This window comes from Schistocerca piceifrons, chromosome 4 (assembly GCF_021461385.2).
Source record: "Schistocerca piceifrons isolate TAMUIC-IGC-003096 chromosome 4, iqSchPice1.1, whole genome shotgun sequence".
Lineage (NCBI taxonomy): Eukaryota > Metazoa > Arthropoda > Insecta > Orthoptera > Acrididae > Schistocerca > Schistocerca piceifrons.
Genome location: NC_060141.1, coordinates 473,261,940 through 473,505,971, shown reverse-complemented (window position 1 = coordinate 473,505,971; position 244,032 = coordinate 473,261,940). Strand labels below are relative to the sequence as shown.

Sequence of the window (244,032 nt, the reverse complement as noted above, 5' to 3'; positions counted from 1 at the left end):
GATTCAATATGTAATGATGATGCAGGATGTTTCAAAACTGGACGGTAAAGCTTGAGGAGTGGATTCCTCGTGAGACAAGAAGAAAAGACTGTGCCATCTTGAGTCTAGAAATGCGACATTACAGATTTATTCGATCTTCATTTCCTACAAACTGCACTGTACAGCTATAGCGCTAGCTCGCACTTTCTGGTTACGTATCAGAGGAAATGTTGTAAGTGACCTCCCCTTGCCTGAAAACAGGCTGACTGAATATAACATTCAGATAGCATTAACGGTCAGTCTTCTCGCAAAATTTTTGTTATTTTTATGTAATTAAAGCTTAAAAATAATTAAATATCAAGATTTGATCACGTGATCGAAAACACTCTGTTATTGGATGATGCTCTGGTGATCATAGACTAGGAGTAAGACGAAGCTATAAGTGCATTATAGGAGCTTTAGCCGAAGTTACGAGGTTATTACGCACTTTTTCTGCAAAGAGTTTACCTATTTAGCGATGGAAAATGCAATTTCAACTTTTAAGTAACAATGAAAAGCAATTTTGTGAACACTGATAGCAGAAGCCTTGCGAAAGGTGATGCGTTTATGCTCCACCCATTTAGAGTGGTGATATGTGCAACGACAGACATTCTTTTCCCTGCTCCCTGCAACATTATTAAACTCGTTCATAAGTAAGGAATTGTAGAACTTTTGCAAATAGATCCGTATATTACAACTACATTGTCGACTATCAGTCATGAGCTAAGGCCAAGCACAATAAAATTATTCTTGGCAAAACTTCGTACTGATTTTCTATCCAGAAGATCCTCAGCAGAGAACCTGTTTAAAACTGGCGTTCGGGGGAGCAACGGATGAGGCATCCGACTGCAGAAACTCGTGTAGCAGTTGATTCGATTTTTGATGTATTATATATAGCTTCAGTCTGTATTCAGGTGCTTTCTGGCAGACAGAGTAAAATATGTGAGAACACCATTCTGAATCAAATATAGTTGTATTAAGGATGCAAAATGCATGTCTAAATAATCAGGCAATGAATTATTCAAGAAATCTGTATAGTCCTGTCCGGTAAGTCTCCGTGGAAGAACATCGGGTTCCAACAAGCAATCGTCAACAATGACTGTCCAGGTGTTAATGGAGAACCTCTTTTGGTGAGACGATTGTATAGTTGCCTGGGGATTTGTATGAGCCTACGCATGCTGCTTATGCAACTTACGAATTCCGTCTCTTGTCAACGTCACTTCATCTGTGAATAAAAAACCAGCTGCAAAGCTCTTCGTCAAAGCAAATTTCTGTAGGAACCAGGTAGAATGATATTCTTAGAGGATGATCTCCAGGACACAAGGCTTGTCAACGCTGCAGACAGTGTGGATACGGCATGTTTTCACGCAAACATCTCCAGATTGTCACCTGCAGCACATTTCTCTCCCACCGCTGCCTGGTGGACGCGTGAAACTCACGTATTCACAGAGGGGGAGGGGGGGGCGAGGAATTCCTTCAAATGTCTTTCGATCCGGCAATCTGCGCAATGGGCAGTGCCCATGGTACAAGTGACGTGCCTCCAATGCATTGCTATCCAGTAAACCGTACATATAATGCATGGTCACGAGCTCTTGGTTGGTGTACATTTCCATCATGGGCACAGGCCATTACAAACCATCCCATACACACATTTGCTATTGGCTATAGAGACATTTAACATTCCTAATACTTATGTGCCACTTGAGAGCAGACTGCACACCATAATTACTAACCACAAATATCCCCACTGCTACGAATTTCACTGGCGCTCACTGTACCCCATCTGCACATGCTGAAAGATATTCAGGCCCATATCAAGTTGATTCTCAACTTGATTAGTGGTGTAACACTTGTAACCATCGTCATATACTTTCATCTGGCAAACAGCACTCATCAACGTGCACTGCACAACAGTTACACGCTCGAATAACTGGGTAACTTTGCGTTTTCGGACCCACGTTGATATAGCCTTTTGATACAGTTTTTTTTCTTCTTATTATATGAGGAATTCATTCCCAGAATTTTGCTGCTGAGTTTTGAAATACCCTGTGTACATAATTTCGGTACTGCAACTGTTCATTTTCGCTTCCATTGTGGAATATGTGTTGGCCAGTAAGGATAACTGTTCATCTATGCACAGTTCCATGAAACAGTGTGAGTGTCAAATGCTACAGTGAAATCAATATCTAACATTTTGGTAACTTCATTATTCTGGATTTAAGAAAGTCTTCAGGGTATAAGACTCACGATAATGTAAAATGATTCAAAATTTTGGCCACTTCTATAGATGGCTGAAACTCTGAAGAGCTATTGACAGTAACAATCGGCATCGAAACCTACTTTCAAGTTTGTTTATGAGTTATTCAGAGGATTCTTTGCAAATGGTCTTTTTGGTAAGATAGGAAAATTTTTAAGGAAAATGAATTACAGCTGTACAAAAATCTCTTGTTACCGCGTAGTTACTGTTATGTGTTGTGTAGCCATTATCATATGATGTTACGATCTGATTTGATCCCACTATCTGTCCAAGTAAATGAGCCCATAAGGTGTTTCGCAAGAAACAAGTTTCTGTTTGCAGGATTATAAGTGTTCTAAATACTGCGTTTTACTGAAACAAATATACACTGTGAATTAATCGGCAATGAACAGCGACACTTGTACAGAGCAAGTCCAGCCACTACTGCATAATCATTTCCCTAACAGAATACTGTAGCAAGCAATTATTACTGAGACTGCCATATGTAAATTGATGAACTTATTTGGGTGCTGATACACATGTTTAATTACAAAGTGCTTTATTGAAAAGCATTAAAAACTAAATTAGAATTTAATTGTTAGTTAAGAATAATAGTTCGTATATTGACAACCAGTGACATGAAAACACTCATATTCTTGTTCATATGTAACCAAGGTTTTACAAACTTCATCAGTCCTTTTCATAATTTTATTTTAACACTGTTATATATTCTCACAAATGCAAAGAAAAAAAAATTGGGAGTGATGATATAGCAGTGTGGAGATAAGTTATGAAGTTTCGTTTTAGGGAGCATTGTCACTTCAGTTTTAATTCAGTAAGACATGTTGACCAAGTAGATTTTATTTGTAGTTGCAACAATGACAATGATTATATTTTTGTAGCGATGCAACATTACCGAGATTTGAAAATAATGTCATATGGTTTTGGTGTAAGAGTAAAGCCCTCAAGAGCAGAGAAATTCAGGTCAGTACCATCAGCTGGAAGAAGTTGAAATTTTTGCAAGATTCCGGTAAATATCTGAAATAAACAACATTTTGCCATATCCTGTCCCAAACACCGACGACGACCTGAAAGACAAATCGAAGCTGTCAGATATTGATCACAAATTACGTTATCATTACTCATCACATTATCAATAACTCACCAAGACCAAATGGTAAGAACGCATCATCCTCTCTAAACTGCCTAGTTTCAGTAATGAAACGCTCTGGTCGATACACTTCGGGATCACCCCAGTGGTCTTTATCCATATGCAGTGCCCAGATATTTACCAGGACAACTGTATTCTGCATAAAAACACAACAGTTGTTTTAAGTTAACATCTGATTAAAGTTAGAAAGTAATATAAACTTATATTTTAAGTACACAGTATAGATGGCAGTGTTACATTTGTTGATATTATTTTTCAGGCTATAAGTAACGGTATATCTGAAATGTTTTGAATTTAGAAATTTTTATCTATAAAATACATGACATGGGAAATAACACCCAAAGGATTAATCACTACTCACAGATTTTGAGATGTGGTATGATAGAACTTATGCTGCAGTTGAAATGATGCAAAAGAAACGTTCTATTTACACTCTTAACATGTCCAGAAAAGTGTTATAATAACGTTTTAATAAGTCTACATTTCATAAACACCTCCTGGAAGGTCACCTTGCCGGAACCTCATAAATAAGTATTAGGCCATTTGCTGACAAACTGCTATGCTACTCTGGGTTATGGGCAGCCATTACTAATGCACACTTACGGCCTGCCTCTAGGAAACCATACTATGCAAATTTGCAACGCTAACGTTACTTTGAATTGGAATGTGTGGCAGAGTCCTGATATACAATCAAAAGATGGTGGGGCATTTCTTACATCATACTACGGTGTTCTCTCTTCTTGTGGTATATGACTACTTTTTTGCCACGAGAAAGTTCTACCTGCAGCCGAAAAGGCAAACTGTGGCAGATGCTGCATCCATGCCTAGCAAGTGTAAGACATTGAGTGAATCGTGGTCTGTTAACATTCGAAGCATCCTTGCCTGCACATAGACTAAAATAATTGCTGACAACTGTGCTAACCAACAACTAGAATCTTTCCCACCAGCTATCAGTTCTCAGAGGAGAATCAGTTAATAACAGCTGATACCAGCACTGATACCATTGGCTTCCTAAACCAATCGTCTGTAGCTTATAGCAATACTTTTCTGAAATGCTTGTTGGAATACAGCAAATACAATCTGCTTATAGTGGGAAAGATTGTGGTGCATGTTTAACTTAGATTTTGAGAACTGGAAGGAATAAACAAAGATGCAACAATACAATAGGCATTTATGGTATCCACACAATTTCTTGTAATCTTTTATTCTTTTGACTTCTATATCTGGAATAGTTTTTCTCTGATTTTATAAGTACAGTGTATTCTCATATATTTTATGCGACTGAAAGTTACATACGTTCCCTGACGAACCATGAGTCTTGTTGTAGTGGGAAGGCTTGGAGCTGTAAAGGTACAGCAAGAGCTACAAGACGATTTTAACCAAACAATCAATAGTTTAGATCGATGTTATTTTTATAACAGATTATTAATGTCTGAGAAAAAACTACCGTTTTGATCTTTACCTACCAAAGACTGGAAATGATTCATACTATTCTAGCAGTGGGCAAACAGTGTTAAGTTTTTTGGAATTGTCTTAGATTTCCATTTAATTTGGATCCCTCCTATAGAAAAGAAACGAGCCTGAGGCTGTAAAATGAAAACAGCTGAAAGGATCGAAATGTCTTTGCCTGCAGATGAAGGTGCTGAGGTCTCAAATTTGGCACTAGAGGGACAGTGGTGCACACCCATGTGACCACAGAGTAGCACGTGCGAATGTCGACTGTCCACTGCACTCAGTCATGCTGGAAATAGTGAAGTGGGAGCTTCAAAAGAAGAGACAAGGGGTGTAGTGCTTTCCTAATAGCGGAAGATATTCGGGGAACATAAATTCATCAAAGAACGGTACAAGTGTATGGAGAGCAAAGCATGTCCATTGCAAGGGTCAAGGTGTGGTATGAGCTGTACATGGAAAGATCTCACTGGCCAATGATGCACAGTCTGGAGTGCCACACCACATCGAGACTCATTGTCCAGCAGGTGACTAGTTAATGGTATAGTCTGCATTGTTCCTGGGTTTCCTCCATCCACTATGAAGTAATCGATGATGGCTTGCATTAGTGCCAGATTTTCTGCCTCCTCCTCCTCTCCCACATCTCTAGTGTCACAGTTCAATTGGCCTACACATAAAATGGCGGGAAATTACAAAATCAAGGATGGTGATCTTGGGAATCCGAGCACAGCCCAATGACGTCACAATTCAAGATGAAGGACGAGGGAACATGGGTGCAGTCAATACGGTGGACCTGATGGAAATGGGCATAGGCTGCATGATTGCCAGATTTGCTCCTTCTCCCTCTGACATCATGAATGAAGTCTTGCATTGTTGCCAGATTTCCTACACATCCTTCTCCCCTTTCTGATGTAGCCCAGTTGCTCTATGTATAAAATGGTGGGAAATGCAAAATAGCCCAATTGTGCCACAGGTTTTCCTCCACCCCTCTGAGACCATTGCTAAGAGTGCAATTGTCCTAAGTGTAAAAATGTAATATGGGACTTTGTCCTATTGGAGTGAAATTCCAAAAAGTCAAGATGGCTTTCTCAGATGGCAGTCCTAGGAATAGTAACACAGACCTATGATGTCAAGATCCAAGATGGCGATCCAAGAACTACAAGGAATGCAGGTGCAGCCTGGATGGTTGTCGGGTTTCCCCAGCCCTGTGACGTCAGAATTCAATCTCGTGGACTTGAGAGATTTGGATGTAAGCTACGTGGTTCGAAGGTAACTTGCGCTAACAAGGGATACTTCCCATCGCACCCCCCCCCCCCCCCTCCCTTAGATTTAGTAGTAAGAGGGCTGGTGGACAGACCGTCAAAAACGGAACGCAGATCAAGCATGAAAACAGGAAGAAGATGTACTGAACTGTGGAAAAAGCAAAATAGAAACAGTAAACGGACCAAGTGCAAGAAGTGTAACACAGAGCGGTCTGCAATAGCCACGGCGTCATGGTCGAGTGGTTACAGTGGTGAACTGGAAAGCTCCCTCGACCTAATTTTTTTCCCGCTGTTCGCTGTACTCAAATTTGTCTCTGTGCCACAAGAGAGGTGTAATGAACGGATCTATAATGAAAGTTGATTCGGCACTGCTTTCTATTAGCAGTTGAAAGGAAGTGGCTTTCGAACGGGAACTGCAGACGTTTGATGACAAGGCGACAATTCAACCGAATCCTCCACCAGAAAACACGTGTGACGTGTCATAAACGGCATTACTAACAGTACGTGCGTCTTATGGCAGGAATCTATTATCGACGCTCCTATTTTGTACGCCTGGTGAGTTAGTGAGATATGCCTCCTTGCCAGATTTAGATGTTCGTGTGAATGTGAATGTGATCACTCCTAAGGACGTGATGAAAACATAATAGCTTGTCACATCAGCTGCAACAAATGAACGCAACAGTTTCACAATCACACAGTTCCTCAGTGCTCCGTCAAAACATATCTTTTTAATGTTTTTGAAGTTGCATCCCGTTCTGGAAGTTTTGACTCATGAAATCATTTGTTGTAACATAGTTCACACCCGTCTACTTGTATTCATTTCTGTGAGGCGTTTACGTGGTATCTCGCCTGCTCTCACTGTTCATCACATTTACTTGCGACGGTAATGTATTCTTACCACTTCACTCACATTCTATGAACAATGTATAACATGACAACTGCCAAGACTACTGAAAGAGAACAAACATTTCGATGACTGGATGGAGAGTTCATAATATTGTGAAAAAAAAAATGAAAATAAATGGCCCGCTGGAGTTTCGAATACGGTTCCTTCCCTTTGTAGTCCACTACCGTGACCACTATTTTTTTTTTCATTCTGTTCATCATTGTTCGTTGTATTTGGTCGTAGTGGAGGCACATGACATCCGTTGAAGTTCGTTGTTGATCCCATCACTCAGTTTTTTATTACAGAAACCAACTATCTCCCTGACCGATTACGCTGAGCTATCGTACCGGCTAGGTATCACTGGTTTTCCTTAACTTCCTGATGTCACACTCCATTTGTATTGTTTGAACAACTGAGATCTTGAGTTTAGAACACCACAGTCCACTTTCCCTATGTTTAAAGTAGTGGGGTATTCAAAAATATACTTATCCTAAATTTGAAATGGTAAAAAATTAAAGAAAATTTACTTGTCTTATGTTTAAAATGGGGTGGAATTCAGATATCGCTGGTGCAACCCGCACGCTTATCAAGCAGTTTTAACTGTTTTTCAAGCATTTGCCACTTGAACCGGTCCGCTTGCAGAATCTGCACTGCTAAGTCCACCAGGTGCCTCGTCTGCACAGTGCTGATGCATCTCATGCCGAGCACAGATATTTTCCTCACGAAGCAGATTAAGCTACTTGACAGAGAACCTGGCTCGTTATACAGGCGCCACATGATGAGATGTGGTGCATTGGCTGCTATAGTATGGAATAGGAAAGGTGTTCTGCACTATGAGCAGTGTGAAGGCTTGTAGGGCACCTATGTAGATTCGATCTGAGACAGAAGCTTTTAGTGACACTGAGACGAACGAACCTAACATCAGAAGTCACAGCACATAAAGAAGACAACTATGTCAGATGTTGAAATATCGTGGGCAAAGCGGAATCGTTTGTATAGAAACCCGAAAACGTACAACCAGTCAACCACATTGAGAAAAAGTTAAAAAATCCCGTCGCCCACGCCATCATCATGAACGCATTATCGAAACAGAGAAAGGTTTGTGAACCCGAGAGAAGTGTGGAAGTTAGGGGATTGACTTGGAACACATGATCATTTCACTTGTTTAGCCATGCTCTCGAGTACTGTGCTTACGTATTTAGATGGTGGTACACCTTTGGAATTTCTGGAACTCTAGAGAGTGATACTTGTACACAGTGCTCACGGACTGCAAACACGCTTTTGGTTTTAACCATCGTCTACCGCAAGCTGTCATCTTGTCTTCTGTCGCATTTCGTTACAGATTGTACTTACAAAGACCATTACCAAAAGGCACATTTCTGACCAGTGTGATGATAGCGAACATTTTGAATTGCGCAGGACAACAGTGTTTGATGTCTGAACTCAACAGTATGCTGCTGATTTTGTACTAATATCACGAACAGAACACTTCTCTCTCGCAGTATCTGCCAAGAAAACGTGGGCATAGTGGTGAGAGAATCTCACCAAATCCAGTCACTGACTCAAAATCGCTACGGATATGAAACTAAACAGCTTGGTTATGTCCAGACTGCTTGCAAGTCTACCGGATGTGATAGAGAAGATGGTTTTAGGAGTTTGGTACAGCTTTTTCGCAATAGGGCATTCCCTGAAATTCATCTATATATAACTGCAACACACAGTCAACGTAGCGGATAGCAGGAATGTCATGACCGCAGGTATTAGACTATCGTTATGATGAACTATATACACCCTCAAACCAATGTAGCACTATTCGATCTTTGAACCACAGGCACCGACCTGCTGGAAGTATAGAGCATACATAAAGCGAATTTTACTGTTTCTCCTATACAACTATAATGATATTGTGTATCTGTAAATAGATTCAAATGGTTCAAATGGCTCTGAGCACTATGGGACTTAACATCTGAGGTCATCAGTCCCCTAGAATTTAGAACTACGTAAAACTAACTAACCTAAGGACATCACACACATCCATGCCCGAGGCAGGATTCGAATCAGCGACCGTAGCAGTCGCGTGGTTCCGGACTGAAGCGCCTAGAACCGCTCGGCCACCACGGCCGGCTGTAAATAGAGAACTCTAAAAAACAACGCTATTATCACCACGAAGGGAGGCGGAATTTGAAGACGGGCCCTAAAAGTATTCTGTCATATTGCTCGTAAGCTTATTAGTGTGACAGATTCCAACGTCAACAGGTAAGTAACTTGAATTTTCAGTTTGGTGTCTAAATCAAAGAATTTAACGTTGGAAAGTTTTACCAGCGCTCTGTATCCAAACTAAAGCAATCATAGTCCATATTTCAGGTTTTCTAAGTTCACAGTTTGTAGCTTAGCAGAAGTAGCGTGAAAGTCTCATACTTACAAGTATTCCAGGCACTTCTAGACGTGACACAGTAGCATTTTTATCAGCATCAGTCCTGCCCTGGCGCAAACTACTGTGGGATGACGAAAGTTATGGGATACTGTCTAAATCAAGTCGGATCTCTTTTTGCCCGGCGAAGTGTAGCAACGCCACGTGACATGGACTCAACAAGTCGTTGGAAGCCCCTGCAGAAGTACTGAGCCACTCGTAATTGCGAAAGTGCTGTATGTGAAGGATTTTGTGCACGAACTGATCTCTCGATTATGTTCCATACATGTTCGATGGGATTCATCTCTGGCGGTCTGGGTGGGTAAATCTTTGTCCAGAATGTTCTTCAAACCATTCACGAACAGTTGCGGCACAGTGACATGGTGCATTGTCATCCAAAAAAGCTCAATCGTTTGGAACATGAAGTCAATGAATGGCTGCAAATGGTCTCTAAGTAGCTATCATAACGCGGACCTACTCCATTCCATGCTAATACAGCCCAAACCATTATGGAGCCACCATCAACTTGCACAGAGCCTTGTTGTCAACTGGCGTCCAAGGCTTTGTGGGGAGTGTGGCGTACTCGAACACTACCAAACTAAAATCGGGACTCATCTGATCAGACCACGGTTTTATAGTCATCTAAGCTCCAACCGATATGGTCACGAGCAATGAAGACGCGCTGTGGGCGATGTCGTTATGTTAGGAAAGTCACTCGCGTCGATCGTGTTCTGCCACAGCCCATTAGCGCCAAGTTTTGCCGCACTGCCCTAAGGGATACTTCTGTCGTATGTGTCAGATAGATTTCTACGGTTATTTCACGCACTGTTGCTTGTCTGTTAGCACTGATAACTCTAAGCAAACTCCGCCGCTCTCGGTCGTCAAGTGGAAGCCGTCGGCCACTGCATTGCCCATGCTGAGCGGTAACCCCTTAAATTTGGTAGTCTCAGTACACTCTTGACACTGTGGAACTCGGAATACTGATTTCCCTAACGATACCGCAAACGAAGTGTCCCATGCGTCTAACGCCAACTACCATTACGCGTTCAAAGTTTGTTAAATCCCATCACGCGACCATAATCACGTCTTCACGTCGGAAACCTTTCCACATGAATCACCTGAGCACAAATAACAGCTCTGCCAATGCACTGCCCTTTTATACACTGAAGAGCCAAAGAAACTGGTACACCTACCTAATAGCATCAAGAACCCCTCGAGCACACAGAAGTGCGGCAAGACGACGTGGCAAGGGCTCGACTAATGTCTGAAGTAATGCTGGAGGGAATTGACACCATGAATCCTGCATAGCTGTCTGCGGAAAAAGCAATTTAGCATGTATCTATATGACTTCTCCAACTAGTGCAAAATTTCTTCGCGGCAAACTGCAATTGTTGTTGTTGTGGTCTTCAGTCCAGAGACTGGTTTGATGCAGCTCTCCATACTACTCTATCCTGTGCAAGCTTCTTCATCTTCGAGTAACCACTGCAGCCTATCCTTCTGAATCTCTTTAGTGTATTCATGCCTGGATTCATTTTACGATATTTACCCTCCGCTCTTCCCTCTAATACTAAATCGATGATTCCTTGATGCCTCAGAATATGTCCTTCCCAACCGATACCTTCTTCTAGTCAAGTTGTGCCACAGATTCCTCTTCTCCCCAGTTCTATCCAGTACCTTCTCATTAGTTACGTGATGTACCCACCTAATCTTCAGAATTCTTCTATAGCGCCACATTTCGAAAGCTTCTATTCTCTTCTTGTCTAAACTAATTATCGTCCATATTTCACTTCCGTACATGGCTACACTCCATACAAATACTTTCAGAAACGACTTCCTGGCACTTAAATCTATATTTGATGTTAACAAATTTCTCTTCTTAAGAAACGCTTTCCTTGCCATTGCTTGTCTACATTTTATAGGTATCCTCTCTACTTCGACCATCATCTGTTATCTTGCTCCCCAAACAGAAAAACTCATCTACTACTTTAAGTGTCACATTTCCTAATCTAATTCCCTCATCACCCGATTTAATTCGACTACATTCCATTATCCTCGTTTTGATTTTGTTGATGTTCATCTTATATCCTCCTTTCAAGACACTGTCCATTCCGTTCAACTGCTCTTCCAGGCCCTTTGCTGTCTCTGACAGAATTGCAATGTCGTCGGTGAACCTCAAAGTTTTTATTTCCTCTCCATGGATTTTAATTCCTACTCCGAATTTTTCTTTTGTTTCGATTACTGCTTGCTCAATAAACGGCTTGAATAACATCGGAGTTAGGCTACAACCCTGTCTTACTTCCATCTCAACCACTGCTTCCCTTTCGTGCCCCTCGACTCTTATAACTGCCATGTGGTTTCGGTACAAATAGTAAATAGCCTTCCGCTCACTATATTTTACCTCTGCCACCTTCAGAATATGAAAGAGAGTATTCCAGTCAACATTGTCAAAGGCTTTCTCTAAGTCTACAAATGCTAGAAATGTAGGTTTGCCTTTCCTTTATCTTCTAAGATAAGTCGTAGGGTCAGTATTGCCTCACGTGTTCCAACATCTCTACGGAACTAATCTTACACGAGGTCGGCTTCCACCAGTTTTTCCATTCGTTTGTAAAGAATTCGTGTTGTATTTTGCAGCCGTAATTTATTAAACTGATAGTTCGGTAATTTCCACACCTGTCAACACTTGCTTTCTTTGCGATTGGAATTATGATATTCTTCTTGAAGTCTGAGGGTATTTCCCCTGTCTCATACATCTTGTTCATTAGATGGTAGAGTTTTATCAGGGCTGGCTCTCCCAAGGCTGTCAGTAGTTCTAATGGAATGTTGTCTACTCCCAGGGCCTTGTTTCAACAGGTCTTTCAGTGCTCTTTCACACTCTTCACGTAGTATCATATCTCCCATTTCATCTTCATCTACGTCCTCTTCCATTTCCATAATATTACCTACAAGTTCATCGCCCTTGTATAGACCCTCTATAGACTGCTCCCAGCTTTCTGTTTTCCCTTCTTTGCTTAGAACTGGTTTCCCATCTGAGTTCTTGATATTCATACAGCAATTAAGAAATCATCTTTCACGCCCCACAAGATCGTGTCAGTATTCCTCCTCCTTCCAAGCCAACAACATGTTGGTTTTTACCATACTGAACATCACTGTGTTATCATTTATCACTTTAAAAGTGACCATTAAATATTTTCACGAAGTCAGCTAACCCTGCACATTCTGTGTGAAAGGAAATTTTGGCTTCAGTATTAAAATATCCATTGATATCTCTAAATAGCCAGCAAAAACCACAAAATATTTGTATTTATACGTAGATTGCTTTTCCTGCACAATGTTTAGTGGAAAGACCAACAAAATTGTCGGCAACGCTACCCGCTTATGGGAGACTCACTTTGACAGTAGATGAGGAACACGTGACTGCAGCAGCCGTTCATTCTAAAATAAATAGAGAAATTGAAATTTAAAGAAAGAAAAAAGTCAAAAAGTACATGGTAACACTAAATGGATACGCTGCAACCGATGTACGTAGCGTTTTATTACGTTAAGTCATTACGGAGAAACTTCAAAAATGTACACTGGAGAGCCAAAGAAACTAGCACACCTGCCTAATATCGTGTAGAGGCTCCACGAGCTCGCAGAAGTGCCTCAACAAGACGTGGCATGAACTCGACTAATGTCTGAAGTGGTGCTGGAGGGAACTGGCACCATGAATCCTGTAGGGCTATCCATAAATCCGTAAGAGTGCGAAGGGGTGGAGATCTCTTCTGAACAACACCTTGCAAGGCATGCCAGATATGCTCAATAACGTTCATATCTGGGAAGTTTGGTAGCCAGCGGAAGTGTTTAAACTCAGAGGAGTGTTCCTGGAGCCACTCTGTAGCGACTCTGGACGTAGGGGGTGTCACATTGTCTGGCTGGAATTGCCCAAGTCCGACGGAAGCACAATATACATGAATGGATGCAGGTGGTCAGACAGGATGCTTACGTACGTGCCAGCAGTCAGAGTGGTATCCAGACGTATCAGGGGTCTCGTATAACTCCAACTGCACGCGCCCTACACCATTACAGAGCCTCCACCAGCTTGAACAGTCCCCTGCTGACATGCAGGGTCCATGAATTCATGAGGTTGTCTCCATATCCGTATACGTCCATCCGCTCGATACAATTTGAAACGAGTCTCGTCCGACCAGGCAACATGTTTCCAGTCATCAACAGTCCAATGTCGGTGTTGACGGACTCAGGTGAGACGTGAACTTCGTGTGGTGCAGTCATCAAGAGTACGCGAGTGGGCCTTCGGCTCCGAAAGCCCATATCGATGATGTTTCGTTGAATGGTTCGCACGCTGACACTTGTTGGTGGCCCAGCACTGAAATTTGCAGCAATTTGCGGAAGGTTTGCATTTATGTCACATTGAACGATTCTCTGCAGCCGTCGTTAGTCTCTTGAAGGATCTTTTTCCAACCTCAGCGATGTCGGAGATCAGATGTTTTACCGGATTCCTGATATTCACGGTACACTCGCGAAATGGTCATAAAGGAAAATCGCCACTTCATCGTTACGTCGGAGGTGTCCCATCGCTCGTGCATCGACTATAACACCATGTTCAAACTCACTTGATAACCTGCCCTTGTTACAGCAGAACCGATCTAAAAACTGAACCAGTCACTTGTCTTATATCGACGTTGCCGACCGCGCCGTTGTCTGCCTGTTTACATATCTCTGTATTTGTATACGCATGCCTATACCAGTTTCTCTAGCGCTTCAGTGTACCTTGTGTACGCGATACCATCGTCATCTGTATATGTGCACATCGTTGTACTATGACGTTTGTCAGCTCAATGTAGATGATGAGTGACTAGTGTTATAAGTTTACGATCGAAGAAGATGCGCAGATTCGTGGTCCGTATGCATCGAGGGGTATGTATTGTGAGACGTGTATATTTCTATTGCCTATTGTCAAACCACAATTTATGAAAGATGTTTATATTTTATTAATATGATTAAGTAGGAATAATTAATATTTGTCATTTTGGAAATAATTGTGGAAGCGGGGAATGCCTGCACCAAAGTATTGTTGGAGGGACAGACCGCACATTGATATAATTTTAAAAAGTGCGGGAGATACCGCGTATGGATACATTTTAAGAAAAGAGTGGGAAAGACCGCGCATTGATACATTTTGTAATGGTAGCAGGGATTGTCTGCACCAGAAAGTGTTGTTGGCGGGAGAGACCGCACTTTAGCGTTCCTAGGAAGTCAGTAGTAAGCGAGATATGAAGCGAGTCGGTAGCAGGTGTGAAGAGAAGTTGAGAGGAGCGGTGAGCCCGCCAGCCACTAGCTATGATTTACAAGAGATTATAAACGGATGTACAGAGACATCAGCTAACTATTATCATGAGAGGAACTAATATTATTGAATTTTTTTTTTTTTTTTTTTTTTTTTGAGAAACCAAGACTACTGAATGTGTGTTTGCGCAATGCTAGTTGTTAAGATTATTGTGAAAAGTAAGTGCCATTTGAACGTTTGTAAAATCATTTCATTACCAACAGTAAATATTTGAAGAATCGTTTTCAGAACATAATTAATTTTTGCCAGCAATATTGCATTACTGATTATAATCCATCCCAAAAACCATCAACTTAAAACTTTGCAAAATTTTATTGTTGTCAAGAAAAAGTATAACTATGAATTACGCAACTGCAGTCAAATTAATTAAAGAATAACGTCAGCTTTGCTATTACGGAATAAAGTCAGCTTTGGTAACAAATACAGCCACTTATTATGATAGTCCACCAGCAGTTAATAGAGTGTAGTAAAACAGAGTAAGTATATTCATGTCGCATTTCGATGTAGCAGTTCATGGCGATCCAGCAACAATAAAGAAGGTAAGGAACAGTTTTGGGTTATTGTAGGTAACTACTGAGGGCCACGACGACAACAAATTCTATGTTTCGTCGAAATAATCAGCAAATCACTTTTAATAAGCAGCATTTAAATCTGTATGCGAAGATTGGCCTTATTATTATTGAGAAAGAGAATTAATTTCAAAGGGAAGATTTCATTTGTTATTATTAAGGAAGAGATAGAAATCCTAAGGGAAGGTTTCATAGGTTATTGTAGAAGGGAAGGTTGCGTAACAAAAGAGATAAAGATGAGACGGGAAGGTTTCACTTGGCGACATCGAAGCAGTAAGACTCTTTAGTGAATCTACTGTGAAAATGAATATACTGACTCTGACAATTGTATGAATAAGCTGGTGTTAAGTGGCGCAACGCTTATACTAAAGTGTATACCTTTAATTCACAGCTCATCGGCAATTCTGTTTGCTCTATTGATTCTGCATTGAAAAGTGTTTGTTCAGTGTTGAATCCGCTTTGAACAGTGATATATTTTGTTGCGTGTGCTAATTATAGATAATGTCCCGCAGAATAATTACTCGTTCTCAAAATGATAAAAGTGTAGAAAATACTGACGAGAAATTCTTTTCAGGAATAGACAGAAATAATACGTGTGAAAAACCCGGTAGTGAAACGTTAGGTGAACAGACTTTCGAGAGTAGTAATAATATGGAATATTTTGACTAACAGTCAACTTCAGAAATGCCAACTGGTAATGAGACATTAGTGCAAAATAATTTGCTTTTAAATACAACAGACGCTACACAGCCACAAATTACGCGAAGCAGACATAATAGTTTCAGTGACGAAACCACTATAATGCAGTCAAACAGTGTGACTCCATTACGTGCCGAAACAGATTCAAACGGTATACAGCTACACAATCTGCGTAGGAGATACAAAAGTTTTATTGGTGAAAATTCCGAAACAACGGAAGAAGTGACACGATTACAGTCATCTGAGGATGTTCAAATGAACACAGATGTACAACCTTTAACAACGAATACAAATACACACAGAAGTCAATCCGAAACGGATCCAATAATGGCATTTTTGTTACAAATGAGACAAGACATGAATCAAAACTTTAACAGAAGGGCACAAGAATCAGCAGACCTAAAAAACGAAATCAAGGCAGGACGCGCACACACAGATCAGAAATTATACAAAATGTACCAAACTCTAAATCACGAAATCAAAGTAGAAATTCAAGTAGTCTCAGAAAAATGTTCACAAAACGCTCACATTGATGGACGTTCTAACAATCATACAGAAAACTGTTTCACACGTCACCGCAAACTGGTGCGATCGCAGGATAAAGAACGAAAAGAACTATTACAAACAATTACTAAACAGCTAAAGCACGACAAAAAGAAAGTGTGTGCTCAGGGAAAAACTTACGTAGACAATCACATACACTCGATTTCGGAAGAAATCGAAACAGTTAAGGAGACAAATATTCAAATACAAGAGAGGCTCACGGAAATCCAATCACACACAATTGAGGCGAAAATTTCTACAGACACTGAAATACAGAATATTAGGGATAAATTAACAGAAGAAGTTCTGACACCAACTGACAAAATAGAACACATAGAAATCAATCAAGACTCAGAAAATTTGAAAGCAGATTTTAAGAAAGTAACCAAAAGTAATCGTAAATTACGAAACGAACTGACAGAAAAGATCAACGAATTCATTACAAGAATAGACCTGTTAGATACTAACAATGACAGTAAATCAGATGATACTACACCAGATTTCTAATAGTAAAGATACGCAAATTACAAATGTGCAACAACAATCGCAGACCTAGAATCACATAATAATTTGTTAATCAGAAAATCAATTCTTAACAGCAAGGGATAGCTGACACACAAGAAACAGCTGCAAAAAATCAATTCCAACAGAAGAGTAGGGATCTTAATCAGGCAGAAAGACACATAAATTCATATGCACAACATTACGAAAATAATTACGCACAAAGACATGACAATTTCGACCACAAGCATTTCCTTACAATGAGAAAGTTTAAATCATTTAAAAACGACAGGACACAAATACATTCGCTAGGCTGGATCCAACAATTCAATGCGGCACTCCAACCGTCGTGGCCAGTTCAACATTATTAGTTTTCTTGAAGGGGAACCAGCGAGAAGAATGCGACCAATTGCTAGACAGTGTCTTTCAATAGAAGCATTCCAGGAAGTATTTCTAGCAGCATATTGGTCAGATACTACACAGAGTAGCAGTAAAGATCGGCTAATTAGTCTGCCAAATTTCGAGAATTCTACTTTCCCAACAATCATACAATTTTTCGAGTATGTGGTTGAACAGAACCAATATCTCAATGAGCCACACAGTCAATCCTCATTAATACAGCTGTGTATTTCAAAACTCCCCAGAGCATTAAAAGTGTCATTATTAACAGGCCAGCAAAAGGACAGTGTGTACGCATTTAGAAACATCCTGCAATTGCTGGAGATACACCTGGCAGATTATGCGTTTGTTACTAAGAACTTTTCACGACAGCGCAAACCAGACAAACAATGCTAATTTTGAGCAAACAGGATTTGGCAATAACAATCGTAATAAACGCTTTCACAGCGAAATCGAAAATTTTAATCCAGAATACACACAGGGATTTAACGAATAGCAGTATAATAACAATGTACATTACAATTCAAGACAGCAAAAAAGCCATCCAAATAACACGACACATATACGACAGGAAATGCCGAACCGGTCAAACTCATGACTCATCGCCCAGATAAGGCGCCAGGGGCAAGCCATTATACGTGTCAGCCGCAAAATACACAAAACGAACAAAGACAGCCTTTTCAGAGAAACACGCGTGCCTCGCCGTATAACCACAGCTATAACGACAGAAGGAGAGAAAACGAACACCGACCGCAAAGGACATTCTACAGTGATAATTTTCATAGAAATTCAAACAGTGCACAACAGCAAGCTATCGTATGAATGTACCAGACACAAGATCTCATCCGGCACCTATCGCTAATAATCAAAACGGTAGAACAGTACAGCTCATAGAAAACACACAACATTCCCCGACAGGAAATGAAATGTCAGAATATTTATGACTAGAGATAGTCTGTGATGAATCTCTAAATGACGACACTATGGATAAGGACAGAGAAAAGATAACGATAGAGAATGCCATTACATTCGACGACGTGCGAGACACATTGTTACACGAAAAACCGGTCATACAGAAAACTATATGCCACCCAATAATCCAGATAAATTTAAAGTCACAAAATATTATATCAATAATTCATTCAGGCTCACAAATGTGCGTAATTAACGAAGACACATTTAACAGATGCAATAGCAATAATGGTTACCCAGTATTCCCGTTAAACAAAACTAAAGTTAAGGGAGCATTTCCAGGAAAAAGCATTGAAGTCAAAAGACAGACACAATTAACGTTTGTTTTCACAGGGCAAACTTTCCACAGCAATTGTTGGATAGTTCCACATTTAACAACTGATATAATATTAGGAATGAATTTTCTCGTACACTACGACGCAAAGATTGACTTTAAATCGCCATACCTAACATTACAGAACGAAGACAGTGAAGTGATAGTGAGATTTCAAAACATAGTATCCTCAGAAGAACAAAATATGCACAGGATCGAGATTATTGCAGATTCTAAAGATAACGATTGTTAATTCACACTATACACGAATACACATAATAACGACATGGCAGAGGAACAGGAGTATAATGTATTAGAGATAATTACACGCAAGGTTGGAGACAGTGTAGTAAAAGACGACACAGAATGCACAGAATTAGAAAATATTCTAGTGCAACATAAAACAGTTTTTAACAATGTTCCAGGAACGATGACAGGATTTATGTACGAATTTCAGGTAAAACCACACGAGACTTTCAAAGCAAAACACTATCCAATCCTGAATATACACACAGAAGCAGTTAAGAAAGAGTTGAGAGCAATGATTGATCAGGGTATAATTGAACCAGCAGCAAGCCAATATATAAATCCATTACACATCGTTGAAAATAAGGATGGATCACTCCGTTTACTTTTAGATTCAGGTTAATAAAACAATCATTACAGAAACTGACCGACCACAGACATTAGAAGAGTTACTGCAAAAGTTTCATGGCACCTCCATATATACCACCCTCGATCTCAAATCAGGATTTTCGCAAATCCAGTTGCATCCAAATTGCCGAAAGTATACAGCGTTCCTTTGCTTTGGTGAATGTTACCAATTTTGTAAACTTCCGTTTGGACTAACGATTTCGTCTGCAGCCTTTATACGAGGCATGAATACAATTCTCCCACAGCATCTTAAAAACAAAATTACTACATATGTAGGTGACATTCTAATCGCAGCAGAAAACTGGGAACAGCTCAACTACACTCTCCAACAATTACTGAATACATTCGAGCAGAACGGTGTAACTATAAACCTCCGTAAATCTGAATTTGAAAAAGCCTCAATAAAATTTTTAGGTCGTATCATTTCACAAACAGGTATTGCACCAGGCTCCGACAAAATTGCAAACATTGAAAGATATCGACATGCCAACAAACAAGAAGGAACTTCGGAGCTTTTTAGGCCTTATTAATTATTTTAGAAAATTCATTCATTATAAAGCATTAGACACACCCTTGCTATACCAGCTCACAAGTAAAAACACAATTTGGTCATGGAATGAAGACGTTGAAGCTGAATTCGAGAATTTGAAAGAAGCGTTACACAGGGCACCTTTGTTATCACATCCTGACCCAACACAAAACTTTTCCATTGCAACAGACAGTTCAACTACAGCACTAGGAGTACATATTTTCCAGGAAGTAGAGGAGGAAGGTAAGACAATCGTTAAACATATTGCGTTTGCAAGCTGGATACTTTCTCCAGCAGAGCGCAATTATTCTGTAACAGAATTAGAGACGCTATGCGTAGTATGTGCATTTAAGAGATTCCGCCATTATCTGTATGGAAGACACGCCACAGTATATACCGATCACCAAGCAATCCAGTTTTTATTATCAGCAAAACTTACGCATGATAGATTAAGCCGTTGGAAATTATATCTACAAGAGTTCGACTTTACTATTTTACACATTCCAGGTACGCAGAATATTGTTGCCGACGCACTATCGGGATCTATACACCATAAACAATTAGAAAAAGAAAATACCATCTGCCACAACAACCATAGTATTATGTATATCAAACAAGTAGCTTTCGAAAACTTTATATCATCAGCATTACAGGACATAGAGAGAGAACAGCAGAAAGATGAAACACTAAAAGAGATTGTAACGCTTTGGCGAGGCAAGAGCAACGCAAAAATCAGACATAATTACACTATACATCAAAATATTCTGTTTATTCGCTCATACCCAGACGGCAACAATTGGCTTTTATGCATTCCAGCAGGGATCAGAAACAAATTGATATGGTATACGCACCTAAGCTATGCACATTACGGAGCTAGGAAGTGTTTTCTAATTCTTCGACAAAATTGTCACTCACATCAACATTGTGGAAAAACACATTCGCAAAGTTATAGCATCCTGCAAGATATGTCAGAAAGCTAAATCATCAACAGTGTCACCTATTCCACCACTGTACCCCATAATACCGGTTAAGTTAGACACATGTCAGCAGTAGATCTTTTCGGTCAAATCCCCAGAACAAGTAAAGGTTATAGTTATATTCTAGTAGTCATAGGACTGACATCCAAATTTGTAACATTTTCTCCACTAAGGAAAGCAACAGCTAGAACAGTATCAAGAGCATTTGTAAGAGATTTTCTATCAGTAGTAGGACATATACAGAAGGTTATTTCAGATAACGGACCGCAGTTTAGGTCAGGCATATGGAAACAGATGTTAGAGAGTAAGAACATAACACCAACACACATATCAAGATATCACAGTTCTTCTAACCCGTCAGAAAGAATAATGAAAGAGATCGGGAAACTATGTAGAATTTATTGCCACAGAAAGCATATAACATGGGACGAATACATTTCACAGTTTCAGGAAGTAATAAATGCAATACCTAATGAGTCAACGGTGCTCTCACCAACTGTAATATTGACGAATATACACCCACTGAATAAACTTACTGAAATGATTACTTTTCCAAAGAAGCGTAGACTTCGTCATTGTAAGATAATAGATATGGCACTAGCGAACATTAAATGAGTTGCAGATCGTCGGAAGAGACAGCAGAAGCAGGTAAGTAGATTACACATAAAGGGAAGAACCGATGCAAAAAATTTGAACTTCTATATGCAGGACCGTACAGAATTCGAAATATTCCGCACGCTAATGTAGTACACATTGAGACACGCAGAACAAAAAAATCGAGAGGAAACCATCATATGTCAAACATGAAGAAATTCTTAAAATAGAAAAACCTTCTTACAGGGATACATATAGACAGAGCACAACAATGAGCTTTTTGACACATTCCAGCAAGCCCGAACACAGTTATTGTCCAAATGTATTTGCATCATTCACGACCTGTGAAGTAATATAACAGTATCTTTATGTAATTATTTATATGAGCACCAGATTATGATTTATTTGCAGGAAATGTATCTGCTAAAGTCACAGAAAGTGATATAGTTTGTATAAAGGTACCTGTCTATTTTATTTAAAATGTTTAAATTCCACTTACAGGAATATTTGTTTATGTTATTGACTGTCACGTAATGTTGTATGTACTGTAGGCTGAATTCACTACAGATTAAAAATGTGTTTTGTATGTAATTGTTTAAAACTATAAACTTTTTGTACAGTCACACAGGGTGAAATATTTTGTCCTTTTAAAAGTAAAATAAGAATATGGTAAAGATAATTTATATGAGCACAGAGGAAATAGATGATGTAAAATGTGGTAATAACGGTATCAACCACATCCGTGAACCTTTTGACAAAATGCTTATACCTGTACCTTAATTCCTGTGCATCCCCATGGTTATGGAGCACAAACAAAGTGAATAGTGAACCTACGATGTTTTCTATGTGGTGTCGGCATACCAAGATACACACCACAGTCATGATGTACGTCAGTAGGTGCTTGCATACCAAGATGCACACCATCACTACTAATGGACAATTGGGGTTGGAACTCGTACCTGATGTAGCTGGGGCAACTCAGGCAATTCGACAGTTAACTTAGCGTTTGGATACACTAAAACTATGGATCAACGAGACGACAGAATCACATGACGAAACCTGGTGTTGTGCTATGTGAGGGAAAGAAACGGACTTTTGAGAGAATTCACAGACAGTTGCCAGTGCTTTGACCATGCTACCCAATTCCTTTTTTTTCCTTCCTTGAATATGGTACTAATAGATGCAAATTTTACCAGTGAAACAAATTTATAATGAAAGATAAACGATGTTCTGATTTTTTACCGTTCATTACTATTAGAGATATCAATAGCTTTTACTACCTGATGGACACTTCCAACTTACTGACTCATATTATTTGTATATTTTGATGTATTATCTTTTGAATATTCTCTTTGTTAGACTTAGGAAAACAAATTCTTAACACACTATATGTATGTGCTTTACTGAAAGAAATATTCTATCATTGACTTACTTATTACTACACATATTTCTATAATCCAATTTTCCCATTACGTCAAGCCCAAATGACTTAACGACGTAGGAAAATTTTAAGGAAACCCAGTGGAGGGTTATGTAAGACGCGTATGTTTCTATTGTCTATTGTCAAACCACAATTTATGAAAGATGTTTATATTTCATTAGTAGGATTAAGTAGGAATAATTAATATTTGTCATTTTGGAAATAATTGTGGTAGCAGGGAATGTCTGCACCAAAGTATTGTTGGCGGGAGAGACCGCACAATGATATAATTTTAAAAAGGGCGGGAGATACCTCGTATGGATACATTTTCAGAAAAGAGTGGGAAAGACCGCGCATTGATACATTTTGTAATGATAGCAGGGATTGTCTGCACCAGAAAGTATTGTTGGCGGGAGGGACAGCACTTTAGCGTTCGTAGGAAGTAAGTAGCAAGCGAGATGTGAAGCGAGTCGGTAGCAGGTCTGAAGCAACAGGTTGAGAGGAGTGGTGTGCCTGCCAGCCACCAGCTATGATTTACAAGAGATTATAAACGGGTGTATAGAGACATCAGCTAACTATTATCATAAGAGGTACTAATATTACTGAAATATTATTATTTTTTTTTGTTGAGAAATTCAAGACTACTGGAGGTATGTTTGTGCAATGCTAGTCGTAAGATTATTGTAAAAAGTAAGTCCTGTTTGAACGTTTGTAAAATCATTTCATTACCAACAGTAAATATTTGAAGAATCGTTTTCAGAATATAATTAATTTTTGCCAGCAATATTGCATTACTGATTATAATCCATCCCAAAAACCATCAACCTAAAACTTTGCAAAATTTTATTGTTGTCAAGAAAAAGTTTAACTATGAATTACGTAACTTCAGTCAAATTAATTAAAGAATAACGTCAGCTTTGCTATGAAAGAATAACGTCAGCTTTGGTAATAAATACAGCCACTTATTATGACAGCGCACCAGCAGCTAGTAGAGTATAGTGAAACACAGTAAGTTATATTCATGTCGCAGTTCGATGTAGCAGTCACATGGATATCCAGTAACAGTGAAAAAGGTAAGGAACAGTTTTGGGTTATTGCAGGTAACTACTGAGGGCCACGCACGACGACGACACATTCTATGTTTCGTCGAAATAATCAGCAAATCACATTTAATAAGCAGCATTTAAATTTGTATCCGAAGATTGCACTTATTATTATTGAGAAAGAGAATTAATTTCAAAGGGAAGATTTCATTTGTTATTATTAAGGAAGAGATAGAAATTCTAAGGGAAGGTTTCATAGGTTATTGTAGAAGGGAGGTTGCGTAACAAAAGAGATATAGAGGAGACGGGAAGGTTTCAGTATCTCACTAAAACACTGATGTTTCACTAACATTTTCTTTGGTTTGTACTTTTGCGCCAGTTATGGTTTAGGGAGGTTTGCACTTCCAGTCAATTGTGGAAAAAATTTTCATTTCTGCGATGGAATTTTATTAACGGTTTCCAACTGAACATTACGTAATTTGTTATAACATCTGTCAACGCCTCTGCTTTGTATGATGTGACAAATAAGATATACGTCAAAATTTGTGCACCTTAGAGGAGGGATATAGGAATGTAACTATAATGACAAAATGTTCTCTCCATTACTCTTTTTATGTTTAAGCTATATAAGACGGCAGGGTACCTTGGAAATGCAGAGCGGAAATCGATTGTATTTCAGCTAGTTGCAGACGGTAAATCAGAGTGATAAGGGAGAACAATTTTGCTAACTGTATTAAGTATCAAACTACTTATAATCACTGTTGGTCTGTACAAACAGACGAACTCACTATACACATGGACAGAAACAGATGTCACAACATCTAATGGTGAAGTATTTCAAGGGTAGAAAGTCAACTTCTGAACTCTCAGAGTTTTGTTTGAAAAGTGTGGGTACCCAGACGAAATTTCGCAACAGTAAGTTTTTCGCTGTTGTCTGGCTTAGGTTTTAATCAATGTGACACTACAGATGTACTAACCTCTGGAAGTCTGTAGCGGTGCAGCGTGGTGTCTTCGAGTACCCGTCGACATCCACGTATTGGTAGGACATGACACATTCTCATTGATTCCGTCAGAGCTGCTCTGGTGTAAATCAATCTACAAATGGTAAATGTTTTTGTAATTATTTTATTGACATGGATTCACAGTCATCCTTTTTATGCGAATTACATAAGAACATATTACAATGGTTGAGGTCTCACTTCTTTTAAATCACATCCAGCTAAATGATTATTACAGAAGCATACGCTGAAACGTTTTTAAATATAATGAGCGAACAAAAATGTCTCAGACTTCTAAACAATTAAATATTGTAGTGCGCATTCTCCTTTGAGCAATACGCCTGAGAATAATAAACTACAGTCAAAATGATTATTGGTCAGAGCATCGAAACAAAAGATGCTAAAATTGAGGTCGAAATATTCCTATCTTTTTCGTAATTTTGATTTATCGATGAAGATTACACACGGTTTGCATTTCGATCGTCGTACAGATGCAAAAATGACATATTATATTTCGTATGGCTCTGAGCACTATGGGACTTAACTTCTGAGATCATCAGTCCCCTAGAACTTAGAACTACTTAAATCTAACTAACCTAAGGACATCACACACATCCATGCCCGAGGCAGGATTCGAACCTGCGACCGTAGCGGTCGCGCGGTTCCAAACTGTAGCGCCTAGAACCGCTCGGCCACCCTGGTTGGCTATTATATTTCATACTGAAATTTCGGAAGGACTGTCTCATTTTCCGGTTATAGTCCATCGTAGGCCGCTGAAGCAACAGAGTGCTCCATGAAACCGAAGCAAGAACAACACGCAGGATGTTCCAGTCTTCAGAGCATTTCTCATTCATGAACTGGTCTACAAGGTAATACGTATCTAGTGCCTGGTTACCTATTCAGTTAATTCTCTACATGGTCCTACCTAGAGCTAAATGTTTCAGGAAACTTTTTCTTAGTTGCGAATAAGAAAAACCAACAACTATATAAAGGAACATCGCCAATGAAAATTTGTGCCGCACCGCGACTCGAACCTGAATTTTCCGCTTTGCACGAAAGGAAATCTTAATCACTTTGGCTATTGGTCCACGACTCAAGACCACACGAAAACCTAGATACGGTGCCACTCTTGTGTCACGACCTACACTCGTACACACATTATGTAATTCTCCTACGCGCGAGGACATTTTAATTGAAAGTCGCTGCTTGGTATCAGTGGATAAACACTACAGTGCAATGTCTGTGTTGTTAAGAAGAAGGATGCAATGTTCCTTTGGTCATGTATGAATGTCCTCATCTCTACGGGAATCATATAATGTGTGTACGAGTACACATTCTCAGGGAGCCACGATGCCTATGGAGTTTAGGATCTGGCCGTGGATCGCGCACGGATAAGTAAAGCAGTTAAACTTGCGTAAAACTGGAAATCGTTGTTAAGGTCCCTGTCCGGCACAAATTTTCACTGTCGCCAGTTTCTTATACAGCTGATGGTTGTTCATATTAGCAATTGCGAACACATTCCATGTATTTCATGACGTCTATAGTCGCCACAGCCCCTGCTCCTTCGGATATACACTCCTGGAAATTGAAATAAGAACACCGTGAATTCATTGTTCCAGGAAGGGGAAACTTTATTGACACATTCTTGGGGTCAGATACATCACATGATCACACTGACAGAACCACAGGCACATAGACACAGACAACAGAGCATGCACAATGTCGGCACTAGTACAGTGTATATCCACCTTTCGCAGCAATGCAGGCTGCTATTCTCCCATGGAGACGATCGTAGAGATGCTGGATGTAGTCCTGTGAAACGGCTTGCCATGCCATTTCCACCTGGCGCCTCAGTTGGACCAGCGTTCGTGCTGGACGTGCAGACCGCACGAGACGACGCTTCATCCAGTCCCAAACATGCTCAATGGGGGACAGATCCGGAGATCTTGCTGGCCAGGGTAGTTGACTTACACCTTCTAGAGCACGTTGGGTGGCACGGGATACATGCGGACGTGCATTGTCCTGTTGGAACAGCAAGTTCCCTTGCCGGTCTAGGAATGGTAGAACGATGGGTTCGATGACGGTTTGGATGTACCGTGCACTATTCAGTGTCCCCTCGACGATCACCAGTGGTGTACGGCCAGTGTAGGAGATCGCTCCCCACACCATGATGCCGGGTGTTGGCCCTGTGTGCCTCGGTCGTATGCAGTCCTGATTGTGGCGCTCACCTGCACGGCGCGAAACACGCATACGACCATCATTGGCACCAAGGCAGAAGCGACTCTCATCGCTGAAGACGACACGTCTCCATTCGTCCCTCCATTCACGCCTGTCGCAACACCACTGGAGGCGGGCTGCACGATGTTGGGGCGTGAGCGGAAGACGGCCTAACGGTGTGCGGGACCGTAGCCCAGCTTCATGGAGACGGTTGCGAATGGTCCTCGCCGATACCCCAGGAGCAACAGTGTCCCTAATTTGCTGGGAAGTGGCGGTGCGGTCCCCTACGGCACTGCGTAGGATCCTACGGTCTTGGCGTGCATCCGTGCGTCGCTGCGGTCCGGTCCCAGGTCGACGGGCACGCGCACCTTCCGCCGACCACTGGCGACAACATCGATGTACTGTGGAGACCTCACGCCCCACGTGTTGAGCAATTCGGCGGTACGTCCACCCGGCCTCCCGCATGCCCACTACACGCCCTCGCTCAAAGTCCGTCAACTGCACATACGGATCACGTCCACGCTGTCGCGGCATGCTACCAGTGTTAAAGACTGCGATGGAGCTCCGTATGCCACGGCAAACTGGCTGACACTGACGGCGGCGGTGCACAAATGCTGCGCAGCTAGCGCCATTCGACGGCCAACACCGCGGTTGCTGGTGTGCCCGCTGTGCCGTGCGTGTGATCATTGCTTGTACAGCCCTCTCGCAGTGTCCGGAGCAAGTATGGTGGGTCTGACACACCGGTGTCAATGTGTTCTTTTTTCCATTTCCAGGAGTGTAGATGCAACTGCCCTGCGCTCACTAATAGCAGTTTTAGCGTGCATGCCCTTAAACAGGTCAAGTCTATTTATTAGCATTAGTTACAATACATTTCCACCCAACCTTGCAGAACATCAGGGAATACAACCTCTAAGTACACGACACTTACATACGAGGTTTCATGGCAGACATTCGGTTGCTACATTTGATCTACAGGTCAGAGGTCGCTCGATATTACGCTTCTGAGAGCACGGATTGTCAATGCGCCATAGCCGGCGGAAGCTTGCTTAAGTCCAGATCTTGCCACAGCTGCAAGGCATGCATCACTCATGATATCTGTACTATTGCATACGATGTCTGCCTGTTCATGATCACACACATCTGACTCTTCTGACAGATAGACCATCGTCTGGTAATACTATCCACTTAAGCACCGCTGTAATAATCTGCCTATGCATGTTTCATTTCCCTCAAATTAACAACGACTGAAACTAGGAGAAATGAGCCTGAGAAAGTTTCATTACAATAATGGGCATATAAGTATTTCGGCACTTTAACTATAGTATGGAAAAATAGAATTTTTTTAGTAACTGTGTCTCGTAGAGGGTACTTAAAATTAACTAGGTACGATTGACAACAGAAAATTTTATGCAAACAAAACGATTGTAATGTACTCTGTTCACATTCCAGTATGTGGTGCTCCTAGACAATTTATTTATTATTAATTTTTAAATGTTGCACTCTAGTGCCATTGCCTCATAATTAATAAAATGATCAACCTCAATTATCTTTATCAATGGACCTGAGCTAAATCCATCACTAAATAGCTGGAACCGACGTGAGTCTGTAAGTAAAATCCTTTCTCTACAAACTATTAAACTGCCTCATAGAGAAACTACACATACGTTAAGCGTAACCTCTTTAGGGTTTTGTCATTATCTAACACATTTTCATTTATGTTACAATTTTTATTTAGTACGTTTATTGTTTATATCGAAACTTCTCTAGTTACATGTTAAACTCACTGTCGTTGCTAAATGTCTTGTTATTAAGCTTGACTTAGCTATAGTTCCATAATTCAGTTCAGGAGATGTGGTCTCATTTCTTCATCATGCTGACTTTTTGAAGGTCGTGTATTTCTTATGTATGAGGTCACTCTTTTGCGACACACAGGTTAGGTTTGATTGTTCACCAAGTAAGTATTTTAATTGCAAGTAAAGATGGTAATAAGAAACAAATGTCAATAAGTCACAGCAATTTTTGTGCTCCCTAAGTGCCTAAGATGAACAATCAAGAAAGATTGATCATGATGATGATGTTTGGTTTGTGGGGCGCTCAACTGTGCTGTCATCAGCACCCGGTCAAGAAATAATGGAATGACTGCAACCCATATAAGAATTCTAGTAACAGGTTATGATGGAACGAAATGGGGGGACACGCTATTGGTAACTAAAAACACTAAATTGAAATTATGCGTGAAAATAAATTTCTGAGACCGATAATTGTACCACAAAAAATTATGGATATGGAAACAGATGAAGCCTTTCAAAAATTAGTTTTGTAAACAACCGCTGTTGGCTAGTTAACTGTATAGTTAAAAAAAAATATGCACTCTAAGGAGAAAAAAAAATAAAAACAAAACAAAATAGAAAAGAACAACGCACCAGAAGGAATTATCATGTTGGGACGGAGATCGGTAGCTGTGGATGTACTTGTAAAGACCAACAAATGATTACAGTATCAGAAAAATTGGTTGATTAATTCAAGACAAAAAAAATCACAAATTGAGCAAGTCAATATCACGCTGGTCCACCTCTGGCCCTTATGTAAGCAATTATTTGGCTTGGCACTGAATGATAAAGTTGATGGATGTCCTCCTGAGGGACATGGTGCCAAATTCTGTCGAATTGGCGCGTTAGATTGTCAAAATTCCGAGCTGGTTAGAGGGCTCTGCCAATAATGCTCCAAACCTTCTCAACTGGGGAGAGATCCGGTGACCTTGCTGGCCGAGGCAGGGTTTGACAAGCACCAAGACAAGCAGCAGAAACTCTCGCTGTTCGCGAGTGTACATTGTTCTGCTGAAAGATAAGCCCAGGATGGTTTGCCATGAATGGTAGCAAAATGGGGTATAGAATATTGTGGACATACCGCTCTGCTGTAATAGAGCCATGGATGATAACCAAAGAAGTCCTGCTATGAAATGAAATGGCACGCTAGACTATCACTCCTGGTTGTAGGGCTATGTGGAGGGCGACTGTCACATTGGTATCCCACCGCAGGTCTGGGTGTCTGCAGACTATTTCATTGACTGGATTAGAATTGTATCTCTGACGTCGATCTGTTGTAGAATTTTAGAACATGTTTTTTGCTCGCGTATCATGTCGTTTCTGGAAACCCAGAATCTGCTCTGTAGGAATCAACATGGATTCCGGAAACAGCGATCGTGTGAGACCCAACTCGCTTTATTTGAGACCCAGAAAATATTAGATACAGGCTCCCAGGTAGATGCTATTTTTCTTGACTTCTGGAAGGCGTTCGATACAGTTCCGCACTGTCGCCTGATAAACAAAGTAAGAGCCTACGGAATATCAGACCAGCTTGCGGCTGGATTGAAGAGTTTTTAGCAAACAGTACACAGCATGTTATTCTCAATGGAGAGACGTCTACAGACGTTAAAGTAACCTCTGGCGTGCCACAGGGGAGTGTTATGGGAGCATTGCTTTTCACAATATATATAAATGACCTGGTAGACAGTGTCGGAAGCTCCATGCGGCTTTTCGCGGATGATGCTGTAGTATACAGAGAAGTTGCAGCATTAGAAAATTGTAGCGAAATGCAGGAAGATCTGCAGCGGATAGGCACTTTGTGCAGGGAGTGGCAACTGACCCTTAACATAGACAAATGTAATGTATTGCGAATACATAGAAAGAAGGATCCTTTATTGTATGATTATATAATAGCGGAACAAACACTGGTAGCAGTTACTTCTGTAAAATATCTGGGAGTATGCGGGCGAAACGATTTGAAGTGGAATGATCATATAAAATTAATTGTTGGTAAGGCGGGTACCAGGTTGAGATTCATTGGGAGACTCCTTAGAAAACGTAGTCCATCAACAAAGGAGGTGGCTTACAAAACAGTCGTTCGACCTATACTTGAGTATTGTTCATCAGTGTGGGATCCGTACCAGATCGGGTTGATGGAGGAGATAGAGAAGATCCAAAAAAGAGCGGCGCGTTTCGTCACAGGGTTATTTGGTACGTGTGATAGGGTTACGGAGATGTTTAGCAAACTCAAGTGGCAGACTCTGCAAGAGAGGCGCTCTGCATCGCGGTGTAGCTTGCTGTCCAGGTTTCGAGAGGGTGCGTTTCTGGATGAGGTATCGAATATGTTGCTTCCACCCCTCTTATACCTCCCGAGGCGATCACGAATGTAAAATTAGAGAGATTCGAGCGCGCACGGAGGCTTTCCGGCAGTCGTTCTTCCCGCGAACCATACGCGACTGCAACACAAAAGGGAGGTAATGACAGTGGCACGTAAAGTGCCCTCCGCCACGCACCGTTGGGTAGCTTGCGGAGTATAAATGTAAATGTAGAATTGTCTTCAGGGATGAGTCCCGCTTCGAACTGAGCCGGGATGACCAGCAAAGAAGTGTCTGGAGAAACCCCAGACAGCGGTGGGATACTAACCTGACTGTCGGCCACCGAGGTACGACAACCACGAGTGAGGGTCTGGGCGTGCCGTTTCTTCTCATAGCAGGACCCCTCTGGTTGTCACCCACTGCACCTTTACAGCACAGCGAGGATATTACACATCTCATTTTGTTGCCCTTCATGGAATGTCATCCTGGCTTACATTTCAGCAGAATAATGCCTGTCTGCACACGACTAGAGTTTCTACTGCTTGTCTTCAGGCTTGCCAAACCCTACCTTGGCCAACAAGGTCCACAGATATCCCCCCAATTGAGAACAGTTGGGGCTTTGTTGGCAGGGCCCTCCAACCATCTCGTGTTTTTGGCGATCTAACCTTCAATTGGACAGAATTCGGAATAATATTCATCAGGAGGACATAAGGGGCAGGGGTGGACCAACGGGATATTGACTTGCTCAATTTGTGATCCATTTCTTTTTTTTTTGAAATTGTCATTTGTTGATCCGTATATGTACTCAAAATGGTTCAAATGGCTCTGAGTACTATGGGACTTAACTTCTGAAGTCATCAGTCCTCTAGCACTTAGAACTACTTAAAACTAACTAACTTAAGGACATCACACGCATCCATGCCCGAGGCAGGGTTCGAACCTGCGACCGTAGCGGTCACGCGGTTCCAGACTGTAGCGCCTAGAACCGCTCGGCCACTCCAGCCGGCGAGCATGTACTCACATCTACTGATTTCTGTCACATTTGGGTAATTCCTCCGCTGGGCATCGTTCCTTTTTTTGTCGTTGAATCAGTGTTAACATTAGTGTCTGGTAAACTGTTTGCAAAAATTAAGATTAGTTAGTTAGCTGTATCACTAAATTACAAACATCATCTAGCTGTCAAGTTTTAACAATTGTGTCCCATAAGTTCATCAGTGTAAAATTGATGTAAGTACCTGTCTTTGTCCTCGAGAGTTGGGAGTCTGTCAGCACCAACTGCTTCTTTTATCTCTTTGTGCACTAGTTCCTGGACATCAGGATGTCGTAACATCATAAGGAATGCAAATCTAAGAGAGTTACTTGTCGTTTCCGCACCAGCAGTAAACATATCGTAGCACAGCATGAGAAGCTGGCTCTCTAGAAAACAAAGAAAAACACTACAAACAGACAGCGAAAATCTCTTTTTCGCCTGATGCATACCCATTAATGTGTGTGGGTTTGGATTCAAGGGAAGCAGGGAGTGAAACAACAACACTTATGAAAATAAGCTAAATAATTTTACTGCAAAATAAAATCGGGCCGGTAAAAAAAAAATAAAGGGAGACTAGTCGATAGTGAACATCTTCTTTGCAAATCTGCGAAATCAAAATCTGCTTCTGGGTAGCGCTCAGTGTTGCTTCAGCCAACGCACTGCAACATGCTCTGATCTATTTTGAAACGTTACCCACGAAGTGCTCGAGACCAGTGATGAATACAACCGCTTTCCTCCAGGGGAGAGGGAGGGCAAGGGGGGGGATATTACTATTGACGGGGGAGGGAGGGGGAAAGTTTACAGCCTTCAGATTTTATTTATAGCATACTAAAAAACTTGCAGTGGTACTATATGTAAAGATTTCCTTAATTTCTGATATTTGTTTAAATCATGTGTGAGTAATAAGCAGGTGTAGCCAAAATTAATTATTTATCTTATAGAATAAAATAATGGTAATCAATAAAACAACACTAATGCACGCAATAAAGTAGGCCTACATTTACAAATGAATGGATCGTTCTTTACGGTATATCTGATCATGACGTCATCAATGAAAATTTCTGTAGGTTTCTCAACCCCAGTACATTTGCTAACATATACTGATGAACCAAAACATTATCACCACCTACTTAAAAGAACGTTGGTCCATTTCTAGAACGAAATTCAGCAGTGATTCTGTGTGCCTTGGATTCTACAAGAACTTCGTAAGTAGGCTGTTTAGGTTTTTATATTGGTGACGCCACGTAGCGCTCTGTATGAAAATCACTGGCTGTGCTGTGTGCAGTCTGTGGCTGGTTTGCATTGTTGTTGGCTATTGTAGTGTTGGGCAGTTGGCTGTTAACAGCGCGTAGCGTTGGGCAGTTGGAGGTGAGCCGCCACCAGCGGTGGATGTGGGAGTGAGATGGCGGAGTTTTGAGAGCGGATGATCTGGACAGAGACAGTAAATTTGTAAGACTGGATATCATGAACTGATATATATATTATGACTTTTGAACACTATTAAGGTAAATACATTGTTTGTTCTCTATCAAAATCTTTCATTTGCTATCTATGCCTGTCAGTAGTTAGTGCCTTCAGTAGTTTGAATCTTTTATTTAGCTGGCAGTAGTGGCGCTCGCTGTATTGCAGTAGCTTGATAACGAAGATTTTTGTGAGGTAAGTGATTTGTGAAAGGTATAGGTTAATGTTAGTCAGGGCCATTCTTTTGTAGGGATTATTGAAAGTCAGATTCCGTTGCGCTAAAAATATTGTGTGTCAGCTTAAGCACAGTCATGTATAATTTTTCTAAGGGGACGTTTTATATGTCGACCCTTAGCCGAGGATACCTCACTGGAATCTTCTGATTTTTTCTTGTAGTTTGTGTAATTAGTGTAGCTTTTGTTTATTGCTACCGCGTAATTGTAGAGAGAATCTCCTTTGTAGTTGCAGTCTTTCATTGTTGTACAGTAAAACAGATGTGGCATGCAGGTAGATTTGCACCAAGTATTTTCAATGCTATTTTAATGTGTTTTCTTATTTTGCTCTTCAAATTGTGCTTTTCTGTGCTGTCGTGTGAAATATTGTGACAATAATGGCGTGTGAAAAACGTAATACTAGGCTCCAAAGTAAACTGAGAAATGACAGTGAAGACGAAAGCAATGTGTTAGGGCCGCCGAGTAATGAATTAACTAATGTTCAAAGTAGTAATTTGGTAACTGTGCATAGGGAAATGGAGCGGGCTGCAAATAATGGTGTAGGCAGTGAAACAATTAGTGAACAGGGAAGCATTATCGATCGATCGGTCGGCAACAGCTCGCCTTGGGAATGCGAAATGACAGGACACAATCTTGCAAATACTGTAGATTCAGGTTTTGCGTCCTCACCGTTTTCTCAAATAGGTCAAGACATATTTTCTACTTTTCAAAATGCGAATATTATTGGTGCAAATGCACTGCCAAATAGCACTGAGGAACATGTTTCAGACACTAGTGCATTGTTATTACAGTTAATGCAACAAATGGGACAAAGGCTACAAAAGTTAGACACAATGGAACAAAATCTTCAAAAGTTAGACACAATGGAACAAAATCTTCGAAAGTTAGACGCAATGGAACAACACTAGAGAGAAACACAGCAACAGTTAGACGCAATGGAATAAAATCTTCAAAAGTTAGACACCACGCTTGAACAAACACATGAAGATTTAACTACTGAGTTACATAAAATCGAATCGAAATGTCAAAAACTCTATAATGCCGTAAAAACACAAATTTGTGAGCATTTCCAACCTATTTTTTTGAGGGGAAGAAAATATATTACAGAATCACGAAGCAGCCATAAAAGAACTGCAAACTATTGTTCATGAAAATCATGAAACCTTGCAAGCTAAAACTGACTCAGTTGCATCTACCGACTCAGTTACGCAACTTGCAAAAACTCAGGAAAACTTGAAGGAAACATTAGATACGATTTCAACACAAATGGACACTCTGAAACTTGGTTCAGAAAAACACACTGAGGAAATAAATTCACTATCGGAGAAAGTAGCCGAACTTTCGGATCAGTTTACTAACTTATCTACAAAGGCGGATGATGATCTGAATGACACAAGACCTGTCGCTTTCACTGACACAGAAGAGTATGAACAAATTAAGAAATTCAAACAAAATCAGAATCAAATTAATACGCAACACAAAAGAGAAATCTGAGAAGTACAAGATCAGTTGGCACAAGTAATACAAGAATTACATATTTCAGAGGACACTCGCACTCCAACACGGGAAGAGGGACTTAGAAATACGGAAAAGCCACAAAATAATAACACAGGGCATTTCGGAAATTATGAAAGAAATTGACAAGGTGCATCGAATTTTGAGATGGAACCGTCGACACGACGTAACAATGACCGATATGCGACTCACTGACACGGTGATTTTGACTATAAGCTGTTCATTACTACACATAAATTCAAAACATTTAAGAATTCTGGCTACGACATTCATCCAGAAGCGTGGCTTCATCAATTTTCTCATTGTTTTCCTCCCAACTGGTCATTAGAGCACAGATAAGAATTTATGTGTGGCTACTTAGAGAATGAACCAGCTGTAAGAATGTGATTGGTCATTCACGATTGCCACAATGACCAACTTTATCATGCCTTCCTCTCAACATATTGGTCTCAAGCCACACAAGACCGAGTAAAACATAGCATCATAATGATGAAACATTTCGAACAATCTCAATTTTCCAGTCTTGTGAAATATTTTGAAGACATGTCGCACAAGAATCAGTACCTGTCAAACCCTTACAGCCCCTCAGAACTCATCCGCATTTGCTTAATCAAATTGCCTGAACATTTACGACATACTATTTTGGCAGGACGTTGCAAAGATGACATTGAAGCTCTTCAGGGGCTGTTACAAGAACTGGAAATTGACACTGACAATCGCGGAACGCGAAAACAGGAGCACAACAACTACAGGTCACATCCATCACAATTCTGCGATGACAGAAATAATACATGGACACAACAAGGCTATTCTTACAACGTAAATCGTGACCAAAACAGACATCATCCATATGACAACCGTTGGCAGAGTAGTAATAATTACAGGGAAAGATCACCTCTCCATGGTAATGACTATCACAGACTCAATCAGAGAAACAGATAATATGGGAACCAAAATAATTATTATCAAGGGAGACAGAATAACTTCAGACGCAACGGTCCAGTGCGCAGTTACGATTCAGGGAGAAATTCTCCACCATGTGACCGACAAAAAAGAAACTATGGAAACTACCGACAAAACGACAGACCTGAATTGCATCAGAACTGGCGGGATTCAAACAGGGCAGGGCCCTCTCGACAAGGTGAATTTGTGGAAGTTAGGTCTCCTAATCCCAATAAAGACGCACGCCAACAAAGAGACAATAGGCAATGACCCATACCACTGGCAGCCACAAAATGTACTTATGAAACTGACGACACAACTGCCGTAGCTAGTAATTACGTAAAAATGGAAGACATTAGGGACATATTACTCCAGGAACACGACGTAAAACATAACAACAACATTGCATATCCTGTGATTCACATTACAGTAAATGACGTAAAATTTATGGCAGTACTTGACTTGACGAGGGCTAGTAGAAACCCTTGGGTAACAGAAGAAATATTAAATTTAATTGATGAAAGGAAAAAATATAAAAATGTAGTAAATGAAGCAGGCAAAAAGGAATACAAACGACTCAAAAATAAGATCGACAGGAAGCGCAAAATGGCTACGCAGGTATGGCTAGAGGACAAATGTAAGGATGTAGAGGCTTATCTCACTAGGGGTAAGATAGATACTGCATACAGGAAAATTAGAGAGACCTTTGGAGAAAGGAGAACCACTTGCATGAATATCAAGAGCTTTGATGGAAACCCAGTTCTAAGCAAAGAAGGGAAAGCAGAAAGGTGGAAGGAGTATATACAGGTCTATACAAGGGCGATGTACTTGGGGACAATATTATGGAAATGGAAGAGGAGGTAGATGAAGATGAAATGGGAGATATGATACTGCATGAAGAGTTTGACAGAGCACTGAAAGACCTGAGTCGAAACAAGGCCCCCGGAGTAGACAACATTCCATTAGAACTACTGACAGCCTTGAGAGAGCCAGTCCTGACAAAACACTACCATCTGGTGAGCAAGATGTATGAGACAGACGAAATACCCTTAGACTTCAAGAAGAATATAATAATTCCAATCCCAAAGAAAGCAGGTGTTGACAGATGTGAAAATTAACGAACTATCAGTTTAATAAGCCACAGGTGCAAAATACTAACGCGAATTCTTTACAGACGAATGGAAAAACTGATAGAAGCCGACCTCAGGGAAGATCAGTTTGGATTCCGTAGAAATGTTGGAAACACGTGAGGCAATGCTAACCTTACGACTTAACTAAGAAGAAAGATTAAGAAAAGGCAAACCTACATTTCTAGCATTTGCAGACTTGGAGAAAGCCTTTGACAATGTTGATTGGAATACTCCCTTTCAAATTCTGAAGGTAGCAGGGGTAAAATACAGGGAGCGAAATGCTATTTTAAATTTGTACAGAAAGCAGATGGCAGTTATAAGAGTCGAGGGGCATGAAAGGGAAGCAGTGGTTGGGAAGAGAGTGAGACAGGGTTGTCGCCTATCCCCGATGTTACTCAATCTGTATATTGAGCAAGCGATAAAGGGAACAAAAGAAAAGTTCGGAGTAGGTATTAAAATCCACGGAGAAGAAATAAAAACCTTGAGGTTCGACGATGACATTGTAATTCTGTCAGAGACAGCAAAGGACTTGGAAGAGCAGTTGAACGGAATGGACAGTGTCTTTATGGGAGGGTATAAGATGAACATCAACAAAAGCAAAACGAGGATAATGGAATGTAGTCGAATTAAGTCGGGTGATGCTGAGGGAATTAGATTAAGAAATGAGACACTTAAAGTAGTAAAGGAGTTTCGCTATTTGGGGAGCAAAATAACTGATGATGGTCGAAGTAGAGAGGAAATAAAATGTAGACTGGCAATGGCAAGGAAAGCGTTTCTGAAGAAGAAAAATTTGTTAACATCGAGTAAAGATGTAAATGCCAGGAAGTCGTTTCTGAAAGTATTTGTATGGAGTGTAGCCATGTATGGAAGTGAAACGTGAACCATAAATAGTTTGGACAAGAAGAGAATAGAAGCTTTCGAAATGCGGTGCTACAGAAGAATGCTGAAGATTAGATGGGTAGATCACATAACTAATGAGGAGGTATTGAATAGAATAGGGGAGAAGAGGAGCTTGTGGCACAACTTGACTAGAAGAAGGGATCGGTTGGTGGGACATGTTCTGAGACATCGAAGGATCACCAGTTTAGTATTGGAGGGCAGCGTGGAGGGTAAAAATCGTAGAGGGAGACCAAGAGATGAATACACTAAGCAGATTCAGAAGGATGTAGGCTGCAGTAGGTACTGGGAGATGAAGAAGCTTGCACAGGATAGAGTAGCATGGAGAGCTGCATCAAACCAGTCTCAAGACTGAAGACCACAACAACAACAACAACTTGACTCTGGCAGTCCCCTTTCAGTAATTAATGAAACAGCTTTTAGCAAATGCAACAAATCGAACGATTGCCCCACACTTCTTTTAAGTAAGATTAAATTACAAGGTGCAATTTTTGGAAAAAGTGTAGATATACGCGAACAAACCAACTTAGAATTCTTTTGTCAAAGCCACAGCTTCTCTATGAACTTTCTTATTGATCCATTATTGTTGACAGAAATTATATTGGGAGTAGCCTTTTTGAATAAATACTAAGCAATCTTAAACTTTCACGATGCTGAAATAAGTTTAGAGAAAGAAGGTAAGTCAATAGCTTTGAAATTTGAAGATTGGCTCTCAAACCATGACGAGGAAATTAATCGGCTTTACCTTCTGTTAGACAACAGTTCGGAATTTTCTACGGAACTAGACACCAACAATCACTCTGCAAGTACTGACAGGGATGATGTTGACGGCATATTTGATACTAATGAGTTAATTCAGAATAAAATTCAAACAATTGAGAATTGTAATGACACTGATAGGCAGGACCTTTTTGAGATTTTACAAGCACATTCCACAGTTTTTAATCACAAAACAGGAACAATCAAGTGACTTCAATACCAATTTCGTGTTCGTGAGCATACAAAATTTTGTGTTAGACCATACGTAATTCCAGCACTTTATAGGGACCGTGTTAGAACAGAAAAACAATCTATGCTTGACGAGGGCATTATTGAGTCTGCAGTAAGCTCATACAACAATCCATCACGTGTTGTTGAGAAAGAAAATGGATCGATCAGGCTTGTCTTAGATTCGAGACAAGTGAATGCTATCATCATTCCTGAAACAGACAAGCCGCAAACGATGGAATAACTTCTTCAAAATTTTAATGATGTAAAAGTGTTGTCTTCTATTGATCTCAGATCCAGCTTTTATCTGATCGAACTTCATCCAGAATGTAGAAAATACAAAGCTTTTCTTTGTTTCGGCGTTTGTTATCAATTTCGGAAACTTCCTTTTGGTTTGAACATTTCTTCGGCAGCGTTCATTCGCGGGCTAAATTCCATATTACCTGATTTCTTAAAACGCCACATCACCTTATATGTGGATGATATTCTAATAGCAGAAGCCTCATGGGAACAACATAATCGCATCCTCAACATTTTGTTACGTATTTTTGCAGAATCTGGAATTACAGTTAACTTGGAAAAGTCTGAATTCGGTAGGTCAAATGTGAGGTTTTTGGGACATATTATTTCTTCTGAAGGCATTCATCTGGATCATGAAAAGTTAGAAGCAATCAGAGTCATTCCAGTTCCATCCACAAAAAAACAAGTCCGCAGTTTTTTACCGTCGTTTTCTGAATATGCAAATTCTAGTTACACCAAAACTTTGTTCTCTCACTGGAACAAATACTTTTTGGAACTGGGACGAACAAGCACAGTTGGAATTCAATTCTTTGAAAGAATCGCTACTTAACGCGCCAATACTAGCTCATCCAGATCTGTCACAAGATTTCTGCCTTAGCACGGAGTCTTCTAAAGTCGGTCTTGGTGCCCATTTATTTCAAGAAGCCATAGAAAATGACACTACCGTTCAGAAAACCATTGCTTTTGCTAGCCGAGTGCTAACAAAATCTGAAAAAAATTATTCCGTTACTGAATTAGAAGCTTTAGCTATCGTTTGGGCATTTAACAAATTCCGTTTCTTTCCTTCTGGCAAGCACGTAAAAGTATACAGTGATCATCGTGCATTACAATTTCTCATGTCTTCAAAATTAGATCATGACAGATTAAAACGTTGGGCATTGTTTCTGCAAGAATTTCACTTCACAATAGTCTACATTCCCGGCAAGGAGAACATTGTTGCGGATGCACTGTCACGCGCACCAGCTGGGCTTGAGAAAAGTAACACAGAAGGCAACCTCGAGAAAAATTTCAGTATTCTTTACATTCAGAAAGTCGCCTTTGAAAACTTCATCAACACATCTTTAAAGGACATTGCTCATGAACAAGATAAAGATCCGATTTGGAAAGACATCAAAAGTAAATGGCATGAAAAGACGCACACTCAAATTCGACATTATTATCTGGTTAGAAACAACATACTCTTCAACCGCTGCATTGTTGATGACAAGCTATGGGTACTTTGCATTCCAGACGATTTTGTTAATAAGCTCATTTGGTACATTCATTTCAGCTACGCACATTTTGGTCCACGAAAATGTTATCATATTCTTCGAACGACTTGTTATTTTAACAATATGGAAAAGAGAATTCGAAGAGTCTTGTCTATTTTTAAACTTTGTCAAAAGGCGAAACCATCTACTATCTCACATCGTGCTCCGTTGTTTCCTATCATTCCTTCTAAATTAAAAGAATTTGCTGCTGTCGATCTCTTGGGACCCCTTGTCAGAACATCGAATGGATTTTCGTACGTTCTAGTCGCTGTTGAACTTACTTCAAAATTTGTTTCTTTCACTCCGTTACGTAAAGCCACTGGATGGTCTGTATCCAATGCCTTTGCTAAAAATTTCTTAGGTGAAGTTGGACACGTTAGTAAAGTCATTTCAGATAACGGACCGCAATTCAGATCTGGTGTTTGGTCACACATGCTTCGGAACCATAAAATCAAACCTGTTTTCATTTCATTGTACTCACCACATTGTAACCCATCTGAATGGATTATGAAAGAAATCAATAAGCTTTGCAGACTTTATTGTCACAGAAAGCATCAGCATTGCGACAGATATTTACACTTATTTCAAAACATGCTGAATGAAATGCCTCATGACTCCACTGCTTTACCACTTATTCTTGTACTGAAGAATGAAGAACCACCGAACAGAATCAGAGAGCTGGTACCTTTTCCGAATATACGTAAACTTCGACTCAAAGACATAATTGATTTGGCTATTAAAAATATAAATTCTGCAGCAGTCAAAAGGAGAAAACTACACTATAAAGCAAATGCAAAGAAATTATATATTGGTCAGAAAGTTCTCATTAAAGCTCATTCATTGTCACATAAGAAGAAACACTTGAGTCACAAATTCTTTCTGATTTACAATGGACCATACAGAATCCGACGTTTACCACATGATAATTGCGTTGAAGTTGAAACTCTGCGTACTAGGAAGAGTAAAGGTTTACACCACATTTCACATGTAAAACCGTTTATTGAAAGATAATATACTTTTCAACTTTGTCTTTGCCATAAAACTTTTCACTTCACGTTTCTAGTACTCTTTGTCACACTTAGAAACTATTAACATGCAACTATGTTTTAAAATAAACTAGCCAGTCTAGAACCTAGGGAACATATTTGGACACTAATTACGAATGCATTGTTTTAGTGAACAGACGACACAGTGTTATTGTGTGTTTACATTCTTGCTTGTTAGTTGCATGATTATGTAACGACTATAAGGCTTACATACTTAGAACATATACAGGTACTGCTAATTAGATTTTAATGCAACATTTTGGTTTACTTGAAAATACACCCTTTATTTGAAGTACTTTCTGGGGGATTAAAAATGACTTAGCATTTGGTTTCTTTGACAGCTACACGATTATATCACGGCGCTACTAATGTGTGACACAATTTACATTGTTGCTTTGGCAGTGTATCTGTTTTTCTGAATTCTTCTGGAAAGTAAAACATGTTTTAGTAATAACTTTTGTGGTATAGCTACAATGTGACAGCCTTTTTCGTAGCGCAAAAATACGTTACAGTATAGTACTTTCTTGATCACGGTAATGTACATAATAACTACAATATCTATATGCATAGCATTTCACTTTTGTTTATCATGGGGTAAGTACATTGACTTCTGCAGAACTTAGCTTCCGGAGGACGATAACTACACTTCAACAGAATTATCTTATAGCAAGACGCACATTTAGCGCTAAAGGACACGTATTTGAGTGATTAATTTTGTACTTAAAACATTTATTTTTATAGATTTTTGAATTACATGATACAAAGGTTTTCCGTGATACATTTCATTCCATTGCTGTAATCTGTAACACCTGAGGGTATAATTACATTAATCCTCAGGGGGGTACACGCTTACTTTGTGTGCCATGTGTGTGGCAAGCACAAGGAGCCCTAGCTAATATGGTATTTGCTTATACAACTTTACACATCGGTACCATATTTCTGCAACACAGAATTACAGAGCTACCTGATTATTTTACAGAGACACAAACATTTTTTTACTACGTCAGTGACAGATGTTTACGCAATTACACAGGTGGATAACTTCACACTTACGAAACTGTATTTTGTATGTACTTTGTGAACTCTTCATATTTTTTCAGAACCATTGTGATACTATGAGAGCTTTGAATGATGTATTTGGTATGAGATCATGATTTTTAAGATATATTTGAGGTAGATGACACTATTGAAATGAGCAGAGAATATTTTTTAGGGTTTGAAATTATTGCAGAAAGCTACAACGTTTTAAGATTTGGCTGAGGTTTTATGATATTACTATTATGATGAAAATGTGTATTATGCTGTTGAGGTATGTTTATGATCAATAAGCTGATGCTATATGAGGAAATTGATTATGCTATGTATTTATTATGATGAAATATTGAAGTGTTAACGAATATGTATATAGGTAATAAGGTAAGGAATAATGAGTAGTGGTTAGGCACACTGATTTGAGAAAAAGGATGTTGGAAACCAAGAATCGTACTTTAAGAGTTATGAAATGTGTGTAAATGCGTGAATGTATCACAATGCTGGCGAAAATTTTTTGGACACTGTTGTATGTATAGGATTTTGATTCTACACATTTCTACTGTAATTTCTCGACTTGTGAAATTTTATTTGTATCAAACTGTCACTGTAGCGGAAACGTCTGTTGTAAATTTCGGTAAGAAAGCTAAGTGACCTCGACGTAATGCGTCGTTGACGCCCAGCTGTGCGTCGCCTGGAGAAGAAGCCATTAGGTGGAGAAAAAAGAGGCCATAAACCTCGATATTGACAGTTCTTTGTTGAAAGCATTGCAAATACGACACGCTCAAACTTGAAAACATGATTACACTGTAGAGTTCTTAACTTATGATATTTACTTAAATGAAATGATGAGAAACATTTCACGTCTATTGTCTCGCTAGTTGAAAGATTGTTTACTGCATTATGAAATGCCATATGGCTAGTGAATGACGTTTCATGCCTTGCTTTGCCTATTTTGTTTAATATCTAGTTTCTAGCTGCACTGCAGCATTGGTTAAAATAAAATTTTATAGATGTACTAATATAAATTTTTTATGCCTACAGATCCAGTAAATAATAACTTTATGATCTACTTAAAAAAAAACAAGGAGCACAAAAAGACATTTCCCTTCACAGGAATTGGATACAGAATTTTCTTTTCAAGTATGTGGTAATTTCTTTTGTAGAATAAGTTGTAGTGCACCACTTTAATTACACAGACATTAAGATGTGAACATACATTTCTCCCTTATGTGCATTGTTGTCTTAAGTGTAATATTTTTTCTGCTTGATCTTTGTCATGTTTAGGTATAAGCTATAGCATTTGCTGCTGCTTTTTGCCAGGCTTAGTGTTACTCTGTTAAGTCAGTTTTACTACGGATTTATTTTTCTTGTTTGCTGCACATTGCCTTATATTGGTTGTAATATTGCAATTGCTTTGCTAATTTATATATGCTGCTGCTTGCTTTGCCAATTTCCATCTTTTTGTCATTGCTGTTTGTGTTAATTTGTTATGTGCCCCTGCATCGCCTCGTCCCTTGGTATATATATATCTGAGCTCAGTAGATTTAAGTTAGCTTAAGAGAGGGTAGACTATATAACAAACTAACTATGATGAATTGGGAGAAATGCATTGAGAAGCTATAAGAAAATGGTTTGACCAAAAAAGTAGTTTACAGTGGAGAAAAACTATTTTTGAAAGAGGATGTGAACAGAATACAGAAAGCATGCTTGGATAGGATTTTTTTTGGTGGAAACGAATGTTGAAATAAGAGGAAAGATCTACAGAATGAAGTTTTGGGTTGAACTGCAGTACCAAATGTCACACTGCAAACAAACCCTGTCCTGTACTTTTGTGTTATTACGCTATGTGAATTTGTTTTTTTCCTCTCTTTATGTGTTTAGCTAATAAGATTTATGTTGTAGAATTTTTCTGATAATATGTTATTTACTTTGTAAAGATGTTTAGATATTATTTATTCTGTTTTGTTTAAATGCTCATGTGTGAAGTTGATGTTTCAAAAGTTATTCTGATCTTTTATGTATGTACTTGATGTACATGTTTATTTCTATTCTTTTGTAAAGCCTGTTTTACTACAAATGTTATCTGTATTGTTATGTTCTTTAATGATGTATTTTGTACCTTTATTATTGTATTCTTATGTTATAAAACTGTAATTGACACCAGTTCATCAAATTAAGTAACTTGTAAGTTACATTTCACTGCACACGTTTCTGTTGGTCATAGTATATGGACAATATGTGAGAAGTAGGAACTGTTAGTGTTTGCACGTGTGTTGATAATTCAGCAAGGGACTGGTTAACAGCATTGCTGGTTCTAAGGATAATTCCAAAAACTTTGTGAGTGCATAAGTGGTGGTTTATGGACTTGCTATATAGTACAAGACTCTTCGATGGTGATTGTGCACCTGCACAGTCGCAACACATGGCTGCTGGCCGTCTCTACAAGGAGTGAAGTGAGTCTGCACCTTTGATGATCCACCAATACCATTATTTCTACAAGGACTGCAGTGGGTCTGCACCTCTTGTGGCTCACCAACACCATAATCTCTACCAGGACTACAGTGGGCCTGCTCTGTGATGACCATCCTACCAATATTCTTCAAAACTTCGACTGACTCTGTTGTGGGTTTACTCTGTTGTGGCCCATTACCCATCTGCATGTCAAGAGTCAGCACTGTCTTTCCGTTGGAAGGACAACACTACTTCTTCAGGACTGGATGGAAATCCACTACTTCCGTGTGCATTTTCTTTTACTGCTCCGACTTTGAGAAAAACACTACAATTTTACTGTGATGAACGATCAGGACTGTCATTATGGACCAACATTGTATCAATAAGTGTGTACATTTTATTTCTTTGTTATTGTAATTATAAAAAATTTCTTGAAATCTGTATTGGCCACTGCCCAAAACAATTTGTAAAATTTTTTGTGGGGAGCATGGGGGCTATGTAAGTAGGCTGTTTCGGTTTTTATATTGGTAACGCCACGTAGTGCTCTGTATGAAAATTACTGGCTGTGCTGTGTGCCGTCTGTGGCTGGTTTGCATTGTTGTTGGCTATTGTAGTGTTGGGCATTTGGCTATTAACAGCACGTGCCGTTGGGCAGTTGGAGGTGAGCCGCCAGTGGTGGTGGGTGTGGGGAGTGAGATGGCGGAGTTTTGCGAGCGGATGATCTGGACAGAGACAGTAAATTTGTAAGACTGGATATCATGAACTGATATATATATACACACACACATATGACTTTTGACACTATTAAGGTAAATACATTGTTTGTTCTCTATCAAAATCTTTCGTTTACTAACTATGCCTATCAGTAGTTAGTGGCTTCAGTAGTTTGACTCTTTTATTTAGCTGGCAGTAGTGGCGCTCGCTGTATTGCAGTAGCTTGAGTAACGAAGATTTTTGTGAGGTAAGTGATTTGTGAAAGTATAGGTTAATGTTAGTCAGGGCCATTCTTTTGTAGGGATTATTGAAAGTCAGATTCCGTTGCACTAAAAATATTGTGTGTCAGTTTAAGCACAGTCATGTATAATTTTTCTAAGGGGACTTTTAACTTTGTAGGTTTCTATACTTGATAGGTTTCCAGATGTTTGTGGCTCCAGATGCCTACGAGCAGGTCACACACTTCATGTAATTTACAGGCTTTTGGTTTGGGGGCGTCGAGTTGGCGCCCGATGGAATTCCATTTGGGTTTCATTGGATTCAGATAAGTCGAATTAGATGACAAAGACATCAACGTGAGTTCATTATCATGCTCCTGAAACCATATCAGCATGATTATGGCTTTTTGACACAGATAGTTATCCTGCTGGAAGATCCCTTTGTTGTTGAGGAAGACATTAAGGATAAGGGGTTAAGGTGGTCACTAATAATGTTCACTTAGTTCACAGCTGTGATGGTGCCTTCGATTAGTACCGCAGCTCCCATGGAAGCCCAGATGAATGTCTGCGTAACATAATACTGCTCTCAAAGGCCTGCATCCGTGGTGCGCTGCATGTTTTGAGCAACCATTCGCCTGGATGAAGGCGTATCTGGACTCGACCATCGACCTGGTTTAAGAATAAATGGGACTCATCCGACCAGGCGACACGATTTCATTGATCCACGGTCCAATGTTGATAATCCTGTGCACATTGTAATCATAACTGACTATATTACTGGGTAAACATAGGAACACGTAGGGGTCCTGTGCTGTGGAACACCATGTTCAACACTGTTCACTGAATGGTGTACTCCAAAACACTTGTGCTTGCGCGAGCACAATTTTCTGTCATCAGATCTGCCACAGATCACCTCCCGTCCTGCTTTAGAGAGCGGCCAATCTCTGATCCCTATGTTCTGTGATGAAGTACGGATGGTGAGGTTTGGACGTCAAACTTCTTGTCGCCTACTCGTGGTTTCAGCATTCTTCAACCACTTTACATAGACTCTCACCACAGCAACACGCGCACAGCTTCGCCGTTTCCGAGATGCTCGCTCCCAGGCACTGGGCGACAACATCTGGCTTTTGTTAAAGTCGCTTAAGTCGGCGGGTTTTCGCATTTTCGCTATTTATTGTCGGCAGAATGATTCCCCATTCGTCTCTCCTCCGCTCACATACTTGTCTTGTCGCGTCATGTGCCCTCTACGCGACCAGGCAGCATACAACCTCGCAGTGGGCAGTGGTCATAATGTTTTGGCTCATTAGCGTATGTGGACCTTTCACTCTGGAATTAACCCTGTTTTCAAAATTAATGTAGCTTTTTTGTACTATCTTACGAGTTAGAGATTCCTATTTTGTTGTGTGGGGGTGTTCTTCAACACTAAGGAAATACACACTCGTACTGAGGAAGATATTATTTCGCGATTAACATTTGGAGCGTTTAATCTCTGTAATTTACAGTATTAAAGTGCAAAGGCTTTAGCGCGCATCTCTGAAATGGCGTGCTTTTATAGCTTTCCGTTACTTCCAGTAGCTTTTCTAAATTGAGTGAAAGGTACAGAAATGAATACTCATCGTGCTTCTTGCATATTTTCGACACTATTTTTAAATACATATAACACAATTTGCACACCGATCGTGGTCAAAATTGTAACTTCTTTATATGGTAAGATGGCATTATCATGTATATGTGTATAATCAATTTAAATAAAAGATTCTTAAACTTTGTATGTGACTTGATTATTTTTATTACGGTAAAAGGAAAGGTAGCTCAAGATATCTTTAGCGTCCCCTCCTTGAGGTTTTTCTGTATTCGCCACTGGTAAGTAGTAGTAAAACTTTTGTTCGAAAACTGAGGAAGAATAACTGAAGATTCAGTAAGCAATTCACCTTTACATTCTCTAGCATTTCTTTCCATAGACGCACACTCAGCTATGTCTTTTGCAGTACGCCTTCTTCTATTAGGATCGAAACAGTTTTTCGGGACTAGCACTTTTTTTATAAGAGGATTAATCATGTCACTCTTCCACAGTCTGAGTTACTGTTAAAACAGCTGCATACAAGAAGTTGAAATTCATTATAACTATGAAAGCTTAGTACTGTCGAGCGTGTAGCAGGCGGCAGCCTTTGTATTTAGATGGAGCCTTTTTGCGCGAATCAGAACGTGCAGAGTTACGACGCTTTGTCCATTTTTAGTTCCAAATTTCGTAGACAGCGGCATCCTGCCTGCGCAGTTGAATTTTGACAAAACAACGTTAGCTTTTAGTTATTACGTTACAGGAGCCCAGACGATAATTTAAGTTCATACATTATTTTGACTTTCAATGTTTTATACAATTAGATATGAATTTCTCAGAGGGAATTTTTATCTTCCAGGAGGTATTTCCCCTTCTTGGAGCACCCCTTCAATTCATCACTGTTTGAGACGGTTGTGCTGTCATACAATAAAGGCTATCACGGCTGGGGTCTTAGCTGTTGCTGATTCTTCCGGGTTGTTTAATAGTTCAGAGATGCACTGGATATCTCTTGAGGTGCTCCTCGTTCTGCTGTGTCTTGCCAATCGACGAATCAGATAACGAAGAGCGACATAAAAACTGTGGGAAAGTTCGTAGTCGAGGATTACATGCAGTACTATCACACTGTAACACTTTACAGTCGCGACACTCACCGATATGATAGTTTTTACAGTCGGATGGAACCACACTAGCGCCTGTAACGGCAAGAAAGCCAGCCGTGAGATTAATGTCTGTTTCTCATTATTTTCTGCTTAGTTAAAGAAATAGTTACTACTTTTTGCATTCTAAGCGTTGTTAAATTATCAAGAGACTTTGGTCGTGAAATAAGAGTAAAAAGAGCAGTATCTCATTGTTTCGGTGACATAAGCTACGACTTAATCGTGAAGAAATATTTTCGATTATGTGTATAATTGCATCTCAGTCAGCTGAAAGCAAAAGAATATAAACACGTATTTTACGCATGAGAAACATATATTTTAGTTGTTGTATGTTCTTACTGTCAAAGGTACTTCCCTTGACACGTATCGATTTTGTACGGCGTCTAATGATTCGCATATTCTTGTGCTTCACTTGACTTTCTGATACACGAATATTTTTGTAAATGTAATTACATTTGCTTCAAAAGCGATTGCGTTGAAGAATCTTGCCGTTTGTGAAACTGATTTCTTCTGTGTTGGGAAACAGTTTTATTAGCTTTGACGTATTATTATCACGTATGTTTGGTTTTCCCCTCAGCTACAGTTGTGGTGGCTTGCTTGATACTTTAAATAAAGAAGACATTGTATTCTATACAGTTTTCCTACTTTCCACATTCTCTAACTTGACTGGCAGTCTAGTGAACAAAACTTCTCGTTTTTGAGTAGATACACGACATCTTTCTGAACAAGGTCAAGTCTTATGCTGTTCACTCACTTTTTTTTGTTCTTAAGAGAAAACGACTTTCTTCAGTAAATATATGTAGGCTACATGATCATGTTTCAAATCTCCCAGGGTCCTTACGAAACCACAGGAAGACAGACGGATGTCATTCTTTGGATATTACCGATTTTCACGGTACTGCGTACGACCGCTATTGTAAAAACCGTGTTACATATCAATGTCAACAATACTATTCGCACTCATCCAATATCGTATGCAGAAGTGCAGCTTACTGTCCACTTGGAGCGCTTTGCGAGAACCTTACGTACGATTTTCTTTTGTTAGGCCATAAAAGTGTGCAATGAAAAAGAAGCAAGGCATCCTATTGCATATTGCGTATGTCAACGAAGTGAACGATTCTTGAAATGCCAGAGAAATGGAACTGCATAGAGGTATATTTCCATGCAGAATAGAGTTCATGTTTTATTAAATTGTCAGTGCATCAGTCTCATCGTAATTTATACGTATTCTCGCTTTGAAATCTTACCTATGATGCGTCATTCAATTTGTGGCCAATAATAGAAATTTACAGAGTAAAAGAGGTTTAATTTTTGAAACATCTTCCAGCTTTGTAGAATGCTATAAATTTGACTAAAGGAACGGTCTCAAACTCTTAAGACCCCATGAAATGGACATCTGCTTTAACATTTATGTAAGTAACTTTTTTAGTAACAATTGCTTAACCCCTGTGAGATGGAGTCCTACGTTTCCAACAGTAGCCTATTTGTTTCTTTTCCCAGAATATTTCTCGCCAGTAATTCTGTCAGTTTTTCAGTAATAACTAAACGCAGGACAAAGGAATGTATGATTACTTTGATCATCTGCTTGAACTTCTTTGTGAATTTCATTTTGAGATTTTCAAAGTATACAAGTCTGTACCAAGCAGTGTGATATACTAATACTCAATTACTTAGTTTCATGTCGTATGTGTCGTTTTCATTATAAAACTTAATGATACGGAACGAATCATTATATATTGACATCAATTTTTCTTGTAAATATGCGTCAATTCTGATCATTTTTTAGTTTTTACGTTTTTTAAAAAATTAAAGACAGACATATGTTAGTCAGTAATTCCTGCCCATCACCATTTACACATCACGGTAGTAGATAGTCTTCTGCGGAATAAGAGGAGTTATCGAAGAGAAACGTTTTTAGTTCAGTTTCAAATTTTACTTTGCTATGTGTCAGGCATTTTATATCAATGGATAAGTAATCAAAACTTTTGATTGCAGCATTGTGAACCCCCATTTGCTACACAGACAACCTTAATGCGGCGTGATGAATGTCATTTCTCTTCTTCTGGTATTGTAGTTGCGTACATCATTATTCCTGTTGAAGTGTAGTGGATTATTTACAACAAACTTCATGAGGGAATGTACATCATTACTGATTCAGTGTTGACCATCGCCTGAAAGGTGCTGTTCACAACACGCATGAGGTGGTACAAATAAAAATAAGTACTGTTATCTTGTTGTTGAAAAAAATAAAGAAATAAAAGTAAAAACATGCGGAAGGCATCACAGCTCATGGAAACAGGACAGGTGTGCAGCGTTGAGGAACACTTCCAAACAATTGCATGCTGCACAGCGACAAGTGTCAGACATCCAGGGTTCTGCTGAGACTCCCTCCATCTCAATTGAGTGTTGTCAGTCAATCATTATGCGGTAATCAACAGCCTACCCAGAGGACGGACGGGATGAGGAAGACATTGTTGATATGAGACGATGTTCTGTAATACAGACCATAGTTGATAGCGAGATCAGTTCTAGCAATTTTACCCCGTTCTTCCGTAATTTCAACGTCAGTCAATGACACGGTAGAATAATTCCCAGTTTCTGCATCATTGCTAAATCACCCGTCCATTACTTTGCAAGTTCCATATACTAGATTGCGGATGCAGCTAGATAACTGTGCAGTACGTTCATACGGCCATATATACTAAAGTATACCAGACAGCGTCCTACACCGATGCAAAGATGTTATATAGATATTTCGAGCACATCGAAAGTCAGTGTCCAGAAGCTAGATTAGTTCGGATAGCGACAGTGTTGCCATCATGAGGTACACTGACAAACTGACCGATAGAGGCTGGCGCAGCGTTTTTGTCTCCTACCCCACCTGCCAACAGGCGAGTAGCTCTGTCCACCATCAAAAATATGGTTCAAATGGTTCTGAGCACTATAGGACTTAACATCTATGGTCATCAGTCCCCTAGAACTTAGAACTACTTAAACCTAACTAACCTAAGGACATCACACAACACCCAGCCATCACGAGGCAGGGAAAATCTCTGACCCCGCCGGGAATCGAACCCGGGAACCCGTGCATGGGAAGCGAGAACGCTACCGCACGACCACGAGCTGCGGGCTGTCCACCATCGACACTCAGCATATTCTGCCCCACTCCTCCAACCGACACGTTACTCCCTCTTTGGCCTGTGTCCAGGTGCAAGTGCTAGCGGCATCTCTTCTGTTCCTCCACCTGCCACTCGAAATTATATCATTCTGGAATATCTCCTTCCTCTTCATGTTTCAGCTAAACCATGGGCGCTGTTTGGTAGTGTCAGAGACGACCGTCGACTGCGCACATCGAGAGACTATCAGACACCCTGCCAATATGACATCATATACATAGCGCGATGAAACCACTGGTAAAAGAAGAAACACTTCACTGCATCGTAGAAAGAAGGAAGGACAAAAATGTCTCGGAAATTCAGGAATAGAGAAGTACAAGTCATTTAGAAGCGAAATAAATAGGAAGCGCAGGGAAGCTAAGGCGAAAGGCTAAAAGAAAAATGTGAAGAAATTGAAAAAGAAATGACTGTCAGGAGGACTGACATAGCATATAGAAAAGTAAAAACAACCATCGGTGAAATCAAAAGCAAGAGCGGTAGAATTAAGAGTGCAATGGGAATTCTACTCTTAAATGCAGAGGAGAGAGCGGATAGATGGAAAGAATACACTGATGCCTCTTGGAGAGGGAGGACTCGTTTGATGATGTGACAGAAGAAGAACAGGAGTTGAGAGGGTAAAAATATGGAATCCAGTGTTAGAAAGGGGATTTAAAAGAGCTCTGGAAGACTTAAAACCAAGTAAGGCAAAAGGGACACTATTCCATCAGAAATCATTAGTGGAAGTGGCAACAAAATGATTATTCACATTGGTGTGTAGAATCTATGAGTCTGGCGATATATCATCAAACTTTCGGAAAAACATCATCCACACAATTCCGAAGACTGCAGGAGCCGACAAGTGCAAGAATTATCGCACAATCAGTTCAACAGCTCATGCATTCAAGTTGCTGACAAGAATAATATACACAAGGATGGAAGAGAAAATTGAGGACCTGTCAGCTGGCAATCAGTTTGGGTTTAGGAAAGGTAAAGACACCAGAGAGACGTTTCGGGTTCTGCGATTGAAAACGTAAGCAAGACTGAAGAAAAACCAAGAGACGTTCATAGAATTTGTTGACCTGCAAAAAGCGTTCGAAGATGTAAAATAGTGCAAGATGTTAGAAATCTGAGGAAAATACGGGTAAGCTGTAGGGATACACAATATGTATAAGAACCAGAAGGGAACAATAAGACTGCAAGAACAACAAGGTTGAAAATGGTTCAAATGGCTCTGAGCACAATGGGACTTAACATCTGAGGTCATCAGTCCCCTAGACTTAGAACTAAACAAACCTAACTAACCTAAGGACAGCACACACATCCATGCCCGAGGCAGGATTTGAACCTGCGGCCGTAGCAGCAGGGCGGTTCCGCACTGAGGCCCCTAGAACCGCTCGGCCACAACGGCCGACTAACAAGAAGGAAGTGATCGGATTAAAAGGGTCGTAAGAGAGGGATGTAGTCTTTCGCTACTATTGTTCACCTCATATATCGAAGAAGCAAGGTTCTAGAATGGGATAAAATTTATGTCGAAATGATATTAATGATAAGATTCGCTGATTACATTACCATCCTCTGTGAAAGAAAAGAAGATTTACAGGATCTGCTGAATGCAATGATGAGTCTGAGGAGTACAGAATAGGTATTGAGAGGTAAATCGAAGAAAGACGAAAGTAGTGAGAAGTAGCAGAAATTCGAACAGCAAGAAACTTTACATCAGATTTGATGATCACGAAGTAGACAAGGTAAGGAATTCTACTACCTAGACAGCAAAATAACCCATGGTCGGACCAAGGAGGACATAAAAAGCAGACTAGCGCTGACAAGAAAGGCGTTTCTGGACAAGAGAAGTCTACTAGTATCTAACATCGGCTTTGATTTGAGGAATAAACATCTGAGAATGTCCGTAGGGGGATACCATTGCATGGTAGTGAATCATGGACTGTGGGAAAACCGAAAAAAAGAGAATCGATGCATTTGAGATGTGGTGCTACAGAGTAATGTTGAAAATTAGATGGAATGATAAGGTTACGAAAGAGGAGGTTACCTGGAGAATCGGCAAGGAAAACACTACGTGAAAACCACTTACAGAAAGAAGGGATAGGATGACAGGACTTTCCTTACGCCAACAGACAATAACTTCCATGGTACAAGTGGGAGTGGTAGAAGGTAATAATTGGAGAGGAAGACAAATATTGAAATACATTCTGAAAATAATTAAAGGCAAAGGTTGCAACTGCTACTCTGAGTTAAAAAGGTTGGCGCACGAGAGGAATTCGTGGCTGGCCACTGCGTCAAACCAGTCTGATGACTTAAAAAAAAAAAAAAAAAAAAAAAAAAAGAAAGCCAGTACTATTTACTGTGATGAGGAACTTACGCAGTAGGTACGCATGTCTGTCACAGCCAGGTGTCCTGTAGTCATGTTTAAATTCTGTGGTGAGGGAGAAGAGGAATGTCTTGGGAACTGTGGTTGGACAATGTGCAACAGGGTACTGGCCGGTGCTTTTTTGGCAGCTCAGATACGTTGTATCGGGAAGCTAAAAAGAAAAGCACGGTAACACTATTTAGGTTATGTTCTGTTAACGTTCACAGCCACCTTGACTACAGGACGTCACCGAAACTGTCTTCTCGGGCCCAGGAAAATTTCACTTCACTAGTATGACTATCAAACAAACTGAAATTAAGTAGCGATTGCTGAAGAGACAGTATTTGTCCTTCACAGCAAAAATGAATTCTTACTTTCTCTAAATTTGTAATGAATTAAAAGTCTGTACTTAAGATTCCAGGAAGTGACAAGGATCTGTCTTGCTTAACACATCCCCGCCTTTCAGATGCCTATGGAAGCAGACAGAAAGTTCGGTTGCAGTGTGCTCCAGCATGGTGACGTAAGCTGAAACAATACTTTCTCCTCATTCTCCTTCCTTCTGGCCCTATTCTATGTCTCCATGGAATCAGCATGATATATCTAATTTGGTCATCTTAGTGGCAGTGGGTGGTTGGATGCGCTTCCTGATGCCACCTCTTGCCTCCGCCCCCACTCACCCCATCACCCACCCCGCACAGCTTCGGATGGAATTTGTGAATCGTGTAACTGAGGCGGGATGTAGGTACCAAACCAGTGTTCGCCTAGTTGGATGTGAGAAGCCGCCTTAAAAGCCACTTCAAGGCTGTCCGGCACACAGACCCTTGTCGGTAATCTACCGTGTGGATTCATGTGGAGCCAGCGCGCCTCCCCTTGTCCCAGAAGTGGGCAGATTACTTCTTCTCATCGAACACTTTGTAGTTCGAGTACGTTGTAAATCTCATTTTGCAGGACAGATATCACTTACCTGTAAATGTTGTGTAGTCATTTTGTTCCTTTTTTGCTTTTCCCATTTCGTACAAAAATGCGTCTATGAGATCTCTCTTCTTCCCTGGCGTATATGTTGCCTTATGGTTGTCAATAATTTTCTGAAAAATTACAGGAATTTTATTATAACATAAAGAACAAATTATTATCTTCGAGGACACGATATTCATACGAATAAGTGTAAGAGAGAAAATGTCGTTCCGAAAAATTGTTGCAATTGTGTAGAAGTGTTTGGCTTTGTCAACAAAATATCTGTGTTTCGTAATTTCTTTGTAAACGTTTTCTAATCGATAAAGAATCGTCTCCTGACTACCACAACTTCACGCGAAATAATGGTGGGAATCCGTTTTCAACATGTCGATAGGAGTGAGCTGGCGCACTGGTTGCGATACCGGATTCAAATTTGGTAGAGGTGGGGTTCAAAACCTATCGTTTAACTTTTCCGTTGTTTCTCTTAATCACTTCAAGCGAATGTTTGGATAACTGAGCAACGAGGCCACGATCGTTATCTTACTGCATTTTTGTCCATTCGAGATAATGTCCTGTCTCACTGATTCCATTGTCGTTTTCGCTTGGTTAATTGTAAGACTTCAATCTGCAAGTATTCTCTGCTAATCACAATTAAATGTGCGGCATATATCACTTTTAACTCTTGCATTCCAAGATAGAGTATGGGAGGAATGACTGCTAGTATGCCCCTTTTTTTCTTTGTTATACTTTGTTGCAAGTGAGCTTATCAGGAAGTTTTTCTTTGTTACTAATTGAACAACACAACCAGAAACCCCCTCCAGATATTCGCATTTGTAAACGTTTTTCCCTACTACCATCTGCCCCCAGCTGGCTAGGATTTGAATGTTGTTTGAACAACAGTTTGAATAAACGATTAAGGAAAGCGCCCTATGATGATAGAACGAAACATATCTGTATATCGAGCAAATCATGGAGTTTTGTCTGTTGCATTTCCCGTTGTACTCATACATACTGTGCCTTCATATCCTTCATATTTTTGTCTGGAAAATATCATCCGACAAGCAGAATTAAAATTTGCCTCAATTTCAAGCCACCTTTTCAGAAATACGTAAAATCTCTGTGATCAGACTAAGGTTTCCAGGAAGGTTACGTTGGTGTAAGGAAGGTACCAGAACTAGTAATCTTCCCAAATATTTCGAAATGGGAGCCTCTTTCCCTAAGTACCAGCTTCTTATCTTCTGCTGGAAAAGAACGTAGCTCTACAAGAAGTAAGATCTCAGAACACATAAAAACGTGATAGAGAAAAAAAGCACATTTATCTCCCTTCATTGCTAGCTAGAACTTGGATGGAAAGAACAGTACTCTAAAACAAGTTGCCATTCCGCTAGTAGTATAGCTACCTATTACCTGCCCCACTTTGCACCTTGAAAAGTGCAAGTGCTAGAGTGGGTTGCCTATATGCCAAGGGCAAGAATGTCATCAATGACCTTAAACACATGTCATCAAGATGGGAGTGGTGGGGAATTCAAAGACACAGTGCGATGGAACTAACTCAGATGTGATAGTGGGATATTGAAAAAAATTTAAAAAAATTAAGAAATTAAATTTATCAAAAATACCTAAAACTTTTGTCAGTACCGGCTTAAACTGGCGTTAGTGATCTAGTTTGTGGATTAAACAGCACTTGTTCAATGTCAATAGCACCATTCCTGTACCACACATGGTGTAAAGCACAATGGACCCTTGAATTAAATATTTCCTCATCTTAATTGTTCCATAAAACACACAATGGTTATCACATGGCGCAAGATTAATTGCACATCTAAAATCTCTGCAAAAATCCATAAAATTCATCAGTAAAATAATGTTTATGTCAATGTTATTTCCATATCTAAAATATTCATTATAATTGATACCTTTAACATGCTTGTGGACTCTCAAATTAGTTGCATTAGTGCCACATCAGTGTGTAAATTCTTCAATAAGAAATGTGGTAAAAATCAAGTATGGAGTTGGGCATTTTATTTTTAGGTCTAAATGAGGCTGACCAAACCTACAACTGCATAGAGCAAATGTAGGTTAAAACACTCTGATAAGCAGGGAAATGCACAAAGAAACAAATAGGCAGCTGTATTACTGCCAGCTACTGGAAGAATGCAGTCAATGTGTGACACCTAAACCACTACAATGAACTCTCAAATCAATTGTCACAATGCTAATTCCACATCCAATTTATTGTATACCTACACAAAACGCTTTTAGTATGCTACATAGGCAGTTGACATTTCATCCCAGGCATAATTGGAGGTACAAACTAAACAAATCTTACCAAGTACCACTTTGAGGGGAAGAAGGTAACAAAACGCACAAAGTTTAATTCATATGTCACAATGTTGACTTCACAGTTGAAATGTCCATTAAAATACGTAAATTTACAGTATTTCCATGTCAAAAACGTAAGTCAAAAATTGTTAGAAGTTTTTCACTAGTGTGTCACGTCACCAAGCCATCTTTAGGAGTGGGGGAGAACATAATATTGTACATCAAGTTCTACAATATATAAATACAATCGCTGGTATCCACTGGCTGATACTGATGTTTATTGCATTTGATCTGAGCCTACCCCAGGTTATGAAAAAAAAAACCAGAGCTTCGTAGGAAGGCAGTGACATTTACTGATAGGATCTATCTCACTAAAACTTTTGCGGACTTTATTTCTACTATCGACTAATAAATAATACTAAAACCTAGTTGTATTGCTCCAGATACGAGATTAAAAACACACAACATATCCAAACACAAATGAACTGACCAAGCACCATTTTATTAAGGTAGAAGGTAATTTGATGAAATCTTTATTGCCTTGTAATACATGAACTATATATTCCCACGTAATATGCAAATATAAGTTCGTGATGCATCAGATACGAGGTGTAAACCTGACCAAAGACAATGATGGACAAATTCCCACACAGAGAGATGAAACTTTGATATCTCTTTGCACCACTGATCTCTGATTGGAAACAAAAATCCGATCTTCGGACAAAAATAAAATTGTTTTTCAAAATAAGTGAAGATCTAGAGCACAAAAATGCATGAAGAGTGCTTATTGTAATAACGAAGTCCAATTACAGACCTCTGGCTTTGAACAAAAATTTGAACTTAGCACCAGAATAAAATTGTATTACTTCTCAGAATATGTTCAAATTCGAGTACAACACAGAGGTGGAACTATTATCGTAACTTAAATGTTCTACAGGATTTTAAAAACAACACTATGATTGTGTATTGGCACTAGTGATGACACTCACAGGTCAAGGTACAGAGGCGGTTATCACAGTTGGATATCTGTACAACATGGACCCTCAAATTAAATGTTTACACAGCTAAACTCTATCTCTTACTTATCAAATTACTGAATTTCGCTTATTGGAACTATTGATATGACTTGCAGCTTGGTCAATGAGATTAATTCGATCTTTCCAGTGCATAGTAAAGGAACCAAAAGAAATTTAAAAGCTGTTCTGTAACATTACGGAACTCGCTTAGGCACTACTGCTGATGACATGTATTGTAATTAGCGTGCTGTACGATCTGACTGCTTGGCAACAGTTAACAGGTCTTATTGATTCATGAAATGGTGATTGCCCCTACCAGCAACAGATATCTCTTTTGCTTGCGAACTTCAAATACGCTGGAATAGCTGTGGGTCAGCAACTTCTGTTAATCAATACAATGAAAACCAATCCAAAACTGCAAATTTTACTTTTTTTATTCACTCTTACACACAATACATTGTTATGCAAGATTGACAACAATGTGTCATACATAGTTTATTGCAATAAATTATAACAAACTCAACCATAATCGCTGTTACAGCAAGATTGTCACACATTATCCCATCCGTTGCCAAGTTATCGCATCATTTTAACATAATTTGATGATTGTTCTTGGCCTGAAACTAGTCATCGAGTAAGTAAAAAAGTGAAATTTGCGACTTTTTACTGGTTTTCGTTGTACTCTTTTATTTAAGCACTTCGTTTCTCTAAGCACAATTTTAGCTTCAGTTATAGCTTGAATAGGTGGAGGATGCACAGTCTTGGTAAGGAACTGTGCTATTACTCCTAAAGACAATAGTTTTATTGACAAAAACTCGCCTCAGTTCAGCTAAAACTGATAGAGAAGTCAACCAAATGTCGTAGTGACCCCAGACTAGGATTAACGCTGTCTTGTAATACAAAACTTTTGTCACACAGTGGAGATGAAAACGCTTAATCCCATACATCGACAGTTTACAGCAAAATTGTAAGAAATTGTCCTAAATATCACTATGTTATAGCAAAACTGTAAGAATGTGACTCATACTTTACCATTGCTATACAAGATTGTCGCAAAACACCTCATACACAGTTTATTGCTGCAAATTATAACAGTCTGAAACATAATCGATGTTGTAGCAGATTGTCCTATCCACTGCTAAGGTATAACAAAAGAGTAACAAGTATAATAAATTACACCATCTTTTTCCAGGATGAGGCAATGATGGTAATTTTATGGGGTTGGCCAGTGATAACAGTGTACAGGGTGTGTCAATAATGGTCACTTTTCAGGCTTCTTCAATGAAAATTTCTAAATGTACTACAACACCACTAGCTGACAGTGTGTGACTGCAGTTGCTGTCAGAGGTGTCAGCTACTAGGGATGGCTGCTACAGGAGGTCTCATAGTGAAGTACTGGGGATGTCAGCTACTTGGGGGTTGTCAGTTACTTATTCAGTTACAAATACACATCTAATGAAATTGTAACGAATTGCCTCATACATCGAAACTGTAAAAAACTGCCCATTTTTCAGAAAAAACTGTAACAAATTATTCCTGTTATAGTAAACATTGTAACAAATTACCCAATACACTGCAATATTGCAGCAAAAATTGCTCACACATCGCCATTGTTACACAAAATTGTAACAAACTGCTGCATGTCTACTATGGAAGTTGATACTTCTTCTGTCAAGTTGTGAGTTATTCCAGTAATAAAATTGGATCAGTCACCAAGTTGAAACTTACTGATGCCCTAAGTGGAGACTTGTTCCAATAAGAATAAGCGCTTAGGCAGATATATAACATCACATTGCCAGATCAGTACCCAGTCCATGACATCACAAATCACACCTTCTTTACTATTACAGCATCACGACATCAGACATGGATCCTTGATCTTGATCACATGATGCCAGTATCCACAATGGGGGAATCAATGATGTCATGGTGGCGTTGATTGTAAAGGCTAGGGATATGATGCACTGTGATCGGTTTTTCTTGTTCATAACTGACATAACACCACTGTAATACCATTGATTCTACCACTGGATTGTGTCATCATGCAGTTAAGGTGAATGATATGCATAATCATAGTAAAGGGAGAGTGGCTTGTGATGTTGCAACATGTGGTGTACCATGCAATTTGTTACAACTTTGCTGTAATATGGTGATGCATGAGGGAAGTTTTTACGATTTTGCTGTAACATTTCGATATATGGGGTAATTTGTTTTACTATTACTGTGATGTGGTGGCGGGAAAATTTGTTGCACTTTTGCTGTAACAATAGAGATATATGGGGCAATTTGTTACAATTTGGTCTAATGTAGGGTACAAACTATTAAAGTTTTAATGTAACATTTGAACGTGTTGTTATATTTTTGGAGCAATTTGTGACATTTATGCTGTAACATAGGCCATTTTGTTACATTTTTATGTAACATAGGCCAGTTTACTACAGTTTTGCTGCAGCATGGTAATGTGTGGAGCTTGTTCTTACACTTTTGATGCAACATGAGGAAATTCATTATATTCTTGGTGTGACATTTTGATACATGGGGAATTCGTTACAATTTTGAAGTAACATGTCGGTGTATGAGGCAATTTGTTACATTTTCATGTAAAATGGGCAGCTTGTTACGATTTTAAAATAACATGACACTCCATATTGCAATTTGTTCTATTTTTTGCTGTTATGGAGTATTTTGTTACATTTTTTTGTTATTGATGTATGGACAAATTTGTATAAGTTTTTCTACATCATGAGACAATTTGTTAGAACTCTGTTGTGAAATGGCAGGTTAAGAACATCCAAACTGCATATTCCTGTCGGTCACATGTTTTTTATACTCCACACACTTTCTCATCATTCTTTTATTTATCCAAGCTTCCTTCGAAGCAGCTTCTGAAGCTTTCTCCGTTTCAATTACTTTCAGTCTGGTTACCTAATTTTTTCAGAACATGAATTCTAGATACTGCATATAACTGAAAAAAGTTATTATTGCATCCATCCAGCAAACTTCAAAACTGTCAGCCTGACTAGTACAGTTTTCAGTGTTTGCTCCTCTTTGCAGCTGTTGTAGCTTTTGATGATATCTATGAGAGATCATGGAGATGTCTGCTAAGAAGATTTGTATTTTCCATATCCCTTTATTTAACCTTAATTGCTTCCATAACAGCCAGAAATGACTGTGAGTGAACTGTATACTTTTACACCCAATTACTGTAGATGACTGCTGAACCAAACGATGTGTATTATTCGACGTTGCTTTGAACTGGTGGCCTCGACAAATCTGTTCGGTGACTAATTTCTTAACTCTCAGCATTTCTGCCATAGAAAACACATGCAATGAAATAGAACAACTCAGCAGTAACTACGAGAAAAATACGTTTTTCAAATTACAAAAGCGATAAGTAAACAAATAAATAACAAAATGTTTGTTTACAGCTAAGCCCCAGCCTTCTTTATACACCAGTATTTACTTAAGGAACAGTGAGCCTTTTAGACTACGCCAGTGTTTACGATCCATACCTAAAAGCTGAAAAAGTAAGGAAATGAGGAATACGTCATGTCTTCTGATGCACTTTAAAATGACAGAGGGGCGTTGCACCTGTGCAACATTACATTCAAAGTAAATTCACGAACAAACCGAAAATGAAAATGTCTGTAAACTATACATTTTTATAATCGACATGAAATGCTTTTCTATATAGAGCGGAAATATTTTCATCAAATTTTTGGTCATTTTTCACGAGCCAGTCCCCTTAAAGTAACTTAATTACTGTCACCATTTATTAAGCACATAATAATGTTGTATAGAAGAATCGTATTGTAAAGGAAAATTATAACATTCTGAACAGCTAATGCTATCACTGTTATACACGGAAGAGCCAAAGAACTGGTACACCTGCCTAACATCGTGTAGGGCCCCCACGAACACGCAGAAGCGCCGCAACACAACGTAGCATTGACTTGACTAATGTCTGAAGTAGTGCTGGAGAGAATTGACACCATAAATCCTGCAGGGCTGTCCATAAACCTGTAAGAATATGAGGGAGTGGAGATCTCTTCTGAACAGCACGTTGCAAGGCATCCAAGATACTGTTAATGACTGGGGAGCTTGGCGGCCAGCAGAAGTGGTTATACTCAGAAGAGTGTTCCTGGAGCCATCCTGTAGCCCTTCTGGACATGTAGGGTGTCGCATTGTCCTGCTAGAATTGTCCAAGTCCGTCGGAATGCACAATGGACATAAACGGATGCAGGTGATCAGACTGAATGCTTACGTACGTGTCACGTATAAGAGTCGTATATAGAAGTATCAGGTGTCCCATATCACTCCATCTGCACAAGCCGCACACCATCACAAAATCTCCACCAGCTTGAACAATTCGTTGCTGACACGCAGAGTCCATGGATTCATGAGGTTGTGTCCATATCCGTACACGTCCATCCGCTCGATGCAATTTGAAACGAGACTCGTTCGACCAGGCAAAATGTATCCAGTCATCAACAGTCCAGTGTCGGTGTTGACGGGTAAAGGTGAGGTGTAAAGCTTAGTGTCGTGCAGTCATCAAGGGTAAATGAGTGGACTTCCGGCTCCAAAAGCCCATATCGATGATGTTTCGTTGAATGGTTCGCACGCTGACACTTGTTGATGGCCCATAATTGAAATCTGCAGCAATTTGTGGAAGGGTAGCACTTCTGTCACGTTGAACGATTCTCTTCAGTCGTCATTGGTCCCGTTCTTGCAGGATCTATTTCCGGCAGCAGCGATGTTGGAGATATGATGTTTTACCGGATTCTTGATATTCACAGTACACTCGTGAAATAGTCGTACGGGAAAATCCCCACTTCATCGTTACCTCGGAGATGCTGTGTCCCATCGCTGGTGAACCAACTATAACAGCATATTCAAACTTACTTAAATCTTGATAACCTGTCATTGTAGCAGCGGCAACCAATCTAACAACTGCGCCAGACACTTGTCTTATACAGACGTTGCCGACCGCAGTGCCGTATTCTGCCTGTTTACATATCTCTGTATTTGAATACGCCTGCCTATACCAGTTTCTTTGGCGCTTCAGTGAATTACACATTAATGTAACAGTAAAATTCTGAGAAGCTAATGTCAGAATCTGGCACTGGACTCGCATTCGGGAGGACGACGGTTCAATCCCGCGTCCGCCCATTCAGATTTAGGTTTTCCGTGATTTCTCTAAATCGCTCCAGGCAAATGCTGGGATGGCTCCTTTGAAAGGGCACGGACGACTTCCTTCCCCATCATTCCCCTTCCCTAATCCGATGACACCAATGACGTCGCTGTCTGGTCTCCTCCCTCCAAGCAACCCAACCCCAACCTCAGAAAGTGGCATGTCAAAAAACTATTTTAAATTGTGAAATTTTTTGCTTGGTTACATCACTTTGTACTAAAAATTGTGATAGGCAGACACTGATCAGAGAGTGGCAATTTGTGAAATAATATGGTTTGTTTATTTTGTGTGTGGTTCCCATGTCGCTTTTGTTATATGGAATTTTGCTTTAGCTTTGTTAACATAATGGTGAATTTCTCTATTACTGAACAGCACCTGTACAAACATGAATGCACAGACTGAAAATTTTCAGTAACCTCAAATTTATAAGGAGTTTAGAAATATATATAAAATGTAACATGTTCATTCATTATTTTCATGCTTAAGTTTTGTGGACTTTGTCGTTCCTTTTGAGGGTTGAAAATTAATTTGTGTGTATGTATAAAGATACAGACACTGCTTGCATATGAACATTTTGTCAAAATATACAAGAAACTATCAGCCTCGATTACGGTAATGAAACCAACCTTTACCTAGGTTTCAGCCCAAATAATTGAGCCTTCTTCAGAAGATATGCCTGAATCTATAATTTGTCTAAGTGGTCATGGTCTAGAAATAAAACTAAAAGAGCCTGAATAGGCGTAATCACATTTTAAAAATGCTGTACGTAAGTACTAAGTCAACACTAAGACTTAAGCTCTGGCGTGTGCCTCGTCTCCATGGACGCCGTGCACCTAGGCAGTGCATCTAGGTTGGTTTCATTACCGGAATCGAGGCTGATAGTTTCTTATATATTAGATTATCACGATTGCTGACTGTGCTGCGATGTTGAAAATTCAAAAATTTTGTCAAAAAATACATAGCTTTTGTGCAACCGGCAGCCTTTGCACTTCATGATTGAAAGCTGGCAACACAAGTTCTGTCGTCATATGAAAAACACTTTCACAAAAAAAAAAAAAAAAAAAAAAAAATCATATCGCTGCACCTACCAGCAACGGTGTTCTGATAGTGGGAAAACTGAAGGATTCGAAGTAACCAACTCTACCCCTTTTCTCAAATCGCAGCCTCTATTGCCTTCTACTCTCATATCTAAATAAATTTAGCTGGAGGCTGTAGACGTACAGTTTACAGTCATTCAGAGGAGGCATATACTGACTGACACACTGTGTGGTAAAATGTGTGAAGTCCTCAAAAGAAATAACTTAAAAAATAGCCTTTTTCAACTTAAAAAACTGTGTTTCACAGCCAAGCTGCGAATTTTTTTCCCTTAAACCCAAAATGGATGCACATATATAAGTTTAGTGATACTTGAGTAGTAGTGTACTTACTAAAAAATAGGTGCGCACCATCTCATTGAACTTTGTGATTGCATTGTAACCCGATGCCTCGGGCTGGATGAAGCGCAACCATGGCATGGCACTGAGTTTACCTCCAGCCATGTCGAAGGCGCGCGAACGCGTGTGAAAGAGGTCAAGTAGCGTCTGCAGGTGCTGGTCACCGTGGGAGAACCGGTATCCTGCACAGTGCGATAGTCAAACCTTAGTCTACCATGTACTCAGCAATTTGGTTCTATTGTCATACCATGTTTGTAGTACTGAAAATATCCTCCTTACATGCTCATCACCAAGCTCTTTTTAACATGTTGTTTCGAGCTTTATGGTTTGTAACTTATTTATTAGTTTATTATTGAGGTAGGCTGACACTGCATGTGACTTCTTGGCACAAAGGGTAAGTGTCAGACCGTAAATGCCTGGTCTGGGTTCCTATAGGAGGTAATAGGTTACTAACCCCACAGTGCTGATACTTTTGAAGTTTGTTGTTTGTGTGACAAATGTGGCTGAAAGCGATCCAGCGGAGTGAGAGGAGATCCTGGACATTCAGCAAGGTTATAACTAAATTTTGCTACTTGAGACAATGTAAACAGAAAGTTATTTATCAATGTTACAGGATTGACGTCCACACTGTGAGCTACAGGATTTGCATTGTTAGTAGTTTTAATAGAATGACTTGCCATCAGACACTGCCATTGGTGCAGTAACGTATGGTTGAAACACAAGCATCAGTGTGAATTACAGTTGGAGACAGTCAAGTCGGCTCTGGACAAGGTGAGCACAGAGCTGTTTTATTAAAACAACAGCTATAGTGCTTCAAGTACCTCCCGCCGCGGAAGTCGAACACGCGCCAGAACAAATGGACGTGGTCAGCCCATAGAGGGCTCCGCCTCCGCGGCGGCCATTCCGCGCAGCGGCTCTCGCGCAGCGAGGACGCCACCGCTACACCACGTGCAGACCGCAGCCAATAGCCACTCCCTCCGGTTTCGTATATAGGGACCCGTTCTACCCTAGTCCAGTGGATCTCCGGCGGTACACCACAATGTTACCGCCCTTCGATTGTGCCATTCCAGCACTAATCGTAGTGCTAGGTGTTCCAGGTGCTAGCCAGCCAGCCAGCCAGCCAGCCAGCCAGCCAGCCTGCCCAGCCGAGCAGAACCGCAGCGGTCCAGCAGCAGCAGCAGCAGCAGCGGTCCCGGTCCCGGTCCCGGTCCCGGCCTGCAGCAGCGGTCCCGCCGGCAGCAGCCAGCCAGTCCTCATGCAGCAGCAGCAGCAGCAACAGCAGCGGTCCAGCCAACAGCAGCAGCAGCAGCAGCCCAGGCCCCGACCCCATCCGCGGCAGCAGCAGCAGCAGCTGCGGCGTTCCTGCCCCCCGCCGTCGCCGTCGCCGTCGCCGTCGCCGTCGCCGTCCGACCCTGGTCTTCGGCCGTCTTCGTCTTCCTCTGTCTTTGTCTTCGTCTGTTCCCAGTTTGTGTTCTTTCCTTTTCGTTCTGTGCGTTATTGTTTCTCTCTGTCGTCATGTCCGCCCTCACCACCACCACCACCACCACCACCGCCACCACTACCACCACCGCCATAGTTTATACTTCTCCTTCCGCCGCCTGCACCACTATAACATGGTGTGCCCAGTCCCACCCCCCTCCTTCCGTCCCACCTCTTCTCACTCTCCCTTCGCCCTCGCTCTTTGTCGCCCCCTTTCCAGCTTCTTCCTCCCGCTCCTCTCGATCTGATCCTTTCCCCCCACTCCCCCAGCCTGTCACTGCAGCTCCGGCTAGGGTGGTGGCCCCGTCGGGCCACTGTCCATGCCCAGCTCTCCCCGTCGCCTTCGCCATCACCGCCGCCACCGTCATCGTCGCCGTCGCCTTCACCGTCGCCGTCGCCGTCACCATCTCCGGCGCCGATTGCTGCGTCCACGCTGGGACCTGTCCCTTCCCACCACCTCCCTATAGCTCCCGTCCCTCATATCACCACCCGCCCTTCTGCCGCCATTAAACGCCCTAGTGGCACCACCACCTCCTCTGCTCCCAAAAAGGCCCTGCCCCGTCCTCCTTCCCCCCCCCCCCCAAGATGCCATGGATGTCTCCCCACCTGGCCCTGCTCCCTCCGCCTCCTCCTCCTCCTCCTCCTCCCCCCCCTCTTTATACAAATACCTCCTCTCCCGTCCCGATCCTGCCCTTCTCTAGGCCCGGAATCTCTCCCTCCTCCTCTGCCAACACTTCCCTGGTGCCCCCATATCTCTCCTCACTCCCAGACGGGATTCTGTTCTCATCTCCTCCCCCAGCCCCACCCTCCATACTGACATCCTCTCCCGCCTCCCCATCACCCGTTTTGGCCCCAACGCCGCCCTCGCCCCTGCTCCTTCTCCATCTCCTACCTGCCAACCCCAACCCCCGCGTCGCCCGCCAACCCTCACCGCCGTGATCACTCAGCTCAGTCCGTCGATCACGGAGGAGGAGGTGTTGGCAGAGCTCAAGGCACATCCCACGCTGGAGGTGCGGGCAGTCTGCCGCATTTTCAACTCGGCCGGCCCCACTCGCCTTATGCGATTTTTCTCCGAGGACGCCCCCTCCATTGACCGTCTCCTGATGGAGGGTGCCCTCCTCTTCCACCAGCGCTACAAGGTCGACCCCTCCCGTTCCCCTCCTCAATCCCTGCACTGCCAGAGGTGTCTGTGCTATAATGCACACCCAACAGCTGAGTGCCATGAGGCCCCCACCTGCCCGCATTGTAGGCAAGCGTACTTCCTCCGGCAGTGCCCAAACCTTCAATCCCCTCCCTCCTGCAATACCTGCAATCTCCCCCATCCCACCTACTCCCAAAAGTGTAAAGCCCGACGCCTCCGACCACTCCTAAACTCACCATCCCTGTCCGTCCCCTGGACGCCCCCACCCCTCCTGGCAATTCCCTTCATCCCCCTCCCACCGCTGAGGACATCATCAGGTTCCTCACCATCGTCCTTCAAAATGTTCATCCCTTTCAGCGCCCCCACACCCTCCAGCAGATCTCCCTCGCCGCCCGTTCCATATTCCAACTCAAGATGTACGCCACCTACTCCAACAACCAGGCCCATTTCACCTTCTCTCGTCTTGACACCCTCGTCTAAATCCCTGTCATGGCGCGATAGCAACGTATCCTTTTCAACAATATCCGCTCCCTTCCCGCCAACAAGAACCTCTTCCTGCACACCCTTGCCACCCACCGCGTGGATGTCTTCCTCCTCACTGAAACCTTCCTCCAACCCCACCACTCCATCCACACCTCACCCTATCTTCTACACTGCTCCGATAATCCCCTCCCAATTGCGCGTGGCGGAGTTGCCGTTGGTTACCACCGCCAGATCCTCGTTCGGCTTCAACCTCTCCTTCCCAACCCCACCGAACACCTGATCCTTAGTCTCTTCTTCCCCGGCCTTACCGTTACCTGCGCCACCATCTATGTCCGCCCTAACGCCCCTATTCCCTTCGACTTCCTCTCCCACATTGATCGTACCTTCTCCTCCTACGTGATCGCCGCCGGCCTAAACATCCGTAGTCATTCCGCTGCCCAGTTACGGCGGTGGCATCGGTTCCTCTCCTCCCTTCAAGGCGACCTCATCCCCATCCCCCAGCACACCCGTACCGAATCCAACTCCACTCCTGATGTTATCCTCTCCTACCCCAACCTCCTTGGCCGCATAACGGTGGATGTCTTGGAGCCTATTGGTAGCGACCATCTCCCTGTCCTCCTCACCATTTCAGACGGTCCTCACCCCTGCCCCGACCCTCATAATGACCCTCCCCCTAAGTACGTCCATGACTATTCCCGTGCCAACTGGAATGCCTAACAGGATACCCTTTCCACCCAGGTCGATAGCCACCCCTTCACCTACCACCACCCTGACGATGTCACCCATGCCGCCTCCTTTCTCGAGCAGACCTTGTCTGAGGCCGTGGAGGCCCACGTCCCTACTGTCGCCGTCCACCCGCACCATCCTACCTTACCCCCACCGGCCGTCCTCCTCCTCCGTGAATCCCGTTGTCTCTACCATGCCTTCCTCTGCACACATGACCCGGACACACTACGACGCCACCGGCAACTCCAGCGACACATTCGTAATTTGCTCGCGGCTAAGACACGCCGGGACTGGCGACAGACATGCATCCGTTTAAATGCTACCCTACCAATCAACTCGTCCAAGTTCTGGGGCGCCTTCTGTCGCCTTACCGGAACTAAACCCTCCCCCTATTATCCTCTTCTCCATGATGATCACCCTTTCCCTGACACCCTTAGTAAAGCCAATCACTTTGCCTCCTACCTCTCCAATGTATTTTCCATCCCCGATGATCCCCAGTTCGATTACTCCCTCTTCCCAGATATCCACGATCAAACTGACACCTCTGTCCCTCCCCTCGCTCCTGGTTTCCAGTACTTGGGTAACATTGCACCCACGGAACTCAATGCCTCTATCACTACACAGGATCTCATTGATACACTCTGCACAAAATCCAACACTGCTCCTGGTCATGATCGTGTCACCTACCATCACCTTCGTGAAGCTCCTGTCTCTTTCCTCTCCACCCTGGCCAGGCTCTACAATGTAGTCCTGTCCACCGGTTACTACCCCGACCTGTGGAAAACCTCCCGTATCCTCATGTTCCTTAAACCTGGCAAGCCGCCGTCTGCCGTCTCCTCCTACCATCCCATCAGCCTTACCTCGGTCTTCAGCAAGGTCCTGGAATCTATCCTCACCCGACGCATCCACCGGCATCTCCGCCAGCACAGCCTCCTTCCCGTAACCCAGTGTGGCTTTCGGCCGTCCTTCTTTTCCGACGACCTTCTCCTTCACCTCACTCATCTTCTTTCCGAACAGCTTAATTCCCGTCGCTCCGCAATCTTCCTCTCCCTGGACCTCGAACGTGCTTATGACTGCGTATGGCATTCCGGTCTCCTCTTCAAGCTCCAAACCTTTGCCCTTCCCATTAACTACGTCCGTCTGATCGGCTCCTTTCTCTCCCGCCGTACTTCCTATGTCACCATCCATAACACAGATTCCTACACCTCTTTCCCCTCTGCCGGTGTGCCCCAAGGTTCCATCCTCTCCCCCCTTCTGTACCTTTTGTACACAGCGGACATGCCGCCGCCGTCATCCCCCCGTCCACCTTCTCCAGTTTGCCAATGACACCGCCTTCCTTTCCCTTGCCTCCACCCTGCAGCGCTGCCAACACCTTCTCCAATCCCATCTTGACCGGTTCGCCTATCGCATCCGTCTCCCCTCCCCCATGCGGATCCTGTACGACCTCATTCCATTCCCCCACCTCCTCCTTTTCCTTGAACGGATACGGATCCTGTACACCTCCTGAAAACTCGATCCTCCTCACCCACTTGTCTCCCCCGTCCTCTCCCACCTCCGCCCGCTGCCGCACCTGTATTCCCACGTCCCACCCGGTCGCCATCTCTACCCTCCTTACCCTCTCCCAAGGTGGCTTCCGCCAGCTCCCCCTCCCTGATGATGCCCTCCTCCCCTCCATCTACCCCTCCTACCAACTTTGGTCCTCCCTCCCTCTTCCTGTGTTTGCTCCTTTGTGCACCCTCCCTCCCTTCTCTCCCCCTTCCCTCCCTCCTCCATTTCTCCCCACTCCTCCCCCGGGCTTCCCCTCCCCTGTCCCTCCTCCTCCCATCTCCTCAGTCATAGGCATCTTTGTTCTCCCCTCTCCCCCCCCCCCCTCACCCTTCTTCCCCTCTTGGCAGGTCCCCGGACTCGCACACGCTAGGTGGACATTCACGCGCCGGAGATCATCGCCATCAGTGTCTCATGTGTGCCGTCGTGTTCAGTGTTTACCGTCGCGCTCTATCGTTCACCTGTGCCATCGACATCTTCAGTGTTTGTGCGTCGTACCAACAGTTTGTAGTGTGGATTATCGTCGAGTGTGAACGGCTCCGTGTTTGTCTTTATGTGTCTACTGTTTTATTCCCCACCGTTATGTAACTTAATGTATTCTTTCTGTTGTTTATTTGTCTCTTCTATGGCTGAAGAGCAGCGTAACATGCTGCTGACAACCTGCCTGTTTGTACGGGTTTAAAAATAACAATAAAGAAAAAAAAACCCTAGTCCAGCCAGTCTGGTACTCGCTCTGGATTGCGTCTCTATCTCGGCGGTACTGCCTTCTGGTCGTTGCTCGTTGTTGACATTTGCCTGGCTCTGGTTGCGAGTGGATTTACTGTTGGTTTTGGTGTTGTGGTTTCTACAAGCCTCCGTTGTTTATCTCTTCCTTGTTGTGTCGGTCATAGTCGGTCGTTGTCGGTTGTTGTCGGTTGTCGTTGGTCTGTCGCCCGACTCGTCCTTGTGTTTACCCGATGGTGCGTGCTCCACCGCCGGCGGCTTCCCCACCTAGCGGCTCCGATCCGCAGCCCAAGGCGTTCCCGCGATGGGGTTTGGTTACTACAGTGCTGCTACTCTTCATGGATGTCAATGCATAAAAGAAATACGGATGGGTTCCCTTTCCACAACGAGGTTGAAGAAAATGACTCAGAAGTTCAAATTAACAGGAGATTTGTGAATTATGTGGCGACCGAGATCACCAGATTCGGACCTGTGTGATTTCTGGCCGTGGGGTTAGTTGAAGGACAGGGTTTATCAATGTGACACTAAAACATCAAGAGACTGAAGATGACCATAGCGAAGGAGGTGGGGAACATCCCACTTGAGATGTTTTATGCAGCAATAGAACAGTCTCTAATCTTTAGTTTGTCAGTCATGGATGCAAATGATCAGCCCATAGAGCAACGTTTGTAACCTAGAGCCGCGCGGGATTAGCCGAGCGGTCAGGGCGCTGCGGTCATGGACTGTGCGGCTGGTCCCGGCGGAGGTTCGAGTCCTCCCTGGAGCATGGTTGTGTGTGTTTGTTCTTAGGATAATTTAGGTTAAGTAGTGTGTAAGCTTAGGGACTGATGACCTTAGCAGTTGAGTCCCATAGGATTTCACACACATTTGAACACTTGTAACCTAGAGCGTAAACATGGTACACAACTAACAAGTATTACCCTTTCATGTGGAAATCGAAATGTGTTTCCTTCAATGGTTTATTAGTTATTTCTCTTCTGTATGTCCTTAAAAATGTTTCCGTAAAGTTTTGTTGTCCTACAATCGCACGTTTTTCATGGGGGCCCTCTCAAGTAGCGAAAGTTTAATTATAACCACCCTATAAATACATGAGAGAGAGAGAGAGAGATTTAGTAATGTTTTTGAGTCCCTCCATGTGTGTGTACCCTGTCATTTTTTATTACCATTATATTATACAACGGGGAAGGGATGTCTAGCACATCTGTGGGGTATCCAGCATTATTTATTGTTACCATTGCAGACAGGGTTTTGAACAAGGATAAACAGGATGGAGGATCTAGCGTATTTCCTTGAGAATGGGACTTTTTTAAACAAAATACACTCTTTCTACATAACAGTTATTCTCTCGACATGCTGGGACTCATTTTTTAAACAAAGAACACTCTTGCTACAAAGAATTCCACTGTGAAGGAGTTGGGGTAATTCTTCAAACATCCTTGCTACGAAAAAAGTTACACTATGGAGGTGCAAGATCATTTTTAAACAAATTACGATCATAGACATCTGGTTATAGGTTTATCGATTACTGCAATACCCCATTTGAAAATATTTGTCGCAGTATTTAATTATCACTGACTGTTTAAGAGATGCTAGAACAGACATATATTATGTCGCCAAGACCGCACAGCTCACTGGCCAGACCAGTACTCCAAGCACACCACTTGAGGACAGGCAGCTGCTATCTGGTAATGAAAGTGAATATTTGCAGTTGGCACAATATAGAAATGTTTGTTTTTGTACATAATGCTTTTAAATTTGCATTCCGAAGTGTAGTGATCTTCATGATAATGGGGTCTACATGTGGAATGTGAGCCGGCCGAGCGGCTCTAGGCGCTTCAATCTGGAACCGTGCGACCGCTACGGTCGCAGGTTCGAATCCTGCCTCGGGCATGGATGTGTGTGATGTCCTTAGGTTAGTTAGGTTTAAGTAGTTCTAAGTTCTAGGGGACTGATGACCTCAGATGTTAAGTTCCATAGTGCTCAGAGCCATTTGAACCATTTTTGTGGACTGTGAGACTACTTGTAACACTGATGAATAACACGTTTTAAAAGTTCAAAACCATAAGATCCGATGATAACAGCGTAGCTCTGTCTAAACGGGTCATCGAATAAAATGCTTTTTAGCTATCTATGCTTGTGAATTTTCTTCAGTTACCATACATTGCAGTTCGCCCACAGACTGACCTATGTCAGGAATGTTTAACCAACATAATAACGAAGTCTGTTCCCAGCAACAGGAAGCTCGGGAAACCAAAAAAAAAAAAAAAAAAAAAAAACCGCTTCACGCTTAAAGGAAGGAAGACTTTGATTTAGTTTCCCGTCGACGACGAGGTCGTTAGAGGACAAGCTCGTTTGGAGGAAGAATGGAGAGGGAAATCAGCCATTTCCTGTCAAAGCAGCCATTCCTGATATTTGCATTCAGTGATTTAGAGGAACCGTGGAAACTCTAAAGCTGAATAACTGGATGAGGATTTGGAGTGCTGCCCTCTCGAATGCGAGTCCAGGGTGATAACGACTGAACCCAGAGTTATCCCGTAATTATCAGTGTATGTTATAACTGAAAAACAATGGTTTGCGGGGTGATCGCCAGTTATACAAACAACAGCAGACAAGTAATTCAGGAATTAAGTTTCACACAGTTCCCAAAAGCATTGGGACGAAACGAAAATAGATAAATGCTTGTAAACGTGTAGGTTCGTTTTCGGTTGCACATACTCGTGTATGCTCAATATATTTTACTGATTTGGATTATGAAAGGGATTTGAAATCTAAGCAACTGAATATTCCTTCGAAACGCAAAATGAAGACTCTTGCTGTTGCAGCTCTAAATCTACCATCCTCTGGTGGTGATTTAGGGCATAATAATGAGGGTAATAATGAGAGAAATATTCGGGCACAAAAGCGAAGGTACTGTAATGATGTATATTTGTATCTATATATAATGAAGAAAATTCTACTAGACAAAACATTAACCGTGAAAACAAACACTGCTGGGAATGGGACAATGTTTGTCTTCACCAACAATTAGAAATTATGGGAACAGAAATAAGATACCACAGGGAAAAGAATTAGGGGTGATCGCAGGATATGTTGTTTATGGTTCAAATGGCCCTGAGCACTATGGGACTTCACATCTGAGGTCAGAAGTACCCTAGAACTTATAACTACTAAAACCTAACGAACCTAAGGACATCACACACATCCATGCCCGTGGCAGGATTCAAACCTGCGACCTAGCAGTCGCGCGGTTCCGGACTGAAGTGGCTAGAACCGCTCGGCCACTGCCGCCGGCTTTATGTTGTTTATAAAGTTAAAGGAAACACCCCGAATTAGCGCATTTATAAGGTAAACTATCTGATCATGTAAATGTTTCAAGAAAGAACGGACTTCAGACAATTTCCTTAGAATCTTTAAGGAAGTCAATAGCAAGTTTTATCGAAGTCACTTTCAAAATCCAAGAGAACTTCATGCAGTTTCATTAACCGTAACCGAAAAGTTTTTGTACGGTAAAAGGGCATTATAAATGAGAAGTATCCAAGAGTGGAGGCCTTTGTCGTAATTTGTTTCTTACGGGCACGCAGTTTCAACGGAATGAAATCTATCAACAAGAAACAAAAATGCAAAGGTAGTAAGCGAATTGAGAATGAACATAGACAAAAACTGAAAATAATGAAAAAGTCGCAACATAACTTTACAAAACCTACAGGTCTGTGTGGTCTCGGCCTTTGCGAGCCTCACCCCCCAGGAAAAAGTAGTGTTATTGCGAGATGGTGAAAGAGGTTGACGTCCTTTGGAGGCTATACGCTAGCATTTCACTATCCATAAAAAAATATTCTAATATAAAAATTAATAATAATAACACTAATGATATTTCACTAAAGCATGGAAAGTCTCGCTTTCATTCATACCTGCCTGTGAGTTACACAAGTGTGCGCCATGTGCCTATAAGCTTCAATGCAGTGCAGTGTGGCAGGAGGGTTTACTGTGACGGCTAGAGTGCATGACTATCCTACGTCACTCGGTGTTTCGTGTCGGAAGATTTATGCTGAAGACCAAGTGCCAATCCCTGCACCAAACGGCAGTCCTCTGCAGGTCTTCCAGCATTTCGCTACAATTTTACGAAGAAGGACTTCTCTGTGTACAACAGCATTATCTGCGAACTGCAGTGGCCATGTAACACTCGCTTCGGTCATGGCCCAAAGTTATTTTTATGTCTCAAGATCTTGCTAAAATTCTTGAGTCCAGTAACAATGCTGATATGGTAATCAGTAAGCTTCCTTTTCCCATACGTAGCAGTATCAAAAGAGCTCCTGAAAGTCAAGGATGACGTCATCAACCTAGGCAGTGGTATCCGTTGTCTCTTGGGTCTCGCGGACGTACATGTGTTTCACACGACTGTTGTTTGCGAAATCCGTATAAATTACTACAGAGAAGAATTTAGTTCAATTATGTGAAAAGGAGAGGAAGTACCGGCACTTATGAGATGTTACTGCCGGCCGGTGTGGTCGAGCGGTTCTAGGCGCTTCAGTCTGGAACCGCGCGAGCGCTACGGCCGATGTTCGAATCGTGCCTCAAGCATGGATGTGTGTGATGTCCTTAGGTTAGTTAGGTATAAGTAGTTCTAAGTTCTAGAGGACTGATGACCTCAGATGTTAAGTCCCATAGTGCTCAGAACCATTTGAACCATTTCTGAGATGTTACCCAACATTTCTGATAGTTTTAATATTGCGCCCATACAATCAGTAGCAAAATCTTCTGCCGCTAGGCGCCTCTACTTATATCTTTCAATTGCCGTTCTTCCACGTGACGTCATTGTGAGTACATTGCAGTGTACGTTGTTGCTGATTTATTTACAGTGCGTTCTACTGTGTCGGCGAATTTCGAAAAAACTGACATGGAAGAACAAAGAAGGATCTCCATTAAGTTTTGTTTTAAGCTCCGCAAAACTGCAGCTGAAATCCTCCGCAGCTAAAGGAGGCTTTTCGTGTGGAAGCTTTAAGCCAAGCAAGAACATCTGAGTGATTTAAGTGAATAAAGATTACCGGGAGCCCACCCTCGGACGAACTGTTATTACACCCGACTCCAGAAACGATCGCGAAAGTACCAGGCGGTTACAGGTAAAGTGCAGCTGCTCGCAGAGGTCCAGTGTGAGCTGGAATTGTCGAATGCCAGCAAAATTTGGTAGATCTGCTAATGAGTTAATGTGGAATCGATTTACTGTGGAAACGTTAGTTACAATTTTGGCCACCAGGTGCAAACATGGCGCTGAAACAAAACAGCAGTGGAAGAACCATCCTTTCCGCAACCCAAAAAGTCGCGAAAAGTTAGCAGTAACACCAAGTCGATGCTAATGCTTTCTTTTTAACTTTTTTTTTTACGTCCGTGGAATTGTACGAAAGGAATTTCTTCCATATGGTCAGACAGTCACAGAGATGTTTTGAGATGATTGAGGGAGGAGGGCCGCGCGGGATTAGCCGAGCGGTCCAAGGCGCTGCAGTCATGGACTGTGCGGCTGGTCCCGGCGGAGGTTCGAGTCTTCCCTCTGACATGGATGTCCGTGTTTGTCCTTAGGATAATTTAGGTTAAATAGTGTGTAAGCTTAGGGAATGATGACCTTAGCAGTTAAGTCCCATAAGATTTCACACACATTTGAACTTTTTTTAAAGGGAAGAGGTTAAATGCAAACGTGCAATTGGAGAAGAAAGACTGGTTGCTACTTCACGCATGCACGTCGCTCACTGTGACGGAATTCCTGGCAAAATACAACATGGCAACTGTCTCCCATTTTCACTACTCACCTGACCTAGCCCCTTGCGTTTCTTCCTCTTCCCGAAAATGACAATGAAGTTGAAAGGACAACTTTTTGATTATACAGAACAGATTCCAATGGAATAGCTACAGATGAGTACAATTCATCCAGCACACTTCCAGCACTGCTTCCAAAACGGGGAAAATACCAGGAAGTGTTACATACCAGCGAATGGAGACTATTTTGAAGGTGACAGTGGACATTAAAATTTGATGCATGTTTTCTAATTATTAGTGTGCGTTCTTGAAACTTTTAGGTAGCACCTCGCAGACACTACCTAGCAGTACATGAATAGACAGGTGTACTCACCAGCACAGAATTGGAGTATGACGTTGAGCACGGAGGGCGCCAACACCTTCTTGAGCTGTGTCGGCCTTCCACAGCTGTTGCTCAGTACGCCCAGCAGGGCGCGCACCTCCTTCCCCACCTGAGCCTGCATGGCAGCCCCACTGAAGCCAAGTGAGCGCAGCTGACGCATCACGAAGGCGCGTTGCTCCTGCCACAGCTTGCCGTCCACCACTGATACACCTATGCATCCGATACACATTACCAACAGTAAAATTTTTGACGGCCAGTCAGACCAGAAATTCGGTATCAAGGCAAAAGGGTAAAAAGGCTTGGACGGGGGAACGGGGGGGGGGGGGGGGGGGGGGAGGGTAGTTGGACGCCATCTGGCTTTACACTTTACATTGATTGATAGAGTCGTTTGATGTCCTTTTAAGGGATATCATGCCAAATTCTGTTCAATTTACGCGTTGGATAGTCAAAATCACAAGCTTGTTGGAGGGCTCTGCCATAATGCTCCAAACGTTCTCAGTTGGGGAAAGATCCAGCGACATTGTTGACCAACGCAGGATTTGGGAAGCACGGAGACAAGTTGTACAACCTCTCGCCATGTGCGGGTGGGCTTTATCTTGCTGAAATGTAAGCCCAGGATGGTTTGCCATGAGGATTAACAAAATGGGACATGGGATATCGTCGACATACCGCACTGCTGTAAGGGCGCCGCGGATAACAACCAACGTGATCATGGTCCAATTGAAATGGCACCCCAGAGTATCAGTCCTAGCTGTCAGGCCTCATGGTATGCGACAGTCAGGTTGGTATCCCACAGCTGTCCAGGGCGTCTTCAAACACGTCTTCACTGGTCATCGGGGCTCAGTTCAAAGGGGGACTCATCACTGAAGACAATTCTACTCCAATCAGATTTGAGAGCAAACGTGCCCAACACCATTGGAAAAAGGCTTTTTGGTGTACAGAGGTCAACGGTAGTCTCTCTATTAAATGCCGTTGTGGTCACTGCTGCACCAGTTGCACGTGAATTGATGATAATGATGAATCAAGGGCTCTGAGGCCCTCTTTGGCGATTGCTCAGTCCTCATGTTCTGTTTTCTCTGCACGTTGACCGCTTTCTTCTCAACAATGTGTTCAACCAAGATTCACCCATTCCTGCCAACATCGTCAGATAGTGGTATCGCTCCTATTCAAACGTCGAGCGATTCACCAGTTGCTCTAAGCAGCTTCTTTGAACTCAGCTACGCATCCTATCACAGATGCTGACATCTGAATATATTATTCATGTACTTGTGTGCGAGACACAGTTACTGTCCAACTGAGTTCATGGAATGAAATTCGCAATAACCTAATGTCCTGGTATCGACATCTCCCCTGTTCACTACCCTTGTCAGCTGTGCTGTGAAATTGCACTGCAAAGTCACATATTCATCCACTGGGTGGCAAATTTTACAGTTTTGTATTTTGTTCTATAACTGTACGAATATTAGTTTGTGACCAATTTGCATAGCTTCTTTGTGATGCGTTGTTCTTTTTTTGTCCTACATTGTATGCAGAGAGAAAAAAATTGGCTCTGGTCAGCTATATTAAAAGAAAATGTCTGAGTGAAACTGAACTTTCAGTGACTCATGAATAGTTTTCATGTCCACACAAAGGAGAAATCTTTTTTCTTGCCCACTTTTTAAAACAGCTGCTACACATATGATTTCCGTTTTGACATAAAAAGTAAATCTTGAAAGTTGTCTGTTATAATTTGCGAACTTCGATATACTATGTTCTTACACCGAGCGAGATGGTGCAGTGGTTAATGGACTGCACTTGCATTCTGGGGGGCAACAGTTCAAATCTGTGTTCAGCCATCTTCATGTTTTCCATTATTTCCCTAAATAGCTCCAGGGAAATCCTGGGATACTTCCTTTGATAGGGCACGGCCAATTTCCTTTGAAACGGCGTGGTCATTTTCCTTCCACATCATTGAAACAGTTTGAGATTGTGCTCCAATGTCCTCGATGTCGACAGAACGTTAAACCCTAATATTCTTTCCTCCCTCCTAAGTTCTTGCACGTTAACTACACATGAATAATCTGCACCCAGTGGCTGATTTTCCATGTATTCACTCCCACATCTGTCATGCTAGTTTATCTTGCCTAAGAGCTTTGAGAGGAGAAAGGCATCGGCCAATGACAACTGAGGGCGCTGAGACGCTCCACACGGCTTGCACGTTTGAAGGAGAGCAAAACCTTGTTTTTCGTGTGTGTTCCATTTGAGCTGTTCTGGTGTTTAGGTGTTTGTATTACTTATTTGTGATGGTGTGTGCTTTTGAGCGTGACTGCATTGAATCTTACTGAGAAAATTTGAGAGCGAAATCTGAAAGCAGCTTACAACTCATATTCACGACGTCATACTGGGAACTCTATTCAGTGTTTCTCCATACGTCTACTCTGGAATACAAGGTAATGTCTATCTCTTACTTATGATTTGGTGGGCCATATCAGAAAAGTAATATTCCATGGTTAGGAAGGAATAATGAATAACAGAGTAATATTCGAGGTTACGATTAACATGGGGCAGCTTCAATTCTGCTCACTTGCTGTATTTGTTCATAATTGAGTTTAGCAAGCCAGTATTTTGTTCACCAAAGCGTTTTTGCAGATTTTATATTTCATGACTATCCAGAAGAGTAAGGCTTTGTATGATAGCGGCCTGTATATCACATAATTCACGTAATGTTAATCATATTGTTATATGTGAAAACAGATATATTCATTGGGAGCTAATAATCACAAGTCAAAAGACAATGTCATATCCTTATTAATATTTTGTTCCTTCCATCAGTTTGAAAGAGAAACCATAGGGCCCTGCGCTAGTGCCTCACACAGGATTAATAAGCGAAATAGCCTCGTGCTCTCAGCTTAATTATTAGTTTGATAATAACCACTTCTCATGTTGTACAAATTGCATAGCCAGCAAGAATTTCAATTACTTTATGAATACATCGTTTTTAGACTGCAGAATGTATAAGACATTTGTAAACGCAAAACGTTGAACTACTGTTGTCATTTCTTTGCTTTCTGTTCATACGTCTAGGTCTCATGTGTTAAAGCTGATGGGACCTGATGGGTCTCTTGCTTTAACAAGTATATTTGTTATAAACATCTGTCAGAGATATCTACTCACAGGTTTGTGCATCAGAAATGGAAAGCCTTGATCCTGGGGGGCATCAGGAGGAAGACTGTGTAATTGTCGCTATGTAAATAAATATATCCAAAAAAACTTTTTTGTGTTATTATTTTCAACCCAGTCTATCAGCCTTGCTAATGAATGTGTTAATATGGGACATATTCATTGACAGATATGCCTAATGATAGCATAGCCTAGCAGCTGAAAGATTACTTGGTGACCATATGCAGAGGTGGAACACCGCTCGGCAGACTCTCCTTATAGTATTTGATTGTAAGAGCCCATTACACACCCATCTTTGGGTGACATCCGCGTCTATACAGTAAGTGTACATTTTTGATCTGAGCCCCACGAACCGCACAATCTGCAAGCCATTCACCTCATCATTTATCAGTCCGATAACTTTCTTATTCTAAGAGGTTATACTGTAAGGAATATTAGCCGTACGTCCAGACAGGTCGAATTGTTCAGGATTTTACCTAATTACTTCATATGAATCACGGCCTTTAGCTTAGTTCGTGAAAGTGCCTACATCCTTATAAATAACTAGACATCAGCAAAGTTTGCAAACTCGTACTGGAATATGTACATGTGGAGTTTGGAGAGGTCTAGAATACAATTACTCATATAGATAGGCTTCGTGAACTCTACTGAAACCTTAGCCATCTCCACAGTGAGCAGTAGTCATTCATTGAAGGTTGTGGCCCACTTAAAATTTGGCCTGGAAAAGTAATCTTTGGTTCCATAACACCAGTCCTAAAAGTGAACTAAATGAATCTCGCGACTGAATTATTCACTAATTTATAAAAATGTTTCTCAAAATCACACATTACGACAACACTCCGTTCGGTATTAATATTAACGTACTACTTCAACCAGGCATGCTGGTCGAAGGAGGTAATGTAAGTGATTCTAACAAGATGCATCCCCATCCTGAGACATTGCTGGAGGTTTCTGTAGTGTAGAATGTATTTCTGCTTATTCCGCAGCATTGTCTTAGGGACAGAAGCATTTCGTGAAACTAGGCACTTCAGACACAATGTTAAGTCGCTGTGTACATCTTGCAAATTGGTGAGGTACTCCAGGTCTTCCTCCTGGACATATCCGTTACCAGCATCAGCAGCCACAGGTTCGATCTCATCTTTCAATCTGACGATTTGATATCTGGAAGACCATCAGACCTCTTCAAAAAGTATGTGAAGCCCATACAGATTGTATACATCTAAGTAAAATAAATACTTTAAATCCTCATATGGTCTGTACTCATCCTCATTCATTCGTGGATTGTTCCCTTGGCATACCTCTGGATGCACTGACCAAGTCCCTCGAGAATCCTCCATTTGAAAAAAGCGACATATCAACCTTAATCAAAGTTCGATGTTAATCTCTGTTTCTTTTTTAGCAGTACATCACACGAAAATCCTGGCGCAGTTTAATAGAAGGCAGGATCCAGAGTGTATGCTCCCAGGCAGTGGCGGCTCGTGACCAAAGAAGATGGTGGTGCACTTTGCTCACGAAGGAAAACATCAACAAAAGAGAGAAAATCAGTACACTGCTCAATGTTTTTGTGATGCCTGATATAAACAGGCAGCTCGCTTGTGTCACTCCTGCTTCTACTCATAATAAAACCAAAAGATGTACACAGAAAAAAGTATTACTTTTGCAGAATAAAAGGAATTAAAATCAACTGCACCTCTATGTACTCAAAAAGTGGTAGGCATGCCTAACTAACCTTTTTCAGCAGGACTGATGCTAACGCCGTTCGATTATATCTCTGAATTTGGATGTGGTGGAGATCACTTGTACTGGAACTCTAGTCTTCTTTCCTTCAGATTTGCATATCTTTCAATCACTCTTTGACTGAAGTCCGCAATTCCTAAAATGAGCTCTCCTCCAATACACAGCATCGCGAGTGCTCATAGTCTTTCTTGGTCCATAGTATTCCGCAAGAAGGTTTTGATGCATTTCAGCGAAGAAAAACAATGTTCTGCTTCTGATGTGATCATTGTAATTGTAATTTCAGGAGCTTCACAGATTCGCTCAGTATATCACCAAGATTATTGTCTGTTATGTAATCCAGAAAGCTCAAAGCTCCACACATGCTTTTGAACTCCTCTCTTCCATAAGTAACAGACAGTTCCGTTCGAAGTTTCTTTGCTTCCAAAAAGAGTAGCATTCAATAGCAGCTCTGAAAGAAGTTTCTGGAAAAGTGGAAGAGTAAGTAGCGAATTTCTCTGGTAGAAAGAGAGGGGCTGTAACTAGCTGTCCAGTGAACTTGAATCTTTCTTTTGCCTCTTAACTTACGACATCACATACTTTTTTTGCTTCCTGCAGTAGATTACACATCGCTGAGCCATCTCCAGTTCTCCTTCTTTTATGGTACTCGTGTAAACCTGTTGAATTTTCACTCACTCGTTCCCTAATGTTTGCAATTTCACGCTCAAAAGCTGTCAGCTGACTTTGTGCGTAAGTTGGGTCAATATCCCTTTTTTGTAGCTGGTTATACAAAATATCCACATGGATTATAATTTTATGAAAAAATGAAAGCCAAAAAATGAACTTTTCATCCTTCAAAATTGTTACTAAGCCACAGGCTTGCACGATCGTGTTCTCATTAAACAGTTTTTTTCCCCTGGCTCATATTATTCATACTCGTGATAATATCTTCCCTATATTACAAAACGGTATTGACGCTACTTGACTGAAAATTCCAACGAGTAGGTACTGAACATGGCAGTCGTTTTCGTACTATTTCGTCGAGAACTGCTGTTCTTTGAGTAGGTGCTGAAAAGAAGCTGTTAAAGTCCCTGAAGTTTAGTGAAGAATATTCGCAAATTTTTATTAATGGAAGCGGCTTTAAGCATAATGAGATTCAACTGGTGGGGATAACAATGAATGTATAAAGCGTTGGGAAACTTTTCCTTAACAAGAGCCTGCACCCCATGTGACGAACCACTCATGACTGCTGCACCATCATATGTTTGCGCTATTAGCTTATGTCGACAATTCCCCAAATGATTATTTATCTGTTCGATGATGGACGTTGCCAAAGACTGGGCACCATGCTTTTCTTGTGTCCTGAAGTTACAAAATCTTTCAACTGGTTTTCCGTTGATGATGTACCTATATACTATAACCACCTGGAAAACACAGGCTACTTTACTGCTTTCGTCAGCTATTATGGCCAAAAACTCAGCATCCTTAATCTCCTTTCTAATTTCCGCTTGGCAGACTTGAAGCATGCACTGGAAGAGTTCATCCTGGATGGTTTCTGAGGTTTCTTTGAAAACTGTAGATTCCTCTAAATGCGATTTTAATACAGAGTCTAATGCTGCACTAAAATTAATTAAGGAACGAAAAATACCAGGATTGGAAGATGATTCAGTCTCATCATGTCCTCTAAGGGCAAGTTCCAACGCACCACAGAAACGAATACAGTTAATAATTAGATTCAATATGTACCTATTATCGGTGAGGTTTTGGTTGTGTAATGCCACGGACCTTCCGTACCCACTGTCTAATTGGGTAGCTATATTTACATTGTCTAGACCTGCCATATTCAAAACGTTATTTACATGGACTGAAGAAAGTTCGTGTTTTCCAATTTTGTCATGGAAGTGTTGAATGTCACAGACTCTGTGTTTAGACCATGAAAGATCTCCTCCAAATAATTAACAAGGAAAACAAAATAAGGCATTTTTCATGTCACAACCACACAGCCATCCATGCTTGTTGTACAAATCAGAGTTAAATTTCCTATTGAATTGGCGACTTTTTGTTTTAACAGTTTGAGCAATTGTTAAAGCACGAGTTGGCCTACCTAGCTTCTTGATTTCTTTCTTCAAACTTCTGTCAACTGAAGGGTTCAAAGAGTAATGAAATTACCTGATTCATTATTTCACTTATTCACTTGTCACTTGAGCCTCAAAATTCACTGTAGCACACGGTAAAATAACTGACACAACGCACAGGAAATAGTTACTTCGCTCGCAGCTGCACCTGAAGCGGTAAGGTGGTGCGAGAATCCCGTTTTGTTCGAAGATCCGATAGTTCCGTTTCCCTTCGGAAGAGTTCGGGCCCTCTTCCTGCGGCTGGCAGGGTGGCCCGGGTGAGGTGTTTGTATACACAAGGCCGCATACGAGTACAGTGTTGCCAAGCGTTGCCCCCGCACCCCCTCTGAGACACCCAAATCCGCGTTTGCAGCCACAGTGCAACCTGCTGTCGCCGTCGGCACATTCCGTCCAACTCCGCTGTGTTCGGCGTTTGGAGCCCGGGCATTTCAAAAGAGATAAACAGAGCACTACTTCTCCACTAGTATAGAAAGCGCAGAAGGCAAACACAGTTGAACAAAATTATTCCTTGGGGGTAGCGCAAACCTGCAAACCTATACAGGAGCCGCCCCTGCTCCTAGGGATACACTCTGGAATTTTTCAGAAACGTGTGTGAACAAGTAAATTCCTGCCAAAAATTCTACGCATCCCAGTCCTCTGGATCCATTATGGCCGTTTCTATGAGTTTCATAGGGAATGTGGGTATCCTGGGAAATGGTTTTTCTGGAGTCTCTCCATCGAATACAGGTATTTGTATCAGAAGACTTCCTTCTTCTTCACAAGCTGAAATTTTGTGTCAATGGGATATGCAGTTCTGGTGACACGCATTTTCTCCCAACTTATTGCTTCAGCCTATTTCTGAAGAGGTGTGTGCATCTTTCGTAAGGAAACCAGGAAGCAGAGTGATATTGTAGACATGATTCATTTGGAGAATTAAAATGTACATTGTCGTCCACGACGCTGCTGTCTTCAACATAAAATTACGTAAGTGTTCAACAATAAAGTGAGCAACATACCTACTCAAATTACGGAAAAAACGGGTGTGTGTGGTGACAATTGGTACTTGAAGCTGCATGCATTGTAGCTGCACTACGGAACTTTCCCATTAGATGACAATGTGGTGCTTCAGCTGTTAAATTCAATGGCAGCCCACAAATATAAAATTCAACTGTCTGACTGTATAAGGTGTCATTCTCTCATGATCATTGGAATGTTTTTGTCATAAAGAACATCAACACTCAACGAAAGTTTTTCGAGCTCAGAGAGAAACTATCTTGCAGGATTATCCACAATGTGTGATTCAAATGTGTTTGGACTGGAATCGTTTGAGCATACTACTTGATATGAGGTTGCACATGGTATGTGTCGTTCTTTGAAAGTGGTAGGAGAGGCTTTGGGATCACATTTACAGAACGCCACAGGAACCAGTAAACTCAAAGTCAGCGTAGACAACGAAGGGACATTGTTATTGAAAGTGGACGTTCTTCAACTTTAAGACCTTTTATCCTCAATAGAAATTTCCACACTTTCCTCCCTCAAGCAGTCAGATGTCTTTCTAAAATATCATAGTAAACGAAGTGAGGCATCTACAGCAAAAATTCCCTATGATGTTTTGAGAATTAGGAGAAAAGTGGGTGGGACATGCACTTGATCCAGGTGTGTGATGCTTCTCACCTTTGAAGAATAGAAATAAATCACCAACCGCTTTGGAAAAGTGGAGGGGCCCAACTACTTTATGCTTCACATTTCCTTGTTTGCTTCTTCTAATTTACACCCAGACCATAAGTATGAACCAAATAATTAGTGTTCTCCCTCTCGAATTTTGGTAGGTCTGAGATTGCGATGAGGATCGAGGTGCTTTTGAAGTTATAATGCTTGCCGGTGTTAGTTGCTTCATATGTACCTGTAGCTACTGCATAACTCGAGTAATTTTTAACAGAAACCAGACGTGACATGTAAAGAAATATTCATCTCCCTTTTTGGTACTGTGCACATTACAACATGCTTTTTTAGCGGCAATATCTTTCGGAAAAAGAATGATATTAGACCATACAACTTAACATATATGCAGCAAAAATCACAGTCTGACCAAAACATTTCAGACTTGAATTTAAGTGTTGGTTGCCTTGGAGGAGCTTTGTGACTAGGGTGGCATCTGAGAATTACTCTGGCAAGGCTATATGATCAACAACATAAGGAGGATTAACGCAGATACTCAGCAGGTTTCACCCTAATAGTAGAAAATATGCTGGCAGCTCATCTGTTCTTAAGTAAGTAAATCAGGAACTGGCAAGAGTTTAATACTTACCAAAGATAGACAGTCTTGAATTCGTTTATAATATGTAATTATTAAAGAAAGAATGGTAAGGCAAATCCAAGCATGTCAAAATGATCACCACAATGTGATGCAAGTAATAAAATGCCAGCTACAATAATAGCAATAAAAAAGAGAAGTTAGAAATTTCACAAGCGAAATTTTGTGCTCTAGGTCCTTAAAGCATTATAGGCAGTTCTGTGTGGGGGCTCTGAGCTTAGAATTTGCAGCAGTTTCGTACGTACTGATGTGTAGTAGTAGTAATAGTAGTTAAGCATATGGAAAGGAGACATGGAAGAATCGCAAGAAGGAAGAAGGAGGCAATGCAGAGGCGTGCTGTACTCGAGACTTTGGCAGCTACCAGTGGAATTCAGTGAGTGGAGCAGGCAATGGCAGTGACTAATTGAGATTAAGCTGAAATATATCAGAGCAGAAGTGGGCAAGATTTTAGATAATATAGGCCTTGTTACCATTAGACTCGATAAGTATAAGTTTGAAGGACCAGTGATTCATGGGCCGCAAACCCAAGTGAGGAGGTCGGAAAACCAATTTTCGTCACAACTCAGATCGAGGGGTGGAAAGGTAAACCAGCATGGAAACGGACAAATGATGGACTGAACTTGGTTATCTGTGTCAAAGTTACGGTTGAGGCTCAAATATCGGAGGTGGTTATTGTTATGAAAGCAGACAAATTTTGCAGCAGTCCGAAGTGGCACAGCAGAAAAATTTACACAAGTCATTGCATTAGCAGCCTGTATTGCTGCTAAGAACTGCATACCAGAGTACTGTGTTTTGCAACTGTGGTCTATGTTTTAAATAGGTTTTTGTTATAGTTAGGAGAGAGGGGGGAATTGGAAGGGCAATGGAGTGAGGCTGACTGGGGAGAGGAAAGGAAGCAGTGAGAGAATGGTGAGGATGGCATGAGTTTAATAGAAGGGGGTATGCTAAAATAATAGACCATACATTTACATAAAAATCCTCATTAAAATACTAATAGATCAAACAATGTTTATGTAAAATGTAAAGGGAATCAAATATAAAATGAGACAAGGCGGACTGAGAGCGGGCAAAGAAGGCAAGGGAATGGGGAGGAAGGGATATTGGCAGGGACGCTATGGGTTTAACCAAAGAGGATTTTGTACTAAAATTTTTAGACATCTGTTAAGTAGAAATCCTTGTATAAAATAGCAGTACGGATGTGTAAAACAGAAAAGGGGATAAAATAATAGGTTAAAAAAGTGGAAATAAAGTAGCGAAATCTGAATTAGTATCTTAAGATATTCAAAGTGTGAAAGTTTGACAGTATAAAATCATAGAGTCTTAATCTGAAAATATAAAAAATAAAATTGTATAAAAATTTTATTTTCAAAATATTAAAAGTATAGGCCTACAAAAATGAATGTATAAATAGTAGAAAACAAAAAGATAGTAGAATTATGTAAGTGGAATTATGTAGAGGACCTAGAACTGCATGAAGTGTCATCAAAACTTTTTAAAAACATTAGCAGTAAGAAACCGTAAAAGGCGTAAAACAATAAATTATGAAAGTGAAACTATGTCCGGCAACTGAAGTTACATTGGGGTGTTTTGAAATTATGAATAGATGCATTTGTTTCAGCGTGGTGGCGTTGTTTGGCATGGGTTTGCAGTATGTATGGAAGCCAAGCTGCATGCTGGCTAGGACGGTGGCTGAGTCAATGCGTTGCCACTTCTCTTCTTATTGGTGAGTGGGGCTGTTGATCACACCTACTCTGCAGTGAGGTGGGCGACTGAAAGACGCTTTCAAAGGTTCTAACAAATACACTGTTAACAAAATGTTATGCTGGCTTAATGTGTTGTCAGGCTGTTGCACATGGTGTGTAAAGATCTTTGTTTCTTACAGTATTGTCAGGAGATACCTCTTAAACTCACTTTTCAGTACTTCCAAATGCATATAAATAGTTCAAACAGCTTTCTTTGATGTTAGAATATTCTCACCAAATAGAGTTTTATTATTCTGAAGTGCGATCTTTGAAGAGTATTTCAAAGTCCTGGCTGTCTGATCTACATAAACTTTTGGACAGTTTCCACACTTAAGTTCGTGTACACCTGCGGCTGTGAATTTCAAGGCTTTTCTATTCACATGGTGCCACAGTCTGAAGCGAGTAATTTAATTAGTCTTAAAACCTACACACAAATTGATATTGTGAAATAGTCTATCAATAATTTCTGACACCTGTCCTTTATAACACATGGGCATGTGCAAGGTTATCCTGCCTTTCTGTTCATCTGTTAGTGTGATGACCAGGAACCACTTCCATCGGGGTATTTTTGTGGAAATTTCTGTGCAGTTCTTCTGACAAATGTTGCGTTAAATTTTTTCCACTTGCGTGTCATCGATTCTGGTGTGACAAAGAGATTTCACGCATTTCCATGACTTTGTAGAAAGCGATCTTGGTAAAACAATGATGCCATTCATTTTTTGTGATCATGTGTACACATGTGGAAAATGGGGACCAGTTCGAAAGAGCCTGTGATGTTGTAAGACGACATACTTGCTGGTACTGCGGAGTGTGTTGCAAACACGCGCGTTGCAGAAACTGTGATACGTGATGCATGTGTATGACTCAGCAAGTTTCCTCCAGCTCTCGGCCAAGACCGCTTGAAACACAGGCCCAGGAGCAAGGAGGCTAGGAGGCGGACAAACAATATGTTTTAAATACTCATCTGAAGCCCATAAGTGAGGAGGAGAAACAATATGAAGTGAATAATTAAATACAAAGCTTTTCAGAAAAATTGTTTAATTATTGGCCAATCAATTTAATAGTAATTGAACATTCTTTGAAGCGTTCGCAAACTCGTCCATACTTGGGTGAGGTCTGGATATTGGTGTGTTTTGAAATTCTGGATAGATGCATTTTATAATTGTCTTTGAACCAGGTCATCTTCTCATGACCTTTGACATAAAAAATAAAATTGTATAAAAATTTTATTTTCAAAATATTAAAAGTATAGGCCTATAAAAATGATTGTATAAACAGTAGAAGACAAATTAAGTGGAAGTAGAATTACGTAAGTGGAATTACACTCCTGGAAATTGAAATAAGAGCACCGTGAATTCATTGTCCCAGGAAGGGGAAACTTTATTGACACATTCTTGGGGTCAGATACATCACATGATCACACTGACAGAACCACAGGCACATAGACACAGGCAACAGAGCATGCACAATGTCGGCACTAGTACAGTGTATATCCACCTTTCGCAGCAATGCAGGCTGCTATTCTCCCATGGAGACGATCGTAGAGATGCTGGATGTAGTCCTGTGGAACGGCTTGCCATGCCATTTCCACCTGGCGCCTCAGTTGGACCAGCGTTCGTGCTGGACGTGCAGACCGCGTGAGACGACGCTTCATCCAGTCCCAAACATGCTCAATGGGGGACAGATCCGGAGATCTTGCTGGCCAGGGTAGTTGACTTACACCTTCTAGAGCACGTTGGGTGGCACGGGATACATGCGGACGTGCATTGTCCTGTTGGAACAGCAAGTTCCCTTGCCGGTCTAGGAATGGTAGAACGATGGGTTCGATGACGGTTTGGATGTACCGTGCACTATTCAGTGTCCCCTCGACGATCACCAGTGGTGTACGGCCAGTGTAGGAGATCGCTCCCCACACCATGATGCCGGGTGTTGGCCCTGTGTGCCTCGGTCGTATGCAGTCCTGATTGTGGCGCTCACCTGCACGGCGCCAAACACGCATACGACCATCATTGGCACCAAGGCAGAAGCGACTCTCATCGCTGAAGACGACACGTCTCCATTCGTCCCTCCATTCACGCCTGTCGCGACACCACTGGAGGCGGGCTGCACGATGTTGGGGCGTGAGCGGAAGACGGCCTAACGGTGTGCGGAACCGTAGCCCAGCTTCATGGAGACGGTTGCGAATGGTCCTCGCCGATACCCCAGGAGCAACAGTGTCCCTAATTTGCTGGGAAGTGGCGGTGCGGTCCCCTACGGCACTGCGTAGGATCCTACGGTCTTGGCGTGCATCCGTGCGTCGCTGCGGTCCGGTCCCAGGTCGACGGGCACGTGCACCTTCCGCCGACCACTGGCGACAACATCGATGTACTGTGGAGACCTCACGCCCCACGTGTTGAGCAATTCGGCGGTACGTCCACCCGGCCTCCCGCATGCCCACTATACGCCCTCGCTCAAAGTCCGTCAACTGCACATACGGTTCTCGTCCACGCTGTCGCGGCATGCTACCAGTGTTAAAGACTGCGATGGAGCTCCGTATGCCACGGCAAACTGGCTGACACTGACGGCGGCGGTGCACAAATGCTGCGCAGCTAGCGCCATTCGACGGCCAACACCGCGGTTCCTGGTGTGTCCGCTGTGCCGTGCGTGTGATCATTGCTTGTACAGCCCTCTCGCAGTGTCCGGAGCAAGTATGGTGGGTCTGACACACCGGTGTCAATGTGTTCTTTTTTCCATTTCCAGGAGTGTATATAGAGGACCTAGGACTGCATGAAGTGTCATCAAAACTTTTTAAAAACATTAAAAGTAAAAAACCATGAAAGGTGTAAAACAATAAATTATTCCTTATTAAAATATTATTTTTTATTATTATTTATAATTAATAAATTAATTATATAATTAATTATAAATAATAATAAATTTGTTTATTATTTATTACTAAAATATTTCTTCGTCTGATAGAGATATATGAAGCACTTTCCACACAAATTTATCCAGCACAGTTTCATGTTCTTCTCCTTCTCGTAGAATATACTGGTTGTTACCAGTAGCACTTCGAACTAGAATCAGCTCCCGTTTAATGTTCTTAATGACGTGTTTACTATCCACAATGAGGCCCATTAACATTTTTAGTGGGGAAACCCACTATAAAGAGGCTATCAATCGATCCATTGGCCAATCAGTTCAATAGTAATTGGACATTCTTTGAAACGTTCGTAAACTCGTCCACATTTCAGCTGAGCGAGGTCTGGATATTGGGGTGTTTTGAAATTCTGAATAGATGCATTTTTATAATTGTCTTAGAACCAAGTCATCTTCTCATGACCTTTGACATAAACTATGCTGAAGCTATGATAATTGGTCCGGAGCCATGACACTATATGTTCACACACCACTCCATCATCAACCCAGCGTTTTGCATGTTAAAATCGTGCCAACCACACCCCTGTTTTCTGAGGTTTAGCACACGACACTGAACTAAACGATCTGGGCGAGTGTTGATTGCAGAATACCTTGTTAATACTTGTCTGGATCGGAGAATGTGATGAATGCAACACCTTCAATACAAATTACTGTAACTCATCATAAAGCCCTCGTGACTTTGTGATGATGTTTGGAAACCTTAAACTGAGTGTGTTCTGAGTGTGAATCCAAAACCTTCATCAGACTTGCAGTAAGATGAGGAAAACTTTGCTTACATGTCATACAATAAGCCATACACGTTTTCGTCCCAGTAAAACTGTAAGTTACCGCGTGGGAAAAAACTGGGAGTTTAAGTAAAATCTATCACTAATTAGTTTACTGTTATCAAATACGCTCTAATCCTTTCCCAGATATCCCTTCCTGCCTATCTGCAGTGCTAGAATAATGAAGTGAAGCGTCTCTAGCCGAATAGATGTCTTAGTCACCCACACTTGGCGATGTTATTCTGGAAGGAGTGAGTATTCAAACAACTACAATGAACGGAAAGTTAATAGCAGCTAAACTCCACAATTTGGTACTCATAAAACTTTCAAGTTTTCTTCATCTGATAGAGATATATGAAGCACTTTCCACACAAATTTATCCAGCACAGTTTCATGTCCTTCTTCTCCTTCTCGTAGAATATACGAGTTGTTACCAGTAGCACTTCGAACTAGAATGTTCGTTTAATGTTCTTAATGACGTGTTTACTATCCTCAATGAGGCCCATTAACATTTTTAGCGGGGAAACCCACTATAAAAAGGCCATCAATCGATCCGTCTATGAACTGTCCAGCGTTTTGTAATGCATTCAGAGCTGATGGTGATGAAGACATAATGTTTGAGAGCAGATGTGATTCCAGCATTTCTGCTACTGTCCATTTTCACGCCATTAAGTTCGTATCATGTTTCTTGTAACAGAAAGTCAAGTGCATTATATGTAAGGTGCAATGTCAACGCTTCTGCTGCTGGAATGTTCTTAGGTGTAATTACGACTTCCAAATATATGAAGCTCTTGCTTCGAACTGTTAAACCATCTTGGTGTAGAGTAATTCATATCTAGTTACTATTATTAAACGTCACTGATACAAAAGGTTTGTGGAAAAAATATTTCTGACTAATAATACACTCATCATATTCAGCTGGAGTTGTTATATCGAGTGACCTCACTGCGAGGTTTCAATCCTATCGACTTAAGAAACTCTTAATTCTCACGTGTTTTCACATTACGCTTTCGTTGCAAAATGGTATTCTGACGGTTACGTGCGCTGAATTCACTCTTTATACTCATGATGCTACTTCAGAAGTAGAGGTATTATAATTTTCTCACTGCCAAAACCAACTAGATTTGCGTTCTGATTTATGATAATCAGCTTGAGATCGTCTAATGTATTAATACTGGGAGGTATATTGGATTGTTATGAGTAACCAAAATTTTGTAACCTGGGCTTACCATAGGAATTAATCCGTATACAGTATGGATTATTCTGTTATTAAGGTATGAATTCATCGTCATATTACACTCAACACAAATCGTACTGACTGGCAGTATATCCATTCAACCAGTAAATACTATCGGTACTTTTCCTCCAGCACTTGATCCCTTGAGAAATCTAATAGCGATCTTACTGAACTTTCATGGCTAATATCCACAGTCTCTTCCCTTGTTTTTATGTCTGTTTTAAACGTATTAATGTTTGCACATAACTCAAACCTTTTTACAAATCGTTTTATAAACACATTTAAATCGTAAATATCGTAGGAGCCAGGAGATATTACAACTTCACCAACTCCTACATGCATGTTTATTGTTTGCCTCAGTGACATTAGCTAAGCTATTGCATATTTCCAGATCAAACAATGCAATCCTCCACCCCAGCTTGCTTAGATCTATTGAAGGAAAATAGTTTGATTTCGATGCAGACGAACATTCTTCTAAAGTTAGGGTGTACAACACACATATAAACCTCAATTAATGCAGTGGAGTGCATGCTGCTTGTTTTTATGCAATCGTCATGAGGACCATTAGACATAGATGTCGATAGAGATATGAATTGAAGCCTTGGTAGCGTCGAAAATTGTAGAACACATGGTTCGTGTCAGTAAAGTAATGACAAGAGTCTTCTGGTAGTCTGAAGGGATCAGAGCAGTAGATGGTATTCTGTGTGCAATCCAGTGAGTCCTATGTTCTCCTGCAACATGTAAACTGACAATGCCGCATTCTTTGGATTTTCACTTAGTTTTTGGCGACGTATCCCACACAAACAAATCACGAAATCTTGGGATCTTGAATTTTCTGATCAGTTGAAGCAGGTCTATGTTTTTAAGTGGTCCGTTTGGTAGTATCTCTATGAGCTTTTTTTCTTTATGAACAGCGTTCTTTCCTGTTCAGTTTTAAATATGGTCCCTGACCAATAGCCATGGCCTCCACTGTCATATTATGTCTATTAAGCCTCCTGCAGTAGCGGCTCCTCCACCCAATGTACCAGTGGCCAGAAACCTACCAAATGCAGAAATCAGAAACAAATTATTCCACTAGATGTCTTAGGTACTGGCAGAACCCTTGGCGTTTTAAATTGTCTTCCCCCCCCCCCCCCCTTAATACCTCAAGACACCTTTCGCTACTGGCACTGCTGCTGATTCAGTGGAATTTGTTGAACATCGCATAAGTTTTTCTTACTCTTCAGCATACAATGAGCTGCATTCATAATTTGTCTGAAACTTATTCCTACACTAAGTTGAAGTTTTGCACACATTGTTTTACTTACTGTGAATTGTGACGGTACGTCACAGAAATAGACATTTTTATCGGTTGTAAACCGTAGTTAACGTATTTTATGAATATAATTAGTATAAAAGATGCACTTAATGTTCTTGAAACAACTGATATGCAGCGATAATTTAAGAGTGGCATCTTTATTTAATGTCTATGAAAATAAAAAAGGATCGAAAGAGACGCGATTGTACGGCCGAGGAGGAAGGACGTACTTATGGTACACACACTGTTTTGTTTCTCGATACAGAAGGCAGCCATTGAGTGGCTACACATATTTTATGTAAGTTATTCGTTATTCTCCTAAAATAAACTAATTATTACTATCACAAAATGAATTTCTTTGTAATAGTTGTCACTTCAAATGCGCGCTGTAGCTAATTATTTCTAATAAGCATTTTTTCAGTAATTTGCGCTGCGGGAAGCTCATCTTCCGATGCGGCCTCTGTTAGGCCATTACGCGCCGAACTATTAATTTATTTTTCAGTGTTAACAGTAACTGTAAATGCGAGAGACTTCGTTGTAAGAACCTTTCTAAATTGCAAGAGATAATTGATTTACGTTAAAATCATTTTTTTTTAAATTATACAGATTCCATGAGTTCAGTAAGTTTTATCTTGGCCGCTCCAAGGCAACAATCGAAATTCTCTCGAGCCTTGCTTTGCAATCAATAAATAGAAATTAACAAAATTACATTCAATTCAGTTAACGGCAACTATATTTTAGTCATCACGTTCAAAATCTAAAGTTGGTACATGAATAACAACGGCCCTTCAAGAACCCGTTTTATATTTGCTTATGCACGTAAGTAAAAGTGATGAGAAAAGACAATATCCCTGAGAGAATGAGTCATGCTCTAATAAAAGAAAAATTCATGGTGATAAATTAAGAATAAAAATAAAATACATGTATAATTTTTTATATATATACACAACGTAAGCCGGCCGTAGTGGCCGAGCGGTTCTAGGCGCTACACTCTGGAACCGCGCTACCGCTACGGTCGCAGGTTCGAATCCTGCCTCGGGCATGGATGTGTGTGTTGTCCTTAGGTTAGTTAGGTTTAAGTAGTTCTAAGTTCTAGGGGACTGATGACCTCCGATGTTAAGTCCCATAGTGCTCAGAGCCATTTGAACCATTTTTGAACATAACTTAACAAGTGGCACCGACGTCACAGAATGCAGTAATATGTTGTCCTATACCAATGTCCATTCTTCAACATATTTGCTTGGATTTATCAGATAATATTTGGTCTGCAGTTCAGTGATCTTTATTTGTGGTATACGAAATTATGTGCCTCTTGTATGCATCATTTAGAGTATTAATTACTTTATTATCATGAGCTAGATGCTTTTTGGGCTTAGTACCAGGTCCACAGATGATATCCAGGGGTATGAACTTCAACACGTAGTTTATTGAGAATACCCCTGCATCTCTGCTGATACATTTCCTAACACTCCTGTCATGTTACTGTGTGAGATGAGGTATGCTTGTCCTATTATGTAGCAAATTGAAGCGTTCGCCCAGCTGTCAGAACTTTTCTACAATTCCTCTATGTAAAAACTCCGTTGCGAATTCTTCAACATCGCTGTTTATTAACATGTCAGTTCATGGAAACTGTATACATCTCTAGTGACCAGTTTTGCAGGTAATACTTCTCAAATGCAGCTTTGTATTTCGAAATACACACCAATTATTCTCGTCAATAATTTGTGGTAGAATGTCTCGCCATTTGTATGACCCTTGAAGATTAAAGTGTATCCACATCTGGTTTCTCATTGTGCTATTCAACTGTTCAAAAATACTAGCTTTCAAATGGGAGATCGTTGACTAGTAGTTTATTACACATAATAAATACCGATTTGAAATGCTACTGTAAAATTCATCTCTACGACCGGTTCAGAGGTTGTCAGGTCACAGAGTTTTTCCAGTCTGCAACAGTTGTTCAAACAGCTATGTAACATCCTTCTCTGGCTTTACCTTCACAGGCAGAACCCACACGAATTTTGAATGTGTGTCAACTGAATGAGCATTAAAATTTACTTGCAACCTTTATTTGATAATGAGTATTCTCACATATCTATGAGATCAGCCTGTGATGGATCACCCAGTCCTTGTACTATTACATGTGTGCTGGAGAATGTCTTGTGCACTGGCCTGTGAAGCTCAGTAACAACTGTCTCCATAATTACTAAATGCTACATCTTTCTTGGAGGCCTGAGACGACTGATATGATTTCGTTCATCTGAACTGTATTCCCTGCAGTAGAAGAACACCAGGTGTTCTTTCAAATTCATCATTCCGAACTTGCATTGCTTTCTTGGTTAAATGTGTAGGGTGACTACTAAACATATATGATTTCCTTTTGGTGACCCTGCACATTTTGACTTACGCACAATCACTGTGATGGATGGTGAAATGGTAATAGCACATCCTCCCTCTTCTTCTTCTTTCCTACCTCCATCCATAGTGTTACTGGTTTAAACGTTTCTGAGAAAGACTGATCTCGTTACAGCTGTCCTAATTTTAACAACTGCAAGTTCTGTTGAATAGCATTATGTTCTTCAATAACTTAACACTGTATCACTGACATGCTGTTATATGATATACAACGTACATGCTCTCTGAGACTTCTGGGGGCTATTGCAGTGCAACTTCCTTAGATATTGGCTGGATAAAACTAAGGGCAGCGATTGTTTCCATGGAACAACTTTGAAATCTCCGTTGACACATAGCATAGTCGATGTCAGTAACCTTGGATAATATTACCTTGATGTCATTAAATGGAGGATTTTCAAATGCCACCACTGGGTAGAATTCCTGGATTGATATCATGCTGACACTGAGATGCTAACTGCCACTGGTGTTTAAACTGTAGGTTTGATTGAAGAGCATTATTTCCATGCAAGGTGGTTGTTGACTGCAACCTCGTCTACAAATAAAAGAATTATTGGTTAAGCATATTTGTTTTTGCGCTTACATAACCTCTTCATCACAATCGGTGCTAATGCTTCAAATGTCTCATGGCAGGGAGCCTTGATGTATGTCTCTACGTCTTTACACTTTGATGGTCCCCACACAAGTGGGTGAACTACTTATCAATTGCTGTGAGTATATACTATTTGCTAATTTTTTTAAAGAAAACGAATACTCTACCTATACTATCGGCTCATCATGATTAAAATGCATACGGTTATAATTATATTTGATGTTAAATGCAGAGCGATCATGCTCATTCTCAATTTATTTATTGCTAGTACAATTGTTGATGTTACAGAGCTAATTACTCATAGTATGCACGAGTAGCTATTTTTTTTAAGACACTGAAGTGCCCTAGCCAGAGTGTGTATACTGTGAAGTGGCTTCCTGAGGACTCAGTGGCATCTGTTACCTAGAAGTGATGATGACATATGCTGAGTGCTGAATATTGCAACACGTGGTTGACAAGCATATCAGAGTGAAAGCTAGCACATTCACACTGCATGCAGTGCATGCCATATGCTTAGCGCCATATTGGCATAACATTCAAAGTTGTTATTATTATTACATTATCACAAGCATTTCACTGTGCAACGACAGTCATTCATATCTACCAGTTAGCACATCCTATATCAGTGTGTTCATCAATAAGTCTTTCAGATATTTAGAGACAGTTCAAATGTTGGCATTTTATAAACTGCAAGTGTGTGTATGCTGTTATTAATTGATTGGGTTGAAAATGAAAGATAAATAAATAAAAACATATTTGTAGGACATATCTATTTCCGGTAACAATTTTACAGCATTCCTTCTGATTACTATAAACACCTGTGGACTGTTTCTACTCCTGTCATGTGTGGATTACCTGCATTTCCTGTTCCAGTTGCAGATCTACTTTCACTGTGATAATAGCACAAGAACCAAAAGTATGATGTCATATACACCTCATAATAATTATTACAGATGGATGAATATTTACTCTAATTGCCATGAGGGTCTTTTTACGTAATGTATTTCTGTTGTATTGTCATTACCGCTTCTTGTGTGGAGAAAGAGTGCACAGACATTTTGAAAAGGGTATACATTTCCAGAATATGAAGAATGTTGTGCTGGTAGACCCATTAAGGCAATCCATCGACTTACCAATCTGCTGAAATGCCGTTATTTGTTGAACAATATACCTTTTGTCTACAGTCATACACTCCTCCATTATCATGCACTTCAATTCTTGATGCAGGCAGCTATGACTACATTTATCTGATAGGTATTTACAACAAATAGACTTGTTAAGGCCTTCCTTGCCCAAAACAAGCGTCTCATCAATTCAACAAATCAGATCTAGACTTACATACAGAAAATGAAGAAATGACAGTGCTAGGATATGTGTTTATAAATGTCATACTTATTAAGTCATTCTTGTGATAGCACAATCACAAGAATGACTTTGTCAGCTCACAGCTTCTCTACAGTAGAACAGCAGCAAAACAACATTATATGCACATTAATTCTGCAATCAATGAATGGGGGAGCGGGGGGATGAGGTTGCAGGTCGTGGAGATGCTGTGGCTGGGGATTGGGGAAGTTGCCTTGACAGGGCAGTAATACAATGATGTCAGAATTCCAGAAGTGATTATATCATGGCTTTGGGGATATGATTATGCCAGAATTCCTGGGGCAATAATGAAACAGTCCTGGTGAATGTGTATGGATACGATGATGTCAGCATTCCAGGAATGTTGATGCCTGAAAAGTGCTGACCTCAGCCTTTGTGACCACAGTGCTCAGTGATGCTCTACTATCTGGATTATGCCTTTGAGATCAAAGGTTCAATTCAGTATTGCAGTGGCCTGGATGGAGACCCTTTCGTTTGGGATGTTAGAGTTTGGAGTGTGGTGAAGCAGGTTGGTCAACATGCTGGGCACTAATGGTACAACATTAACAAAACACGAATTTATTACTTTAACGTCTACAATCGTGTATTCCTCTGTGGTGACGTCCAAACCAACAGCAGTGCATTACATGGCCTTGGGACGTGCTTACACTGTCTCATCAGTCTTTGAAGGACGTCACCCCAGCAACATCCATTACTTGAACTTGGTGTCTGGCAGGGGCAGGTCTCACTGACGGCCAGTGTACACTGTAGAATACGTGTTTCTGCCCATGACAGCGACTGTGTATTAGCAGAGCACTCTCATTGACATTGAAGGGGTGTGTTGGGTAACCTCTCGGCAATTCTGCACGGTGTGGAGACGGACACCAAGGAAGGCCAGGGATGTCGGTGACAGCTTACAGCTACTAGTTTGGGGCAGCAGGGATTACTCCCAAATACTGGGACAAGTGGATGAGGCATCAAATACCATCAGTTTGGCCCAGAAAGCCAGAGGCAGAAGTATCCAAGTCTTCTCATCGGTGGTTGCAACGTCTGCAGCTCACAGCGACCAATTACGGCGGATGAAACAAGCAGCAGCCGTTTCGAAGTGGGAAGTCATCTTGGTGAATGGTGGCACCACATCACAGGCTCAGCCTCATTGCTGGTGTATTGCAGCGTAATTTCTTGGAAGGCTCGAAGGCTCGGGAGCCTGTTCATCTGAGACAATGGTGTTCTGCTTGGTTGGCGATGACCAAATATGGTTTATTTCGCAAGAATGGCTTTTAGCGCTTCAGCCATATCAGCAGGCTGATAGGTGTCCTTGTGAAACTTTTGCTGTCTCTTATGAAATCAAGCTGTGCAGTTACAATGACATTAAGTCTTCTCCTCACTGAGGTCATGTCGTTGAGTCAACGATTCAGGCCTCTCGCTCACATGCAATGAGACAATATCATCCAGGTTTGCTACGCGTTCTCAATGTCAGGTCTCTGGCTACTTGCCATTCTGATTGCATGGGCACTGGACTGGCTTGCCCTGGCTTGGTGCTGAATGGAGGGGACTTTGAGAAAATTTTGCACTTGTCCTTAGTACATTCCTGCAGTGTAACGCTTCCATCTCCTTTCAAAAATTCGTTCCAATTATTTTTAGTTTACTCTGAAGCGATCTCATGATATGCATGTTTCATAATTACACTCTTCACAATTTTATGTTATTTAAATGTTTGAAAAATTTATTCAGAAAGTTTTTTCTTCTCTTCACAATCTTATATTTTGTCTGTTGAGTCCTATTTCTTAACACAAATTTATATTTTTGCCTTATGTTACGCTATTTTACTATGTTACTTTATTTTTGGGCAAGTATTTGGTGGATTGATGATTCTAGTGGAGTATTAACTTTATGTCTCAAGCAAAAGCAGAATGCATAAATCGTTAGTAGAATCGTGAGAATACTGTTGGTGGAACTGCTTACTGTCATGACGTACTGTTCTTTAACTGTATAGTTCAGAATATTTTGGAACAATTGTTCAGCCAAACTTCATGCTGTTTGTGATGCTATCAGCTCATCTAGTGAGTGCAATAGGTCGGAATTTATGGTGTTGTTGAGGAATAGGCGAGTTACACTTCTCGCGGTTTTTCCGCCCAATATAAAGTACATTATGAGAACTGGACCGTGGTTGAGCCCATGGTAGAAGCTGGAAGATGAAATTTTCTCTTGCTACATCACATGCTGTGTCATTTATTATTACCCTACTGTTTTGTAGTTCTATTTTGGTCATGCCAATGGGTTTTCCATTTTCCAATTTCTATTGAGAAAACTAACTAAATCCAGTGTGATAACACTGTCTGGAATTTGGTTGTGAGGCAAGCACTTCCCATTGACTCTTTGGTATTGCTGTTTTCCTTAATAATAATTCTACCTCAGATGCCTGTATGTTAGTCTGTATAGCTCTGGCTGGACAAATCATCATGCTTTCTCTTGTACATCCTTGCAACTTTGCCAATGATGGAGGTTGTAAACTTCCCTAGTAGTTTTTGAGTTTCTTCTAGTATACCCTCCAGCTTTCATACGTCTTCACCGTCTGCTATGCCAAATACGGTTTTCAGTAACTTCCCTCTTGCATACAACCATCCTCTTTTCCTTCGTGATGACCGTCTATGTTACTATTTCCGTCAACTGGTTTGGACGTGTCCTCTCTCTCTCTCTCATATGAGAGTCTTAGCTCGTGATACTCGTTTTCCATTTCCTTCAAACATTCTCTTTCTGCACTTCCTCATGTCATATCGTAAATATCTCCCATAACCTGCACAGGTCACTTCGTATTTCCCATATTTCAATGCTTTATCTTAATATTCGCCAATGACTAGTTAATCTATCCAGAATTGGGCAGCTGCTTCCAAACTGTACTGGATACTTCTCCCTTGACTAAGTGAAGTGTTATCAGGATTACAATAACCTTGCTGTATGTCCGTGGAGCTATGACAGCAAAGACAAATTAAAGTTTCACCAGTTCTTTCCCTTTTGAGAAAATGTGTGTACATGTAAAGAAAAAGAAAATAAACTGTACCCTACTCAATACAGTTTCTGGACTCTCTCATACATTATACATCAATAAATACATGGCAATACTTAAAGATAACGAATTTACAACAAACTCTAAACCAATATAAAAAAATTGACCAAAATTGCTTATCTCGGGATCTGAGTGCTTAAGGCGTTTTCCTAACGTTTTTGGACGCCTTTTTCGGGACTGTTGCCACTGATGGAACGTATTGTAAAGCATTAGTGGCTTAATTGTAATAATGTCAACAACAGAGCTTGCACTTGGCAACTACAAATTAATATTTGCAGTTAGATCATTTCAATGAATTGTTACAAGCTGTAATACACAGTTAAAAATTGTTTGGTTTTGTCTTTTGGTTTATATGAGTTGGCTAATGATAACCACTGATCACCTCTGTATTATGGTAGTTTTCCTATATGTTTCTCTGTCTGTTTCTGGCCCTCTAAAGCTTCTGTATTGGCCCTTTTTACTTTTGGCCACACTCCACAGAGACGTTTTGCAAACTCATTCACTGACACACAGTTAACTTCAAGCATGGATTTTGTCATTTCAAAAGAAGATGGCGTTTTTCTGCTGTATACCAGCTTGTATGGTGATAGATTGGTACTGGAGTGAACTTTAGAATTGTTTGCTGAGTTTATGAATCCTAGGTATTTGTCCCAATTATCATATTGGCTGTCAGCGTAGTGGTTCAACATTTTGGAAATCTTCCTGTAAACCATTTCTGTTTATCCATTTGCTTGTGCATGAAGAGATTTGTTCTTGCAAATGCAAAGCATTAGATCTAAGACGAAATTTGTACCCTTGGTCTGTTATTGTGGTCTCCAGTACTCCAGATTTGAGGATCCAATGATTTATTATGGCTTGTGTTACTGTGTTAATTTCTTTGTATGGGATTGCTATCATTTCAGTGTATCCGAAAAAGTGATCTATTATTGGTAATGTGTAGACATTCCCTGAAGGAATTCTATAAAATAGTCATAAGACATCCAGTCCAATAATTTCAAATGGTTTTTCGCCTTGGTAGTTTTTGCGATGAAACTTTTTGGTGGCTAAGATCAGATCTTTGTGCACATGGTACATAGCTTTTCACGTGCTCATCCTTTTAACGTTTCCCAGTTTTCCACAGGTTTTTCAGCGACTTTCCTATCCACATTTTTGCGACTGCCATGACTTGCTAACATGTGGTCGCGTTTTTGTTGCAAAGCTTCATCCCTGGACACTATTGGAACTACAATCTATTTACCACGAACTTTCTTGACCTGCACAGTCAACCATCATGCATCACGAACTGCAGTTTGAATGCTTGATATCTTATGTCATTTGCTTCTGTCATTCAGTTACATTTCTACCTACTGTTTACAGTACTCTAATTTTTCTGTTCATTATGCCCATATTTGTGTGGTTCTTTCCTGGTTTATGAACTACTTTATAGTAACATTCACTGAGTTGAGTGCCCATCACGTTAATCTGCCAGAAGATTCTTTAATCTTAACAACAATTTTAGTGTTGGGTGATCTGCTACCACTTTGTACTTTTGGCCATACACACAACAGCAAAAGTGTGTAATACCATAAATCACTGCTAGCATATTCTTTTCTGTCTTGTTGAGTTGTCTACATGCACAAGCCACAGGATATTCTTTGAAATCTGAATTCTGACTGAGATTACACCCAAGTGTGATATTACTAGTATCATAAAAAAGATGAATTCTTTTTCGAAATCTGTGAATATCAGTATTGGATCTGATGTCAATCTTTTGTTCAGCATCTCAAATGCTGTTTGAAATCTGTTTCCCACTCGAATTTTAGACCTTTTGCAACAACTGGTTCAATGGTACAGTAAATTTTGCAAAATCTTTATTGAACTTCCTGTAATGACAGTATAGAGCTAAGAATGACTGAAGCTGTTTGGTTGTTTGTTGTGTTATGAAGTTACAGACCTCCAAAATTAATTAGGTATTAGTTTTTAAGTCTTCTGTACTAACTACATGGCCAAGGTACTTATCTGTTGTTTGTGCAAAATCTCATTTATGCAAACTGAGCATCAAATATGCTGACTGTAGCCTGTTGCATACTTCTTCCAAATGCTTGACATGTTCTTCTAACTATCGGAAAATGTGATGATGTCATCTAAGTACATCATACTTTTTTGAGCACTATCCTATAGTCTCTGAAATGTTGCTGGTGTATTTTTAAGTGCACATAATATTCTGCAATAATGGCAATGACCTGATGGTGTTGCAAAGACAGTTTTTAGCCTATGTCCTGGAATTACTTGCAGTTGATTATACCCACTGCTTAGATCCATTGTTGAAAAGTATATGCATTGACCCAGATTGTCCAATGGCTCCATAACACTGGAAATAAGATATGTGTCAGTGATAGCTTTGGTATTCAAGTATTTATAATCGTAACAGAATCTGTAGTTCTTAGTATAATCCAGAAATTTCTTTTGGAAAATGACAGTATTTGAACTCCATGAAATAACGCTACGTTCTATTATTCCTTGTGCCAGTTGCTGGTCAACGTATTCTTCCATTAATAGCTATAGACACTTGTGTACTGTACCTTGTATGGTTTCCTAAAGACTGGAGCATTGTTACCTATGGGTATATGATGTTGTGTAACAGACACCGCCAGTAAAGGACCATTTGTGCTAAACAAATCTACAAACCGTATTAACAAAACTTCCATCACTTGTCAATTACTTCCCTGCAAATAGTTCACTTTCTTGCATAATGCAGGTGCACTCATTGTTTGCTTGTGGATCTATTTTTCACATAATGTATTAATATCTTTTTCATTTTCAACATCTATACAGGCAGTTATCAAGCGCTTTGGAAGACTGGCCTCATCCCTAGACTAACAGGAATCATAAACTCTCTATTTCTGTTACTCATCTGTGCCACACATCTGCACACAAAACAATGCATTTTATCTAACTCTTCGTTACTTTGTAGTCTTTCTGTCACAAACAAAACTTCTTGTAACGCATCAGTATCTACAGGAATCGAAATCAACATTCCTATACCTGGTGGTATGTTAACATGGAAATCAATATTTAGCTTGCATTTGCACAGTTTAGTTGGCGACATCTTCGTGATAGGTGTCCCTTGAAACATTCTTTCTCTTGCAGTTGTTGTTTCTAGAGAAAAAAATGTCCAGTGATTTCAGTTATACATAATGAAAGATCAATTTTGGCATGATGTTTATCAATAATGTCTCGTACGAGTATTGCAGAACAACTTCCACCAACATTCTTCAGTACTTATATGTATCCTCGAAAACGCTTAGCTGCAATGCTAAAGTCAAGTAGTGTTGTTCCTAATGACTTCACGTTGTTGTCATTTACGACACATAACCTGTATCCAGAGATATTACTGTGTGTGCCTGTGCCTACTAAAAACTTATGTCCCTTGCCCTGCACTAAGCCTAACAAACAGCATTCCGTCTCTGCGTATGTGTGTGCAGTGCTCCTTTCTACTGGGAATGCCTTCTGACAGGTGATTCATTCCCGTTTGTGTGTAAAAAATTAATTTTTTGGTGATGTTTCCCTCGTTTCCTTTTCTTACTCTTTTGTGCCTTATGATCAACTCGACCACGGTCATAACAATCCCGTTGGTGACATCGCTGCTGCAGATGACTCTTACATCCACATCTGTAACACCTTACTTCAGAAGTAAAGGCCCAGTAGGAGTGAGGATGGAGACTCTGAGTCATGTTTTCAGCTTCACACAAGGTAACTGCATCACCTTATGTCGTTTGTATCAGATCATATGTCTATGCATCAATCATCCAGATCCTATCCGAAAAAGATTCCATTTACTCATTGGGCTTCTGCAACAAACTACTCAGTTTTTCTCTAAAAAGTCTCACACTGTTTTCCTTCAGGTAGTGCTGATACAAAACATAATCGGCTCTTGGAACGTTCTTGCCTTGCTAAATATCTCATGATACTTACCTATGCTTTACCTTGACCCATTAACTATAAGTGAGCCATATACAAACATGTTTCGTTCAGCCAACTGTTCAATTCGGCAGTAGCTAATACACTTTTATTGAATACGGTAATCTATTCACTGTTTTTACAGAAAAAGGTGTTATTTAATTTACTGTTGACGGATCTAGAGGAGTGGAGCGTGCACTTAATACGATCTTCGCTTCTCCTGACTAATTGCAACTACTGTACCGCAGCTTGTCAGGTTTCAATTTGCTTATGTAGGTCTTCAGTTTCCTGCTCATACGCTTTTACTCGCTCTATCAAAGTGGTGAAAGTTGCACCCATAATAGCAGCATGCGCATACACCACTTTTCGGATTCTACTGCTGCTGTTACACAAGAAAGATATGGGAAAACTACGCTTACAGTGCACTCGGCAATACAACAAATGAATCCTTATGGGTAGTCCAAAGTTACTGTGAGCAGTCCTGCGCCAAGAGTCTAAACTTTCTACAACTGTCACATGTAGCTGGTACTGATTTAGTGCGTGGAAATTCAAGATCTGATAAGTTACAAAAGTTGCACCTCACTGGCTCTAAATACGTTTCTCTGGCATTTCATCTAAATAAAGAGAAATCTGCAGGTTCCTGAGATTTAGCAAACGACATTTTGAGCGCAAAATTAATGTTCCTACGATTCTACATTGACACAAACAACAACACAGTCAGAAAGATCAACAGAAATATGCTTCACTCACTGCACAGCATTGCGTAGGGATGGAGGTCCAAACGGTGATGATGCTGTAGACGTCGTTCTGGTATGGTAGCAGCAGCCGACTTAAACACATCTGACGCTAATTTGTAGGGTGCTGGATTGAGATTCCTACTGCTGTCGAGATGACGGAGCATATAGTGTCGTGGAGCAAGACGGTTGGCGCGCTGGTCGGTACTGATACAACATTAATGACACAAGAATTTAGTACTTTAAAGTTATAATCGTATATTCTTCTCTGTGGCGGCGAGCAGGCCAGTGACAAGGGAGCGTATGGCCTCAGAAAGTGTTTACGCTGTCTAAAAAAATCTCTGGAGGTCGTCATCCCGGTGGCACCCATTCATGTAAACATGGTGCTGGGCGGAAGGCAGTGTAGCCCGCACAGCAGGCTTTACTGCCCAGATCAGCGTCGGCATATTACAAGAGCACTCTCGTAGACGTCGAAGGGATGTGTTCGAGTACTTTCTCAGCAACTCGGATTGCGACATTGGGCGTTAACTTGGCTTGTCTTGGCTTGATGTTGGCTAAGAGGACTCTGAGAAAATTTTACATTTGGCCATAATACATTTCTGCTGTCTAACAGTATTGCGAAATTTCCTCAGTTAACAATAGCAAATTATTTCGGGAAGTGTATATGTGTCTGCATTGAATCATGTCTCAAGAGCAGACAGATCGCAATCTTATATTATCGTTCTTTGGCTTTATTTAATAGCAAAGAGGGATCTTTAATCAGGGAAAATTTATGTGGAACCTAATGGCCATTACTGCAGGATATGGGCGTTTAAACTTCGCAGACTTCATACAGTCTCTCAGTACCCTGAAGATTGGTTTGATCAGTTCATTGCTTTATTTCACGTGGTCCTGTTGCCTCTTGTATGTCCTTGCCTCTTCTGACTACAGAAATGATTTACCAAGTTTAATGGTGATGAAAAGGTCCATTTCGTCCTATGCAACGTATTGTTCCACGGAGTTTCTAGGAACCATTTATTGGCAGACCAGATTAATTATCTTCACTTTAACACGTGTGATATCGGCTGACAGCATCGATTTTGCCAGCGAAACACGGCTAATCTTGTCATTGCTCATACAACATCAATCAGTGCTCTGCAGCAAACCAGCTATACGGTTCCGCAGAACTTACGGACGAAACATATAAAGTGACATACCATATCAACTACCCGAGTGTGATGTCAGAGATTTCATGGTGGCAGAGAGCTCACGTTGGCCATAGCGTCAAATTAGGCTGTTCCCGGAACACGAGGCAAGTTGCAGGTACCGGAAAAGACAGTGTATGTAAATCAGCGAGCAGTTGCGGTGGACTGTGGCCGTACTCTTCATTACAACATGGCCTGGCGCAAGATCTGGACGATTTCACACGGAGAGAAAACATCTGGAAACTGGAAGAAGGACGAAGCATGACGAGTGTAGCCCAGGAGTTCGGTACTGCTCACAGAATTGTTTCACGTGCATAGGGAGCGTTCCGGACCACAGGCACTGTTGCCCCATGGAGAGGAATTCATCAGCCACAAATTACAAGAGCAGATGACTACTGCATTATGTAACTGGGAAGAATGAACTCACTCAAAGAGCGGGTGCAATTGCAATCACATTTAACAGGACTGCAAGGCACGCAGTCTCGTGGTTTACAGTGCCCGACGACCAATATGTCGTTTTCAATTGACATCCGCATAACAGCGGCACGGTCTGCGACGGTGCCACGAGCATAGGAACTATATCAACGGGAAGTTTGGTCACGTGCCCTCCTCGGATGAGAAGAGATTCACTGTGAGCAGAGAATCTGGGCGCACCTTCGTCTGGTGAGAGGTGGGACCACATAATTCACCCAAGAACATTGTCGAACATGATCGTTCTGGTGTTTTGGCTTGGAGAGACATAATAATTCAAGGTCGTGCTGACATCGAGATCTTTAAAAACGGTAAGCTTACAGGTCAGCGTTATCGTGACCCCCCCCCCCCCCCCCATGAGCGTACTTCCAGGGGTGCATTCGGCACCGACTACCTTTCCTTTTATGGGTGACAGTGGGCGATCGTATCGAACAGCAGAGGTGGTGGAGTAATTCTTGGAAGGAGAGGATTTTCGACGAATGGACTGGCATGCCCGTTCCCCCGGCTTAAAGAGTCAGATGAGGTGCGGAGGCGTTTTGCGGCACTTCCACATCATGCACCGACGACTGTCCAGCAGCTGTCAACCAATCAGGTGAAGGAACTCCTTACTAACCTTATGACTAACAAGTGAGCAGGTTCTAGAGCATACATTTTCATCCGTTGTGTTCACACAGCCTATTAAGAATAATGTCTCGCTTTTAAGGGGGTAGGACGTAAAACGGGACGACTTGGAGCAGGAGAGACACCACAGGAATTTTCAGTTTCCACTGTCTATACTTTTAAAAATAAATTCATAAAACTTTGTCAGAATGACCAGAAATGATTCAGGATTTACCCTTGTAGTGGTGGAAGTTCAATAATATAAGAAAATAATTTATTTTTTTTACATTTGTATTTCACCTTTTGTTCACTTACCATTGGCTGCATTTGTTGCTGTAGGTACACTTTTCTTCATAAGTAAGGGAGATTCTTCGATTAATTTTGCACAGCATACAAACCATACTTACAGGTGTATGAAACTCTAGAATTTTCCAAATATATTAAAAACTGTGGTAAAATTGAGATAATTAACTATAAAATTTGAGTTTTTTCTGAACATGAAGTTTAAAATGTAACAGCGCATTTTTTTTCATAAATTAAATAATTTCTAGAATTTCATATACCTGTAAGTATGGTTTGTATGCTGTGCAAAATTCACCGAAGAATCTCTCTTACTTATGAAGAAACGTGTACCTATAGCAACAAACGCAGCCAATAGAAGTGAAAAAATGATGGACTTTCACATGTAAAAAAAAAAAAGTATTTTGTAATTTTTTGGAACTTCCACTGCTATGATTGTGAATCCTGAATCCTTCCTGGTCATGCCGACAAAGTTTTATGAATGTATTCGTAAAAGTATAGAGAGTGGGAATTAAAATGTCGTGTGGTGTCTCTCCTGCCCCAAGACGGCCCGTTTGACGTCCTGCCCCCCCCCCCCCCCCTTAATAACGTCCAGGGGACCATCACTAATCGTCGTGACTTTAGTGTAATTGTTGGCTGTGAATAAAAGTGTTCATCTCGCTGAGTATTTCTTTCGTTAGCTGCTGTACTATACCAAGCAGTCCTTTCTACGTATGGTCTAAGTTCCATAAAGCTATGTTACCTGGTAGTGACACATCATGCGAAAGTGACTTTCGTCCTTAAGACTTGCAGACCAGCGTACTTTCAAAACACTCTCATGCCCGACCACTGTACTGCTAAACCAGCACCCCAAACAGTCATTACACGGTCACCAACTGGTTTCTGACATCTCGTCTATAAATATCACCGTCTAAAGTCGAAACGGAGGACACACACAAAACCCACACACTTCAGGCTTCCATTGGAAGAAATGGAATTTATTGCTTTTTATAAAACCTGGACAAGTCTGTCTCGTCGTTGTCAAATAGTACTTCCACATAGCTGGTTTCACAACGTACTGATATAAGCCTGCCGCTCGCTCATTAACTCACACCACGAAGCCTTTCAACATATGCACTGGAAGCACACTTTCCAATTCTTCCAGTTTTCTATAGCAGAACAACTTTTTGATCGCTGAGTATCCCTCACTCCAAGCAAATGGAAACATATGGTTCCACAGACCTTTCAAAGTCTCATACATCTGTGATGTATATGCGCATACTGAAGCGACGAATGAAAAATTGTACCGAGGTCGGGATTCAAACCTGGTTTCCTGCTCACTAGGCAGATGCGCTAACCACTACGCCACACTGGCACAATGGCTTTGCACGGCCGCACGGACTACCATAGCGTCCGTCTGCATATATACATCATAGATGTTTGGCACTTGAACAGGCCTCTCGAACCACATAGTTTCATTTCATTAAAGCACCTGTGCTTGGGTTTCACACAGAATCCTCCGTTTCGTTCGATGCAGAGGTGATATTCCAATACAGTTGGAATGTTGTTCGATTTTAGGGGGAAATATCACTGGGCTGAGGCAAGAATAGGAATTTGGATTGAAAAGTTACCCGTGCTAGGGTAGTCCCTGCACTTATGCAAAGCTACTGTGCCAGGGTGATGTAGTGATTATCACATCTGCCTATTGAGCAGGAAACACAGGTTCGAATCCTGGCTTTTGCATAAATTTTCATTTGTCGTTTCAGTCTGCATATATACACTTACTCCTAGCTTCATAATGCAACACTTTTAAAACCTCTGCTCGAGCCCGCAGCGACCACACCTACCGTCCTACGCTCACTAGGGTTTCTGCCTGAAACGTGATTTCTCGAGCTCCAAAACAGCACTACGAAATTATTTCAACAATCAGGCTCGAGAGAAAATTGTAGATATTTCAGTTGGCTATTTCCCGATGATGCTTTAGTACTTGCTGGAGGTGCTGCTTCCTGTCAAGACACTTGCTAAAAGGCCGTTCGGAAATACTGGCCATCCGGCGGAAGCCACTCGCCTTTTAAAACAGCATGGTCGGTCCAGATTACCGCCCAGTTAGCTGGATTAAGAGAAGGCCGGTCCAAATTATTTCCAGACTGGTGTGCAGAAGTCATTCCCTGTAAATCGGGAAACCGCTGCTAGCATAAACAGTGGCGAACAACACTAACCAACGGGCACTGCCTGAAAATGATATAGTACAGTGGCTACAGAGTAAGTTGGTATTTTCATATTAATAAATCATTGCAAGACTTGAAAAAATAGGTAATTAGAAAAAATACTCTATAAGAATAAAAACGATGCACCATGAAGGAATTATCTCAATTGGGCGGACATCAGTGGATGTGATGTGCATATACAGACAAATAAATGATTACAATTTTAGAAAAAAATTTTGATTTGTTCAAGGGAAAGAGCTTCACAAACTCAGTAAATCAATAACGCATTGGTCCTCCTCTGGCCTTTATGCAAGCACTTCTTCGGCTTGGCATTGATTGACAGGGTCCTTCGATGTCTTCCTGAGCGATATCGTTCCAGATTCTAACTGGCGTGTTAGCTCATCAAAATGCCGAGCTGTTTGGAAGGCCGTGCTCATAATGCTCCAAACATTCTCAACTGGGGAAAGATCTGTGCACGTGGCTGTCCAAGGTACGGTTTGGCAAGCATGAAGATAACCAGTATAAATCTCGCCATATGGTCAGACAACCAGGAGTGATAACCTGGGGTGCCATTTCGTTTCACAGGTGGACGACTTTTTCATCCGGTACATCCTTACAGCACAGCGGTAGGTCACGATATTCTAATCTCCGTTCATGACAAGCCATCTTCGGCTTACATTTCAGCAGGGTAGTGCCCACCTGCACATGATGAGAGTTTCTCTAACTTGTCTTCGTGCTTGCCAAATCCTACTTTGGCCAGCAAGGTCTTCGGATCTCTCTCCAACTGAGAACGTTTGGAAAATTCTAGGTATGGTCCTCCACCCAGATCGGGATCTTTACGATCTATCGCGCCAATTGAACAGAATTTGGTACGATATCCATCAGGAAGACATCCAACAAATCTGTCAGTCAGTGTCAAGCTGAATAACTGCTTGCATAAAGACCAGAGGTGGACCAACACATTAGTAACTTCGTCAACTTGTGAAACTCCTACTCTTAAATAAATCATCCAAATTTTCTGAAAAAAATTGGAAATTTGTGGTAAGGTCTTATGGGATCAAACTGCTGAGGTCATCGGTCCCTAAGCCTACACGCTACTTGTTGTATGTTATTGTGGTCTTCAGTCCTGAGACTGGTTTGACGCACCTCTCCATGCTACTCTATCCTGTGCAAGCTCCTTCATTCCCAGTACCTACTGCAACCTACATCCTTTTGAATCTGTTTAGTGTATTCATCTCTTGGTATCCCTCTAAGATTTTTACCCTCCACACTGCCCTCCAATAGTAAACTGGTGATCCCTTGATGCCTCAGAATATGTACTACCAACCGATCCCTTCTTCTAGTCAAGTTGTGCCACAAACTTCTCTTCTCCCCAGTCCTATTCAATACTTCCTCATTAGTTATGTGATCTACCCCTCTAATCTTCAGCATTGTTCTGTAGCACCACATTTCGGAAGCTTCTATTCTCTTCTTGTCCAAACTATTTATCGTCCATGTTTCACTTCCATACATGGCTACACTCCATACAAATACTTTCGGAAACGACTTCCTGACACTTAAATCTATACTCGATGTTAACACATTTCTCTTCTTCAGAAATGCTTTCCTTGCCATTGCCAGTCTACATTTTATATCCTCTCTACTTCGACCATCATCAGTCATTTTTCTCCCCAAAAAGCAAAACCCCTTTACTACTTTAAGTGTCTCATTTCCTAATCTAATTCCCTCAGCATCACCCGACTTAATTCGACTACATTCCATTATCCTCGTTTTGCTTATGTTGATGTTCATCTTATATCCTCCTTTCAAGACCCCGTCCATTCCGTTCAACTGCTCTTCCAAGTCCTTTGCTGTCTCTGACAGAATTACAATTTCATCAGCAAACCTCAAGGTTTTTATTTCTTCTCCATGGATTTTAATACCTACTCCGAATTTTTCTTTTATTTCCTTCACTGCTTGCTCAATATACAGATTGAATAACATTGGGGAGAGGCTACAACCCTGTCTTACTCCCTTCCCAACCACTGCTTCCCTTTCATGTCCCTCGACTCTTATAACTACCACCTGGTTTCTGTACAAATTATAAATAGATTTTTGCTCCCTGTATTTTACCCCTGCCACCTTCAGAATTTGAAAGAGAGTATTCCAATCAACATTGTCAAAAGCTTTCTCTAAGTCTACAAATGCTAGAAACGTAGGTATACCTTTCCTTAATCTAGCTTCTAAGATAAGTCTTAGGGTCAGTATTGCCTCACGTGTTTCCAACATTTCTACGGAATCCAAATTGATCTTCCCCGAGGTCGGCTTCTACTAGTTTTTCCATTCGTCTGTAAAGAATTCGCGTTAGTTTTTTGCAGCTGTGACTTATTAAACTGATAGTTCGGTAATTTTCACATCTGTCAACACCTGCTTTCTTTGGAATTGGAATTATTATATTTTTCTTGACGTCTGAGGGTATTTCGCCTGTCTCATACATCTTGCTCACCAGATGGTAGAGTTTTGTCAGGACTGGCTCTCCCAAGGCTGTCAGTAGTTCTAAGGAATGTTGTCTACTCCCGGGGCTTTGTTTTGACTCAGGTCTTTCATTGCTCTGTCAAACTCTTCACGTAGTATCATATCTCCCATTTCATCCTCATCTACATCCTCTTCCATTTCCAAAATATTGTCCTCAAGTACATCGCCCTTGTATAGACCCTCTATAAACTCCTTCCAACTTTCTGCTTTCCCTTCTTTGCTTAGAACTGGGTTTCCATCTGAGCTCTTGATATTCATACAAGTGGTTCTCATTTCTCCAAAGGTCTCTTTAATTTTCCTGTAGGCAGTATCTATCTTACCCCTAGTGAGATAAGCCTCTACATCCTTACATTTGTTCTCTAGCCATCCTTGCTTAGCCATTTTGCACTTCCTGACGGTCTCATTTTTGAGACGTTTGTATTGCTTTTTGCCTGCTTCATTTACTGCATTTTTATATTTTCTCCTTTCATCAATTGAATTCAATATTTCTTCTGTTACCCAAGGATTTCTATTAGCCCTCGTCTTTTTACCTAATTGATCCTCTGCTGCCTTCACTACTTCATCCCTCAAAGCTACCCATTCTTCTTCTACTGTATTTCTTTACCCCATTCTTGTCAATTGTTCCCTTATGCTCTCCCTGAAACTCTCTACAACCTCTGGTTCTTTCAGTTTATCCAGGTCCCATATCCTTAAATTCCCACCTTTTTGCAATTTCTTCAGTTTTAATCTACGGTTCATAACCAATAGATTGTGGTCAGAGTCCACATCTGACCCTGGAATGTCTTACAATTTAAAACCTGGTTCCTAAATCTCTGTCTTACCATTATATAATGTATCTGAAACCTGTCAGTATCTGCAGGCTTCTTCCATGTATACAATCTTCTTTTATGATTCTTGAACCAAGTGTTAGCTATGATTATGTTGTGCTCTGTGCAAAATTCTACCAGGCGTCTTCCTCTTTCATTTCTTACCCCCAATTCATATTCACCTACTACGTTTCCATCTCTCCCTTTTCCTACTGACGAATTCCAGTCACCCATGACTATTAAATTTTCGTCTCCCTTCACTATCTGAATAATTTCTTTTATTTCATCATACATTTCATCAATTTCTTCGTCATCTGCAGAGCTAGTTGGCATATAAACTTGTACTACTGCAGTCGGCGTGGGCTTCGTATCTATCTTGGCCACAATAATGCGTTCACTATGCTGTTTGTAGTAGCTTACCCGCATTCCTATTTTCCTGTTGTTGTTGTTGTGGTCTTCAGTCCTGAGACTGGTTTGATGCAGCTCTCCATGCTACTCTATCCTGTGCAAGCTTTTTCATCTCCCAGTACCTACTGCAACCTACATCCTTCTGAATCTGCTTAGTGTATTCATCTCTTGGTCTCCCTCTACGATTTTTACCCTCCACGCTTCCCTCCAATACTAAATTGGTGATCCCTTGATGCCTCAGAACATGTCCTACCAACCGATCCCTTCTTCTGGTCAAGTTGTGCCACAAACTTCTCTTCTCCCCAATCCTATTCAATACTTCCTCATTAGTTATGTGATCTACCCATCTAATTTTCAGCATTCTTCTGTAGCACCACATTTCGAAGGCTTCTATTCTCTTCTTGTCCAAACTATTTATCGTCCATGTTTCACTTCCATTCATGGCTACACTCCATACGAATACTTTCAGAAATTACTTCCTGACACTTAAATCAATACTGGATGTTAACAAATTTCTCTTCTTCAGAAACGCTTTCCTTGCCATTGCCAGCCTACATTTTATACCCTCTCTACTTCGACCATTATCAGTTATTTTGCTCCCCAAATAGCAAAACTCCTTTACTACTTTAAGTGCCTCATTTCCTAATCTAATTCCCTCAGCATCACCCGACTTAATTAGGCTACATTCCATTATCCTTGTTTTGCTTTTGTTGATGTTCATCTTATATCCTCCTTTCAAGACACTGTCCATTCCATTCAACTGCTCTTCCAAGTCCTTTGCTGTCTCGGACAGAATTACAATGTCATCGGCGAACCTCAAAGTTTTTATTTCTTCTCCATGAATTTTAATACCTACTCCGAATTTTTCTTTCGTTTCCTTTACTGCTTGCTCAATATACAGATTGAACAACATCGGGGAGAGGCTACAACCCTGTCTTACTCCCTTCCCAACCACTGCTTCCCTTTCATGTCCCTCGACTCTTATAACTGCCATCTGGTTTCTGTACAAATTGTAAATAGCCTTTCGCTCCCTGTATTTTACCCCTGCCACCTTTAGAATTTGAAAGAGAGTATTCCAGTCAACATTGTCAAAAGCTTTCTCTAAGTCTACAAATGCTAGAAACGTAGGTTTGCCTTTCCTTAATCTTTCTTCTAAGATAAGTCGTAAGGTCAGTATTGCCTCACGTGTTCCAGTGTTTCTACGGAATCCAAACTGATCTTCCCCAAGGTTGGCTTCTACTAGTTTTTCCATTCGTCTGTAAAGAATTCGTGTTAGTATTTTGCAGCTGTGACTTATTAAGCTGATAGTTCGGTAATTTTCACATCTGTCAACACCTGCTTTCTTTGGGATTGGAATTATTATATTCTTCTTGAAGTCTGAGGGTATTTCGCCTGTCTCATACATCTTCCTCACCAGATAGTAGAGTTTTGTCAGGACTGGCTCTCCCACGGCCGTCAGTAGTTCCAATGGAATATTGTCTACTCCGGGGGCTTTGTTTCGACTCAGGTCTTTCAGTGCTCTGTCAAACTCTTCACGCAGTATCATATCTCCCATTTCATCTTCATCTACATCCTCTTCCATTTCCATAATATTGTCCTCAAGTACATCGCCCTTGTATAGACCCTCTATATACTCCTTCCACCTTTCTGCTTTCCCTTCTTTGCTTAGAACTGGGTTTCCATCTGAGCTCTTGATATTCATACAAGTCGTTCTCTTATCTCCAAAGGTCTCTTTAATTTTCCTGTAGGCGGTATCTATCTTACCCCTAGTGAGATAGGCCTCTACATCCTTACATTTGTCCTCTAGCCATCCCTGCTTAGCCATTTTGCACTTCCTGTCGATCTCATTTTTGAGACGTTTGTATTCCTTTTTGCCTGTTTCACTTACTGCATTTTTATATTTTCTCCTTTCATCAATTAAATTCAATATTTCTTCTGTTACCCAAGGATTTCTACTAGCCCTCGTCTTTTTACTTACTTGATCCTCTGCTGCCTTCACTACTTCATCCCTCAAAGCTACCCATTCTTCTTCTACTGTATTTATTTCCCCCATTCCTGTCAATTGCTCCCTTATGCTCTCCCTGAATCTCTGTACAACCTCTGATTCTTTCAGTTTATCCAGGTCCAATCTCCTTAAATTCCCACCTTTTTGCAGTTTCTTCAGTTTTAATCTACAGGTCATAACCAATAGATTGTGGTCAGAGTCCACATCTGCCCCTGGAAATGTCTTACAATTTAAAACCTGGTTCCTAAATCTCTGTCTTACCATTATATAATCTATCTGATACCTTTTAGTATCTCCAGGGTTCTTCCATGTATACAACCTTCTTTCATGATTCTTAAACCAAGTGTTAGTTATGATTATGTTGTGCTCTGTGCAAAATTCTACCAGGCGGCTTCCTCTTTCATTTCTGTCCCCCAATCCATATTCACCTACTATGTTTCCTTCTCTCCCTTTTCCTACACTCGAATTCCAGTCACCCATGACTATTAAATTTTCGTCTCCCTTCACAATCTGAATAATTTCTTTTATTTCATCATACATTTCTTCAACGTCTTCGTCATCTGCAGAGCTAGTTGGCATATAATCTTGTACTACTGTAGTAGGTGTGGGCTTCGTATCTATCTTGGCCACAATAATGCGTTCACTATGCTGTTTGTAGTAGCTTACCCGCATTCCTATTTTCCTATTCATTATTAAACCTACTCCTGCATTACCCCTATTTGATTTTGTGTTTATAACCCTGTAGTCACCTGACCAGAAGTCTTGTTCCTCCTGCCACCGAACTTCACTAATTCCCACAATATCTAACTTCAACCTATCCATTTCCCTTTTTAAATTTTCTAACCTACCTGCCCGATTAAGGGATCTGACATTCCACGCTCCGATCCGTAGAACGCCAGTTTTCTTTCTCCTGATAACGACATCCTCTTGAGTAGTCCCCGCCCGGAGATCCGAATGGGGGACTATTTTACCTCCGGAATATTTTACCCAAGAGGACGCCATCATCATGTAATCATACAGTAAAGCTGCATGCCCTCGGGAAAAATTACGGCTGTAGTTTCCCCTTGCTTTCAGCCGTTCGCAGTACCGGCACGGCAAGGCCGTTTCGGTTATTGTTACAAGGCCAGATCAGTCAATCATCCAGACTGTTGCCCTTGCAACTACTGAAAAGGCTGCTGCCCCTCTTCAGGAACCACACGTTTGTCTGGCCTCTCAACAGATACCCCTCCGTTGTGGTTGCACCTACGGTACGGCTATCTGTATCGCTGAGGCACGCAAGCCTCTCCACCAACGGCAAGGTCACTATGCTGTTTGTAGTAGCTTACCTGCATTCCTATTTTCCTATTCATTATTAAACCTACTCCTGCATTACCCCTATTTGATTTTGTATTTATAACCCTGTACTCACCTGAGCATAAGTCTTGTTCCTCCTGCCACCGAACTTCACTAATTCCTACTATATCTAACTTTAACCTATCCATTTCCCTTTTTAAATTTTCTAACCTACCTGCCCGATTAAGGGATCTGACATTCCATGCTCCGATCCGTAGAACGCCAGTTTTCTTTCTGCTGATAACGACATCCTCTTGAGTAGTCCCCACCTGGAGATCCGAATGGGGGACTACTTTACCTCCGGAATATTTTACCCAAGAGGACGCCATCATCATTTAACCATATAGTAAAGCTGCATGCCCTCGGGAAAAATTACGGCTGTAGTTTCCCCTTGCTTTCAGCCGTTCGCAGTACCAGCACAGCAAGGCCGTTTTGTTTAGTGTTACGACGCCAGATCAGTCAATCATCCAGACTGTTGCCCCTGCAACTACTGAAAACGCTGCTGCCCCTCTTCAGGAACCACACGTTTGTCTGGCCTCTCAACAGATACCCCACCGTTGAGGTTGCACCTACGGTTCGGCTATCTGTATCGCTGAGGCATGCGAGCCTCTCCAACAACGGCAAGGTCCAAGTTTCATGGGGGGGGGGGGGGCGGGGGGGGGAGGGGGGGGGGAACACGCTACTTCATCCAACTACTTAATTTAACTTAAACGAACTTACGCTATGGACAACACACACACTCATGCCCGAGAGAGGACTCGAACCTCCGACGGGGGAAAAATTTTCCGGAATTGTAATCATTTGTTTTTCTGTACATGCAAGTCACATCTACGAATTTCCGTCTAATTCGGATAATTCCTTCATTGTACGTCGTTTTTTTGTCATTAAATATACTAGTATAGATTGGGATCTAGATCCACTGCAGGCGAGTATCCACTGAGCCACTTCATTTCCGTTTTGTTTCTTAAACTGCCACCACTAGGAGAGAGTGCTATGTTATTTCCGTATCCCAGGTTGATCTTTGGTTGGTGCCAGCTTTAGTCTCGGTTTCTTGTTTGTAATCACAGCGAAAGAGACCACCTCACTGATCGCTTTACTTGTGACTGCTTATGGTAATGAAACATTAAATGTAAATCAGTGCGACTCACCTTTTCTGAGCCCCAGGTTGCGCAGATATGCGAAGAAGTTCTGGGGCCGTCCTTCAAATTCTGGTCGCGTGAGCACCTCGCATATGAGGCTCCTGGTGGAAACGATGACGGTCAGGTTGCCGCCTAGACGAAGGCCCACCACGGGCGATTTGTACTTCTGGGCGAGGTATGTGAACGCCTGGTGCTGCGAGCCAAGTTTCTTGTTCAGCTGGCGGACGCCCTGGTGGTTGCCCACCAGTGGAAACCACGTCGGACCTAAGGAGACCCCAGTAATACGTCTATAAAGGTGTCCAATAGCAAATGAATGTTAGTGCCTCAGTGAAATGTTTGCTGAATCGTTCATCAATTAATACTTTCTAGCTAACCTATCTTTCATCTTACACAGTTATTTTGTAGAAAGTACGTGTGCCCATGCACATTCGAGCCAAAATACACATGCAACCACAGATGCCACTAACGCCTATGTTCGACGTCAACATGCAATAACCACACTCAGACGGCAGGTGGCAGCACTAACAATGGAGGGTATATACCCTGAACAGCCAAAAAAACTGTTACAACTCCCTAATACACTACTGGCCATTAAAACTGCTACACCCGAAGATGACGTGCTACAGACGCGAAATTTAACCGACAGGAAGATGATGGTGTGATATGCAAATGATTAGCTTTTCAGAGCATTCACACAAGGTTGGCGCCGGTGGCGACACCTACAACCTGTTGACATGTGGAAAGTTTCCAACCGATTTCTCATACACAAACAGCAGTTGACCGGCGTTGCCTGGTGAAGCGTTGTTGTGATGCCTCGTGTAAGGAGGAGAAATGCGTACCATCACGTTTCCGACTTTGATAAAGGTCGGATTGTAGCCTATCGCGATTGCGGTTTATCGTATCGTAACATTGCTGGTAGCGTTGGTCGAGATCCAATGATTGTTAGCAGAATATGGAGTCTGTGGGTTCAGGAGCGTAATACGGAACGCCGTGCTGGATCCCAAAGGCCTCCTATCACCAGCAGTCGAGATGACAGGCATCTTATCCCCATGGCTGTGACGGATCGTGCAGCCACGTCTCGATCCCTGAGTCAACAGATGAGGACGTCTGCAAGACAACAACCATCTGCACGAACAGTTCGACGACGTTTGCAGCAGCATGGACTATCAGCTCGGAGACCGTGGTAGCGGTTACTCTTGACGCTGCATCACAGACAGGAGCGCCAGCGATGGTGTAGGCAACGACGAACCTAGGTGCACGAATGGCAAAACGTCATTTTTTCGGATGAGGCCAGGTTCTGTTTACAGCATCATGATGGTCGTATCCGTGTTTGGCGACATCGCGGTGAACGCACATTGGAAGCGTGTATTCGTCATCGCCATACTGGCGTATCACCCAACATGATGGTATGGGGTGCCATTGGTTACACGTCTCGGTCACCTCTTGTTCGCATTGACGGCACTTTGAACAGTGGACGTTACATTTCAGATGTGTTATGACCCATGGCTCTACTCTTCATTCGATCCCTGCGAAACCCTACATTTCAGCAGGATAATTCACGACCGCAAATTTCAGGTCCTGTATGGGCCTTTATGGATACAGAAAATGTTCGACTGCTGCCCTGGCCAGCACATTCTCCAGATCTCTCACCAATTGAAAACGTCTGGTCAATGGTGGCCGAGCAACTGGCTCGTCACAATACGCCAGTCACTACTCTTGATGAATTGTGGTATAGTGTTGAAGCTGCATGGGCAGCAGTACCTGTACACGCCATCCAAGCTCTGTTTGACTCAATGCCCAGGTGTATCAAGGCGTTTATTACGGCCAGAGGTGGTTATTCTGGGTACTTATTTCTCAGGATCTATGCACCCAAATTGCGTGAAAGTGTAATCACATGTCAGTTCTAGTATAATATATTTGTCCAATGAATACCCGTTTATCATCTGCATTTCTTTTTAGTGTAGCAATTTTAATGGCCAGTAGTATAGCTTTTAGGGCTCCTGTGAGCAGCCAGAAGTGCCGCAACACGACGTGGCATGGACTCGACTAATATCTGAAGCAGTGCTGGAGGGAACGGATGCCTTGAACCCTGCAGGGCTGTCCATAAATCCGTAAGAGAACGAGGGGGTGGAGAGTTTTTCTGAACAAAACAGAGCAAGGCACCCCACATACTCTCAATAATATTTATGTCTGGGGTGTTAGGTGGCTAGCGGAAGTGTTTAAACTCAGAAGAGTGTTCCTGGAGCCACTCTGTAGCAAATCTGGACGTGTGATTGGCATTGTCCTGCTGGAATTGCACAAGTCTGTCAGAGTGCATGATGGACATGAATGGATGCAGGTGATCAGACAGGAGTAGTGGAACAATGTATGTTTCTGTGCATTTTGTTTGTGTGGGTTGCCTACATCAGGGGCAGGTATGCACTCAGGGTCAAACTTATTGTTCTCTTCTGATGGACAGGCACTTAACCTACTATTATCCTTTGGTTGACATGTACATAACCTATTGTTCTGTTAAGTGGTTTTCCATGTCACCCCTGTTTCCTTTTGATTGACAGGCAGCTATCCTATTGTGCCCCACCTCCACCTCCCCCAACTCCCCTTTCCCCCTCGCTGCTACAGGTTCACTTTCAGGTCTGATTTATTGGAATAGCTCCTCTCATTCTTATCATTTTTGATTAACTACTTAAATAAATTGATCAATTAATTAACCTCTCACCCACAGTAAACTCCCTTCCCTCCCACCTCCCCAAAAATGGTGGTAAGTTCAAATTTCGTAATGACAATGCAACACACCACAGCTACCTCTAATAACCTAAGAAAATGGCAGGAAAGAAAGAGCAGTTAGGCTACTTCCACTAACCTAAGTCATCCGACTATGACCTCGTCCTAGCAACTGGAGGGCAAAAGAACTCGATCTGTGCTGGACATAAGTCTTTATTTTCAGTCTTTATTGAAGCAATTAGAGGCAGTGCCACCACCAAGTGTGTTCACCCCAAGGTCCAGAGCCCAACTGACCAAGTACACAGTACTGCCACCAGAGGGTGATGTCATCCCTTCCATGATGTAATCAAAGATGGCGGTCTGGTGCTGGTGGAGAGGAAGGACCTCATGACAGGAAATTCAAGGGTGTATTGTTTATTTATAAAAAAATTCAGTTTGTGGGGTTGGGTTTATCTGCTCATTATTCTCTGCTGTTTGGAAACATGTAGGTCTTGTAAAAAGCAATTAAATGGGGCAAACATGTTGCATAACCTAATATTTGGCACTGTACTCTGGGTGTCTTAACCTAATGTCTGGTTCTTTGTCGGTACTTAACCTATTGTTCTGTTAAGTGGTTTTCCATGTCACTCCCATTTCCTTACACTATTGTACCACCTTTGATACCAAATTAAGTTATTAGTTACGTCTTCCCACCATTTTCTGGTACACTTTTCGAATTTCACATGCTTTTGAATGCCATTTCTGGCGCATTCTTCTTTGTCACCCACCCCCTGAAACTATTACACTGCGTTTTACATAAAAATTATGCAAATTAATCTATTGTTGTGCACTTAACCTGTTGTTCTGCTCCATGTCACCCGCTCACACACAGCCTCCCCTCAACTATTGTACCGCTAACACCACGATGATATAAAAAAATTCATGCAGATTAATTAAATTGGTATTCTTCACATGTATGCGGTAGTTTTTCTTAATTTTCAGCATTCTATTGGTCGGTGAAATAGGTGGAATACTGTTTAAACAAAAGATCGCTAATAAAATACACATCTGGCCACACGACATCTGACGCCGATGCCAGAGTCCAGGTGCATCGGTTGGCCCCGCGAAGTGGCAACGAGGCAATCAGCTGCCCAGTGACGCAAAGGTGTCTGTTCGGGACCCGCATGCATGAGACACGTTATCCCTTTCATTCTTGACACCTGAGGAATTCTTGTCAGAAGACGTGTTCATCTAAGCACCATTGCTGGCATGATGAGACATAGCTGAGGTGCTTGTCCAGTGTCGTGAGATGTTGCAATGCTTCCCAGAATAGCACAGCACATAGCAATCCTAATGGAATGGCCTGTCCATCACTGAATTTACCCATCAAACTGCTGCTGCCGCCGGTGTGAGAGCACTGTCTGCCTGTTTTTTTCCCGCAGACGAGACTTTCAGCAGCAAAAAACTATTTTCTACAGATCACCATATTGCACTGGCAGTTAAACCCCGCAAAAGTTGTCTACAGATCATCAAATACATACAAGACTCACAAGAATATTGGGCGCCAGGAACATATTTACCATTGTAACTACAATTAAATATTACGATTGCTGCTACAGTCTGCCACCGATCGATGTACAGGTAATGTCTCCTCTTGACGGCTGTGTTTCTAGAATCAATCTCAGTATCTATAGAGCACATAATTTTCCATGTAAAAATCTCTCTGGTACCCTCGTGGTTATCGATGTGCTGAATCTATATATCCCTCACGATAGGACACATACTCAGCTTCTCTAGTCATGCCACGACATAAGCCACAGTAACATTACACTGCAATATATACAGATTTTAGACAAACAGTGCAGTGCAGTTATCTCTTATATCTGTACAGCGTCCAACAAAAAATTATGGTATGCCTACACTCACACCAGCTTTATGTCTCGATTCTCCTAAGTCCTAGGAAATTATTTAACAAAGTCTTCGTATCAGCTTTTCTGGAAGGTGCTATATCCTGACAAGATTCTCTCAAATATGTGTTATGAGGGACAGGCATCTGGCAATATGTGTGATAATGAATACCGCATCCGCGGACATAATCCTTGGAAAGACATCACCGACACGGGTTGGTGTACTGTAATCAACATCATTATCGATAGAACAGCAAGGAAAATACGAGGGTACGCTTTGGGGTGCCCATGAGGGGACGTATTGTTACAGCCGTATTGCCCGTCGTGTTTGTACACTATAGCAGGTCCAGTTGAACACTTGCATTGCTATATTATGGAGCGGTTTACGAAATGAATCTATCACCACTTACGTTTGGATATACTTCACAGTGCGTTGAAATCGCAATTCACCATGTCCAATCTATCCTTCTATTTCGACTAGACATACTCAATCTTTTTTATTTTTACGTGGATAGTAGTTTGATTACTTCCCACAAACGTATGTCGGAACATAAGTCACGGTACCTTGACTTTCAAGCAGCAGCATAACATTACTGACTATAAATTACAGGTGTAAATATAAAAATATGATACATCCACACTTGGACTAGGTGGGTGTCGTTTTCGCACTGCAAAAAAGCCTCCCGCTATTACGTATTTGTCGATGAATAAAGGATGTAATTACAATTCACGAAAGCTCTAGGGTCTTTTCGGTTTATCGATTTCACCACTTCCACGAAACCTTTTCGTATTTTCGTACTTGTAAATCCAGCCAACTCACAGTGGCATCTTTTATATAGTGAGACCGCCAAGTCGAGGTTGTGTCAGTGCGTTCCATGCATAGCTTCCACCATACACAATTTTACCCTGACTGAGTAATCACTGTGAGTGCGAAATATACTAGAGGACGCTCATTCAGAGTTAATTTTCGCGGGCGGAGCAGGTGGGTGGAGAAACCGCAAAACTGCTGTAGTCTAAGCGCATTTTTAAGTTCATGTTGCTAAGCACCGTACCTGTTTTATCACTTTGGAGCAGGAGGAGGATCACGGCGAGACGGATCTGTTGTTTTAACTGGCATGTGTATGGGAGCTGAAGTTTCAAAAAGGAATATCATGTTAAGTAGAAACCTCCTATAAGCCTGAACGCAAAGAACGTCTTATTACAAGCGTGCAATATACTTTTGTTTGTTTCTTTCAGCTCACTAGCTTTATGTTACTGTATAATCATTATGAATCCATCGTCATTCAGTTATTCAACTTCAAGTGTGTGCTGGATGTCTGTGTATAAGGTAATGTCGTAGTTCTGAGGAGCGGTAGGGAGTTTAGTGTGCAAAGTATGGTCATACTTCAGTTATCGCTATTAAAGGGGGATAGTGAGTGCGCGACTCTGTCTGTTCAACAACAGAGCTATAGCCACAAATGCGAAAAAAATATTCCATAGCTCTTACTTCCTTAGCATGTTACGACAATTAACCCTGAGAACTACAGATTCAAGGGAAAAGAGAATTTTACTGCTTACAGCGTGTTTGAGCTGGTGAAATCAAGAAATGCGTGTAATGTACTCTTGGATATTTATATGAAACTGATAAAGAGTCGTCGCCACGTGAACGCTTTTGATTGTCACATGTTCCCCACACAGCTTGTATCATTATTACGTGATATATATTTTATTTGCCACCTGACTTATTTCCAAAGTGTGAGCAACACTTTAAGCACTATGACTCGAATGCATGATGCCACACTGATGAGTCACCATCAATTAAAATTTGTTGCGTTGGGTGTACAGCTGAAAAGATCAATAATGATAATAATGTACGTTTTGTAGCCAAGTAAGATGATATTACTTATTTAATGACCTATTTCTTCACTTAAAGGTCTCTATGATGACGAGTGTAGACAGATAATACGAGGGCTGTCCAGAAAGTAAGTTACGATTGATCGCGAAATGAAAATCACAGCGAAAATCAGAAATGTTTCATTTGTAACAGTTAGCTACACCTTTCAGCTATTTCTCTACGTAGTCGCCGTTCTGACTCAGACATTCGTCGTAGCGTTGTACCAACTTTCCAATACCCTCATCATAGAAGGCAGCCGCAGTGCTTTCCGCCAATTCTCTACGCTGGCCTAAAGCTCGTTGTCTGTACCAAAATGTTGTCTTCATAGCCAGCGGTTCGTATGAGCAGAGATGAAACTCAGTGGGAGACAATTACGGACTGTATTGTGGGTAACCAAACATTTCCAATTGAAACGATGCAGGAACATCTTCATTGCCCCTGTAGAATGAGGCTGAGAATTGTCTTGAAGAAGAAACCGCACGACAGTTATGTAATGTTGGTTGCATAGCTTTAGGGGAAAATTCTCACCAGGCCCTCGTACTTGGCGGGAGACACTATTTTCTATAACATCTTTACGCGGTCACTAAGAGCTCAGGAATGAAAAGAGCGACATAATTCTTCATAGAGTCGTACTAGAGACACTGCCCAACACATCTTTGCAAAGCTTTATCGGATTTTCATAGTCGTTTTCATTTCTAGACCGATCGTAACTTACTTTCTGGACAGCCCTCGTATTTAAAGATATGACGTACACAGAAGATGCGGGAATGACAGAGCCATTATAAGCAAACATTGCATCACCGAGGTCTTTCAAGTATGTGAAGTGTGCTAAGACACAGAAAAGTGCAAAGTAGTTAACACATTTCTACCATGGAATTCACTGAGATGATCCTGGCATACCCTATAAAGATATGGTGACAGTGCTTAAATTATTCGATCACACGGATACCATAATCTACGTGAAGGGGAAGGAGAAGGTGTCATGGATGTGTGGTATCTTCAAGTTTGCTGCTATTTAAGACCTGGAATTCTACGGGTGCCCTTCTCTCCATCGACTCAAGAAGAAGAAGAAGATGTGTGAAAATAGTGTTGCTGTGTCTGCTTATGAAAATGTAAAATTACATTGAGAAATAAACGAAATTTTACCTCACAACCTCTGTGTTCTTTTTTCATTCCTGTTTCCGCTTTGACAGTGTACAGTTTTTTTAACCACATGCTATGACTGTGGTTTTCTTCAAGCACAGCAGGTATAATTTTAGACATGTCTGCTATATACCTTTGGAAGCGGACACGGTCACATGCCTTCTGCTCCCATAACCCAATTTGTGCTACATGATAGGCGTAATTCCATGTAACCGTTCTATATATTTTGTTATCTTCCACCTTAAGCTTCACCTCCTTAATAGCACTCATCTTCAGCAAAACTAATGTCATTTGGGGCATGCATAGCCTTTATGGACATATACATACATAATACAATAGGGGATAGGATTTTTTGTAAATAAAAACAAAGACGTATGGTGACTAATTTTTTTCTTGGTTTACTCAGCTCAGACAAATACAATATAGTTCTTGAGGTACAATATAACACTTGAGGTACAATGTAGTTTTTGAGGTACAATATAGTATTCTTGAGGTATAAATTGAATCTGCTATTCCGATGCGGAAATACTTTTAACTTACACGCTACAACAATAACATTGGTAGGAAACTTTTCTTTTATAAATCTTCACTAAAAAATAATGCGGAGATACTTTCTTTATTACTACGACTAAATTCCAGAGCCCCAGTAGCATAGCTTTTACAATAATTCTGATGGACTGCGCACACTTAGAATCTAATTTCAGTGCAATAGAAAAGGTTTTTACAATAACAATTTTGACGGACTGTGAACTATACACTTAAAAACTATTCTGACTTGGATGGCTAGTGACAGGTGAAAAACTTAAAAGCTATTCTCTTTACCTCACGCACATGGCGCGTAGATATATATTTATACAGCCTACACATACGTTGTCTTTCAACAAATAAATGAATACATTCGTGACTTACCAGAGTGCTAGTAGTTCGATCAATTAGGCAAAATGAAACTGTGTTTATGAGCTGGAGGGTCACACGAGGATGCATGGATGGCAGAATCACTTGTTGTATTTTGAAAAATATCATACTTAATGCGCCCTTCTACTAATTGAAGGTTTAAACCTAAATAATTTCGGCATTTCCATCCCTGTTAAATAGGAGGAGAGGAGCACTGCCGATAGGAAGATTACAATACTCAAGGCTACTGTCAGTTGTAGTTTCATAATAAATTTATTGGTAACCGGTTTCGACAATACACTTCGTCATCATTAAAACCTAAAACTAATACGAAAACGCTACATAAGTGAATGTGTAATCTCAAAAACAAAATTGTACCTAGAGTTAAAACATACGGAGGTGACGAAATTCTTAGGACAGCAATATGCATATATATATATATATATATATATATATATATATATATATATATATATATATATATAGATGGAGATAGTATTGCTTCCACAAGACATAAAAGGGCAATGCATTGACGGAGCTGCCATTTGTACTTAGGTGATTCACATAAAACGGTGTCTGACGTGATTGTGGCCGCAAAACGAGAATGAACAGACTTTGAACGCTGAGTGCTAGTTGAAACTGTAAGCATGGGACATTCCATTTCGTAAATCAATTTTCCGAGGCCCACCGCGTTAAGAGTGTGCCAGTAATACCAAATTTCAGGTATTATCTCTCACCACGCACAATGCAGTGACCTACGGCCTTCACTTAAAGACCGAGAGCAGAGGTGTATGTCAGTGCTAACAGACAAGCAACAATGCATGAAATAACTACAGAAATCAATGCGGGACCTACAACAAACGCATCCCTTAGGACAGTGCGGCGAAATTTGACGTTAATGGGTTATGGCAACAGACGACCGAAGAGAGTGTCTTTGCTAAGTGCACGACATCGCCTTCAGCACCTCTCCTGGGCTCGTGATCATAACGTTTGGACCCAAGACAGCTGGAAAACCGTGGCTTGGTCAGATGAGTCCCGATTTCAAAGTTGGTAAGAGCTGACAGAATTCCAATGTGGCGCAGGCCCCACGAAGCCATGGACTCCAGTTGTCAACACGGTGCAGTACAATCTGGTGTGGCTCTATAATGGTGTATGCTGTGTTTACGTGGAATGGCCTGGATCTTCTGTTCCGTCGGCTATTTAGAGATCATTCGCAGCCGTTCATGGACGGCAAGTTCCCAAACAACAAAGAAATGTTTATGGATGACAGTGCGCCATTTCGCCATTCGTTTGAAGGACATTTCGGACAATTCGAAGAAATGATTTGGCCATCCCGATCGCCCGACGTGAATCCCATCGAACAATTATGAGACGTAATCGAGAGGTCAGATCGTGCACAGAATCCTGCACTGGCAACACTTCCGAAATTATGGTCAGTTACAGGGGCAGCATGGCTCAATGTTCATGCATTAGACTTCCAACGACTTGTTGAGTCCACTTCACTACGCTGGGCAAAAGGATATCGGACGCAATATTAGGAGGTATCCCATAAATTTTGTTATCTCATTGTATGTAGAGTTCATACGTTACTGCGTTCCATTAGAGTTGATGCTTTAGTAATTTGGTTATGCGTACATGATCCACTTATCTCTCATGACCCAAAAGAATGACAGTTTTGATTCGGACTGTGCGGCTGGTCCCGGCGGAGGTTCGAGTCCTCCCTCGGGCATGGGTGTGTGTGTTTGTCCTTAGGATAATTTATGTTAAACAGTGTGTAAGCTTAGGCACTGATGACCTTAGCAGTTAAGTCCCATAAGATTTCACACACACAGTTTTGATGATTGGTTCTTTTTCTATTAACTGGTACTCGTCTCCCTATCTTGTCTTCATATAAACTTTTATAGGCTCATGATTGGTTCTATCGTCTATATTTGTTTAGGTCTTTCGGTGCTTTATTTTAGCTTTTATATTGTATATGGACATGCATTTTAATTTTTATTGTTGATTACTATATAGACCAGCTGCAAATGTATATGTACCTCGTATCACATGATTACGTTTGTAGCTATGTTGTATGCTCGATCACGCCCAAGATTAGTGATTATTTATTTGTGTGATGTTATTAACCCCATGTCTTAAATTATGTCCTTATATACTAGTTTCGATTGTTTTAGATTTCTAAGCACGTACATCATTGGTTGTATAATGGGTCTTAATTGTCTATAGGTACTCAATTCTGTTTTCACATTACACTGTTTGTACATTGATTGAGTTTTAGTATAAGCGACCGTGTGTATATCAGTACCGGCAGAGTACAATATGATGATTATATCCCTATAAATAACAATACATTTATTAAGTTCGTGTACAGATTGTTATTAAATAACAGACTAACTAAGTGTTACTTATTTTAACTGTAGGTACAATTTGGCTTTTGATGCCCACTGTTGCTCATATAGCTGTTTTCATATTACTTTTAGGCCTGAAAATGACTATGTGTCATCGACACCTGTTGGCAATAAATTGATTACGAAATTACAGCTGATGGTAGTGTTGAAAATCGTAATAAATCCAAGTAGTTCAGTGATCGATTGGGTGCCATTAGTTCCTGTGTAAAATATAGTTTAGGGTTCTTACGCTACTGTAGTTACATTTTCATACGGTTCGTTAAAAATGATAAAAATATCATCGACATATCTACAGTAGTAGAACATGTTCTGTCTAATAACTCCCAGTTAGGTTCTTTATGCCCACAGGTACAGAAAATCCGTGCTAGTAGTTATCTGTATAATAAGAGATTTTTATAAAAATGTAATTAGCTTTTTAGGCTTCCAGTTTTGTATTTGACTATTGCAGTTATGATTCATTCAATGGTTGCTTTTTGACTAGTGTGGCTAACGCCGTCTAAGGCAAATTCTTTCGATCAGTAGTTACTTAGCGGGGTCGGAGAGCTTCGTGATCATAACTGTATGTAATATATACTACGGAATTATGACGATGCACCCCTAGTGTGAAATGCTTCAATTTCAAACTAAATACCTGCAATAGAGACTGCCTTTTATTTGAAATTTGGATTACTGTTGCTGAACGAGGCAGAAATGGAGTGGAGAAACATATTTAACAGTTTACCTTGTCGGTAATCGAATATGGCTACTATCTTCAGGCAATTAAATTTAAAATAACGAAAAAAACTTTAGATGTTGCTTTTAGTAAACCATGTAACGATGATAAATTAATACCAGTATATTTACATCAGTTCTTGATATTACGGAAAGGTTAGTTTCCACTGTAATCAGCATTCGAGTGTACAAAGACGCTGCTAGACCGTGAAATTAAGCACCTTTATTCCAAAAAGGATTCACCAAATAAAACTGCTTATGATGCGTACCTTGGTTTGTCCTGAAAACTCTCAATTTGACGAATTCCTGATAGCGCTCAATAATTTCACAGAGGAATGTGCACAATTAATTTTTAAAAAAGCATCGTTCTAAACTCGTGTTTACACAAGACTTGTCAAGAACCAAATTGAAGCTAATGGTATGATGTTTCCTTATGCAAAAAGAATAGTTAATCTAACATGTTTACAGTTCAACCACCAGGATATTGCTCTTCTAAATAAAGGTATCAAACAAGTTCAGCCACTAATGAATGAATAACGTGTCACTGACCTGATCATTGAGTTAAAGCTAGTGCTTGACCGTGCTGTTGACAACTACGTGACCAAATTAAAAATAGCGCGTAAAACAAGTGACATGAGTGGGTGGTATATTAATTCAAAGAATAGCAGAAATGAACAGTCAGTTACTGTATCTGTTAATAAAAGACTAAGAGAGCATGATGCCATGGTGATGGGGGTCGACATAGTAAACACTGTTATTATAAGACAGGCGACATATCCAATACAGAACAATTTTCCAAAAATAATGGCATCAAGTCAGTAGATTATGAGTTAGAGAAAGCCTTCAGTAGAGAATTATATAACTACATCTTGTCAGGTAATAACATTATCACATCTGTGAATCAACAAAATAAAACACACAAACTGGGTTTTCTAGTGCGTCCGATTAGTAACTGCTTTGAAAACACATGGAAAAAATCTTCACTTTTGCTGTAGGGTCAGTTTTACGTTTTTGACAAAAAATTTTCAATTAAAACAGGAAAACCCTTACTGATGATCTTCAATATAGAACTTTCCCGCCATCAAGCAGGCTGGTTTCACTAGTGTGAAAAACCTCTATACGAATATACCGATGAAAAAAAAAATAATAATTATTGCTGAAAACTTAGCTAAGAAAAGTTCCATTGTACAACATGAAACTGATGAGCTAGTAGCTTTCTTTAGGATTCTCTCTTCCTACGACTACTCCTCCTTTGGCAACCGCACATATGTGCAATAAGACGGGTTAGCCAAGAGACCATTGGGTGGCAAATGTCCACATCACATGTGGAACTCAGCCGATCTTATCAACAGATTGGGGGCTCTCCACCTAAGTAGTTCGAATCTTTTAGTGAGTTTTGATGCAGTATCTCTTTTCACAAAGGTACCTCTTGCTGATCCCTTGCCACTAATTTGTAAACAGTTACAGACGGGCATCACTGCGTTGTTTTGGCACGCTCTTTCCTCAACCTATTTTATGTTAAACCAAGAATTTTTTGAACAGACTGACGGCGTTGCCATGGGCAGCCCCATGTCTCCCCTGGTGGCTAACTTTTTTATGGAGAATTTTGAGGAAAGATCACATGAATCAGCGGTTCTTAAACCAATTGCTTTTTGGAGGTGTGTGGATAATACTTTCATAGCATGACACCACGGAGAAGATAAGTTGATGGAGGTTTTACATTATCTTAACAACATTCATGAGACCATTCAATTTACTATGAAATTAGAGAAAGATGGTTGTTTTCCATTCCTGGATGTTTTAGTTAGACGGAAGAGTGAGGCTCTCTTGGACAATCGGGATACATTGACCTGTATTTGCAATCTTTGAGTTGCCATCATCCATCCCATACCATGAGTGTCCTTAAAACTCTTGTGCACTGTGCCCATACAGTGTCAGATGCAGATGGTTTGCCTAAAGAGCTTGCACATTTAAGGACAGTGTTTAGAGGCAATGGATACTTGACCCGGAAAATTGATAGGACATTCTCACTCAGAAATGAGAACTGGAAACTGGATAAAGAGGAGAACGTGCCAGCAAAGTCCCTATCTTTTCTTTCCTCTATGGGGAAAATTTCATTCAAAATGGCAAAAATCCTTAGTAATTTTCAGGTGAAAGTGTTTTTCCGCTCACCATCTAGGATTTCGGACCTGCAAGGATCAGTTAAGAATAATTTGTTATTGCGGAAGGAAGGAATTTACTAAATACCTTGCCAGTGTGGTATGACGTATATAGGACAAACAACACGCACAATGGAAGAACGTTGCACAGAACACAAACATTGCTCTCCCCTTCTGCAACCCAGCAAGTCTGCAATTGCGGAACATTGTAACTCCAACGCACATTCAACGCAGTATGACAAAACATTAGTTTTGGCCACAGCAACATCTTTTTGGAACTTCATTATAAAAGAATCCGTTGAAATACGCATCCCGGAAAATCTAATCAACCGTGTCAGCGGCTACTAGCTGGATAATGCGTGAAATTCCATCATTTCCAAGATTGTTTTCGACGAAGACGCCAGAATTTTCCGATGACTTCCGCTAGCGGCAACGCCGAAGACAGCTTATCTTTGTAGTTCCACCAACGAGGGCGCTGCCGCCGAGCTGTACGGTCCTCGTGTCACCGTTACTCTGACGCATGCGCGCCTAAATACTCTCAGTGCGCTATATAAGCCGGAGCGGAGAATGTCTTCGTCAGCCCTTTAGCTTGCAGGCTGCCATGGTTTATTCTACCCCAGAAAAGCTCCAGGACAATCCATCAAGAGAGGCTCACTATCATCAACCAGAGAAGATCGAAGAGGAACAGCAGACTTCTGCTTAGCCTCTAACACTTCGGACCAAATGAATGGTCCGTCTATCTTTCGACCTACGACCTTCTTCGTCAGTCTTTGATGGGGCATTTGAAGATGACTGGCAGATATCCAATCGAAATATCGTGGAAGTTTACGACGATTGGCTGCAATCCTGAAATCTCTTCGAACACAGAAAACGCACGATAGCAACAATTTTTAAAACCATCAAACAAATATACTGTCAGATTCTATAGCTAAGGTCTGCCCTCTTGCCAACCAATATAACAGGAGATGAAAGTTCCTGGCACATTAAAACTGTGTGCCGAACCGAGAATCTAACTCGTGACCTTTGCCTTTCACGGGCAAGTGCTCATATTAGCGCACACTCTGCTGCACAGTGAAAATCCTCATTCTGATAACATGAGATGTACAGATAGGATATTCTTGCAAGCATGATGTATTTTTGCATGATCTTCTCTACGAATGTGAGTTTGATTAATGGGTCAGTGGCCTGTTCTGAATCTAGTGAGAATCTATTAACTCCATTGCTTTATTCTGCAGACGTACACCATGGTCGTGTGGAACGATTCACAAATATCCGCTTGTTGTCTGTTACTTGCGACAATTCTTCCCCCACTCACTGAGCGCGATGACGCAGTGATAAGACACTGGACTCACATTGTCGAGAACAGTGGTTCGAATCCTCTCCAAGCCATACACATGTAGGCTCTCCATAGTTTCCATAAATCAGTTAAGGCAAATGGCAGAATGTTTCCTTTCAGAGGGACATGGTCGATTTCCTTCTCCATGCTTTTGCAATCAAGGTTTTATTTAATTTTTATTTACATTTCTAGTTCTGTAGGACGAAATTAAGTAGTAAATTTGCATGGTCATAAGGCGAATCAGTACCTGAAATTAACAACAGATCAAATTTACACGAATCCTATGCAAACGATAAGCTCCTGAGTAGATGATAGCATAATCAACAATGTAACGCAGGAATTTGCTTATTTTTTTCCAGAAACTCTCATGCAGAGTAGAATGAGTGACTCCTATGGAAATTCCTCAGTTTGGACTTGAAAGTGCGTAAATTACTACTAAGACTGTTTAATTCTGGTAATAGGTTAGATAAATGGAAGCAGCATAATACTGTGCGCTTTGTCACGAGAGTCAAGGAGATTCGATCCACATGCAGACTGACTTTCTCGTTAGTATTAACGGATTGAAAGCTGCTAATTCCTGGAAATAAGTTCATGCTGCTAACAACAAACGGTATGAAAGAAAATACATGTATTTAGAGGCTAATGTCAGAATTCCCAGCGTCCTGGTCGGGGGTCGACGTGAGGTTCGCGAACTTTCACCACGCATAACTCGAACTGTCCGCTTCTCAGCCAAAAATTTGGAGAGTTACTCCAGAATATAGCGCTGTATGTCATAAGGGAATGACAATAACCAAAGTACACTAATTTCTATGTTGGACTATCACTTATTGCAGCCATTTATCTCATTCAGTTTTCTGACAATTGATATGGTCGTTCCACGACAGATTGCCATCCATCTGATCATGTAGGAATTCGGATTGTTCAGGCTCACTAGTCATAGGCCCTTTTTGTGTAATCCAAATCTCAGTTTTAGTTGAATTGTGCGTTAGAAACTGAGTCTTACTGTGATTTAGCATCAACTTCGTTTATATTATCCATGAACTTATGTCTCAAGTTGCACTATTTGATACAGTGCCTGTGTTGGACTCAAAGACTTTCACTACCAAGCTAGTGACAGAAGCAAACAGAAATACAGGGTTACGCTAAATGGTGGACCCATTTTCAAAACTTTGTATTTATTCAAGTACAAATCCAAAATGAACAAGCTTTAAACAAAGGAAAAGAGGCAATTTCAAAGCTTTTTTCATAATGTTTGATATCAATTTAATGAATTTAATAATTTATAATAAATTGTAATTAATTAGTTTTAATTATTATTTAATAAATGTGAATGTGATAAATGTTCAATGAGGGTACCATTGGCTGCACAGCAAACATCGAAGCGGTAGCCACACACGCGAGAGCGAATCTGCTGTTACTGAGAGCACAGCAGCAGTGATCTAGTCCGTACCTCATTCAGAGTGGTTGGTAGAGGCGGGATGTAAACAGCTTTCTTCACGTAACCCCATAAAAAATAATTGCAGGGTATGAGATCAGGAGGTGTCAGTGGCCAGAAGTGCAGAGCCAGGTCCTCAAGTCGCCTGCAACCGATCCAGCACTGAGGAAGGGAGTCAGTCAAAAAGCCTCATACATCACAGTGCCAATGGGGCGGAGCTCCATACTGTTGGAAAATGAAGTCCTGGGAATCTTCCATAACTTGAGGCAACAGCCATGGTTCCAACATGTCCCGGTACGTGAGTCCCGTTACAGTTCTTTCCGCAAAGAAAAATGGTCCATAAACCTTTGTATGGAATACGGCAAAGAACACATTGATCTTCGGTGAGTTTCTTTCGTGTTGCAATGGTGAATGTGGATGTCCCAATCCCTATATGCTAACATTGTGTCTGTTGATTTTTCCACTAAAATGGGACGTCGCTTCATCGCTAAAAATTACACGCCTTAGAAATGCGTCATCCTCCGTCTTTCCCAGCACGTAACCACAAAATATGAGGCGTTTCTCTTTGTCATTGTAGTTGAGAGCCTGTGCAAGCTGTAATCGGTAGGGCTTGTACATCAACGCCATCTCAGAACTTTCCACACAGTTGGTTGGAGTATTCCAAGTTCTCGACTGGCTCTATTGGTAGTCTTACTGGGACTGTGCACAAATCTTTCTTGAATCCGTCGGACATCGCCCTGTGACACACGCGGTACGCCTGTGCTTCTTCCTTTGCACACACTCCTAGTTTGTTTAAATTGCTTAAACCAAAGGCTAATGCTTTTGCGAGTTGGTGGTTGAGTACTGAATTTGGTACGAAAGCCCACTGCACTGCAATTTACGACTCACTTTCGCGAACTCAAGGCCGCAGAAAACCTTGTGCTCCACAGTCGCCATCTCACTTAAGACTGACAGTGAAACGGAATGACAGTCCTATTGCCGCGCGAATTCTAGCGGCCGCTTCTGAAATCATCACCGCCTACCACCAAAAACTTTGAAACTTCTCCTTTTCATTGGTATAAAGCTTGTTCATTTTGGATTTGTACTTGAATACATAAGAATTTTTAAAAACGGACCCATCATTTACGATAACTCTTTATTTTAGAATCGACTGTCACACTAGAAGCAATATCATTTATAAATGTAAAATACAGTAGTGATCCCAGCACCGACCCCTGAGGAACCCTTCACTTAACTGTACCCTAATCAGACTCCGCGTCAGAGCCATTATTATTATTGTGGATAATCCACCTTTGCTGTCTGTTCTCCTAGTATCAGACAAGCTACTCCTCTCATTCCATAATGGTCCAACTTCTGCAGTAATATTTTGTGAATAACATAAATAAAACGCGTTAGTTAAATCGTGGAAGACGCCTAGTGTTCGCAACTTTTTATTTAATCCATCTGGCTACTCACAGAGAAAAGAGAACATAGCAGTTTCAGTTGTTAAACCACTTCTAGAATCAAACTGAATGTCTGACAGACATACACAGCGTTTTCGGTAACTTAAGCAAACAGCGATGGCTCATAAATAGATCTCCAAATGTCTTCATTATCCTTTGATACATTTTAGGGTTCCGTACGTCAATTAGTTAACACGGAACCGTTATAGAATCACTTCGTTTTACATCTGTTCGTCTATGTATCTGTCTGTCTGTTTGTCCAACTGAACCCTTTTTCGCTGGAATGGGTAGGCGTATCAAGTTGAAATTTGTATCACATCATAAGGTCTATTGTCTCTTGGCCGTGTAAAAATTTAAGCTTCTATAACAAAGCAACAAAAAGATACTCCCATTTGGGTTTCATATTTTGACTTCTTGCCAATATTGATATCGATAACAGGCAAGAAAACTTAGAAATTCTCGATTCCTGGGATGCATGAACTCTATGTATATATAATTAAGTTTGTACTGAAGCCTCGGTGCTCAAGTCCTATTCGCACGTATACGGATTTTTCTTTTTAAGGTGGTTTCAAAAAATGGTTCAAATGGCTCTGAGCACTATGCGACTTAACTTCTGAGGTCATCAGTCGCCTAGAACTTAGAACTAATTAAACCTAACTAACCTAAGGACATCACACACATCCATGCCCGAGGCAGGATTCGAACCTGCGACCGTAGCGGTCGCTCGGTTCCAGACTGTAGCGCCTAGAACCGCACGGCCACTCCGGCCGGCTAAGGTGGTTTCACTTGAGTACTTTAATCATGGGGGAAACTGATCATTCCCTAGTTCTTTGCTTGGCCGAATCAGTTTTGAACGCACAGCAGACCTCAAAACTATAGCACTTTCTTCAGCTTTCCGCTTACATCTCGAAAACTATGCGTTTTTCGAAGATGACCACTCAGTCGAAATTTAAAGTAGACAAAATATTCTAGTCAGGATTGATTTTGACGGACGGTATCGGTGCTGGAGCGCTCTGGAAAGCAGTGATTTCTTGGCTCTTCTGCGGAGACGTCAAAAACACCCACTCCCACCACCTGCAACTCTAAGAATATACAAGTTGTCAACAAATCCCCTACATCACATGAAAGCACATTAACTTTTCCGACAAGAAACGTTTGTAACTATCAATTGTCTCATAAGGAGGAAGGCAACAAAGCGAAAATTACGAAGAACGCCTTCTGCGTCCTACATCCAAATGACCACTCCCACCTCGTTTTGTGCGGAGTAGTCATTTTCGAAAAATGCATAGTTCTCGAGATGCAAGCGAAAAGCCCAATGAAGAGCTAAAATTTGGCGGTTTTTGGCGTTTTTCATTGCGATGCCGTCGTTCGGCAAGGCAGCAAACTTGAAATTCGGCTTCAGCATGCTAAAGAATCGCTGAGAAAAAACTTTCACAGTTTTGTTACGCAATCGACTGTTCTGAATATCAATTGACTGGACTAAAAGACCGCTCCCTCTCTTCAGGATCCACATATTTGTCTGACCTCTCAACAGGTGGTTGCACTTATGGTACGGCTATCTGTATCTTCAGCAAGATTCGTTATTCAATGTCCATTATATTGTGGCACCACTAAACTTTAATTTGATATTCTGCAAGCCTTTTAGTATTCATTACGATATGTACTTAATGATCTGTTGTCTCGACAAATGGGGTGACGACATTTTTTTCGTTAATAAAAAACCAAATCTGAGTAGGCCCAACGGTATCGACCAACTGTTGTGTCATTCTCTGCCGATAGTCGTCACTGGATGCGACTTGTAGGGGCACGTAGTCAGCACACCGCTCTCTTGGCCGCTGTCAGTTTTCGTGACTGGAGCCGTTACCGCTCAATCAAGTAGCGCCTCAGTTAGTCTGACAAAGGCTGAGTGCAGCCTGCTTGCCAACAGCGCTCGGCAGACCCGAGTGGTCACCCAGCCAAGTGCTTACCCTGACAGCGCTTGGTAGTTTCGGTGATCTAACGGGAACCGGTTTTACCGCTGCGGAAAGGCTGTTGGCTCTTCCTGTTAATAGATCTCAATTTATCAGCCTGTCACTGTGAGCTATTGACTGCATAGAATGGAAGTACTTTTTCGAATAAACCTTGTTTACGTTTCATAACTGTAAACACGTTCATTAGTACGGGACAATTTCTGTCTCTAAGGGAAGTGTGATAGTGAATACTAGCTTCCCTAGCTCTCGGGCTCGTTGGGGTGTTTATGCTCCCTGACGGCACACCCATCTCACTGGGAATGTTAGTGTTAACACTAACGTTCACTTCCATGGACAACAAGATGTAGATGTTAACAAAATTTGTCGCAATAGTGATTATTATTAACATCGGCTGAAATAGGCATGGAAATCATACCTAATGGTGACACAGGAAAATTTTTGCCGTACCGGGACTCGAACCCAGATTTCCCGTTTATCTCGGGCGGTCGCCTTAATCTCGGCTATCCGTCCTTATCCTGGTTTTCGAGGTCACCTGTTTACATTTCTATTAAGCGCCGTCAGATGCTCGTCTTCGACATCGCTATGACAAGCACGTTGTGGCATGTACAGCGTTCGATAGCCAAGGATCACCTTACTACCCAAACTTTTCGGATGCCTTCAGAATCCGCACGCGGCGAAACGCTACCGTGTTCGTGGCAAAAGGGATGTGCTCCTTTTAACTACAATTCGGTTGCTCATTAATGTCATTATGAGTCCAGAAAAAAAGACACTGAATAATTATATCAAAGAACTTGTGTCAAAGTTGCATGGTAATGCTGTCATCTGATATTGTATACGTCAGTCAGTATGAACCTCTGTTCTCTTATTATCCGAAGGAATCACGGAGGTGGGTCTTTAAGAATCCGGTAGAGACCACGATTTGTAAGTTGATTATTCGCTGCCGATGCAGCATTTTCGTAGTTCATGCAGGCACTATGTTCGACAACAACCACTACTCGCATATAATTTGGGTTCAAGACTGAACTGCGAGAAAAATCGAATAGTTGACAACTACCTCAGTGACTCACAGTGACTGAGGCATCCCGAGTGGGTCAGGCGCCAGCGTCATCATCCAGATGGTGCAAACTCCGGTGATGGTCCGTAACTAAAAGGCCGAAACCTGTCAGAATTTAACATCGGCTGCGATATCAAGACCGCTTTTAAATAATTTTATCACAATTAGATCGCTGTTCTCCGATAATGTATTATATAATTTTGACTCCTACTGTATGTCATGTACGAAACTGTATGTTCTAGCGAATAAAAGAATACGGGAGTGGGCGTAAACAATTATGCACTTATAGCAACCCTACATGATGGAAAGCACTTCATATCAGCATGGAATCAAGTTGTTTGCAGTATTGCTAATCCGTATGTTCTGAGACAGGTGTTCGATTGCGAAGATTATTAGAAAAGTTTTCACGAAAAATTCAAGTCTCTGTTCCAACCTAATTCACGAGAAATCATTGAACGTCAGTGTAATATCTCAGAGTACTTAGTCCCATCATAACTTGTCTTCTCTTCCGTCACCTATGTAACAAATTCATGCTTCCTAATTTTCTTTATTTATAGTTCAAAATACCGAAATAAACGTCGATATAAGGACGTTCTGGGTAAGCAGTCTAGTCTGCAGATTAAGTAGACTTCGAAGCACAAATCCAAGAAATAATTTAATCTGTTATTTCCCTTTCCCAATACATGCAACGTAATCTTCCACCCGACATCGTTTCCTGCAGTTTGCTTCAAATACACTGTAGTTACACAATGTCGCTAATTACTGCGTAATAATACACTTCTCATGGTCCGGGTTCACAGTCATACCGAAACTTTTAAAGGACACTATATTCACCGTTGACTGTAGAAACTATTTATTTCACAACTGAAATTTCGACTTCTCTGCCATTTTCTTGTGGTTCTGCAAAATATTTTGTTTCAGGTCATGTCATCGTCAAAACTAATCTTTTTCACTGTGCTGACGATGGGATGTATACCTGTAGGAGGATTTTAAAGTCTGACATGAGCTGAAGCAAAACTTTTTTCCTTACCACTTTAAAAAGGGCCAAAAGTCGAAACTGCAATTGTGATATAAATAATTTTTACGGGCAACGACAAATATGATGCCCCAAAAAAATCCACGTACATTATATTACTTTTATTTTATTTGGAACAGTATGAATTAATTCAGTTCCGCCATGTAGTTCGCCTGCTTTTGCAAGAACTCGATCGAGATTTAGACTTATTTGGGAAGATGTTTCCTACAAGATCATTCTTGTACATCAGGACTGGGATGCAGAAGCACGAATGAAGACGGTGAAACACAGCCTGAGATACCAAATGCCGTTAGTGTGTCCCCAAAGGCCATTAAACGACTGTGGACTCGCGCACAAACAATGATATATACGAAGATACGACCAAGGACATTCATCAGTCCAACCAGCCGTACGCCAGTACACAGTTTCAGGTAAATCAAGAGGGCTGGAACACGGCAAACCTATAAATGCATCGATCTGCCACAGAATACCAGTGACTTATTTAGCAGCAATATGTAAGAAGTACCGCACACATTAAGTGCTTAGTTCAATTGATTAGAACGATTTTTTCATCACCGTTTCGCTACAGTGAATGGTCATATTTGAAATTGTTCCAGACACAACTTTCTTCCCGGCACGTGAGAAGGCAACCTTACTGCTTTCGTAATTGTTTTCACCAGTGCAGTTCTTATTGTTTCCGTGAGTCGCGTTTAGTGCTCGATCGAAGAAGTATTATCTATTGTTCTTAAAAGTATCATCGACTGATTTTCTGCAAATGGTCTCCCCTTCAATTTTAGAAAGACTCAACATATTCAGTTCCGCACATGTACAGGTACTACACCAGTGATAAGTATAACACACGATAAGGAAACAATAAATAGGATGCAAATTTCAAAATTCTTAGGAGTTCATAATGATGAGAATTTAAATTGGAGAAAACTCATTTTCGAACTCCTAAAACAACTTAGTTCAACCGAATCAGCGCTTAGAATCGTTGCAAACCTTGGGGAGAGACAAGTCAGTAAGTTGACACATCATGCATATGTTCATTCATTAATGTCACATGGAATAATGTTCTGGAATAACTCATCTTTAAGAAAGTAAGTCTTCATTGCGCAAAAAGGTGCTGTGAGAATAACATGTGTAGCTCACCACTGATCATCTTGTAGATATTTCTTTAAGGAGTTGGGAATTCTGACTACTACTTCGCAGTATATTTATACCCTCATGAAGTTTGTTGCAAATATTCCATTACAGTCCAAGAGGAACAGTGAGGTACATATTTAGAATAAAAGAAGGAAAGTGATATTCATTACTACACATTAAGGTCGTCTTTAGAACAAAAAGGGGTGCACAGTGCTGCAACAAAACTTTTTGATATTGACTCAGTGATATAAAATGTATAACAGAGGGCAATGCAAAATCTGATAACAAATTGAGAACGTTTATCCTTGACAACTCCTTTTATTCTACAGAAGAATTTCTATTACTGCAAAGTGTTGAAGGTGTTGGGTAGGAATTACTAACTTACTTCTGTATATCATTTGTTTTCCTTTTTGAAAAAAAATCGAATGTTCAGAATGTAACCGTACGTAGAAATTAATTTGCGATGTGAATGTACAATGACTCCTTCCACACCGTTAGGATCTATCTTGCAAAATGATCCATGGAACATGTCACTAACTAAGCAACCAACTAATGGCCCTGCCCACTGTTTTACGTGCACAAATCTTTTCGCTTAGCAATAACTGCAATCAGAGGCAATCGTTACGTCTTATTCACAGCACGACGGAATGCAAAGACTACTTGACATTGGTTCTGCATTAACACTTATGTTGCGCGTGATACTGATTTTACACCTTAGTCTCCAATGTAGTATAAATGTAAGTGTTAGGAAGTCTTTTCTGAATGTATATGTGTAGATTGTAGCCTTGTACGGAAGTGAATCGAGAGCGATAAGCAGTTCCCACAAGAAAATAATAGATGCGTTTGAAATGTGTTGCTACAGGAAAATGCCGAAGATCAGATGAGCAGATCGAGTACTTAATGAGAAAGGTATTGAACTGCTGTAAAAATAAATTGATGGCACACTTTGTCGATCTGTGTCGTGAAAAAGCGTAGACAGGAAGAACACCGTTTGCAGCCAATACTTTTTAGATTGAGCTTACAAAGGAACAGTTGGCTTGAAAATTTGCATAAAACCTGTCTTCGAACTGTAGACCACAACTACTACAGCCTATAGACAATATTGGATGGTGCACAGAACACATGACTGGAACAGCGTTTTGTTCTCACGTTATAACAGCTGGAGAGCTGGTCAGACCTAAACAACAACGCTGTCAGAATGGCAGTCACTAATGTACTACATTACTGACAGGAAACCAAGGTACTACGAGTGACAATGTCTTCGCAAACGTGTGTTTTGAAAAAGAGATTTTTAACTGAAAGAACTGTGAGTAGTAAACAGAATCGAAAGTCACATTGCATGTCTAATGATTCGTCATCGAGTAAATTTCACAGATTCTCTAGTGGATTAATATCTAAGGATTATGGTGGTGTAGGAATCCAGTGGGGAGTGTTAAACAACAGCCACAGTCTTGCATCTAGTGCTGTATATTTTGTACCATTACCTTGTGTGAAAATAAAATTCTTAGAAAGACGAATATTATTTGCACTTGTGAATGGATGTGTTTAGGATGTTTATGTAAACCTTTCGGTTCATAATCCCATCAATAAAATAAAAATCACCAAACCATTTTCACTCATGCAGCCCCAGACAAGTATTGAACTTCCTCCATGTTTACCTGAGGGTGTCCTGCTTCTCTCTTCAGGTTCACAATTCTTTTTTCTCCATGCTGTTACTCACCCATTTGCCTTAAGCAGCTTAATTCGACTCTCGTCAGTACACACAACCTTCTTTCAGAAATCAAACCTATCGGTTTTATATTGCAAATGCAACTCGCTTTCTTTTGTTGATTTCACTGATGTATGGTTTACTACGGGCAGCTCAGCATGATAAAGCACATTTCTTATATTTTGCGCTGAAACAGACTTCCCTGGATGCATCTGAGCGCTTACTTTCGGATTATTCTTGACTTGTCTAAGAAGCTGTCGTTTTTCCATCTCGGATAGAACTGCAGGGCGATCGCTTCGTGATTGCTTCAAAAAGGAGAACAAACAGTCTCGACCACAAAAAGCGGTTTCAAACCGGTTACCACACCCCACCACTGTTCACGAGAAATTTTCTCAAAAATTTCTTCGTGATTGATTTTCACACAGTTCTGTTTTGATTAAATCGGTATATAAAAGTTTTCACTGTACTGGAATGCCTGCCAATGGTTTCTAAAATTTGTTGGAAAGATCTTCCCTTTCGAAACAACTTTATTCAGGTTTCTCTCTCATCTTTTGTAACTCAGTGTGGTTTTCGACCCATATTACCTAAATATCGCGCAACGGCTTTGAAAACAGAGGAGTAACTATTCACAAGAGTGGATGAAACACAACTGCAAGGGAGAGAGGAGTGTGCCAGTACAGCACTATACCTAGGATCTTGTTTCCTAGACGGACACTTATTCGACATTTATTAGGAAATGATTTTGAATGTCGTAGATTTGTTCATAAATTACGCAACATATGAAACCAAACAGCATAGTATTTCTAAATATAGACATAAAGTGACGTAAGGAACTAATTATTGTTCGTTTCTTAGCTATATTTTTATGATTGTGCTTTTATATTCTATGCGCTAAGGTCGGACGAGTAGTTTTAGAAGTATGTAATATTGTTACCGTCTAGATATAGAAGTGATCTACCTGCAAAAAATTATTGAGTGGATTACTGTCTTTAGAGATACTATTAGTTTTGTGCACCTCCCGTGAAACTGAGTTCTTGCAGGCCGAAACACCACATTCACCGATTCAGTTATATCAAAATATGATATTTTAGCCGGCCGAAGTGCCCGAGCGGTTCTAGGCGCTACAGTCTGGAGCCGCGCGACCGCTACGGTCGAGGTTCGAATCCTGCCTCTGGCATGGGTGTGTGTGATGTCCTTAGGTTAGTTAGATTTAATTAGTTCTAAATTCTAGGGGACTGATGACCTCAGAAGTTAAGTCCCATAGTGCTCAGAGCCATTTGAACCATTTTTTGATATTTTAGAATTTTTCCGCCTCTTGGATAAATATGCACATCATAAATCTTACGCGGCGACAAGCCGACTAGTCAGCAACTGTTAAGGAGTAGCTTTTGGGCAACCATGTACGAGTGTTAGCAAGTGGCGCCTCACCTGGCGGGAAGCCCGGAGGGCGCCTCAGAAGCCCCCAGATCCATGCGGCCAGGGCGAGCGCGGCGAGCAGCAGGGGTAGCGGCAGAGGAGGCATGTCTTCCCGTGTCTGGCGGCTGGCCCGGCGAGCACTGAGCAACACCAAATCCGGCGACAGACCGCCTCTCTGCCTACAGCAGAAGTGCAGGGGAGGGGAGCTCAGACCTGGTCAGCCCAATACCGCTGCTGCTCTGCACGCCGACGCTGGTGGCGCGAGGACGGACAGCTCGTTCGCTCTACCTGCCCATATTTTGCAAGGTGCGTTCAACAAGTAACACAACCTTTTTTTTTCAGGACGGTTTTATACAGTATCCCAATGCACCATATTATTCTCGACTCTTTTGGCTACAAAACCCTATTCTTCAACATAGCCGGCCGGGGTGGCCGAGCGGTTCTAGGCGCTACAGTCTGAAACCGTGAGACCTCTGCGGTCGCAGGTTCGAATCCTGTGTGTGATGTCCTTAGGTTAGTTAGGTTTAAGTAGTTCTAAGTTCTAGGGGACTGATGACCTCAGAAGTTAAGTCCCATAGTGCTCAGAGCCATTTGAACCATCTTCAACATAATCTCCGTTCAATGCGCACGGCCTCACACTGCCTTACTAGGAGAACCTGTATACCAGCATGGTACCACTCTCCTCGTCGACGTCGGAGCAAACGTCTTGCCGCATCAATAACTTCCGCATTATCCACGTACTGCTTCCCGTGGAGTGCATCCTTCATTGGGCCCAACGGTCGGAAGCCGGAAGAGGAAGAAAAGTCCAGTGAAGATCTGCGAGCTCCTCACGGGTGCGCAGACTTTTGTGAGACCTTGCGCCGTCATGGACTTTGTTTTCATTTTTGTGGCAACGATGACGCTGAAGTTGTTTCTTCTGTTTCCTGAGAGTAGCACAATACACTTCAGAGTTGATCGTTGCACCATGAAGAAGGACATTAAACAGGAAAACCTCTTCACATCCCAAAAGCAAGTCGCAATGACTACCGGCTGATGATACGGCTTTAAACTTTTTCTTCGGAGGGGACACTGGTATGGTACCACTCCAACGATTGCCGTTTATTTCCGATTCGAAGTGATGAGCCGATGTTTTATCGTCTGTGACGATGTTCGACAAAAAGTTGTCACCATCAGATTCGTAACGCACAAGCAATACCGAACAGATGGTCCGACATTGCTCTTTTTGTTCTTCTGTTAGGCGGCGAGGAACCCAGCGGCCACACACCTATGAGTACCCCAACTGGTGGACGAATATGCCAGCGTTATCAAAAGAGACGCCCAGTTGTGCAGCGATGTGTTGGATTGTGATATGTCGACCACCTCTAATCAGAGTTCCGCGCGTTCCAACATTGCACGACTCACAGTCGCGTGCAGCCGGCTGGCACGCGGGAGATCAGATAACTCCTCGAATTTTATCTCAGCTACCTTGAGGTTTCGAAGAGTGTATTCCAGTCAACATTTTCAAAATGTCTCTGCAAGGCCACCTTCATACAGATAGTTGCGGGACCTCTCCTATTTTTTGTCAGATTGTTTTGCCTCCCGGTGTTCTGCCGAGTTTTGGTTTCCAATTTGTGCACAGTATTTCGACGACCGTCTTCCTAGGGTACTGCGAGTTTTGCTGTTATATGCACTTCCTTCCTGAGCTCTAACTAGACTGTGAACTATTGTTATTTTCGCGAAGTTACATACAGGGTGAACATTAATAAAACCGACAAACTGTAGGGACGGATTCCTGACTTGAAACTGAAGGAAAAAAAGTCCTATGAACATGTGTCCGTAAATGCATCTTTGCCACAGTAGATGGTGCTGACGAATGAAAATTCCTCTGGCTTAGTGCCTGTCTGACGCCTACAGATGACAATTAAGAAGACTGATGAAGCCAGTTCTGGTAAAGGTTGCTTCGTCGATAAAGAGGACTGACGACAAAACACCCTTAATTGTGATCGTCTGGTGCAAAAACCATCGACAGAATCGTTCCTGCAGAGGGAAATCCGCCGCTGATCATCCTTGATCTCGTTTCAGGGATAGTAGCGGTTGTCATGCAGAATACACATAATCGTACAATCATACTCTGGCTTACACCATGTTTGCTGGCAACTTGCGTGGATCTTGTACTAGGGTTCGTGTCAATATCCTGTAGAATCCAGTCTTCTAAATTTGGAGTATGCACAGTCCGACTCCTCCCTGCACGTTCGTCTATCTGGAAGGACTGACGCTCACACAAACGCCAAAATAGGGCTTGAAATGTTGTGTGGTGTGGTTGGTGTCTGTGAGGGTACCGGTTTTGATATAGCCGTGCCACCTCTCGACCGTTTCCAACTGCTTGGTAGTACACAAACACCATCTCGGCCTATTCCAGATATGATTATTGGACCATTCTGGTGCATTCAACACGCTGCATCAATAACACAGCGTGCAAAACACAAGGAACACTCTGCACTTGGTCACAGGAGCTTTCATTCGTCAGTACCTTCTACTGTGACAACGATGCATTTCTGGACACATTTTCACAGGACCTTTTTTTGTTTCATTTCCAATTAGGAACCCGTCCCTGAAGTTTGTCGGTTTTATAAATGTTCACCCTGTATAGCCGGGTTCTGCTCGTAACGTTCCTTGCGCTCTTTGATGCTCTTTTGCTTTTCATAGCTCGCACTTTGTCTCTGCGTTTTCCTGCTCTGTCAGACGCGATGGCTAGCGAGGCATTAATATAAGGAAATTACAATGAAATAAATACCCCTCGCTGCATACAGGCGTTGATGTAAGTCAAAGGTGACAGTTGAAAAAGTGTTCTCCGACTGGGACTCGAAATGGGGATTTCTTGCTTACATGGGAGACGCTCTATCCATCTGAGGACAATGAGCAGAGCGCGACTGCAGGGACTTACCTCTGACACGTCTCCCGTAAGATCCACATTCGCAGCTTATTGTGCTGCTTTATATTCATAGTGCCCCTGCCCATTATACTCATTACTCGCGGCTTTACCGCCAACTCCCGTAACAGTTCGGGCACTGTTTGTGCATTCGCACAGAAGAAGGTGGTCAAATGGCCGGTGTATATATATATATATATATATATATATATATATATATATATGAAGATGGTATCTGTTCTTCCGGACATGCCCCTGCAGTTACGCTATCCTCTGTGTCCTCGGTGGCCCAGATCGATAGAGCGTCTGCCATGTAAGCAGGAGATCCCAGGCTCGAGTCCCAGTCGAAAGAACAGATGCTGAAAGGTATGTGCTAAGGTCAGATCAGGGTAGCTCCAGAAAATAAAGTCGGTAGTTGCCAACCACAAGGTGGGACGAGTATAATATCTTTGAGTAGGAGGATCTTAGATAGTTAAGAGAGCCGGGCGTGTGCAGTAAAAAACCGGGGAGTCGCAGGTAGGTGCTCGGAGGGAGCAGACGTGTGCAGACAACTTTAAGGTAGGAGTCGCGCTCGCTGTGCAGTTACCGTAAGAAAACTTTAGCACATAAATGATGGAAGATATATAATGATTTCAAATTGGTTTTTGTTAGATAATGTTCAGAGTTACGTTTTGTATGTCCAAGGTATGACACAGTAAGCGTTTTGTAAAATTTTTGAAAGAGTGATTTGTGCTACTTGTGTATGATTTAATATTTTAACAATATATATATATATATATATATATATATATATATATATATATATATAGAAAAAGAGAGAGAGAGAGATATCAACATTGTCTTTAAATCTTATAGCCTGAATCATAATCCACATCCTTTGCTTGTATTGAATATGAAAATGAGTACTAAAGTAAAGTTACCCACCGATGAAAGAATGTAAATAAAATGAGGCCTATGTGCAATATGTATGTGCAATTCATGGTTTGAAATCGATTTTGGTCGAACTAACGTTACGAGAGCAAAGTTATTTCAAATAACTAATTTAATGCCATTTCAGAACTGGAGTTATTCATGTCAAGATATAATTTCATTAAGTAAACATTAGGGCTAAAAGTTAATTTTTCAGTACCATATTAATGCCATTGCACAAACAGCATTATTCTCTTAAACTTGATTGCTGAGTGAAATACATGTTGCATTTCTGGCAAAATGAAGGAGTGCAAGAAACAAGTTCACAGACACAGTCAGATGCAGGTTTGTTGAAAAATTAATTTAGAACGATCTTATCACTGATACTTTCACAACTAAAAAAGGATACAATTTTGGTTAGATACTTTCAATACCATCTTCATATATTAATATAAATGGTGAACAGAAGGTTTCCGTTCGAAGCCGTACAGAGGAAAATCGGTATGCTAATCAGGCAAAATCGCCGTTAGCACTGAGGTAATCATACGACCGATGTACTAGGTTGGAGATAAACGTTTGGTAAGAGCTGCTGTGTAGAGAAGTCTATAATCACCTGTTGCACGTCCCCGTATGACAGGCGTCGTCGACTCTTCAAAGCCTTTTGTAAGAGACGCAAGGCGTGATAATCGCATTGGGGGGGGGGGGGGGGGGGGGGAGAGATCAGGACTATAGGACGAGAGCTCTAGTGTCTCCCACTTGAGTTGGCATTAACTTCTGCGTTATGACATTTATGGTATCGCGACGTGCGTTATTAGGAAGCAGCACCACCATTTGTCGCAGTTTTCCACAACGGTGGATTTCCACAGATGTACAGTCCCACACACATTCATCATTCTCCGATGGATCTCTATCGGTGTTTATCCTTCGGTACCCAAGAAAAGAATAACAGCACGTTGATCCCGCCTGGACGCGTTTGGTAATAACGTCTTCATATTTCACGTTGCCACATTCATGCACGCACATTGGAAAGAAACGAATACTACAAAAATCCCTTGCCTACATGTCGGTGTTCACATAACAGCTTCGGAGTCGCACTACGTTGCATATATGCAACAGCAATGCACTCAGACGAAAACTTTTGCAACATCCCCTCATAAACTGAGATCCGGGCACCAAGTGTTATTTAAACTGAAACCTCCATCGCTGTTTATTTGTTTTTCTGACTTCTTCATTTCGATACACTCCTTAGTCATGCCATTCGAGGCGGTGCTCGGCAAAAGCTGATTTGCTTGGTTGTTTGAGTCGGGTGTAAGACTGAACTGTGGCGAAAGAGAGTTTTAAATACTTGCAACAGTGCTTACCTATTGGCGATCTCAAATCTCAACATTTATAGTTTTTTGCAGTCTGTTAACGTAGCATGTCCGCAGCTCATGGTCTCACGGTAGCGTTCTCGCTTCCAGAGCACGGGGTGCCGGGTTCGATTCCCGGCGGTGTCATTCATCCCCATTATGGTCGGAGGAAGGCAACGGCAAACCATCTCCGCTAGGACATTGCCTAATACAGCGATGCAGGTCTCCCGTATTGTTCCCTGCGCTCTGTCAAGGAGTGTGGGACTTCATCATCATCATCTAGCGTACCCTACTGAATTAGTATATTAAAGTGTAGTAGTGGAATTACACTAATATCCTGGTAGTTCTCTGCGATATTTTTATGGACGGCTAGGGCATCCTCTTAATTATAGGCAAAAGACTGCTTAATGCTTTTCAGTTTAAGGGGCGCCAAAAACCAATTCAAAAGCCCCCAAAAGTGTTAGTGATATTCAATGAGAATACTGACTTTCGCGCTAACGCTGAATCACTTCTTACACAGTAAATTAAAAATTTACGATGTAATGTAATCTCTTGTTAATTTTTTGAAGATTTGACCTCCTTGTAAAATTACTTGAAACTGAATACATTTCTAAGCATTTTAGAAATGAATGGCATTTTTTCCGGAAAGATATAAATAAATTTCGTGTACGAAATTTTATCAGGAAAGCGTTTAATTAGTGATGGTATGTGTGGCTTTATTTAGAAATATGGATCTGTGATGTGCTTACATTATTGCATATTGTATGAACTCTTCTGCATTCGTGGTATACTTCTTAACTCTGCGACATTTATCTCCACAACTGTGCTCAGCAGCTTCAGAGCGTAGGTTACGTCTCAGTACACTAACACTGTTAAATTTGAAATTCCCTTCTGTTTCTGTACCCTAAGGTCGCGAGATGAATGGATGCCTGTGTATACCTGGAAATACCACGATTGGGTTTCCTTATATTAAGTTACTGCCAGAACTCGGAGTTATCCACAAAAGTGCTTATGACGACCTTCGCTTTCAGATGACAAGTTATGCATCGGTAGACAAGACAAAGGTCTTCTTTGAATTGCTGGAGACAAGGCCCAAGTGAAAAATGACTTACATTTTACACCCTCTAATCACAATAGGCGCATGGAGCACTCCAGAAAATTTGTTCAGGTTGTTCCCACTCATCTCTGTAAACTGCTAAACATGTAGTATGTTGCATAATTGACTGCCTCACAAGAATAGCTCAGAAAACATTTTCAGAAATGCGCTGCCTGACAAAAAAGTAGAGGTACCCAAGTGGAGCGGAGGCAACGAAATGAAACTTCACGGGTAGAGAGGGTATGTGCTGTTATTTTTGTGATTACAATATTGATTCAAATTTATAAAGAATTTGGCACTGTAAGCTCACTTATAAGTATCATGTTGCAACCCTCTCTGTCATGGCTGCGGAAGGCGTCATAAACCTTTTGTATCATCTCCTGAGGTGCGATAGCCCACAAGCCTTGTAACTGGTCCTTGGTACCCTGGATATTGATTTTGGGACAGAGTTGAAGTACGATTCTACACTTGTTCTACTGGAGACAGATGTGGGGATCTTTATGGTCACTCAAGTACCTTAACATCACCCAGAAAGTTTATAGAAACTAGTGCCATATGCAGATGAGCATTGTCCTGTTAAAAATTGACACCATGGTACTGTTGCACTAGACGTAACACAGGAGGACGCAGAATGTTTATGACGTACCACTGTGCCACCAGAGTTCTCTCATACCAACCCTAACCTTAAGTCATACCCAATGGTTTCCACAGCAGGACGTCAGGAGTACCACCGCAGTGCCCCTCCAAAGCAATGGAGGAATGAGAGCTCTCAACAGGGCGCCGCCATACCTGCCGAGAGGAGGGCATCTGGGGTGGTGCAAAATCGTGATTCATCGCTGAATACGAAGCGACACCATTCAGCAGCAGTCCATGATTCCCAGTCATGGCACCATTCGAAACACAACCGTTTGTGTTGTGATGTTAATGGCAGGCTACACATGGAAAGTAATTTCCTAGTCCACCTGCTGCTTTTCTCTGGTTAACGGTGCGAAATTATACAGAGTATTTCAGGGAATCCATTACTTGTTATCGTTGTTCTCGGATGGAGCATGCAGATGTGAAGGGGTTACGTTGTGCTTTGTGTACAGTACGAAGATGTTCCCCTGTGGTGGTCAGACATGGTCGGCTGGAACCTTGACGACGAGTATACCTACCGTCATGTTCCCATGCAGTTTAACAATGGACTACTGTCATACTGGAATGCCCCACCGATTTGGATATTGAATGAGTCAACGGACTGGCCAAATGGAAACCCACAATGACGCTCCTTTGACACTCTGTCAGGTACTGATAACGCTGAATCATCTGAGTACACTGCATCTCCATCTTCTTCTCAGTGATTTCTGAACATTTGACGCTGTTCACAATCCTTATATACTGTACCACGCCTGGTAACAACGCAAATCGTGGACAACATTAGTGCACTCTGGTTCCCGTTACACCTGTCACAGAGAATTGCAGCTATAATTATTTACATACCCACAGATGCTGTGTGCGTCTACAATGTTACATTGATACCGGACTATACCTTCTGGGTGTTTCACTTTTTTTTGTTAGGCCGCGTAGCTGCAATCAGTCACTTTTCTGATGGTTCAATTTTTATTTCAGAATTACCGATTTCAAATTGCCTAGCGAATCATCATCAAATGGTGCACAGTTAATAGTGGTTGTTTCGAGGCCGTGTGGGGAACGATTTGTAGTTGTGGCAAAAATGAAAAAAATGAAATACACTGACGGAAAATTGCAAAACGAAGAAGGAGTTTTGTGGCTCAAACTAAAGTTGGTAGGCGTGCTTCTACGTCTCAAAGATTTCTATTCAAATTTCCCGCCAGTCGCATCCGAGTGGAGCTAGTAGCTCCATTATGAGGCTAAAAATCAGATTTTCCTTTAAATACACGCTGTAGCGGTCTTGACCTTTAGTTACCTTTGAGATTGGACGTGGTGAGTTGATGTTGGTCAAGAATGAAGGGTGACAAAGACGACATTATCAACACTCACTGACTATAAACGAGGTCATGTAATAGGGCTAGGAGAAGCTGGATGTTCCTTCTGCGGTACAGCATAAATAAATGCCAGAAATGTAGCCACTATACATGATTGTTGACGGCGATGGTCACGAGAATGTACATTGCCGAGAAGATCCTGCCACTTGGCGCATTTCACTGCATCTGCAGCAGCAATTTGAGCAGCAGTTAGCACTACAATGAAACAATGAACGGTTAAGAATCTGTTACTTCTTGGACAGCTCCGAACTAAACACTCTGTAGTGTGCATTCTAGTGACACCAAACTAACGCCATTTGCGACTTCAACGGTGTCAAGCCAAAGGTCGTTCCGGAATGGGGTGGAGGTCTTTTGTGTTTCCTGATGAAAGCAGGCGCTGCCTCTGTGCCAGTGATTGCCGTGTGGTAGTTGGGAGGCGGCCAGTTGAGGGCCTGCAACCAACCTGTCTGTATGGTAGACCCACTGCACCTACACCTGGAGTTATGGTCTAGGGTGCGATTTCGTATGACGGCAGGAGCGCTCTCGTAGTTATCCCACGCAACTGAGTGCAGTTTTGTACGTCAGTCTGATGATTTCACCTGTTGGCTGTAAGTCATGAATAGCACTCCCAGGTTTATTTTCCAACACGGTAACGCTCGCCCACATACCGCTATTAGCCGCCCGGGGTAGCAGTGCGGTCTCAGGCGCCTTGCCACTCTTCGCTCGGCTCCCCCCCCTCCCCCCCCCCCCCCCCCCCCAGTCAGAGTTTCGAGTCCTCCCTCGGGCATGGATGTATGTATTGTTCTTACTGTAAGTTAGCTTAAGTTAGATTAAGTAGTTTGTAAGCCTAGGGACCGATGACCTTAGCAGTTTGGTCCCATAGGACCAACCACAAATTTCCAAATTTCCACACAGCTGTTGTAACCCAACATGCTCTACAGAGTGTCTACATGTTGCTTTGGCCTGCTTTATTACAAGGTCTGACTCCATTCGAGCACACGTGGCACATCATTGGACAACTCCTACGTCATTCACAAATCCCATTAAGCGTCCCAGTAATGACCGACCAAGTGATATACGTGTGGGACTCCATCCCACACACTGATTTCCAGCACGTGTCCAACATAATGAATGCAATTTTGCATGCTTTCATTTAATATTCTGATCGTTAAACAGTTTATTAATGTACCAGCATTTCACATTTGCAGTGCCTTATCTCACGCTTACATTAAACTGTGATCTTGCAATGTTAATCAATCAAATATGTTACCAAGACACATGTATTCCCAAAATTTCATAAATATACATTAATTATTGTTTGCTGTTGCGATTTTTTTCTGTTAGAATACGTAAACAATGAATGTACCGAGGTATAACGGATTAGTCAGACAATAAGGACAACTTGAAGACATTACTTACCGTTATTAACATCTGTCGGTTTGATCCTGGTGCACAAATCACTTTGGGAAACAGACCCATGTGCTTTAAAAGATGTAATTACCACCGTCACACTTTAGCAAAGGATCTGGCAGAGAATCCGTGAAAATTCTGGTCGTGTGTCACATCGCTAAGCGGGTCTAAGGCTTTCATTCAGTCCCTTATTAACCAGCCTGGTGTGGCAGTTGAAGATACCAAAACGAATGCTGAAGTTTTAAATTTCACGTTCAAGAAATCGTGCACAAAGGAGAATCGTACAAACATACCGTCATTTGACCATCAGATCGGAACGTCCCGTATGGACGACATACTAATATAAATAAGCATCCCTTGCACAGAGAAACGGCAGAAAGATTTGAAAGCAAATAAATTACCAGGTCCGGATGGAATGCCAATTTGGTTTTGCAAAGAGTACTCTACGGCATTGGCCCCTTACCCAGCTTGCATTAGTCGTGAATCTGTCGCCCAACACAAAGTTACAGGCGACTGGGAAAAAGCGCAGGTGACTCCTCTTTGTAAGAAGGGTAAAAGAACGGACCTACAAAATTACAGACCAATATCCCTAACTTTAGTTTGCTGCAGAATCCTTGAACATATTCTCATTTCGCCGGCGGGAGTGGCCGAACGGTTCTAGGCGCTACAGTCTTGAGCCGCGCGACCGCTACGGTCGCAGGTTCGAATCCTGCCTCGGGCGTGGATGTGTGTGATGTCCTTAGGTTAGTTAGGTTTAAGTAGTTCTAAGTTCTAGGGGACTGATGACCTCAGCAGTTAAGTCCCATAGTGCTCAGATCCATTTGAACCATTTTGAACCATATTCTCATTTCGAATATAATAAACCGTCTTGATACTGAGAATTTTACGTCAACGAATCAGTATGGTTTTAGAAAACATCGCTCGTCGGAAACACGGCTTGCCTTTTCTCGAATGATATACTTCGAATTATAGATGAAGTGCAACAGCCTGAGTCCATATTTCTAGATTTCCAAAAAGCATCTGACTCGATGCCCTATTTCAGGCTGTTAACGAAGGTACGAGCATATGGAGTGAGTTCGCAGATATGTGAGTGGATCAAAGACTTCTTAAGTAACAGAATCGAGTATGTTGTCCTCGACGGCGAGTGTTCATCAGAGACAAGTGTCTCATCAGGAGTGCACCAGGGAAGAATGACAGGACCGCTGTTGTTCTCTGAATACATAAATGATTTGGTGGACAGGATGGGCAGCAATCTGCAGTTATTTGATGATGATGCTGTGGTTAGCACACTGGACTCGCATTCTGGAGAACGACGGTTCAAACCTGCATCCGGCCATACTGATTTAGGTTTTCCGTGATTTTCCTAAGTCACTTGAGGCAATCGCTAGGATAGTTCCTTTCAAAGGGCACGGCCCCTTCCTTCTTCATCCTTCACTAATCCGATGGGACCAATGACCTCACAGTTTGATCCCCTCCCAGAAATCAACTAACCAACCAACCAGAAGAAGAAATCAATGATTGTACTTGCTTTCATACTGTGCTGTGGCAGAAATAGCAGAGAATTATTGAAGCTGGCATCCCTAAAATTTACTTGAAGTATTCATTACTGAAGTCATGCTCCTCACTGCCCTACGATTTTCACGTAACAGTATTCTGACGTCTCGCTGAGTCAATGAGGTCACTACCTGGTGCCGTCAACTGCTGCAAAATGGACATCACCTGTAGAGGACGCCGCGTAGGAGACCTCTATATATCTACAGTTGGCGACGTTTTGTCGCATCTGCACATCTCCAAACGAAACTTATAACACTACCATCTGCTACAGATATACCATAACCTCTAAGCTGGAGATAGTTCGTATAATGAAATTATTTTTGTTAAACCTATTATGGTATAAAGTGCCGTGTTACCCTCTGAAAGGAATTTTGTTGAGTTGACCGTGATATACCTAGCGGAGGTGGCTTATCGGAAGTGAAAGTCAGAATTACGTAAATATTTAAACAGTAACAAACATAATTTACCTATCTACACTGTCCAAATAATAATAAAAACGGTCGCTAGCCTAATTAGGCATAAGAATGAGTAACATTCCTGTTCAAGAAATTGGATATGAGTAACTTTAATGGATAAACACAACCTATACTTTGCCACCCGAGAGTGCAATGAACTCAAGCGCAAGTATATGTTAACGTTAAGGTTGGAGGTGATAGTCAGAGCAGAACAAACTATTTGCCTAAGTACAACAGATACTGACACACACTATTGTCTTCAGTGCTTAGTCAAACAGGATGGTCTCACAATATTAGAATTAATATTCACCATAGAATCATAAATTGGACATAGGTTCAGTATTATTTTTCAAACTTTTTCCTATCTGCCAAAAAAATTGTAAATTCACTGCAAATTTATGAACTGGGCATAGGTTAAGTCTCTCTCAGCTAAATACTTTTCTGTTTAGAATGAAAGTTAAATGTATTTCACTAACAAACACTTTCTCACTGACCTTTGAATAAGAGAAGTTACTGTTTTCATAGATAGTGGTCTTTCTATTAATCGTTATTAAGCTTGAACACAATAGACAAACTGTGGGTCCTGTTACACTATTAATAAACACTTTCAATACACAAGAGGAACCCAATACTGTACAGAACTTGACAGGAGTAGCAAGAGTAATTGAAACTTTCTATAATTAAGTAACTTTGTGCATTTGTAAAACTTTCAATGGGGGAGGGGGGGGGGGGTAGTAGAGCAAACTAAACGCACTTTCATTACACTAGTGAAACAAGCACTTAGCAAGCATGAACATGTAACTCTCAACAGCTGCAGTTATGAACTTTTACTGCAGTGAAACACGAAATTGAGATATTTGTAATATCCTTTCTACAAACAATATTAGTTTTAGCACACTCTTTTGCCACATTAACTTTAATATGGTTTCAATAAAGGACACTCAGTAAGCACTTTAGCATGGAAGGGACCCTAAGTGGATATGTGACTGAGGATAAATCACGGTAGGTACAAGAGTTCAGGTATAATTTACCTTATATTTGAGCACACTATAACATCCAATAAGCTGATCCTTCACTGTACACTACTATAGTTATTCTGTTCCATTACAGTGACTGCGCAATGTGGTGTCGAGTGCATGTTGGTAGGTGGATTTGCGGGTAGAATTGCTGGACTCTGTCATTTCTTGGTGGCGATGATAGATATCAATTCCAACATAATTCCAGCTAGTTACTGCATCCATTCGAGGCTTTGGCACATTGGAAAACGGCACAAAAAAGCCCCTCTCGGCACCAATATAATTCACAACCTTTTCGTGAGCTGTTGGTGGTTCAGTAGCTGATTCCTGACTGATTCTTTGTTCCACCTTTCTATCCATGCCAAGTACATTTTGCGCGCGCTACACTGTTCCGTTCCCGAGGGGAGCCACAACACCTTTTGTACATATAAAGAACTAATAACCCTAAATGAGGATCAGCAATTACATAACAGCAACCAAAAATATTAAATCAAACGAACATTTGCACATATTCACATTTCTACAAAAATATTATTTAAAAAATTATTCAATTTTAAAGATAACCAAAGAGATTGTATAAGGAAGACAAAACATATCATTTGCTCATATTGTACATGTTACAGAGATTAGACTTCTTGCAATCTAAAAGACATCAAAGTTTTCAACTGAGAAAAGATTATTAATGTTTTATACAGTATTGAATTAATAATAATAATTACAAAAGCTCAACGATATAAACAGACCGGGCGCTAATGACCGTAGCAGTTTTGCGCCCTAAAACCATAACAAAAAAAAGATATAAACAGAAAGCAAAATGAATCAACGAAAGGTATGTAGTGTCTAAGCTACGGTGTTACAAACTCTCGTGTGTTGTTTATTACAAAAAGACTTTTGGGCACATACTTACAAACGTAAGTGGAGTGTTGTGTGAGAACAATTAATGGTCAAAAATTTTGCGTTGGAGCAAAGATTTTGTTTGTTCAATACTCGCAACTTCGAAAGTTGCACACTGGTAACAGTAGACATACAGGATGGATCACCCAGAAATTGCTCCGCAAATATTGCGGGAATTGAAAGTGCTATTGATGTGCAGTTTTCGCACAGTGGATTGGTAGTCAGCGTTTCGTACTGTTATGCAATGAACAGATTGTATTAATACTCAGAAAGTGTATTTTTTGCAAACATAACGTTTTAAAATGTAACAATGCCTATTGACGTTAACAGATTAAAAGTAGGATAAATTAGAATCTCAGTGGTGTTTGTTGCAGGATTCTATTGAGAGTCGTTTACGAGATAAAAGTTTGAAACGTTTCCACACCCACTTTTGTTTGTGCCATTCAACCTGCATAGTTGCTAGGTATGACGTTATGTTTGTTACAGTGTGATTGTGTTCCTTGAGTGCATTGCGACTTGATAGTCAGTTAGTGTGTGAGAATCCAAGCAATAGGTCGTGAGTGCAAGATGGGATTTACCAACGCAGAAAGAGCAGACATGCTCATGGTGTATGGAAAGTATAGGAAGAGTACAGTTCGTTCTTGTACGGTTTATGGGGGCAAGATATCCCAATAGGCGTTAGCCATCTTGGCAATTGCTAATCAATCTCTTCAACCAGTTACGTGGAAGTGGTAGCGTAACACCTACACAACACAGCAAACAAGTGACAACAGAAGAGGTGAAACTGAATGTTCCTGTTGCTGTTGCAATTGATTCGAGCGTTAGCTCCTGCACAATCGCATGAGAAAGGGCATGAGTCAGGCAAGTGTCCTATGCATTCTTCATCGACATAGGTTTCATTCCTATCACATTTCCCTCCATCAAGAGCTGCATGGAAACTATTGTCAGAACAGTGTTAACTTCTGTACATAGACATTAAGACAGGATACTTCAGATTATCTTGTGTCTTGGTTAGTGATGAAGCCACATTTACCAATCACGTGTGCGTAAACTGCCGAAACTTGCACTATTTGTGTGTTGATAATCCCCATTGGCTTCGTCGGGTGGAACGTCAGCGTTCATGGAGTGTAAACATGTTGTGTTGGATAGTGAACAATCAGCTCATAGGCCTGTTTCTCATAGACGGAACACTGAACGCGCACAAGTATCGCAGCTTCCTCACAGACCATCTTCCACGAATGCTAGAAGACGTTCCTGTGCGGGCTAGGAGGAACCTGTGGTACCAACATGATAGCTGTGCAGCCCATTGTGCACGAAGTGCTACAGCTTGTCTACACGAATTGTTTCCAAATCGTTGGACTGCGGCCCATACCCCGGATTCGACGCCTGTAGAACCTTTTCTGTGGTGAAAGCTGAAAGACGCTGTCTACAAGGACATACCAACTACACCCGATGATATGCAGCAATGTATTACTGCAGCGTGCTCGGACATCTCCACTGAAATGCTGGCAAATGTGCAGCAGTCGTTCCATACCAGACTAGAAGCGTGTATTGCCGCTCCTGGAGGTCATTTTGAACACAACCTGTGGTGGTTAATTGTTTGGTTACTGATCGGAATCCACATAACTAGCGTATGCACTTGTGTTTTTCTTTAGTGTGCGCTACCACAGGTATTGTAGTAGTGTCGGTATGGGAACTTTTCAAAATTCGGTATCTCGTAAACGACTCGTACTACAATTTTGCAACAAATACCACTGACATTCCAATTTACACTATTTTTAGTTTGTTAGTGTTAACAGACATTGTTTCATTTATAAAAGCGTATGTTTGCACAAAAAGTACAATTTCTAAATATTACTAAAATCTGTTGATTGGCTAACAATACGAGCTCCTGATTACCAATCCATGCTGTGAGAAACATATATCAATAGGACTTTCCATTTATGCAGTATTTGTAGTGCAAGTTTTAGGTGATTCGCCCTGTATAATCGATTTCAATTAAATTCATTATTACGAAAGTAACATGTATTTACTTTTTCACTTGCACGACTGTAAACAAGCACAAATGCAATTGGTTAAAGATGTGGTGAAAACGTTGTTTAAGAACGCATCAAACATTATACCCCCAAAAAGTACAATATGGCCAGATTCATGAGTTCAGCATATCCTCAGTTGTTGTTATTGAAAAAACTCTGCAGTAACATGAAAACATCTCTTTCTAGCTTTGTAGATTATATGATGTTAGGGAGGGCATCAAATGTTCATAGCAGATCTCATTGTTAAAATCAAGTCTTAAGTGCTGTACCTTAAAACGAGTAATGACTTCAAATGTATACGACCATATTAAAATGTGTTTGCTCTAAAATAATAATGTAGAACTTCAGCGACACATGTACCATATTTTATGGAAATAAAAAATACTACCGAGGATGGCACGCAGTGCCGAAACACGTTTGATTAACAAAAGAAAAGAAGAGTATGGATACCGAAACATGTCCATCTAACAAAAGAGAAAAACAATGTTGGCGCTTGACGATGTTATGAAAAAACGTTTAAGAGTACGAAATTTTCAGTAGGAAAATGAAACAGATCTGTAGTATTTTTAAGTATCATTCTTGTGTATCTTATGCTTATTGCACCTGCGATATTTAACGGAGACGAAAATTTAATATTCATGGAGGATTGGAATTGGATAACAGAGAAAGGAACAGAAGGGGAGGGCAACTGGTACGTGTCTACGGACTGGGAGAAAGGAGTGAAAGAGATACCCGCCTTGTAGTTTCTCCGCAACGACTGAATGTACTAAAACGCTACGTACAATAAGTGGCAGCATATACATTTAGTGATACCACCTACTTTTTTCACATCCTTTCTTTCTTTAAATTAAAATTTTGTCATTTATTTGTGAATGAACAGCTGTTGGAGACGCGTATTTCTCACCCATAAGTGGGTAGCGTTACCAACAGTTTTGTGCAGAAAAAGAATTCTTAGTATAAATACACATATTTTGTGGTTTTCTGCTGGTTTTTTTTTTAGAGATGTCGGTGGGTTTTTGAATACTGAAGCCAAAATTTCCGTTAAGTACCACTTCATTTCACAACAGAGTGTTCAAGTGTTAGCTGACTTTGTGAAAATATTCAATGGTCATTTTTAAATTGACAGAAGACGACAGAATAATGTTCTGTATGGTAACGATGCACACGCTGTTGGTTTGGGAGGAGGAGAAGTAATAACGCGACCTTCTGTAAAAGCACCTCGTGAGGTGTGAAAAATGGTTCCTCAATTGATGTTTCTCATGAAGGAATCTCGCCTAGTTAGAGGTTTCCTATCACTACAAGCTAATGTTCTTCTTCCACAGAACGTCTGCCACCGCATCAGTTGATGTTATTTCTTTTTCAGAACCTATAACCTTTGGAGGCCATTAAAAATCGATACGACGATAGCGTGTGAGTGGCCTTCCAGACTACTTTTCTATATTCTTCCATATATATGAATGACACGTATTCACCTCGTTATTTGGAATATACTACCAACGAGTAAGTAAAGACACTGGCATTGTCTTCTACCATGTATAGCAACCAAATCCCGCTTCAGGTACATCATCTGTAGAGATGGATTCAGTCTGGAACCGCGTGACCGCTACGGTCGCACGTTCGAATGCTGCCTCTGGCATGGATGTGTGTGATGTCCTTAGGTTAGTTAGGTATAAGTAGCTCTAAGTTCTAGGGGACTGATAGTAGGGGGACAACCTATGTACCAGGACACGTTGCATTGTTGCCAAATTTATTCAAGATGGCGGCGATAACGTCATCCCAGATGGCAGCATGTAGACTTGGCAACATCGCGTGACGTCATCCAAGATGGCAGATTTTGGCGGGAAAGTAGTCCAATTGTGCTACATCCACTAACCTAACCTTCAGAAAAAATGGTGGGAAGTTTGAATTCCAACAGGATAATGCATACAAAGACCGTACTTGTCTTTATTATTATTATTGATTATCATTCATTAACATTCATTATCATTAATTGTCATTCATTATCATTTATTATCATTCATTATCATTCATTATTATAGGCCTACCTCCACTAGAAAATTGCTGCAAATTCAAATTCCAACACGATATTCTCTCGAAAAATGTACTTCTATGTATTATTATCATTTATTATTAATTCAAGCTGTCCGATTTTCTCGGTGAGAAAGCCATTCACCTTACATCCATAACAAAAATCTATCACAAGATCAAATCCCCAACACCATAATTGATCACATGTACGAGCTTTCTCCGTCACTTATCTTTTTTTTCACTGGTAACCTATCATAATCGCGTCAAATAATAAACTGCACTTATAGTAACGTAATTCACGTCCTTTGATTTTGCAGCGGGGGAAGGGACTGAAGACATTATTTCAAGCAGTACGGTCATCACTTGTTCTCCAACACAGTCAGCGCACACATCTTTGATATTGCAGTGCACTCACCACGACGTCCGCGCACCAACTGAATTAGTTCAAATCCTCGCCACCCCCTGGCCAGCACACGGAGACACTGCCGACGCCTGTCACGCGAGGCGGCCAGCCACTAGTGCCGGGGGCGAGCCCAGCGATCGCTCCCACTTCGTAAATACGTTTTCGCTGGACACAGTGGAACTTGTTGAGTTTGACGTCACAGCGGCCCCTTGTCTGCTCACCACGTGCATTCGTCGCTTCCACACGTATCCTGCCAAAATTGACTCCCTCGGAGCTGAATCACACAACGGTCGGCCGTTTCCCTGCAACACTTCCCGCACCACGTTCAAACCTGCAGATACCAATCTCACACAGCAGTTCGCCATGTGTCCTTGTGCGATCGAGAATGCAGTGCTACACTTCTGGCGGCAAAGTTTCCTCGACAGTGGAATCCGCCATGACTATATAACAGCACCCTTGGACCGCACTTATGCCCGCTAATTGACTCGCTCTCGCACGCGCGTAATAACTGTACAATCGCTGCGCCACCACCCCGCTTACGTCACACACCCTCCATACACGCGACGGACATAGCCTTCTGTAAATACCTGGAAAATGACTCTTTATTTCAGACATTACGGTCATGCATGTGTATTCCAGCTGACTTCTCCATGCTCACACAGCGAAACTCCAGAGCGCAGCTGAAGTACGCGCGGCCGGTTGAGTCTGCTCCCTGGCCGGCTGACGTCGAGCGGTTTACGGTGCCCACCCAGCACCCACGGCCCACGTGACAGGTAGGCCGCTGCGCCTGAGGGCCCCCGCCCGCGAGCACTTAACACCGGACACGATGTTTCCTGTCGACCGCGTGCCATGCGCGTTTACTCGTCACGAGAATGCTTGCTAATTCACTCCCACCACCCTGCAATATTAAATAATTCCATTTACAATTTCATATACATATTCAAACGTGTTCAACTCCCCAATATCAAAAACTTTTCGAAGACCAGAACGCCACCTCTGCCTCCTCCTAGGAACCAGCGCCAAGTTTGAAATCTGCCAGTAAAAAAAACTCACTTGCGCTTCCGCCACCAACCTAAGAAAATTGTTTCAAACTAAGCCACCAGCACTCAACCTCTTCCTACACGTTTCTGGTAAACGGACTCACCCTGCCCTACATCCACGAATTTACTTTATTTAGGAATGGAGTATATATATCACGCCAACATGTCCCACATCATACAGACCTGCAAAACACTCCTACATAACTCATTTATAATGTTCTAGACACACGCTTGCTAATTGTAAACAGTTAAAAATAACTCATAGACAGCCTATAGACATGCGAACCGCTCGTAAATAATGCAAAACATTTACCTCCAAATAGCCAAACAACCGCTAATTTTCGCAAATAATTTCAGTGCATAGGCCGATGGAAGGAAGAACGAGTGTACTTTATTTATTTGCTACATATCTTTATCAAACTTTTGCTTCTCATAGGTTTCGATATGTAAGGCTGACATAAGGCAGCTTCTGAACTCCAGTAGTGCACTACACTTGGCAACACAAACACACCCATCAAGATATTCATTACAATCCGGACCTGTAACTCCTCTACAGATAAATTTGTCCAGTTATTTGTCTGCTCACTCACATTCTGACCAGATTGCCGTTATTGCGCAAAAACAACTCAGACTGCGCTGTGCCGCTCGGGGAAGTAAGGAAGCGCTGCACTCTGTTTATTTGGAGCCCTTTTATTTAGTCGTGGAGTATATTTGTCACAAAACACCTGCACTGATCCCACTGTGGTCTTCTCACACAGGCCACAAACACGTAAACAACTCCTAATTTCACCGCACAATACCAAACAGCTCTTAAATAATGCAGTACACAATACCAGCAGACGAGCTCTGTACTCTTAAACTCCCCAAATAAAGCACCACACAGTTCACAGACCTGCTCGCAAAATAGTCCAACAGACGAGCCCAAACACCACCAGCTGCCAAACCGACCATAAAGTCTCTGCTCGACCTCCCCCAAACATGACCCCAACACAGTCGCATTCGCACCTATCACCGGAGAAATTGGTACCCCCTATGTGCCTTAGATACGCTCCAAGGCAGGCCGCGCGCGCGTGCGACCGGCTGTAAGGGGATTCCATAGTCTCCAGCCAAGTTCATCTTCCGAGCGCTCGCGACAGCCGACACATGTGAAAGTTGCATTGTTCTGCTCATGTATACCGCCGGCGTCTCAGGCCTGGATCTGCCTTCACGTCTATTCTCAGAATAGCTCATTGCTCGTTGACAAACTCGATTCACGAGGCCGGGAAAACATTTACTACTCGCATGCAACCGAGATGGTGACGGAAAAACCAAATCACTCTGATCTGCGCTGCAGGCGCGTGTTGTTATTGAGAACATTATTTATTTTTTTCGAACAATTTATTTAACCATACAGTGTATCTATCACGCTACCACAAAACACCAATCCCAGATGTACCCTGGGCCATGTTGCACAGCCCACAGACACGCACCCAATCATAATTTCATTACACACTATAGCAAACTGCTACTAAATAATACGCTCAGTACTCGTAAAGTATCCTAATAACGCATAGCAGAGCCTGCAAATCCGCTCGCAAAATAACTCAGCAGAAGTGCAGGTACCCCCCACTCCGCACCCTGCCCACAGGATCGTGAAGCCACCCATCCGTCTGATTTCAGGCCTCGCACAGCCCCTGCTCGGCTTCCGCAAGTGTGAGTCGGCGCGGTCAACGCGCTCATCAGCGGTCAAAGCACACACATACGTCCGTCCAGGACCGCTATCCATCACAACCCCGAGCCGCTGCCACCGAACGCGGGTGAAAGTCAACTTTATAGCAACGTACCATAATTATCAAAGCGCAGCCTCCATACGCTAGATACATCTTAGCAGCACATGTCTTTACCTCCTATGACCCTGTAGCACACCGCGCATTGCTCCTCACACGACATTACACGGCCCTTTAATTAAACATAACTACACATCCCTGCTCTCGCCTCGTTGCGTGACCAGCCATCTAAAACCTTCTCAATATTATTCTTACTTTACAACATTTTTTTTTTTTTAAATAAGATCTAATTTACACCTCCCACCGCACCTAACCTCACACCTGTCCCATAATCAACATACGCAAACGTCCTCAACCCTATCTTGACACTCATATATCACCCCACAAACCATGTCCATCAATCAATTTACCATTCTCATCCCCTCTTTTCGAATTACAAACGTAGCCTCTGTCTAAACACCAATCAACTCATCTTTCTCGCACTTTCAACAGTAAAATTAATTTTACACACACCCAGAAATACCTAACGCAATTAAAGAGTCAACCTTTTATACAGAGCATCAAGCACATACGACAATATTCAAAGCCTGGTTCATATTTACCACCTCCACCTGGAATTAAATATTAGTACCATTGCCTTAACATTCTGCCAGCGCTCGATTTGTACCTATTTTTCCGCTCTTAACTGTTGTCTCTAGCGGTCGAATATCACTATCTATAGATTACGTAAATTTCCACATAAAAAAAATCTCGCCCCGCCGTTTAGAGACTCCTATATCCGAACACATAGCATCATTCAACTCACTTGCTCTTAACTCATTCATCAGGTCTGGGGGCAAGGTCACCCCTTTCTTTCTTTCTTTCAGCAGCAGACAGCTATTTTTTTACAGTGGTAGCTAAATTGCGCCATCAACTTAGCATCACCATTCGCTAAACATACCTCCATTACGTAAACACACTTACTCAATTACACAGCGGTTCCGCTGAGGACGTGACCTTCAGTATTACAGTTCTTAATCCAATAACCACCGAAACAAGTACTAAATGCTCAAACTAATCCCATAGCGGCTTACAAAACGAGTGTCCGAGCGCCGCCGGCGGCATGTCAAAGCCACATACCTGTCCATCAAAACAGCCGTCCACTCAGCCCCAGGACCAGAATGCTGATGTGGGCTCTCCCTGTACCTGCTCTCCAGCTATTGTCTAACGACATACAGTGCACAAATGGATTCCTGAATAGCGCTGATCTCTATCCCCCTCCCCCTTGCATCACCAACAGGACATGTAAACAGTCTCTCCCCCAGCCAACGAACCCGACGTCATTCACCTTTCGCTGACAATATCCACTCACAAATCTTAAACATTCTCATATATAAAACCATATTCACTCCTGCCAAAACTCACTTAATAATAAAAAAGCATTCTCCCTTTCTAAGCATAGATGAGTATGCATTCATCTTCACTCATCTGATCTCTGCAATTTAAGTCGGAGAAAGACATATCTATTACCTTCTGCAGCCTGTCTATAAACAGAACGATCTCAGTTACTAGAACAGGACCTTGTTTTGACCATTCGCCGGAAATGCGCGCAATGTTGTACGCCTCAAACTAGGTACAAGTACAACAGATCCTCAACACCCTATAATCTTTATCCTCTACCATCAAACAGTGAAAAAGTCACGAAGGTACCAATGCGATCCACCTCCAGCACGGACAAACGGAATTCACAATACTCCCCCGAACAACTCAAAGTGCGACCGTCCAGGAATTCCTAACAGCTCGCCAAGTCCGACACCTCAAACTGCAGATGCCTATATGAACAAGATCATATTAAATATACACACGCTGCAGAGACCCCTTTAAAGTTTGATCACCCATACTCTAAGCGAATGAGAAGCTGCCTCTCGCCCCTGTTCGAACAGTGTTTTCTAACACGCTTTTGCACACTGCCGAGCATTTCGTCTTTCTGCCACGACTTCGAAGTCAGTGGCTGATTCTAAACAGACATTAACACGGACTGATGCACAGCCTCTCACAGGAAACTATACCTTGTACCTTGTAAATCATAGTCTTACAGTCGATAGCATAGCGTTGTAGCGACTTCCCTCGAAAGTGATTGACCACCTCTACATTTAAACTCATATGTCGCAGTGACCGAATAGTTTATAACTTTGCGTTCCATTTCTAGTGATTGGTCCTTTTTGTACACAAGTACGGGATCACCGTTTTCGGTGCTAGCTACCCCGGAAGTTGCGGTCCATCAACCAAAATTTGTCCCCCAACTCAAGCAAGCATTGTCAGTCAATCATTATGTGATACCCAATGCACAGATGCGATGGATAAGACACCAACGATCTACTGTAATATTATCCATCACAGCTGATATCGCGAAAAATTTTACAGTAAGTCCAACACTGTCCAATCATGTGACAGCTTGTTTTCTTAATTTCAGTATCATAGCTAAACCATACAGCCTCTACTTTGCAAGTATATTGCGACCATTCATAGATGACTGCTCAACACGTCCATTCACACTTAATTCTCGAACACATAAAGACGATCAAATTATACCAGACAACGCTATACATATTTCTAAGACCTCGAGCATAGTACTCGATCAATCTCTCTGCGTATGGCGGTCACAGAGCTATCTAGTCCTCTTACGTTAAAAGACCATCCTCACCTCGGCATTGACCTACCTACCCCGCAACATCGCTACCCAATTATTCCTCAACCGAGCAGACGAATACAGCTACACTCCACCTCTCTTGACTGAACAGAGCTCTCCTAGTCCTAATCCATGCAAGTGCACCACATTTCTCGAAATGTAACCAAGTCTTGGAGCTTAGCACACCATATCGATCTATAGTAACAGATCTCAAAGTGCCTTAATTTAATAGCATACAGTTAAGAAGAACACTACCCCGTCCGCGGCGTATTGTGGATCCGCATCTGAACACCGCTCTCCATATAACTCGCGGCGGACCCACATTCGAACGTTAACCCTACTCTACCACCGGTCCTTAGAGACGGAGCGCAAGCTCGGGTTAGGGAAGGACGGAGAAGGAAATCGGCCGTGCCCTTTCAAAGGAACCATCCCTGCATTTGACTGAGAGATTTAGGGAAATCACGGAAAACCTAAATCAGGATGGCCGGAGACGGGATTGAAGCGTCGTCCTCCCGAATGCGAATCCAGTGTGCTAACCACTGCGCCACCTCGCTCTGTTGCAGTGGGGGGATACCCGCACACGTCTGCTGAGTTATTTTGCGAGCGGATTTGCAGGCTCTGCTATGCGTTATTAGGATACTTTATGAGTACTGAGCGTATTATTTAGTAGCAGTTTGCTATAGTGTGTAATGAAATTATGACTGGGTGCGTGTCTGTGGGCTGTATAACATGGCCCAGGGTACATCTGGGATTGGTGTTTTGTGATAGCGTGATAGATACACTGTATGGTTAAATAAATTGTTCGAAAAAAATAAATAATGTTCTCAATAACTACACGCACCTACAGCGCAGATCAGAGTGATTTGGTTTTTCCGTCACCATCTCGCTTGCATGCGAGTAATAAATGTTTTCCCGGCCGCGGGAATCGAGTTTGTCAGCGAGCTATGAGCTATTCTGAGAATAGACGTGAAGGCAGATCCAGGCCTGAGACGCCGGCAGTATACATGAAAAGAACAATGCAACTTTCACATGTGGCGGCTGTCGCGAGCGCTCGGAAGATGAACTTGGCTGGAGACTATGGAATCCCCTTACAGCCGATCGCACGCGCGCGCGGCCTGCCTTGGAGCGTAATCTAAGGCACATAGGGGGTATAAGTTTCTCCGGTGATAGGTGCGAATGCGACTGTGTTGGGGTCATGTTTGGGAGAGGTCGAGCGGAGACTTTTTGGTCGGTCTGGCAGCTGGTAGTGTTTGGGCGCGTCTGTTGGACTATTTTGCGAGCATGTCTGGGCACTGTGTGGTGCTTTATTTGGAGAGTTTAAAAGTACAGAGCTCGTCTGCTGGTATTGTGTACTGCATTATTTAAGAGCTGTTTGGTATTGTGCGGTGAAATTAGGAGTTGTTTACGTGTTTGTGGCCTGTGTGAGATGACCACAGTGGGATCAGTGCGGGTGTTTTGTGACAAATATACTCCACGACTAAATAAAAAGGCTCCAAATAAATAGAGTGCAGCGCTTCCTTACTTCCCCGGGCGGCACAGCGCAGTCTGAGTTGTTTTTGCGCAATAACGGCAATCTGATCAGAATGTGAGTGAGCAGACAAATAACTGGACAAATTTATCTGTAGAGGAGTTACAGGTCCGGATTGTAATGAATATCTTGATGGGTGTGTTTGTGTTGCCAAGTGTAGTGCACTACTGGAGTTCAGAAACTGCCTTATGTCAGCCTTACATATCGAAACCTATGAGAAGCAAAAGTTTGATAAAGATATGTAGCAAATAAATGAAGTACACTCGTTCTTCCTTCCATCGGCCTATGCACTGAAATTATTTGCGAAAAGCCGGCCGAAGTGGCCGTGCGGTTAAAGGCGCTGCAGTCTGGAACCGCAAGACCGCTACGGTCGCAGGTTCGAATCCTGCCTCGGGCATGGCTGTTTGTGATGTCCTTAGGTTAGTTAGGTTTAACTAGTTCTAAGTTCTAGGGGACTAATGACCTCAGCAGTTGAGTCCCATAGTGCTCAGAGCCATTTGAACCATTTTTTATTTGCGAAAATTAGCGTTTGTTTGGCTATTTGGAGGTAAATGTTTTGCATTATTTACGAGCGGTTCGCATGTCTATAGGCTGTCTATGAGTTATTTTTAACTGTTTACAATTAGCAAGCGTGTGTCTAGAACATTATAAATGAGTTATGTAGGAGTGTTTTGCAGGTCTGTATGATGTGGGACATGTTGGCGTGATATATATACTCCATTCCTAAATAAAGTAAATTCGTGGATGTAGGGCAGGGTGAGTCCGTTTACCAGAAACGTGTAGGAAGAGGTTGAGTGCTGGTGGCTTAGTTTGAAACAATTTTCTTAGGTTGGTGGCGGAAGCGCAAGTGAGTTTTTTTTACTGGCAGATTTCAAACTTGGCGCTGGTTCCTAGGAGGAGGCAGAGGTGGCGTTCTGGTCTTCGAAAAGTTTTTGATATTGGGGAGTTGAACACGTTTGAATATGTATATGAAATTGTAAATGGAATTATTTAATATTGCAGGGTGGTGAGAGTGAATTGGTAAACACTCTCGTGACGAGTAAACGCGCATGGCACGCGGTCGACAGGAAACATCGTGTTCGGTGTTAAGTGCTCGCGGGCGGGGGCCCTCAGGCGCAGCGGCCTACCTGTCACGTGGGCCGTGGGTGCTGGGTGGGCACCGTAAACCGCTTGACGTCAGCCGGCCAGGGAGCAGACTCAACCAGCCGCGTGTACGTCAGCTGCGCTCTGGAGTTTCGCTGTGTGAGCATGGAGAAGTCAGCTGGAATACACATGCATGACCGTAATGTCTGAAATAAAGAGTCATTTTCCAGGTATTTACAGAAGGCTATGTCCGTCGCGTGTATGGAGGGTGTGTGACGTAAGCGGGGTGGTGGCGCAGCGATTGTACAGTTATTACGCGCGTGCGAGGGCGAGTCAATTAGCGGGCATTCTAGTGCGGTCCAAAGGTGCTGTTATATAGTCATGGCGGATTGCACTGTCGAGGAAACTTTGCCGCCAATAGTGTAGCACTGCGTTCTCGATCGCACAAGGACACATGGCGAACAGCTGTGTGAGGTTGGTATCTGCAGGTTTGAAAAACAATGGTTCAGATGGCTCTGAGCACTATGGGACTTAACTACCGTGGTCATCAGTCCCCTAGAACTACTTAAACCTAACTAACCTAAGGACATAACACACATCCATGCCCGAGGGAGGATTCGAACCTGCGACCGTAGCAGTCGCGCGGTTCCGGACTGCGCGCCTAGAACCGCTAGACCACTGCGGCCGGCTGCAGGTTTAAACGTGGTGCGGGAAGTGTTGCAGGGAAACGGCCGACCGTTGTGTGATTCAGCTCTGAGGGAGTCAATTTTGGCGGGAAGCGTGTGGAGGCGACGAATGCACGTGGTGAGCGGACAAGGGGCTGCTGTGACGTCAAACTCGACAAGCTCCATCGTGACCAGCGAATACATTTTTGCGATGTGGGAGCAATCGCTGGGCTCGCCCCCCACGCTAGTGGCTGGCCGCCTGAAGTGACAGGCGTCGGCAGTGTCTCCGTGTGCCGGCCAGGGGGTGGCGAGGATTTGAACTAATTCAGCTGGAGCACGGACGTTGTGGTGACTGCACTGCGATATCAAAGATGTGTGTGCTGACTGTGTTGGAGAACAAGTTCAAATGGCTCGGAGCACTATGGGACTCAACTGCTGTGGTCATAAGTCCCCTAGAACTTAGAACTACTTAAACCTAACTAACCTAAGGACATCACACACATCCATGCCCGAGGCAGGATTCGAACCTGCGACCGTAGCTTGGAGAACAAGTGATGCCCGTACTGCTTGGAATAAAGTTTTCAGTCCCTTCCCCCCCCCCCCCCCCCCCCCCTGCAAAGTCAAAGGACGTGAATTACGTTACTATAAGTGCAGTTTATTATTTGACACGATTATGATAGGTTACCAGGAAAAAAAAAAGATAAGTGACGGAGAAAGCTCGTACATGTGATCAATTATGGTGTTGGGGATTTGAACTTGTGATAGTTTTTTGTTATGGATGTAAGGAGAATGGCTTTCTCACCGAGAAAATCGGACATCTTGAATTAATAACAAATGATAATAACACATAGAAGTACAGTTTTCGTGAGCATATCGTGTTGGAATTTGAATTTGCCGCAATTTTCTAGTGTAGGTAGGCCTATAATAATGAATGATAATGAATGACAATGAATGTTAATAAATGATAATGAATGACAATGAATGATAATGAATGTTAATGAATGATAATCAATAATAATAATAAAGACAAGTATGGTCTTTGCACGCACTATCCTGTCGGAATTCAAACTTCCCGCCATTTTTTCTTAAGGTTTGGTTAGTGGACGTAGGACAATTGGACTATTTTACCGACTAAATTCAAACTTCCCGCCATTTTTTCTGAAGGTTAGGTTAGTGGACGTAGCACAATTGGATTATTTTACCGACTAAATTCAAAGTTCCCGCCATTTTTTCTGATGGTTAGGTCAGTGGACGTAGCACAATTGGACTATTTTCTGCCAAAATCCGCGATCTTGAATGACGTCATGCGATGTTGCCAAGTCTACATGCCGCCATCTTGGATGACGTCATCACCGCCATCTTGAATAAATTAGGGGAAAATGCAACGTGTCCTGGTACATAGATTGTCCCCCTACTACTGATGACTTCACAAGTTAAGTCCCATAGTGCTCAGAGTCATTTGAACCATTTTGTAGAGATGGAGATTTAGATATTGAATGTAGTTAAACTATTATTTTACACGTGTTAGCATAATGTGCATCTCTTATGACTGAAAGATAACTCATTAATGAGCGAGTAAGTCCATTGGCGTTGTTCTCTACTGAATGAGTACCAAGAGTCGCAATCACATTTAACTATTCGAGTATCGGAACGGCCAAAGATTTATAAGACAATTATCGCATTTTATTAATTATTTCCCTTTAAAGTAGCACAACCTTTCTGATATTCATCATTCTGTTACAATTAAATGTTATTAAAATTTGAGGACTCTGAAAAATGTGGATGACAAACTAAATTTTAAAAAAATTGTGTTGATTTTCTATCGTTACCCATATAAAAAACCAACGACATCAGTTGCTACGAATTTCTAGTTTTAGTTCGCAATTTTTTAAAGGTTTTTCGCTTTTTGCTTCACTTTTTGCACTTGTAAATGTGAGAGTGGTTTAGTAAGTGATACACGGTCGGCGACTGAAGTGCGAAATGTAGTGTGGATTATTATTTAAGGAAAATGTCTCTAGATGCATTTCATAGTCAGCAAGTGGAAAGTTAAAGAGTGATTATAATATAACGGAAACAGATGTGGTTCAAGTCCCAGGAATATGATAAAGGTTGATGAGACGTGCGAAGGCCAAGGTGACCAATATTGTCCACCTGTGATGACAACGTGTGCCATATCGAAAGACTTGAAAGACTGAGTCAAGCCTGTCACTGCATTCATGTGAGGCAGACTGCACCCCAACATAACACCTCTGTTGGCAGTGTGATGGATATCACATACAACAAAATGGCCTCCCGAAAAACGTGAGCACGCTTGGTATCACGACAACTCTTACACGAGGACGAAGCCAAGAGGATGGGGTTGCCTCTCCAATGCTTAAGCCGGACGGTGTTCCAATCCTGCACTGCACTGAGGAGCCAGACGTCATGGGACAGCGATATGCATCTCGTACACAAAATATAAACGGGCAGTGCAATGTCGGAGCTGTCATCTTTACTCAGGTGATCCATGTGAAAGGATTTCCGACGTGATTATGATCGCACGACGGGAATTAACAGAGTTTGAACGGGGAATGGAAGTTGCAGCTAGACGCCTGGGGCATTCCATTTCGGAAATTGTTAGGGGATTCAGTATCCCGTGATCCACAGTATGAAGAGTGTGCCGAAAGTAACAAATTTCAGGCATTGACTCTCACCATGGTCAACACAATGTCCGATTGTCTTCACTAATGTCTGAGACCAACGACGTTTGTATATGGTTGTCAGTGCTAGCAGACAAGCAACACTGCGTGAAATAACAGCAGAAATCAATCTGGCACTTTCCCACTAGGACAGGGCGGCGAAATCTGGCGTTAATGGGCTACGGCAGCAGACGACCGACACGAGTGCCTTTGTTGACAGCATGACATCGCCTGCAGCGCCTTCTGGGCTCTTGACCGTATCGGTTGGACCTTAGACAACCGGCAAACCGTAATCTAGTCAGATGAGTCCAGATATCAGTTGGTAAGAGCTGAGGCAGGGTTCGAGTGTGGCCCAGAGCCCACGAAACCATGGACCCAAGCTCTCAGCAAGGCATTGTGCAATTACGGTGTGGACTGTGCTTACATGGAATGGTCTGGGTCCTCTCGTCCAATTGAACCGATCAATGACTGGAAATGGTTATGTTCAGCTACTTGGAAACTGTTTTTTAGCCGTTCATGGACTTCGTTTCCAAATAATGGTGGAATTTTTATTGATGACAATGCGCCATGTCACCAGACGATAATTGTTTGCGACTGGTCTGAAGAAATTTCTGGACAGTTTGAGCGAATGACATGGTCACCCATCTAACATTTATGGGACGTAACTGAGAGGTCAGTTCGCGCACAGAAACCTGCACTGGCAATGCTTTCGCAATTACGGACAGCCATAGAAGCAGCATGGCTCAGTACTTCTGCAGAGGGTTTCCAACGACTTGTTGAGTCCATGCCACGTTGAGCTGCTTCACTACGCCAGGCGAAAGGAGGTCCAACAAGGAAAAAAAATTGATCAAATGGTTCAGAGCACTATGGGACTTAACATCTGAGGTCATCAGTCACCTAGAACATAGAACTACTTAAACCTAACTAACCTAAGGACATCACACACAGCCATGCCCGAGGCAGGATTCGAACCTGCGACCATAGCGGTCGCACGGTTCCAGACTGAAGCCCCTAGAACCGCTCGGCCACACCGGCCGGCGGTCCAATAATATATTAGATGTTATCGCATCCATGACTTTTGTCATGTCAGGGTATATCGTTGCAGGGGACGAATCATGGGTGGATCCTGCGGCACCTGAGACATAGCTGTCATCAGTCTCATGGAGATTCCATTCGCCATCCCCTCCCCCTTTCCACCATAAGAAGTTCAAACAGGGAGAAGAAAGTTATGGCCTCAATTTTGCGATACGCACGGTGTGCTGCTGACTGCTATCCTAACCCATGGCGAGATAGTGAATGCTGTTAGTTACTATGGCACACTGGGACGATTTCAAACAGCGATTCATAGGAAACGAACGGTATTGCTATCACAAGGTAACGTCTTGTTATATGGGAACGCTGGACTGTGTACCACGTCGACTAGCGTAATTTTAACTGCCTTTTGCGATGTACTGTATTGGAACACCCTCCACACGGTCTGGATCCCGCAGTAACTGAATTTCATCTCTTCGGGCCGTTCACCTTTGGTCGTCACTTCAGAAACGACGCCGACGTTGTGGTTAATATTGTTAAATACCTTCTAGGCTTGAACCGTGATTTCTTTTACGCCGTTTTCGAGAGATAGGTTTACCGATGGAACAAATGCTTAGGTAACCATGATTACTATGTGGAAAAGTAATACGTATTAATTCAATACTTCAGTAGCTCTGCGTATCTCGTTCATTCCCTGAATGCACCTATTCTCGCAGAGAAATTTTTACCGTACTTTTTCAATTGCTCTCGTTAATTATGTTTCCCAAAAGCTTTCGCGTCAATTGTTGCTTATTTCAAGGAGGACAGCCATCCAACTCATAGCATGTTGGACACCTTCTACCCCATTATAGCGTTGATTTTTCAGGGAAGGCCTTTCACCAGTTTCCAAAACTGAAGCATGTCACCAGTTGTTTCTGAGAATGGAGGAGAATCGTTCAAGTGTCCCACTTGTTCTGTTTTGGAGACAACAAAATTTATATGTTGTCTATAAGATATTGAGTTATAAATTCGCAATCTTACCACGCCCAAACTCAAGTATCAATGTAACAAGTAAACCATCCCTAGCGCATCACACAGATAAACGGAGCACGTTCATAAGTCAGTCGGTTGTTGAGAGCTGGACAATTAGCAAGCACGTGCGCGCACGCACACACACAAACACGCTAGCGTGCTTGCTCGTGAGCGCAGTATTCTTTCGTTGCCTTTCCCTTTTATTGTTCATTACTGTCAGCATCTATGTAGGTGCTCTTTTGTCAGGGATGTTGAAATAGCCCTATAATTTTTCTATAGTTAAAACTATTAAATAATAATATTAAAATACAGTAAAATGAGCTCTTTCGACGATTTACGAAAATACAGATAGCGATGGCGTTGCTAGTAGCAAGATGATGATGATGATGATGATAATGATGACAATGATGAAGACGACGACGACGACGACGCACCTGGGAAGTTCCTTAAGGATAGATCCCACTATGTGCTGAGTGGACAGGTGAAAAGAAAAAGGATGCGAGACTTAGGAGAACGTATAAATGGGACGCTGCGTTATGGAAGTTGGAGAAGAGGAGGGTACAGTTGGATTGGGAAGTGGGATGTATAGGTGGAGGTGAGAGCAGGAAGGAGCAAAATTGGGTCAGCAGGCTGGGAGTTGTCCGAGCGAGGTGGTGCAGTGGCTAGCACACTGCACTCGCATTCGGGAGGACGACGGTTCAATTCCGCGTCCGGCCATCCTGATTTAAGTTTCCCGTGATTTCCCTAAATCACTCCAGGCAAATGCTGGGATGGTTCCTTTGAAAGGGCATGGCCGACTTCCTTCCTCGTCCTTCCCTAATCCAATGAGACCGATGACCTCGCTCTATGGTTATTGGAGACAGGGCTATAGCGAGTAGGATGGGTAACTGTCAGGAAGTATTTCTAGATGAAGAAGAAGGATCCTGTTGAGTAGGGATGGCGTTTATAGCTGAAACAACTGGGTGCAGTTTCATCGGTTTATTTCCACGGCAGTTTCACCTGACTTGAAATCACTCAAAATAGCCGGTTTCTGAAATAACTGATTTTAGGCTCTTTATTCCTGTTATTTACGGTAATAAAGGTAGAAATCTGACAAAAATCGAAAAATTCTGACTCAGTTTCCAGACAAATAGAAGCAAAATATTAAATAAAACAGGCAAATAAAAGAAAACTTAGTCCTTCCACCGTTCGCTTCCTTTCTCGCAGAGTGATAAGTGGTTGAAGACTACAAAAAATCACCAGTATGCCCATATTGACTCTAACGTTTTGAAATCATGTTGTAATCTGGGATCATGCTACTATTTCTGCATTTTGTGATAAAGGATGAAAACTGAGGTCGAAGAACTCTGTTTCTTTGCGTTAATTTGTCCGTTTTCAAGGGCTACAGTTAGATAAAGGCATATTATGTATACACAGACAGGATATAAGATATTTTCTATTTCTATTGTATACTATGAACGAACTGTTTTTAATTTACTACTATGCCAAAATTACCTTCCTCTTTTATTAATTCATCAGGGGACCCGTGCGAAAGTTTCGCGCTTTTATAGTTTTCCAGTATTTGGAGTAAGTGTGGTATTGGGGTAAGAGCAGCTGTGGGAATGAAGACGAAACATACTTAAAAATGAACCGAACGACGTGAAATAATAATCATGAATTTGTGATACATCCTTGTCGATGTATTTCTGTGCATTATTGCTTATAATTATTAAATTTCGATCGTAATATTTAGATTTACTTGTTGATGAAGAGAAGTTAAATGACAAACACGAACATAAAAAACAAACAGTTAAGTAAAAGCAAGACGCATAGGTTAGAACGTAGTGTTCGCTCCTCACTTGGTATATCACTAAGGCCACAATAACATGTAACTGTTTTCTGAAAGTTTAATTGCACTTTTTACTTTATGTAATCACGTTAGGCCGCAACAACAATAGGTAAATCACAATTCAAGGCGATAATGACAAATATGTTTGCCGTTTCCGAATCTACACTATATGGGTTCAGGAAAGTCAGCATGCACGACGGCAGTGATACTGAACTACCGCAGTGGTCAATTGTCACAATGTTGTATAGCAATTATCCAGTTAATTAGTAGTTTAAAAAAGAGGCATCTGTAATAAGGTAATATGAAAAGGGATTTTCTTATTCGTAATTATTAACTTAGCTTCGTAAAATGTACGTATGGGCTGGGATTCACGATGCCCCAACAAGCGAGAATCAGCTGAGTAAATTGTAAAAGAAGTCTTTCAGGAGATTATTAAGTGGTTCTCTGCAGATGGACTCTCACTAAATTTTGCGAAAACTCAGTTTATAGAGTTCTGTACCGTAAATGGCACAACACCATTGATAAATATAGACTATGAGCAGAAGTCTGATACTGAGGCAGAATATTCAAAATTTCTGGGTGTGTGCATTGATGAGAAAATGAATTGGAAGAAACACATCGATTATCTGCTGAAATGGTTAAGTTCAGCTACTTACGCTATTAGAATTACTGCAAATTTTTGTGATAAACAAATCAGTAAATTAGCGGACAATGCCGATTTTCATTCACTGCTTCCATACGTCTTCATATTTTGGGGTCAATTCGTCATTGAGAGAGAAAGTATTCATTGTACAAAAGCGTGTAATCATAATAATAACTGGAGCCCACCCAAAACTACCTTGCAGACATTTATTTAAGGAAGCCAGGATATTCACAGTACCTTCGCAACACGTATGTTCACTTATGAAATTTGTCATTAATAACCCATCCCAATTCAAAAATAACAGCGGAGTGCATAACTACGACACTACAAAAAAGGATGATCTTCATTATTCTGGATTAAATCTCACTTTGTCACAGAAAGGGGTGAATTATGATGCCTCAGAAAACTTTGATCATTTGCCAAATAACATTTAAAGTCTGACAGATAACCAACCAACATTTAAAAGCAAATTAAAATAATTTCTGAATGACAACTCCTTCTAGTCAACAGATGAATTTTTAAATATGAAGTAGTAACTATATATATATATATTTACATTGTGGAGCGACTGGTTTCAGTATGGGTATGATTTATACAGTTCGCCATCTTTCTCACGTGAGCCTGACAACTAATTTTGTGGTCACACAGAAAGCGATGGAGAACATACTGACCTTAGTTTCCAGTCTGCATGACCACATTCTGGTCCCGCCCACTGAAAGAAATGTTCCTATTCTCTTTCTATTCAGCGGGATGGCGACTATGATTATAAATAAAGGTATAAAGTTTTAGTTCAAACATATGAGTCAAATCTCTCAAGTACAACACTTTGAAATTCACTATATTTAATAGACTGTAAATGTTTTCATCTTAAATAGCACAACTAGCAGTTCAGAGGCGACCTATCAGCTTGTCTTTCGCCCTGACTAATCGTAATCAAATAAATGTCTGAAATAAATGGTCACCACAAAAGTGGAAATAATAGTCACCACTTGCCATGCAGATTTGTAATTATCACGAGCGGCACACTAACAGTTACTTTAGCGAAATCTGAGCGATCCAGGACGGTGTACAGTCCTCGTGAGTTCACTATCCATTTTTACCGCAAACACGTGATTTGTCCCAGACCGTCTCTGACGTCATCTGAGGCAGAGTGCGATCTGACGTTTTACAGATGTGGATATTACAGTGGCTGAGTGTGAAGTGAACCTTCCTTCTGTTTTTCTTCCTTTATTGTGATTGTTGTGGATTGGCAAGAGAGCCAACCAGGTTTTGAGAGGAAGCCGAAAGGCACGCGTTTTAGCTCACGCAGGCTAGCATGAGGTCTGGAACAGGACAAGGAAATTAGACTGTCGCAAAAAAGGACATAGCTGTGGAATACTTAACTTTAATCCATAAATGGTGAACATCGCTCTTGACGGTACATGTTTTACAGCATCAATAGTAACTGGTAATGGCGCCTTGCTGGGTCGTAGCAAATGACGTAGCTGAAGGCTATGCTAACTATGGTCTCAGCAAATGAGAGCGTATTTTGTCAGTGAACCATCGTTAGCAAAGTCAGCTGTACTACTGGGGCGAGTGCTAGGAAGTCTCTCTAGACCTGCCATGTGGCGACGTTTGGTCTGCAATCACTGATAGTGGCGACACGCGGGTCCAACGTATACTAACGGACCGCGGCCAATTTAAAGGCTACCACCTAGCAAGTGTGGTGTTTGGCGGTGACACCACAGTGATTTCATTGCTCTGCCCCATGTGGGAAGGGGAAGGCTGGCAGTGGCACAATCCACCGCTCTTCAGCCAAGTGACATGATAGCTAATAAAAGGACAAAATTATACATATAAAGGCGATAAAAGGGGGACATAAAAACAGAGTAGTGGGAGACAATGGAGGGAAAATATGCACTGATAAGGAGACATTTATGTGGGGGGGGGGGGATCGTTAAAAAAGTCTACATAAAATTAAAAAACAGTCAGCGATTCATAGAGCACAAAAAAGACCCTGAAGTCACACGCACAGGCTTACAGTGAGCCACAGTATTAAAACACTCCAGAACAAAGACGCCATAAAACCAAAGAAAAAAACTGCTAGGAGGGACCTGCTGCGGGAGAGGTCTATGGGAATGGAAAAAGAGGGGAGAGCACGGTGCCGCAGGAAAAGAGGTGGGATGAAAGGAATAGAGGGGTCATGGGGTGTACCAAGAGACAGGAGACAGGTGGGGCAGGAGATGAAGAGGGAAACAAGGCGGGGGGAGTGCAGAGACACTGAAGGTGAGCACGCAAGAGGGAGGGGGTGTAGGAGGAGGACTAAATAGAGAGATGACTCAATAGAGACATCTAAACATCAAATAATTTGGTAGGCAAGAACTGAGAACGAAAAAGTAACTGAAGCATAGTACCATGTAAGTTACCACATTGTGCTTAATGGTGAAGCTCGTTCAACTGGAGAAAAACAGCTATACTAATAGTGATTGTTAGCTATATAGTGTGTCCCACATAACAATGGTATGTCTTACGCACTGGTTGACCATCTCTAGTCAAATTGCTTGTGAAGCGCCAACAATGTCTCGAAAGTTGGCTACACTGCGTTTTATCGGAAAGATGAGGGCAGCTGTGTTTTCATGCGACAGTTGTTGTGAGAAGCACCTATTGTTGAGTTGTTACCAAATGGGGCTGTGTGCAGTTAGAACAGTGAATTGATATTGTGGAATGTTACATAAAGACAGACTCCACAAAGAATGCAAAGAAATGTTTCAAGCAAAGTATCCTGGCTGCAAATTCCTCACGACCAGCACTATTCAAGATCTTCCCAAGACATGAGGGCTGTAGGACCCGTTCAGAATGTTCAGAGGAATAGGCAGCCAACAGTGAGAACCCCTGAAACTTAAGGCTAGACAGAACTTGCATGGAGATTTCAAGAAGTCCCCACAAGCCGGTAAGGAGGTTATTGTATCAGTTTGGTGTATCTCATACATTGTGTAGTAAAAGGTATGAAATTAAAAGCTTATCATGTGAGCCTGTGGTGCAAGGATTGAAATTTGAGGAGCAATAAAAAGAGTTAATTGTTGGTACTGGTTATTAACATCAACTACTAACGGTTACTGGGACCCCTTGCTATCAGATGAGGCCTGGTTTCATTTGCCAGGTTATGTAAACTCCCAGATTACAGATACTGGTCGCGAGACAACCCACATATTCTGCATGAAGGACCTCTTCACTCAGAGAGGATAGGAGTTTTGTGTGCATTATCTGGCATGTGCATTATTGGCCTCTTATTTTTCAATTACATCTTTAACAGTGCCAGATATGTACATATCTTTAGCGCTTTCTATGCTCAATTAACAGATGCATCGAAACTGTATCCAGTATTCCAATTAGATGGAGCAACCACTCACACATCTAATCAAAGATAGCCCCACATCACCAACGTGTTCCCTGAAAACAGACTTGTCTGTAGAGACCTCTGGCCCCCAAGGTCACTAGACATAACAGTGTATGATTTTTATTTATGGGGTACACTATAAAGCAAAGAGTATGGTGACAGTCCTAGCAAAACAGGCGAACTTAAACGGATCATTGCTAGAAAACCTAACAACACACCTGCAGAGTGACAGGGTGCTGTCGGTAACGTCACTTTCAACATCTCCGATAAACAGGTAATGACATGTTTTCTTAAGTTACTATCATCTATTCTTTTTTAGTTACTTCATTGTTACTTGAAACGCGGACATGAGATGTGCTCTTATATTTACATGAAAAAACAAGAGGAAAAATTATATTCTGTTGTATTAATGATTACATTGTAAAAACAAGAGATCAACTGGGAGAAGTGCGTTGATATTTGCACAGATGGAGCCACAGCCATGGTAGGAAAAACCAAGGGAGCTGTATCACTGCACTGCAGGTAGATATAAGAGGCACCAGCAGTCGTTGTATTGTGAATAGGCGAGCTCTAGAAACGAAAAACGCCTAATAATTTAAAATATGTTGGGAGGTCAAAAAGATCACCTATGTAAAATCGCAGCCATAACAGTCCAGAGTGCCGAAAATTTTGTGCAGCGAAATGGGAAGTAAAAACGACTTGCTTTAACTACATACAGACGTGAGATGGCTATCCAAAGAATTAGCGCTGTTGAGGCTTTATGGACACAGTAATGAGTTTTAGCCTTCTTTAATGTGCAAAATTTATTGAATTTTTAAGAAATCCTTCATTGTGATAAAACTCGCAAACTTCTCAGAGACTTTTACAAAGTGCAACGAAATTAACTTAACATTCCAAGGAAATAATGATAAAAATTTTAATAAAACATACAAAATTACGTGTTTTGGGAGAAAATTTAAATTTTGTGATAGTTCAGATAAAGAAAACAATTTTAAATGCTTACCAGCTTTACATGAATGTTTCACTGAACGTAATTTCCAGTTAGATGAAGAGGTGACAAAGCTTTTAGAAGAGCATTTACATGACTTGAAACACTTCTGCAATATTTTCTGAAGATTGCTAAGAATAATTTGCGGATTCAAAATTTCTTGTTATAATGAAAGCATGTGTGAAAGAGACTGTGAAAACTATTTGATTAGATAAGTGACAGATTTAAAGCAAAAGCACAAAGATTGGTCATTATGTAATTTCTAGATGAATTTATTCCGAGAATGTTTGAGTTCGTCAGGACAAGCTGTAATTGTTTTCCTTCCATTTATCACTACACGTTTATTTGAAACAGGATTTTTTAATATGCCACAACAGGCAGAAAGTTCAGGAACAGGCTTGATGCTGCACCATATGTCAGAATTCAACTTTCTGCTGCTGTACCTAACATTAAGAGGATTTGTAATTTAATGACTCAGAATCACCAAAGCCTTAGAAAAGTTCATTCTTCTGCGTTTTCACGTGTTCAGGAAAAATAAAAATTCTAAATTAGTTTGAAATAAATACTTTTTATTAATTCTATTGTCATTCATGTGTTATTAGTTATGATTCAAAACTAAAGCAATCACTGAAAGAAACTAATGTTCTCAGATTTCAAAGTTCTATTAATTTTATTACCTTGAAGATAAACAAGGTGTTCTGTCAAAGTTCCAGGACTCTCAAAGTGTTCCATTAGAGGAATCCCCTGGTGTAGAAAAACAGTAATGGAGCAAAAACGCACATGAGCGTGTTCACATACAAAAGCCACCTATTCCAAAATGATTTTAATTTAACTGGAAGACATTGAAATTACTTACAATGAACAAAAAACCAATAATGTTTACGAACTAGCAACACATGACATGAGGTGTGCTGAATACGCTACTCACTGTAATGTTATACGTCGTCAGATTTTGAGAAGCAAGTACCCATGATTAATCACTGTTTCGTAATAAGTATTACATCATAAAAGTTTGGAAAGACTTCAGTAACTAATAACTAACACTTTTGCAGTGTCTTTGTTACAAAAGTCATAAACACATGAAATGCCAGCAAATACACAAAAAAATTATAAAAATTGGATATTCACATTCCCTTGTCAGTTATTTAAAAGTTATTTTACTTCATACTGTCTTCACTTAGTTACTTATGAAATGCAGTAGTACACTAAAATGCACAGAGAACAGTAAATTATTCTGTATTTGGTTTCATGCACTGTTTGATTCACATTATCTGTAAATGTAGTTAATTTTCTCTCCATTCAAGTAGCTTTACGTTTTTCATTTATTACTATCTCAGTAAAAATGATGAAAGGATAGGACCATGCTAATGGTTAATGAATTGGGATAATCTGTAGATGTCACAATATTTAACAATGTTTATAGTTCAACTATGCACTGAATAACCGAACATAACCCACTGGGATATTTTGTGGTCTCTCAAAGGCGTTTGATTGTGTGAATCATGAAATTCTTCTAAATAAGCTTAAGTATTGTTGTATGAGTGGGACAGTGCACAAATGGTTTAATTCATACTTATCTAGAACAATGCAAAAGATAGAAATTAACAGTACTGATAGTCTGCAAAAACCAGCAGAGTCCTCTAACTGGGGAGGTATCAAGAATGGTGTCCCACAGGGTTCAGTCTTGGGTCCATTATTGTTCTTAATGTATATTAACGACTTGCCACTCAATATGTATGAAGGTGCAAATCTAGTTCTTTTTGCTGATGATACAAGTACAGTAATCACACCCAACAAGCAATAATCAGCTGAGGAAATTGCAAATAACTTCTTTCAGAAAATTATTGAGTGGTTCTCTGCAGATGGACTTTCATTAATTTTTGAGAAAACACAGTTTATACAATTCAGTACAGTAAATGGCAAATCACGATTGATAAACATGGATTGTGAACAGAAGTCTGATGCTAAGGCAGAATATTCAAAATTTCTGGGTGTGTGCATTGATGAGAAATTGAATTGGAAGAAACACATCGATGATCTGCTGAAATGGTTAGGTTCAGCTACTTAACGCTATTAGGGTTATTGCAAATTTTTGTGATAAACATATAAGTAAATTAGCCTCCAATGCCAATTTTCATTCACTGCTTCCATATGGCATCATATTTTGGGGCAATTTGTCATTAAGAGAGAAAGTATTCATTGTGAAAAAGTGTGTAATCAGAATAATAGCTGGAGCCCACCCAAGATTACCTTGCAGACATTTATTTAAGGAACTCGGGATATTCACAGTTCCTTCGGAATACATATACTAACGGTTGAAATTTGTCATTAATAACTCATCAGTACTCTGGATTAAATCTCACTTTGGCACAGAAAGGGGTGAATTATGCTGCCACAAAAGTTTTGTTCATTTGCAAAATAGTATTAAAAGTGTGACAGGCAGTCAACCAACATATAAAAGCAAATTAAAAGAATTTCTGAATGACAACTCCTTCTACTCAATAGATGAATTCTTATATACGAAGTAGCAAGTGAAAAAAAATAAAAAAAAATAAATTATATTGCGTAAAGAAAATTTATTTTAAAGTGACACGTTCCACATCATTACGAAATGTCGTAGTCGTGATCTATTTATGTATGTATGTACTAAAAAAACTAAATAATGTTCAGAGTGCTGGGCGTGGCCGAGCGGTTCTAGGCGCTACAGTCTGGAACCGCGCGACCGCTGCGGTCGCAGGTTCGAATCCTGCCTCGGGCATGGATGTGTGTGATGTCCTTAGGTTAGTTAGGTTTAAGTAGTTCTAAGTTCTAGGGGACTGATGATCTCAGAAGTCCCATTGTGCTTAGAGCCATTTGAACCAGAGTGCTGGAACTACGCCAGAGGTAAGCCGTATATACAATTAAAAGATAACAGGCTTGACCTTAATCTGTGGCTAGTAGCAGATGGCGTGACGTAATGCATTTTGTACCAATCGTTATTGGCAACGAGCGCTTCTTTGACAACGATCAATTCTCAGCAATTATGGTACAATAATCTTTCTCAATCACCAATTCTTCTCACATTATGAGGTGTAAACATCATGGGCTACCTCTTAATATCGTATCTGACGTGTTTCTGCCTGGTGTAGTGCAGCAACTCGACATGGCATGCACTCAACCAGTTGTTGGAAGTCTCCTGCAGAAATATTGAGCCATGCTGACTCTATATCCGTCCGTAACTGTTAAAGTGTTAGCTGTGCAAGATTGATCTCTCGATTACGATCTATGAAAGTTCGATAGGGTTCAAGTCGAGCGATCTGGCTGACCAAATCTTTCGCTCGAATTGACCAGAATGTGGTTCAAACCAATCGCGAACGATTGTGGCCCAGTGACATGGCACATTGTCACCCTTAAAAATTCGATCGTTGTTTAGGAATATGGAGTCCATGAATGGCTGTTTCCCAGGAGCCGAACGTAGCCATCTCCAGCCAATGGTTGATTCAGTTGGACCACAGGACGCCGTTAATTACATGTAAACACAGCCCACACCATTATGGAGCCACGACCGGCTTGTACAGCGCCTTGTTGATAACTTGGGTCCATGGCTTTGTGGGGTATGGGCCACACTCAAATCCTGCCATCAGGTCTTACCAGCTTAACTCGCGACTCATCTGACTAGGCCTGATAGTCGTCTATGGTTCAACCGATACAGTCACGAACCCAGTAGAGGCGCTGCAGGCGATGTCATGTTTTTTGTAAAGGTACTCGCAGCAGTCATCTGCTGCTATGGCCCATTAACGCAAAATTTCGCCGCACTGTCCTAATGGTTACATTCGTCGCCTGTCCCACATTGATTCATGCGGTTATTTAACACAGTGTTGCTTGTCTGTTACCACTGTAATAACGTCTAGTGCACTTGTAGGACAGGCATACTCATTACGTCAAATAGAAACAGACCATAAAAATGTAGGTTCTGCATCTGTCATCTGCAATAAGCTCAAACAGATAACCTCGAAATTTTCGACTTCTGAACTATTTACCTAAATATACAGGTATCACTACAGTTCACATTATAAAACAAGTTCTAAATTCTAAAATAGTCACCAAGACATAAGTTGTATCTGTGCACGGTTTGCAGTCGGCTGCTTAGGGAGTGATTACCGGGTACATGCTGCTCCATAACGAGCATTATTAGTATTAATGGGAGCACTGTCGATTCAGTAGGGAACAGCCTGATGGAAATTTGCGGTCTGGAGAAAACACCTCCAGCGAGATTACTTTCCATGTTTTGAGCCTGAGCAGAGCGGTGTCTACGGGTGCTCGTTGAGGTCATTGCTCCCGCTTTCACCCATTCAGGGAACAATCGGGAGTAGTTAACCAATGACGGAGATTGCGCCTCGTCGCTCGGTGCCCTGCACGTGGGACACCACGCTCGAAGAGAGGCGAAGTGTACCTTCCTCTTAACACAGTTCTCTAAATGCTTTCCTCATAATATTGCGACGCCGCAGCTTGTTGTGACGACAGGTAACTCCCAGGAACAGCAGATTATGGTGTCGTGTAGTGCTGCTCTTTCAGTTTGAGGAGTTCGCTTGTAGTTGTTGTTTTGCCCGTACCATTATTCGGGTTGAGCTGAGATGCCATATTTAAAGTGGCAGTAGCGGATATCGATATCGGAATTAATGTTTAACACGAAGACATGCGGACGACACAGTCGTATTTTCTGAAAACGCTGAAAGCTTATAGTTCTTCTTGTAGAAGCTGCATTTAGTGGGAGAAGAAGTTGGTCCGACAATGAATAAAAGGAGTGAGGGATAGAAACTATTCTGAATTTAGAAACCAGGGTTGTATATTGGTTGTGGATTAATAAATTAATGAATTGATCCCAAAAAATTAAGAGCCAAATAGAAACAACAATTTCGACAATCCGTTGCGATGCTCGCGTCGCTTTCTCGCTTCACTGATAATTACACCTCTCCTTCTTCATGATGGATTGTTCCATCATTAATACTGCATGATGGCCTAATGGATGGTTTTCATTAATCACAATGGATTGAGATGCCAGTATTAGTGTATCACCATTAAGTTCCCTCTCCAGTTCACTAAAGAATCGAATTCTCATGTATAAAACAGGTTCAAACCCCTGATTACTTTACAAATGAGTTAATGCGTATTTGACGTCAAGCATGTGAAACTTCATGATTGAAGACACAAAACCCTAGCTATGTTGGTTTTATCACTTTCCGTAAAATCGGGTTACTTGAAACACCACGGTAAACCGAAATGATTTGCAGTGATCATATTTTTAACGTTGGCGTCATGGTGTGCATAACATAATTGCTAGTTTTATGTGATTCTGGACAAATTTGCGCTGAGTAGTAGTTTTGGCAAGAAACTGAAGTTAATGAAAGAACCTAGTATTCTCAAGACGTCGTTTACGTCGATGAGGATTTTAGATCTGAAATCTTATCTTCGAAAACTTCTGTTCTACAAGACAACATATGAACTGCGAGGTGACTTCATGAAAACATAAGCCTGTCTTGTTGCTAATGATGTCGCAGTAATAATTCTTTGTTATCTTATCATGCCTATTTAAATTCCTTTTTTTTTTTAAATTCCATGTCTAAAATGGTACGATTTGGAACAGTTTTATATACACTCAAAACAATGATGAAGATGATCACTGCTGCGTTGCTGAGTGCACGACAGTAATAATCTATAATTGAGCCTAAACATCACAGACGGAAAAAATGTCAGAAAAAATAAGTTTTCAGAATTTCACAAGCTAAATGTGAATAATTTTGTCATTTCGACCGTAAGGTACGATGGAGGCTCAAAGAAGGAAGTTTCAAAGAGGTTTGTTGCTCATATTAAAAACAAGAAAAAAAAAACACTTTCGTGACTTGTGACTTATTTTTGTCTTCAACGATATGAAGCAATTTAAAGCGCCTTAGCTGTCACTGCATGTGACAAACTTACTGAAGTATCCAACCGCTACATTCTTAGATTCCTCAAATTTTATAGTACAATAATTAATAATTTCACAGCTAAATTATTTTGGTAGGTTTTTAAAAACGTTTCTACAGTGTTACTACTTACACCTGGCATTTTTACCATGTGATGTAAACGACAAAAATAGAAATGTTTCAAGAAATCCCCTGACAATGTGTGACTGAAAACACCCACATTTTCCTAACTTTTGTAATAGTTAAGATGACCTATAATTTTGTTACTTATTGGAAAACGTGAATCAAAATTTTGGAATACTTTTTATTGTGCTTCTATTCATTGTTGTGATGCAGGATGGCTTCACAGATCAAAAATGTTTCAGTATATCCATGGAGGTAAGAATAGAGGGAGACACCGTGACGTCATAGTTGTGAAGCTATGTGAATCCGAGGGTAGCCATCTCAATCCGACCAAAACATTGCTGCTGTAAGCTTGTGTGCATAGGCTTGTCGCTCGCTTTTGGGAGGATTTTGCGCTATTATGGTGACTTGTATGGTGTTCGGATGTACGAATAGTTCTGATTGTGATGCGAAATCGAAGGGAATAACATTTCATGTGTAAGTTGTCTCGTTAAGTGTGATTTTACAACTTCATGGTGAATGAACATGTGCTACATCGGTACTTGTACTCTAGCGTATTTTTCTCCTGTATGATTTTAGATTTCCTAAAAATGGAAGTCGGAAAGCTCTGTGGGAGAATGCCGTGAGGAGGAAGAATTGGCGTGCGTCTAAATGGAGCACTATATGTTCTCAGCATTTCCGAGAAGAGGACATAGACCGAACTTCCCTTTCAACAGTAAGGTTCCGAGAAAATGCTGTACCATCAGTTTTCCCTACACACCCAAAACATTTGCAAAAGGTATGTTAACTCAAAGAATTAAATTCTTAGTTTTCAAGTTCACGTTTCAGTATAATACGTACGTATCGTCGATAATCGAAGTGTTGAGTAACTCACTTTGTCTTCATCATGTACCAAATTAAAAGCTAACACTACATTAACTGGCGTAAAGTATAGGCCTAAACAGGACACTGTGTAGATTTGCCATTCTATGTACCGTATTTCAGTAAATATTGGTGGTAATGAACAGTGTTTCCCAGTAGTGTAACGTAACTGAAATGTCCCAGTATGTATTACAAACAAGATGTATTTATGGGGCTTTGGAGGGAGGGTATAGCTAACTTAGTTTTCAGTTTCTATTATTTAGTTTGTGATAACACGTTTATTACCGATTAACAAAATTGTATCGTTTACATTGAAGGCTAGCTATTCGTAATATTACATTAAAAATAATTTTTAATCAGAAGAAATGCGGAATTTCGCCTTTACGAGATTTTATTTTAAACAAAAACTTTGAAACAACCAATCTGATGACGTTACATGCGTATATGGTGCAGTTAGCGACTGTAATACACGCAGCGCTATAGCACACTGGCAATGTTTTGGTATATGGAAATGTCGTGTGGCTAGGGCCTCCCGTCGGGTAGACCGTTCGCCTGGTGCAGGTCTTTCAATTTGACGCCACTTTGGCGACCTGCGCGTCGATGGGGATGAAATAATGATGGTTAGAACAACACAACATCCAGTCCCTGAGCGGAGAAAAATCTCCGACCCAGCCGGTAATCGAACCCGGGCCCTTAAGACTGACAGTTTGTCACGCTGACCACTCAGCTACCGAGGCGGACAATGTTTTGGTCAGAGTGTCAAGGCAGCGAGCCACGCCCCCATGGCTTCAAAACGTAGTATGGCTGGGATACGCAGCGCCATCTCCCCTTATTCTTACCTCCATGAGTATATCCACTGTGGATGAAGAACTGCGGCTGTGATTTAAATTTGCGTTTATGTGGTAATAAATATGCAACCAGTCGGTTTTTTACGATTTATAAACAGTATGTACTACACTTGGTTTTACCAGTAAGTGTAGCTACATACTGTGTTTATTTGTGTATAGCTTAATAATACATGTTATAAGAAGCAATCTGATGTGGCACTGCATCTAGCTTCACTTGGTCCACAAGATAATGTTTCTCTAACACGTGCATCTGAAGATGAACCTGTAGTGGCTCGAAAACATGTTCATGTTTGAAGAAATCGTAAAAAAGCGACTGGTTGCATATTTATTACCAGATGATCGACAAAAATGCCTCAAGCGACGCCAAAAGAAAGTTCTCATTATTCACCCATGAATTAATGAAAATGTCTAGAAAGGGTTTGAAATTATGTTTAAAGTTTGCTGGAACTCGCTAAGTACCCTGATTATCAAAAATTGTAGTTGGGTGTAGTCTGGATGATTCGGGTTAGTTTTTCACGCGTCTCAGTGTTATGACGTCATATCTCCTGAACTGAGTATCTTACAATGATACACTCCTGGAAATGGAAAAAAGAACACATTGACACCAGTGTGTCAGACCCACCATACTTGCTCCGGACACTGCGAAAGGGCTGTACAAGCAATGATCACACGCACGGCACAGCGGACACACCAGGAACCGCGGTGTTGGCCGTCGAATGGCGCTAGCTGCGCAGCATTTGTGCACCGCCGCCGTCAGTGTCAGCCAGTTTGCCGTGGCATACGGAGCTCCATCGCAGTCTTTAACACTGGTAGCATGCCGCGACAGCGTGGACGTGAACCGTATGTGCAGTTGACGGACTTAGAGCGAGGGCGTATAGTGGGCATGCGGGAGGCCGGGTGGACGTACCGCCGAATTGCTCAACACGTGGGGCGTGAGGTCTCCACAGTACATCGATGTTGTCGCCAGTGGGCGGCGGAAGGTGCACGTGCCCGTCGACCTGGGACCGGACCGCAGCGACGCACGGATGCACGCCAAGACCGTAGGATCCTACGCAGTGCCGTAGGGGACCGCACCGCCACTTCCCAGCAAATTAGGGACACTGTTGCTCCTGGGGTATTCGCAACCGTCTCCATGAAGCTGGGCTACGGTCCTGCACACCGTTAGGCCGTCTTCCGCTCACGCCCCAACATCGTGCAGCCCGCCTCCAGTGGTGTCGCGACAGGCGTGAATGGAGGGACGAATGGAGACGTGTCGTCTTCAGCGATGAGAGTCGCTTCTGCCTTGGTGCCAATGATGGTCGTATACGTGTTTGGCGCCGTGCAGGTGAGCGCCACAATCAGGACTGCATACGACCGAGGCACACAGGGCCAACACCCGGCATCATGGTGTGGGGAGCGATCTTCTACACTGGCCGTACACCACTGGTGATCGTCGAGGGGACACTGAATAGTGCACGGTACATCCAAACCGTCATCGAACCCATCGTTCTACCATTCCTAGACCGGCAAGGGAACTTGCTGTTCCAACAGGACAATGCACGTCCGCATGTATCCCGTGCCACCCAACGTGCTCTAGAAGGTGTAAGTCAACTACCCTGGCCAGCAAGATCTCCGGATCTGTCCCCCATTGAGCATGTTTGGGACTGGATGAAGCGTCGTCTCACGCGGTCTGCACGTCCAGCACGAACACTGGTCCAACTGAGGCGCCAGGTGGAAATGGCATGGCAAGCCGTTCCACAGGACTACATCCAGCATCTCTACGATCGTCTCCATGGGAGAATAGCAGCCTGCATTGCTGCGAAAGGTGGATATACACTGTACTAGTGCCGACATTGTGCATGCTCTGTTGCCTGTGTCTATGTGCCTGTGGTTCTGTCAGTGTGATCATGTGATGTATCTGACCCCAGGAATGTGTCAATAAAGTTTCCCCTTCCTGGGGCAATGAATTCACGGTGTTCTTATTTCAATTTCCAGGAGTGTATAATGTTGCAGGTACATTTAGTGGTGTGTGTCGATACCATATATAAAATGTCTACCGACTAGACTTAGTAGTAAAGAAGTAATAAATTAAAACGTCATGCATGATGCCGAAGCTTTACTGTATGGGCATCGAAAATATTGTAAGGGCTAAACCTTTTTTCTTTCCTTATTCTGTGGGAGTGTGAACGAGAGATAGTTTCCAAATTATGTGTCAATTTTGTTGGAACTCGTTAAGTGTATAAAGGAACTCAATTTTTTTTTCTTATACCAAAGATTAATGTGGAAAGTATTTAACACTGATGGACAAAAGAAGATTTACGCTCTTCGTTTATTAGTTTTAGTGTTAGCTACCTTTCATTGTTCTCATGTCCTGGTGATAAGACGTTCTGTGTAATTCTAAAGTGAAATTGTGTTACATAATGAAAGCAATTTATGAACAATATAATTTCCTGATTGACGATACTATGGATCCCAGCTCCTGTAACCCTGGAAGATTATTATTATTTGTATGAAGAATTTAGATGGAGGCGACGATCCTCACGACGGCACAGCTCAACAATAGAGGTACGTGAATGTGTTCATCTTTTTCCCTTCGTGGCCGCCAATGTCAGTTGCAATATTTAGGTCATATCTTCCGCGACATTCAGAACTTGCAGTCTTTCTTTTCATTTAATTACCAATTCCGATTATTTTCTTTCTCGGGTGAAGAAATGCATTTTAACCATAATTCTTTTTACCCTGGCCATGGGGAATGAAAGTACCGGGTGATCAAAAAGTCAGTATAAATTTGAAAACTGAATAAATCACGGAATAATGTAGATAGAGAGGTAGAAACTGACACATATGCTTGGAATGACATGGGGTTTAATTAGAACAAAAAAAAAAAAAAAAAATACAAAGTTCAAAAAATGTCCGACAGATGGCGCTTCATCTGATGAGAATAGCAATAATTAGCATAACAAAGTAAGACAAAGCAAATATGATGTTCTTTACAGGAAATGCTCAATATGCCCACCATCATTCCTCAACAATAGCTGTAGTCGAGGAATAATGTTGTGAACAGCACTGTAAAGCATGTCCGGAGTTATGGTGAGGCTTTGGCGTCGGATGTTGTCTTTCAGCATCGCTAGAGATGTCGGTTGATCGCGATGCACTTGCGACTTCAGGTAACCCCAAAGCCAATAAACGCACGGACTGAGGTCTGGGGACCTGGGAGGCCCAGCATTACGAAAGTGGCGGCTGAGCACACGATCATCACCAAACCATGCGCGCAAGTGATCTTTCACGCGTCTAGCAATAGGGGGTGGTTCTAATAAAACCCCATGTCATTCCAAACGTGTGTCAATTTTTACCACTCTGTTTACATTACTCCGTGGTTTATTAAATCTTCAAATTTATACTGACTTTTTGATCACCCGGTACTTAGAACGTACGTACTTCTATCCCAATCGTACGTTCACATAGAACTGAGTGTGTACCGTCGTACCTATATTTATGACCATTTTCCTTTAGTATGGTATTAATTCTTATTTTGAGCCACTCACTCGCGAATGTACGTGTCCTCATATTTTCTGTAGTCAGTAGGGCGTATTCTTTAGTAACATTACTTACCATATTCAGTGGCTTGGTTTCCACAATTGACCTTTGCCTCTGTCGCAACAGCACTTCAGGCGAAATACTACCGAACATTCATAATAACTCTCACTCCAAAACTACGACACCGGAGGACTAAGATTCCAACAATTTAACAGGATGGTTACAAGTGCTCTCATTCCCAAATACTAGATGAATAAAATGTGGGTAATTTGTGCACCGTGACTTATGCTGCCTCAAGACATATTCACAGTGTTAAAACTTTAACACAAGATTATACCTCTGAGTGAGTATATTATAATAGAATTATAAATCTTTAATTCGGTCAATAATTGTACGAAATACTGAAATTCAAATTTTTATTCCCCTTGGAAGTCTTTAGATAGGCAATCTACAACTGGATTCAGGTGACTGGATGACTGTTTTGACTACTTGGTAATACTGAGATCCTTTGTCAAAAGGTATTATAGCACTGCAGTAACAAAATCATGGCGCGATATCTGAATAAAACTGTAACCTGCTTGAATGCTTCAGTCTTCGTCAACTTTCCCTAGAGTTCAATATTCTTCCGATATTCGACAGTTAAATTCAGTTCACTACTTGGCTTTCTTTCGAATTCTTGCTGCCGGCCGCGGTGGTCTTGCGGTTCTAGGCGCTGCAGTGCGGAACCGCGGGACTGCTGCGGTCGCAGGTTCGAATCCTGCCTCGGGCATGGATGTGTGTGATGTCCTTAGGTTAGTTAGGTTTAAGTAGTTCTAAGTTCTAGGGGACTGATGACCTAAGATGTTAAGTCCCATAGTGCTCAGAGCCATTTTTTGAATTCTTGCTTCGACATAGTGTTCGCGACCAAGCACATCAGTTAGTAGACTGCAACGGCTGCCTTCTGGCGTATGCTCAGAAACAAGCAACTGTATAACTCACACTTCACGTAGCATGTTGTAGTTATTCGTTCACGTAACGCTGGAGATTCAGGACCTCACACAATACATGTGCATCTCAAATCAGCATTTACATTTGAACTACATAAGCCACTGTGTGGTGTAGTGGTATGAGGTGAGTACTTGATATAGGTACTAAAACCATTTTCCTCTCTTCTATGCTATTCACGGAGGGCGTTTGTATACGCACAAATGTCTCCAAGTCTGCCTTCGCCCGATTGCCGTCATTACGTGCTGTGTAACTTGTTGGAAGAAGTATGTTTATTGGCTCGGAATTATAGTTTCGAATGGTCAGACTGTTAAAGCATTACTGTGATGACCTCGCACCGACTAAACGAATCCGAGACGAGACACGATGCGTTTCTTTGTGTCTTTTCTATCTACAGCGAGCAGTACTCAAGAATTGATCGAGTGAAGGTTTTGTTGACGACTTTCTTCGTAGCTGAATTATTTTCTTTGGATTATTTCCACAAATGTGAATCTGGCATCTGCAATCCATATAGTTAATGCAGCCATTCCATCTGAAATGGCTTGAGACAGATACTAGACACCTACATCTACTTCTACATATGTACTCCCCAGGCCAATCTGCAGTGCATGGTGGACAGTATATCTTGCCTATATTATCGCTTTTCTTTCATATTCCCTTCACTTATTGAGTGAGGAGAAAAACAGCTGACGCTGTACATGTCCTAATCCCTCTTACTGTAATCTCATGATTCTTACATGAGGTATACGTTGGTACACCTATTGAGTGAGGAGAAAAATAGCTGACTCTGTACATGCCCTAATCCCTCTTACCATAATCTCATGGTTCCTACATGAAGTATATATTGGTAGTACCATAGTTGTTCCACTGCATTCGTTGGACATATGATCTCTAAATTTACCCAACAGATTTTTTGTGAGAAGTAAGAGGGAGGTTGGGGAGAGAGAAAGCAGGAGTGGGAGGGGGGGAGGGTTAGGGAGAGATTGAGGGTTTAGAGGGAGAGAGGGGGTGGGGAGAGGGAGGGAAGTGGGGAGAGAGAGGGAAGTGGGGAAAGAGAAAGGTGGGGGGAGGGGAGAGTGGGATGATGGGAGAGGGTGCACTGGAAGAGAGGAGGGATGGAGGAGATAAAAATGGACAAGAACCATCAAACATGGAACTGGACATCAAAATTTTTAGATGAATAACTACAAAAAGGGACTCCTGCCATTATAGGAAAACGTTCATACACACGGAGTCCTTGCAATGAAAAAGCAAGTACTTAATGACTAAACCAATGTAAGGAATAACTCACTAATGATGTTAGCCCCTCAAACAATGACACTCAGATATGTGAAACATAACCAGACTAATTAATTAAGCAGAGGGTAGTGGGATTGGGAGGGGTATGGTGAGGCAACAGTTGGGAAGGCAGAGAGAGGTATAGGGAGGGATGTGGAGGGGTTATGGAGGGGGAGGGGGGAGGAGAGTGACAGTGGGTTGTGAAGCAGCCATTGATCAGCAGTGCGTTCTGCCATTGGGTTGTCTGCTCTGCTCTTTGCCGCAGTTTGGAGGGGAACATACATTGACCGTTATGCCCCAGATTTTCCGGCACTAGGTGGTCTACTCTGCTCTCTGCCATGGTTTGAATGGGAATATACATTATTTGTTATGACCACGTAAAATTTTATGCAAAAATTACCTCAGAGGTGGTATATGATGTGCCTACTTTTACGGGTGGTCCTGTCTCTGCTGAGACAGGACAAATATGTGACACATCTGGAGTAGGATGTGATGGATGGGGGTATCAGCTACGTCTTGCACCTGGGTAAACTTTGGCTCCTGACTTTCATTCAGTTGTTATGTACTCAAGTGGAAAGATACTCAACAAGGTATGACGCGAGCCGCCGCCCTGTTGTCTACCAGCCTGGTGACCTCGTCTGGATCTTCACTCCTGCTCGTAAGGCTGGTCTCTCTGAGAAGCTCCTCAGGCGCTACTTGTAATTTCTATATCCAGTTCGAGTACATTCTAGAAGTATCCACAAATGGCAAGAAGCATTGTACTGGAATGTTCTGTAGCTGTATATATACCTTATGTGCTCTGGCCGGAGGCAGTTCGCTCCGCGCTCTTGTATGTGCAAGTGCTGAATAAACCTTTGTTAAGTGAAATTAGTGTTCGTCATTCATTTGCTTACACCTTCATATACGTGACGATATTAAGATCGCTGGTAGAACTTGTCATAACAAAAAAAAAGTCTTCAAGTAAAACGATATAATCCTAATACCAGAGAAGGCAGATCTTAGTTTGACCCATGTAAGCCTCCTCATCTCCACGTAACTACTGTAAATAAGCTGCACTTGAACCAGCTTACTGCAGTCAAGGCTTTGTCTCCTTCTACAATGTTTACCGTGCCGCCGCCCCCCCCCCCCCTCCTGCTCAACCCCCCCCCCATACACACAGAGACACACTTCTCTCCATTATCAAATTAAATATTCCTTGGTGCCTCAGGATGTTTCATATAAGCCGTGCCCTCCTATGCTATACAGCAATGGATCGTTACAGGTAACGAGCAAATGTCACACCGATGGACATATGAATCTAGAAGTATAAAACGACAAAATGAGTGCACTAAATAAAGCTGAAATAAAATATACTACTGTATTACTTCTTAAATATTTTGCGTGGTGTTACATCGATATCCTGTTTGAAGGACAAAACTGTTTTACGTATTAATATGATTTCTGGGTATTATCAAATTCAATGGAGTAAAAAACTATTTTTAAAGTCTGAAGGCTAATAAATGCTTTCACTCGGTATTTTTATACACTGAATTGTGATAGTTATAGTCTTGTTTTCCTAACAAGATGTCCACTCCAAGCCAAAGTTCGAGTAACCTCGACTTGTGGAATTTCTTTGAAATTACGAAATGAATAATCACCATGTCGCCTGTAGAATAACTATCGGACTCCTTTAATGCAATTTGGAAGAGGTGCGAATTCTGTTTTGCACATAAATTTCATTCAGTGATTGGCTGTGAAGCCGGCCAAAAATTCCTCTCACAAAAGCTTCAGTTATTACAATGCTGACGGCCAGTTTTACTAATTATTTGTAGATGAAACACGACTCAGGATATGTAAATAATGCACACGACTCTCGGCGGCCAATATTTCCAACTTGAATATACTTGTACTAATCAGCAACGAATAATAAGAATAATAATCTCAGTAGGAATCTCAAGCGAAATGAATGATTTTGCATAGTTTCGTCACATTTACACTTTAACGGAAGAAAAAAATTAAACCGGTTGCGACATATTCTGCGTCATGGATCTGGTTAACTTTTAGTTCTTTGCTTTGTTACTTAACCATCTCAGGCTCTTTGCCTCTTTATTCATTACAATTTCTTACTCCTAAGAAAGGAAACATGAATAAAAAATACCCAAAATAACTTAAATCTAGAAAAGAGGTGCCACAAAATATGCTTCCGAACTTACTTAACGAAAGAAACCTGAAAATGGCCACGTCTAAGCTTGCTAATAGCGTTTGTGTTATCAGTACCTAGAAATGAAGAGATTAGCACAGGACAGAAATAAGAGGATTGGCAGCATAAAAAACAGTGGCACTTGACTATAAATATTCTGGTCTGTCACCTGAGTGTAAAATAAAATAAGGATAGTGAAAGTCAACATTGCCCGTTTCTGTTTGTCATGAGTACGTTGCGTTAAGAAACACGCACTGCGTCATGCAGCAATAAATGTCATGTCGTAGCTGACAGCTCGGAAAATAGAAATAGATTTATCGGATGTTTTCCCATTGGCACGAAGACTAATTGTTGGTGTCATCCTAGTAACGAAGGGGTCTTGACGCAAACAAGAAGAACGTTAGCGATGTTGCTACGGCGAGTGAGTCTAAGGCCAAGATGTCGTAATGGCGAGGAAGAAGAACTGTTAGTGTTGTTTGCGCGTTGCTGATGTCACACAGGAGATATAGTAGACACATGACATTCAGCTCATTGAGAGTTACCGTTTCCTAACGAGGGTTGTTTGGAGATTTGGAAAATTACGAAATTGATGTACCGTCAGACAACAGTAGCCATGCAAGTTTTTAGGGTTCCGTGCCTCAACTTGTAGAAATGGAACCCGTAAAGTTCACTTTGTCGTTCATCTGTCTGTCTGTCCATTTGTTAAGACCCCTTTTCCTCAGAAACGGGTGAGATACCAAGTTGAAATTTATATCAAATACTAATGAAGACAAGAAGGAATAACAGACACTGGTTGCGAGCAGGCATTGATTTAAATCAGTGGAGAAAGTAGAAAACTTGTGCGGCTGAACCCGGGTCTCCTGCTTACCAGGCCGATGCGTTGACCACTGCGCCATCCGGACACAGTGGTCATAGCACCTGCACGGACTACCCTAGCACGCATCAACGTAAGACCCAAATTCTCAACTTGTGCACACACTACTAATGCAGTGTCCCTCGCCCATTATCCCCTTTATTCACGGCATTTCGCTTATTACTTGGCGTGCATCGGTACTGAGGAGATCACTGGCCACCCTAGGCCAGTTGTATATACATGGCATCTCTTCTTCCACAAATGACTGATAATTCTGGCATTTTCGAAATGCCTCTGCAGCAGCCGCTTCACTGACTGTCAATGTGCGAGGGGCGCCATTTTGCATAAAAATGATCGTTCCCTAACATCCGCGTTGTTAAAAGGTTGTAATGACGTTGGTGCGCAAAAGATATTCGTAGCCTTAACCAGGGACGGTGCAGGTAACGGGTAACATATGACTAATCTCCTCGAAAAATTCGTTCCTACGATAAACGATTCTGTCAATCCGCAACACACAGTCAACTTTGCAGAATGACGTGGTACTGGCTGATGTGTGTGCGGATCTTCCGTTGTCCATTTTCTGCAATTCTGGGTATTGACATGTCCTTGAGATGGAAATGGACTTCGTATATCTACAGAATAATCCATGGCCATTAAATGTCCTCTTCCATGCACGCAAGAAATTCCACAACGAACGCTCGTCTTGCTGGAAGGTCAGCAGGAAGCAACTCCTATATATGAGTTATTTAGTATGGATAGAAATACAGAATGTTTTGTAGAATTTTATGCACCGAGCTAGCAGGCATGTCCAGTGTTCGGGCAATTCCCCGTGCTCTGCATGTTTGCACCCCACCGCTCGACCCCTCCAGCAATGCTGTGGACATATCTGTGACAGACGTCAGATCAGCAGCTGTCCTCCCTCTCCAACATTGCACCTCAAAAGAAATGGAACCTCTCTTTTTGAATTCTCTGATCATCATCTCTAGACACTTAGCAGACATCGGACGGATGCATTTTTCATAGGTTTCAGCGTCCGGACCTTCCGCAGAGTTACTTGTGCACAGTCACCGTTCTTATAAAAGAGCTAAAGCGGCGGCTCGCGATCCTTCATGGAGACAGTTATGTTGGACGTCTGGGACGCAAACAGACGAACAGCCATGTACCGCGCAACTGTTCGTGTGCATATTCTGATGTTTACAGTGCCATACATTGGTCAAATTTAGGTAAATTTTTCTTTTGTTCCTTAACGTTTCCACCTGCGTCAATAATATGCTCTTCCCATTTGACATCATTCTTAGCAGCTGTTCTCTTTCTACGGTGTTTTGAAACTGGAATATTAATTGTGGACATACACACACCGTCCGAACAGGCCTCGGAAGGCCCGATGGTACCGACTGACCGCCGTGTCATCCGGAGACGAGAGGGGTCACAGGATGCGGATGTGGAGGGCGTGTGGTCAGCGCACCGCTCTCGCGACCTTTGTCAGTTTTCGTAACCGGAGTTGCTACTTCTCAGTCAAGTATCTCCTCAATTGTGTTCACAAAAAAATGATTCAAATGGCTCTGAGCACTATGCGACTTAATTTCTGAGGTCATCAGTCGCCTAGAACTTAGAACTAATTAAACCCAACTAACCTACGGACATCACACACATCCGTGCCCGAGGCAGCATTCGAACCTGCGACCGTAGCGGTCGCTCTGCTCCAGACTGTAGCGCCTAGAACCGAATTGTGTTCACAAGGTGTGAGTGCAACCCGTTGCCAACAGCGCTCGACACATCCAGAATGTCACCCATTCAAGTGGTAGCCAACTCGGAAATGCTTAACTTCGTTGATCTGATGAGAACCCGCGTTATCATTGCGGCAAGACCATTGGCAATTATGGACATCCTGTATTTCAGATTACCCATTTCAAGTTTTAAAGATTTGTTACTTACCGGAGTGCTAGTCATTCGATCAATCAAACAAAATGAAACTGTGCTTATGAGCTGGAGGGTCACCCAAGGATGCATGGATGACAGAATCATTTCTCGTGTTTTGAAAAATTTACTTAATGTGCCCTTCTACTAATTGAAGGCTTAAACTCAAATAATTTAGGCATATCTAACCCTATTAAATAGGAGGAGTTGACCATAGCCGATAGGAATATTACAATACTCAATGCTACGCTCTGCTATAGTTTCGTAATAAATTTATTGGTAAGCGGTTTCGACGATACACTTCATCATCATTAAGACCTAAAAGTAATAAGTAAAGAAAAACAGTGAACACCAGTGTGATATCAAAAACAAAATTGTATCTAGAGTTAAAACATACGGAGGTGACGAAATTCGTAGGACTGCAATATGCATGTATGCAGATAGAGTTAGTATTGCAAACAGAAGACATAAAAGGGCAATGCATTGGCGGAGCTGTCATTTGTATTCAGGTGGTTCATGTAAAACGATGTCTGACATGATTGTGGCCGCAAGACGGAAATGAACACACTTTGAACGCTGAGTGCTAGTTGCAACTGTAAGCATGGGACATTCCATTTCGTAAATCAATTTTCCGAGGTCCACCGAGTCAAGAGTGTACCAGTAATACCAAATTTCAGTTATTATCTGTCACCACGGACAATGCAGTGACCTACGGCCTACCGAGAACAGAGGTGCATGTCAGTGCTAGCAGACAAGCAACAATGCATGAAATAACTACAGAAATCAATGCGGGACCTACAACAAACGTATCCGTTAGGACAGTGCGGCGAAATTTGACGTTAATGGGTTATGGCAACAGACGACCGAAGAGTGTGTCTTTGTTAACTGCACGACATCGCCTGCAGTGCCTCTCTTGGGCTCGTGATCATATCGGTTGGACCCAAGACAGATGGAAAATCGTGGCCTGATCACATGAGTCCCAATTTCAGTTGGTAAGGGATGACAGGATTTCAATTTGTCAACACGGTGCAGTACAAGCTGGTGTGGCTCCATAATGGTGTAGGCTGTGTTTACATGGAATGGACTGGATCTTCGTTTCCTTAGGCTATTTAGAGATCATTCGCAGCCGTTCATGGGCTTCATGTTCCCAAACAACGAAGAAATTTTCATGGATGATAATGCACCGTATTCTGGACAATTCGAGTGAACGGTTTAGCCATCCAGATCGCCCGACATTGATACCACCGAACAATTATGGGACATAACCGAGAGGTCAGTTCGTGCACAGCATCCTGCACTGGCAACACTTTCGTAATTATGGTCAGCTATAGGGGCAGCATGGTTCAATGTTCCTGCATTGTACTGTATGTAGAGTTCATACGGTACTGAGCTCCATTAGAGTTGGCACTTTAGTAATTTGGTCATACATACATGATCCACTTATCTCTCATGACCCAAAAGAATGAGAGTTTTGATGATTGGTTCTTTTTCTATTAACTGGTCCTCCCTATCTTGTCTTCATGCAAACTTTTATAGGCTCATGATTGGCTCTGTCCTCTATATTTGTTTAGATCTTTCGGTACTTTATTTTAGCTTTTATATTGCGTATGGACATGCATTTTCATTTTTATTGCTGATTACGACATAGACCAATTGTACTTGTGTATGTACCTCGTATCACTTGACTACGTTTGTAGTTATGCTGTATGCACGATCACGCCCAAGATTAGTGAATATTTATTTGTGTGATGGGTTGTTAACCACAAGTCTTTAATTATGTCCTTATATACTAGTTTCGATTGTTTTAGATTTCTAAGTACGTACATGATTGGTTCTGTAATGGGTCTTAATTGTATATAGGTACTCAATTATGTTTTCATGTTACACTGTTTGTACATTGAGTTTTACTATAGGTGACCGTGTGCATAGCAGTACCGACAGAGTACAACATGATGATCGTACCCCTATATTTAACAATACACTTATTAAGTTTGTGTACAGATTGTTATTAAATAACAAACTAACTACGTATTACTTATTTTAACTGTAGATACAATTTTGCTTTTGATGCCCACTGTTGCTCTTGTAGCTGTTTTCATATTACTTTTAGGACCTGAAGATAACAAAGAGTGTCGTCAACAACTGTTGGCAATAAATTTATTATGAAATTACAGCTTACGGTAGTGTTGAAAATCGTAATAAATCCAAGTAGTTCAATGACTGATCGGGTGCCATTAGCTCGTGCGTAAAATATAGTTTAGGATGCAAGCCATAGAATTCTTACGCTACTGTAGTTACATCTTCATACTGTCCGTTAAAAATGATAAAAATATCATCGACATATCTACAGTAATAGAACATGTGCTGTCTAATAACTCCCGGTTAAGTTCTTCATGCCCATAGATACAGAAAATCCGTGCTAGTAGTAATCTATATAAGAAGAGATTTTTATAAAAATGTAATTAGCTTTTCAGGCTTTCAGTTTTGTATTTAACTATTGCAGTTATGACCCAATCAATATTACCTTTTTGACTAGTGTGGTTTATGCCGTCCAAGGCAAATCTTTTTAATCAGTAGTTACTTAGTATGGGCTGGAGAAGTTCGTTGTCATAACCTTATGTAATATATACTATCGAATTATGACGATGCACCCCTAGTGTAATATGCTTAAATTTTAAAATAAATACCTGCAGTAGAGACTGCCATTTATTTGAAATTTGGATTAATGTTGCTGAACGAGGCAGAAATGGAGTGGAGAAACATATTTAAAAGTTTACCTTGTCGGGAATCGAATATGGCTGCTATTCTTCAGGCAACTAAATTTAAAATAACGGAAAAAAACTTTAGATGTTGCTTTTAGTAAACCATGTAACGATGATAAATTAATACCAGTATATTCACATCAGTTCATGATGTTACGGAAAGGTTAGTTTCCACCATAATCAGTATTCAAGTGTACAAAGACGCTGCTAGACTGTGAAATTAAGCACTTTTATTCCAAAAAGGATTCACTCAATAAAACTGCTTATGATGCGTACCTTGGTTTGTTCTGAAAACTATCAGTTTGATGAATTCCTGATAGCGATCAATAATTTCACAGAGCAATGTGCACAATTAATTTTAGAAAAAGCATCGTTATAAACTCGTGTTTACACCATACTTTTCAAGAACCAAATTGAAGCTAATGGTATGATCTTTCCTTATGCAAAAAGAATAGTTAATCTAACATGTTTACAGTTCAACCACCAGGATATTGCTCATCTGAATAAAGGTATCAAACAAAATGTTCAGCCACTAATGAATGAATAACATGTCACTGACCTGATCATTTAGTTGAAGCTAGTGCTTGACCATGCTGTTGACAGCTACGTGACCAAATTAAAAAATAACACGTAAAACAAGTGACATGACTGAGAGGTATATTAATTCAAAGAATAGCTGTAATGAACAGTCAGTTACCATACCTGTTAATAAAACACTAAGAGAGCATGAGGTCATGGGGGTCGACAAAGGAAACATTGTTATTATAAGGCAGACGACATATCCAAAACAGAACAATTTTCCAAAGATAATGGCATCAAGTCAGTAGATTATGAGTTGGAGAAAGCCTTCAGTAGAGAATTATATAACTACATCTTGTCAGGAAATAACATTATCACATCTGTGAATCAACAAAAATTACAAGTTATGAACCCTAGAGCGCAAATAAAACACACAAACTGGGTTTTCTGGTGCGTACGATTAGTAATTGCTTTGAAAACTCATGGAGAAATTTTCACTGCAGATGTAGGGTCAGTTTTACGTTTTTGATAAAAAATTTAAATTAAAACAGGAAAACCCTTATTGATGATCTCCAATGTAGAACATTCCCGCCATCAAGCAGGTTGGTTTCACTAGTGTGAAAAGCCTCTATACGATATACAGATGAAAAAAAATAAATAAATAAAAATTATTGCTGAAAACATAGCAAACAAAAGTTTCCTTGTGCAAGATGAAACTGATAAGCTAATAGCTCCCTTTAGGATTCTCTCTTCCTACGACTATTCCTCATTTGTCAACCGCACGTATATGCAAAAAGACGGGTTAGCCATGGGACCATTGGGTGGCAAATGTCCACATCACATATGGAACTCAGCCGATCTTATCAACAGATTGGGGGCTCTCCATCTAAGTAGTTGGAATCTTTTAATGAGTTTTGATGTAGCATTTCTTTTCACAAAGGTGCCTCTTGCTGATTCCTTGGTACTAACTGGTAAACAGTTACAGACAGGCATCACTGCGTTGTTTTGACACGCTCTTTCCTCAACCTATTTTATTTTAAACAAAGAACAGACTGACGGCGTTGCCATGGGCATCTCTCCCCGGGTGGCAAACTTTTTTATGGAGAATTTTGAGGAACGATCACATGAATCAGCGGTTCTTAAACCAATTGTTTTTTGGAGGCATGTGGATAATACTTTAATAGTATGACACCACGGAGAAGATAAGTTAATGGAAGTTTTACATTATCCTAACTACATTAATGAGACCATTCGATTGACTATGGAATTAGAGAAAGATGGTTGTTTTCCATTCCTGGATGTTTTGGTGAGACGGAAGAGTGAGTGACCGCTCTCTTGTACAATCGGGAACCCACTCATACATAATTGTATTTGCAATCTTTGAGTTTCCATCATCCATTTCAAACCATGAGTGTTCTTAAGACTCTTGTGCACTGTGCCCATACAGTGTCAGATGCAGATAGTTTGCCTAAAGAGCTTGCATATTTAAGGACAGTGTTCAGAGGCAATGGATACTTGACCCGGAAAATTGACAGGGCATTCTCAGTCAAAAACAAGAACTGGAAACTGGATAAAGTGGAGAACGTGCCAGCAAAGATCCTATTTTTTATTCCCTCTATTGGAAAAAGTTCGTTTAAAATAGCAAAAATCCTTAGTGATTTTCAGGTGAAAGTGTTTTTCCTCTCACCATCTAAGATTTCGGAACAACTAGGATCAGTGAAGAATAACTTGTTATTGCGGAAGGCAGGAATTTACAAAATACCTTGCTAGTGTGGTACGACGTGTATAGGACAAACAACACGCACAGTGGAAGAACGTTGCACAGAACACAAACGTTGCTCTCGCCTTCTGCAACCCAGCAAGTCTGCAATTGCGGAACATTGTATCTCCAAAGCACATTCAACGCAGTATGATAAAACATTAGTTTTGGCCACAGCAATACCTTTTTGGAGCTCCATTATAAAAGAACCCGTTGAAATACGCATCGCGGAAAATCTAATGAACCGTGATAGCGGCTATTAGCTGGATAATGCGTGAAATCCCATCATCTCCGAGACTGTTTTCGACGAAGACGCCAGAATTTTCCGACTACTGCCGCTAGCGGCAACGCCGAAGACACCATATCTTTGCAGTACCACCAGCGAGGGCGCTGCTGCCGAGCAATATGGTCCTTCTGTCACCGTGACTCTAACACATGCGCGCCTAAATACTCTCAGCACGCTATATAAGCCAGAGCGGAGAATATCTTCGTCAGCCCTCTAGCTTGCAGGCTGCCATGGTTTATTCTACTCCTGCACAACTCCAGGACAATCCACCAAGAGAGGCTCACTATCATCAACCAGAGAAGATTGAAGAGGCACAACAGACTTCTGCTTAGCCTCTAACACCTGCGACCTTCTTCGTCAGTCTTCGATGACGCATCTGAAGATGGCTGGCAGGTTTCCAATCGAAATATCGTGGAAGTTTACGACGACCGGGTGCGATCCTGAAATCTCTTTGAACACAGAAAACGTACGATTAGCAACAATTTTTGAAATCATCAAACAAATATACTGTCAGATTCTACAATAAGCTAAGGTCTGCCCACTTGCCAACCAATATAACATGAGATGAAACTTCCTGGCAGATTAAAACTGTGTGCCAGACCGAGACTCGAACTCGCGATCTTTGCTTTCGTGGACAAGTTCTCCTATCAGCGCACACTCCGCTGCGGAGTGAAATTCCTCATTCTGATAACATGAGATGTACAGATAGGATATTCTTGCAAGCATGATATATTTTTGCGTGATATTCTCTACGAATGTGACTTTGATTAATGGGTCAGTTGCCTGTTCTGAATCTAGTGAGAATCTATTAATTCCATTGTTTTATTCGGCAGACATACACCATGGTAGTGTGGAATGATTCACAAGAATCCGCTTGTTGTCTGTTACTTGCGACAATTCTTCCCCTACTCACTGAGCGCGATGATGCAGTGATAAGACACTGGACTCACATTCTAGAAAACAATGGTTCGAATTCTCTCCAAGCCATACAGATGTAGGCTTTCCATGGTTTCCATAAATCAGTTAAGGCAAATGCCAGAATGTTTCCTTTCAAAGGGACATGGTCGATTTCCTTCTCCATGCTTTTGCAATCAAAGTTTTATTTAATTTCCCAATCAAGGTTTTATTTAATTTTTATTTGCATTTCTAGTTCTGTAGGACGAAATTAAGTAGTAAATTTGCATGGTCATTAGACGAATCAGTACCTGAAATTAACAACAGGTCAAATTTACACGAATCCTATGCAAACGACAAGCTCCTGAGTAGATGCTAGCATAATCAACAATGTAACGCAGGAATTTCCCTAATTTTTTCCAGAAACTCTCATGCAGAGTAGAATGAGTGGCTCCTATGGAAATTCCTCTGTTTGAGCTTGAAAGTGCGTAAATTACTGCTAAGACTGTTTAATTCTGGTAATAGGTTAGATAAATGGAAGTAGCATAACACTGCACTTTTTCACGAGGGTCAAGGAGATGCGATCCACATGCAGACTGACTTTCTCGTTAGTATTAACGGATTGAAAGCTGCTAATTCTTGGAAATAAGTTCATGCTGCTAACAACAAACGGTACGAAAGAAAATATATGTATTTAGAGGCTAATGTCAGAATTCCCAGCCTCCTGGTCAGGGGTCGACTTGAGGTTCGCGAACTTACACCACGTATAACTCCAACTGTCCGCTTCTCAGTCAAAAATTTGGAGAGTTACTCCAGAATATTGCGCTGTATGTCATAAACTATCACTTATTGCAGACATTTATCTCATTCAGTTTTCTGACAATGGATATGGTCGTTCCATGACAGAATGCCATCCATCTGAACATGTAGGAATTCGGATTGTTCAGGCTCACTAGTCATATTCCCATTTCGTGTAATCCAAATCTCAGTTTTAGTTGACTTGTGCGTTGCAAACTGAGCCCTACTGTGATTTAGCATCAACTTCGTTTATATTATCCATGAACTTATGTCTCAAGCTGCACTATTTGATACAGTGCCTGTGTTGGACTCAAAGACCTTCACTACCAAGCTAGTGACAGAAGCAAACAGAAATACGGGGTTACTCTAAATGATGGACCTATTCTCAAAACTTCGTATTTATTCAAGTACAAATCCAAAATGAACAAGCTTTATACAAAAGAAAAGAGGCAATTTCAAAGCGTTTTTCATAATGTTTGATAATAATTTAATGAATTTAATAATTTATAATAAATTGTAATTAATTAGTTTTTAATAATTATTTCATAAATATAAATGTGATAAATGTTCAATGAGGCCACAATTGGCTGCACAGCAAATATCGACGCGGTAGCCAAACTCGTCTCACACACGCGAGAGCGTATCTGCTGTTACTGAGAGCACAGCAGCAGTGATCTAGTCCGTAGATCATACAGAGTGGTTGGTAGAGGCGGGACGTAAACAGCTTTCTTCACATAACCCCATAAAAAATAATCGCAGGGTATGAGATCAGGAGGTGTCAGTGGCCAGAAGTGCAGAGCCAGGTCCTCAAGTCGCCTGCAACCGATCCAGCACTGAGGAGGGGAGTCATTCGGAAAGCCTTATACATCACAATGCCAATGGGACGGAGCTCAATACTTTTGGAAAATGAAGTCCTTGGAATCTTCCATAACTTGAGGGAACAGCCATGGTTCCAACATGTCCAGGTACGTGATTCCTGTTACAGTTCTTTCCACAAAGAAAAATGGTCCATAAAACTTTGCATGAAATACGGCACAGAACGCATTGATCTTCGGAGAGTCTGTTTCGTGTTGTAATAGTGAATGTGGATTTCCTAATCCCCATATGCGAACATTGTATCTGTTGACTTTTCCACTAAGATGGAACGTCACTTCATCGCTAAAATTTCCCCGCTGTAGAAATGCGTCATCCCCCGTCTTTGCTAGCGCATAACCACAAAATATAAGGAGTTTCCCTTTGTCATTGTAGTTAAGAGGCTATGCAAGCTGTAATCGGTAGGGCTTGTACCTCAAGCACCGTCTCAGAACTTTCCACACAGTTAGTTGGAGTATTCAAAGTTCTCGACTGGCTCTATTGGTAGTCTTACTGGGACTGTGCACAAACCTGTCTTGAATCCGTCGGACATCGTCCTATGACACACGCGGTCAGCCTGTGCTTCTTCCTTTGCACACACTCCTAGTTTGTTTAAATCGCTTAAACCAAAGGCTAATGCTTTTGCGAGTTGGAGGTTGAGTACTGAATTTGGTACGCAATTCCCGCTGCACTGCAATTTACGACTCACTTTGGGCGACCTTAAGGCCGCAGAAAACCTTATGCTCCACAGTCGCCATCTCACTCAAGACTGACAGTGAAACGGAATGACGGCCCTATTGCCGCGCGAGCTCTAGCGGCCGCTTCTGAAACCATTACCGCCTCCCACCAAAAACCTTGAAACTTCCTCTTTTCTTTGGTATAAAGCTTATTCATTTTGGATTTTTACTTGAATACTTAAGAATTTTTGAAAATTGACGCATCATTTAGAGTAACTCTTTATTTTAGAATTACCTGCTATATTAGAAGACATATCATTTATAAGTGTAAAATACAGTAGTGGTCCCAGCACCGACCCCTGAGGAACCCTTCACTTAAGTGTACCGCAATCAGACTCTGTGTCAGAGCCATTATTATTATTGTGGATAATCAGCTTTGGCGTCTGTTCTTCTAGTATGAGACAAGCTACTCCTCTCATTCCATTGATGGTCCAACTTTTGTAGTAATATTTTGTGATCAACATAATAAAACGCGTAAGTTAAATCGTGGGAGACGTCTAGTGTTCGCAACTTTTTGTTTAATCCATCTGGTAACTCACAGAGAAAAGAGAATATAGCATTTTCAGTTGTTAAACCACTTCTAAAACCAAACTGAATGTCTGACAGCAAATTATGGGCACTGAAATGATTAATTACCCATATACATACACAGCCTTTTCAATAACTTTAGCAAACAGCTGTGGCACATAAATAGATCTCCAAATGTCTTCGTTATCCTTTGATACACTTTAGGGTTTCGTACCTCAATTGGTAAACACGGAACTGTTATAGGATCACTTTGTTGTACATCGGTTCGTCTATGTATCTGTCTGTCTGTTTGTCCAACTGTTAAGAATCCTTTTCGCTGGAATGGGTAGGTGTATCAAGTTGAAATTTGTATCACATCGTAAGGTCTACTGTCTCTTGCGAGTGCAAAACTTTAAGCTTCTATGACAACGCAACAAACAGATACGCCCATTTGTGTTTCATATTTTGACTTCTTGCCAATATTGATATCGATAACAGGCAAAAAAACTTCGAAATTTTCGATTCCTGGGATGCATGAACTCTAGGTATACATAATTAAGTTTGTACTGAAGCCTCGATGCTTGAGTGCTACACGCTCGTATACTGATTTTTCTTTTTAAGGTGGTTTCACTTGAGTACTTTAATCGTGCAGGAAATTGACCATTCCCTAGGTTTCATCAGTTTAATTATCGATTCAATCTCACCATAGTTAGTAAAAGGAGGTGCATTTCAGGTAGCAGTCTTGGAAAGCCATTTCTAAGAGTGTTATTTGATTACCTGGAGAAACTATGTTTTTATTTAATTCAAATTCTCGATTGGAGTAATTGCCAGTTTTTCTGTCATTCAGGTTGCACTTTAGTGCTGTTACCCTGTTTTAAACCTAACGGGAAGCAGCTTTCAAAGTGCACGAGAAAAGAGTTGAGAAAAACATATTTATCGTCTGTGTTATCAGCATTGAAAAAATACTGTCATTCTAAGTTTTAATGAGGCTTAAAAAGTCTCTGGATTAAAATTTATAAATAGTTTGCAATCGTCATTTACCATTTGACTATGGCTGAGGAGAGCTCGGTCGAAATCTCGTGGTATTTTAACCACTTGACGAGGCTGGAAGCCTGAAAAGATTTTATTAGTTTGTAACTGTATTAAACACATGTATGAGCAAAAAACCCTTTTAGTTTTAAAGGCTTTTGCACTATGACCTGAAAGGCCATTTACCCTTTTACCAACGCAATGCTCCTCTAGTAACGAAGTAGCAACAAGAACGTTGGCTATAGTTTTCTACCGTTTTCCTACGCCTCGCATGGACAGAATGGATTCAGCAACAGATGATATCAATTTAGGTGATCTTCTGGCATCCTTTCCCTTTGGCCAACATTTGTTTATGGCTCTCATTGGTTGGCCCAATCGGTTTCGAACGCAAAGTCGACCTCGAAATTATAGCACTTTTTTCAGCTTTCCGCTTACATCTCGAAAACTATACGTTTTTCGAAGATGACCACTCAGTCGAAATTTAAAGTAGACAAAATGTACTAGTCAGGATTGATTTTGACGGACGGTATCGATGCTGGAGCGCTCTGGAAAGCAGTGATTTCTTGGCTTTTCTGCGGATACGTCAAAAACACCAATTCCTACCGCCTGCACCTCTAAGAATACACAAGTTGTCAACAAATCTCCTACATCACATGAAAGCACATTAACTTTTCCTACTAGAAACGTTTGTAACTATCAATTGTCTCATAAGGAGGAAGGGAGCAAAGCGAAAATTACGAAGAACGCTTTCTGCGTCCTACATGCAAATGACCACTCCCACCTCGTTTTGTGCGGAGTAGTCATTTTAGAAAAATGCATAGTTTTCGAGATACAAGCGAAAAGCCGAAGAAAGTGCTAAAATTTGGTGGCTTTTGGCGTTTTTCGTTGTGATGCCGTCGTTCGGCAAGGCAGCAAACTTGAAATTCGGCTTTAGCACGCTAAAGAACATATGGAATCGCTGAGAAAAAACTATAACAGTTTCGTTACGCAATCGACTGTTCTGGATACCAAGTGACACGACTAAAAGACCGCTCCCCCTCTTCAGGATTCACGTATTTGTCTGACCTCTCCATAGGTACCCCTCCGTTGTGGTTGCACCTATTGTACGGCTGTCTGTATCTTTGAAGCAAGATTCGTTATTCCATGTCCATTTTATTCTGGCACCTCTAAACTTTAATTTGATATTCTCCAAGTCTTTCATTATTCATTAAGATAGCTACTTAATGAACTGTTGTCTCGATAAATGGGGTGACGACATTTTTTGTGTTAATAAAAAACGAAACCTCCGTCCGAATAGACCTTGGAAGGTCCAACGGTATCCACCAACTGTCGTGTCATTCTCTGCCGATAGTCGTCACTGGATGCGGATGTGTAGGGGCACATGGTCAGCACACCGCTCTCTCGGCCGTTGTCAGTTTTCGAAACTGGAGCCATTACTTCTAAATCAAGTAGCTCCTCAGTTTGCCTCACAAGGGCTGAGTGCAGCCCGCTTGCCAACAGCCCTCGGCAGACTCGAATGGTCCCCCATCCAAGTGCTAGCTTGGTACTTTCGGTGATCTAACGGGAACCGGTTTTACCACCGCAAAAAGGCTGTTGGCTCTTCCTGTTAATAGATTTCAATTTATCAGCCTGTCACTGTAAGCTATTGACTGCACAGAATGGAAAAACTTTTTCGGATAGACCTTGTTTGCGTTTCATAACTGTAAACACGTTAATCAGTACAGGACAATTTCTGTCTCTAAGGGAAGTGTGATAGCGAATACTAGCTTCCCTAGCTCTCTGGTTCGTTGGGGTGTTTATGCTCCCTGACGGCGCACCCATCTCGCTGGGAATGTTTGTGTTAACACTAACGTAAACTCCCGTGGTCAACAAGGTGTAGATGTTAACGAAATTTGTCGCAATAGCGAATATTTTTAACATCGGCTGAAATAGGCATGGCAATCATACCTAATGGTGACACAGGAAAACTTTTGCCGTACCGGGACTCGAACCCAGATTTCCCGTTTATCTCGAGCGGTCGCATTAATCTCGGCTATCCGTCCTTATCCTGGTTTTCGAGGTCACCTGTTTGCATTTCTATTAAGCGCCGTCAGATGCTCGTCTTCGACATCGCTATGACAAGCACGGTGTGGTATGTACAGCGTTCGATAGCCAAGGATCACCTTACTACCCAAACTTTTCGGTTGCCTTCAGAATCCGCACGCGGCGAAACGCTACCGTGTTCGTGGCAAAAGGGATGTGCTCCTTTTAACTACAATTCGGCTGCTCATTAATGTCATTATGAGTCCAGAAAAAAAGACACTGAATAATTATATCCAAGAACTTGTATCAAAGTTGCATGGTAATGCTGTCATCTGATATTGTATACGTCAGTCAGTATGAACCTCTGCTCTCTTATTATCCGAAGGAATCACGGAGGTGGGTCTTTAAGAATCCAGTAGAGACCATGATTTGTAAGTTGATTATTCACTACTCGCATATAATTTGGGTTCAAGACTGAACTGCGAGAAAAATCGAATAGTTGACAACTACCTCAGTGACTCACAGTGACTGAGGCATCCCGAGTGGGTCAGGCGCCAGCGTCGTCATCCAGATGGTGCAAACTCTGGTGATGGTCCGTAACTAAAAGGCCGAAACCTGTCAGAATTTAACATCGGCTGCGATATCAAGACCGCTTTTAAATAATTTTATCACAATTAGATCGCTGTTCTCCGATAATGTACTATAAAATTTTGACTCCTACTGTATGTCATGTACGAAACTGCATGTTCTAGCGAATAAAAGAATACGGGAGTGGGCGTACACAATTATGCACTTATAGCAACCCTGCATGATGGAAAGCACTTCATATCAGCATGGCATCAAGTTGTTTGCAGTATTGCTAATCCGTATGTTCTGAAACAGGTGTTCGATTGCGAAGATTATTAGAAAAATTTTCACGAAAAACTCAAGTCTCTCTTCCAACCTGATTCACGAGAAATCATTGAACGTCAGTGTAATATCTCAAAGTACCTAGTCCCATCATAACTTGTCTTCTCTTCCTCACCTATGTAATAAATTCATGCTTCCTAATTTTCTTTAATTATAGTTCAAAATACCGAAATAAAAGTCGATATATAGACGTTCTGGGTAAGCAGTCTAGTCTGCAATTTAAGTAGACTACAAAGTGTAAATGCAAGAAATAATTTCATCTGTTATTTCCCTTTCCCAATACGTGCAACGTAATCTTCCACCCGACATCGTTTCCTGCAGTTTGCTTCAAATATACTGTAATTACACAATGTCGCTAATTACTGCGTAATAATACACTTCTCATAGTCGGGGTTCACAGTCATGCCGAAACTTTTAAAGGACACTATATTCACCGTTGGCTGTAGCAACTATTTATTTCACAACTGAAATTTCGACTTCTCTGCCATTTTCTTGTGGTTCTGCAAAATATTTTGTTTCAGGTCATGTCATCGTCAAAACTAATGCTTTTCATTGTGCTGACGATGGCATACATGTAGGAGGATTTTAAAGTCTGACATGAGCTGAAGCAAAATATGTGAAATAAGCAATTTTCACGGTCAACGACAAATATGATGCACCAAAAAATGCACCTACATTATATTACTTTTATTTTATTTGGAACAGTATGAATTAATTCAGTTCCGCCATGTCGTTCGCCTCCTTTTGCAAGAACTCAGTCGAGCTGTAGACTTATTTGGGAAGATGTTTCCTGCAAGATCATTCTTGTATATCAGGAATGGGATGCAGAAACACGAATGAAGACGGTCAAACACAGCCTGAGGTACCAAATGCCGTTAGTGTGTCCCCCAAGGCCATTAAACGACTGTGGACTCGCGTAAAAACAACGATATATACGAAGATACGACCAAGGACATTCATCAGGCCAACCAGCCGTACGCCAGTACACAGTTTCAGGGAAATCAAGAGGACTGGAAGACCGCAAACCTATAAATGCATCGATCTGCCACAGAATACCACTGACTTATTTAGCAGCAATATGTAAGAAGTACCGCACACACTAAGTGCTTAGTTCAATTGATTAGAACGATTTTTTTCATCGCCGTTTCGCTACAGTGAATGGTCATATTTGAAATTGTTCCAGACACAACTTTCTTCCCGGCACGTGTGAGGGCAACCTTACTGCTTTCGTAATTGTTTTCACCAGTGCAGTTCTTATTGTTTCCGTGAGTCGCGTTTAGTGCTCGATCGAAGAAGTATTATCTATTGTTCTTTAAAGTATCATTGACTGATTTTCTGCAAATGGTCTCGCCTTCGATTTTAGAAAGACCCAACATATTCACTTCTGCACCTGTAGAGGTACTAAACCAATGATAAGTATAACACACGATAAGGAAATAGTAAACAGGATGCAAATTTCAAAATTCTTAGGGGTTCATAATGACGAGAATTTAAATTGGAGAAAACACATTTTCGAACTCCTAAAACAACTTAGTTCAGACGAATTAGCGCTTAGAATCTTGGCAAACCTTGGGGAGAGACAACTCAGTATTTTGACATACTATGCATATGTTCATTCATTAATGTCATATGGAATAATGTTCTGGAGTAACTCATGTTTAAGAAAGGATGTCTTCACTGCCCAAAAAAGGTGCTGTGAGAATAATATGCGGTGCTCACCCCTGATCATATTGTAGGCATCTATTTATGAAGTTAGGAATTCTGACTACTACTTTGCAGTGTATTTATTCCCTCATAAAGTTTGTTGTAAATAATCCATTACATTTCAAGACGAACAGTGAGGTAAATATTTAGAATAAAAGATGGAAAAATGATATTCATTACTACAGATTAAGGTTCTGTTTAGAATAGAAAGGGGTGCACAGTGCTGCAACGAAACTTTTTGATATTGTCCCATTGATATAAAATGTCTAACAGATGGTAATGTAAAATTTGATAACAAACTGATAACGTTTATCCTTGACAACTCCTTCTATTCCACACAAGAATTTCTATTACTGCTATGTGTAAAAGGTGGTGGGTAGGAATTACTAAGTTACTTCTGTACATCTTTCTTTTTCCTTTTTTGAAAAAAAATGGAATATTCAGAATGTAACCGTGAGTACAAATTAATTTACGATGTGAATATACAATGACTCCTTCCACACCGTTAGGATCTATTATGCAAAATGATCCATGGAACATGTTACTAACTAACCAACCAACTAATGGCCCTGCCCACTGTTATACGTGGATAAATCTTTTTGCTTAGCAATAACTGCAACTAGACACAATTGTTACGTCTTATTCACAGCATGACGGAATGCAAAGACTACTTGATACTGGTTCTGCATTAATAATTATGTAGGGCGTGATACCGATATTACACCTTAGTCTCCAATGCAGTGTAAATTTACATGTCAGGGAGGCTTTTCTGAATCTATAGGTGTAGATTGTAGCCTTGTACGAAAGTGAATCTAGAGCGCTAAGCAGTTCCCACAAGAAAAAATAGAAGCATTTTAAATGTGATGCTACAGAAGAATGCTGAAGATCAGATGAGCAGATCAAGTAATTAATGAGAAGGTAATACCGTTTGCAGCCAATACTTTTTAGATTGAGCTTACATAGGAACAGTTGGCTTGAAAATTTGCATAAAACCTGTGTTCGAACTGAAGACCACAACTACTACAGCCTCCAAACAATATTGGATGGTGTACAGAGCACATGACTGGAACAGCATTTTGTTCTTACGTTAGATGAGCTGAAGAGGTGGTCAAACCTAAACAACAACGCTGTAGGAATGGCATTCACTAATGTACTACATTACTGACAGGTAATCAAGATACTGTGAGACACAGTGTGGTGCAGCAGGTGGAAAATAAAGTTTTTATTTCTATTCTTTGTATGCCATTCTCAACACAGGCCCTCTAACTACAATGTTGGCAACCAGAAAGTGATTAGCAAAACGTGATGCCTGTAATTAGAGTTCACTGTGCCCTCTCTGATGGAGAATAAAAGTTGTTGATTATTGAAGTTCATTATTCTGAGGATTTAGGATGATGTCTGGGATTCATAGAAAATGCAGTTTACTATAACAGTTTTCACTATATTCTGAAAACGATAAAGCATAAATTTTTCAGACAAATGATTACCCTTATCATCTATTGCATTATCAGAGCTGTTCAGAGTCTATTGTGCGCGTCTTGCTATCCATAGATAACGAAACTGTTCAATAACTGTTACCGATATAAATGTTCAAAGTGAATGCTCGCCAAAATATAACGTTAATACTCATCGAACGCCACGCTGCGGCGACACGTGAAAATACGACATACGCTAACTGAGACTATATCACTGGAGTCGCTCTGTAATTAACACTTTACCCCAATGCGCACTCACTGGTAAGTGCATATCGGGTTAAGTAACACGCATCCAAGGCTGTTCCTGGCAACTGCACAAACCCGATGCGGCTTCTGACACGGAGTGCGCGCTGATACGAATCTAGAAGAGAACTGGGGCCTTACTCTAGCTCGCAGGCTCATATTTATATAGTCGCGCTGCAGACCGCTGAAGGCGCAGCCGACAACATTTGCCTCACTGACTAGCCGCAGGGGCTAGCAGAACACTAAGTTACTAAATAATTAACTGTTCATTCGCTGAAGGCCAACGAAGCTCTCAATTTAATTGTGCAATCAGCACACAGGTAAGTATCTATAATAAAATTCTAATGTGGCTAGGGTAAATACTTTAGGCGAGTGAATTATTTTAGTTCTACTGCACGCAATAGATGAGCTCTGAACTTTCCCTTTGGAGAGACGCTACAGCTATAGTTTCATAGCTACCTTTTTGAAACTTCTCACATCTTTGTTATCATAGCGTATCTCCATTCTGCCTAAATCTAAACATCGTAGCTTTATTTAATCACTTACTTAATCTATCTTGCTTTTGTACTTTTAGGACACAAAAACAGAAAATCATGAATTTCAACCAAAATATTACTTTGTGATATCCAGCATGCTGTTTCCATTAAATTGCAGTGAAAAAGAAATCCGAATATAAATTTTGAAGTTTCTAGCTCCTTCCTGTTGCGCCGATGATTTTTACGTAAAATGTCCAAATTTCGAAAACTGTTTAAGTTACCGGACTGAAACTTAACACATTATTATTTTAGCATCAGTCCTGACATGATATCAACTTTTCAGATTATTTACTTTACCTTTAAGGTATTGCGCAACATTCGTGACGTCATAGCTAATTACAGTGAACTAGGCTGGCACACAATGGAAAGCATATGAATTCTATATGGCGTGAGTAGGCTGCTCCCATACAACAGCGTCTTCGCAAACGTGTGTTTTGGTTAAGAGATTTTTAACTGAAAGAACTGTGAGTTCGGAAGTCGTAAAGTGGTCCCTAAAGGAGCATAACGAAAGTACCAACGATCTCTATATGCAGAGTGGTTATATTTAAACTTTCGCTACTTGTAAGGGCCTCCATGAAAAGCAAGTGATCATAGGACAATGAATCTTTGTGGAAACATTTGTAAGCAAATACGGAAAAGAAGTAACGAATAAACCGTTGAGAGAAACGCATTTTAACTTCTGTATGAGAGGGTAATATTTTTTAATTGGGTACTGTGTTTACTTTAGATGCTACAAACGTTGCTCAGAGTGACGACCATCATTGGCTGCCTCCCTTGCTCTGCTCATCTTTAGCCTCCACACTGCGTCCAGAATTCTCAATCATGGCTACAGTAACTTCTCCAACAATTTGTGGCGCTATTGGTTGTCGGTCTCTTCGAGGAGCAATTCCACAAATCTTCAGTTAATTTGAAATTTTGAATCATGTTCTTCAACTTCAGTGCAGAAAGAAAATCTCCCCGTATTCATGTAACGCGTCGATAATCGCGAGGAGCAGAAGTACTTTTAATATTGCTTAGATAAAACAGCTTGTCCAGAATCATGTTGACTGTCTGTAGGTGTAACGCACAGTGATGCTTGTGTTTCAACCCTACGTCACCGTGCCAGTATCGGCGCCTAATGGCAAGTCATGGCACTAAAACTACAAACCGTGCAGCGCAGTCTGAACAATATTCCTATAAAGTTGGGTAGCCATACGGTAAACAATTTTGCGTCTACACTGGCTCAAGCAGCGAAATTGTAATTACAACCAATCTCTACATAAAGGATTTATCACACATGGTCAGAATTACCCTGATTAATAGCTGATTATACTGCTGTCTACATGAAAGTGTCGTTACTCGCGGAGTGTAAGGAAATACAGAACAACTAAAGTGCGTATGGTGTAGTGAATGATAGCTCTGTTGAACTATGGATAACTGCAAGACAATGGGCCGGCCGGGGTGGCCGAGCGGTTCAAGGCGCTACAGTCTGGAACCGCGCGACCGCTACGGTCGCAGGTTCGAATCCTGCCTCGGGCATGGATGTGTGTGATGTCCTTAGGTTGGTTAGGTTTAAGTAGTTCTAAGTTCTAGGGGACTGATGACCTCAGATGTTAAGTCCCATAGTGCTCAGAGCCATTTGAACCGCGTTTCTTCTTCCGCGAAGTCAGACTCGGTATTCGAGGTAGATTCCACAATAATTTTGTTGTCTGTATCGAACGACCCTCGTAGGGGTAATAACTAGATTAGAGACGCATTGACGCCTAATGAAGGAAAGTGATAATAGGATTTAACGTACAGTGGACGACAAGGTCAGCAGAGATGGATTATAATTCGGATTTGGAAGGATGGAGAAGAATTTGATCACATCCTTTTCAGTATAACAATCCTGACATTCACTTAAACGTTTTAGATAAGGTACTGATAACCGAAGTCTGGATGGGAAGACGGGATCTTAACTCTGATTCACTCAATGATAGTCCAGCATTCAGAATCTTAACTACTGCGCCACTTCACTCGGGGAGATTATAGAACATGCAATACCCTTTCGGTCTTTACTCGAATGGAATCGGTCAGAAAACTCATAATATTGGTTTCAAGTATCCTTCATCATACACCTCAAAGTTCTTTGAGGAGTATAGGTGCAGGTGTATATGTTAATTTGTTTGGAAAGTTTGAGAGATGAAACATCCCTAGGCTTGTACTTGTGGACAAGAGTCAACATTGGCGGTCAGAAATATTTTGGGCAGAAATTATAAATTTATACTGCCGCGTGCTAAAGCCTCTTTCATTTTAATGGGTGGTAGTGCTCATCTTCACAAAGCTCAGTTGGTGAAGACTTGCTACAAGGTCAGGATATTACTCGAATGCTGTGGTCAGTACATGAATCGTAAGGGAACATCTGAGATTAGCTTGGAGATATACTGCAAATGGTTCAGCACCGTGCATTTTTGTTCAGTAATTACAGATTGCTCCTCTTAGTATGCTCAACATTTTTCTCAGGATTTCAACAATACTTATTTTGGATCCATATTACGCGATTAATAAGTGTAATTTCCGATTTCCGATTCCCAAATCTCAAATTTCCTATTACGGGACAGCAATGACTGTTGATTTTCATGTCTGTGAGCTATTCCATAGATGCACAGATTCTCCTTCTAAAATTTTCCTTCTGTATTCAAGACTTTTTTGTAGTTCTTTTTGAGGTCTACAATTGAGTACTGAATCAAATGATTTTGCACTAACAGATAAGGTAGCCTATTGCAAGAGAGGCAAATGGCAATCCACTTTCTTCCTACTTGATTAACTGACTAGAATTATAATCACTGCTTATTGCTTATGTTATCACCATTAGCTAAATATATACACGAAAACATAGGCAATGTATATATGTGTCAATTAAAAAAAGAAAAACGTAAATCGCATAAGTGAAAAAGATCTCGCTTTCGCAATTTCGCGTTTCGTCCCGGAAAATACTTGTGTGAATGAGAGAATAGAGTGTCGATCGTAAAGTGTCTACTAGTAAAATATAAAATTTAAAAAGCATGAAATAAAGCTTAAATCAAAAATTTAAAAAACCCAGACACAAAAAGACCTCTATTTTGATCCAAGCGTCGTCGTGTCGGGGATCCACTAAGTAAATAAAAGCAGAATATGTAAAAATTATAAAGTACGAAATTTAAATACAAGTAAGCTGCTTAGGGCAACGTGGTTAAATGTCAGAACAACGATATCAGGTCGTTCAGTCTGAATTTTAATTAATTACTAAGAAAAATTCCCAATTTAGACACAACCGTCAACAACGCCTGCCTTCATCCGACTGCCCGTTCGGGTCACCACATCTGGTCACGGACTGCGCGTCGCACACTCGCTCTCACCGTTTAGTCAAGCGTGAGTTAGTACGCTGTCATCAGACAACTGCAGGACGTAGGCCTCGCATGGTAGATTAATGCAAGAAACTAAGTTCGTACGTAAGTACGTAAAATATGATATAAAAGAAATACGTAACTCTTTTCTTTAACAGTGTGAGAGTAATTAGAAGAACTGATTTTCACATTTTACGTAACAAGTGTTTATAGCTTCACTAGGTATTCTGAGGTGTGGATGCGGGACGAGAAGGACTGGAAGAGATGCCACCAAACAGAAGAGGCTTATACCCAGCAATTACGAATGTATGCTGCTGCAGAAAGGATAGCTGCTGTTAACTTCTTTTTTTTAAAAAAAAAATCCCTTAGCGTTGCCCCGACTCGACGACGCTTGGATCAAAATATTACACATTAAAATTACGCCAACGACCTTGCCGCAGTGGTAACACCGGTTCCCGTCAGATCACCGAAGTTACGCGCTGTCGGGCTGGTCTACCACTTGGATGGGTGACCATCCGGTCTGCCGAGCGCGGTTGGCAAGCGGGGTACACTCAGCCCTTTTGAGGCAAACTGAGGAGCTATTTGATTGAGAAGTAGCGGCTCCGGTCTCGGAAACTGACATACGGCTGGGAGAGCGGTGTGCTGACCGCATGACCCTCCATATCCGCATCCAGTGACGTCTGCGGGCTGATGATGACACGGCGGCCGTCGGTACTGTTGGGCCTGTTCGGAAGGAGTTTATTTTTAAACTTACAAGGGCATACATGTTTTTTTACTTCTTAGAGATTTTTTGTGTTGTGGTTTTTTAATTTTTTTGTTCTAAACGTGTAGTTCAACAACCTGTGCAGGAACAGCTACACGTTGTTGCAATGGTGCGGGGCAAGTGTACTGTCAGCGCAAGGAAGCTTTCTGCACGTACCAGTGTGTGGCGAACATTACATGCGAAAAACTTGTACACATTTCACAAACTGCGTGTCCACAATCTTCACATTGACGTGAATGCCATACGACTGGAGTACTTGACACTGTTTAAATGACAAGCGTCTCCCAGTAATACTATTCACCGATGAAGGACGTTAACACGGAATAGAATCGCAACACACGTAATGATCATCGGTAGTGGCAGGAAAATCTACACGAAGCAGTGGAAATCAGTTCCGAAGTCCATTCTTCGATCAGTGTTTAGAGCGTTGAGTTCGAATATGTTGATAGGTCCAGTCGCTTTAGAGGAGAGAATGATGGGACAGAATTATTTGAATTTTTTGGAAAATTTGTTTGTTGAACACCTTAAGACGTTCTTTCGACCACGCGAAATGCATTGCACTTTCAGGTGGACGGAAACCCTCCAAATTTTACCACACGTGTGAAGGAAGATCTCAAACGCACTTAATCTAATCGCTGGACTGGTCATGTTAGTGCAATTAATTGGCCACCATGATCGCCAGACGTTAACTCATTATATTTTTGTTCATGCGGTTGGATGAAGTCTGAGGTGAACAAACAAAAAGCGAATACGAGAGACGGAATGCTTGGTCGCATCGTGAACGCTGTCCTCAGTTGTAAATGCGTGGAGGCATTTAGACAAGCAACACAACATGTTCTATGCAAAATGCACAAATGCACTGAAGTTGGCAATGGGATATTCGAACGTCTTCTGAACTATACAACAGCTGAAATGTGACGTGTACGATAATGCTTAGACACGAATGTGTTAAAAACATGTATTTTTCAATTGATACTTCGTAGAACACACATTGTAATGTTTACTACCTGCCGTACATGTGTAAACCTGACAATGCATTGAATAACAATGCAAATAAACAGAAATGTGCATGAATTACGTTCTTTCCTGGAAATCCTTCAGAGTAGGGCATACGTCCGTATAAAGATTTCTGCTTCAAATCATCGTTGCTGCCGTAGTCCTGAGTGTTGATCATTCCTCCTGGGACTCCTTGTATAAACTCAATTAAGCAATTGTTACCACTGTGCGTTACTTCCACTTTCGTAGAATGACGGGTATTTGCTTGTTTTATATGCTGTCTGCCATACGGTAGTGATCAATGTGTGAGAAAGGGATTGCTTACATCCGCTCCTGGGAACAGCGCTGGCAGTATGAACTTACATTTCCAGCAAAGTACTATGTTCTACTTTTCAAAAATTCAGTACGTCAGTCATTCATTTGAGATGTTTAGGGTTCAATGTCCTGTCGAAGCAACTTAAGGAAATCCCGGAAACCTAACCGGACAATGATCTGAACCACTGTGCTGCAGAAGGCGTGTCCTTTGTGCCTCATGTGCCAGCATCAAAAGAGATCTTCACTGCACAGCATAGAGCAGTTCGAATCTTGAGTGGAGACTTCTTCTAACTCGTGGTGTAATCTTTACAAACATATCAATATACCGACTACAGCATCTTCGTTCGTATACTACCAGATGTATTCTGTAATTAACAGCCCTGCTCAGTAGGAAGCTAACTGTTAACACCATGACCATAAACACCAGAAGAAAAGACGATCTCCTCTCTGGGCTAAAACATTCGATACTCGTACAAAATGGGGTAAAATTTTCATTTCACTTCCAAGTGATATGAGAGGCACAAAAAGTAACGTATCTTTATTTAAAACTAATTTGAAGAAGTATCTGTTTGACACAGTATTTTAAACAATGAAATAATTCTTTTGAGTTAATAAATAGAGGCTTGTATATGTTGCATGTAGCTTTTATATGTTGCACATAGAATTGTAAATTCAGGTTAATTGTCGGCAACAACACATATTTTGACCGAAGATGGCAACGAAAATATAATTTGTAGCTTATTACTTCTGCCCAGTATGTATCCTACTGTTATTCGCAGAACATATACGGAAACATTCCACATCAAGGGACTTCCTCGTTCATACGGATCTATGAAATATGTACACAAAAATAAAATGAAAAATACCCCGTTTCGTATTTCCTGATCTCATATTGATCATATTGATCCTTTGTGAGAAACTTAGTTTCCTCCACTTGTGTCACAACGTTCGAGATTCGAAGATTTTCGAAAATTCTTCAATAGTCACTAAGAATATTGGTTCATTATTTCGTACGTCTTTCTAGGCTGTTTCATTTCCCAGATAGCATACAAAATGAATGGCACGTTCACAGACATTATCAAGCTGGACAAGAGGGGGCACTTCTTGTTTCTAGATTCTATGCTACGGACTTTCCATCGAACGCAGAATTGTCACCCACTTCTAAAAGCTAATCTTCGGCGATTCTACTAAACCGCAGTTTCAGCATTGTCGGGTGCAATTGAAGTAAGTACTGTATCTTTGGCTTGTTTGGTAGTCACAGTATTCACGTTTCCTTGACGCGGTGGCGGTTTCTGCACTCTTTTGTAAACAAGGTGAATGTGAACCTTGACAGAAGAGTGCCGAGGCGGATTCACCAACCTCCTTACTCGCTTCTTCGTACGTGCCGTTATCGTGTTGCAAAGAAAGGAGCAGCCCAACGCTCTGGCGTGTGGAGGTCGACGCCAGGTCCCTGGACATCCCTCTCCTCCCTCACCAGCACGATATAATTACGGCTACAGTACACCTGGTCCACATACGCCCCCGCCTCCCCCCTCCCAGCTGCATAATAACTTAATCACCGCATTTAGTTCGTGCGCGAACAAATCATCCGGCGGTTTTCTGAGACCACATTCAGTTTTACACGGCAGACACATTTGAGCAGGCTCTGAAGAGCACAGACATGTTATTCCGTAGATGCGTTCATCTATTCTTCATTCGGTAAGCAAAATATGGTTTTCCGTGTTAGATATGAGGGAAAAAAGTAGCGAAGTTCTAAGATCCAAGAGTTATCTTTGCCAGAAATTGGTATCTTCTCGATTTCAGTGGGTTGCTTTCGGGACGTACCTCTACAGTCATCTCAATTGCGGAACGTCAGTTATGACAATAGGGACGTAAGGACAACACAACACCAAGTCCTGGAGCGGAGAAAATATCTAACCCTGCCGGAAATCGAATGCCGGACTCTTTAGGTTACAATTCGTCGCGCTGACCGCGCAGCTACCGAGGCGGACAAAATACCAACATCGAATAACTGTTTTTTCAAAGAAATATTTATATCCTGTTGCTTAAAGTTCAAGCCTATTAATCAATGAAATAATATGTTGGTTATTCTTGTCGATGTGCAACGGCATTTTCTCAGTCACTCATATTACCTATTTATAGATTTATAATTTTTAGAGCGACTTAACATTATTGGCATATAAGAAAATTTTTGCTCTGAATATTTTCTAGCTTTATTTCCTAGCGGGCTCGAAACAATCGATTTCATTATATGAGAAAGTAATTTTAGGACATTAGCTCACAAAAGTGGCTTTCATAGTAATATTGACAACATTGGTACACAGCACTCTCTGCGATGGAACATTGGTACGAAGAACCTTCCACCACGCAATATTTGTACGAAGCACATTTGCCAGGCCATGTCAGTAGGATATTTTGCATGTACACCTACTCCAAAAGGTATTCCTCTAATGTATGAGTTTATGTTTAAGGGTGTACAATAAAATGTCGTGTGGCTAGGGTCTTCCATCGGGTAGACCAGTCGCCTGGTGCATGTCTTCCGAGTTGACGCCACTTTTTTTTCTCATTTTGTTCGAAACTGGTTGGCGTATTTGGTCGTAGCGGACGTCAGATGACATCCGTTGAAGTTCGTTGTTGATACATTCACTCATTTTTTTTTATTACAGAGGCCAGCCAGTTAAATGAAATGAGAGAGTGGGTATTGTTGACTGGCAGGCCCCATCCGGTGAAGTTCGGCCGCCTAGTGCAAGTCTTACTTCAGCCGACGCCACATTAAGCGACTTGCGTGCCGGTGATGGGGATGAAATGATGATGGGGACAACACCAGACTCAGTCCACGAGCCGAGAAAATCTCCAACCGGGGCCCGCTGCATGGGGAATCCGGCAATCGAACTCGAGCCCCTTGACATGGCATTCTGTCACGCTGACCACTCAGCTATCGAGACGGACAAGGGTGTATAGATAGTGATAAATTGCCAGAATGGAGTACATCATGGACATCGGCCAGTTTATTAATGAGTGAAAAAGAGAAAACAGTATGAAACACAGATTTTTATTTACATAAAAATATTTAACCATTTAAAATATTTAACCATTCAAAAGAAACACAGGCAATTTAGTATATAAAGTAATTATTCATCTGCAGTACTGAAATTGAAACTCTGATCATGAGATATTATGTTGAATCGTTAGTAGGCCCTCTTATCCTCTTTATAATCTCTTAAATTCACATTGGCGCGAATTTCACCACAGATTCTGTTGTCTGCATTGCAATTTTACGCCATTACCCTCTCAGAGCGTTCTTTGGATCATTTCCATTGTATGTCTGATGATTCGTCATGCAGTAAATTTCACAGATTCTCTGCTGGATTAATATCTAGGGATTGCGGTGCTGCAGGAATCCAGTGGGGAGCCACAGTCTTGCAAAAAAAAAAAAAAAAAACTAGAACTTAGACCTACTTAAACCTAACTAACCTAAGGCCATCACACACATCCATGCCCGTGGCAGGATTCGAAACTGCGACCGTAGTGGTCGCGCAGTTCCAGACTGAAGCGCCTAGAACCACTCGACCACACCAGTCGGCCGCAGTCTTGCATCTAGAGCTGCATATTTTGTATCATTACCTTGTGTGGAAATAAAATTCTTAGAAAGACGTGTATTATTCGCACTTGTGAATGGATGTGTTTAGGATGTTTATGTAAACCTTTAGGTTCATAATCCCATCAATGAAACAAAAATCATCACAACATTTTCACTCATGCAGCTCCAGACAAGAACGCAACTTCCTTCATGTTTACCTAAGGCTGTTCTACTTCTCTCTTCAAGTTCACAATTCATTTTTCTCCATACTGTTACTCGCCCATTCGCCTTAAACAGCTTAAGTCGACTCTCGTCAGTACACACAACCTTCTTTCAGAAATCAAACCTATCGGTTTTATGTTGCAAATGCAACTCGTTTCCTTCTGTTGATTTCACTGATGTATGGTTTTCTACGGGCAGTTCAGCCTCATAAAGCACATTTCTTATAGTTCGCGCTGAAACAGACTTTTCTGGATGCATCTGAGTAGCAGTAGCAAGTTTTGGAGCGCTTACTTTCGGATTATTCTTGACTTGTCTAAGAAGCTGTCGCATTTTCATCTCGGATAGAACTGCAGGGCGATCACTTCGTGATTGGTTCAAAAAGGAGAAGAAACAGTCTCGACCGCAAAAAGAGGTTTCAAATCGGTTACCACACCAGACCGCTGTTCACGATAAATTTTCTCCAAAATTACTTCATGACTGATTTTCACACAGTTTTGTTCTGATTAAATCTGTGTATAAAAGTCTTCACTGTACTGGAATGCCTGCCAATGGTTTCTGCGATTTATTGAAAAGATCTTCCCTTTCGAAGCAACCTTATTCAGATTTCTCCCTCTTCTTTTGTAGCTCCGTGTGGTTTTCGACCCATATTACCTAAATATCGCGCAACGGCTTTGAAAACAGAGGGGTAACTGTGGTGTCACCGCCAGACATCACACTTGCTAGGTGGTAGCCTTTAAATCGGCCGCGGTCCATTAGTATACGTCGGACCCGCGTGTCGCCACTATCAGTGATTGCAGACCGAGCGCCGCCACACGGCAGGTCTAGAGAGACTTACTAGCACTCGCCCCAGTAGTACAGCCGACGTTGCTAGGAAAGGTTGCTCTCATTTGCCGAGACGATAGTTAGCATAGCCTTCAGCTAAGTCAATTGCTACGACCTAGCAAGGCGCCATTTATCCTTTGCTATGTATTGAATGACACATATACTGTATCAACAAGACCAATGTTCACCAATTGTGGATTAAAGTTAAGTATTCCAGAAGCTACGTACTTTTCTTTATAGCATTCATTACGTATCCTGTTTCAGACCTCACGCCAGCCTGCGTGAGTTTAAGCGCGTGCCTTTCGGTTACCCGTCACTGTGGACCGGCTGTCTTGTCAGTCCACAACAGTAACTATCGACAAGAGTGGATGAAATACAACTGCAAGGAAGAGGGGAGTGTGCCGGTACAGCACTATACCTGGGAGATGGCCGGGGTGGCCGAGCGGTTCTAGGCAGTCTGGAACCGCGCGACAGCTGCGGTCGCAGGTTCGAATCCTGCCTCGGGCATGGATGTGTGTGATGTCCTTAGGTTGGTTAGGTTTAAGTAGTTCTAAGTTCTAGGGGACTGATGACCTTAGATGTTAAGTCCCATAGTGCTCAGAGCCATTTGAACCATTATACCTAGGATCTTGTTTACTAGCCGGACACTTATTCGACATTTATTAGGAAATGATTTTAAATGTCGTAGATTTGTTCATAAATTAAGCAACATATGAACCCAAACAGCATTTTATTTCTAAATATAGACATCAACTGACGTAAGGAACTAATTACTGTTCGTTTCTTAGCTATATTTTTATGATTGTGCTTTTATAATATATGCGCTGAGGTCGGACGAATAGCTTTAGAAGTATGCAATATTGTTACCCTCTAGGTATAGAAGTGATCTACCAGCAAAAAATCATTGCGTGGATTAGTGTCTTTAGAGATACTACTAGTTTTGTGTACCTCCCGTCAAACTTAGTTCTTGCGGGACGAAACATCACACTCGCTGAATCAGTTATATCAAAATATGATTTTTTAAAATTTTGCCGCCTCTTGGATAAATGTGCATGTCATAAATGCTACTCGGCGACAAGCCGACTTGTCAGCAACTGTAGCTTTTGGGCAACCATGTACGAGTGTTTGCAGGTGGCGCCTCACCTGGCGGGAAGCCCGGAGGGCGCCTCAGAAGCCTCCAGATCCATGCGGCCAGGGCGAGCAGCAGGGGTAGCGGCAGCGGAGGCATGTCTTCCCGTGTCTGGCGGCTGGCACGGCAAGCACTGAGCAGCACCAAATCCGGCGACAGACCGCCTCTCTGCCTACAGCAGAAGTGCAGGGGAGGGGAGCTCAGACCTGGTCAGCCCAATACCCTGCCCGCAGAGGGAAATCCGCCGCTGATAATCCTTGAACTCGTCGCAGGTGATAGGGATAGTAGCGGTTGTCATGCAGGATACACATAATCGTACAATCATACTTTGGCTTACATCATGTTTGCTGGTCACTTGCCTGGATCTTCTACTAGGGCTCGTGTCAATATCCTGTAGAATGCAGTCGTCTAAATTTGGAGTATGCACAGTCCGACTCCTCCCTGCACGTTTTCTATCTGAAAGGAGCGACGCTCACACAAACGCCCGAATAAGGCTTGAATTGTTGTGTGGTGTGGTTGGTGTCTATGAGGGTACCTGTTCTGATATAGCCGTTCCACCTTTCGACCGTTTCGAACTGCTTGGTACAACACCAAACACCATCTCGGCCTATTCCTGATATGACTACCGGACCATTCTGGTGTTTTCAACACGCTGCGTCAATCACACAGCGCGCAAAACATAAGGAACACACTGCACTTGGTCACAGGAACTTTCGTTCGTCAGTGCCATCTACTGTGGCAACGATGCATTTCCGGACACATGTTCACAGGAACTTTTTCTCCTCCATTTCCAATTAGGAATCCATCCCTCAAGTTTGTCGGTTTTATTAATGTGCACCCTGTATAGCCAAGTTCTGCTCGCAACGTTCCTTGCGCTCTTTGATGCTCTTTTGCTTTTCAGAGCTCGCACTTATGATATTCTTAGAAACGCATATTCTCTCTGCGTTTTCCCGCTCTGTCGGACGCGATGGCTAGCGAGGCACTAATATAAAGAAATGAAAATGAAATAAATACCCCTCGCTGATTACAGGCGCTGATATAAATCAACGGTGACAGTTGAAAATGTGTGCCACGACTGGGACTCGTACCCGGGATTTCCTGCTTACATGGTAGACGCTATATCCTTCTTTTTTTATTTTTTTATCTCTGTTTTTTGCTTTTGTTCGTTGCATCTGCTCGGGACGGACGTCGTAAGACATCCGTATAACTTCGTTGTTAATCGATTAACTCAGTTTTTTTATTGCAGAGGACAGCTAACCCTCTGACCGAACACGCTGAGCTACCGTGCCGGCTATCCATCTGAGCCACTGAGGACAATGAGCAGAGCGCGACTGTAGGGACTTATTTCTGACACGTCTCCCGTTGAGACCCACATTCGCAACTTATTGTCCCGCTCTGTATTCATAGTGCCCCTGCCCATTATACTCATTCCTCGCGGCTTTACCGCCGATTCCCGTAAGAGTTGGGGCACTGTTCGTGCATTCGCACAGAAGAAGATGGTCAAATGGCCGGTGAGCCGTAACTGTGTGTATATATATATGGTATCTGTTCTTCCGGACATGTCCCTGCAGTTGCACTATCCTCTGTGTTCTCAGTGGCTCAGATGGATAGAGCGTCTGCCATGTAAGAGGGAGATCCTGGGCTCGAGTCCCAGTCGGGGCACACATTTTCAACTGTCCCCGGTGACTTACATGAACGCCTGTATGGAGCGAGGGGTATTCATTTCATTGTAATTTCGTTATAATGGGCTGCAGGATCACCGATGGTATCTGTTCTTTCATGTCCGAAAGAACAGATACTGAAAGGTATGTGCTAAGGACTGATCAGGCTAGCTTCAGAAAATAAAGTCGGTAGTTGCCAACCGCAAGGTGGGACGAGTATAATATCTTTGAGTAGGAGGATCTAAGATAGTTAAGAGAGCCGGGCGTGTGCAGTAAAAAACCGGGGAGTCGCAGGTAGGTGCTCGGAGGGAGCAGACGTGTGCAGACAACTTTAAGGTAGGAGTCGCGCTCGCTGTGCAGTTACCCTAAGAAAACTTTAGCACATAAATGATAGAAGATATATAATGATTTCAAATTGGTTTTTGTTAGATAATGTTCAGAGTTACGTTTTGTATGTCCAAGGTATGACACAGTAAGCGTTTTGTAAAATTTTTGAAAGAGTGATTTGTGCTACTTGTGTATGATTTAATATTTTAACAATATATATATATATATATATATATATATATATATATATATATATAAAGAGAGAGAGAGAGAGAGAGAGAGGGAGATCAACATTGTGTTTAAATCTAATAGCGTGAATCATAATCCACATCCTTTGCTTGTATTGAATATGAAAATGAGTAGTAAAGTAAAGTTACCCACCAACGAAAGAATGTAAAGAAAATGAGGCCTTTGTGCAATATATATGTGCAATTCATGGTTTGAAATCGATTTTGGTCGAAGTAACGTTATCAGAGCAAAGTTATTTCAAATAAATAATTTTATGCCATTTCAGAACTGGCGTTATTCAAGTCAAGACATAATTTCATTAAGTAAACATTAGGGCCAAAAGTTAATTTTTCAGTACCATCTTAATGCCATTGCACAAACGGCATTATTCTCTTAAACTTGATTGCTGAGTGAAATACATGTTGCATTTCTCGCAAAATGGAGGAGTGCAAGAAACAAGTTCACAGATGCGGTCAGATGCAGGTTTGTGGAAAAATTAATTTAGAACGATCTTATCATTGATACTTTCACAACTACAAAAAGGATAAAATTTTGGTTAGATGATTCCAATACCATCTTCATATATTAATATAAATGGTGAACAAAAGGTTTCCGTTCAAAGCCGTACAGAGGAAAATCGGTATGCTAATCAGGCAAAATCGCTGTTAGCACTGAGGTAATCATACGACCGATGTACTAGGTTGGAGATAAACGTTTGGTAAGTGCTGCTGTGTAGAGAAGTCTATAATCACCTGTTGCACGTCCCCGTATGACAGGCGTCGTCGACTCTTCAAAGCCTTTTGTAAGAGACGCAAGGCGTGATAATCGCGTGAAGGGGGGGGGGGGGGGGGGGAGATCAGGACTATAGGGCGAGAGCTCGAGTGTCTCCCACTTGAGTTGGCATTAACTTCTGCGTTACGACATTTATGGTATGGCGACGTGCGTTATCAGGAAGCAGCACCACCATTTGTCGCAGTTTTCCACAACGGTGGATTTTGACAGATATAATGTCCCACACACATTCATCATTCTCCGATGGATCTCTATCGGTGTTTATCCTTCGGTAGCCAAGAAAAGAATAACAGCACGTTGATCCCGCCTGGACGCGTTTGGTAATAACGTCTTCATATTTCACGTTGCCACATTCATGCACGCACATTGGAAAGAAACGAATACTACAAAAATCCCTTGCCTACATGTCGGTGTTCACATAACAGCATCGGAGTCGCACTACGTTGCATATACGCAACAGCAATGCACTCAAACGGAAACTTTTTCAACTTCCCCTCATAAACTGAGATCCGGGCACCAAGTGTTATTTAAACTGAAACCTCCATCGCTATTTATTTGTTTTTCTGACTACTTCATTTCGATACACTCCTTAGTCATGCTGTCCCAGAAACTTGGCTTTTACCCCACAATATGGTCTCATCGCATTTCATTTCATGGTTACATTCGAGGCGGTGCTCGACAAAAGCTGATTTGCTTGGTTGTTTGAGTCGGTTGTAAGACTGAACTGTGGCGAAAGAAAGTTTTAAATACTTGCAACAGTGCTTACCTATCGGCGATCTCAAATCTCAACATGTGTAGTTTTTTGCAGTCTGTTAACGTAGCCTGTCCGCAGCTCAGGGTCTCACGGTAGCATTCTCGCTTCCCGAGCACGGGGTGCCAGGTTCGATTCCCGGCGGTGTCAGAGATTTTCATCTACCTCAAGATGGCTGGGTGTTGTTGTGTCGTCTTCATCGTCATCATTCATCCTCATTATGGTCGGAGGAAGGCAACGGCAAACCACCTCCGCTAGGACATTGCCTAATACAGCGATGCGGGTCTCCCGTATTGTTCCCTACGCTCTGTCAAGGAGTATGGGACTTCATCATCACCATCTAACGTACCCGACTGAATTAGTATATTAAAGTGTAGTAGTGGAATTACACTAATATCCTGGTAGTTCTCTGCGATATTTTAATGGACGACTAGAGCATCCTTTTAATTATAGGCATAAGACTGCTTAATGCTTTTGAGTTTAAGGGCCGCCAAACAACAGTGCAAAAGCCCTCAAACGTGTTCGTGATATTCAATGAGGAAACTGACTTTCGCACTAACGCTGAATCACTTCTTACACAGTAAATTGAAAATTTACGATGTACTGCAATCTCTTGCTAATTATTTTAAAGATTTGACCTCCTTGTAAAATTAGTTAGAACTGAATACATGTCTTAGCATTCTAGAAATGAATGAATTTTTCCGGAAAGATATAAATAAATCTCGTGACCGAAATATCACCAGAAAAGCGTTTAGTTAGTGATGGTAGGTGTGGCCTTATTTAGAAATATGCATCTGTGATGTGCTTACATTATTGCATATTGTTTGAACACTTCTGCATGGGTGGTATACTCCATAACTCTGCAATATTTATCTCCACAACTGTGCTCAGCACCTACAGAGCACACTAACTCTGTTAAATTTGAAATTACCTTCTCTTTCTGTACGCTAAGATTGCGAGATGAATGGCTGCCTGTGTGCACCTGGAAATACCACGATTGGGTTTCCTAATATTAAATCAGTGCCAGAAATCAGAGTTATCCAGAAAAGTGCTTATGACGACCTTCGCTTTCAGATGACAAGTTATGCATCGGTAGGCAAGACAAAGGTCTTCTTTCAATTGCTGGCAACATGGCCCAAGTGAAAAATGACTTACATTTTACACCCTCTAATCACAATAGGCGCATGGAGCACTCCAGAAAATGTGTTCAGCCTGTTTCGACTCTTCTGTGTAAACTGCTAAACATGTAGTATGTTGCATAATTGACTGCCTCTTAAGAATAGCTCAGAAAAAATTTTCAGAAATACATTACGTGACAGAAAAGTAGAGGCATCCAAGTGGAGAGGAGGCAACGAAATGAAACTTCACGGGCAGAGAGGGTATATGCTGTTATTTTTGCGATTACAATATTGAGTCAAATTATAAATAATTTGACAGTGTCAGCTCACTCATCAGAATCATGTTACAACCCTCTCTGCCATGGATGCAAACACTGTTTCGGTTGTGGAAGATGTCATAAAGCTTTTGTATCCTCTCCTGAGGCGGGATGGCCCACAAGTCTTGTAACTGGTCCTTGATGTCCTGGATACTGATTTTGGGACAGAGTTGAAGTACAGTTGTACACTTGTTCTACAGGAGACAGATGTGGGGATCTTGATGGCCACTCAAATACCTCAACATCACCCAGAAAGTCTATAGAGACTCTAACACTCTGTGTGGTGTCTGTTGTTCTATGTCGTGTCTCCCTACCACTTTCGCACAACGACGCTCTGAGCGTGTTTTTCAGGGAATTGACTAGTTTGAACCTGGGACCTGTTGCTGGTAAGGAGACGCCAGACCACACATGTCATGTAGAGTTCAGAAGAGTTCAGTGAGACTAGCGATGACATAACCAAATACTTAATGATTTCAGCGTCAGCTCCACTGCACTCACTGTAAAAGAATCTTAATGCTAACTAAATTTCGTGGAAGGGGTTCAAGGCTTTCCTATTTTTAGTTAGCTGGTAAAGTAACGTCGAAAAAGCAGTTAAGTTTACCATTGGAAATTTTATTCTACCCACAAAACATTGTTTATAAATTGCGCTATTGATAAAAGAAAATGTTTTAATACAGGATGATAAAAACCAACCGCTTTCAACAAAAATGTGAACGAATATTCCCTGAATGGGTTTCCAAGTTCTACAATGGATCGAAGGATGACCTATGCCATATCACATCTATAATCTAGGTTTAAATTAAGTTTCACAAAAGAGAAAACTATCAAAATGGTCTACAGTGACCCTCAATTATCTTTAATTACTTATCTAACTTGTCGTAAATTACAGTGGCTGATGTGGCTTCTCAATAATTATATAACAGAAAAATCATCACGTTTCTGATTTTAACTTACGTAGCAAATGTGAATACCATGAGCTTTAATTGATGATCGACACTAGTATTACGCAAAATGGGGGTGTAACAGGTGAGACTTCTGGAGTTCTGAGTGAAGCTTTATGCGCTGTTATGCGGCATCGCGTGCGTTCATTACCTTGTCGTTGGTTAGGCAGTGTCAGGGGGCGTCGGTCGGCACAGCTCCACGCACCTCGCCGACTCTGAAGCAACTCCTTCCTAACTTCTCCGTACTACAATTTACCGAAGTTGGTTTTAAAAAAAACTATCTGGCTGTGTTTTCATCTGACCAATCAGGGTCTAAATGTTAACCTTAAGCTCCGCCTACAAAAATTCTGTCTATCCAATGAGAAACGTTATACTTTTCGTGGTGGGGCAATGTTTTTAAAGTTTGCAACGTAACAGAGACGCGAAAAAGTCTCACGCTAAAACTTGCAGCTGGTGTGGCCCTTTTAGTGTTATCGTAAGATCTATACTGTTCTTCTCGAGGACTCTATCTTTTAACATGGGCTCGGGGGTGGTCCTGGCGGTTACTTTTCGTGGTGGGGCAACGTTTTTAACGTTTGCAACGTAAGAGAGACGCGAAAAATCTCACGCTAAAACTTGCGGCTGGTGTGGCCCTTTTAGTGTTATCGTAAGATCTATATTGTTCTTCTGGAGGGCTCTAGCTTTTAACATGGGCTGGGGGATGGTCCTGGTGGTTAGTTGGCGACGTGGGTGTCCGTCCCTTATCGTAGGACCTTCTAGCTTAACACGGTTCTGCTCTCGGCTTCTTTTCTCGTTTCTCCCCTCGGAACTGCGTCTGTCTCACGGTGGGAAGGTATGACATGCATGTAGGCATTCTTGTGTTAGACTGTGGTATTCCATTTGCTCACTCGTTACTCGTATTACTTTGGTTAATTTAATGTCACGATTTATTCACTGGATTTGCTTATCATGTCAGGGTTTTCATGGAATGTGTTGGATTTACCTGGCACCTTACAAGACTAGCGCCATATGTAGACGAGCATTGTCCTGTTAAAAAGAGACACCGTGATGCTGTTGCACTAGACGTAACACAGGAGGACGCAGAATGTTTATGACTTACCACTGTGCCATCAGAGTTCTGTCATACCAACCCTAACCTTAAGTCATACCCAATGGTTCCGACAGCAGGACGTCAGGAGTACCACCGTAGTGCCCTTCCAAAGCAATGGAGGAACATGGGTTCTCACTGGGTCACCACCATTCCTACCGAGACGAGGTCATCGGCCGGCCGCTATGGCAGAGCGATTCTAGGCGCTTCAGTCTGGAACCGTGCGACCGCTACAGTTGTAGGTTGGAATCCTGCCTCGGGCATGGATGTGTGTGATGTCCTTAGGTTAGTTAGGTTTAAGTAGTTGTAAATTCTAGGGGGCTGATGACCTCAGATGTCAAGTCCCATATACTCAAAGCCATTTGAACCATTTGGAGGACATCTGGGGTGGTGCAGAATCATGATTCCTCGCTGGATAAGATGCGACGCCATTCATCAGCAGCCCATGATTCCTAGTCATGGCACTATTCAAAATACAGCCGTTTGTATTGTGATGTTAATGGCAGCCTACACATGGAAAGTAATTTCTTAGTCCACCTGCTGCTAGTCTCTGGTTAATGGTGCGAAATTATACAGAATGTTTCAGGGAATCCATTACTTGCTGTCGTTGTTCTCGGATGGTGAATGAAGATGTGAAGGGGTTACGTTGCGCTTTGTGCACAGTGCGGTGATGTTCCCCTGTGGTGGTCAGACGTGGTCGGCTGGAACCTTGACGACGAGTATGCCTACCCTCATGTTCCCATGCTATTCAACAATGGGCTATTGTCATACTGGAATGCCCCACAGATTTGGATGTTGCATGAGTCAACCAACTGGCCATATGGAAACCCACAGTGACGCTCCTTTGACACTCTGACAGGTACTGATAACGCTGAATCATCTGAGTACGCTGCATCTCCACCTTCTTCTCAGTGATTGCTGAACGTCTGACGCTGTTCACAATCCTTATATACTGTACCACGCCTGGTAACAACACAAGTCATGGACAACATTAGTGCACTCTGGTGGCCGTTATACCTGTCACAGAGAATTGCAGCGCTAACTACTTACATAACCACGGATGCTGTGTGCATCTACAATGTTACGCTGATATCCGACTATATCTTCTGGGTGTTTCACTTGTTTTTGTTACTCCGTTTAACTGCAATCGGTCACTTTTCTGATGGTTCAATTTTTATTTCAAAATGACCGATTTCAAATTGCCTAGCGAATGATCATCTAATGATGCACAGTTTATAGTGGTTGTTTCTGGGCCATGTTGTGGCAAGGAAGAAAAAAATGAAATACACTGACGGAAAAAAAAGCAAAACCAAGGAGGAGTTGTGCGACACAAACGAAAGTTGGTAGGCGTGTTTCTACATCTGAAAGATGATGCCTATTCAAATTTCGCGCCAGTCGCATAACAGTGGAGCTAGTAGCGCCTCTGTGAGAATGAAAATCAGGTTTGCTTTGAATACACGATGTAGCGGTCTTGATCTTGAGTTACGTTTGAGATTGAACTTGGGTGAGTTGATGTTGTTCAAGAATGAAAGGTAACAAAGACGACATTATCAACACTCACTGACTGTAAACGAGGTCATGTAATAGGACTAGCAGAAGCTGGATTTTCCTTCTGCGGTACAGCATAAAGACATGGCAGGAATATAGCCACTGTACATGATTGTTGACGACGATGGTCATGAGAATGTGCAGTGTCAAGAACATCCTGCTCTGCACGGCCACTTGGCGCATTTCACTGCGTCTGCAGCAACAATTTGAGCAGCAGTTAGTACTTCAGTGATACAATGAACGGTTAAGAATCTGTTACTTCTTGGACAGCCCCGAACCAAACACTCCGTAGTGTGCATTCTAGTGACACCAAACCACTGCCATTTGCGACTTCAGCGGTGTCAAGCCAAAGGTCATTCCGGAATGGGGTGGAGGTCTTTTGTGTTTCCTGATGAAAGCAGGCGCTGCCTCTGTGCCAGTGATTGCCGTGTGATAGTTAGGAGGTGGCCAGTTGAGGGCCTGCAACCAACCTGTCTGTATGGTAGACCCACTGCACCTACACCTGGAGTTATGGTCTAGGGTGCGATTTCGTATGACAGCAGGAGCGCTCTAGTAGTTATCCGACGCAAGTGAGTGCAGTTTTGAACGTCAGTCTGATGATTTCATCTGTTGGCTGTCAGTCATGAATAGCGCTCCCAGGTTTATTTTCCAGCACGATAACGCTCGCCCACATACCGCTGTTTGCCGCGCGGGGTAGCCGTGCGGTCTTAGGCGCCTTGCCACTCTTCGCTCGGCTACCCCCCGACGGAGTTTCGAGTTCTCCCTCGGGCACGGATGTATGTGTTATTCTTACTGTAAGTTAGCTTAAGTTAGATTAAGTTAGATTAAGTAGTTTGTAAGCCTAGGGACCGATGACCTTAGCAGTTTGGTCCCATAGGACTAACCACAAATTTCCAAATTTCCACACCCCTGTTGTAACCAAACATGCTCTACAGAGTGTCTACATGTCACCTTGGCCTGCTTTATTACAAGGTCTGACTCCATTCGAGCGCAAGTGGCACATCATTGGACAACTCCAACGTGTAAGAGGTCCGAGCAGATGTAATTTCGATGTATTGCTCATGCGCAGCCTGCGATATGCAAGGTATAAGAGAATCGCTGACCAGAGAGCAGTGTTGACTGAGTAGGTACTGTGTAGCTGTAGCAGTAAGTTGTTGCTTGTATGCGCTAGTCTGGAGTCTGCTCTGGTCTGGTATAGTGTATCGTGTTGGCTGGGCCGGTCGCGGTGCAGCGATGCCGGAGCCTGAATATTATTGTATAAGGTAAAAAGCAGCCTCGCGCATATCTAGTAATGTTATCTGAACTCCCATGCAATTGTTTTAGAAATGTCCTAATAATAATCTTTGTCATATAAAGTAATTTTTTTACAAGCATTCATTTCAATTTAATGAATTTACTAATTTCTCCAATCCATGATCATTCCGATTGTTGCAAAAGAAAAATCAGTTGCTTCCTTTCATAAATGACAAATCTATCGGCCAGCATTACACAGAGCTGTGCCGGAAAAATTAATTTTTAAGAACAGATATATTCGGCAATTTTATTGAGGTAAGAGCTTTTCCTTTTTTTGTTCAGAATGATCTTACAGGGCCGTGACGCAGCGCTGCTGTCGTCCAAAATTTACCAGGTTACTGAATTTATTTTTTATTACGAGGTTTAGGAATTTTTCTGTTTCGAGCTTACATTAAATGAGAAAAGGATTTTGTGGGTACATTAAATGGGAAACAAATTTTGTGTGGAGGTTAAATGTGAATGAATTTCTGTAGGGAGGTTACAAATGGGAACCAATTTTGTTCTGAGATTACACTAAAATTAGGATCATTCTCATTATTATTATTTATTTAATTTTGTATGGGGAGGTTACACTTGGCGACAACCGGCCAGGATCGTATTTCTTTGTGAAACTCTGAGAAGTAGTCATATATCTGCTCTTATTTAGTTAAATGTAGTTTGCATCTGGCGCAACGCATTTACTAATTTGTCACTCTTTCTTTCACAGATCATCGGCAATTTGTTGCTCTTTGTTGTAATTGTGTTTGTTTCATTTTGTGCTTAATTTTGATTTGTGAAAAATTCCGCGAAAAACTGTTAATAGTACATCGCGATGTGCAATGAGTGAAATAGCGGACTCGAATAATTTGACCGATAATACTTGCGACACTCAGTGTAATAGTGATAATCCTCTGATTACAGATAATCAGTGCGTGCCGATCACTAGTATTGATATTGATCCTAATGATGAGCAAACAAATTCAATTATGTCCACCGTAAATGTAATAATTGATGACGCGGCACGTTCCGTTACAATAAACGCTGCACAGTTTAACACACCTGATTTGCAAAATTTACACAGTGGACAGACAGATGTTCCTAACGAAGATGAACAATGTACTCAAAGTACGTCAGATTTATTTGATTCTGGTGTAGTGATCAACAGTGTACATTCAATTGGCAAACCTTTTCGAGAATCACAGAATGACCAAATGGTTACACAAAACGTGACAAATGCACATACACCATCACACAGCACAGAGAATACAGCAGCTAGTTTTGACATGGATCAAGTTATGGCATTATTGCTACAATTTAATGAAATGTTAAACAATTACTTAATGAAAATCTCAAACAGCAGAGTGAAATACTAGACAACTATTTCAAACAACGTAATGAAAATCTCAAACAGTAGAATGAAAAACTAAACAACAATTTCAAACATCTTAATGAAAGTTTCAAGCAGACGAATAAAAGACACGACAATCTTAATGAACAGAACAAACAACTTAGTGAACAGATCACAGCCGTTGCCGTGCAACGCCATGATACTAAGGAACAATTATGTGAGGAAATTAAGGCTTGTGCTAGTAACAGTAGTGAAGAAATTAGATCTGTTGCACAAGAATTAAGTAATACACATGCAGCCACAACAGAATCACTTAGAGATGAAAGTAGTGCAGTCACTGAACAATGTTCTGAAAAAGCAACACAGTTACGCGACGAGTTTAAATTAATGTCAGCAGATGTTTCACGCACTCTGGATGCGGAAGTCGATAAGAAATTTGACCAACAGAACAGCCAAATTGACGAAAGTTTTAAAGTGATAGAGACGAAAAATGTTGCAGTCTCTAACACGTCACAGCATACGCTACGTTCCGAACATTTGTCACACTCACACAGCCAGTGTAACTTAGGTAATTTACAGAGACTACGTGACTTAGAATCCGAACAGACACAGATAAACAGATTACCATGCAATCGTGAACTAGTTCACACATTCAGAGACGATAACGTTGATTATAAGCAATTTTTATACGTAAAAAAATCTAAGGTATTTAAAAATGACAGAGCACAGGTACACGCTTTGAACTGGATACGACAATTTGCTTTTGTATTTCCACCAGCTTGGCCTGTAATGCAGAAACTAGCATTGGACTGGATACCACAACTTGCTTTTGAATTTTCACCGGCATTGCCTGTGATGCAGAAACTCAAATTTATTTGCAGCGCATAAGTGACCTCAGGGGATTCATTACTACTTTTGACGACATCCGAGACACACTTTTGCATGAAAAACCAGTTATTCAAAAAACCATTTCACACCCTGTCATTAAAGTGAAGACTGGATCATCCAAATATTCAGCAGTAATCAATTCTGGGTCACCTATGTCGGTTATAAATGAGGAAAC

At 41.5% G+C, this 244,032-nt stretch overlaps 1 protein-coding gene across 1 annotated transcript; it reads right to left on the bottom strand.

Annotated features, from left to right (window-relative positions):
• Nucleotides 1-3,248: 3,248 nt before the first annotated feature.
• LOC124795925 (methyl farnesoate epoxidase-like) lies at nucleotides 3,249-146,635 on the bottom strand. Its single transcript, XM_047260005.1, has 7 exons — nucleotides 146,542-146,635; nucleotides 120,222-120,476; nucleotides 77,897-78,115; nucleotides 65,676-65,863; nucleotides 55,730-55,850; nucleotides 32,560-32,740; nucleotides 3,249-3,342 (listed from the first exon to the last, which is right to left on the bottom strand). Exons 1-7 carry the CDS (start codon nucleotides 146,633-146,635, stop codon nucleotides 3,249-3,251), a joined length of 1,152 nt encoding a protein of 383 aa, XP_047115961.1.
• Nucleotides 146,636-244,032: the final 97,397 nt, after the last annotated feature.

Bases quoted from the DNA above. Each gene is read 5' to 3' on its own strand.
- LOC124795925 (XM_047260005.1), bottom strand. From the start codon at position 146,635: ATGCCTCCTCTGCCGCTACCCCTGCTGCTCGCCGCGCTCGCCCTGGCC. The intron at 120,477-146,541 runs GTGAGGCGCCAC...GGGTCTCCTTAG, and splicing joins CCCTCCGGGCTTCCCGCCAG to GTCCGACGTGGTTTCCACTG. The intron at 78,116-120,221 runs GTGAGTCGCACT...TCGGATGCATAG, and splicing joins CAACCTGGGGCTCAGAAAAG to GTGTATCAGTGGTGGACGGC.